This window comes from Capra hircus, chromosome 21, assembly GCF_001704415.2.
Source record: "Capra hircus breed San Clemente chromosome 21, ASM170441v1, whole genome shotgun sequence".
NCBI lineage: Eukaryota > Metazoa > Chordata > Mammalia > Artiodactyla > Bovidae > Capra > Capra hircus.
The window spans coordinates 60,599,524-60,887,881 of record NC_030828.1 but is presented as its reverse complement, the minus strand read 5'-3'; the positions used below and the strand labels follow the sequence as shown (position 1 = coordinate 60,887,881).

At 45.5% G+C, this 288,358-nt stretch overlaps 2 protein-coding genes, 1 long non-coding RNA gene and 2 pseudogenes across 8 annotated transcripts; 2 read left to right on the top strand and 3 right to left on the bottom strand.

Annotated features, from left to right (window-relative positions):
- On the bottom strand, positions 31,240-34,534 carry LOC108638501. Its single transcript, XR_001919849.1, has 3 exons — positions 34,490-34,534; positions 33,150-33,244; positions 31,240-31,339 (listed from the first exon to the last, which is right to left on the bottom strand). It is a non-coding gene; the product is annotated as an uncharacterized LOC108638501 (long non-coding RNA).
- Positions 153,228-206,648, bottom strand: PAPOLA (poly(A) polymerase alpha). Of its 6 annotated transcripts, none has more exons than XM_018066057.1 (22): positions 206,365-206,648; positions 191,398-191,571; positions 190,922-190,988; positions 188,170-188,251; positions 186,313-186,422; positions 185,794-185,847; positions 183,150-183,261; positions 182,415-182,504; positions 182,186-182,324; positions 180,592-180,664; positions 179,143-179,263; positions 178,115-178,199; positions 173,496-173,549; positions 172,844-172,963; positions 171,614-171,723; positions 169,070-169,191; positions 165,892-166,034; positions 163,462-163,562; positions 163,046-163,266; positions 159,294-159,356; positions 157,372-157,446; positions 153,228-155,367 (listed from the first exon to the last, which is right to left on the bottom strand). In XM_018066057.1, exons 1-22 carry the CDS (start codon positions 206,370-206,372, stop codon positions 155,272-155,274), a joined length of 2,220 nt encoding a protein of 739 aa, XP_017921546.1. In that variant the 5' UTR covers positions 206,373-206,648; the 3' UTR covers positions 153,228-155,271. The 6 variants fall into 6 exon arrangements, with proteins under 6 accessions (XP_017921546.1, XP_017921544.1, XP_017921548.1 ...); XM_018066055.1 differs by having other exon boundaries at positions 191,398-191,583; positions 206,365-206,604; XM_018066059.1 differs by lacking the exon at positions 159,294-159,356.
- Positions 218,570-288,083, bottom strand: AK7 (adenylate kinase 7). Its single transcript, XM_005695371.2, has 18 exons — positions 287,937-288,083; positions 282,090-282,278; positions 274,135-274,243; positions 265,469-265,563; positions 258,194-258,304; positions 253,756-253,836; positions 252,372-252,460; positions 248,265-248,355; positions 246,364-246,441; positions 244,715-244,864; positions 240,831-240,959; positions 239,519-239,648; positions 232,674-232,802; positions 232,372-232,440; positions 228,070-228,267; positions 223,316-223,536; positions 219,391-219,549; positions 218,570-218,852 (listed from the first exon to the last, which is right to left on the bottom strand). The coding sequence occupies exons 1-18, from the start codon at positions 288,039-288,041 to the stop codon at positions 218,814-218,816; spliced, it is 2,172 nt and encodes a 723-aa protein (XP_005695428.1). The 5' UTR covers positions 288,042-288,083; the 3' UTR covers positions 218,570-218,813.
- Positions 226,936-227,770, top strand: LOC102179327 (annotated as a pseudogene).
- Positions 278,120-278,512, top strand: LOC108638449 (annotated as a pseudogene).

Genomic DNA, 288,358 nt, shown 5'->3' with positions numbered 1-288,358 from the left:
AGACAGGAGTGGCCCGAGAGACAGGCAGGCCACTTCTCTTGCAGCTCCATGTCCTGGGTGCCGTGGCAATGTTCCCTGGGGGGCCTTCAGGAATACCTACAGAAAGGTCATGGTGGGGACCCCGACACTTCATTTATCTGTTTATTTTTGGCTGTCTGGGTCTTCACTGCTGCGTGGACGTCGTCTAGTTGCGGTGAGCAGGGGCTGCTCTCTGGGGGCCATGCTCGGCTTCTCACTGCCGTGGCTCATGTTGCTGAGCTCAGGCCCTAGGACAGGCAGGCTTCAGCAGCTGCAGCTCCTGGGCCCTGAAGCACAGGCTCAGTAGTTGCGGTGCGTGGGCTTAGCTGCTCCACCACATGTGGGACCTCCCTGGATCAGGGATTGAACCCACGTGTCCAGCATCAGCAGGTGGATTCTTTAATGCTGAGCCACCAGGGAAGCCCAGAACTTTAACTCTTAAAAGAAAAAACCAAATGTCCAACAGATTGTCTCCGGGTGAGTCTGGCATGCCTCAGGGATCTGAGAGGTCTGGAGGTTGGAGACAGACTCCTCCCTGGCTCCTTCAGGGGCCTCAGCCCCTCCTGGGGGCAAAGCACCCCACCCACCTTCATCTTCATCCTTGTTCCCTTTGCAGGACTCGGCTACAAGCCACTGAGAAAGTTTCAGAAGGCCAAGAAGACAAGTTCATGTGGCAAGTTTCATCCCCCACATTCCATCTTCCCTTCAGTCCTAGACTGGGAGAATGCAGCTGTGCAGGAAAATGTAACTTACTCTGTTGGCTATAACTGCTTTCATCTCGCCTTCCAGCCTCTAGTCCTGTGATGGCAGAAATGCTGATTTTTCCCAATGAAGCTGCTCTGTAGCATGCAGGTGAGAGCTGAGCCTCTTTCGGGGCTTCTTGATTTGCAGGGATCCTTCCTTCTTCCTTCCCCAGACGGAGTCTGGGGCCAAGGGGTCCAGGTGGCACTGCAGGAAGCTCCAGCTGACCTCCAGTTCAGGCATTACTCGCTCCGCGGACCACAGGTAGCAGCCCTGGTCCCGTTGGTGTCCCCAGGGATAGTGTGGCTGTCACGTCTCTGGGCCTCCCACTTTGGTAGTGTGTTCTGGTCCCAAGGTCCCATGTGGTCTCCTCCTCCGGACCCGGCTCACCTCTGGTGCACCAGGCTGTGCCCTTCTGGGCCTCGCAGGGCCCGCTGACTCTCAGTTGCTTTCTCTGCATCTTGCCAGAGGGGGCGGGTCAGAGAACATGCCTTGGGCCCACCATACTAGAGTTTCTCTCTCATCCATCTCCGCTTCCCACTTCTGTATCCGCCTGGTGTTTCAGTGGGAGTCTCCACGCTGAGCCTGGAGAAGCATCGAATGAGGATCCAGTCCATAGACTTGACCCTGGGACTTGAGGGGCCCTTCCCTTCCTCTCCGCCAGGACCCGGGGCCCCGGCCTGAATGTCCTCCCTTCCTCTGCAGTGGGCACCGCCCTCCTTCCTACCTTATCATCGACTCGACAATCAGTCCTCCACGCTTTGGTACTCGAGATGTAAAAACCCAGCTCTGGAGGCGTTCTGAGGAAACGGCTTTTCTCTGTGGAAAGCCTGGCTTTTAAGAACATTGCCTCACAACGGGTTTTTATTTTTAAAAGCCAGTTGAAGCACAAAGTAAAGCAAACCTTCTTTGTTCTAGGCAGTATCGGCCCTCCCTTCCCTGGAGTGAAAGTCTCATGGCCTTGTCTGAAAGTACAAGGGTCCCGGGAGGTGGGAGGAGAGTCTGACTCTCTAAGAAGAGAAAAGACAAGTGACATGTCAAAGTGCTATATTCCACTTTCTGTTCTTTCCTCCCTCTCTCCTCTCCTCCCTCCATCTTTCCTTTCTTCCATCCTTAACTGGACTTCGGTTTATTTCCAGCTACATCCCAGCCTCAGTCATGCTGCATTTTGGGGATGTGGTGCTGAGTAAGACCAGTTCCTGCCTTTGAAAGCTAGTAGTCTACAACAGAGAGAATAAGCTAGTGCTTATTAGTGGGAAGAGGGAGGGGGAAGATGCAGTGAAAAGGGGGGTTATTATGGGATTATATAAAATCATGTATATGAACTTTTGAAAATTGTAAAGCACTGTAGAATTCAAATAATCTGCTATAGAATGAGTGAGTAATAGTTGCTCAGTCATGCCTGACTGTTTGCAACACCATGGACTGTAGCTTGCCAGACTCCTCTGTCCGTGGAATTCTCCAGGCAAGAGTACTGGAGTGGGTTGCCATTTCCTTCTCCAGAGGATCCTCCCGACCCAGGGATCCTGCATTGCAGGAGAGTCTTTACTATCTGAGCCACCAGGGAAGCCTACCATTAAGAGACATTTCTAAGTATAAAAACAGGTCAACTTAAAAGGTATCAGCAGGACTTTATCTTATAATCTATAGACAATACATTAGAATATGTAATGAATCCATACACCTTTTCCAAAGGAATACCCAAGGCAGAAGTAGCAATAAAGTTATAAATGACAGTCATCAATCAGATGAAATAATTTAGATGAAGCTTTTCTCTCTTGAAGAAATGGGGACTGGGCAAGCGGTCAGGAAGGGAATACAATGTGCTTTTAACTTTGTGTGAAAAATAATGTTCAGCTCCACGTTGCTGAACATAGTTCTGTTTTTGCCAAATAAATCCTCTACTTCAAATTACTGTCCAAATGCTTTATTAAAACTCCGCTTCTGGCCTTTGTTTTGGAATCTGTTGCTTTTGTTGCCACGTCCTCTGAAGCTCCTACTTCTTTCCTGCTGTCCCCTGACACCTCGGTTGCCCTCACACTGTCCCCCGAAGCCTCGATTGCCTTCCCACTGTCCTCTGAAGTTGCGATATCCTTCCCATGGACCTTCTAGCTCTGGTTACTCCGTGACCACAGAAAGCAGCCCGCGCCGTGCAGCATGCCACTTTTCCCGTACTTCTGTTACTGATGCAGTAGGGATATCAAAGCAAACACCCTGCTTTCCTTTGAGAAAGACCGTTCCCTTCACTTTGGAATCAATATCCTCCCCCAGCTGCTCTTTAAGTTCTTTCCAAGCGTAACTAATGTTTGGCATTTCAATTGAGCACCACAAGATCATGGTCACAAAGTCCGCTTCCGAGTTGATCAAAGAGCGCTGGTCTACCGATATGGCACCAAAAATGTGGGCCAGGGTTTCCACTGCCCCCTTCTCCTCAAGCAGCATATATCTTGGCATATATGCTCAGTCAGCACATATCCATTGCTATGGGATAGAAGAGAGAGAGCTAGTAGTCTCGAGGGAGTAGGGTGGTCAGCTGTCCTGGTTGTCTGGAGTGATAGTTGCTCAGTCGTGCCTGACTCTTTGCAACCCCACGGACTGTAGCCTGCCAGTCTCCTCTGTCCGTGGAATTCTCCAGGCAAGAGTACTAGCCTTTGAGCCAAATATTTCACTGTTACTGTTTTACAGGTGAGGAAATTAAGTCTTAGAGGAATGAAGGGACCAGACCAACTGCACCAAGGTGGGGGATGCTGGCAGGCTGGGCCCCGAATGTCAGCCTCTTCGGTCTGAGTGGAGAGAGCTCTGAGTACCATGCTAGGGAGTTTGGACTTGAAAGAGTGTCAACAAATGCTTCTGAGCAAGGTCAAGGTGGTAACATGATCGGCTGAAAAGCAAAAAAGACTGTTCAATTGGAGGGAAGGGGACACTGAGGAAGGAGGAGGTCCCAGGTCTCTGCATCAGAGCTCATGGGCCGGGGGTGGAATCAGAGCATCCAGTCCACTATTGAAGTCCTGGAGCCCTGGAACTCACATCTGCAGAGGCTTTTTGCTGGTCTCTTCCCATGTGTACCGAGCTCAGAGCATCTTTCTACTAGACCAGGTTCAAGTCCAGATCCATCTGGCAACTTGAACTCAATACCCATGTTCAGTCATGCACACAGCCCTTGGGACAAAGAGATGTGTATTAGCTTCCTGTTGTTGCTGTAACAAGTTATTACAAGTTCAGTGGCTTAAAATAACACGAGTGTATTCTCTTACTGTTCTAGAGGTGAGAAGTCTAAAGCGGATTGGCATGGCTGGTTCCTTTCAGAGGCTCCAGGGAGGAATCCACTTCTTTGCCTTTTCTAGTGCCTTGCCAGTCAAATGTCATTATCAACTCAGTGGACCTGAGTTTGAGCAAACTCTGGGAGATAGTGAAGGACAGGGAAGCCTGGCATGCTGCAGTCCATGGGGTCACAAAGAGTCAGACACGACTGAGTGACCAAACAATAGAGGTTGCCCTGGCTCACAGCCCCTTCCTCACATCACTCTGACCTCTGCCTCCATTGTCAAGTCTCCTTTCTCCCAAGGACCCTCGTGATTACATTGGGCCCATCCAGATAATCCAGGACAATCTTCCCACCTCAGGATCCTTAACTTAGTAGCATCTGCAAAGTTCCTTTGGCCGTGTAAGGGAACATATTCCTGGGTTTGGAAGATTAGGACATGGACATCATTGGTGGGGGATGGGAGAGGGGATTATTCTGCTTCCAGTGAGGAGACAAAGACATACCCTGGCTGAGGGTTTCTGGGAAGGCTCAGAGCCTGTTGTCTATCGGTGAGCAAACATTCTGAGTGTTGTATGAATACTTAATTGGGCTACTATAATGGAGACCCAAAATAACAGGCCCTTATCAAGCAAAGAGGTTCTGTCCTAGGTAAACAGTTGGGGCATAAACAGTACAGGGCTGGATGGCAGCCTCACAGTGTCATTGGCAAGGCCTGCTCTCACTTGTTGCTGTGCCCTCTTAGTGTGTTGCCCTTGACTGCATGGCCCAGGTGGTTTTCCATCACATCCAAATGCCCTTGACTGCATGGCCCAGGTGGTTTTCCATCACATCCAAATGCCAGCCGGCCAGAGAAGCAAAGGAAGAGGGGAGGGTCTGGCTTGCTCTTCAAAGGCCTGATATGGAAGTTAAACCCTCAATTCCTTCATGTTCTCATTGGCCAGAAAAGAGTCACATGGCCACACCTAACTGCAAAGAAGGCCAAGAAATGCAGTTTTCATTCTAGGTGGCCAGATGCACAGCAAAAATCCTATGACGGTGGACCACGGGGTCAATAGACATTGGGATGCAACAGGCAGTGTCTGCCACAAGTACCTACCTACCAAGTATATGGAATATGGCTGGGGTCCTAGGGACACAGCAGTAAGAAAGCCCTTGACCTTGAGGAGCCCTCAGACTCTCAGGGGAGACAAAGATATAAACCAATAATTAGAGTTTGTTCTAATTGATGCTTTCAAATTGTGGTGCTGGAGAAGACTCTTGAGAGTCCCTTGGACTGCAAGGAGATCAAACCAGTCAGTCTTAAAGGAAATCAACCCTGAATATTTGTTGAGATGACTGAAGCTGAAGCTGAAGCTCCAGTATTTTGGGCACCTGATGTGAAGAGCTGATCGTAGGAAAAGACCCTGATGCTGGAAAAGATTGAAAGCAAAAGGAGAAGAAGGTGGCAGAGGATGAGGTGGTTAGATAGCATCACCAACTCAATGGACAAGGGTTTGAGCAAACCCCAGGAGATAGTGAAGGACAGGGAAGCCTGGCATGCTGCAGTCCATGGGGTCACAAAGAGCTGGACATGACTTAATGACTGAACAACACCTAGTAGATTCCTGGGCTGTGTACCATGAAAACCCCAAGGCAAGGTGTCCTGGGTCTGCTCAGGCTACCATAACAAAACACCATAGATTGGGGCCTGAAATGCAGAAGTTTATTTCTCAAAATTCTTGAGGCTAGAAGTCCACAATCAGAGTGCCAGCGTGGTCAGTTTCCAGTGAGGTCTCTCCTCAACTTAGAGAGGGAAACCTTCTTGCAATGTCTTCACATGGTGGGGAGACAGGGAGACAGCTCTCTGCTGTCTGTTCTAACTAGGGCACTAATTCCATCATGAGGACCCCACCCTCACAACCTAATTATCTCCCAAAAGCCCTACTTCCAAACACCATCACACTGGGCTCCAACATACTAATTTGGGGGAGATACAATTCAGTCCATAGCCCTGGGCAACTGGTAAAACCCAGTGGAGGATAAGAAAAAGGGTCAGAATATGTGTCCTAGGGCAGATGGCGTCTTAGCAGAGCCTCCGGTAATCATTGTCCTCCTTTGTCCTCTCTGTGTCGCCTGGATCTGTAACTTACATCCTCACAGCCTCCCTGGCTCACTCCCTCCTTCTCCACCCTGAAGCACTCTGGCCCATGAAAGTGTTAGTAGCTCAATTGTGTGCCGCTCTTTGTGACCCCTGGGACTGTGGCCCACCAGGTTCCTGTGTCCATGGGACTTCTCAGTCAAGAATACTGGGTTGCCATTTCCTCCTCCAGGGGATCTTCCTAACCCAGGGACTGAACCCAGATTTCTTGCATTGCAGGCAGATTCTTTACCAGCTGAGCCACCAGGGAAGCCCACTGTGGCCCATGGCCACGCTCAAAAACTTGGTCCTGAACCCAAAGAAGCTCTTCTCTGTTAATGTGTAAGTGTGTGTGTGCACGCATCCTGTGTGGCTTTTTGTCTCCCTCCTCCTTGGAACCCACCCCACTTCTGAACAAGCAAACCATAGCTCCCTAATGGGTCCAGAGACACTGGTTTTAAAGCAAGACAAAGTCATTCAGTGAGCAAAACTCTTCTTGTCTGAGCACCATCACACTGGGGAGACACATCTTCGCTACTCTGAAAATGGAATGCCTCTGCTTAAATTAACCAAGTACACAGCGCCCACACTCATATGCACGCACACACACACACTCATGCCCAAATAGACAGTCTTTCAGAAATGAAGATGCAGATGAGAGACTCAAGGACAGGCCTTACTTGCCCTCTGTCAGTTTACAAGAGAATTTATTCCACATATTCATCCATGAATATTTAGCAAGGCAACAATAACATCCAATGACACCCATGAGATACACAACTCGGAGAGGCCTCTCCCAGGAACACACACAATGCTTGATGTCAACGTTTTAACTGGACTGAGTGTTTGAAATGCAAGCCTTAGCTTACGATCATTCTCCCCTCTCTCCCTCTCACTTTCTCTCTCTTTATTTGTGTACTCAGCCATTCCCCCATTTTTGACGCAAGCCATCAAGTAAATCCTGTACAATGAACAGCAGATCTGGTGGGGTATGAGGACAGCTCCCGAGGATTTGAGGAGTGCTCCTGGAACAAACAAATCTTCAGACGCTGCATTCTTTGTTTTTTTTTTCTTTCAAGAAAACACACCCACATGCATTAGACAAAGGCGCTTCTAAGACTGGCTAACAAGGTTTAACATCTGATAAAACAACAAATTTTTGATAAGCCACTGTGGCCATCTGAATAGAGGCCCCCAAAGAGATCAGGTCCTAATTCCTGGGACCTGAGAATGTTGCCTTACAGGACGAAAGGAAGTGTTAATGAAGTTAGAGATCATGCTTTAGGAAGATGATCCTGGCTTATTCAGATGGGCCCTAAATGTGTAATCACTGAAGTCCTTATGAGATAGAAGCCGAAGAATACCTGTCTATAGGAAAAAGAGAAGGTCATGTGATGTTGGAAGCAAGGAGGAAAGGGTTGTGAGCCAAGAATTGCAGGCGACTGCCGGAAACTGCCAAAGGCGAGGAAACATTCTCTCCTAGAACCTGAGAAGGAGCCAGCCCTGTCCATGCTATGACTTTTTACCCACTGAAACTCACCACAGACTTGTGTCTTCCAGAACTGTGACAGAATACCCTTGGGTTGCTTCAGTCACTGTTTGTGGCCATTTATTACGGCAGCAATAGGAACCTCATACAGTTCCAAAAGCTCCAAAGGCTGTCCCAGCCACGGGTGTTCCCAGCATCTAAGGGGCTAAGCCACAGTTCTGTCCACGAGGCTCCTTTGTCAATATGAGGGCACAGGAAGCTGTGCATGTCCCAAGGGTCTGGTGCTTGTGTGTGTATTCAGGCCCTCTGTTTTCCTAATAATAAAGTCATTACAGGCCCAGTAGAAACTCTAAGAGCTAAAGAAAAGTCAGAAGAACATAAAAAGAAAAATCAAAATTAACATAATAATCACCCATAACCCCTCTCTTCAGAAACGATCTTCTTAATGGCAATGATTCCAATTTCTAAGTTTATTTTCAGGATTCTTTTCTTCACATTGCCTCTTCTTTCACCCCTGCCCCAGGCAGTAAGGTACATGAAGGCAGAAACCCGTCCTAATTTGTGTGCTATATCTCTGGTGAAATGCGCAGTGCCTGATATACAGTAGGTGATCAATAAATGCAGCGCATGCTGCTGTATATAAAATAGATAAACAAGGGCCTTCTGCAGAGCACAGAGATCTGTACTCAGTATCTTGCAATAGCCTATCAAGGAAAGTAATCTAAAAAATATATATTTATGTATATGTATAATCAATTTGCTGTACACCTGCAACTTTGTAAATCAACTATACATCAATTAAAATAGGTAAAAAATAAATGTGATGCACAATCACTGAATGAATGAGCCCTACTCACGTTTCGGTACATTTCTTTCCAGCCTTCTTTATGTGTGTATATTGTCTGTTTTCACATGTTTGAAATTGTTCTGTGTCCACATGTTTTGGGCCTCCCTTCCTCACTTAATATTTTATCCTGAACATGTTCCAAAGTCATTCTAGTCTTCAAAACTTTATTTTCATGGCAACCTAATAGCCCATCCTGTGGTGTTCTTTCGTGAGCTTGCTTTCTTTTTTCTAAGTAACGAAGTCATGGACATCTTGGTGCAAACATCTTGATCTAATTTCTGATTACTATCTGGAGGTAAATTTCTAGGAGGGGGCGTTACAGAACAGGGTGTATTATCATTGTTATAACTCACTACAGCTATCTGCCAATACCTTTAAATACTTTAAAAATTAAGTTAACCTTAAAAATGCGCTCCAGTATACACTAGGCACAGACAAATACTGCTTGATTCCACTTATACGAGGTACCTAGAATGATGAGTGAGTGAGAGAAAGTCGCTCAGTCACGTCTGACTCTTTGCGACCCCATGGACTACCCCTAGAATAGTGAAGTGAAGTCGCCCAGTCGTGTCCGACTCTTCGTGACCCCGTGGACTGCAGCCTACCAGGCTCCTCCGTCCATGGGATTTTCCAGGCAAGAGTACTGAAGTGGGGTGCCATTGCCTTCTCCAACCCCTAGAATAGTCAAATTCGAAAAGAAGCACAAAGTACATTGATGGATACCACAGGCCAGGAGCGGGCAGTGGGGAGGAGGAATGAGGATTTAGTGTTTAATGGGGACAGAGTTTCAGTTTAGGAAAGTGAACACTGGGGGAGATGGATGATGGTGAAGCTTGTACAATATGAATGTACTTGGTGCCACTGAGCTGACAGTTAAATATGGTTAAAATAGTATGCTTGGTATTATGTGACTTGTACCACAATAAAAAAAATTTTAAAACCCCACCTCTTATCAAGAGGGGCACTCAAGGCCTCAAGCAGCAGGACCCGCAGCCCCGTGGTGACGCTGGCCCGCTTGGTGTTGGTTTCAGCGGATGACTCTGGCTGCAGCGGCAGGAGACCCCGGCTCTGGAGTGAGACCGGCCACTTTCTAACCATGCCGCTTTTCTCTGGGAAACTGGGTGTCTTCCTGTCTAGAATGGAGAGGGTGAGTGACAGCTCTAAGCTCTCTTCTACCAAGAAACTTCTAGCAACTCCTCTTGGGGACTGTTGAAAAAGAGGCAAAGCCAGTGAAAATTAGGGGTCATTCATCCCAGACAACTGAATAATGATTCACAAAGTCCAACTTACCTGGTTCGTAAATTAAACCCTGATAAGAAGCGCTGTGCCACTCTCCTGTCTGGATGGACGTGGCATTTGTGTCTCCTCATGTCTGTTGAAAAATGATTTCAGTCATTCAAAGGCCATGAAAAACCATCCCCTCCATGAACAGACTAAAAGAACTAATTGGCCTCAATTACCAGATGCAACAAATTCCATTTCTGCGGAGTCACTAAGGAGCAAAAGGTGATTTGCAGGAAATGCCTTTGGCAGGATTTTCAGCTCTATCATTGACAAGACTGTCCTCCAGTGCTCCGAAAACATAATCCAGGTCTGACGTAGGGAACAAGGCCATCAGCCAGTGCTCTGTGAATCTAGGTCTTTCTTCTAAGCAGGACGCCTAAATCACTCCAAACGGTTCCTCCTCCGCGGTTCTCTTGGAAATTTGACAACTGCTCATTCATTCATTCTCTTCTTCAGTCAGTCACTCAACAAACATTTGCTGGGAACCTAGGCCAGGCCCTTTGCGGAATCCTTTGAGATTGCATAAGGGCATGATCCCCTGGGGGCATAATAAGAAGACAGAAACCCCAGTTCTGCCTCCATATGCCATGTGATGGAGAAGGAAATGGTAACCCACTCCAGTATTCTGGAAAATCCCATAGACAGAGTAGCCTGGCAGGCTACAGTCCATGGGGTCACAACAGTCAGACACGACTTAGTGAGTAAACCACCACCACTATGCCATGTGACCTGAGAACACACACTTCTCCTTTTAGCCTGGCCTAGAAACACTCACAGCTTGATGAGCAAGACAGAAACCTAGGTTATTTCAGTCCAACAGAGATTTTTACAGAGCTGTGTGTAAGCACAGAGTGAGAAGCCCCCCACTCTGAGTTTTGAGATGAGTAAAGGGGGGTGGGTGCTCAGAGTGTGCAGGGGGCAAGGTGAAGGGTTTGCAAGCCACCTTTTGGTGCCAAATGCTTCTGTCTGCAAGGATCTGGGCTGATTGGTGGTTATTTAGACACACATGCCAACAGCCTGTAATACGCACACAGAGGAGGGAAGGGGGCCAGGAGCATTGATGGATTTTATGTGCAGAAAAGAATTGTGAAATGTGAAGATGCTTCCTTTCCGGATTAGGCTACGGTAAGAGAGGAAATGTCTTTCTCCCCAGGGCTAGAGAATTGGGCCAAGTTGGTCTGCAGGAGACTTTCTGCATTTGAGAGACTCATCTGGTGGGCTTGGGCTTTGGGGCATGGAGCCCAGGTTTGAGTCCTAACTCAGCCACTTAGCGCATGAGACTGGGCAAGCCCTGTTTTCTAGAAAGTTCCATCCTATGACTGATGGAGATGAATGTGGTACATCCTTCCAAGGGCTGGTGTAAGCATCGAACAGGGTGAGGCTGGGGGAACCCTTCACACAGGGCCCGGCCCCCTGCAAATGCTTCATAAATATTAGCTATTATTACTAGTTGCGGGGAGGCTGGTTGATGGGCTTCTAATTAAATGTTCCTTTGAATCCAAAGAGCCTTCCTCTTTGACTCCTCGCATTTATGAAGAGTTCAGGGAAAACTTTTACAAGTTGGAGAGAAGGGCCAGGTGTGTACTTCCACCCTGGTATGGAAAGCTGGTGTTACAGCGGCTACTTCTGAGTGGACAATCATCCACAATAACCCACTATTCCATTGTGACCTGCATCCTCACCTCCAGGGGAGAGAGGTCTTAGGACTCAGATTCAACCAGGACTTTCTGAGTACTTTCTATGTTCACGGCACTCTGGACTTCACCACCCTCCCCTCATTTAATCTCAGTTCACCCACACCCTTGGCAGCAGCATTAGTGTCTCAGGAGGCACAGAGAGGACAGGTGATTTGCCCAAAGACACACAGCTTGGAGGTGGCAGAGCAGCAATCTGAACCTGGACCTGAATGACCAGTGACCTTTCATAACTTTGCTGCTGGACAGATGTGTGTCCCCTCAGAGGCTGGGTGCCCTGGGAGACCCGTGTGGGGACCATAAGCTCCCTCCTTGCTCAGACCTGCAGGCCACAAACAGAAAGACCTCTGTCCTGAGGCCAGGGACCAATCATGTCCCAGACCTGAGTTCCTGGGGCTGCCGTGCTCTTCTGATTCTTTCAGTCAGATCAGTAGCTACATGAGCTACTGTTTCAACATCACCATGAACCTGTAGTTCCTGAGGCTGTAGGGCAAGGCAAGATCGTTCAGAGGCTAGGTGCGGTGTGCTGGGCAGGGACCTGGAGCATCAGGGGACAAGACTAAGCCACCGGGCCTCTCCCCGCGTCTCCCTGTGTGCCTGGCAGGGGACAGCTCAGGCCCTGCACACACCCTCTTCAGGGAGCCAGGACTCACTCGAGAGGGGAACTGGTCTCTGTCCTTGTCAACTCAAGAGGAGAGGACACGCTATCTCAGAGCCACCTCTGGGCCTCGAGTCTGACGTCGGGGGAGAAGCTCAGGCCGCGGGCCAGGGGAAGGATGTGCAGAGACGCAAGCATGTCACACAAGTACAGTTCAACCGTCTGACATGCCCAGAAGGCAGCCAGACAGCTACGAGATCCGTGTGTGTTTGGAAGAGACTGAAGCCCCCAGTCGGCCTCCTTCCCAGCCTGCGGGCCTCCCTTGAGTCCCGGTCACGTGGATGGCTCAGGGACCATTTCCCCACAGGCCCCGCCCACTTGGGCTGTGGCTTGGTCCTGCTGTGCCTTGTGCCTGGATGCCTTTCCCCGCATGGGTCCTCCTTTGTCCCCCGCACCCGTGGACTCTACCCCCTCCTCCTCTGAGCAGCCCCGTCATCTTTCCCCTGCGAACTGAGGAGCCGGTCAAACTCCTGGGAGGTGCTCATCTTTGCCGCCCCAGTTCTTGGGTCAGCTGATACCCAGAAGAGCAGAATAGAGGCTCCTTGTATATATTCCATGAAAGTGAAAGTCGCTCAGTCGTGTCTGACTCTTTAGGCCCCATGGACTATGCAGTCCATGGAATTCTCCAGGCCAGAATACTGAAGTGGGTAGCCTTTCCCTTCTCCAGGAGATCTTCCCAACCTAGGGATCGAACCCAGCTCTCCTGCATTGCAGGCAGATTCTTTACCAGCTGAGCCACATAATTAGTTATAAATTCCCCCTGGACCCCATGTGCCCTTGCTTTCCCATGTCATCTCATTTTAGGGGGTTATTTAGATAGATATTTGGGGCTTCCCTGGTGGCTCAGATGGTGAAGATTCCACCTGTAATGCAGGAGACCAGGATTCAATCCCTGGGTCAGGAAGATCCCCTGGAGAAGAGAATGGCAACCCACTCCAGTATTCTTGCCCAGAGAATCCCATGGACAGAGGATACAATCCATGGGGTGGCAAAGAGGCAGACCAACTGAGCAACGAACACTCTCTTTTTTTCACTTTAACTAGACTTTATCATTTAAAGGGGTGGTTTTGCTCCTTACAACAAGCCCACCAAGCAGCTGTTCTTACTGCTCTATGTCAGTATTCGCTCCCTTCTTTCTCCCAGTGATAAAATTCAGGCCCAAAGACATGATGTCTTCAAAGCTAGGTGGTAGCAAGAATGGGGAGCTGAGCCTGAGTTCTGGGCCTTGCTTGCATCAGGAGCTAGCAAGTCCCTTAGTCCCACAGGGAGACTGAGCAAGGACCTGGAGGCCCCTCACCTGGGCCAGGTGAGGCATGGCCCAGGCCTCAAGGCCCTCCTGCCGGGGGGCCCATGCTGCCTGCCCACGGGTGGCCTCCACCAGCTGCCCTCCACCGTCTGCCGATTCCAAGCTTTTCGGCAAACTGGCACCTAATCCCCCACCATCTGTGAGCAGAGCGCGTCTTGGCTACCTCTTGGTGCTTCTTCAAATCAACTTGCAAGTTTTCAAAGTGACGCGAGTTCTTGGTGCTTGCAAAATGTCAGCTTCCGTCACATCTTATTAAAACTGAAAATATGAAAAGGTTTCAGATAAACTGAGACGAGGCCAGTTTTCCTCTTTTCTTAAGTGAGATTGCTTTCTTTCTTTTTTTTTTTTTTTTCCAAAAAATGGAAAGAGCTTGGTTGTGTCTCTCTAAGCCTCAGAGGGATGATCATAGCATTTGCATCTGTTGTCTGCTGTGGGGGCCACCATCAGTCCGGACTACAAGGGCTCTTCCCAGAGCATGTGAGGGAGGGATGTTTCGGGTCACTTTCTAATGAGGACTTATTCATTTGGGGCCCCTTGATGAATCAACAATTGTGGAGAAAATACTCATAGCAGGTAATACCCCTGTGCAAGGAACAATGTCCGAGATGCATCATCTTATTTAATCTGAGAAAGTAGATTCACCTTCCATCTGTGCTGAGATGAGTGAATGGGGTCCAGTGCTTGGGCAGTAAGTGGCAGAGCGGGGATTTCAACCCAGGTAGCTGGTTCCAGAGCCTGTTCACCTCTTCAAGACTCGGGCGCCAAACTCTCAGCCAACTCCTCTTCTGATGACATGGGAACCAAGACCACCTTGTGGGACCTGCAGGCTGGACTCCAGCCTAAGTGCAGTGGGTAGCTGAGGGAGGAACCTGAGCTGGGGCTCACAGGCCAGATTATTGTGGCTACGCTGTGCATCGACTCCTCCACCTGCTAAATGGCTTCATAGCCCAAAGCTGGGTTCTAGGGAGAATATAAGATGGATAAAATCCAAACCCAGGAAAAGAAGCCTTTGCTCATCAGTGGAAGCCCCAGAATGAAGCATGGTGGCCTCCTGTTGTGCCAGGATCAGCCCCTACTTTCTGAATCAGTGCCCGTTCTCACTCCCCACTGAGGGTCAGGACACCTGGTCGCCCAAGCCTACGAGGAATCTTACCACTCAGCTTCCATGGCATCAGGACCCCCTATTCCTCCCCTCAGCTCGGTTCTCTTAGGACATCTCCTCCTGCCGCCTGCCCCTCCACGCGCAGTGGCCCTTCTGGGGCTTGAACCCTCCTGCCTGCTCCTCTGCAGGTGGGTCAGTCCCCTCCACCAGAGGGGAGGGCTGGTTTCTGGAGGGCAGGGTCCCCTGCTCACTCATCCGAGTCCCATGGCCTGGCACACGGCAGGCACTCAGGAGATGATTGTAAGTGGGTTCTCGTGGGGTTAAGGGAACATGAGGGCTCCCCAGGAAGACGGCACCGGGGCACAGTCATACTCTGCAGGCCACGTGGCCAAGCATTGGCCTCTCTGTTTTCTGGTCCATAAAAGGCGGGTCGTGGGAAGCTTCACAGACTTGTTGGGGGGTCTGAATATCAGGTAACTAACTTTCAGTGCTCAGGGCTGTTACCACAGCAGCCACCAAACCCACCAGTACCATTGCTGCTGGTATGACCTCCCCCATCAGCACCGCTATTACTGTGGGTACTGTTACTATGGGGCCGCCCTGCACCTCAAGAATCCTCCCACCAATGCAGGAGATGTGGGTTTGATCCCTGGACTGGGAGGATCCGCTGGAGAAGGAAACCCACTCCAGTAGTCTTGCCTGGGAAATCCCACGGACAGAGGAGCCTGGCGGGCCACAGTCCATGGGGTCACTAGAGTCGGACACGACTGAGGAACTAAACAACAACAACTGTTAGTGATTACTGCTGCTGCTGCTGAGTACTGTTACCACTGCCGCTGCATACTGTTACTGCTGCTGCTGAGTACTGAGTGCTTTACCGCTTCTGCTGAGTACTGTTACTGCTGCCACTGAGGACTGTTACCACTGCCGCTGAGTGCTGTCACCGCTGCCACTGAGTGCTGTTACCACTGCCGCTGAGTGCTGTCACCGCTGCCACTGAGTGCTGTTACCGCTGCTGTTGAGTACTGTTACTGCTGCCACTGAGGACTGTTACTGTTGCTGCTGAGTACTGTTACTGCTGCCACTGAGTACTATCACCACTGCCACTGAGTGCTGTCACCGCTGCCGCTGAGTACTGTTACTGCTGCCACTGAGTGCTGTCACCGCTGCCGCTGAGTGCTGTCACCGCTGCCGCTGAGGACTGTTACTGCTGCCGCTGAGTACTGTTACTGCTGCCACTGAGTGCTGTTACCGCTGCCACTGAGTGCTGTCACCGCTGCCACTGAGTGCTGTTACCACTGCCGCTGAGTGCTGTTACTGCTGCCACTGAGGACTGTCACCACTGCCACTGAGTGCTGTCACCACTGCCACTGAGTGCTGTCACCGCTGCCGCTGAGGACTGTTACTGCTGCCACTGAGTGCTGTCACCGCTGCCGCTGAGTGCTGTCACCGCTGCCGCTGAGTGCTGTCACCGCTGCCGCTGAGTACTGTTACTGCTGCCGCTGAGTACTGTCACCACTGCCACTGAGTGCTGTCACCGCTGCCACTGAGTGCTGTTACCGCTGCCGCTGAGTACTGTTACTGCTGCCACTGAGGACTGTTACTGCTGCCGCTGAGTACTGTTACTGCTGCCACTGAGGACTGTTACTGCTGCTGCTGAGTACTGTTACTGCTGCCACTGAGTACGTCACCACTGCCGCTGAGTGCTGTTACCACTGCCACTGAGTACTGTCACCGCTGCCACTGAGTGCTGTCACCGCTGCCGCTGAGTGCTGTCACTGCTGCCACTGAGTGCTGTTACCGCTGCCGCTGAGTACTGTTACTGCTGCCACTGAGGACTGTTACTGCTGCTGCTGAGTACTGTTACTGCTGCCACTGAGGACTGTTACTGCTGCTGCTGAGTACTGTTACTGCTGCCACTGAGTACTGTTACCACTGCCTCTGCGTGCTGTCACCACTGCCGCTGAGTGCTGTCACCGCTGCTACTGAGTGCTGTTACCACTGCCGCTGAGTGCTGTCACCGCTGCCGCTGAGTACTGTTACTGCTGCCACTGAGGACTGTTACTGCTGCTGCTGAGTACTGTTACTGCTGCTGCTGAGTACTGTTACTGCTGCCACTGAGGACTGTTACTGCTGCTGCTGAGTACTGTTACTGCTGCCACTGAGTACTGTTACCACTGCCTCTGCGTGCTGTCACCACTGCCGCTGAGTGCTGTCACCGCTGCCACTGAGTGCTGTTACCACTGCCGCTGAGTGCTGTCACCGCTGCCACTGAGTGCTGTTACCGCTGCTGCTGAGTACTGTTACCGCTGCCGCTGAGTACTGTTACTGCTGCCACTGAGTGCTGTTACCGCTGCCACTGAGTGCTGTCACCGCTGCCACTGAGTGCTGTCACCGCTGCCGCTGAGTACTGTTACTGCTGCCGCTGAGTACTGTCACCGCTGCCACTGAGTGCTGTCACCGCTGCCACTGAGTGCTGTTACCGCTGCTGCTGAGTACTGTTACTGCTGCCACTGAGGACTGTTACTGCTGCTGCTGAGTACTGTTACCGCTGCCACTGAGGACTGTTACTGCTGCTGCTGAGTACTGTTACCGCTGCCACTGAGTACGTCACCACTGCCGCTGAGTGCTGTTACCACTGCCACTGAGTACTGTCACCGCTGCCACTGAGTGCTGTCACCGCTGCCGCTGAGTGCTGTCACTGCTGCCACTGAGTGCTGTTACCGCTGCCGCTGAGTACTGTTACTGCTGCCACTGAGGACTGTTACTGCTGCTGCTGAGTACTGTTACTGCTGCCACTGAGGACTGTTACTGCTGCTGCTGAGTACTGTTACCGCTGCCACTGAGTACTGTTACCACTGCCTCTGCGTGCTGTCACCACTGCCGCTGAGTGCTGTCACCGCTGCCACTGAGTGCTGTTACCACTGCCGCTGAGTGCTGTCACCGCTGCCACTGAGTGCTGTTACCGCTGCTGCTGAGTACTGTTACCGCTGCCGCTGAGTGCTGTCACCGCTGCCGCTGAGTACTGTTACTGCTGCCACTGAGGACTGTTACTGCTGCTGCTGAGTACTGTTACCGCTGCCTCTGTGTGCTGTCACCACTGCCGCTGAGTGCTGTCACCGCTGCCGCTGAGTGCTGTCACCGCTGCCACTGAGTGCTGTTACCGCTGCCGCTGAGTGCTGTCACCGCTGCCGCTGAGTGCTGTTACTGCTGCTGCTGAGTACTGTCACCGCTGCCACTGAGTGCTGTTACCACTGCCACTGAGTGCTGTCACCGCTGCCTTTGAGTGCTGTCACCGCTGCCGCTGAGTGCTGTCACCGCTGCCGCTGAGTGCTGTCACCGCTGCCGCTGAGTACTGTTACCGCTGCCGCTGAGGACTGTTACCGCTGCCGCTGAGTACTGTTACCGCTGCCTCTGTGTGCTGTCACCGCTGCCGCTGAGTGCTGTCACCGCTGCCGCTGAGTGCTGTCACCGCTGCCGCTGAGTGCTGTCACCGCTGCCGCTGAGTGCTGTCACCGCTGCCGCTGAGGACTGTCACCGCTGCCGCTGAGGACTGTCACCGCTGCCGCTGAGGACTGTTACTGCTGCCGCTGAGAACTGTTACTGCTGCCACTGAGGACTGTTACTGTTGCTGCTGAGTACTGTTACTGCTGCCACTGAGTACGTCACCACTGCCGCTGAGTGCTGTTACCACTGCCACTGAGTACTGTCACCGCTGCCACTGAGTGCTGTCACCGCTGCCGCTGAGTGCTGTCACTGCTGCCACTGAGTGCTGTCACCGCTGCCACTGAGTACTGTTACTGCTGCCACTGAGGACTGTTACTGCTGCCGCTGAGTACTGTTACTGCTGCCACTGAGTGCTGTTACCGCTGCCGCTGAGTACTGTTACTGCTGCCACTGAGGACTGTTACTGCTGCTGCTGAGTACTGTTACTGCTGCTGCTGAGCACTCTTGCTACTGCTGCTTCTGCCACTGTCACTGCTCGCATCAGTGGCCTCGTCACATTACCGCGAGCAGGACCCTCCTACCACTGCTGCCTCCGTTACTGTTGTTACTGTTAACAACTGCTGTTGTTACCAACCAGCACTCTTGACTGCTTCATCAGTAGGAAGTGATGAGAAGCCAGATAAGAAATTCAGCCAAGGCTTTACTGGGGATCGAGCTGCAACTGGTGGGAGGGAAAACGAGTCACAAGGCGCCCTTTCTTGTTCCCTGAGCGGGGGACCAGCTGGTTCCTTCAATGGGCTGGAGGGAGAGGTGGGTCTGGGGGCAGCTGGAGGGTGGTCTGCCCACCACTTTGGTGATGCTGGGCACAGGGGTCACGAGCAGGACCTTGGTTTTGCTCCTGACACCTCAGAAGCAGCCTTCGGGGGGTGGTCTTTTTTGGTATCTTGTTGCCCATAATTTGCCCCAGCTGCACATGCCTGTGGTTATTTTCAGTTCTTTATCATTTCTCTGTATTCTGTTCCTCAAGGAGATGTTTGCTCAAGTGCAGGTGCTGCAACAAAGGGTCCCAGGCCTGGCCCACCTCACCACCAGCCCCAGCACCCCGCAGCTACGACCATAAACGCTCCCAGGGCTGCTGCTCCTGAGGCCACAATGCATCACACACAGCACCGCCACCGAGGCTGCCTGGGCTGCGGCACAACCACCACTGCTCCTCCACGACCACCAAGAAGCCCGCTACCATCACTGCGGCTGCCGCTGTGGCCGCGCCAGTCACTCTCAGCAGCAACCGCCTCTCCTGCTGGGGCCACTGCTACAACGGCCGGAGGAAGAAGGAAGACACGCACAGGGCGGTCCAGTGGCTAAGAATCCTCTGTCCAAGGCAGGGGGTTCAGGTCCGATCCCTGGTCGGGGAGTTAAGATCCCACATGCCATGGGGCAATTAAGCCCATAAGCCATAATGATGACCCAGTGCAGACAAAAAAAGACACACACACACAGATGAAATAAAGAATATGTACAAAATCACTGAAGAAGGTGCACAAACAGTAAACCCAAGGAAAAACAGTCATTCTAGCTAATGATTAGATCATTTTAAAACACCCTGGAGATATATGTTATGGCAATTAATTAGGGGAAAAATATGTTAAACGGTCCTACGCAAGGCAAGTGAGACTGAGCTGAAGTAGTACAGGGAGAGATTGAGCCTGGAGTACAGGTTTATAATGGACTGCTTTAGAATGGCAAATGGCCATAGCAATCAGAAACCTTAAATGTGCTTTTGCATCTAATCTCCCTTCCTGGGACTAATTCAAGAGACGGGGGAGGGGGAATTTATCACCTGAAACTTGGTCAGCATCAGTGAAAATGGAGGGGAGAAAATCCAAGAATATTACTCTTGGGGAATGATGACCTCAATTGATAGAATTCCATAGGCAGGAGTATTGTGCAGCTTTGAAACATTATGGTAACAAATGGATTGTACCCCTGGTAGCTCAGACAGTGAAGAATCTGCCTCCAGTGCAGGAGATGTGGGTTCGATCCCTGGGTCAGGAAGATCCTCTGGAGAAGGAAATGGCAACCCACTCCAGGATTCTTGCCTGGAGAATTCCATGGACAGACCACAGAGTCACAAAGAGTGAGACACGACTGAGCAACTAACGCTTTTTCACCACCAGGAAAGATGTTGATGATGTGTTGTTAAAAGGAAAAGATTAACACGTAAAATATTATGTACACTGTGTTTGCCGTGCGTGCATGCTCAGTCTTTGTGACTGTATGGACTGTAGCCCACCAGGCTCCTCTGCTCACGGGATTTCCAAGGCAAGAACCCTGGAAGGGGTTGCCCTTTTCTACTCCAGGGGATCTTCCTGATGCAGGGATCGAATCCACGCCTCCTGCGTCTCCTGTACTGGCAGGTGGATTTCTTACCACTGTGCCACCTGGGAAGCCCACATTGTGTTTAGACAGCTATAAAACCTAGCATGCTCATAGACACTTATTATAATAAAACATAGAAAAACAAAAGGAATTATTGGAAGATTTGGATATTCAGACTTAAGCGGGTTTTCACAGTTTTCTTTAATATGGCTGTCATATTGCTTTTTCAATACAAATGGAAAGGAAAAGAAATGTCCCAACAATCTATTGATAGGTTTTACTCTCCCTTCAAGTATAACCTAGATGTGTCTACTTCAAAGATTCCTCTTTTCAAACCTCATTTAGCACCACAACAAAGAGTGCCCAACTTTTAGTTCATTTCAAATCAGTTTCTATTAATAAATTTACTCCCATTCACCACGTGTATAATTTGTACACTTTAGGAGATTTGGTGATTATACAGGAATTCAGAATTTTTAATAATTTCCTGACGGGTTTTTGAAGCAGACAATAGGCTCTCCCTATTTCCTAGACAATCTGAATGATGGAAAATATCCAGAATAACTATGCCTGGGTCTTTCTGTCTTCTCTCTAATTTCACGTACGTTTTTCTTGTTGCTGCTGTCCCTGAGCTTCTGCAAGTAGGAATTCTCCTTTTGAAGCTGAGTCCTTGCAGACAAGAAATTACAGTCATCTTATCCCTAGTGCACTGCCAGATAAGAAAAGAACTTATTATCCTTTAAGAATCTGCGTACAAAGACTTCATCCCAGCAGGCAGATTCAATCTCCGTGGGCAGGTAAGCATGAAATCTGACCCGGAGATTTCAGAGCTATGGGAAATGGATATTTATGTCAGCACTCACACTAACAACTGTTTTGATTCATTCAATAGAGACCTGGGGGTGGGGGAAAAAAAACTAGGGCTAGAAAGAGCCTTTCAGATCATCTCTTTCAGCCACGTCATTTCATAGACGAGGAAACTGAGGTCTGCCTGGGTGCTGTGACTTGCCCAAGTCCTGGTTGCCACTTGGTGGCCGAACAGGGATCCCAGCTGGCCCTAAACCTATCTTGAGCCTCTTGAAGGTGATCACATTTTCCTACTCAAAAAACAGGACAAGTCTTCGCACAAAGGGGCCTCCCTAGTTTGGGAGTTTATTTATAAAATAGAGGCCTGACCACAGAACCATTCTGTGTGAAAAACTTTGGGAAGCAAGAGACAGTAGAGCCATCTAATTGTGCCAGATTGCTTTTAGAGAGAGAAAAAAATCTCATTTAGTTATACATTTAGCCATGATGATTAAACAGAATGACACGAAGCAAAAACAAAATTCATCCTTCTCTTCCTATCCCAAAAAAGAAGCTCTTATGTTTGTTTATATCCTGCACCTTTGGAAGTTCATTTAAAACAGTTCACAATGAAAGGCATAGCCACCATGTCGGAAAGTAGAAATTTGTAATTTAAAATCAGTCCAAGGTTGATTATAGGCCTAGAGTTTGGGAACAGGCTCCCAGGCTACAAACACTCAAATAGAAGCTTTGTGAGTGTCCACAGTGGGACCGTGCTGGACCTGTGTCCTGATTTTGCTCCATGGTGACATGGTGAACAGTGCCACCCGGAGATGGACTGTGGCTTGTGAGCCACTGCGGACACAGGAGCAGCAATCGTGTCCTGTTAACACCGCCCAAGTGAGACCCAGTCCTGGACCGGTTAGCTCTCCTTCTCCCTAGAAGAGGGAGAAGCTTTCAAAGAAGGGGTGCTCCTACCTCAATCCTCCCCCAGAGGGTTGAGGTGTGGGACAGGGCTCCCTAGCTTTTCCCTGACAAGATGGATGGATGGCGCCACTTCCAGTTTCGTGGGCCAGACTGGGAATTTGGGAGCCCTCATGCAAGAGAGCTTCCCTGGTGTCTCAGACAGTAAAGCAGCTGCCTGCTATGCAGGAGACCTGGGTTTGATCCTTGGGTCAGAAAGATCCTCTGGAGAAGGAAATGGTGACTCACTCCAGTACTTTTGCTTGGAAAATTCCATGGATGGAGGAGCCTGGTAGGATGACAGTCCACAGGGATGCTAAGAGTCGGACACGACTGCATGACTTCAATTTTTTTCTTTCCTTTCATGCAAAAGAGAAGAAAAAGCATTGAATGAGTGAATCCATGGTTTAACTATTTGAGATGCTGGAAATCTGGGATGTGGGAACCTCAATTCTAGCTCACCCCCATGACCTCACACTCAGGACCTTGGGTTCTCACTGAGGATGACCATCACCACAGGCCATGCACTGCCCATCAGTGGGATTTGCTGATTGCAGATTGCTGCAATGAGACGACAGCAAGCTGTGATGGGGAGGGTCACGCCCATTTCACAGAAGAAGGGAGCACAGCTCAGAGAGGCCTTGGAGCCCTGCCCAGGTCTCATGGCTGGATGCTTGCAAAGGTGGTGTTTCTTGAAAGGCTGGAAGTGAGATTTGAATCTCACTTTCTAATGCTTGTGATCTTTTCTGACCCTGTTTCTTTATGAACTTTGAGCTCTTGACCAGGAACTTGGACAAGAACTCAGACCATCCAGAGACTGAGGAGGGCTGATGGCCCTGGCATACAGGGCAAGTTGAGGTGGGAGTGAAAGGCACTCAGAGACTATCTGCACCAGGTCCCCCACAAAGCTCAGGGTGGGGAGAGACCCAGAGTCACCTAACATCACTTTCCACACGCCCCCACCAGCAGCATTTGTCAACTGGTGGAAGCCTGTGGCTTGAATGCAATGATGTGGATCGACTGCCTCTCCCCCTTTTTGGTTTGGGCTTCTGCAAAGCAGAGCCTGAGACAAGGATTTAGGTGCTAGTAGTTTATTTGAGAGATGATCCCAGGAAGAACATGTGGGTTATGGGAAAGGGACACTGGACGGAAGGAGAACCTACAAAGCGTGGCTCCGGGGTCCCGGGAGAGCCTTCGTAGATCACACCCCAAAACCTCTCCCCCAGAACCAAACAAGTCGGGGCATTTATCCACTGACTGCCCTTCCTCGTTGGCTAAGAATTAAAATCAGGCTACTAGCACCCTGGTGGTTCCACTGCCCCGGGGGCCAGAGAATGGCCTCAGGAGGAGGGAGACACAGCGAGCCTTCAGCCAGGCAGTGGACGTGGGTCTTCTCTACCTCCCCTCACCATCGCAAACCCCAACCAAGCCTAGCAGCTCTGTCGACTCTGACGAAGTCTTCCTGCCTTGGGCTTCCCAGGGCACCCTTAGCAGGGGTGAGGAGAGAGCCCCGGGGAACAGGCAGCCCTGGCAGACCCTTAGGCCCTGCACCACAACGTCCACCACGCAGTGCCTCACTACCACCACGTGCCTGGAGGTCTTGGGGACAAATAACACAGTGCCTCTCCTTTGGGTTACATCAGGCCACCCCAAGGCACCTGCAAAGAGGGTGGTGGAGGGTCACACGTGCTGCTGGGAAAAATCAAGCAGGACCAAGCGTGGATGGCGGGGGTAGTGCTGCAGAGAGGGGGTGGGGAGGACCATGGCTTTGGTCTCTCCTTTGGGTCACATGTGGCCACCCCAAGGCGTCTGAGTTCCCATGGCACTTCTCATCCCCACGGGCTCCAGGGCAGGAACCCCCAGGCCCTATTCCCTCCACCGCGCTCCCCATTTCCCCTCCCAGGCTCTGTCTTACTCCCCAACTCTCTGTCCCCCATCCCCGCTTTGTCTTCACAGCACATACTACCATCTGACCTACAGTGTATTTTCCTTGTCTGTCTCTACCCATCATGACCACAAGTTCCAGGAGAGCATGTCTTCTTGTTTGCTTACTCACTGCCCTACCTCTGGCACCTGGGATGATGCTGGGCATGAAGTCAGCAATCATGAAGTGTTTAAGTGACTTCCCTGGCAGTCCACTGGCTAAAATTCTGCACTGCCAATGCAGGGGACATGGGTTCAAATATTCCCTGTGTTGTTCATTATAATACTATTACTGTTGTTACTTACAGGAAATTAAGATCCCACATGCTGCAAGACCCGGCCAAAATATTAGGGGGGAAAAGATACCTAATTAAAAAAAAAAAAGAAAAGTGAAGTGAAAGTCGCTCAGTCGTGTCCAACTCTTTGCGACCCCATGGACTATACAGTCCATGGAATTCTCCAGGCCATAATACTGGAATGGGTAACCTTTCCTTTCTCCAGGGGATCTTCCCAACCCAGGGATCAAACCCAGGTCTCGCGCGTTGCGGGCAGCTTCTTTACCAGCTGAGCCACAAAGGAAGCCCAAGATTACTAGAGAAAAGAAAAAAGTATTTAATCCAGAGAATGACCACTAATGAGCACAGGATTTCTTCTGGGATGATGAAAATGTTTTAAAATTGTAATGGTGCATACCTCTGTGAATATAATAAGAGCCATAGAATTTATACTTCTAATGGGTGAATTGTATGTTATGTGGATTCTACTCAACAAAGCTGATATTAAAAAAGGAAAAAGACAATTAGAGAACCAGAAAAAGAAATGTTTAATCCATGTTGAATGGCCAGCTCAGGGATCAGAGTTACTTTTTCAGAAGTCAAGAGAGGGCCAGAATTATAGAAATGCTACAATGGCCACAAAATCTGTGATACACAGCAAATGTGCATGTTTACCAAATGAACGCTTTTAACAGCCCCAAAGGCAGCACAGTTCACGTTGCTTATCACAAGATAAAAACCACGTTCATTTTAATGAATTCTTACTGCCTGGCCTGCACCCTGTAAAGGAGCCTCTGTGGGACATGCAGGCGGACGTTGCAAAACGGAGTCTAGTTTTTGCCCTTCAATGCATCCGTGCAATTGAGTCGGAAACTTCATCGGAGGAGCCATCCAACGTCCAGATTCAAGACCTATTGTTAATACGAGCACTCACATCCTCCTTCCAGAGGCTCTGCTTTCCTCTGGTTTCACCAAGCCTCCACCCCACAGCCTGTCAACTGGTGCCCATTGCCCCCTTGGCCACCCATCCCTCATGGACAGGGAGCCATGGTCCTACCCACCCCCTCCTTGTAGCACTACCCACGCCATCCACGCCCAGTCCTGCTTGATTTTCCCCAGCAGCACGTATGACCCTCCATCACCCTCTATGATTGGTTTTCTTAGTGGCTTATTTCTGCAACAAACTGCAGGCTAAACAAGGGCAGGGATTTCTGCCCACTTGCCCGCTGCTGGTTCCCCAGCATATAGCCCTGTGCCAGGCAAATAGTAAGCCCTCAATATATTCCTCTCTCCTAATGGCACCAAAACACCTACGTGGCAACTGTCAGCTGGGCACGGGCCACTCCTCAACTGGCTCCAGGGACTGGCCCTCAGGCCCCTGCCCTCTGCTGGGCCAGCAGCCCAGGGCTCATCCTCCCAGAGTTCATTCTCCCATCATCTCTGCCTAGTCTGACAGAAGCAGTGAGCATCTCCACAGACTCACACCGCCTTCAAACCAGGCCCGACAGGCAGATCCCGTTAATTAGGGCACCCCAGCCAATGACCTATGGCATGAATATATCAGGCAAATGTCTGGGGGGTGATGTTTTCTGGCTTTTAAACAGGCCCCTCATTAACGCCCTGCCAGGTCTCCTGCTGAAGCAGTGCCAGGCTCACCTCGGGGGAATTCGGGGGCTCACCAGGGAAAAAGACAAGACTCTGAGCCATCTGGGCTGAAAACTATCCTTGGAGGGGACCTTGACCCCAGCCCAGTCATCAGGACACACCTCGGTTTCCTCCAGAAAACACGGGGGAATGCCATTTCCCAATTCCAGGAAGCACGAGAGGGATATAGCACATGACACTCTGCAGACGGCTCTGTCTGCCTGAGTGACCTGGAAAGGGCTGATCGCCCCTTCCTGGATGATAATGATGAAAAGTTTTAATGAGCATCTATTTATTTACTCTGCCAGGTGTTCTCACAAAACAAATCTTGTTTGAACAACTCTGTCAATCAGGAAATAGGCAGTATGAGTCCATTTCATAAGAAGAAGCATGTCTTCAGAAAGGTCAAGTGAGTGGTCCTGAAGAGGTTGAGCAGGGGACCTGGCGGGGAGCCACTGGAGGGGACCCCATGTCAGAGACCAGCGCCCCCCGCTGTCTGAGGCTGGCTCGGGCTTCAGCAGCGTGAAGTCTTTCCCCTGGGAATAGTCAGGGCTTGGTGCTTCCGTGGCAGAGCAAGACCCCCGGGCCACACAGTCGCACTGGCCTGCTCTGTGACACACAAGAGGCCTTCCCAGCCGTGCCCAGCCTCCTGGTGCCCATGCCCAAGTAGCCTTGGAGTACTGTGTAAGAGCTGCTGGCCGAAAGGCAGGCTGAAAGGGGCCAGGTCAACACAATGAGGACTTCAGATTGAATCAACAGCATCTCAGGTGTGACTATTGCTGCTGCTGTTGTCCAGTTGCTCAGTCGTGTCTGACTCTTTGCAACCCCATGAACTGCAGCACACCAGGCTTCCCTGTCCTTCACTATCTGAATCAAGTTCTGGGGCCTCAGATGATAACAGGCTCAAATGTTTCCCAAACGGGTTCCTTATAAAACTGACCATACCAGACACTCACTGGTGAGTGGGGAGGAGTGTCTCAGCCAGGCTCACAGCATACATGTGAGAGATGGGAAAGGTCTCTTACAGGACCCCAGCATCCCTCCAAGTTGTTGACCATGGGACACGTCTCACCTGCTTTCTGCCTCCCACAAATGCTGGCCTACATCAGTTTCCAACTTCAAAGCAGGAAGGAGGACTTCCCCGGTGATCCAGTGGTAAAGAATTCGCCTGCCAACGCAGGGGACATGGGTTCGATCCCTGATCCGGGAAGATCCCACATGCTGCAGGGCAACGAGGCCTGTGCACAACTGCAGATCATGTGCTCTAGAGCCTGGGAGCCGCAACTGCTGAGCCCTGTGCCCTGGAGCCCACGCTGTGCAGCAAGAGAAGCCATCACAATGAGAAGCCTGAGCAGCTAGATAAAGACCACATGCAGCATCGAAGACCCAGGACGGCCAAAAATAAACGAAAATGAGAGGCTCCTTTGCTTGTGTCATCCTTTAATCCTTATGCATGATTAAGTGAAGTGAGTGAAAGTCACTCAGTAGTGTCTGACTCTTTGCGACCCCATGGACTATATAGTCCATGGAATGCTCCAGGCCAGAATATTAGAATGGGTAGCCTTTCCCTTCGCCAAGGGATCTTCCCAACCCAGGGATCGAACCCAGATCTGCCACATTGCAGGCCAATTCTTTACCAGGTGAGTCACCAGGGAAGCCCAAGAATACTGGAGTGGGTAGCCTATCCCTTCGCCAGTGGATCTTCCTGACCCAGGAATCGAACAGGGGTCTCCTGCATTACAGGCGGATTCTTTACCAACGGAGCTATGAGGGAAGCCCATGCATGATTAAAAAGCCGAGCAAAAGTGGACATTGACTGCTTGTGTCTGCCCAGCATCTACTTCCTAGTCTTCTGGAAATGGCACCCCAATTTTCTTTTTTAGGCACCCACCCTCTCCAACTCCTCTTTTTATAACAGTTTTGTTGAAACAGGATCACAAACTATACAACTGACCTATTTAAACTGTACAAGTCCACAATTTTTAGTATATTCTCAGATGTGTGCAGTTATCACAATCAATTTTGAACATTTTCATCACCTCAAAAAACAAACTCTGTACCCTTTAGGGTTGCCCTCATCCCCCTCTTCCCCTAAATCCAAGCAGAAGCTCATCTTTTTCCTATCTCTATACTCCTATCTCTATTTGTCTAGTGCGCTCATTTTATAGAAAAGGAGTCATTCGATATACTGTCTTACGTGATTCGCTTCTGTCATCTAACTTAAGGAGTTTTCAAGACGCCTCCACGATGTAGCATATCAGTGCTTCATCCCTTTTATGGGTGAGTAATATTCCCCCGCAATGCAGACCCTGGTGGATCAGATGGTAAAGAATCCGCGTACAATGCAGGAAACCTGTGTTCAATCCCTGGGTCAGGAAGATCCTCCGGAGAAGGGAGTGGCTACCCACTCCAGTAGAACTGGAGAACTCACACAGGCATGTCTCATTTTGTTTATCCATTCGCCTATTGATGAGCATTTGGGTTGTTTCCCCCTTTTGGTTATTATGAGCAATCCTGCTGTGAACACTTGTATACAGGTTTTTACATGGACACATTTTCATTACTCTTGGGTGTCTATACCTAGGAGTGGAATTGTTGGATCATGACGTTGTCATTTAGTCGCTTGGTTGTGTCCAACTCTTTGCAACCCCATGGACTGCAGCACACTAGGCTCCCCTGTCCTTTGCTGTCTCCCTGAGTTTGCTCAGACTCATGTTCATTGAGTCGATGATGCCTTCCAACCATCTCATCCTCTGTTGCCCCCTTCTCTTTTTGCTTCCAAGCTTTCCCGGCATCAAGGTCTTTTCCAATGAGTTGGTTCTTCGCATCGGGTGGCCAAAGTATTGGAGCTTCAGCATCAGTACTTCTAACGAACATTCAGGCTTAATTTCCTTTAGGGTTGACTGGTTTGATCTCCTTGCCATCCAAGGGACTACAGGGATCATATCATAACTCTATGTTTAACCATTTGAGAAACTGCCAGACTGTTCTCCAAAATGGCTACAATATCTAGGTATGAAACTCCAGTCTTTCCCTACCATCACCAGCACTTGTCCTTGCCTGGCCCTCTAACTGGTCAACCACCTGGAGCTTCACAACTGAGCAGAGACCTCAGCATGGCTACCTCCCCTCACCTGACCCATGTATCACTTAAGCATTTTGTGCCTTGTAAACTGATGGCATTTATGCTGATGAGCAGTCCAACGGAACAGGCTACTGGTTATTCTTTTCAGGTTGTGCGTTACAGGAAAGAAATTCTGAGTCAGTGGACTCTATGGGACTCGTATGAAACTCCTCTTACCCTACAGCCTGGGTGACATAATCCCAGTTCAGAGCCACGGCTTCCTCATCTCAGAAACCAGGTCACATTCTCACCAGGCTGTGGTGGGCAGAACCTGAGAAACAACACTTGTAACATTAGTTGTTCAAACTGACTTCAAACAAACCCCACCAAATGTTTGGGTCTTTCCAACCAGGCTCTGATGCTGAGGCTGAAGCTCTAATACCTTGGCCACCTGATGCAAAGAGCTGGCTCAATGGAAAAGACCCTGATGCTGGGAGAGATTAAAGGCAAAAGAGAAAGAAGGTAACAGAGGATGAGATGGTTAGACAGCATCACTGATTCAATGGACATGAATTTGAGCAAACTCCAGGAGACAGTGAAGGATAGGGAAGCCTGGCGTGTGAAAGCTGGTGGGGTTGCAAAGAGTAGAACATGACTTAGTGACTTACCAACAAGAACAAACCATGCTCTTGGATGCTTCCCAGTTCTGCCTCCTGGGACCCAGCACAGGGCATTTCATCTTTTCAATCGGTATCAATAACACGGCCTCCCTCGTGGCTCAGCTGGTAAAGAATCTCCTTGCAATGCAGGAGACCCCTCCCTCTTCATGGCTGGGCCAAGGAAGGTCCAACAACTAGAGAATCTGTCCCAGGCACCCCACACAGAGGAGGAGATGGCTTTACCGAGCAGATTCTCCCCAAGAATTCAGGCAGGGGGGCTCCTTTTCTTTCCCGGCTCCTGGCGAGCCGCCATCACCACCACCCTTTGGAGTCCATCTGGCCCAGCTGTTAACAACATCCCTGGTATCATGACAATGAGAGGATGTCAGTTTTCAGCTGCAATGGGCTCCTTTTCGGCTCTGCACTGAGAGTCCATTAAGAATGCCCTCGCTTCTAAAATGTGACGTCCCCAGGTTAAATTCTTTGTAAGCAGATGTTTATTTTTAGAGAGCCACTGTATGGGCTATTATTGAATGCTTAAGCAGTTCCTTAAGACGAGGGTCACCAAAGGCTTCTGCTGTAGAAAAACCTCCACATAATACCGCCTGCTGAACAACGCTGCTGAGGGAGAATGAGGGGGGAGAAAAGGGAGTCTTTTATTTAAAGAAGGAGGAATTTGATGAGGGGGGTAACTTCTGAAAGCTTTTCTGTTGAAAGAGACAGACTTGTGTGTTTCCATTCAGGGTGGAAATGGATTCAATAAAGTTTATTTTTCAGGGTATCTTGAATGACAATGACAACCCTTGGCCAGGGCGCAGGGGACAGGCTATGACTAGGAGACACCTGCAGGCCAAGAACACACAGCCTAGTCCAAGGCCGGAGGTTAACGCAAGCTCTCAGAGCCCCTTGCTCTATGTTGCTTCTACGTCTAGTCTGGGGAAGATGAGAGAGCTTGGTCTCAGACAGCCCGTGGAAAGGGGGTCTGTGGGGTTTCTTCCTGGTCTAGAGAGGGGAGATTCTCTGAGATGCTCCTAGAGACAATGACGCTTTCAATTCCCCCATGATGGTGCTGAGCCCAGGCTTGATAACAGCAGTCTAAGAAGGATGGTGAGGGCTTCCCTGGTAGCTCAGTGGTAAAAAAAAAAAAAAAAAAAATCTGCCAGCCAGTGCAGGAGACAGTCTCAATCCCTGATCCAGGAAGATCCCACATGCCCCAGAGCAATGAAGCCCCTGAGCCACAGCTACCCCTACTGTGCTGTAGGGCTCTGGAGCCACAGCTACTGAACCCCGTGTGCCCTGGAGTCCACGCTCTGCAAAAAGAGAAGCCGCAGCATGAGAAGCTGACGCACTGCAACTAGAGACGAGCCCTTGCAGAAACAAAGCACCAGCGCCGCCAAAAATAATTTTAAAAACAAAATTATTTTTTAAAAAAGAAAAGTGGAGATCAAGCTAACATTTCCCAAGCTGCCAGTTGCTGTGGAAAGCACGTTCTATGTCTTAGCACAATGAACCCTCACAATGACCGAGGAAGTGGGTGTGATTACTCCCCATTTATAGCAGAGACTAACTCAGAGAGGTTAAGTTACTTGCCTGTTGTAGACGCTGCTGTGTGTTCATCAACACGCTTTTCTTTTTCTTCAGGGCCAGGCAGGTAGACCAGATGTTCTTGCTTCCCAGTTCTGAGTGACAGAATGATTGAGTTCTGACCGAAGGATTGTAAGCAAAATAGAGAGTCCCATTTCTTGGGCCCAACCTGTGCTCCCCTCCCGTGAGCTCCTGCAAGCTTTTTCATTATCCATTGGCTAACTGAGAGAGCACTCTGAGGATGAAGAAACACAGATGGAAGGGCCCCAGTGGCCAGAGGACAGGTTGCTTGCCTGGTCAGGAACACCTACATTAGACTGTGGTGTAAGTGATGAATATGCTGGTGTTGGACCCCTGGCAACTCTGAGCTCATCTACATTAGAAGCTATATTGGTAGAGGCATCATGCAATTTCACTAAGAAAACCTGAGACCACGCTCCTTTAATCAGCCCACACTGTGATGGGCAATCAATTCCTGTTTCATCATTCCCTACTCTGTACCCGGCTCTGCCAGCCACCAGGGTCACAGACAAGTGGTAGGGTCCCTGTCTGCAAGTCAACCCTTAACAAGAAGTCATTTTCATCTCTTCTTTACCCAGTGTTTTGGATCACATCTGTGGGCCAAGAGGTGTGGTACTGGGCACAGTGGGCAGGAAATGGAAATGTTGCCCCAACTCTCAAGGGGCTCTTGGACCAGTGGGAACATCCCAGGGAGTGTCCCTGGGACACTGAGGATGATGTCATTACTCATCTGATTGTGGGAAGTTAGAGAAAGCCTATCATAGGAGGTGGAGCTTGAGCTGGGCTTTGAAGGGCGAGTGAGGCAGGGGCGAGTGAGGCAGAACCGAGTGGTCAAGCAGGGTGAAGGAGTTTAGGAAGAGGAGCCATAAGGACCAAAGACACAGTATCTTGAGAAAGGTAGGGAGGATGGAGGGGATCTGAGGTCTTTGATGGGACTGGAACCTGAAGTACAAGACAGGCGCCCCCTCCATCCCAGCATCTCCTTGTTTTAGGTTCTCATCACCATGGCAACGGCCTCCAGCCATCATCCTGCCTGAACTCCACATGGGCTCGCCAGGGCAACAGCTGAACTTCCAGCGGCCTACAAGGAAGCTCTGATGCTGCCTGTGCTGACTCCTCCAGTCATACCTCCTGGCCCTCGCTGTCCTGAACTTGCCATTTCAGCAGCTCTGAGCCACTCTGTGCTGCTTGGTGCCTCCATGCCTTTGTTCACACTGTTCCCTCTGTCCGGGAAGGCCTCCCTGACCCAGACTTATCCACCTCCCCAGTCGTACTCCCCTCCTACAGGAATGTCCTTACCTGCCCATCCCATGCCCACAACAGGCCCAGGGTCTCTCTGTGTTCTCTGCACACACCCTTTATCATCACCCTTGACCACATGAAAGGGGTTTATTTGTTCACTAGCCATGTTTCACTCTCCACCCCAACACCATGGTGTGCCTCGCACATGACTGATGCTCAGTATGTTTGCTGAGCTGATCAGACTGACGACCTGGTCCATCTGATTAAAGCCCAATCACACCACTGGCTTTGGGTCATCTGGACTCAGAGATGGTCAACCCAGCTGTAAATAAAACTGAATTGACTCTACTTGGTGCAAGATCAGTAGTTTTTTTTTCTCCTTTAGACCATTTCACCTCTATGACTTGGAAGAGGCTCCTCAGAAGCAGCCCCCGCAATGTGGATGCCTGCGAAATAATCCCTTAGGAGGTGTTCCCAGTAGAAATGTGTAAGGGAGCAAGGAAGTAGGGCCAGTCAGAAAGACAGCCATCAAGGGAGTGGTACCCAGCAAAGTCTCCCAGACGGCAACTCTGGGGCAACCCCTGAGCAGGGGGCACGTCTCAGAGTTGTCCACTCAGGGGCCAAGTGTGGTGGTACTCTTACCTCACTTCCGGGTACCTTCAGCCCTTCGCTCACGTGAGCTAAGTGATCTTCGGGTACCCGATGGCAGTCCTTCAGCCAAAGGCCCACAGCAGGCTCTTGGGAGTGAAAGCAGTGGGTGTGAGATGGTCAAGCGATCCCAGAGGTCCAGGTGGTCGAGGGGGAGCCCCAGAAGCTCCTGCTACACTCTCCTGGCTCAGTCTCCCCCTTAGGACAAGATAATCCCCTCAAGTGCTTTCTAACTCTAACTTCTTCTGGCTCCATGACCTCAGTCCTCAGCAGGCTGTAGTCAGAGGCTCAGAAAGACCCTGCAGCCAGGCAGAAGCAACGATGAGCCTCTCATCAGCGTTCAGGAGTCTGAGGAGGGCATGCAGAGCACAGGTGATGCTCTCACAGGATTCCTCCCAACGGGGCTTCATCAGCATGGCACCATGAGAAGCCATCAGAGATCTGTGCCATGGAGCAAATTCCAGCTTTGTAGCGATCAGTTTAGGCTTTCTTGGGCAAGGGTCATGCATGGAGGAGACATGATGTAAGTTTCATACATGAAATGCTCAAGAATGATTGCTTTATGTGCCCTTCTGCTGCAACGAGTCTAAGGAGGGCAGGTGGCATGGTACCTGGGAACAAGAGGGCTTTGAGCTTCAGAAGGACTGGATTTGTGTTCTGGCTTTGGTTTCCCTGGTAACTCAGATGGTAAAGAATCTTCCTGCGGTGTGGGAGACCCATGTTTGATGCCTGGGTCAGGAAGATCCACTGGAGAAAGGCATGGCCACCCAATCCAGTATTCTTGCCTGTAGAATCCCATGGACTGAATTTCTGTCCGTGGGATCGCAGAATTGGACACGACTGAGTGACTAACACTTTCTATTTTCACTTTCTGCCTTTACCAGCTGAATGATCTTGAGCAATGGACAAACCTCTCTGAGCCTTGTTTTCCCCATTGCCAAGCCACATATAATCCTCAGGCTGTTGTGAGAATTAGACTAAATGTCATATCGAAAGTGCTCTGCACATAGTAGGTGCTTTGAAAACCTGACTATCTTTTCACTCTTTCACTTTCTCCACTTACCCTCATGCTCATCATTTTTCTTATGACCAGTGCTCAAGAAATACTGATTGAAAGGATGTCCATGTGAATGGAATTTTGAATGAATGGATGGAGGGATAGATGCTTTGTTGGATGAATGATGGATGTCTGGATGGATGAATGGTTGGATGTTTCATTGACTCATGGATGAATGGATGAACTAGGGGGTGGAAAAAACTGCTTTTTGAAGTTGGGAAGACCTAGCTAGCTTTTAATCTCATTCTGCTGTGTAAGAGTCTTCAGGTTACTTTACCTTGTCAAACCTCATCTTCAAAGTAGGGGTCATCATTCCTGTTTTCCAGAATATCTGGGAAGAAACATGGGAAAATGCATACAGTACACAAGCCTAAGTAAATGGCACGTGGGAGATGCTCAACAGATGCTATTCCATGTGGGAATCAAATGACCGGCCCCAGCTCTCCATTCCTCCCTATTCACACCCTTGCCATGGTCTCGTCACTAACAGACTGCTCCCTCCACCCGCTGACTCTGAGGTTGACCGTGTAAGTTTCTCTGGCCAGTGGCATGCACGGGAGTGAGTTAGCCACTTTCTATGCCTTAGGAGACTGTATTGTCTATGGTTCTGCCATTGCCACAAGAATCCCTCCCCCAGTGTAGCAGCTGCCCGTTCTGTCAAAGTCCCAAAGTTAACACATACAGGACAGAACACCCCACTGAGCAAGACCAGACCCACAGTGAAGCACAGCTGCCCAGCTGAGCCTACAGAGTTTGAGGGTGGTTTGTTACACAGCACCTTCTGGCAACAGCTAACCAATACATGTCCCACTCTGTGGGTCTCCTTAGGGTCCCATCTGATAACTTACACCCAGAACTAGACTCCTCTCCTGAAAAGGATCCAGTATGCTTCCCTCATCCCACCACCAACTGTACCTCACCCCCTCCATCGACAAGTTTTGCGCCAAACGTCCATATCCTGCAGACACTGGCGGAGTCCCCCTCTCCCGAAGCCAGCCGCACATTAACAAAAATGCTTTCACAGGCAAGAGAAGGCAATAGAGGCCAAGGTCTGCTTCCCAGCCTCTGAAAAGAATCTTTTGTTGGTGATAATGCCTTTGGCGAGGGCGCTCACGTTCCTCGATCAACCACTCAGCATAAGTTAGGGAAAGAGGTGTATGTTTCACTGAAGCTGCCCACTTCAGTTTCGTCTTTGTCAAAAAAAAAAAAAAAAAATTAAAAGCACTTCACATGTCCATTTAAGTACATCATTACTTTCTGAGTGCTTTATCATCATTACCGAGTATTCCCGCACAATCGCAGGGAGACCTTGACTCCCAGTGAATCACCCTGCCTTCTGCTTTGGGGCTACTCTGCCCGGCGCGTCGCAGGCTTTGTTCCATCCATGCTATTGATGCCTCCTGTGAAGGAGTAGAAGAGGAAGCTCTCCAAGTAAATAGATACTCTTTCTGTTTCCATTCAAGGCTTTGAGCCATTCTTTAACCTCCGATCATGCCGGATAAATCATCTTTGCTTAGGAGGTCTGCCGAGGCTCAAAGGAAAGAATTTTCCTTGGGGACCTCCATTTATCTCAGTAGATAGTGGGGACAATACAAAGAGAAGGGAGCCAGAGCTGGGCAGACTTGAGGTAGTTCAGGGGTATTGGGTTGGGTGTGCAGAAACTGGATGGTGAGTGTGAAGCGTATCGGGATTTAATTGAATTCTCCAGTCCCTAAGGCACTTATGCTCACAAAGTTACCTGGTCCCTCCTGGGTGAGATTAAGTGGAAAGTGCCTGAGAACCCTGCTCTTGTTGTGGAATGTGGTCTCGCTTGGCACTCCCATGGATTCTGTCTTGTCTTCCCATCACCCCAGCTTCTCCCTGATGAGCGAGCCACAGGTCCTTCACACTTTATCACCTGCAAAGCCGCCTCCCATCCCATCCTCACTTAAGCTCGGTGGTGGTGGGGGAGGGCGGCAGAGCATGGAAGGAAGCTGAGGCCTGAAAGCTTCATCTTCTAAGGGGGCACAGAACTGGTTATCTGCAGAGCAAGGCTGGGGTCCTAACCCGGGACACTTCCTGCTACAAGCAGTCAGGAACGCCCACAATGGACTTATCAGCTCCCTGAACAAAGTGGAGAAGACACCCAGGAATCATTCATTCATTCATTCCCCACGTATTTATAGTGTGCCCACTAGCTGTCAAGAACTACTGGCTCTGGGTGCTAAGTGACAGCTCTTCCAAGGCTGACAAATTGTAGGTCTGGGAATCAGAAAGGAAATTGTCTACTTGGCCGCACAATCTTGTCTCAAATCCCAGTGATGTGAGAAGCATTCTAGAACCTCCCAAACGCCTGGAGTGGGAAGCAGAGGTGGGTTGCACACCTGTGAGCCACCGCGGGGCAGAGATGAGGCTTGTTTGTGTCCCGATGTCCAGCGCCCAGCACGGGCCTGCGTACAGGGGCCTCAGAAGGTGTTAGGAATGATCCAGACGCCTCCCTGTCTCCACCGTTGGCCTCTGGCCTGCCTCCACCTACTGGACCTCCCAGCTTGTTCCTGACAGTCCTTTCCCCCTCCAGTGTCTCCCCCACCCTCCTGCCTGCCTGAGGGGCTGACCACACGTCACGTCCCCTCTGTCAACCTGCCCACGGCTCCTAGGGCCCCTCAGGACAAAGTCAAAACCATTTAACAAGACCGGTGTGGCCATCCTCAGTGACACGACCCTCATCAGCTTCTCCAGCCTCCTCTCTCACTAACATGTACCTGTGATGACATCACACATGCACACACCCCCAGAGAGGTACACACCACACACACATACACACACATCCTATAACATACACACATATGTACCTGAGACAATACACACACACACCCCCATCACACACACACACACAGATGGAAACAGAGGTACATACACCACACTCAGACACACACACCTGTCACACATACACACCCCATCACATACACACATACACCACAGAGGCAATACACACACACACATCTATCACATACCCACATATCACAGACACACACAAACATACACAGACACACAAACAAACATCACAGTAACAGCATGCACCCCCACACACTCCTGCTGTTTCTCACCCCTCCCCTAGGACACCTCTCCTGACCAGCTCCCCGCTCCCCAGGGCTCCCAGAGCCTCGTGTTCCTGCCTGAGCATCCTCCTCTCCTCGTCTCCTCAGACTTCCACTCCGGTTTGGGAGGAGAGGGTCCTGACTCTTCCCACTTTGCAGACAGGGAAGCTGAGACTCTGCACTTGTGCAGTCTGACCAAGGCCACAGTGACTGGGCGGGGTACCAGGAAGCCCTCAGGGCTGGGGAGCTCCCAGCTCAGCCATGGGAGGGTGCAGTCCACCCCGTTTCAGACGCCAAGCCAGTGGCTACAGAGGTTGTGGTCCTTGCCTCCCTGCGGTCCCAGGGAGCTATGGGGCCCCGCCTGGCTCCCTGGCTCTCCTGGGTCTCCAGGGCTCCCTTCCAGAGCCAGCTCCTCCCCTAGGCTGGGAAACAGGGATGGAACCGTACTTGCTTCTTCATCCCAGGACCCGGCACAGGGCCAGCTGAGAGCAGGTGCACCAGCAAATGGGAATTAGACAAACACCTGTGCCACTCCAATATCAAGAGACAGGCACAGTGTCGTGGCTTGTGGGTTGCATCCTACTGGTCTGAAGGACAGAGATTGGGGTTTCCTGCTCTTGGAACCAGTCCTCTCCCTCCAGAAAAAGCGTGGGACTTAAGAGGCTCCGGCTTCCACCCTGCCTCTGTCCTGATGAGACAGGCGATGCTGCAGAGAAACCCACCCAGCTTCCCCCTCCTCCAGGACCCCAACCCTTCCTGCCCTTGGCCTAGAGGCTCCCCCAGTCGTGTCGTCACCTCCAAAGGCTCCGCAGCCCAAAGGACACCACCACGGACAGGGACTTGCGCTCCCTGGGCAAGGGCGGTGTGTGGGGCAGGCGCCTGTCTCACTGAATTTGTATCAGAGAGGGTGCTTTGTGGCCCATAGGAGCGGGGTTGGTAGAGAGGCTGCTGCAGGGGTCGGTGGAGCCCTGGTGGGCGTGGCCGGAAGCCCTCCAGATGGAGACATGAGAGCTTGTTAACCTGAGGACCTCAGAGCTGCAGGGAGAAGATTCAGAGCTGCCTCCCAGGTTTCTGCCCCTTGAGACGGCCACAGCTCACCACGTGCCGGGACCTGAGAAGAACGTGAGAATGAAGTGATGAGTTCTGTCTGGGACCGACGCCTTATGCCCCTGCACGGGGCTTGTTCAGGGAGCAGCCTACACTGAGGCAGGAAAGTAGACCAGTTGGGTTTGATCGAGGTGATGAGGGAACAGAAGCAGAGATTCAGCCCGTGCTGTGCGTGCCTGTGAGCCTGCTAAGACGCTTCAGCCGTATCTGACTCTTTGCAATCACCCCATGCTGGGAAACAGCCAAGGCGCACGCTCGGAGGAGGGACAGCTTCCGCAGGGTCGCACGGGGTCACACCAGCACAGAACTTCAGGCTTCTTTGTGCTCTGACACGCTATTTTCAAGGCTGTCCTCAAGAATCAAAGAGATGACAGATGAATGGATAAAGATGAGATGGTACATGTATACAGTGGAATACTACCCAGCCACAAAAAAAGAATGAAATGATGCCACTTGCCGCCACACGGATGGACCCAGAGATTATCAGACAAACTGAATAAGTCAGATACAGAGAAAGACAAATATATGATACTGCTTATAAGTGAAATCTAAAAAAGTTAATGGCACAAATAAACTCATTTATAAAGCAGAAACAGACCCACAGACATAGTAAACAAACTTATGGGATTTCCCAGTGGCTAAGACTCTGGGCTCCTAATTCAAGGTGCCTGGGTTCAATCCCTAGTCAGGGAACCAGATCCCACATGGCATAGCTAAGAGTTCGCACGCTTCAACTAAAGATCTCATCATGCCACCACGAAGACTTGGTGCAGCCAAATAAATAAATAGTAAATATTTTCTCTAAAAAGGAAAACAAACGTATGGTTACCAAAGGGGAAAGAGAGGAGGGAGAAGGATAAATGAGGGATTTGGGACTAATGTACACACTACTGTACCTAAAATAAACAAGGACTTACTGTATAGCGTAAGGAAATATACTCAATATCTGATTTTTAAAAACCTATAATGGAAGGGAATCTGAAAAAGAACAAATATACATATATATACACATATGTATATCTGCGTATATATTTATATATAACTGAAACACTTTGCTGTACACCGGAAACTAACAAACCATCATACAGTTATACTTCAATTCAATAAATAAACGAGATTCACGGAGAAAGCAACTTGGTTGCTTTTAAGAATGGGAAACCAAAGGCGATTCGAAAAGAGAAGGAGGAGAAACCCGTCCAATGTCACTGGACTTCCTCAGAAGCGTTTCTCACACTGACAAAAGAGGAGGAGTAAGCTCTCGCTGTTTTCCAGAGGGACCCTCTGTGTAGCCATGAAGAGGGAAGTCATAAAAGAGACCAGGGCGATGCAATAACTGAATATTTTAGTGCACGGGAGACTTGCTCTTTAGGGGCAGGGAAAACCACAGTGAAACACTGTAGACAGCCTACTTAATTTTAAAAGAAAAGGAAAATTATTTTGCGATTTCAATGGCAGCCCATTCACAGGCCTCTCTACCACCTCCTCCGAGAGGAAATCGGTTGCCATGGCAACTTCAGGTTGCATCATTAAGGATTTGTTAACTGTTGAGAGTTGGGGGGCAGGGCTTTAAACCTTGGAGGAAGAGGAGGAGACGGGGAGAAAGAGAGAAAAGTGAGGCTTGAGAAGTGAAAAGTGAAAGGAGTAATGCAGGGGTGAGCAGAAGTCTTGGCAAAAGGAAGAAAATCCAGGAGCTCCCTCCTCTTTAAGAGGAGGTTTTTATCATCTCTCCCAGAAGAGTGAAAGGAAGCAGCATCTTGGCCCCACTTGGCTCTTCTTGATTCTGTTTCTTAATCTGATCATTTTTCCTCTTGTCCATTAAAAGGAAAAAATACAGAAAAATGAAGAAGATTTCAAGAAGCAGCCTTCGTTTGTTGTATATAGTTTTGTTTAAGGACTGAATGGATCATTCTCTTTCAAGTTCTTTTCCCACTGTTCTTAAGTGGTTTGGTCCTGAACTTGCCCATTTGACAAAATGCAAAAATACAAGTTTGTACTCTGTGTTCAACTTCTTAAAGTTAATCTCCAGCTCTTCACTTGTATGGAAGGCAATAATGGGGTGTTATTAGATAGAAATGTGAAAAAAGTGAAAGTGTTAGTTGCTCGATCGTGTCCAGCGCTGCGCGACCCCACGGACTGTAGTCCACCAGGCTCCTCTGTCCATGCAATTCTCCAGGCAAGAATGCTAGAGTGGGTTGCCATCTCCTCCTCCAAGAGATCTTCACAACCCCACAATCAAACTCAAGTCTCCTGCACGGCAGGCAGATTCTTCACCATCTGAGTCTCTTATCCTTGCACTCTTTACTTATATGGAAAGCCATGATGGGATGTTATTAGATAGAAGCGTATTTATGTCCCAAGGAGCATTTTTATTAAAAAAAATAAAACATGGATGAGAGATCATATCTTTGCTCTGTCCCTATAATTCGATTTCTTCTTCAGAAGCATCATTTTGTTTTCTTCTTACCTGTGTTTTCATCTGAAAGGAGGAGAGGGACATTCAGGTAATCATTCACGTCCTCGGTTATCTGGGAAAGATCTGAAAATAGTCCACTTTCAGCTTTGAAACATCTTCATGGCTACATGGATCACCAGTTCCGTTCTGCGCCCCTCCTCAGATGGGTCGCCAGCAGTTCATTTTTCTTTGTGAGGTGGGGCTCTGTTTATACCCTCACCTACGCCTGTGGCAGGGTTTCCTGTTTGAAAGACAGCTCTCTCCACACAGTGAGATTCCAAAGGGTGGGGTTTCTGCTCATCCTATGGAAAGGCGAGCGTACTGATGAACGTGGCTGTGCGTTGTGATGGCCAAGGGACTTGCAGGCGGAGTTTTTGCAAGGGAGTTGTCCCGCCTTGAGACAGCAATTCTCAACTCCGAGGAGCTCCAGGTTGGAGGGGGGCTGCCTGGGTCCTGGCTTCAGCTCCTCTTCCACTGGAGAAGAGAACACAGCGCCTCCTTTTGTGGCCTTGAGCAAATCCTCCTACCGTTCTCCAAGCCTTCTTTGCGTGGAAACTGGAACAGTAGTAATAGCTGCTGCTCACCTTGAACAGCTGCGGGGAGCATCACATGAGATGAGATGTAGGGAAACCCTGCGTGGACCAAAGGGTTTACATGGGTATCAGGCACCATCTTAAGGGAGACTGGCTCCAGGCTCCTTTTTTGCACAAGATTCTGCTGGGCACTCTCAGGACCCATCTCCTGCCTGGCTCTCTCTCGGGACCTTTGAGACCACTCTCTTGATGATGGTTGACTAAGAGACAAGAAGCGAACAGCCTGATAATATGGCATCCACGCTGTCCAAAGCAGGATGTACTCTGTAGAAGCGAAAACCCCAGGATGCCAGCTTCTTACTCAGAGGGGTGACAGAAGACCCAGAGCAAACCTCCCAACACGCCCATCACTGGCCCACGAGGCTGGCCCTAGCTCTGCTTCCAACTCTATTCTGCTGCGACCGAGCCCAGGGGACACCCAGCTCCTCTCAGGGACCCTTTCAAGTGTGAGAACATCCCGGGGTCCGGGCAATAATTTTTTCCCTCTTGTGCAAATGGACACGTGCTAACAGGGTTCTGGGCCTGACCCTGTGTGCTTGGGTAGACCCAATTCTCAAACACTCATATCTTTTTCTTTCTTTCATGCACCCACCCATTCATCAGCAATCATTTCTGTATCACCTTTGCTAGTCATTTGGCTGAGCCAGGGCATCAGCACATCATAGCCATGGACCAGCTTGAGGCTTGTTTTTGTAAATAAAGTTTCAGTAAAACAGCCACGCCCATTTGTTGACACGTTGGCCACGGCAGCTTTCACAACACAAAGGGAGACTTGATCATTGCAACAGAGATCATACCATCTGTAAAGCCTCAACTATTGATGATTTGGCCCTTTACAGAAAAGGTTTGGCCAATCTTGGGCTAGACGCTTGGTTGGATGCATAGCAGAAGCAGGAGGGTGCAGCTGACGTCCTGCCCACCCAAGTTGCTTACAGCTCAATGGTGGAAATAAGTAGTGTGTGCTGTTATCCTATTACAGAGCAGGTTGGGCTTCCCTGGTGGCTCAGGTGGTAAAGAATCTGTCTGCAGTGCGGGAGACTTGGGTTTGATCCCTGGGTCGTGAAGATCTCCTGGAGAAGGGAAAGGCTACCCACTCCAGAGGAGCCTCGTGGGCTATAACCCACAGGGTCACGAAGAGTCGGACACGACTGAGCGACTTTCACTTCACCGTCCTGAGAGAGGGTCAGAGGAAGTGCTCAGGGCCCATGAAGAAAAGGGATCTCTGTCTGCAAGAGGACTCAGGAAGGTGTCTGTGGCTGGGCCCTGCAGTTGTGAGTTGGGGCTTGGCCATGTACATACAAGGAGATGCAGGAAGAGCATCCACAGGATGAGGGTACCAAGGGTAGAGGACCTGCATGGTGCACCCTAGAAGCAGGAAGTGCTGTGGTCAAGTATGAAGGCTAGATGAGGGATTGAAGATCATCAAGAGACAAGCTGAAAAGAGAGGTTTTGGCAGGATCCTGGAGGATCTGAGATACCAGGATAAGGAGTTTCTTCTCTAGATGCAGAAAAGTTTCTGAGCTGGGGAGTGAACAGGGAAGCTATGCTTTGGGACCATTAAAAAGGCAGCCAGGTATAGTATAGGCTAGAGATTGATATTTCCAAGAGAAATTAAGCCTGCAGATTTATTCCCCCTAGCCTAGTCAAATGAAGTAATGTATAAGAAGGATTTTGTAAGCTATAAAATGTATGGGATTATTATGATTATTTATTATAACAATAATGCTAACCCAGGTAAGATTTAGACCTTTCCGCTCAGATTCATTTCCATGTTTCAATCACTTTAACAATTCCCCATCCTGGGTTGTATTTTGACTTCCCCAGACTATAATCGTAGACCACATAATATTGGGTGTGATATGATTAAGCAGTAATGGCTGAGCGTTCTTATCCAGAGGAGTTATTTCTGGTGTGACATAGAACACGGCATGGCATTGGAGTTCCACACAGGACGGAACACTTCTCACCAGTGGGGCCTGGACACACCCTTCCCATGGCCTTGGCCCGGACCAGTGCAAGCTCTGCTCTAATAAGATCGTCTCCAAAGTGCCAAGTCAGAGGAATAAAGAGCCCCGGGATCACACAGCTCCAGAGACATGAGGAGGAAAGGAACTTATGAAGGCTGGGAGAGGGAGGTCTCATCACCTGGAAATCTGATATCTCCTCACCTGTGGGGGAACAAGGGGCCAAGAAGAATGAACTTATTGAAACCAAGAACTGACATTTCATGTCACTGCTAAAAGTTGTGACTGGCATTTGTCTTTAAAAATGAAACTAAAAGTCATAAAGTCAAATTTATTTTTCCTTATAGTTTTCCCAGTAGTCATGTACAAATGTAAGAGTTGGACCATAAAGAAAGTTAAACACTGAAGAATTGATGCCTCTGAACTGTGGTGCTGGAGAAGACTTGTGTGAGCCCCTTGGACTGCAAGAAAATCAAACCAGTCCATTCTAAAGGAAATCAGTCCTGAATATTCATTGGAAGGACTGATGCTGAAGCTGAAGCTCCAATATTTCAGCCACCTGATGCAAAGAGCCAACTCATTGGAAAAGACCCTGATGCTGGGAAAGATTGAAGACAAAAGTAGAAGGGGACAGCAGAGGATGAGACGGTTGGATGGCATCACTGACTCAGTGGACACGAATCTGAGAAAACTTCAGAAGATAGTGAAGGGCAGAGGAGCATGGTATGCTGCAGTCCATGGTGTCTCAAAGAGTCAGACACCACTTAGAAACTAAATAACAACATCTGGCTATTTCTGCCTTGGCTGAGTTACGAGAAATGAAAGGGGCATTTCTCATACCTTTGAGCTAATGGCCTGAGCTTCACACCAGTTACACCATCACTACGAATGTATTTCCCTGGCCACACCCTCCTGGGCTGCCTGGAGACCCTAAGCTGAAGCCCAGTCATGCTCTGCTTGTGGCTGAAGGTGGGTTTCCATCCCCATCTGAGCACTGCCCCCTCTGCTCGGAGGTGTGTCTCACCTCTCCGTATTTCCAGCTGAGGACCCCACTTTTCAGGTCCCCGTGGATTTGCCCTGGCCACATCAAAGTTATCCAGGAGCATCGTACCACGTTGGCCGCCCAGAGACTCCACAGACCCTCGGGTGGCCTGGAGAGTCTGCCCTTATGGCAGAATGGTCTTCCTCACCTGCTGTACACCTGGACCATTTTCATGGCGGCAGGTGTTCACTCTGGGGCCCAGGTCATTCCCTCTGGACCTCTTCTCCCAGCTGGAGTCCAGGCCAGGTCTGAGGCTCTCCTCCCTGGAGTCTGCCCAGCGACTGGGAGCCTGTATCCTACACAGGGTGGGCCCCTCGTTAATCCCCTCCTCCAGCCAGGGCCTCCCAAATCCAACAGCACTCCATCCTCTCCTAGAAGCTCTTTGTCTCGTGGGAAGAGAGACTTTGCTACCCGGAAAAGGCCATCGAGGAGATATGGCACAGATATCGCACAGTTTCAAAAAATGTCAGCTGTGCAGCAGGAATCTGTGACAACCGTGGGCAGTGGTGGGTTTAGGGGCTTTCCCGGTGGCTCAGGAGTAAAGCATCCACCTGCAATGCAAGAGACGCTGGTTCAGTCCCTGGGTGGGGAAGATCCCTGGAGGAGGGCTTGGCAACCCACTCTAGTATTCTTGCCTGGAGGATCCTATGGACAGAGGAGCCTGGTGAGCAACAGTCCATGGGGTTGCAAAGAACTGGACACGACGGAAGCAACTGAGCCCACGGGCACATGTGCTGGGAGCCGCCATGGGAGATTCCCCCCCGTGACAAGGTCATGTGGAAGAGGACTGTTAAGCGAGGCTTCAGGACTCAACGGGCTCCCTAGGCTTTCTCGAGCATCTACCCCCAAACCAGAATCTGTCTGTTCTACTATTTCATGACTTTCACCAACTCCTCTGACATTAACAGGGGGCTATTCCTGACCACCTTTCTCTGAAGAAAATTAACTTAGGGCTATAGCTAATAAGTCTCTTGGACATGAGAGGAATATTTCAAATCAAACCCCCTCTGTTAGCGTTATAGCTTGCTTGGCAGGTATATCCAGACTCTTGCAGCTACATATATGATTATTTACAGCCTCCCAACTATGAGAGGCATGGAAAGCCTAAAACATAGAGCCTTTTAAAGAGTTAAAAGTTATTAGAGTAGTACTGGCGTAGGATTTCATTATTGGGCCAATGCTTGTTGCTAAGTTCCCATGTCTCTTATCCACTGTGCACCTGGGAGTGCATTAGTTAACATAGTTGGAAAGTAAGAAAAACAAGTGTAGCCTTGAAATTAACCACATCAGACTTTTGAGCTAATTGGTTCTTTCTTGTAACTCACTGCACCTTTGCTTCCTGAGAATGTAACTTGTTTAATACTTTCTGAGGCTGACATAGATTAAAAATATAAGAAAAAACACTTTGAGGGAAAATAAGCTTTCTGGTTGAGCAGCCTTTATCAAAAGAGGGTCATAAAATGTTCACAGGCCTCCAAGGCCAGAAGATAATGTACACAATATTGTTTATGGGAAAGGTTTGCAGAAAAAATCCTGGTTTCGATAAAGACAAAACAGATGTAATGCTTGGGCTGACTCTGTATGACTTTGCATCTTTCATTTCCCTCTATGTATAAGACAAGGTATAAAAGTACCTTTTAAAAATAAAGCTATTGGGCCTCACTTGAAAAAGCTTGGTCACCCCGTGTTTTTCTCTTTTTCTCTTCTTTTCTCTCTTTCTTTTTCAGGCTGATCCCTTGGAGCACAGAGGCTCTCTGCATTCACTTTCCTGCCTGGGCTTCTAAGACTTCATTAGCTTTCTATGTAAACCAAGGAATATCAGCCTCTTTCTCTCCTCTATTTTCTTATCTACAATATTCTTTCCTTATCTCTTTCTAAATCATCCGCCGACGCCGTTTTTCCTTCAGGTTCCCCTGGATCCTGCCGGGGCTGGACCCCGGCACACATGGGCTTTTAATTTCATCGGGAGTAAAGATGAGGAAGAAGGGTGTCCTGAGCGAAAGAGAGGAAGAAATGACTAATATCGTCGCATTCATGGTACTGCTTCTCTTTTAGAACATGAGCGACATCCTTGGGGGACCCCAAGAGGAAAATGAAATATACACGGTATGATTCTAAACCAGGGTTTCTCAACCTCAGCGTTACTAACATTCTGGGCTGGATTGGTGGTGGGGGCCGCCCTGTGCCTGTAGGGTTCCGAGCAGCTTTCCTGGCCTCCACTCACTAGAAGCCCTCTCCACCCGCCCCAGCAAGTTGTGACACTCAGAATGGAGGAAATATACAAACTCACATCTTGCGGCAGCGCCGCCCAATCAAAACATAATGTGAGCCACAACTACAAGCCACAGAGGTAGTTTTCGACAGTGACGTTTTACTTTTTGATAATTTTATGTGTTTTTGTGTATGTCTGGCTGTGCTGGGTCTTCACCGCTGCGCAAGCTTTACTCTAGCTGCGGTGAGTGGGGGCCACTGTCGCGTCGTGGTGTGCGGGTTTCTCCTTGAGCTGGCTTCTCCCGGGAAGCTCGGGCTCTAACACGCATGCGCTCAGCCGCTGTGGGTCCCAGGCTTTAGAGCACCAGCTCAACAGCTGTGACGCACAGGCTAGTTGCTCCACGGCATGTGGGATCTTCCCGAATCAGGGACCGAACCTGTGTTTCCTGTGTGGGCAGGCGGATTCTTTACCACTGAGCCACCAGGGAAGCCTTGGTAGTGACATTTTAAAAAGAAAAAAAAAATGTGAAATTAGTTTCAGTCATCTATTTTATTAAACCTATTATATCCAAAAGATTATCATTTCTACTTGAAATCAGTATTAAAAAATACTAATGTGATAGTTCACATTCTTTTTTTTTTAATATTGTGTCTCAGATGCCATGTGCATGTTACACCTCACAAAGCATCTCAGATTGGACTAGCCACGTTTCAAGTGCTCTGTAGCCCCACAAGGCTGGTGGCCAGTGTTTGGCCCGTGCTGGTTGGTGGGGGCCAGGCATGGCTTTATGATGGAAACACAGCAGAATCAAGCAAGCAGTCAGCCTCACATTGCAGCCCGCTGCATAGGTGACTGAGCAAGTGATTCTCTCTGAGCCTCGACTTGCCTAGCTACAAAATGGGACAGTGATACCTCTTTGAGTGTTAGTCCCCTTCCTCTGAGGGGCGGTTCCCTCCAGAGCAGTGGGTGGGCACGCCCCCACGTGGCCGACACAGGACATGAGTAGTGGTCCCACGGACCTGCTTTCCACCCCCATCCTTGGAAGGAGTACATCCCTAAAGGTCTCAGCCCCAACTCTCCTCTGCCAGGCAGCACAGTTCATCAATGCCATGCCTTTCCCCCCTTTTATTTGTTAATAAAAGTACTTTTCCTAGAATGCGACCCAAAGAGGGGAGCAGGGAGGAATAACGTGCTTGGTGTCTCTGATATTAATAGCCCCGAGTGTCACACACTATGACAGTGATGAAAGTGGGTATGGACGCGGGGCCCCCTCTCTTCTGGGAGGCAGTGCTCCCCCCCGCAAACAGAAAATAAACACAGCCCTGGTAGAGCACAAATGCCAATAACTGTGAAATTTTGATTAAATAATAGATATGTGTTCAGAAGCACTCCTCTATAGTATGTGATTAAGAAAGATAACCAGACATTCTTACAGCCCTAATGATAATAATTACCACAACACATAAAGTGCAGAATATGACACCAGAAAGGCCATTATTAACCTTTCCCAGGGTTATTTTTTGGGGTGTATTTTTGACACCGTGGACACCGGCATTCAGAAACGAAATAAAACTAGAGCTGAGGCAATTACCCTCAGCTACTGCCCTGATATATCGTGGGATCAAGGGAGTGCGGGTGAGAAGGCGAGAGAGAGAAAGAGACAGTGGCGAGGGCATAAAAAGTCTTTTATACAAAACAGATGCTTGTTTAATATCGAACATCTGGCCAGTCTTATAAAGATTTGTATTAACATTTCTGCAACTGTCAGTAATTCAGAAAACTGACAGAGCTTCCCTGTTTAATTTTTTTGCTATAAATAACAATCTTAGACCCAGGCTTTTTTTTTTTTTTTTTCTGCTTGCATGCAATTTTTGGTCCCTGACATATGATACCCAATGCTCAGCACTCCTTGTCCTGCCCTGAGGAGGCAGAGGAATCCGCTCTGGAATCTGATTTCTCTGTGCTTCCTCAAGAGCTGCCCTGAAGCTGCCCACTCCAGGGATGACTGGCTCAAAGCCACTCACCTTCCTTCTCCTGTATCCAAAGTGCATCTGTTAGAATCTGCTGCATAACAAACATCCCCAAATGGAGTGGAATCAAATAGTGACCATTTCTTTTACTTGGGATTCCATGGGTGGGCAGCTTTGACTGGTGGGCCTTCTGATCTCAGTTGGACTCACTTGTGCGTCTGTTAGTATTGACTGAAAAAAAACGCACAACCTAAAAGTAGAGAATTATGCTTTATCCTGTGAACTTTCTAAGCATTTAAGCCTAGAGCACAACCTCTCAAAAAGCTCTGAGGGACTTCTCCAAAGAGGCGACGGAGGAGCCAAGATAGATAGGAGCTTTTGCAACAAAAACCAGGTAGTCAGGACATCAAAATGCTAGGGAACCATTGACCAAAACCGCCCACCTTGGCCAGGCACAATAATAACTGCTTGTCAGAGTTGTCTCACAACAGGAGGTCCCAATAAGAAATGTGTGCACCACTGAAAGCCAACTGGGAAAATTTAGGAGGGGCCAAAAGGCAGGAGGAGACTCCAACCCATAATATGTCCTGTCAACCTCCCAGAAACCCTCACGCTAGAACCCATCTTGGCTGAGAGATACACATACCACTGGGAAGGACCCTGAGTCAGAGCCAATATGGGCACAAGCAGGATGACTGGCCAGAGGGGACCCGGAAAGCTAATCTCTTTACCATAAAATGGGAGACTGCGAGCCACGTGGCAGAGCAGTTCTCCTGGGTTCCCTTACCCTGGTGCTCTCCACCCGGGTGCCCCTTCCCAATAAAGTCTCTTGCTTTGTCTGCACGTGTTTTATCTCCTGGGACAATCCATTTCCAAGCATTAGATAGGAGCTCACTCTCGGGCCCTGGAAGGGTTCTCCCTTCCAGTAACAAAAAGATTACGTTAATTAAAGAAAATAGCACCTCTCTATGTATGTGTCTGTGTGTTAGTCGCTCAGGCAAGAATACTGAAGTGTGTAGCCATTCTCTTCCCTAGGGGATATTCCTGACCCAGGACTCCAGCACAGGTCTCCTACATTACAGGCAGATTCTTTACCAATTGAGCCACCAGGGAAGCCCCTTCTATGTTTAGCAAGATGCAATAGTCTGGACTCATTGTAATCATTCATTTGATATGCACCTTAGCTATCTAGAGCCAGTATCCTGTCTTTTTTTTGTTTTTTTCATCCTGAATCCCTCAGGGTGCATCATCAGGGCAGCTTCAGTGGCTGAAGGCTGGATTCCAGCAGCACTTTTTGTTTACTGATGTGGTGGGCAACATTGTTGGTCCGCAGAAGTCAGCGTCCAGCTTGGCTGGGGGCTGGCGGGTCTGAGCTGGTCTCTGCTGGGAGAGCCAGGCTCTGCTCCCTGTGCTCTCTCATCCTCGGGCAGGCCGGCCTGGGAGCACCCACCCTGCACAGGCAGGAATCCGACAGAGCACGTGGCAATGTGCAAAGTCTCTTTGAGACCTAGGCTCAGAAACGGTTTCATCATTTCTGCTTAATTCTGTTGATCAAGGCAAGTCATTAAGACCACATACATGGGGTCAAGAAACGGGCTCCACTCAGCAAGGGTGAAAGTCTCAGTCGTTCAATTGTGTCCAACTCTTTGCGACCCCACAGAATCTAGACTGCCAGTCTCCTTCGTCCATGGAATTCTCCAGGTACAAATACTGGAGTGGGTAGCCAGTCCCTTTTCCAGCAGATCTTCCCAACCCAGGGATTGAAGGAATGAAAAGTCAGAGAACAAGGATGAGGGCTGGGGAATATGGTGGCCCTTTCTGCAAATAAGATTCCACCTAAGGCATAGCTTCTCAGCTATTATCCTAAGATAACAGCCCAAGATGGAGGGTGTTATCCTCTTTTTAAGGTTTTTACTTTATCGTTCAGGAACTGAAGGAGGCTGTGATTTGCCCCTGGCTACATAGCTACTAAGAGATGCCACGGATCAAAAGCAAAGGATAAGATGCTGGAGAAAGTGGGCTTCCCTGCTGGTCCAGTGGCTAAGACTCTACTCTCCCAATGCAGGGGTCCCAGGTTCCATCCCCAGTCAGGAAATGAGATCCCACATGCTACAACCAAAAGTCCACACAAATAAATAAATAAATACTTTTAAAAAAAGCTGCCAGAGAAGGTAATCACTTGAAAGCCTTTCCAAGTGGGCAGTAAAAAGAACTCTGGACAATGAACTTCACTACCAGCCGTAGCTGCTGCCGGTGGCTGGGGCAGGAACTCTGGACAATGAACTTCACTACCAGCCGTAGCTGCTGCCGGTGGCTGGGGCAGGAACTCTGGCTGAGGAAGAAGGCAACTTCATATGGGGGCAACCTGAACATCAGAACAGCAGCAGAAGATGGATTTACTATTTCACTAATTTTCTTCTTTTGCCACCTCATTCAATAGAGGAGTCAGGCAGCTTACAAAAATATATGTAGATGTTACAGGACAAAAAATGAGAGACTTCAGGCACTCATCCTTAAAGGACTAAGTTCAATTCAGCTCAGTTGCTCAGTTGTGTCCGACTCTTTGAGATCCCATGAATCGCAGCACGCCAGGCCTCCCTGTCCATCACCATCTCCCGGAGTTCACTCAGACTCACATCCATCGAGTCAGTGATGCCATCCAGCCATCTCATCCTCTGTCATCCCCTTCTCCTCCTGCCCCCAATCCCTCCCAGCATCAGAGTCTTTTCCAATGAGTCAACTCTTCGCATGAGGTGGCCAAAGTACTGGAGTTTCAGCTTTAGCATCATTCCTTCCAGAGAAATCCCAGGGCTGATCTCCTTCAGAATGGACTGGTTGCATCTCCTTGCAGTCCAAGGGACTCTCAAGAGTCTTCTCCAACACCACAGTTCAAACGCATCAATTCTTTGGCTCTCAGCCTTCTTCACAGTCCAACTCTCACATCCATACATGACCACAGGAAAAACCATAGCCTTGACTAGACAGAACTTAGTCGGCAAAGTAATGTCTCTGCTTTTGAATATGCTATCTAGGTTGGTCATAACTTTTCTTCCAAGGAATAAGGTGAAATGTAAATGCTTTGGGAGGAAGAAGGACCCACTAACATCTCAGCTGGACTCAGTTTGGCACAGTGGTTCTCACCCAAGGACCAGGTGGTCCCCATAGCAGGCATGTGGAAATGATACAAGGTCATTGTTGGTGGACGCAGTTATGGAGGCGGGAGAAAACTGCTGACTCTTCGCAGATGGACTTTGATAGTAGATAGGATGCGATCCCACCTGACAAAGAATAGTTCCAACTGAGACATCAATAGCAACCTTGTTTACCTGGGCCTGACCTGCAAGCGACTCTAAGGAAATGAGACATAAGACCAGCGAGTTTTGATGGAACAAATGGGGGCATTATATTTGTATCAGGACTTCCCAGGTGGCACTCCACCTGCCAATGCAGGAGACGCAAGAGATGTGGGTTCAATCCCTTGGTTGGGAAGATCCCCTGGAGGAAGAAATGGCAACCCACTCCAGTATTCTTGCCTGGAAATTCCCATGGACGGAGGAGCCTGGTGGGCTACAATCCATGGGGTCACAAAGAGTCGGACACAACTCAGCAAGTAAGCACATATTTGCACCAACCCAGTAATTTGTACTGGTACATGGTGTACAAAGTTATACATGTACTTTGTCATTTATTCCTTGCAATAACCTTGTGAGCTACTGCAGATCTGATAACATCTCTGTTTTACTGGCAAGGAAACTGAGACTCAGGCATGTTCGCTGACTTGCTCAGATCTGCCAGTTCAGGTCCTTCAAGAAGCAGATGCGGGGGACCTCCCTGGCCATCGAGTGGTTAAGAATCCGCCTCACAATGCATGGGACACGGGTTCGATCCCTGGTTAGGGAACTAAGATCCCATATGCTTTGGGGTAAATAAGTTCACATGCCACAACTCCTAAGCCCGTGCCCTAGAGCCTGAGAGCCACAACCAGCGTTCATGTGCAGAACAAAGACCCAGTGCAGCCAAATAAATAAAGAATTCTGAAAAAGAAGAAGAAGAAGCAGGGAAGGATGAAGGGGACGGGGAGCAGGAGTTGGCGGAGACAGCCTTCAGACTGAGATGCGGGTCCTCTAGGAGGGGTGGGAAGAAGATGGAAGGAGCCGGGACAGCAGGGAGACCCTGAGAAGCCTCACCGAGGCTGTTGGGACCTCAGAGCACAGACTGCTTGTAAGAGGTGTGCTGGTCACTCGGGCAGCGGTGATCCAGCTCCACCGCCCCACTGAACTCAGACGCTGGCTGAGAACAGTCAGGGCAGGACATGCCTGCAGGCGCAGCCACCAAAGACTGTCTGCCTACTGCCCTGCCCACTGCAGGTTTTCTGGAAAGGAGCCCAGGGCAGGGAGCCTCCATGGCCACCACATCACAAGTAAGAAATGGTGGAGTCAGGACACAAGTCCCACCAGGCATCTGACTCAAACGCAGGTAAGGAAGAACAAAGGAGAAGATGAGGGACAGAGCGGGGTGGGGGTCAGCCCAAGCGGGGGTCTGATGAAACACTTTAGTGGACAAAATGAGAAGTCAGAGGAGACAGAGACTCTGAAATCAAATACCAACTGCTAGGATCTCTTCGTTGGCTCAGACTCATCTTAAGAAACCAAACGAAACTGGAACACTCTGGAGAGTTTGGGCAAGTTGCTGGACTCAGTGTCCAAGTGATAGCCTGCTGAGAAGATCCAATGAGCCATGGTGCCCTATTTAAGGAGGAGATGAGCAAACAAACAAACAAAAGAAGAGTTTTGTGGGGCTGAGACTGTCTGCCTGCCTTCCCAGGTGGCATTTCCTGGTGACCGTCAACCACAAAGAGCCTCCTGCTGGTGTCCCCCAGCTGAAGGTCGCATCACGTGGGCGCCCTGGTGTCAGAGGTGCTATAACGCGGTGCTGATGTCACAGGGGCAGGAATTCAGTGATGCAGAACCTTCTGAGTCACCCCCCAACCCGGAGACACAATTAAATCAGAAGTTTTGGGGGACCTTGGGTGTCACCAGTGTAGCTTCTCCCCCCCAAGCTCACAGGAGAAACTCTGGGCCAGCAAGCAGGAGGGCTTCCTCTAGGGACTTTGTCAACCTGGGCATCACTGATATTTGGATCCAGATAAGCCTTTGGCAAGACAGGACAGGGGAGGGTCTGTGCATTTTGTAGGAGGTTTAGCGACACCCCTGGCCCCCACCTACCAGCTGGGGAAGGAACTTCATGCCAGGAACATCGTGCCAGTCATGACAACCAGAAGTATCTCCAGACATTGCCATTGTCCCCTGAGGGTAAAATTGCCCCTCATCTAAGTCAAACACCCAGTTAGTGACAGAGTGGGACCAGGTCTCTGGCCTCACAAGCCATGGCCCCTGATCTCCTGCATCACAGCAGTCCTGGATGGATCAGGGCAGCATCTGCCCTTGATGTCAGGAGTTTGAGAAGGAAAATAGGAATGCTTTTGAACTCCACTGAAACGTCCTGGCCACAGCAGAGAAGCAGGTGGAAACCTAATGCTTGCCCAGTGTACAATCGGAAAGAACAGCCCTTTTTCTTTTTTGAGTAGATTGATTCCTTTCACTGTGAATCATTTCAGGGCACAAAAGAAATTGGAAATAGAGAAAATGAATCTGAAGACAGGACTCCACTGTCTGCATTTCCGGATTGCTTTGAGAGCTACTGGGGATGCCTCCCGGTCATGGGGTATAAGGAAGTGAGTTGGAAAAATAACCCTGCGGAAACGGGTTTCCTCATGCCAGCTTCACTGGGCTGTTGGAAGGCGCTCTCTGGCCTCCAAGCATATAGATAGATTTTAGGGGGTAGTGTATTGCAGGACTTGACTCCTCTGGCCTGTTGGGGCTCCTGAGTGCTGCCATCAATTGGCTATGCCTCCTATTTGCATATCACTGATGCCCTTTCAAAGCATATCCTCTACTACTTTCCTTTTTGCTATCCCAACGACTTGTAAAGTTGCCTTGAGGGGTGTTATCTCCCCCATTCTTTAGCTACAGAAATGGAGGATCAAATAGGATGAGCCCTCAGGACATCTGGCTGCTGAGCAGTGAGCCCGGGCCAGTTACCCTTTCAGAATGTCGGTTTACCTGTCAATGAAGTGGAGAGGATGATGGTGCGCCACTGCTTCATGGAGTTGTCGGATCACTTAATAAGAGAATATGAGTGCAGTGCCCTGTGCAAAGAAGACCTCCAGAGGTTATCTGATCCCATCATTTATTCAGTTCCAGAAAGAGTGAAGTAGATAAGGAGGTAGGCTTCAGAGTCAGCCAGGTTCAGACCCGCTCAGGAAACTTGAGGGACACTTGTTGGTTCTCTGCTTAACAAAGCCAGCCCCTTCTAGTGCTTTTAAAATATCCCTTGATTGTTGTGGTTGTTCAGTTGTTGAGTTGTGTCTGACTCTTTGTGATCCCATGAGCTGCAGCACGCCAGGCTTCCCTGTCCTCCACTGTCTCCTGGGGTTTGCTCAAATTCATGTTCATTGAGTCGGTGATGCTATCTAACCATCTCATCCTCTATCTCAATCCCTTGATTATACAGATAGATAGAATATATATATAAATTGATTTAAAGTTCCCTTGATTTGGTAATATTCACTAGGCACACAGTTTACCTTCTCTTGCACAAAATGAGGTTGAAATGGAACTCCCTAGTCAAAGACAGACCCAGGGTCCTGTGCTCTCAGAAAACCCTGTTGGATCACTTAGACACCAAGTTCCCTGTCTGTGTGAGGGAGGGCTCCATCATATCCCGAGTGTTGTCAGTGTCTCACACATACACACACACACACACACACTCCTTGCACTCCATAGCCTCCATGGGTGATGGGTGGGAGAACCATTCTGGGGGCCAGGAAAGATGCCTCTTGTCCAAGGGCATCTTACTGCTACTCAACCACTACTGCACTAAGCTATCACAATTCTGTGCTGGGAAACTTTCTGCTCTTAATCACGACAGTCCTGGTCCACTTCGTGAGGACCTAAGGCCTAGGACAGGGTACTGGCAGGAGCTGTTTTGTCACCTGCTTTTGAAATGCTGCTGCAGCTTATGAGAGAAGAAGGGGCCCCACCAACCCCAGGAGTATACCGGAAAGAGCCCAGAACCTAACTAAAGTCCTCAGTTCCCATCTCAGCATCCTGGTTGTGGGATTTCAGGCAATTCATTTGCAAGTCTGCCCTGTAAGGTTGTATAGGTATCTTACTGCACAAGGCAGCCATCAGAGGTTGAAGTCTGGTCAGCCCTCTGCTTGCCAAGCTGTGCACTCTGGGTCAAAGCTGTGTCTCTCCAGAGAAAGGGGTGAGTTTCCCTTATTTTCACAAAGACATGAGATGGACCTGCAGCAGCCTTGGTCCGTTATCTATTGGAACACCTGTTTCTCTCTTTATGAACTGGGAGAAGATTTAGGGGTCTGTCCTGATCAGAATTATACAGCCCCTCACCTTTCCATTTGCTGTTCTTGCTTTTCCCTTCCACCTTCTTCAAAAAAGGAAGGAAGGAAAGAAAGAAGGAGGGAGAAAAAGGAAGAAGGAAGGAAGATGGGGAGAGGAAGGAAGGGGAGAGAAAGAAAGGAAAGTAAAAGAAAGCAAGCAAGAAAGCTTCCGGTTTATCACTCTGAGCTTCCGGAGGGAAGGTGAGAGTGTGGGAAGAGCCTGGAGATATTTAGAGGATGAATGTCTGCAGAACTTGCTGGAGGGCTGGAGTGAGGGTGGCGGGTGAGAGCGGCAGATCAGGAAGGTCAGTGGGACTCCAAGTTTCAGGGTGAGGAGGTGGGGAAGGAGGTGCAGAGCTGGGGAGTGGGCGTGGAGCAGAACGCGTTCGTCATGGACTGGTGGATTTGTGGTAGCAGGTCGCTACCTGCACAGCTTGAAGCTCAGGCGAGGAGCCTGAAGGAGAGGCAGGAACCGAAGAATCTTGGGGCGCATCACAGGTGTGCCCCTCAGATCCACGCTCAGGGCTGCAACCGCGGTCCAAAAAGGAAGCCGTGTGAAAGCAGGCTGGATGGGACCCGGCAGCAGTCGGCATCCAGCGCTTTAGAAGATGTGGTTCCGGGTGGGACTTCCTGGCCTAAACGTGCAGATAAAAGGCTCGAAGGCCTTAGGGGAGGCGGACAATGATCACTGAGACCGAGCTGGGCCAGGCCTGTCTCCCAGGCAGCCCTGCTGCTGCTGGGGAACAAGATTACAGGGATTTAGGTCACACTCTGAAAAATGCTTCTGTCTGGGACACCTTCTCTGACCTGGGCCTATTTTTAGAAATTCTTTCTAATGAACAGCATGCAAAACTATGGATTCAGCAGTCTATTCCCCCGGGGGCTTCCTCTGCAGCACATTTTAAATGGACTCGCTGGTAGAAAGTGCCTTAATACTCTCACTAGGGCCATCTGAAACACGCCTGTGCTTTCCTTTCAGTGACCACTAGCTGTTCCTGAGTCATAGTCATGATACTAAGGCCCCCTTGAACTTCGAGGGCACGTCACAGTGTGCAGAATGCATTGGCCCCACTGGTTCATCACAACAGCACTGCAAGGTGGGATTATTATCCCATTATACAGAGGAGGAAATGGAGGCTAAGTCAGACAGAGTGGCCCACTCAAGACCATACATTCACAAAAGTGAAGGGAAAGCTGGACTAAACCCACAGAGACAGAAGCATGGTGGCTCCGGGAAGGCAGGCAGTGAGGACCTCCAGCATCCTTCAAAAGGTCATTTCTGGGATGAACCAGCACCAGCTTTTCTTTCTTTCTTTCTTTCTTTTTTCAGAACTGACTCCTTTGAAAAGATCCTGATGCTGGGAAAGATTGAAGGTGGGAGGAGAAGGGGACGGCAGAGGAGGAGATGGTTGGATAGCATCACCGACTCGATGGACATAGTTTGAGTAAACTCCGGGAGTTGGTGTTGGTTAGGGAGGCCTGGCAAGCGGCAGTCCATGGGGTCGCAAAGAGTGTGACACAACTGAGTGACTGAACTGAACAGAACTTGCATGAGAATTTCAGGAGAGAATCTGATAGGTTGAGCCTGGGTCACGTGCTCATTGGCCCTTTGATTGACAGGTCCTCCCAGAATACACACAGAGGAGGAGAGGCGGGCCGCCAGAACGCAGCAGGGCACATTAGTAGGAGGAACAGCCCCAGGAAGCAGAAGCATCCAATACTCACTTCATTCTTGAAGCGTCACGTGTGAGTCAGATTTCTAATAAATGGAACCCCACGTCTTCTTCCCTCTGATTTTCATTCTCTTTCCAGCACTATTTTCTCTTCATCTCTAAATGCTTCTATAAGGATTGCCAACATTCTGGCTGCACACGGCTGTATGTGACTTTCAACCCCTGTCCTGCTCTCCCCTGGGACCCAATTTCCTCAGCTCTCCCACGAGGACACTCCCTGTGTCTGCAGATGGTATGGAGCCAGGAGTTCTGAGACCCAAGTCAGGGACTCAAATTCAAAAGGATAGCAACCAATAGATTGCAAAATTCTTGGCAGTGCTCCTTACCCCAAAATGACAATAAGCTCAGCAGCTGATTCCCCAGTATCATCATGGCAACTGGCTGGTTGGGCTAAAGAATATTCTGCCCCCTCCCCGGCTTTTCTGTTGTAGGTAGGAATTTGCAAAGGCTCCCCATTCTTCAGGCCCTTCTGCAGTCCCATTACCTCTGGCTTCCTCCTGCAGGGCATAAGCCCTCTGTTCTTCCTCTTTTTTCACCTGATACATTCCCATCCATCCTTCCAGCTCCAGCGCCACTCTCTTTCCTGAACACTTGGTGCAACTGGAATGAAACCTCCTTCCACTGGGCTCCCTTCGACTTGGTGCCTCAGTCTTCTTCCTGTTGTATTCACGCCTTTATCGGACTGAGCATCGCACAAGTAGGGCACGCATCTTCACTGTGTCTGTATTCTCAGCATCCGGCATCTCACCCAGCTCGAGGCAGGTGATGAGTGATTGTTGCTGTTCAGTCGCTCGGTCATGTTTGACTCTTTGAGACCCCATGGACTGCAGCACGACAGGCTTCCCTGTCTTTCACCATCTTCCAGACCTTGCTCAAACTCTTGTCCATTGTGTTGGTGATGCCGTTCAACCATCTCATTTTCTGTTGTCCCCTCTCTTCCCGCCTTCAATCTTTCCCTGCATCAAGGTCTTTTCCAATGAGTTGAGTCTTCCCATCAGGCGTCTTCAGCATCAGTCCTTCCAGTGAATATTCAGGATTGATTTCCTTTGGGATTGACTGGTTTGATCTCTTTGCAGTCCAAGGGACTCTCAAGAGCCTTCTCCAACACCACAGTTCAAAAGCATCAATTTTTTCAAGCTCAGCCTTCTTAATGGTCCAATTCTCACATCCATACATAACTACTGGAAAACATAACTACATAGCTCTGACTAGATGGACCTTTGATGGCAAAGTAATGTCTCAGTTTGTTAATACCCTGTCTAGGTTTGTCATAGCTTTTCTTCCAAGGAGCAAACAACTTTTAACTTCACGGTTACAGTCACTATCTGCAGTGATATGGGAGCCCAAGATATTAAAGTCTCTCACTGTTTCCATTGTTTCCCCATCTATTTGCCATGAAGTAATGGGACTAGAGGCCATGATCTTCATTTTTTGAATACTGAGTTTTAAGCCAGCTCTTTCACTCTCCTCTTTCACTTTCATCAAGAGGCTCTTTAGTTCCTCTTCACTTTCTGCCATAAGGGTGGTGTCATCTGCATATCTGAGGTTATTGATAGTTCTCCTGGAAATCTTGATTCCAGCTTGTGCTTCATCCAGTCTGGCATTTCGCATGACATCCTCTGCATATAAGTTAAATAAGCAGGGTGACAGTATACAGTCTTGACGTATTCCTTTCCCAGTTTGGGACCAGTCCATTGCTCCATGTCCAGTTCTAACTGTTGCTTCTTGATGTGCATTTCTCAGGAGGCAAGTGAGGTGGGTCTGTGTTCCCATCTCTTTCAGAATTTCCCACAGTTTGTTGTGATCCACACAGTCAAAGGCTTCGGCATAATCAATAAAGCAGAATTAGATGTCTTTCTGGAACTCTCTTGCTTTTTCTATGATTCAACAGATGTTGGCAATTTGATTTCTTGTTCTTCTGCCTTTTCTAGATTCATCTTTTACATCTGGAAGTTCATGGTTCATGTACTGTTGAAGCCTAGCTGGGAGTTTTTTGAGCATTACTTTGCTAGCGTGTGAGATGAGTGCAAGTGAGTGGTAGTTTGAGCATTCTTTGTCATTGCCTTTCTTTGGGATTGGAATGAAAACTGACCTTTTCTAGTCCTGTGGACCAGAAACACTGCTGAGTGAAACCAAAACTCTGCTGAGTTTTCCAAATTTGCTGGCATATTGAGTGCAGCACTTTCACAGCATCATTTTTTAGGATTTTAAATAGCTCAGCTGGAATTCCATTACCTCCACTAGCTTTGTTCATAGTGATGCTTCCTAAGGCCCACTTGACTTTGCACTCTAAGATGTCTGGTCTGGCTTTAGGTGAGTGATCATACCATCATGATTATCTAGCTCATGAGGATCTTCTTTGTATAGTTCTTCTGTGTATTCTTGCCACCTCTTCTTAATATCTTCTGCTTCTGTTAGGTCCATACTGTTTCTGCCCTTAACTGTGCTCATCTTTGCATGAAATGTTCCCTTGGTATCTCTAATTTTCTTGAAGAGATCTCTAGTCTTTCCCATTCTATTGTTTTCCTCTGTTTCTTTGCATTGTTCACTTAGGAAGGCTTTCTTATCTTTCCTTGCTGTTCTTTGGAACTCTGCTTTCAAATTGGTATATGTTTCCTTTTCTCCTTTGCTTTTCACTTCTCTTCTTTTCTCAGCTATGTGTAAGGCCTCCTCAGACAACCATTTTGCCTTTTTGCATTTCTTTTTCTTGGGGATGGTCTTAATCACTGCCTCCTGTACAATATTATGAATCTCTGTCCATAGTTCTCTGCCCACTGTTCTGATAGGCAGTACAAGTTAGGTTGCTCAGTCGTGTCTGACTCTTTGTGACCCCAAGCCCACCAGGCTCCTCTGTCCATGGGATTCTCCAGGCAAGAATACTGGAGTGGGCAGCCATTCCCTTCTCCAAGGGGATCTTCCCAACCCAGGGATCGAACCCAGGTCTCCCGTATTAGAGGCAGATGCCTTAACCTCTGAGCCACCAGAGAAGCGATAGGCAGTATAGGCACTGTCTATCAGATCTAATCCCTTGAATTTATTTGTCACTTCCACTAATTATACTTGAATGGCCTAGTGGTTTTCCTACTTTCTTCAATTTAAATCTGAATTTGGCAATAAGGAGTTCATGATCTGAGCCACAGTCAGCCCCTGGTCTTGTTTGGCTGATGGTGTAGAGCTTCTCCATCTTCAGCTACCAAAAATATAATCAGTCTGATTCTGATATTGACCATCTGGTGATGTCCGCATGTAGAGTCAGCTTTTGTGAAAACAAGTGAATGATTGCATGGATGGTGGGATGAAGTGCATGGTATATTTCCCAAAAGTCATATGGATAGTTGACAAGGGAACCGGTTGTAAATCTGTCTTCCCATGGTGGCTCAGAGAGTGAAGAATCTGCCTACAGTGCAGGAGACCCGTGTTCGATCCCTGAGTCGGGAAGATCCCCTGGAGGAGGAAATGGCAATCCACTCCAGTATTTTTGCCTAGGAAATCCCATGGACAGAGGAGCCTGGAGGGCTACAGTCCATAGGGTCACAAAGAGTAGGACACGACTGAAGCAACTAAGACTTCCCCTTCTGAAACAAGGCATTCCCAAGTGCATGACTTCATTTCCCCCAGTCCATAGATACAGCAATGCTACCTTTGCTATTTCGATTGAGCTCCTCTTCCCCTGGACCCGCACCTCCTAGAGCTGGTGCCTATCGGTTCAGCCACATGGCAACCACACTCTGTGCCAGGCACTGTGCTGAGAGCAGGTGGTCCGTAGCCATGCTCTGCACACGCACCCTGACAGCTTCTGTTCACCCCGCCAGCGGGAGGCACAGCCAACCTTGGAGAGAGGAAGCAGGTGAAATAGTGCAGGGAGCTTGGAAGAAGCTCTGTGGGAATGGGAGAGGGTTCTGGCCAGCAATCTTGGGGGGCTCCTGACCATCACGGGGGACCCATGGGTCTGCAAAGGCAGCAGCTGAACGGGAGAAGTCGATTCCTGGGAAGATCGGCCCAGAGTGGAAGCCACCGAACAGAACCGTGGTCTTCTGGATGTCATGAGCTGCAGACAGACCCGACAGGAAGAGGCTCTCACCACAGACTGGAGTAGCCACCCCAAGCTTCAGGTATCATCAGACAGCAGTAGCACATTAGTTTTGAAGCATTGTTCCTATAGCAAAGAGGGTCTGAATTAGGCAGGAAATATCCCATAAATGCCCCACCATCTCACTGAAGAAAGAGGTCTGCTGTAACTCGCTTTCCAGGTGGTGCTAGTGGTAAAGAATCTACCTGCAATGCAGGAGAAGTTAAGAGACTCGAGTTCGCTCCCTGGGTTGGGAACATCCCCTGGAGGAGGGCATGGCAACCTACTCCAGCATTCTTGCCTGGAGAATCCCAACGACAGAGGAACCTAGTGAGCTACAGTCCCTAGGGTCGCAAAAAGTGAGACACAGGTGAAGCAACTTAGCATGCACGCATATTCTTAGTGCAGAGATGATGGGTGTATATACAATGAAAATTTCTTCTCTCTCATCTCTCTCCAATAGGTGTCAAACATATCTAGATATTCACTTCCCTTTATCTGTGCTTTTATAAAGAGTTGTCTTCCTAACTTTGAGTGAAGATGTGAAAGTCTGTGGAGATACACACTCGTGTGACTTATGGTTTTAACCCATTCCTTATGTCTGTGGGACAATGGAATTCCTTCCAGAAGAACTGTGGCTCTACCACCAACCCAGGTAATAACTCCAGACCTCAGTTTCCATGTCTGTAAAACTAGAGAGTTAGAGTATCTAAGTACCTGAGAACCCTAACACACCACAAGATGTTGACAGCAACGGGAAAGATAAGTCCTCCCAGGGGTATAGTGCTCCCAAATCAAATCAAAATAGAAACCATCCACCCTGTTATGGGTCTTGTACACAGCTCCCTTTAATAAAAGATGCAAATATTTTGCAGTAAATTGATTTCCCAGTTTCATTCTCTTATCTCCATATTTATTATTCATGATTCCTCCGCTCCTTACTTGAAACTTAAGGGGGGAATAAGTCTGGAATGTAGCAGTAACTGCTTTCTTCCAGTTATTATACTGGAAGCCAATGTTATACTCCCAGGAATCCAAGGTACCCACGTCAATATTACTTCCGGTCTCAACCCAAGCTATGGAAAAAAACGGAAGAAGGTCTTCCTTGTTCTAAATCCATGCACCTGAACTTCCTGGTCAATTTTAATAAAAGTATGACTTTGCTGAGAAAAAAAAATCATTTAAGCCATGACTGTATGGATGTGGTTGTCTCACTTGTTCAAGGTGAAAACATTGTATCTCAGTCAGGAATTTGGTGAAAGAGAAACATCTAGAAAGTTTTATTTCTTGATTAGAGTTGTTTTTTTTTAAGTGTATTTGAAGGATATTCACTGTGTGTCAGACACAAAGCCTAAAGGGTCCAGTGCCAGAACAATATCCCATTGAGAACAGTGAAGTCCAAACAAGAACACAATCCCTAGAAACTCTTGAGAAAACCAATTACCCTTCCTCTCCTTTCCTCTGTGATTCCAGGAGCTTCCCCCTCCCCCATCCCAGCCAGCATCCATCTCAGACACCTTGCTGTGGGCCACTCCCCCACCCCGGTGCCCTGCCTTCACCGGCTCTCAGCCTCCACGACTCCCAGGGGTGGACACTGTCCACCAACCAACGATGTTGTGGGCTTCGGCCCCAGTGAGGTCATTCTGGTCCTATGCCCCGACTGCAGTGAGTTCCAGGGAGTCCAGGGGTGATGGGGGAAATGGCCACGAGGTGGCAGTAGCGTGCAGACTGCTTTATTGGGTGTAGCTTTGACAGGTTGACAGGTGAGAAGTCCCCTATAGTGTGACCCTGTCCAGAGGCCATGGAGGAAGGGGAGGAATGCCAAGGAAGTCCTGGGAACAGGGGGACTGGAGAGGGCACTTATGTGCATCATTGTCTTGGGAGTTCAAGGGCAGCATGGGCTTGAGGTCTTTATAGCCATTAGCTTTTGTTCAGTCCCTAAGCTTTTCATGTCCAACTCTTTTGTGACCCTGTGGACAACAGAAATATTCCAGAAGAGCAGCCTCAATCGCGCAAGACTACCTTGTCTCTACTTGTATCATGTTCGTTGATGTTTTACTGATGACAGCAAGTCCTACGGCCCAGACCGGAGTCCATGGGGGAGGAGACCACCCAAAGGCCTGGGACTCTGGAGGTGCAACTCATTTGGGACCGTGACTGTCTCAATCACAGCCCCAAAGCTGCAGCCACAAGGGAGTTTGTTTTTTTTAATACGATGTCTACTTTCTCATCTATTGGAAGAAACCATTTCCAGTCCAGTCTCCAATCAGGAAGTTGCTCTTTCTGATACACAGTTTCTCCCCAAGCAAGCCCGATAAGAAGAACTTTGGCGCAGATAGTTTACCACTTGGGAAGTGATCTGAGATGCCCAAGAAGGGAGTAGGGAAGGGGGAAGCCCAGGGCGAGGGGTGGCTGGTAGAGGCTGAATCCCCCAGCTCCATGCTTTCTCCTGAGCAGGGTGGAAAAGGCAGACCTCCTCCAGGATTACCAGTAAGAGAGAATTAGCACTGAGATGAAACTTTGAAGATCCCCATGTATGGAGACACAGATATGTTTTACAAATAGAAATAAGGGTCTAACTCCAAAAAAATGGCTCCCCTTCCTAATATTTTCTTTGTGGAACGAAAACTGCTTGGGATCCAGAAAGGACTCACCTATTTCTTGGCAAGAATGGAAGTTATTATCAAAATTCCATGGAGTAGCTGTTGTGGGTAATTATGCTTAAGTTAGCTGTATAGTTAATGATATGTACCCTATTGCATTGATTCTGAAAGCACATTTTTCACATCTCACATTTCTGAAATTGGGGCATATTAGTATCTCACAATTATAAATGGTAGAATTTTTTTTTTCTTCCATGTTAGTCACTCAGTCATTTCCAACTCTTTGGTACCCCTGGCAGGAACCCTGCCAGGTTCCTGTCTGTCCATGGAATTCTCCAGGCAATAGTACTGGAGAGGGTTGCCATTGTCTTCTCCAGGGCATCTTTCTGACCCAGGGATCAAACCCTGGTCTTGCAGATTGCACACAGATTCTTTGCCATCTGAGCCACCAAGGGAGTGCTGCCTTTGTCTCCCATGGTGATACATAAAATAACAGTGTGGCTTGCATTTAATAACATCTTGGACATGGTGAACTGGGGAAGTTCTCATTTCAGAGCATGGCTTCGACCAAGTTGGAATAGTCCTTTCACTGAGTGAAGCTCCAAATGAAAGAACTTCGCTGAACCACAGTTACAGAGAGATGGCTAGACCCCCTACCTTTTCCAGTCAAGAGTCTGAGGCTTCAAGAAGAAAATAGAGTGGGTCTGTAGCCCTCCTGACAAAAACACTGCTTTCAAACACCTATTTCTGCTTGGGTTGTATGGGCTATATCATATCATTCACGACTGAAGCGACTTAGCAGCAGCAGCAGCAAGAGTTTTAACTTTTGAAAGGACTTTCACAGCTGTCAGAAAGAGGAAAAGCTAAGAAATCTACAAAGAATTATGCAGGAACTATGACAGGACTCTGAACAGGGGAACCAGATAAAGATTTGGTTGAGCAGTGAACAAGAGGAGGCCCAAAACAATTCAGATTAAACAAGTCAGAGATTCATTTCTCTCCTGTGACATAAGATAGGAAGGAGGCAACTCAACTGGTATGGCAGTGCCGTGGATATCAGGGACCCAGACTCCTTCTAGTTTTCCTGCTTTACCTCCAAGCACTCTATGTCCATCCTCAGGGTTACCTCACAGCCCAAGATGGCTGCTGGCACGTCAACCATCTCATCTACAATGCAGCCTGGAGGAGAGAAGCAAGGCAGAAGGGCAAACAGAACTCCCGTGCCCCTTCCTTTTAAGAATGCTCCCAGAAGCTCTGCCTAGCAACTTCTGCAAGTATCATATCATTGGCTGAAACCTAGTCACATGACCACCACTAGCTGCAAGGGAGGCAGAGAGGTGTCGCTTTCAGGATGCAGAGGTCACATTTGTAAGGAAGAACAGGGAGCCAGGTGCAGGAGAGGCAGCCGGTAATCCCAGCTGCAAGAAGATTCCAAAGGCTACATGAGGAACTGGGATCAGGAGTCATATCCTCACGGAAGATACCAGAAAGATGCAGAAGGAAACAGAGTAGGATCCCTCGTCGTGACGCCCATCAAGAGCTGTGTTTAGGAGAACTGGAAGAGGAGGCCCAGAGGGCAGGATCCCAGCCCTGGCTGTGACACAGACTCGCCCATGGGAGCCACACAAGCTGCCCAGCACCTGTTGTGGACAGATCAGTTGCTCCACGGCTGTGGAGGGAGAGACCATCATCCTCGTGGGAAAGTGCAAGGCTGTCGGAACAGCCTCTCCGCTTTCACTCTTAGCGGACACCGGGCCCATCGCCCCCGTGAGCACACTCTGGACTACCCAGGACCAGCAGGCCTGGTTATTAAAGGACTTTCCCGGCGGGAGGTCCAGAGTGGGCCTTTGTCACCATCTCTAGTGGCTTCTGCAACCCCCCACCGCCTCTGCAGGAATCCAGGCCAGAGCGAAACGTGCTTAAAAGAGGAAAATTACCCAGAAAGCGTCTCCCGAAGAAAACTCAGCTCTGAAAAAGTTTGTCCATGCTACAGAGCATTATCTTTAAGTCCTCCAGCTAAGCTAAAAGCCTATCCCATCCCTCCCTGGGATTTCTAGTGAATTAATAATGCCACTGATGAATATTCAAAAGTAGGCAGCTATTGTGCCTCCAAGCACATAATTAATTATTCATTACACATTTTTATTCACTGAATTAAAAAACACAGGGTGCTCTGGGAAATGAAGTGTACTTCACTGCAGGGGCATGAAATTCCACACTGCCCCTTTAAGGACTATTATTCTCTATTTGTGGTTACCAAGCAACATAAATGCTGGGCAATTAGATCATGGGTTGTCCCTGAAGACTGATGGGATAATAAGCAGTAGTTAAGTATTAAGTTGACCCAGTGAAGGTCCCATATGAATAAACCTGGGTAGCACCACAGCTGGTGTCTTTTAAATGAAACTTTTACATTAATACCGCACAAAAGGTGATTCTGTTCCAGGAACAGGCATTGGGCAGAACTCCCTCGTCTGCAAACCCGCACAGGTTCTATATGTCATGCCTCTGACATCATCGCATTTGCCTGTACAGTGAGTGTGGTGTCCGCTTCCAAACTGCAACAGCTCACCTCCAGGGGGCAGCTGGGCTGAGCCATCAGGATTCAGCCTCAGCCTCCCAGAGAAAGAAAAAGAAACAGCTGGGGGACTTCCAAGCAGGAAAGCTGAGTTTCTCGACTAGACTGAACTTAGAGCAAAGGCCACCTGGCAGGAAGGCCCAGTGAAGGAGTGAGAGAGCTGCCCCCTTGCTCAGAGCCACTCAGTCCTTCCTGGATTCCAGCCCTGGGGGGACCTCCCTGCCTTGGACTCCAGGGTCAAGTCCTGACTGGTCCAGGACTGAGACTCTGCATCTATGCACTGTCTCTCTCCTAGATACCATGTTCCCTAGGGATCAAATTCAGGTCCGGGTATGCCTGTTGCTTCAAAGGCTCTCAACAACTGATTACTAAATAAGTATTAAGGACTTGGGACACCTTCTTTATTAGTCATGCCATTTGGTTATAAACCTGGACTAATGATCACAGTTAGTTGTTAGTGTATAAATCTACTGACACTCTTCTTGGATGTTCCTAAGTGCTGCCTGCAGGGGCGTCACATACAGTTGCGCAGGATGTGCACTGCGCAAAGGAAACATGGCCAGCGTGGTGATGGAGGCTGAAATCTGGCCTGTGGCCCAGTTGCCAGATCATACCCTTTTTCAGAGAATCTACTTTTTCTGATTCTCACAAAGGCATTGAATGGGCTGACAGCAGCCCTGGCTGTAGGCAGAATGTGGGTAGCAGGAGGAGAGAGCTGGCTCTGAGGAAGTAGATCCTGTGGTCCTTAGAAGGAAGATGCAACAACCTTATCTGGGCAGGCAGAGGCCAGAGCCCAGAAGGTGACAGGGATCACCAGCGAGGTACCATCAGTCAGAGCTTACTTTCTGTCCTTGCTCCCAAATATGGCTATAGACAACTTGAGGATAAGACTGAGGCCCACAGGACATCCTCGCTACTGACTCAGGGACACAGAGAGGAAGCAAGGGGTGTGAGCACTGAGAACTAGCAAGACAGAAACTCAGACATTTTTATTCATGTGCATCTCAAAATTACTTTATGGGGTGCGTATTTATCCCAGTTTGCAGATGGGAAGACTGGGGCTTTTTTTTTTTTAAGGCTTATTTATTGATTTATTTATGGCTGCACCGGGCCTTTGTTGCTTCGCTCCGGCTTTCTCCAGTGGTAGAGAGCAGGGCTGCTCTTCACTTCAGATCACAGACTCTAGGCATGTGCAAGGGCTCAGCAGTTGTTTGTGGCACATGGGCTTGGCTGCCCCACAGCATCCTTGCTCCCCAATCAAGGATCAGACTCAGGTCCCCTGCGTTGGCAGGCAGATTCTTAACCACTAGACCACCAGGAAAGGCCCGAAGCTTAAAGAATTTTGTGCTGTTGTCACAGAACCAAACTCTGATAGACTCCAACAGACTCACCGCACATAGCCTCCGGAGCCCATGCTCCTAACCAGGGCTGATAGGCAAACCAGCTAACAAGCAGTAGGATAGCAGAGAAGATACCAGCCTTAGGGTCAGAGCTGGGTCCTGGGGGGCCCCCGCCAGCCACAATTAACCCTTCTGCTGCTGGACTACCAGGTGCTCTGGGCTATGAAGCCGGGAGGAGCGGGGAGAGGAGAAGGGTGTCTGCAGAGATCAGGCAGCAGCTGTGTACCACTGGAATGTGAACATTTCAGTGTTCTAACAACTCGTGCAACCACACATGTGCCTTACCTGCCAAGGGTCAGCCTGCTCTGAGCCATTGCATCTTACCGCCTCAAAGCTTCCCGAGTCTGAAAAGAGACATAAAGGGTTAGCCTGAAGCTGAGTCCTGAGCCAGGGTTAGAATCTGTCCTCAGCAAGCGAAGACGAGGTACCAGGAGACCCAAGGCTGGGGCACTTTCCAGGAGCCAGATTTTCAAGCCGGGCTGCGGCCTTCCTGCTCAAGCAGAGAACTGAGACTCACTGTTGAAGAACAGAAAGCAAGGTGACAGGGGAGATTCTAAATCTTGCCTCGACAGAGCCACTGATCAACCCCCGCTGAACACATGGCCCATCTCTCCGCCGGTAAAACAAAGGCTTCAGGCTAGAGAACCTTTTTTCAGGAGCATTCCAACAATAGCGTTTTCTGATTCCATGTTTCTAACAAACACACACGCTGCGGAAGGAAAAATAAAAACATCTGCACTTTTTGCCACTGAGGGTTTGTGTTGTTATTTTTCAAGCTCAGAATGCCCTATGAGCCCCATGGTGACAGGAGATGATGGTTTTATTGTAGTTGTAGATCATTAATTTTGTAGACAAAAATGTGAAAACACAGCTTATCTCTGTCTGCAGACACTTCGCTATGCCAGAGCATGAAACAGTTCTCAGTGGAAGATAAAGAACTGCTGTCTAGAGTTTGGTGATATGAAGCAGGGAAGACAGTTCCCCTCAAAGCTCAGCGGGCTCCGCCTTGGATGAGAGAGAGGCTGCTGCGGTCTCGGGGTGTGGCCTGAAGTTTTTGGAGAGAGGAGCAGAGGGCAAGGGCTGGAGAAGCTGGGCAGAGCCAGAGGACAACCCACAGAGCTGTGCTCTCCTACCCGCCCCTCCTGGCCTGCCTCTGTGCAGACTCTCAGGGTGCCTGCTGGCACACTGGTCATCACCAACGCTTTCTTCTATGATGTGCTTTACTTGAGAGCAAGAACCTTATCTTGGCTGTTCTTGTTCTCTGAGCAATTAGCGCAGTGCCTGAGATGGAATGAAGACCTAATGAAGGCTTCATAAATAAAAGAATGACTGAATGGATGGACTGAGGGAGGGAGGGATGGATGGATGAGGATTCTCATCCATTCATCCATTCTCAGAGTCCTCTCTCTCCATTCTCAAAGGGGCAGTATTTGCAAATTTAGGAGCTCACTAGGTTTGTTCTTACAAATGTCCTCTAGTTGGTCCCATGACTGCATCTCTAACTCTGAGCCCTTAAAAGTCAGTGCTAGCAGGACATTCTGGGATAGCAGAGCAAGGAGCAATGATAAAATTGGACAAAACTGCCCCCAAAACCCATTTCAGAGATCTAGAAATCAACCAAAGCAACACACCAAAGTGAGAAACAGTTGTACATGAAAAACTACTGCCCTTCAGATGAGAACAATGCAACTTACTAAATAGCAGCCAAACAGCCGTAACAACTGCCCTTGGAGGAAAAGAGATCAGAATCCACAGTTGCTACACTATATAATCTTAAATTATTCGGTTTTCAAAAGAAGTTATAAACTCTGCAAAGAAACAGGAAAGTGTGAGTGAGACATGTTAACTAAGGAAAGAAGGGGGGAAAGCAGTCAGTGGAAATCTTGCCTAAAGGAGCCCCAATGTTGGAATTAGCAGACCCAAAAAAAAAAAATCAGAGCAGCTATGATAAACATGTTCAAAAAACTAAAGGAAGCCATCTTTCAAAAATTAAAAGAAAATATAAGGAACTTCTCTAGTGGCCCAATGGGTAAAACTTCACACTTCCATTGCAGGGGGGCTGGGTTCAATCCTTGTTCAGGGAACTAGATCCCACACACAGCTAAGGGTTTGAGTGATGCAGCTGAGACCTGGCACAGCCAAACAGATAAATAATAAAAGTGAAAAAAGAAAATACAAAAAGTTAAAAGAAAATGTAACAATGACTCAACAAATAGAGAATATCAGCAAAGGTAGAAATTATTTTTAAAAGAAACAAGTGAAAACTTTGGACTCAAAAGGTACAACTAACTGAAGAAAGATTCATAAGAGGGACTGAATACCAGATGTGACATGGGGATAAGAAAGGGTCAACAAATTTGAAGACAGATCAATAGAATTTTCTAATCTGGAAAAAAAGAGAGGGGAAAGAATGAATAATCATGACAGCACCTTGAGACATGTTCAGTTCAGTCACTCAGTCATGTCCACCTATTTGTGACCCCAAGGACTGCAGCATGCCAGGCTTCCCTGTCCATCACCAAGTCCCAGAGTTTGCTCAAACTCATGTTCATTGAGTCAGTGATGCCATCCAACCATTTCATCCTTTGTTGCCCCCTTCTGCTCCTGCCTTCAATCTTTTCCAGCATCAGGGTCTTTTCTAATCAGTCAGTTCTTCCCATCAGGTGGCCAAAGTACTAGAGTTTCAGCTTTAGCATCAGTGCTTCCAATGAATATTCAGGACTGATCTCCTTTAGGATGGACTGGGTTGACCTCTTTGCAGTCCAAGGGACTCTCAAGAGCCTTCTCCAACACCGCAGTTCAAAATCATCAATTCTTCAGTGCTCAGCTTTCTTTTATGGTCCAACTCTCATATCCATACATGACTACTGGAAAAACCATAGCTTTTACTAGACGGACCTTTGTTGTCCAAGTAATGTCTCAGCTTTTTAATATGCTGTCTGGGCTCGTCATGGCTTCCCTGGAGGCTCAGAGGGTAAAGAATCTGCCTGCAGTGCAGGAGACCCAGTTTCGATCCCTGGGTTGGGATCCCCCAGTTTGAGCCCCCAGTTTCTTCCCCTGGAAAAGGAAATGGCAACCCACTCCAGTATTCTTGCCTGGAAAGTCCCACGGATGGAGGAGCCTGGCAGGCACAGTCCATGTGGTGGCAAAGAGTCGAATCCGACTGAGCAACTTCACTGGTTTGTCATAGCTTTTCTTCCAAGGAGCAAGCGTCTTTTAATTTTGTGGCTGCAGTCACCATCTGCAGTGATTTTGGAGCCCAAGAAAATAAAGTCTCTCACTGTTTCCACTGTTTGCCCATCTATTTGCCGCGAAGTCACAGAACTGGAGGCCATGATCTTCATTTTTTGAATATTGAGTTTTAAGTCAGCTTTTTCACTTTCATCAAGAGGCTCTCTAGTTCCTCTTCACTGTCTGCCATAAGGGTGGTGTCATCTGCATATCTGAGGTTATTGATATTTCTCTCTGCAATCTTGATTTCAACTGTGCTTCATCAAGTCCAGCATTGCGCATGGCGTACTCTAAATATAAGTTAAATAAGCAAGGTGACAATATACAGCCTTGATGTACTCTTTTCCCAACTTGGAACCAGTCCATTGTTCCATGTCCAGTTCTAACTGTTGCTTCTTGACCTGCATATAGATTTCTCAGGAGGCAGATAAGGTGGTCTGGTATTCCCAGCTCTTGAAGAATTATCCACAGTTTGTTGTGATCCACAAAGTCAAAGGCTTTGGCGTAGTCAGTAAAGCAAAAGTAGATGTCTTCCTGGAACTCTCTTGCTTTTTCTATGATCCAGTGGATGTTGGCAGTTTAATCACTGGTTCCTCTCCCTTTTCTAAATCCAGCTTGAACATCTGGAAGTTCTTAGTTCACGTACTGTTGAAGCCTCACTTGGAGAATTTAGAGCATTACTTTGCTAGCATGTGAGATGAGTGCAACTGAGTGGTAGTTGAACATTTTTGACATTGCCCTTCTTTGTAAATGGAATGAAAAATGACCTTTTCCAATCCTGTTACTCCTGCTGAGTTTTCCAAATTTGCTAGCATATTGAGTGCAACACTTTTACAGCATCATCTTTTAGGATTTGAAATAGCTCAGCTGGAATTCCATCACCTCCATTAGCTTTGTTTGTAGTGATGCTTCCTAAGGCTTACTTGACTTCACACTCCAGAATATCTGGCTCTAGGTGAGTGATCACACCATCATGGTTATCTGGCTCATGAAGATCTTTTTTGTATAGTTCTTCTGTGTATTCTTGCCACCTCTTCTTAATATCTTCTGCTTCTGCTTCTGGAGACATGTGAGAAAACATAAAAAAAAAATTTAATATATGTATAATGAGAACCTCAGGAGGATAAGAAAGAGAGATGGGGCTGAGGATAATAATAAAAAAATAGTGACCAAAATGTTTCAAATTTGATAAAAAATGCTATATTCTAGAAGCTCAATGAACCATAAGTAGAATAAACAGAGATTCACCCTAAACACATCACAGTAAAACTAATGAATAAATAGAGAAAATCTTGAAATAGCAAGAGAAAAACAACTCGTTACCCATAGAAAAACATCAATACAGTTAATGACAGGCTTTTCAACAGAAACCAGAAGTCAGTAGAGTCACATATTCAAAAGCTTGAAGGAAAAAAATGTCAACTAAGAATTTTGTATCCACTAAAACTATTCTTCAAACCTGAAAAGTAATATGGAGACATTCTCAAACAAACAATGACTGAGATAATTTATGCTAGCAGACCTTCCTTTAAAAAAGTACAAAAAGAAATAATTTACGCTGAAAAGAAATAACATCAGACAGTTACTTCAATCAAAGAAATGAAAAGCACCAGAAAAGGTAACTATGTGGATAATATAAATAGCTGCATTTATCTGAAAAATTTCCCTAATTTTAAAAGACATAAGATTGCACAAAACAGTAGTTATGACACTGTTGGATGGATTTATGGATGTTGGATTTATTACAAGCACACACACACATATAAAAGTTCTAGACATCTGTTGCACAACATTGTGAATCTATTTTTAAGATGGTAAATTTTATTTTTGACCACAATTTAAATATTTTAAAAATTTAATCGAAAGGATAAACAATTCAATAATAGATGTAGACTTCAATACCCAACCCTCAACAGCATAATTAGGCAAATCACCAAGAATACAAAAGAGAACAACCAACATGTCAACCAACATGACCTAACCAGCATCTATAGAATACTCACCCAATGACAGCAGAATACACATTCTCCTCAACATGGAACCGTCTCAAGAATAGATCATGTTCTGGGTCATAAAGCAAGTCTCAATAAACTTGAAAGAACTGAAATCATACAAAGTATGCTATCCAGTCACAAAGGAATTAAATTAAAATCAAAAGCAGAAAGAAATTTGGGAAATCTCCAAATATTTGGAAATTAAGCAACACACTTCTAATTAATGCGTAGGTCAAAGAAAAAACCACAAGAGGAATCAGGAAATATTTTAACCAGAGGAAAAAAAGACATTAAAATTTATAGGAGGCAATCAAATCAGTGGTTAGAGGGAAAGATATAGCTTTAAACATTAATTTTAGAAAAGAAAAAAATCTCGGATTAATACCTTAAGCTTCCACCTTAAGAAAATTTAAAAAAAAGAGAGAGAGAGAGAGAAAAAACCAAATTCAAAGCAAACAAAAGGAAGTAAATAATAAAGATGTAATGGAATCCAATGAAAAATAAAACATAAAAGCAATAGAAAAAAATCAATGAAACCAAAAGTTCATTCTTTCAGAAGTTCAACAAAGTTGACAAACCTAGACTCATCAAGAAGAAAAAAGACACAAATTATCAAGATCAAGAACAAAAAAGGAAACATCTTTATGAACTGGAAGTTAACATGGGACACTATGAACAATTTTATGACAATAAATTAGACAACTTAAGCTGAACAAATTCCTGCTGCTGCTGCTGCTAAGTCGCTTCAGTCATGTCCAACTCTGTGCAACCCCATAGATGGCAGCCCACCAGGCTCCGCCATACCTGGGATTCTCCAGGCAAGAACACTGGAGTGGGTTGCCATTTTCTTCTCCAGAACAAATTCCTAGAGAGACACAAATTATCTACACTGTTTTGAAAAGATGGAAATTTTTAATAAATCTATCATTTGTTTTAACTTTTCAAATTAATAATAGAAAAATCTTCCCACAAAGAAAAAGCCAGTCTTCAGCAATGAATTCTATCAAATGTTTAAAGAAGAAATGGTACCAACCCTTTACAAAGTTCCAGAAAACTCATTTGGTTATCAAGGTTCACCATGATACCAAAGTCAGACAAGACATCACAAGAAAAGAAAGCTAGATCAACATACTTCACGAACATAGATGTTAAAATTTTAACAAAGCGTTAGCAAACCAAATCCAGCAATATATAAAAAGGATTATTCACCATAACCAAGTAGGATTTGTCCCAGAAATGCAAGGTTGGTTTAATATCTGAAAATCCATCAATTTAATATACTATATTAACAGAACAAAGGACAAAAACCTTCTGAAGATACAGAAAAACTGTATTTGACAAAAATATAACATGCATGATAAAAACTCTCTGAACAGTAGGAATGGAAGGGAAATTCCTCAACTTAAAGAGCATCTACAGAAAACCTGTTGCTAATAGCCAACATGATGATAAATGAATGCACATTTTCCCCCTAAAATTAAGAACAACGCAGGATATCCAGTCTCGCCTCTTCTTTTCAATATTCTACTGGCAGTTCTAGCCAGTACAGTAAGGCAAGGAAAATAAACAAAAGGTATCCAGATTGGAAGAGAATTAGAACTATCTTTATTCATTAATAACAATTCTGTGTAAAAAAGCCTAAGGAACACACACACACAGCTGCTAGAACCAATAAGAGGGTTCAGCAGGGTCACAAGATATAAGATGAATATAAAAAACAAATTGCACTTCCATATTATATACATACAATCGGAAAATGAAACTAAGGGGAAAAATCTCATTCACAAGAATATCTGAAAGAATCAAATATTTAGGACTGAATTTAAAAAAGAAATGTAAAGTTGGACATTGAAATTATAAAATACTGGTGAGATGATTTGACGAAAATTTAAATCAGTGGAGAGACATTTGGATTGTTGATCCATGTCCACAGATTGGAGACTCAATATTGTTAGGATAACAAGTCTTCCCAAATTGATCTAAACATTTAACATAATCCCTATTAAAAACACAGTAAGGCTTTTTTTTTGGTCGTAATTATTCGGCTGATCCTAAAATTCATACGGAAATGCAAATGACCAAGAATAACGAAGGCAAGTTTTAAAAAGAACAAAGTGGAAGAATTTATCCTACCTAACTTTAAAACTTACAACAGCAACAACAAAAAGAATTCACTACAAAGCTACTCTAATCAAGATAACGTGGTCCTGGCATCAGGACAGGATCAATAGAACAGAACTGAGAGTCCAGATTATACCACTATTACATTTATGATCAATTGATTTTCAGCCAAGGTGCCAAAGTGATTTAATGGGGAAAGAATCGTGTTTTCAACAAGTGGTACTCTGACCATCCGATACTCATATTCAAAAGGCTGAATTTAGAACCTTTTCTCACATTAGACACAAACATTAATTCAAAATTAACTAAAACTAGAAAACGTTTCCAAGAAAACTTAGAAAAACACTTTTAATCTAGCCTTAGGCAAAGAGTTCTTAGGAATGACCCCAAAAGCACAGTCCATAGAAGGAAAAAGTGATAAATTGAGCTGCGACAAATTTAAAAGCTTTTGCCTGTGTGTTTCAGAGCCTGTGCTCTACAGCACAAGAAGCCACCGCACTGAGAAGCCCGTGCACCATGAGAGGAAGGCCACACACAGCAGCAGAGACCCAGCACGGCCAAAAATAAATAAATTTAAAAAATTTTTAATTAAAAGCTTTTGTGCTTTGAAAGACACCCCGAAGAAAATGAAAAGAGAAGACACATCCCAGAAGAAAATATTTACCAATCATATATTTGACAAAAGATTTGTATCCAGAGGACATAAAGAACTCTTACAACTCGATAATTAGAAGACAAAAACCCCAATTTAAAAATAGACAAAATTGAAGAGACATCACCAAAGAAAATATACAAATGGCTGATAAGCACAGGAAAAATGTCAACATCATTAGTCATTAAGGCACATGCAAATCGAGACCACAATGAGATACCATTATACACCCACTAAAATGGCTATAATCAAAAAGACAATAACAAGTTTGGCAAGGATGTGAACCTTCATATATTGCTGGTGGGCATGTAAAACAGAGCAGCTCTTGAAAAACAGTGTGGCAGTTTCTCCAAAAGCTAAACATAAACTTACCATACAGCCCAGCAATCCCATTCTCAGGTATCTATTCAAGAGAAATGAAAACATTTGTCCACACCAAGCTTTGTACGTGAATGCTCGTAGCAACATCATTCAGAACAGCCCCAAAGCTCAAAACAATCCAAGTGTCCACCAGCTGGTGAATGGATGAACCAAATGTGTATCCTTTCGGTGGAAGTGTACTCAGCAATGGAAAGGCAGGAATGTCTCAAAAACGTTGGATGAACCTCAAAACACCACACGAAGTGCTAGAAGTCAGAAGCAAAGACTACATGTTGTATAATCTCATTTGTATGAAATGTCCTGCAAAGGCACAGTGATAGAAACAGAATGCAGATCAGTGGTTATCCTGGGCTGGGAGTGGAGCAGGGACTGGCCAAAAATGGTGGCATCACCAGGATGATGGCTTCCCTGGTAGCTCAGTCGGTCAAGAATCTGCCTGCAGTGCAGGAGATCCGGGTTCGATCCGTGGGTAGGGAAGATCCCCTGGAGAAGGAAATGGCAACCCACTCCAGTATTCTCTCCTGGAGAATCCCATGGACAGAGGAGCCTGGAGGGCTACAGTCCATGGGGTCACAAAGAGTCGGACATGACTTAGTGACAAAACCACCACCACCAGGGTGATATAAAGCTTTTAAAACTGGATTAAGGTGGTGATTGTATTTATAATGCATGCATGCTAAGTCACTTCAGTCATGTCCGACTCTGCAATCCCATGGACTGTAGTCTGCCGGGTTCCTCTATCCATGTGGTTCTCAAGTCAAGAATACTGAAGTGGGTGGCTATGCCTTCCTCCAGGGGATCCTCCCAACCCAGTAAGAATCATTGAATTGTCAACTTAAATAAGTACATTTTATGGTATTTAAATCTGTAAATCTATTAAAAAAAAAAAAAAAGCAAACAAAATCAGGAATGTCAATGCCCTTGCAGAGGGTTGGATTAAACAGGTCTCACCTCTACACCGACTTGATCCCTCAGATTCCACAAGACCAGACTGCGCAGCAAGTGCCCGGTTTCTCTACTGAGAGGTTAGGGTCAGGGCAGTTTCAGAAGGGGAATTATAAGGTTGAAGGAGAAGAGGTTAAGGTTTAAAGATTTGGGAACGTGCTTCAATCTCACAGCGCTTCCCTGGTGGCTCAGCTGGTAAATAATCTGCCTGTGGTGCGGGAGACCTGGGTCCCATCCCTGGGTTGGGAAGATCCCCTGGAGAAGGGAAAGGCCACCCACTCTATTTTTCTGGCCTGGAGAATTCCATTGACCATACAGTCCATGGGGTTGCAAAGAGCCGGACCCGACTGAGCTACTTTCACTTTCGGTCTCACGAGAGATCACGCCCGTGTCTTCTGAGCACCCTCTGCTCCCAGCTCTGTTCCTCCCTGATCCCTCCCTGTATCCTTGAGAACTACCAGTCCTCATCCCAAGAGGTTTAATCCAGCTCTGGGTGGGACCAGGGCTCTGGACCCGTAAATGAGGCTCGTGCACCTTCCAGCCCTGGTACCACTGATCCCTCCTGAGAGCTGGGGCTCGTGACTTCCTTTACTAGCTGATCATTTCAGGAACCCCAGTTCCAGAGGGCGTTTTTCTAGGAGGCAGGCAGAGACACCACAGTAAGAAAGCCTTTTCCTTCTGTTTCCTTCTGCCAGCACCAGCTGGCACCCAGAGCTTTTGGACAGCCACCCACCATTAGCCACCCACCATTGTCCACCCACCACACACACACACACACACACACACACACACACACCCCACGCACTCTAGAACTGAGAGGATTTTTCTTTCTTTCCCACTCCTCCAAGGGTGCTTGGCCCAGGAGACCAGAGAATAAGGCTGGAAAGCGGAGATTGTCATTTTAGGTGAGCTTTCCCAGAGTATAGGATTTAACCTCCTGACCAGGACACCAGATAATGGTGCAAACTTGTTACTTCAGATGAATCCAGAAAGGTGGGGAAAAAACCAGTGCTCCCACTGAGGTTGAAATGCCAGGATTGGCACGGTAGGCAGTACAAGAAGGGGCTGAAAGGTTCAGAGATTGACAGGCTGTTGGATTGAATGTGCTAGGAAAGGTCAGAAGACACACAGGTTATGAAGAAAGCCCTAGAAGAGAAGTCATTTATCAGGTCCTGGGCTAGGAGCACCAGCATCATTACAAAGTTCGGTGGGCAGCCCCCTCTGTAGGGTTGGTGCTAAGATGCATGCCCAGCACTAGTTTCCCTGATAGCAATAGTAATGTCTGCCATCAAAAGCCAGGGGATATGGTTGTGAGAAACAACAGGCTGGGAGTAGCCACCAAGGGGCTCAGAAGTAGTAGAGGGTGCAAGCTAAAATGGGTGCATTTTCATTTCAGCCCAACTCAGGGGTGGCCCCACACATCAGTGTTGAGGGGAAATCCTCCTAGTGGGCAGGGCTCAAGCGATAACCCTGATCATTCACTTTTGAGACCTAGAGTTAGAATGAAAAGTGTGAAAGTGAAAGTGTTAGTCACTCAGTCGTGTCCGACTCTCTGCGACCCCATGGACTATAGTCCACCAGGCTCTTCTGTCCATGGGATTCTCCAGGCAAGAATAATGCAGTGGGTTGCCATTTTCTTCTCCAGGGGATCTTCTCGACCCAGGGACCAAATCTGGTTCTCCTGCATTGCTAGGTGGATTCTTTACCATCTGTGCCCCCAGTTAGAATATATAGTCTCGAATACTTTAGCAGGGCTTCCCTGGTGGCTCAGATGGTAAAGCGTCTGTCTGCAATGCAGGAGACCTGGGTTTGATCCCTGCGTCAGGAGGATCCCCTGGAGAAGGAAGTGGTAACTCACTCCAGTACTCTTGCCTGGAGAATTCCATGGATGGAGTAGCCTGGTAAGCTATAGTCCCTGGGGTCACAAAGAGTCAGACATGACTGAACGACTTCACTTTCTTTTCTTTTCTATACCTTAGCAGGCTGGTAAGGGGCTTGAAGAGAGGAAGATTGGAAGATCTGGGACAAGGAAGTCTGGGAAGGAGACACATAGATGGACAGATGGGAATGGGCACAAGGGATGAAGGTCTTTTTATCACATGACCCACCACTCAAGAAGCAGTAAACAACTGGATGGCTTGGCCAGCCGACATCAGCAAGATTCTTCATCAGCTACCCGAGGGCTGGCACAAGGCACGCATGAGCCGAGTGGCCGTGGGGGCCGTGCCTGGTCCCAAAAGCCGATGTGGTTCCCACTCACCAAGGCTGATCTAGCTGCTGCCACTGCTTCTAGGCCTGAGAGGAGCCGAGCGACTGGGAGTCTGATCACTCAGGGATGAGGGTCCAGGCCCTACTGCCAGACAAGGTTCTATGACCACCAAAGAGGCTGGAGGGCCTGGCGATCTAAAGCAGGGAGTGGAGGAGAGAAATACCACTCTACCTATAAGCTAGTGGCCCTGAGGCTAGCTGCAGCATCTGGAGCAGTAGCCCCAACAACCTTTCTCTTCCACGTTTCTTGCAGGAAAAAAAGTGCCCCCTGTGTCCCAGAGGAGAGGCTCCCAGAACATCCATGAAGACGTGGACACAGAGGTGCCAGAGGTGCCAGAGGTGGGCAGAGGTGGAAACTGTGAAGATGCCACACATCTTCCCAATGAAGGGCTTTTGTCCCAACTGCTGGGAGCACTGTCGGCAGTCAGCCTGCTCTCTGCGGAGAGTCCCCTAAGCCAAGGTCACATGCCTTCCCAGGCAGCCTGCACCCCATGACTGCTTCTGTAGAAGTCCAGCTCGGGACAATAATGAGGGCCTCTCTGGTTTCAAAGCTCACCGTGGGGTCCACACCCACACCACAGCTTTGCCCCTCCCTCTGCCCAATCCTGCTGGCATCCCTTTCATTCCATAGGTTTCCATTCCTATATCTGTAAAAGTATCTAAAGATTCAGTTCAGTTCAGTTGCTCAGTCATGTCCAGCTCTTTGCGACCCCATAAATCACAGCATGCCAGGCCACCCTGTCCATCACCAACTCCCAGAGTTCACTCAGACTCACGTCCATCGAGTCGGTGAAGCCATCCAGCCATCTCATCCTCTGTTGTCCCCTTCTCCTCCTGCCCCCAATCCCTCCTGGCATCAGGGTCTTTTCAAATGAGTCAACTCTTCGCACGAGGTGTCCAAAGTATTGGAATTTCAGTTTCAGCATCAGTCCTTCCAATGAACACCCAGGACTGATCTCCTTTACGATGGACTGGTTGGATCTCCTTGCAATCCAAGGGATGCTCAAGAGTCTTCTCCAACACCACAGTTCAAAAGCATCAATTCTTCGGTGCTCAGCTTTCTTCACAGTCCAACTCTCACATCCATACATGCTGCTGCTGCTGCTGCTGCTAAGTCGCTTCAGTCGTATCCGACTCTGTGCGACCCCACAGACGGCAGCCCACCAGGCTCCCCCATCCCTGGGATTCTCCAGGCAAGAACACATGACCACTGGAAAAACCATAGCCTTGACTAGATGGACCTTTGTTAGCAAAGTAATGTCTCTGCTTTTGAATATACTATCTAGGTTGGTCATAACTTTCCTTCCAAGGAGTAAGCGTCTTTTAATTTCATGGCTGCAATCACCATCTGCAGTGGTTTTGGAGCCCCCCAAAATAAAGTCTGACATTATTTCCACTGTGATGGGACCAGATGCCATGGTCTTCATTTTCTGAATGTTGAGCTTTAAGCCAACTTTTTCACTCTCCTCTTTCACTTTCATCAAGAGGCTTTTTAGTTCCTCTTCACTTTCTGCCATAAGGGTGGTGTCATCCACATAACTGAGGGTTATTGATATTTCTCCTGGCAATCTTGATTCCAGCTTGTGTTTCTTCCAGCCCAGCGTTTCTCATGATGTACTCTGCATATAAGTTAAATAAGCAGGGTGACAATAGACAGCCTTGACGTACTCCTTTTCCTATTTGGAACCAGTCTGTTGTTCCATGTCCAGTTCTAACTGTTGCTTCCTGACTTGCATACAGATTTCTCAAGAGGCAGGTCAGGTGCTCTGGGATTCCCATCTCTTTCAGAATTTTCCACAGTTTATTGTGATCCACACAATAAAAGGCTTTAGCATAGTCAATAAAGCAGAAATAGATGTTTTTCTGGAACTCTCTTGCTTTTTCAATGATCCAGTGGATGTTGGCAAGTTGATCTCTGGTTCCTCTGCCTTTTCTAAAACCAGCTTGAACATCTGGAAGTTCACGGTTCACGTATTGCTGAAGCCTGGCTTGGAGAATTTTGAGCATTACTTTATTAGCATGTGAGATGAGTGCAATCGTGCGGTAGTTTGAGCATTCTTTGGCATTGCCTTTCTTTGGGATTGGAATGAAAACTGACCTTATCCAGTCCTGTGGCCACTGCTGAGTTTTCCAAATTTTCTGGCATATTGAGTGCAGCACTTTCACAGCATCATCTTTCAGGATTTGAAATAGCTCAACTGGAATTCCATCACCTCCACTAGCTTTATTTGTAGTGATTCTTTCTAAGGCCTACTTGACTTCACATTCCAGGATGTCTGGCTCTAGGTGAGTGATCACACCATCGTGATTATCCGGGCTGTGAAGATCTTTTTTGTACAGTTCTTCTGTGTATTCTTGCCACCTCTTCTAAATATCGTCCGCTTCTATTAGGTCCATACCATTTCACGTCATTAATCACAGGTCCAAACATTGCTTTATTATTACGTATAATAAAATAATCCTCCTTCCACTTCAGAACCCAGCTTTCATCGGAAGGGCACAGCTTTACCCATCTCCATGCCCTCGCCCACCAACTCCCCCTGCAGAACTTTTTGGATTTGGCAATTACAAGACGGCTACCATTTTTGTGAGCAATGCTCTGTACTGGGTGCTTCTCGCTCATCCTCTCATTTGCTCCTTAGCACAGCTATGGGGTCACTCCTGCGTCTTTTCCATTTCTGATGAAGGAACCGGAGCTCAGGAGGTTCAACTGCTTACTCGAGGTCACATCTCTAGTGAGCAGGGGACCAGTCTGATTCCCAAGGCACTGCACCTCCACACCACTTTTCCAGTTAACAAGCAAAAGGAGGAGGGTTGCTCATCGCTCTTAGCTGACAGGTTGAGGACTGATGGGTGGACACTTTGCAGGAAGGTATATCTCAGATAAACAAAAGGAGGGACTCTAGCAAGGGAGTACTCAAAAGAAGGATGGGCATTTTTTGAGAGGGGTGGGGAGTGAAGCCCTATCCCTGGGGATATCCAAGCTTCCACCAGGACTAAGAGAAATGTTAATCTTGGCAATCAGAAAGCTCCCCACCAACTCTTAGAAGAAAGGATTCTCAGATTCCATAAATGACATAAAACTCCCAGTGCTGAGCTGACTTGAAATTTCCAGCCAGTTTGAGGATCAGCAGAGTCCTGACCAGAAGTCCTTCAACTGGAGTGAGGCCTGACCTGGCTTCTGGAACACTGCCAACCGCTGGGGATGACTCTCCCTGCCCTGAAAGCAGGACACTCAACCGAGCGACCGCTGGAGGCCCCTCCACGATCCCGGTGCCCTTGACTGCATCCCACCAGGTGTTCAGTGGATGCTCTGGATGTGCGTGGTGATGAATGCCAATCAGCCTTGGAGGGCAAAGCCCCTGGAAATGCAGCTGAAGATGCACCAACTGCAGCTCCTCCTGTCTCCCGCTTTCTTCCCATTCCTAAAATGTGCACCTTGAAGCCTTGTGTGTGTTACCTGCACGTGCATCAGCCTCAGTTCTAAGCATGACTCTTTCCTCCAAATTCCTCTCTGGTGCACCCCTTGGCTTTGGGATTCCCAGATGGGAAGATAGCATTCTTTCTCTGATGCAGTGACCTCTTCATCACCACTCACCCCAGCCACCAAGCTGGACTTCAGAGGAATTCAGAGAAGTTCCTCAATGAGAAAAGCCCAACCCTCAATTCAATTCACCTCTTCTTCAGTCACCCCTTAAGGTCAAAGTGAAGGGAAGGAATATCAGCTATCCAACCACAAATGGGATTTTTGCAGGGTTAATGTTCTTACTAGGGGCTCATGATTCATTTCAGTTCAGTTCAGTTCAGTCACTCAGTCGTGTCTGACTCTTTGTGACCCCATGGACTGCAGCATGCCAAGCCTCCCTGTCCATCACCAACTCCTGGAGTTTACTCAGACTCATGTCCATTGAGTCGATGATGCCATCCAACCAATTCATCCTCTGTCATCCCCTTATCCTCCTGCCTTCCATCTTTCCCAGCATCGGGGTCTTTTCAAATGAGTCAGTTCTTCTTATCGGGTGGCCAAAGTATTGGAATTTTAGCTTCAACATCAGTTCTTCCATTTAATAGATATGTATTGAGCCAGGGCCTAAAATAGCCCATTGTAGGTGTTAGTCCATTCAGGCTGCTATAACAAAATACCACACCCTGGGTGACTTAGAAACAGCAAGCATTTATTTCTCCCAGTTCCCTGCATGCAGGAGGTTCAGGATCATGGCACCAGCACGGCCAGGCTTTGCTGAAGAGACCCTCTTCCTGGTTCATAGCCAATGCCTTCTCCCTGTATTCTCACGTTGGGGGAGGAGACTAGTGATTCCACTGGGGCCTCTTGTACATGGGCACTAATCCCAGCAAAGGGCCCCACCCTCCTGACCTGAGCACCTCCCTGAAGCCCCACCTCCTAACACCATACCATCCAGAGTCAAGATTTCAACATGTGAATTTAGGGGGGACACAAACATTCAGACCACACAGGGCTCTACAACAGGCAAGTGTTTTCTATTAAAGTCCAGACAGTAAATAGTTTAGGCTCTGCAGGCCAGCCAGCCTCTGTCATAACCACTCGACTCTGGTGGAGTAGTACAGAAACTGCCACAGACAGTGTGTCAACAGATGGGCGTGGCTACATTCCAATAAAACTTTATTTACAAAAACACTCAGCAAGCCAGATTGGCCCACAGGCCTTAGTGTGCCAACCCCTGCTCTAAGAATACAAAGAACAGTTGTTTTTCCGTGTGTAATGGGGGAGGTGGAGTTTCTTCCTATCTTCTAAAATGTTGCAGAACTAGAAAAGCAAGCCTTGGTCAAAACTCAATTTGACACACCACAGCAAAACCAAGGCAAGCAGGGAAGGACTCCTGACCCCCAGCTCCTGACAGCACGGAACAGGCCTGGGGCAGGAGACCTCGGTCTGTGTCTTACTGGTACACATGCCACTCCCAGCATCCTTGGCTTCCTCTGCTGTAAATTGAGAATATTGATGCTTATATGAATCATGGGATTATGATGAAATTCTAATGAGATAATGAATGGAAAGTGAAAGACACTCAGTCATGTCCAACTCTTTACGACCCCATGGACTATACAGTCCATAGAGTTCTCCAGGCCAGAATACTGGAGTGGGTAGCTTTTCCCTTCTCCAGCGGATCTTCCTTACCCAGGAATTGAACTGGGATCTTCTGCATTGCAGGTGGATTCTTTACCAACTGAGCTATCAGAGAAGCCAATAAATGGGAAATTACTCCAAAAATTATAAAAGCTATGGAGGACTTCCTGGGTGGTCCAGTGGTTAAGAATCCACCTGCCAATGTAGGCAACACGGGTTCAATCCTTGGTCCAGGAAGAATCTGGATGGCATGGAGCAACTAAACCCATGGCACAGCTACTGAGCCCATACTCCTAGAACCCATGCCCTGCAACGAGAAAAGCCGCCGCAGTGAGAAGCCCTCGCGCCACAGCTAAAGAAAGAGCATGCCCACTCACCACAGCTAGGGAAAGCGCATGTGCAGCAATTAAAACCCAGCACAGCCAAAAATAAAATAATAAATAAATAGGCAATTTTAAAAAATTATACAAAGCTATGGAAATAGAGAAACCTGTATGCAGGTCAGGAAGCAACAGTTAGAACTGGACATGGAACAACCGCCTAGTTCCAAATAGGAAAAGGAGTACCTCAAGGCTGTATATTGTCACCCTGCTTATTTAACTTATATGCAGAGTACATCATGAGAAACACTGGGCTGGAAGAAGCACAAGCTGGAATCAAGATTGCCAGGAGAAATATCAATAACCTCAGATATGCAGATGACACCTCCCTTATGGCAGAAAGTGAAGAGGAACTAAAGAGCCTCTTGATGAAAGTGAAAGTGGTGAGTGAAAAAGTTGGCTTAAAGCTCAACATTCAGAAAACTAAGATCGTGGCATCCGGTCCCATCACTTCATGGCAAATAAATGGGGAAACAGTGGAAACAGTGTCAGACTTTATTTTTCTGGGCTCCAAAATCACTGCAGTTGGTGACTGCAGCCATGAAATTAAAAGACGCTTACTCCTTGGAAGGAAAGTTATGACCAACCTAGACAGCATATTGAAAAGCAGAGACATTACTTTGCTAACAAAGGTCTGTCTAGTCAAGGCTATGGTTTTTCCAGTGGTCATGTATGGATGTGAGAGTTGGACTATAAAGAAAGCTGAGCGCTAAAGAATTGATGCTTTTGAAGTGTGGTGTTGGAGAAGACTCTTGAGAGTCCCTTGGACTGCAAAGAGATCCAACCAGTCCATCCTAAAGGAGATCAGTCCTGGGTGTTCATTGGAAGGAATGATGCTGAAGCTGAAACTCCAATACTTTGGCCACCTGGTGCACAGATCTGACTCATTTGAAAAGACCTGATGCTGGGAAAGATTGAGGGCAGGAGAAGGGGATGACAGGATGAGATGGCATCACTGACACAATGGACATAGGTTTGGGGGACTCCAGGAGTCGGTGATGGACAGGGAGGCCTGGTGTGCTGTGCAGTTCATGGGGTCACAAAGTCAGACACGACTGAGCGACTGAACTGAACTGATGGAAATAGAGGAGGTCAATGTTATCTCCCAACCTGATCCAAAGGATGACATGTGGTCCCAGTCTTGCCGCTGATAACTGTGTCTCTCCGGGCAGATCACCTCTCCTCTCTCCACCTTGATTTCCTCATCACTGAGATGCTGAAAGGGGATGATGGAAATGCTGTGTTGAAAATGAGCATTTTTATCTTGCTGTCATAATGTTATTGTTAGATAATAATTATTTTAATCATCATTTTATACCATTATCATCATCTTTGTTTTTATCTGGGAGCTCACTAGATATTTTTATGGCCATAATGTATACTTGCCTGCCAAAGACACTTTCCCACTTTCACTTTAAAATGTTATTGTTGTTTAGTCTCTAAGTTGTGTCCAAGTTTTTTGTGACCCCACGAACTGTAGCCCATCAGTCTGCTCTGTCCCTGGGACGTCCCAGGCAAGAACACTGGAGTGAGTTGCCATTTCCTTCTTCAGGGGATCTTCCTGACCCAGGGATCAGGGATCAAACCTGCATCTCTTGCACTGGCAAGTCGAGTTCTTTACCACGGAGCTGCCAGGGAAGCCTCACTTTACAATAAGCCCTCATTATTGCTCCAGCCCAGGACAAGGACCCTCCCCTGGGCTCCTAGCAGGTCATTTGCTCACCTTTGGCACAGCACTCAAAACTGTGTTTGGTAACTGCCAGTCTACCAGTCTGTCTGTCTTCCTCTGAACTGTGAGCAGCTAGCTGAGAGGCACGTGCGCTAGAGTCCATGGGGTCACAAAGAGTTGGACACCACTCAGCCACTGAGCAACAACGACTTGCCAGTTTCAGGGCAGGATCACGTTGCCACGACGTGCCTCCTGCTTGCCTCGCTGCTCCCTCTGTGGCCGAACCCAGCTCTCCGGGTCACTCCTGCAACATCCCCTCACCTCGGGCTTCCGGGCATCTCTGCTCCTGCTGGTGTATCTGGAGGCACCCTCGCCCCTGCAGGGACTTGCCCCCTCTGGGCCCATGAGTCTGCAGGCTTTAGGCTTGTGCTGCAACGACCACTGCCACGCTCAGGACACGGAGCTGCCCTGGCAGCTTCTGGAGGAGCCGGGCAGTGTTCCCTGTAAGAGCAAAAGGTGGACGGCCCAGGAGGCAAATTATCACTGTTGGGAAAGCAGAGTCAGCAATAGGGTCTTTTCCTTCCCCAGGACAAATGTTCAAGTTTGCAGTAGTTCACAGGCCTCAAAAAGACATCCTGCCAGGACAAGCCGTCAGCTGAACGTGATTGAAGCTCAGTGCCTTTGTCCATTCGGGCGGCTCTAACAGAAGGCGGCAGCCTGGGTGGCTTATTTTTTTTAATTAATTATTTTTTAGTGTAATTGCTTTACAATGATTTATTAGTTTCTGCGGTGCAGCAAAGTGAATCAGCTATATGTATACACGTGTCTCCTCCTTTTTGGATTTCCTTCCCACGTAGGTCACCGCAGAGCGCTGAGTAGAGTTCCCTGGGCTGTATCCAGGAAGTTCTGATTAGTTTTCTATTTTATACATAGCAGCAGCAGGGCTATAAACAACAAAAATTTCTCACAGTGCTGGAGCCTGGAGGGCTGAGATCAGGTTTCCAGTGTGGTCAGGTTCTGCCCTTTTCCGGGTCAGTGTTTTCTCCTTGTCGTCTCATATGGTAGAGAGGGTGAGGAAGCTCCATGGGGCCTCTTTTATAAGGGCACTAATCCCATTCACGTGGGCTCCACCCGCATGTCCTGATCACCTCCCAAACGCTCTGTCTCCTGCCACCATCGCGCTGGGGGCAAGGGTTTGAACAGAATCCTGGTGAGACACGTTCTGACCACAGTACTCGGGGACACCCTCGCATATTCTCTCTCCGCGGTCCTTCCCTCTCGCTCCCTGGGGTTTTCCAGTCCCCAGTAAAGTGTAAGCACCCAAGCTTTTGCCTCCACTTGATTTTCTAGGCAACCTGGGCTGAGACATGAGCTCCCAGGAAATGCCCACTTTGGTCATCCCCATCTCCTCTCCTGATCCTCGCCTCTCTTATCCTTCCCTAGTCAGCCTTGAGTGTGGGCTAGACATAGTAATCTGCCTTAATAAACCTGGTAGAAGTGGTATGTTGACTTCCAAAACTAGACCTTCAAAGGCAAGACAGCTTTCTCCTCTCTGTCTGACCCGTTCTGGGAGAAGCCAGCTGCCACGTCATGAGGACGCTCAATCAGTCCTGTGGAGAGGCCCACGCAGCACAGAACTGAGCCTCCAGCTGATAGTCATGTGAATGAGCTTTCTCAGAAGCAGATTCTGCAGCCTCAGTCAAGCCTTCAGATGAATGCAGCCCCTGGCCCAACATCTTGACTGCCATATTTTGAGATGCCCTGAGCCAGAACTTCTGTGCTAAGCCACCTATGGACTCCTGACCCTCAGAAACCATGCAAGATAATTTTGTTGTTCAGTCACCAAGTCATGGCTGATTCTTTGCAACCTTATGAACTGCAGAATGCTAGGTTTCTCTGTCCTTCACTCTCTCCCAGAGTTTGCTCAGATTCATGTCCATTGTGTTGGTGATGCCATCCAACTATCTCATCCTCTGATGTCCCCTTCTCCTCCCGCCTTCAATCTTTGCCAGCATCAGGGTCCAATGAGTCAGCTCTTCACATCAGGTAGATGCAAGATAATAAACAATTGTTATTTTAAGTCTCTAAGTTTCAGGGTAGTTTGTTACACCGAAATGGATAATGAATAAATATGACTTGTAACACTGCCCTATGGGTACATGCACCGTGCTCCCATCCATTCTTCAAACTTGGAGGGTAACTTCTGCATTCCGGCTTCTCCCAAGCTCCTCTTGCCTGGGTTACCAGTTATCTCCCAGCTGATAAACCCAGGGATGCCTCCCAATCCTTCTCTTGGGGGCTGCTCTGGAGCACCTGACTCTGTCGACCGCTCCCTCCACCCTTACCTCCTTGCCTTCAGGACATGCTCCCCACAATCCCCCTGACCAGCCCTCCTCTACCTCTTCTCTCGATCCACCTCCTCTGCCCCAGCACAAAACAGGAGTTCTCCAGAGCCCCGTCTTCAGCCTGCCCCCTTACTCCTCCCAGCCACCCAAAGAGGCGTCCCGTCTCGTTTCCACCGTGACAATCCCCAGTCCTTGGCTGATGGCTGTCAAAGCTACGCCTCATCCAGACCTACATCCAGCTGTCTGCAGAGCATCCCCAAGGTCCCTCAATGTCACTGCCTACAGAAAACCTGGTGCTACATGTTGCCTTTTCTTTCTCTATCCCAGTTGATAGCACCTTCTTTTGTCTTTAAAACAGGGATAATAAATAACAGTCTCCACTGTGCCCAGTGGGGCACAATGGCCCAGGGTCAGTCAGCACAAACCTGGGCAGGTGGGCCAAGGATCGCCCCGGGTGGTCCCTCACTCACTTCCTCCCAACTCTATAGGAGCCCCGGGGCCCACATATGTGCTGCACACTCGTTTCTTTAGAAACAAGCCTCATTTTGTCCTTGCTGTTGACAGAGGGCGCTTGGGGACAGCCTGCCGCGCTGGGGGAGGCATGCTGGAGGGCGCTGGTGCAGGGTTCCCGCCACCCACCTGCACTTGGGGTGTCTTGCCCGAATCCACCCAGCTTCCTCCTCCCTTCCCTCCACTCCTTTATCCCTCTCTTCCCGCCTCTCCTCTCTCCTCTTTCATCTCCTGCTTCCTCTCCCTCCTTTGTTCCTCACCTCCTGCCTTAACTCTGCCGCTTTCTCTTCTTTGTCTCGCCTCTATCCTGTTTCCGTTTTTCTTCTTTCTCTCTCATCTCTTTTCTCTACTTTCTCTGTCCTCTGCGTCTGTCTGCCTCACATTCATCATACACCCTGACTTCTTGACTCTCCGTCCTGTGCAAAGAATTTTTTCTCCTGCTGCCTCCAGGCAAAGTTGGTGGAGAAGAATGAATTTTTCATCCATTTCCCCATTATTCTGCTCCTGGACCTAAGAAAGCAGAACTCAGGTCCCTCTGTTTGTGACTAGAGATATGACATACCTTGATCTCTGAGTTTTGTTTTGTCATTTCCCATAAAAGTGAACCCCACTCAGAAAGTCAGGCGCCAAGCCCGAGGCATCCGAGTGGCGAGCCTGCAGGCGCATCAGGTGGACTCTGCCCTGGTGGCGGTCAGGGGAGATTTGGGGGGCCCCCTTTGGCTTCAATCTCTAACAGGAGGGTAGGAATCTGTTAGAAAGTTTTCTCCAAGTTTCCAAGGATGCAGGAATTGGAAGTTATGTTTCTCGCCGAGGTCACCAGCACACACACACACACACACACACACACACACACACACAGAGAGAGAGAGAAGGGAGACGTGTGTAGGTGTCACCTGCCTCCCTGACAAGTGTATTTACTGGATCAGAGTCTTGAGTCATTGGACCCAATGTGATGAGAAGGACCAGGGAAAGACAGACTTCTCCCAGTGAGCTTTTCTTCCTCACTCCTGTTTCAAAGGAGAAACTGAGTCAGGATCACCTCCCTTGGATATGTTTTCGTTTACTGTGAGGATGTCACGTCCGTCATGCTCCTCCACCTCCTGTAATAAGACCGCTTCAGTGGGTTTGGATCAACAATCCCAGGGTCAGATGAGCCCACTGTGGGGACGCTCAATGACACCCACAAAAACAAGGATTGTCCATAACACACCTCGGCTCCACTCCATCCTCCAGATCCCAGCTGCAATGGCGTCTCCAATAAGTTGTCTTTGCCATCCTAACCAAACAATATAGTTTTCCGTATTAGTCTCTAGCCCAGCCTCTGGTTTGTTTCTTTCTTATACCTCCATCAACACTTGTTTTGCTTGTATATTGCGTGTGGATTGCCAGCCTCCCCAACTACAATGCAAGCTCCATTAAGACAAAGACCTTGTTGCTGTCTCAGCTCCTGGCACGTGGTAGGTAGCTGGTTAGTGTCTGTTAAATGAATGAATGGATGGATGGATTGTTGGATGGATGGATAGATGGATGGGATCACCTTGTCCACACTCCTAATATCATCAAGGATGAAACTGAGGTCCTGAGACTGCAGAGCCAGTGGGGCTCCACGCCCTTCAGCACCCTCCCCCACCCCAGGTCTCCCTTTCTAGGCTGCTGCTGCTGCTAAGCCGACCTCCCCTTAACCAAGGGTCCTTCCACAGGAACTTGATACACACCCACCTGCCATCCTCTTAAGCCAGGCCCATATTTCCTTTGGAGTAATAATTAAAATAACATATTCACCAGCTGTTTTTTTCCCCTAGATTTAATCTGCCCAGGCTCTGATTTGCATATTAAAAGCACTAATTAGCCCCTCCGAGTGCTTGAGCACGGAGAGAGCGGGAACTGGTCACGTCCTCCCCAAGGACCCATCCCCAGTGCTCTGGGCTGGAATTCGGATGCTGGCCGAGCCCTGGGCAGGGAGGAGCCTCTGTGTCCCCTGCGTTTGGGGACTGAAGTCCGGCTTCATCCTGTGGCTCTTCTTCCCTTTGAAGTGTCGTGTTTGATCTGTTAGCTTGTCTGTCAGTTGCTGCTGGAGAATTTTTGGAGTGTGCGTTTGAGCCCCTTCTGGCCACACCGGGTGGAGCTTGGGGCTCCTGGAAGGTGGGGTGGCTTTGGAGCAGTGGTCCCCCAAGGTGAGCCCCAAGTCCATCATGACGGGCTGTCCTTGCAAGCTTTCTGCCACTGCCTCCCCGCGAGGATGAGAAGGAGCAATTCCAGCACGCTGAGCCCTTTAAATTATTCCTTTATTGGAACCATACAAAGGAAGCGCTAATTGCTGTTGTTATTATTACCTTAAAAATAAAACCAGGGAGGGGGATGTGTGTGAGGGGATGATGAGGAGGGCTGTCTATAAAAGCTGTCAGCCCGTGAATTGGGATTCTGAGGGTGGGGTGCCTCCAGGAGACTGCAGGCCCAGAGGTAGCATTCAGCTGTCCCCAGGATGTCTCTGAGTACCCCCCACCCCTCCCCTGCTCCCCCTGGGCTGAGCTGTCAGACAGGGACCTGCCTGATCCTTGCAGGGCTCCATTCGGAAGGAAACTGAGTCTTCCTCCTCGCAGGAGTCGGCGGAGGCTGGCCAGGGACCAGGCTGGGGAGTCAGTCCCTGACTTTCAGAAATTCCAGCCTGGCACGCCACATGCTGCACCCCGGACCCTGGGTTTTCACAGCGAACAGCCCCTCCCAGGAAGGCCTGTGAGCCTGCGGGGGCTGGGCTACAGCAGAGAGAGCCAGATGGCGGATGTGTGAGCACCAGGGGGCAGGCCAAAAACCATAAAAGGGAAGAAAGCGCTGGCAAGAGAGTTTCTTTCTTTCCCTCCCCCCGGCTCAGCTCGGGGTGGGCTCCAGCTTCGATGGCTTCAGAGGAGGGCGGGTGGCCAGGCCCAGCCCTGATCAGAGCTCACAGCTTGCAGGCAGGAGGCAGGACCAGAATCAGGCCCACCTCCTTGGCTGCCCCAAGACCACTGATCCTCCCTGCTGCTCCTCCCTCTCCCCAGCCTCTGCCCCCTGCACCTGGAGCCAGAACACCTGCACCTCCTCCAGCGTCTTGAGACACGACCCTCCCTGGTCCACTCCTGCACTTGCTCCAGACTTGCTCACTGAGCATCTCGCCTGCACCAGAGAGCAGAGTAGACGGAAGAGTGGGAAGGCGTCTGGGAGGGTGAGATGTGTGGCCTTTACTCTCTGCAGCCAGACCAGTTGCCTAGGGGAGGCATTCTAACTAAAGGCACTGGCTTGGCTCAGAAAGGCAAGCGCCAGAAACACAGAGGGGGAAGGTTCAAAGTCAAGTGCATATCTTACAGTGGGCACAAAGACCCTGGGGAAGGGGAAGGGAGATGGAGGAGCCAACATTCACGATGTTCTGTGGACAGAGGACTATCCCTTAAGCCTCTCTCTTCACTTTGGTGGGAGGAATCACCAGAAACTCAAGGAAACAGGGAGTCAACTGAAAAGTTTTGTATCCAGACAGGAGCTATGGGGACAAGAGAGGGTCAGCCAACTGACAGCCTGGGACTTAGGGGCAGAAAACTGGAGGAGCTGCAGTCTTCCAAGTGAGCCAGGCCGGCATGGAAGCCCTGGATGGTTGGACTCTGGGGAGATGGGGGCCAGGGCTGGATGGCCGGAAAGGAAGGTGACCATGCTGGGCCATGGGAGCCAGCACAGGGGTGGAGAAGTTCCCCCAGGTCACAGGATGGAAGGCTGCAGGGAGGAAGATGAGGTGGAAAGGGAAAGGGAAAAGCCACCAGGCAGGTGGATGAGTTTTGGGTTCTCTCTGGGCCTTGGAGAGCATGGCCTTGGCTCTGGAAAGTTGTCAGATCTTTCCAGCCTTCTATAGGAGGTACTTGGGGCAGTGGAAGGAACAGTCACCCCTGCAAGCAAGAGCAGAAGTCCATCTAAACTGCCAAGTAGAAGAGAGAGTGGAGGAGGGGCTTCGCAAGACCCCCCAGCAGGGGCTGGAAGGCTGGCCCTAGAGCCCACCCACCACACCAGGACAGCAGGCTGGGGGAGGTGGTGGATAGGCTGACGCCTTGATTTAGCTCCGCTGAGTGGTCCGTGAGCATCCTCTTCCCAAGGAGAAACGGACACCCGCCCTCCATCTGGGATCTGGGTGTCAGGAAAACAGAAGGCACAGGAGAAAGTGCCCTGATGGAAAAGGTGACCCAGTGAGTGAAGACGGCCAGTGATTGAAGAGGATGTTGGTTCAAGCCTGAAAACTCGAGGACTGCCGCTGAAGAAGTCTTGCATTGCAGGCGGATTCTTTACCAACTGAGCTATCAGGGAAGCTGCTGCTGCTGCTGCTAAGTCGCTTCAGTCGTGTCCGACTCCTAGCAACCCCATGGACTGCAGCCTACAAGCCTCCTCCATCCATGGGATTTTCCAGGCAAGAGTACTGGAGTGGGGTGCCACTGCCTTCTCCTATCAGGGAAGCTGAAAAGTCCTAAATTCTACCAAGTGTTCTGGAGGCTATTTTCCAGGAAGGGGGAATGCAGAAGGTTTCCCTCAGGGAATAGAATCTTTCCAGTTGGGGAGCAGGGAACCCAAGTCAACTGGCTGCTGAGAAATACCCCCCCACACCAGCGGTCCCAGGGATGGTCATGGAAGCCCCTGACATAGAGTTTAAGTGCATCTGTGTTCTGTGAACATGCTCATCTACTCCCAGACACAATGGCTGGAAAATTCACTCTCTGTGATCAGTGATCTAGACCGCCACCCAGAAGTGGGTCACCCTGAGTCCCTGAGGGCAGTGCTTTGACTTGAGGAACACGGTCTCCAGGGCCATCAGAGGTGATCAGCTGCTGCTGTCGTGGGCTCCCCTAGGCCCTCAGATCTGGTTGTTAATTATCAGTGCACAGCTGGGGAGGTGTCCCAAAGAGGCCCAAAGGCCCAGGAACTGTGCACGGTGGAGTGTTGAGTATTGCCTTCCTCTTGGGCACACAGTTGGAAAAAGCTGAGAGGAGGAAGCAAATTCACCCCACATTTGATCCTGGGGAGTGGACAGGGTTGGGGAGGGCTTTATCAGTTGGGATAGAAACCCAAGCTCAGACAGAGGCCCAGCTGATCACATTTTAGCAAGAACTGGGTAAAACGTGAAGGCAGCATGGACAGGAGAGAGACGAAGTACGTGCATCATGGATTTAATTTCTCCAAAACAGTCTTGAAAAACAAGAAATTGATAACCTTGTCTAACTTAAACCAAAGAGGGTTTTAAATACACACTACTAGGTATAAAATAGATAACCAACAAGGATGTACTGTATAGCATAGGGGATTATTCCCAATATTATGTAATAACCTGTAAGGGAAAAGAATCTAAAAAAGAATATATATACATGTACATATATATATATGGGTGTCTATGGTTCAGTGGATCAACATTCATTCATTGACTCATATATATATATATATATATAATTAAATCAGTTTGCAGTACACTTGAAACTAACACAACATTGTAAATCAACTGTACTTCAGTAGAAAATGAAAAGTAAATTGAGACTTCTCTTGATGGCCCAGTGGTTGAGACTCCGCTTGCAATGCAAGGGGCCCAAATTTGATCACTGGTCAGGGAACTAAGATCCCACATGCCACATAAGACCCAGCACAGCCAAATAAATAAATAAATTGAACTGTAATTTTTAAAAATAAGCTAATTAAAACATTTAAAACCATATTTCAAGAAAGATTGCTCTGCCTCTTTCATCCTCTTACCACCTTTTCCCTGTTGGATGGCTGGTCCATGGAGAGGCTGTCAGGCTGACAGCACTTCTCATTAACACAGGACCTTGGCCCTAAGGAGAAGCGGAGGCAGTAAAGAGCAAAGGGGGTGGGCCAGGTAGGAGGCTTGCTTAAGGCCACAGGAGTGGATGCAGCTCCTTCCATCAGCAGGTAGAGTCTGTCGGTTAAAGCAAGTCACAAGGCCAACCAAGACACGAGAGGTGGGAAGACTGCGAACTGGCGTGGCTGTGTCTTTCCCCCCATCACACACACACTCCACAACTCTGCGATTCCATTTCTCGAGGGATACCCTCACGAGACTCTTATGTAAACTGACAGCTACAAGAATGTTCATTATAGCATCATTTATTATGGCAAAATCGAAAATAAAAATGCTCACCGTTGGGAGAATATATAGATGGAAAGTGGCATGTTCACACATTGGAAAACTATGCAACAATTTATCAGATGAACTAGCTCTCCATTTATAACCTGGATGAGTCGGAGAGTATGTTGATTGAGGGGGAAAAACTTGTATTGTTTGAATGTGTTTTTTGTCATTTAGTCGCTAAGTCATATCTGATTCTCTTGTGACCCCATGGACTGTAGCTCGCCAGGCTCCTCTATCCATGGGGTTTCCCAGGCAAGGATACTGGATACTGGAGTGGGTCACCATTTTCTCCTCCAGGGGATCTTCCTGACCCAAGAATTGAACCCGTGTCTCCTGCATTGGTGAGCTCAGTCAGTTCAGTCACTCAGTCATGTCTGATTCTTTGCAACCTCCATAGACTGCAGCGCACCAGGCGTCCCTGTCCATCACCAACTCCCAGAGCCTACTCAAACTCATGTCCATCACGTCGGTGATGCCATCCAACCATTTCATCCTCTATCATCCCCTTCTCCTCCTGTCTCAATCTTTCCCAGCATCAGGGTCTTTTCCAATGAGTCAGCTCTTCACATCAGGTGGCCAAATTATTGGAGTTTCAGCTTCAGCAACAGTCCTTCCAATTTAGGATTGACTAGTTGGATCTCCTTGCAGTCCAAGGGACTCTCAAGAGTCTTCTCCAACACCACAGTTCAAAAGCATCAATTCTTTGGTGCTCAGCTTTCTTTATAGTCTAATTCTCACATCCATACCTGACTACTGGAGGCAGATTCTTTACCACTGAGCCACCAAGGAAACCCATTGAATGTACAGTATAATACAATTTTAAGGAAATATTTTAAATACAGAAATAATGCCACATAATATTTATATATCTATATTGCAGATATGTGTGTAGATATAGCATGAAATTGAAGGGATGTGCATTCATTAGATGAGATTTGGTGGCTATGGGGAAGAGAATGGGTGCGGAGATAAGGCTTGAGCCAGAGGCCGATGACACCCCGTCTCTGACTGAGAAGAATGAGTGAGGTTTTAGGTCCAATTTATATCCTCAACATCCAACACTGAACCATTTCAAACTGAAAGTATACACTTGACAAGAGGAAGCCATGAAGGATGGAGATAAAGGGGGAACTGGTTAAGGGAGGGGATGTTGTAGAAAGCTGAAGGAAGGTTAGCATCATGCATTGAGGTAGGACCCGCCTTCCCATGGACCATCCCTACACAAAGAGGGCGAACTCAGCACTTTGCTTTATGCTTCAATTGTTACCCATTTGTGTTCATTCTTGCAATGTACACTATTCGTCAGAAAGACCACGGGCTGTTGCTATGATCTGGATGAAGTCGGTATTGGTCACCCTTTAGACTTTACGGGCAAAGCAGATAATATCATGATCCAGACCAGGTGTCTATGGTTCAGTGGATTAACATTTGTTCATTGACTTATCCAGTGAATACTTACTGAGTACCTTTCATGTGTCTGGGGCTACACAAGGCATTGGGGACTCACCAGTGACTCAACAACCATGCCTCCTGTCATCATGGAGCTTATAATGGGCCAGTCATGCCCAATAAGAAATTGCTCCTCCCCTGAATTATCCACACTGCTGTGGTCGCATGGCTTGGTCCATCTTCCCCTCCTGAACAGAGTTAATATCCCCTGGCCCTGGGGGTATTTTAACAGCAAGTTGAAAGAAATGTGAAGAAGGAAAAGCTCCCTGCCCCCAGTCAGAATCCCTTTGAGGTCTCCTGCCAGCTTCCCTGGTGGTTGGTAAAGAATCTGCCTGCAATACGGGAGACCTGGGTTCGACCCCTGGGTTGGGAAGACCCCCTGGAAAAGGGCATGGAAACCCACTCCAGTATTCTGGCCTGGAGAATCCCCATGGACAGAAGAGCCTGATGGGCTACAGTCCATGGGGTCGCAAAGAGTCGGACATGACTAAGCGACACAGCACAGTAGAGTCAGCTCCCTCTGACCTCTTGGACTCCAAGGCATTCTTGCCCAGACCCGCCATATTGATCAGGCTCTGCCTCCTAAACCGGAACCCAGGGTTCTTGGGTCCCCTTCCCCTCTTGCCTTTCTGCATCTTCATTAGACTCAGTGAGGAAAGATTGGTAAAGTGTTGTTGGGATCCTGTGAATCGACAACAATTCTATGGAATTCTTTCCAACAAAGACATTAATGCGACCCTTGTTTGGGGCTAAACGGGGTGGGAGGCCTTGATTGGCTAAGCAAGATGAAAGGATGGGGCCATCCTGTCCTAAGAGCTCTCTGCTCCCCACACACAGATCATGTACTTGCCCCTCCACCCTCCCACTTAGGGTGCGTTTCCTGCCTGCACTGTGCCCCCACCTTAGGACTATAAGGCCGAGTCCATGAACCCTCCTCTTCCTCCATGCTCACCAGCATGTTGCACACATCTCCACCTTCCAAGGCTCTGAGCATGCATCTGGCGACAGGTGGGCTTTTGGTCTTTTCCACTGCACCAGGTGACCCACCTAGGGTTCCTCCCCAGCCCCAAACACAGAAGGAAAGAATGAGGGAGGGCAGTAATTAAGTGTTGCTTCCTGAAGGGTGTCCCACAGTGGTTCAGTGGTAAAGAATCTGCCTGCAAAGCAGGCGACGCAGGTTCGATCTCTGGGTCAGGAAGATCCCCTGGAGAAGGACATGGCAACCCACTCCAGTATTCTTGCCTGGAGAATCCCATGGAGAGAGGAGCTGGGCAGGCTACAGTCCGTGGGGTCCCAAAGAGTCAGACATGACTGAAGTGGCTGGGCATGCACGCATCATGAAGGGAGAGGGGAAGGGAATTGTAGGAGAACTGAAAGATGAGGGGACATCAGTTCAGTTCAGCCGCTCAGTTGTGTCCGATTCTTTGTGACCGCATGGACTGTAGCACGCCAGGCTTTCCTGTCCATCACCAACACCTGGAGCTTACTCAAACTCACGTCCACCGAGTCGGTGATGCCATCCAACCATCTCATCCTCTGTCATCCCCTTCTCCTCCTGCCTTCAATCTTTCCCACCATCAGGGTCTTTTCCAATGAGTCGGTTCTTCACACCAGGTGGCCAAATATTGGAGTTTCATTGGCCACTTGAAACAAACCTCCAGGGAAAGAGATGGCTTTGGCGGGGCCTTCCTAAGTCTTCAAAAGCAGGTGGGATCCCTGAGGCTATGGCCACACCAAGAAGGCACCCTCAGGCAGAGCAGACTGTGAGATTCTATCTGCAATACCCAAAGGCATCCAGAGCCCATAGGGAGAAGGATTTCTGTCTGACCCCGTGCAACATCCCAGTGCTCCCTGGAATGATATTAACTGTGTTCCCTCTCACATCCTCCCTGATTCCATATTCAGCTGTGAGCAGCAGCAGGGCCAAGACCCCTGAAGGGCTTCTTCACGTGGTTCAGTGCTGGGCTCCTGAGTCAGGCCGCCCCTTCCTGAGTGTGTCTGTGGACCCAGCACTTAACCTCCCAGAGCGCCAGGTTCTCATTTTGAAAGCGGAGGGACAAGGGCCTCCGCTGTTCTAAGGAGCACTAAGCGGCCACATCAGTGGCACTGTGCCTCTGGGCGTCATCTCACTTAGTCCACACTGAACTCCCAACTGAAGGGAAGTTGACACTCAGAGAGATTACAAGGCACCTCCAGGGCTCCAGCCAGCAGGTGGGAGAGCCAGGATTTGGACCCAGCTCTTCCATCCAGCCCTGGGGACAGGAAGGGTCCCAGGAAGAGCCACTGCCAGCCCTCTTCTCTTCTCCCCTAGTGGGCTCTGGAGCCCTCCCTGCTGTAGCCCTGGCTCCCAATCGGTGGTCTTAAGTGGCTGCACACTGGGACTCAAGAGGCGCCCTGTGCACCCCACCCCGACCCCCACCAACAGGGATCCCAGCCGGGTTTCCAGGGAGTGCGGGCACATAAAAACCTTTCTGTTCAGTCAATCCCAAAGGAAATCAACCCTGAATATTCACTGGAAGGACTGATGCTGAAGCTGAAGCTCTAACACTTTGGCCACCTGATGTGAAGAGCCAACTCACTGGAAAAGACCCTGATGCTGGGAAAGACTGAGGGCAAGAGGAGAAGAGGGCACAGAGGATGAGATGGTTGGATGGCATCACTGACTCGATGGACATGAGTTTGAGCAAGCTCTGGGAGTCGGTGATGGACAGGGAGGCCTGGCGTGCTGCGGTCCATGAGGTTGCAAACAGGCGTGATTTAGGGGCTGAGCAACAGCAACATCCCCTCCCCCAAACTGAACCCTCTGCTCATTGGTCCTGAGTCACCATCACTCACTCCTGCATTTCCTAAAGCTTTCCAGCTCCCCTTCCTTAGATTCCACGTGGGCTTCTCTTCCCAGCTCTCAACTGCTTCCCTCCCCGTCACTCTCTTGCCATCTCACCTCTCAGACATTCCCTGGGTGTTCTCAGCCATGCACCTCCATGGACATGGCTGACGACCCATACAACTTCAACTCAGGTAACCCCCCGCCCCTGGCAGAGGTCCAGACCTGTGGAGCCAATGGGAATGTTCCACCTGGGTGTCCCTCAGGCACCCCTGCAGCCTCCATTCACCCATAGCTGAACTCTCCTCACTCCCAAATGCCGGCTCCTCCTTTGCCTGTGTGACTGCCACCTCCCACCCAAATCAGAGAAGCAGAGTCATCCCAGACTCCTTCCTTCTGGTGCCTCATGTGGAAAGAATAACCAGATCTCACTCACTCTTTCAACTTCCTCATCATCTTCCTCTTACATCACCTCCACTCCATCTCTTCTTCTCAAGCTCAAGCCTCACTTCTCACCTGGACCACTGAAGCTTTATCCTTGTGGTTTCCTAAATCTGGGTCCACTCTTGTGGCTGCCAACCTGGCTGCACTTCCCCCATCAAGGGGGGACCACTCCACCAAGATCGACTTGGAGTCTAATGCAGCTGCCCTGGGCTGGGTGCTAGGGAATTGATACGAACAAACATCACTCTTCTTTCAAGAAGCTCAAAGCTTCAATGGCAATAGCAAGGAAAGGATGGACCGCCATACAAATTATAAACTATAGCAGATATAGCAAATGGCACAAGTGGGAGCACCTGGGGTGCCTTGACAGGGTCTTTGGGGCCTGGGAAGGCTTTTTGGAGGGACTGTGGGCTGAGACGAGTGATGGCCTTCTCAAAGGCACAGGCTGATGTCCAAACTCTCCAGTTGGCCTCTAAGACCCTTTGTGAGCTTGCCCCTGGCTCCCCCCAGACTCATTTTCACCCCCATCACACACACACACACACACACACACACACACACACACACACACACACACACGCTCCAGACATGCTCAGCCACCACGTGGCAGTGGGTGGGGGTGCATCTCTCTGCCATTCAGCCCCGGCACAACATCTTGCATCAAGGATCGTGTCAATTTGTGAGCTTGCAAATCGGCACTTAGCTCTCATGCCAAAGTCCACAGTCCTAAGTTTTGGTGGCAGAAAGACATTGCTGAAAATAATTGTGCCTGGCAGCACTGGGCCGATTCCAAAAGCCGTCCGGTGCTCCAGTGCACGCGGAGGCTTGGGTCGCTCTACACTGCAGCCAGATGCCTCTATATCCTGCCCAATTAATCCAGAATGAGCTGGACTGTGATCATGTACATTCACAACAACCTGCTCCTGAAAGAAGGACCCCAAAGCCGTGTCCCGGCCCCTGCCCCTCGCTTCCCCGTCTCTCCCCCTTACATCACTCGCCTGAGGGCCCTGCCGCTGCCAGCCCCCCGCAGGTAGATGGGCCCAGGTTACAGTGAGAAGCGCCAGCCCCACCAGCAAACTGGCAGCAGAGACCCCCGTGCTGCCAGCCATTAGTCACTGATTCCATTCCTGCTGGCTCCGGCAGGCGACAATTGCAGGTTCCTGCTTGCTGCCTCTCCCGGGAAGGGGTCCACGCTCCGAGCCCTTTCCTGGAAGTGGCTCTGGCCCATTTCATGTGGTTGAAACTCCGAAGGCATTCCCAAGGCCTGGCTTCTGCAGGCAGGGACCTGTTTCTCCATCTTGGCAATCCTCAAAGAACCAGGAAGATGAGGCCAAAGCGGGGAAGAAAAAAAAGAAAACTACCCCTGAGTACCCGTCCGGTGCTCCTCACTATGGTTCCCTCCTGGAAGGACACTGCCCTCTTCACTGTTGTTAACACGCAAACCAGAAGCACAGAGAGGGTAGGACAGTGTGTAAGGCAGCCCAGCTTGTGGGCGAGCTCAGGCGAGCGTTCTGACTCCATCATCCCTCCTGCTTCCCATCACTCAAGCCTCTTACCATGGGTGGAGGGAGGCGTGCAGACCAGACATCTTTGTCCATCTAAGTCTCACCGACAGCCGTGTTCAGAGGCCTTCTACCTCCCTCCTTTCCTTTCCCCTTTTCTTGGTTCCATTCCTCCCAAGATCTCAAGGGTCCCCTTCCCTGCCATCCCAGTCCCCACCACCCTCCATTTCTGGCTATTCTTGGAGCTCAGAGAACGCCTGACTCCAGAAAGTGCATCCGGGCCTGGCGGATGGCTGGAAGCATCCCAGAGCTTGCCGGGGAGTCATCATTAAGAAATAAATGACCTGAGACATCGTTCACATTGCGTTCCTCCCAGGAACTCGGAAACTTTTGTGAACTCTCAGCCTGGCGAGCTGCCTCGAGTTGGGCTTTTGAGGGAGGTTGTTCTTTTTCTTCTTCCTTTTTCTTTTCCCTCCACACTCTCCACACTGAACCAGCTGCCAAGGCTCTGTGTCCGGCATCACCTCCTCTGTGCCCACTGGATGCTGGGAGGTGTGACCTCGTCCCCACCTGCTTCCTTCTAGCACCTTCTGCCCTTGCTCTATCACTCTACCCTGCAGCCTCATCACACACGCACCTCCACCTCCATCGCTTCCGAAAGACCGAACCTGTCTTTTGGGCCCCACCTCGACCAAGAGTGGTACCCCACGCTCCCCTCCCACCAGCCCCAGAAGTCCTGTTATCTTCTGGACAGTGTGTGGAGCAGGCAGAGGAGAGAGGCAGGGAGGAGGCAGAGGAGGAAGGGGATGGGATGCTGACTTGTCCCCCAAGACAGCCAGCATCCAAGTCGAGCACGCTTTCAAAGTGGGGGGTTGACTCCAAAACGCTGGGCTTCTGGCAGCCTCGTCAGCCATCCAAGACCCGGAGGGGCTGGCCCGTTTCAGGCCGCTCTGGCACGAGGTCTCTCCGCTCAAGCAGAAAGTCACTCCAACAATTAAGCTTGGTCCCTTTGTTCCCTCCCTTTCCTCTGCCGCTCCCCACCCCTCCCTCTCCTTCCCTGCGAACGCCGTGCCCCACTGTGCCGGGTGCCGCTGCCGCCCTCCGCGTCAGGCCGCTTCGCAGTGGTGCTGCGGAGCCGTGGAGAGGAGCTAATTGCATTTGTTGTCACCTCCCGAAGCTGCCAGGAGCTCACGTCTGCTCTGGTTACAGATGAAGACATCACGGTGACAGGCTCAGAGACAGCTCAGCTGGCATCCCAGGCCACTAATAGAGCCATGTTGATTTAATGTCCGAGTGGAGAGGTGCAGACAAGCTGTTCAAGTTTTCCCTTCCAAACAAAGCAGGGATACACCATCCGTCATCTGTGGATCAGTAAATAAGCATCCGTGGGCCTCCAGGAGCTCTTAACCACCGCCGCAAAAGAATGACAAACTCTTTTAAACGGGGAGACGGGACTTTGAAACCAAGCATCTCTCTGGTTTATGATGCTGCCCTCGGGGAGCCCGGCTAATTCCACCAAACATAAATTTTACTTAACGATGTGATTATGAATGAATCCTATTAGCCTTAACATGGCCCGCTCCTTCAAGGTGTGCCCTGATGGGCTCTGGTACAGTGGGGGAGCAAGGCGGAGAGGCACCGGTGAAGGTGAGAAGACCTGTTTATTTTCAGGGAGTCATCCATCTGGTCCGTAGGCATTTAGTGAGCACCTACTATGTGCTGGGCACTGGGGGGACAGGATGCAGGGCCTGCACGAGGAGGGGTGAGTGGACACAGGAACAGGCGCTCACAGCCAGACCTCTCGGTGTGTGGAGGAGACAAAAGCAGGGGAGCGAGGAGAGGAGCTAAGGGGAAATGCCATCCCCTTTGAGCATGTGGAATCAGCTCCCAGGAGAAGAGGCATCAACTCCAGTGTCCACTTTCAGAGGAGCAGGTGGAGGGGGAATTTGCCACATCTGACTCTGTTCCGGGCGGCTGGAGTCTGTGATGATGGGGTTACCTAAGGAGACCACTCCCCTCTGGCCCAGTGGGCCAGGGACGGACAGTCATTTCTCTCCAGCCCCCTTATGACCCATGCATGGCCCAGTGGGCCAGGGACGGACAGTCATTTCTCTCCAGCCCCCTTATGACCCATGCATGGCCCAGTGGGCCAGGGACGGACAGTCATTTCTCTCCAGCCCCCTTGTGACCCATGCATGGCCCAGTGGGCCAGGGACGGACAGTCATTTCTCTCCAGCCCCCTTGTGACCCATGCATGGTCCAGTGGGCCAGGGACGGACAGTCATTTCTCTCCAGCCCCCCTGTGACCCATGCCTGGTCCTCATCGGCCTGTGGTTTCAGAGTGGTGCATGAGCCCCACAGGGTAAGGAGTGAGGGGTGCTGTGGCCCCTGAGGTCCGAGTGGTGGGAGTGGGGGCCCGTGAGGGATCTGGTCTTGGACCTCAGACTGTCTACCAGCACGTCAGCCCCCACCGTGGGCTGGGGTCAGTCCCCTGCCTCCTCATTGCACCTGAGCGTCCACATGATGCTTCTCAAGGGAGTTCTCCCAGACCAGACACATGCCCGGCTACTAACCCCCCGTGGACGATTCTCAGTGATGGAGCCCAAGTAGGAAGGTCTTGCTAAGCCCCTGTGGACCATACTCAGCGATGGAGCCCAAGCAGGAAGGTCTTGCTAACCTGCCGTGGACCACTGATGGAGCCCAAGCAGGAAGGTTTAAGTCAGAGTGGACACTGGCAAGTTGGACATCCCCCTCAGGCTCTGGCATCTGAATGCCCAGCCCAGAGCCTCTCTCTCTGTCCCTGCTCCAGGCTCTCTCTAGGCCCTCACTCCAAGAGCCCACCTGCCCCTCCCTTCTTCAGCCCTGACCCCTAATGGCCCAATGGGAACAGAGTTAGAAGGGGCCCCACAACTCAACAGAAGGGAGTCCTCAGGGCTCTAGTCCACACTGGAGGACCATCCGAAACCCATCCTGGGAAGGGATCTACCCCACAACCAAGGAAGCAAACCCTGGCAGAGGATCTAGACGTGAGCACAGAACCATGGAGAGGAGCCCCCACATTTTGAGAAAGACCTCCCGTTCCCTCAGCTGAGCTGTCCCCCACTCCCAACCACCCCACAGTTATAGAAAAGTGGGCAAACTCCACACACCCTCAGACTGCAGCTTGAAAAATAAACTGATCTCAAACATGCTGGGAAAGGAGCCAGGGGTCAACCACACACCCACAGGTATTTCCCAAGTGCATCCCAACACAGCACACGACATCTGGGCAGAGCTGCCTCAAAGGAGGAAACCCAACAATATTAACACTGCACCCCTGCGGCAGTCCTCAGGAGAAAGGGGACGGGAAAGGAGAGAGGACCAAAAAACCAAGACCCTGGCCTGCAGGGAAGCGCAACCTCTCTGGAAAGAAAAGGAAATTCCTCATTGAATATGAGCATGGCAACTCAATAAAACAAGATAATAACTCAACGGGAAGAGATGAAGAGGGAGATTGCTGAGACCTAAGGGAAAAGATTGAAGCAAAAACACTGCGACAAGAGTCCAAACTTTTTAAACAATGAGGAACAGAAGACACACTCAAAACCAAACCTGCTGGTGTAATGGAAAAGCTTGAGAAAATCAGTGAATGCAGATGAAAGAGATCAAAGTAATTAAAGATAAGTTAGTAAGAAAAACAGATAAAAATAGTACAACATAATAAATGTGTGCCCCAGAGCAAACAACCCAACAATAGAGCAGAGGATGCATTTAAAGAAATAATACAAGAAAGTTTCTCTTAAATGGGTATGTTTATCAATGAACCAAAGAATATATATATATATATATATGGATTCCCTGGTGGCTCAGACAGTAAAGAATCTGCCTGCAATGCAGGAGACCTGGGTTCAATCCCCAGGTTGGGAAGATCCTCTGGAGAAGGGAATAGCTACTCACTCCAGTATTCTTGCCTGGAGAATTCCATGGACAGAGGAGCCTAGTGGGCTATAGTCCATGGGCCCACAAAGAGCTGGACACAATTAACACTTTCACTTTATATATATATATATACACACACACACACACACACACACACGCTCTCAGAGTTCCAGAAAAACTTAACTCAGAGCCATCAACAAAGAAACACTGCCCATTTACACTCTAGAGCATCAAGAATAAAAATGAGTTATTTGAAGGTCAAAATGGAAAAAGCAAACCACCTGCAGAGAGAAACAATATCTCACTGACCAAAGACTTGTCTGCAGCCACATTCATTGCCAGAAAGTGCCAGAGAAACAGCTCCAGGGCTCTAGAGTAGCCAGGAGAAGAATAATCTGAAAAGATGCTGTGAACATGTGAGCATCGCTGTAACAGGAGACGGTCGCAAACACGATGAAAGTCCCTGACTAGAGCAACCTGAACCCTTCAAAAACTGACTTGTCCTCGTAATCAGTCAGTTCAGATAAGAAACCACAAGAGAAAGAATTATGGTGGAAGCATCAGTGGCAGAGATTGGATCCATTTAAATACAGAACTAAGATTTAACAAGCTTCGTTCTTCGAAGAGACTTAGTATCGTGAGATACTGCAAATGGAGGATGGGAATGGAGGAGGGAGGCTGGTCACCCTTCGAGCTGGGAGGCCAGTGGGTGGTAGCCTAAGTTGATGTGTGGAGGTTCTTGCCATTGGAAAGGAGAAGGGAAACCAGTTTCAGGAACTCGACCTAAATGGTGGTAAGAGAAGAAAACAGGTTAAAACTCATGAGAACAAAGAAAGCAGGGATGACTACCCAGGCAGTGAGAGATGTCAACAAAATGTTGGAAGATGGGAAGTTGCTGTACGGGTGGTAGCTGACATAGCACACCAGAGAGCTAAAATTCCATTGATTTCAAGGGGTGGATCCGCAACATGAAGCGAGTCAGGTCCCCCTGCAGAAGCCTAGTCAGAACCAGGATTCAGAAGGACCAGGACGACTGAAGACTGGAGGCTCGGATGCGGCTGAAGACAGAAGACAGGTTGAAAAGTCAGAAAATGGACAGCAAGCCCACCGGCTGTCCCGGTCACCTGGGCCTGAGGGGTTTCCTGAGATGTAGGACTTTTGATGCTAAAACCAAGATGGTCCCAGGCAAACCAGATATCCTTCCCCACCCCTGTCTTGTGTGCCTAGGAAACTGACCCAGGAGAAGACTGGAATCAAGCTCACTTGTGACGAAAATGAACCGGGTTCAAGAACCCAGGCACAGCAAAGACCCTACTGCAAATAGGGGCTGAAGAGAAGGTTTGATGAGACACTTAGTGCCCTGTCCTCACTTGGTTCAGACTTGGCAGCTGGACTTACGCCCCAGCCTGTCCTCTGCACATGGTCCCGCCCCCAGTAGGAGATCTGAAGATTCCCCCTTGAGGACTGTGTCCAAGAGGAAAGTCTACAGATACTGACACCTGGGGACTCCCAAGAGAAGGACCTGATGACCACCCAGTCGTCATCTCTGAGAAACACCAGCTCTGCACCCAGAGCTTCCACTCAGCATTTTAGTGCCTCACTCCTAACTATGGACGCACAGGCGAGGATCACCACACACAATCATCAGAGCAGGAGAAAAGCCTTTAAGAGAAAGGTAGAAAAGAAAGGACTTCCCTGGCAGCTCAGAGGAATGCAGCAGACCCGGGTTTGATCCCTGGGTCAGGAAGATCCCCTGGAGAAGAGAATGCTTACCCTCTCCAGTATGCTTGCCTGAAGAATTTCATGGAAAGAGGAAGAAAATAATTATAAGGAAACAGCAAAAGAAATCATGGAAAAATAGAAAAATACCACATCTGATAGATTAAGACTGGATGCTAACACAGCAACAACAATAAAAGGAACAAGCAGAGGGCAAAAGTTAAAGGGGGCTTCCCTGGTGGCTCAGCTGGTAAAGAATCCGCCTGCAATGTGGGAGACCTGAGTTCAGTCCCCGGGTTGGGAAGATCCCCTGCAGAAGGGAAAGGCAATCCACTCCAGTTTTCTGGCCTGGAGAATTCCATGGACTATGTAGTCCACGGGATTGCAAAGAGTTGGACACGACTGAGCGACTTTCACTTTCTAAGAAGTTAAAAGCACGACTGAAGAAATTTAAACAGCTCAGAAGGCAAAGTTGAGAAAACTTCATCAAAAAAGAGAAGCAAGACTGGGAACTATAGTCAATTTCCTGTGATAGATCATAATGGAAAAAAATATGAAAAAGAACATATACATGTAACTGAACCACTTTGCTGTACAGCAGGAATTAAGCACAGCATTGTAAATCAACTATACTTCATAAAGATTTTTAAAAAACAAGCAAGAAAATCAGAAATGCAGTCGCAGCCCAAATTTAACATGCCAAAATGGTTCACACTAGCTATCTGTTACTCTCTTCTTTGTCATTTTGTGTATTTTCCAAATTTCCCACAATAAACGCATATCAGTTTTACAGTCAGAAGAAAGAATATATAGAAACACATAGCCGAAAGCCTGTGATCATACGATAGGCAGCATGCTGGGGACTCCAGGTGGGGGTGCTGGATGGGCTGGGGAGGGGGGCTGCCAAAGGCCCCTCCCTCCCCATGGGCACCCACATCCCTGGACAGCAGGGAAGCGGGTTCCAGAATCTCCCTGGCTGGGCATGGGCCTGGCAGAACTGGGCCTGTGGGGCGCTGGGGAGGGGGCCGCCAGTTGGACAGGCACAGAAGGGGAGGAAGAGCTTGGATTTAGATGAGATGGGTCACTGTGCTCCACATCCATGAAAATCCAAACCGGAGGGATGCCAAAGAAATGCCTGGGAGCTGCCAAGGTGGGAAGAACTAGGTGGCGGTCCCTTTGTGTAAGCGAGGAGGGTTGAAGCCTCTCTCCCCTCTCTCACCAAGACTTTGGTCTGTGCTTTCACCCAGCAAAGCTAGAGCAAACATCTCTGCGCCAGGACTTTGCTTACATCAGACACACAGGCGTGGGCAAGGCCCGGGCCTCAAAGCAGACACATGAGCCAGAACTCCATCTGAGGCCGCTGTTGCTCTGACTCCACAGGGGCATTGGGGGTGTAGGGGTCCACAGCGCGAGAGGAGGGGGCTCTAGCTCCTCTAATAATTCCTTTAGGCAAGAAAGTATATTGAAAGAGACTAGGAAGGTAGAGGACAACAACGATCATGGTCACTGTGAACCTCGGTATGCAGGGGAAAGACCGTGGCAATGACCTCCCCCTCACACATCATCGCCTCCAGGTTCCCCAGGAGGAGACCGAGGCTCAGAGGGTCAAACAAGTGACCTGGGCTGCCCAGCGGTATAGTGCAGACCCCCCACCCGGGCAGCCTCAGTCCTCCTGCCAGGCTCCACGCCTCCCCCTACGCTTCCTAGTGCACGCGTGCTAAGCCGCTTCAGTCGTGTCTGACTCTGTGAGACCCCGTGGACTGTAGCCCGCCAGGCTCCTCTGTCCATGGGATTCTCCAGGCAAGCATACGCTGACTAGAGGACTTTGCACTTCATCCACAGAGGCAGCAGGGACAGCAGAGGTCGGTCTAGAGACCCATGCCTACCTCGGGCTCGCCTCTTCACATTCCCCTCCCCAGGCTGTGGACACCATCTTTCAGGCTGGCCCTGGAATGGCAGGAGGCAGTTGGGTCACTGCACCCAGTGCAGCTTCGGAAGAATGACTGAGCCCGGTGGGGGGAGCGGCAGAGAAAGGAGGATATTTATTCCTTTATTGGCTGCCTTGGGTCTCAGCTGTGACACACAGGCTCTCTAGTCGTGGCCCTCAGGGTCAGTAGTTGCAGCACGTGACCTTGCATGTGGAATCTTAGCTCCCCAACCAGTGATCGAACCCTTGTTCCCCTCATTGGAAGGAAGGTGGATGCTTAACCACCAGACCAGCAAGGAAGTCCCAGGAATGGACTTTGTCCATTGCAGGGACAGGTATGCGGGCCACCTCCCAGGGGGTCCTCCCGGGATCCACTGGGGACATATGGGGCTACTGACCCCACTATTGCTGGTTTCAAGGCCTCGTTAAAGCAGTGGAAACAACCACCCATCCATCCTGCCAACCACCTCTCAGAGTCACCTGCACCAGGGGTGAGGATAGCGGTGGACAGCATGGTGCTGACCCCTGCCCCACGGAGATGACCCGGGAGGGAGCCAGAGCCTGAAATGAATCGTGTGATAAGGGCTTTAAAGGACAAACACACAGAAAGATGCTGGTCTGCGGGTGTCGGGGAAGGATGCTCAGAGCAAGTGATTATGATAGTGAACCTCACAGAATGGGAGGAACAGCTGGGTGGGGTGATGCAAAGAGGAGAGACTGTTCCAGGCAGAGGGAAGGGGATGAGCTTAGGTCCAGAGGTGGAGAGAGGAGTGGGGAGGAAAGAAAGGAGCTGAGCAGGCGTGTGGGTGCGGCCGAGGGGGCGAGGGCAGGAGACCATCCTTGTCCTGCATCCTGTGCACCAGCCCTGGCAGTTCTGCCCAGGATTGAGGCTTTTAATAGACTGGAGTCTGGAGTCAGGAGCTGGGTCCACCAAGTGACACTGGTAAGCACTTTTGCATCTCTCTGGGCCTTGATGTCCTTGTGTGTTGAAAGGATAATTGTACAACAGCTCTTTGTACCCTGCAGATGAGGCTCCAAACCCAGGAGATGAGCTCTCAGGCCTGGGAGAGGAAGCCCAGCACCCCCATTGCAGGGAATAGAGGGACCTGCCTTCAGGGAGCAAGTGCCCTCAGGCGCCAGGACCAAGGATTAGCCCAGGCACAGCTCGGAGCCTGGCTCTGCCTCAGCTGGTTCATTTCCCTCAGCCTTGGGCTTCTCATCTGGAAAATGGGGACAATGATACCTATCAGCAGGACGTCATTAAGACCGGTCCCAAAGGAGGACAAGCACAGCCACAGTGTCTACCACGGCTTCCACCAGGCCTGCAGCGCGGGGAAGGTGCAGGGAGCACTAGGGAAGAGCTCGCTTTAGATGACGGGAGAAGGAGGAGCCGCGGATGCGAGGTCCAGCCAGGGCCTCTCCCCAGCCACCCACGGGCTCCCAGCCGCTGGAGGACCACCCCTCCTCGTCTTTTCACCAGGAAAATGGCTGCAACCACAGCACATCCCAGATCCACCTCCTAGTCTATCCCTGTAAAGATCACCTCTGAGTGAAAAAGTCTGAGGGACTGAGTGACCTTGCTCTGACCCTGAGTCTCAGCCCTGGGCCTTGGGGGTCTCCGGGGCTGTCTTCCACTGCCCACCACTGGGGACAAGGGGAGACATGCTCCTTCCTGTACCTCTCTGAAAACATCCGAATCTGGCTGTAACTTTCTCCAAAGCTTAAGTAACCACTAAGGCAGGACAGCAGAGAACACACACAGAAGCCAAGAGGCAGGAATCAGGTCCACCTGACCCAGTGACGAAAGCAGTGATTTGATAGTGGATGTGGGGTCATCAAGAGGGAGGAGTTTCTTTCACTGGGTGGTCAGGGAGCTCTCTGAAATGACATTTAAGACTTCTCACACATGAGACAGAGCCCTCAGGTGGAATGAAGCAAGAAGGCACCCAGCAGAGAAAATAGCTTAGGCAAAGGTCCTGAGGCAGGACTGGGCTTGGCTCATCTAAGAAACAGAAAGTTCAAAAGCAGGGTGCACAGAATGCGTGAATGAGAATGGAAGGGGTTGGAGCCAGGAGGAGACAGATCTCTCAAGGTTTGCAAGCCTTGCGCAACAGTCACCTGCTGCTGCATAACAAAATGCCCCAAAACTTGGTGCCTTAAAACAGCCACAGTCATTTCTTTTTGTCAGGGATATGCAGTTTGGACAGAGCTTGGCAGGGAAGGCTTGTCCCTACCCGAAATTTGTGTCACTGGGGCGGCTGGATGGGGTGGTGAAGAGTTCCTTTCCAGAAATGGTCACTCACGTGCAGGCTCCAGTTCTGGGCTACAGGCCTGCATCCCATTCCACATAGGCCTTTCCAGGAGCTGCTCAGGTTTGCTCCCAGGGTGGCAGCTGGGCTCCAAGAGTGAGTGTCCCAGGAGAACCAGCTAGACCCCTTGTGATACAATCTACCCTCAGAAGGCACGTCCTCTCCACCATAGGCCAATGTTCACCCAGATTCAAAAGGGAGAAACAAAGACCCTACCTTTCAATGAAATAAGTGTCAGGGCTCCATGGTAAGAAGAGCATGAGGGATGGGATTCCGGGTCATGGTCAGTTTGGGAAAAGCCCAGCTGCCTCACTGTAGCAAGGAGTTTGGGCTTCACTGAACATGTGAAGTTCAGCGTGGCTGGCAGACATGAGCTCACCTCCGGAGAAGATCGTGTGAATGCCTGCATGGAGAGTGGACTGGAGGGGCTGAGCAGAAGCAGTTTGGGGGTTACAGCCATCATCCAGGTGGAGTCTCGATGGCAGATTTGTCCCCCTGCAAGCAAGGGCTTCCCTAGTGGCTGTTCATTGATTGATTTAATCACCAGGGTTTCTCTCCATTCCATTTCTAAAAAGGCAGTTTTCAATAAAACTAGAATACAATCAGATCAAGCAGGAGGCTATAATTGTCCAGCTGATGCTTCAAAAGCGCTTCCCAGGCAGTGCAGTGCTTAAGAATCCACTTGACAATGCAGCAGACGCGGGTTTGATCCCTGGGTCGGGAAGATACCCTGGGGAAGGAAATGGCAACCCACTCAGGTATTCTTGCCTGGAGAATCCCACGGACAGAGGAGCCTGGTGAGCTACAGCCCTTGGGGTCACAAAGAGTCGGACACGACTGACAACGAAACAACAACAAAGCAGGGGAGGGGCTTTGGTTTACAGGCGCACACGGTGACTGGACTCTGTGGCAGGTCATGGTGGGCATTCATGCATGGGCTGCTTGGAGGTCTAGACTGGGGCGGTGGGGACCTGCTGAGGGATTTTAAGCAAGGAAGTAATATGGCCAGGATTGTGTTTTAAAGGGAGCCCTTGGAGAATACTGGATCTGCGACAAGACTCAATCTGGCCTGTGTAGAAATGGTCTAGGGCAGTGGCCCCCAACCTTTTCAGCATCAGGGACTGGTTTCATGGAAGACATTTTTTCCATGGACCAGTGCATGGCAGGGGGGAGTGTTGAGGAGGTGGTTTCAGGATGATTCACGTGCATTACATTTATTGTGCACGTTATTTCTCTTATTACCACATGACTGCATGGTGCTGTAGTAACAAATGATCCCCAGATCTCAGGGCCTTGCAGCGGCAAACGTTTATTTCTCGCCTGCATTTCACATAGGCTTCAGGTTGGCTGCGGCTCTATGCTGGCATCTCCCTTACTTTTGGATCTAGCCTCTATGTGTGACAGTGCTTCCTCGAGGCAGAGGGAGAAGATGACGGGAAACCTGTAATGTTAAATATATCACCTCTGCTGGTATGCTGTTGACCAGAGCAAATCCCTCACCAAGCTCAAGGTCAGTAGAGAGGGGAGGTACATTGCAAGCCAGGTGGCAAGGGAGGCAGGGGATGTATAATCCTCTGGAAGGAAAGGAGAATGAAGACCATCTACCAGTCACCCCATCTGGTAACACCTATGAAGCACAAGCTGGAATCAAGATTGCTGGGAGAAATATCAATAACCTCAGGTATGCAGACAATACCACCCTTATGGCAGAAAGTGAAGAACTAAAGAGCCTCTTGATGAAAATGAAAGAGGAGAGTGAAAAAGTTGGCTTAAAGCTCAACATTCAGAAAACTAAGATCATGGCATCCAGTCCCATCACTTCATGGCAAATAGATGGGGAAACAGCGGAAACAGTGGCTGACTTTATTTTGGGGAGCTCCAAAATCACTGCAGATTTTGATTGCAGCCTCAAAATTAAAAGACACTTGCTCCTTGGAAGAAAAGTTATGACCAACCTAGATAGCACATTAAAAAGCAGAGACATTACTTTGCCAACAAAGTTCCGTCTAGTCAAGGCTACGGTTTTTCTAGTGGTCATGTATGGATGTGAGTGTTGGACTATAAAGAAAGCTGAGTGCTGAAGAATTGATGCTTTTGAACTGTGGTGTTGGAGAAGACTCTTGAGAGTCACTTGGACTGCAAGGAGATCCAACCAGTCCATCCTAGAGGAAATCAGTCCTGAATATTCATTGGAAGGACTAATTCTGAAGCTGAAACTCCAATATTTTGGCCACCTGATGCTGGGAAAGATTGAAGGCGGGAGAAGAAGGGGACCACAGAGGATGAGATGGTTGGATGGCATCACCAACTCAATGGACATGAGCTTGAGTAAACTCCAGGAGTTGATGATGGACAGGGAGGCCTGGCGTGCTGCAGTCCATGGGGTCGCAAAGAGTCAGACACGACTGAGCAACTGAACTGAACAGAACTGATGCCACAGATGTTTGCTCAAAGATGGGCACACGGCCCGAACCAGGCCAACCAAGTCAACGAGATTCATTACTCAGCCTTTTAAAGCATGATTTTATTTATTTATTAGGACTTTCCAGGTGACGGGAATCAATCCCTGGGTTGGGAAGATCCCCTGGAGGAAGGCATGGCAACCCACTTTAGTATTCTTGCCTGGAGAATCCCACAGACAGAGGAGCGTGGTGGGCTTACAGTCCATTGGCTTGCAGAGTCAGACATGACTGCTGGGTCTTGGTCACTGCAAGGGTTTTTCTCTAGCTGCAGCGAGCAGGGGCTGTCTCTAGGCGTGGTGCTCAGGTTTCTCACTGTGGTGGCTTCTCCAGCTGTGGAGCATGGGTTCTAGGGCAGGCGGGCTTCAGGTGGGCAGTGTGGCCCTGGGGCTCCCGAGCACAGGCTCAATAGCTGCGGCACATGGGCGTAGTTGCTCTGTGGCACGTGGGGTTTTGCCAGCTCAGGGATTGAAGCCAGGTCTCTTGCATTGGCAGGCAGATTCTTTTACCACTGAGCCACCAGAGAAGCGCCCATTTCTAAACTTCTCACTGGGGCTGAGGGAAAGGGAAGCATTTATTCCCACTGGCACTTCTAAGAAAGTGGACGTGACCCCGGAGCTTCCAGCAGTCAGCCTCGTGCCCCGTGGGACAGCCTGTCTGAGGACTGAGCCTCCCTGGAGACAGGGAGCAAGGCCAGGTCCCAGCAACATCGCTCGGGTCCCTGCAGCCAACTCTTGAGAAGCCCCCCATTATCTGTCTGGTTATGGGAAGCTGCACGAGCTGTTTGAGACAGGTTTCTGTCTCTTGACACCACCAGTCCAGTTTAGTTTAGGTCAGTCGCTCAGTCACTCAGTCATGTCCGACTCTTTGCGACCCCATGAATCGCAGCATGCCAGGCCTCCCTGTCCATCATCAACTCCCGGAGTTCACTCAGACTGACGTCCATCGAGTCGGTGATGCTATCCAGCCATCTCATCCTCGGTCATCCCCTTCTCCTCCTGCCCCCAATCCCTCCCAGCATCAGAGTCTTCTCCAATGAGTCAGCTCTTCGCATGAGGTGGCCAAAGTACTGGAGTTTCAGCTTTAGCATCATTCCTTCCAGAGAAATCCCAGGGCTGATCTCCTTCAGAATGGACTGGTTGCACCTCCTTGCAGTCCAAGGGACTCTCAAGAGTCTTCTCCAACACCACAGTTCAAACGCATCAATTCTTTGGCTCTCAGCCTTCTTCACAGTCCAACTCTCACATCCATACATGACCACAGGAAAAACCAAAGCCTTGACTAGATGGACCTTTATTGGCAAAGTAATGTCTCTGCTTTTGAATATGCTATCTAGGTTGGTCATAACTTTCCTTCCAAGGAGTAAACGTCTTTTAATTTTATGGCTGCAATCACCATCTGCAATGATTTTGGAGCCCCCCAAAATAAAGTCTGACACTGTTTCCACTGTTTCCCCATTTATTTCCCATGAAGTGATGCCTGGTTCCTAACAAATACGACAACCGGATCAGAGCCTCTTTGATGTTCACAGCTGAACCTCCCTAGACTGTGCTTTGCTTCTTTGATTAGACATGATGTCTTTAAGGAGAGAAATCCCTAGCACATATTTCCAATCTCCCCGAGCACCTAATACACCTCTAAGTACACGTTTGGAGGAGAAGAATTTATCGAGCATTTACTCTGTGCAGGCATTGTTCTAAGTACATTTTCATACCATGTCATCCCAACTCTTGAGGAACCCCATTGGGTAAATAGGACGGCCAAGATTCAAAATGATCAAACTCTCCGTCCAAGCTGCACCCAAGTCAGTAACAGAGACGGAGCTGGAGCCTGCACCTGCTCCTGCTGTTGACACCATCATCTCCCTGAGCCTCTGCCCCCTCCCAGGGCTCCAACTCAGGGCTCTGTCATTAAAGGGAACCTGTCCCTCCTTTCAAGTCGACCTGCTTGTGATCAGATGCAGTGATGTCTCACTGGCCAGCCAGGGCCAGGTCTGGACTCTGAGGGCAGCTGGGGGGTGCCTCTTTGCCTTGGCTCAAAACCCCAGGGCCCCCACACTGATGCCCAGCCACACCTTACCTCTGACCAAAGCCCAGTGGACCTGAACACAGACTCCGAAGGCCATGTTGACTCAGCTGGTTGTTGTTTAGTCGCTAAGTTGTGCCCGACTCTTTTGTGACTTCATAGACTGTAGTCTGCCAGGCTCCTCCGTCCATGGGATTTCCCAGGTAAGGATACTGGGGTGGGTTACCACTTCCTTCTCCAGTGAATCTTCCCGACCCAGAGACTGAACTCGCACCTCTCATATCTCTTGTATTGGCAAGCAGATTCTTTACCACTGAGCCACCAGGAAAGCCCCGTTGACTCAATTCAATCGCCTCCAAAACCAGCCCATCTTTGGACCATAGGCCCCTTCCCAGAGCCCTTCCCAGCCAAACACCTCCTGCCAAACGTCCAAGCGTGTGCCACGACCCCAGCTGAGCTGAACCTGCTCCGAGCTCTCTGTCTTCCTCGAATTCCCTGTCCCCAGCACCCAGCCCTCCTACCCTAAGATTATTAAATATAACCCCCATTTGCAGGAAATATGCAAAAACTGTTTATCTTTGGAAACTAAAATATATGAAACTGAGTCATCAGGCAAATTATATGCATCAGTAAGTGATAAATGTTCGGGGCCAGCAATCCTGAAATAGCACATGAAAGCCTTTTCACTACTCCTCTTTCTGCCTACAGAGCACTTTTGAGCAAAGTTCATCCCTGGCAGTACAAAGTCAAGCCCCACGGAGCCTCTCCCATCGGTCCTGCCAGCTCAGAGGGTGCTGGGGGCTCTGGGGCAGGAAACACCACAGGCCACGGTCACAGCCCTGCTCTCCGCTCCAGGGCAAGACTGTGGTGACAGCTCTTTGCTCCAGATACTCCAAACCCAAGATCCCCCCGGTTCGGCAGCTTGGGACTGGAAGGAAGTGCAGTAAATGCTTCTTTCCTGAACTTTCTCAGCCAGAAGGGCTGGCCAATCAAAGCCACTCCTCGTCCTGAGAAGGCCCCAGGCAAAGCATGGCAGCTCAGAGACCCGTCCCCCAGGCTCCTCTTCACGATGCCCTCAGCAGACCACAGCTCCTGGCAGCTCCCTGCTGGTATCAGGTCTCTACCCTTTCTCATCCCTGCCCCCACTATACGTACACCCACCACCTTCTTCCCCTCCCCATCCCTCCTGTCCACACTGGGTCCCTGCAGATAAAACATGAAGCCCTGGGCCACGCTGGACAGGACACCAGGAGACCCAAATTCCAGTCCTGCTCTTCCCAGTCCACCACGTGAGCTTAGACCTTCTTTGGCCTGTTTTTGCCTATGTAATCTGAGAAGCTCTAGTCCAAAAGCCCTTTTCAGGGACCTCCCTGGCAGTCCAGTGGTTAAGACTTTGTGTTTCCATCGCAGGGGGCGCGGGTTCCATTCCTGGTTGGGGAACTAAGGTCAGACATGCCTCGAGATGTGACCAATGAATAAATAAAGGCCCATTAGCTCGTGATTGATTTCCTCATTCTAAGCAACTGCTTGGGACAATCCAGCCACTTAATACAGACGCTCAGGCATTCATTCAACAAACACCGGGGGCACCTCTTATATGTCAGGCACTGTGCTAGGCCTCGGGGAGTGGAGCACCGGATGTCCCACCCAGGAGCTGCTGGCAGTCTGGGGCCTGAGGGGCTCCCTGGGCAAGGTGCCTGTTGAACCATGAATCCATACACTGTCCTCTGACTCCAGACTGGGCCTCAGCTCCATCCCCTGCCTTTACTTGGCGGCCTTCTGCAGGGAGACGTCAGAATTTTGGTTAAAAGCTCCTGCAGAAATGAGTTCCAATTCAGATGCCCACCCCCGCTACTTACATTTTTTCACTTGGGTTTTCTCGCCTAAAACGGGAATGATAAGGAAGAATCTTATAGGCGTACCTGGGGGGTCCTGGGAGGTGGAACGGTAGTAATAGCAGCAGCAGCAGTAGTTGGCACAGAGTAAGCAGTTAGTAAACGCCTCATGTGTCATTGCGACCTGTGACGGGGCTGAGGTTCCTACTCCCCTTGGCAGTGAAGCTGGGCAGCTGAATTTCCACATCTGATGTTGGGGTTTCCTCAGGGTCCTTTGTATGTGAGGCAACAAATCCCTCTTTCATTTAAGCCTCTTTGCATCTGTATTTCCGTTACTTGCAGCCCAAATCCTCGCAGTGGCTCTTGTACAGGAAGAGTGACTTTCCTGTGGGAGACTGACTGTGAGGCATGAAGCCTTCACAGGGGCAGCAGGTCCTGTGGATGCTGTCACAGGTCTCTACAGGCACCCTGATTCAAGGGATGTGGCATCAGCCATTACTAAAGGGAGTATCCACCCCTTACCCCCGCCAGTGCCAGCCACACTGAACTCCCAGGGAGGCACAGACACCTGGCTTCGCGCAGCTCAGCTGTGGCTTCAATTTCACCCTCCACTGTCAGCACCCAGGGCAACCTCTGCAGTCCTCCCCACTCCCTCCAGGTTCTGGCTTTGTCTCCAGGGAGTGGTCCGTCCTTGGCTCATCGTCCTCATCAGAAACGTGGAGCTGATGCCACATCCCTCGAATCAGGGTGCCTGTAGAGACCTGTGACAGCGTCCACAGGACCTGCTGCCCCTGTGAAGGCTTCATGCCTCACAGTCAGTCTCCCACAGGAAAGTCACTCTTCCTGTACAAAAGCCACTGCGAGGATTTGGGCTGCAAGTAACGGAAATACAGATGCAAAGAGGCTTAAACGAAAGAAGGATTTGTCGCCTCACATACAAAGGACCCTGAGGAAACCCCAACTTCAGATGTGGAAATTCAGCTGCCCAGCTTCACTGCCAAGGGGAGTAGGAACCTCAGCCCCGTGAGAGGTCGCAAAGCCAAGGCCAGGTGGAGGAGGAAGCAGCCTGAACAGGTTAGACTCCACCCAGAGGGAAGGAGGGAAAAGATCCAGAGCAAGCACAAGAGTGTCAGCCACGCCTTCTCACACAAAGCTTTGAGAGTGAACACTTCCAACTATAGGCAAACCGTTCTTTGCACTTCCTAACGAAATACAGAAAGCGAGTAACAAGAATCGGTAGCGCCTTGATCGGAAATGATGCACAGGCCTGTCTCTGGCACTTTCCTCCTGAGAGCCACGGGCTCACCTCCACTCAGAACCAGCAGCCTTGGGCGAGTTTACTGCCCAGAGCTCTGCATCTCCAGTGGAATGCTTGGTCTGACCAGTTGCTGATCTGGAAAATGCCTAAGCTGGTCTTCATGAACTCTTCTCCTTCAGCCGAGGGATTTCAACTCCCTGGGAAGGGGTAGGGGCGCCAAGAAAGGAAGCCACCAACCCTAAAAGGGCAAGTCCCAGCCTCTCTGGGCCATTCAGGACCCACCCCACCCTCCTCCTTCCTGCTGGGCTTCTGCCCTGATCCATCCCCAGTGATATACCCTGGGTCTTACACCCTGACTGTGGTCCACTCTCTGACCCCTCTAAGAATAGCATTGTTCATACTTCAGTGGAATTAATGCCTTGGCTAGAGGCACTGGTTCACTGTGGCTGGGATCCCAGGCCGGCACTGCCTGGCCAGGTGGAGGCACTGCCTTAGCCTCAGGAAACCCGACCTAGCCCCCACCCCCGCCTCCACTCCACTGACCAGGGCAGTCTGGTGCCACTGCCATGGGCCCCTCCCCAGATGCCAGTGAAAGTCACTCAGTCGTGTCTGACTCTTTGCAACCCCATGGACTATACAGTCCGTGGAATTCTCCAGGCCAGAATACTGGAGTGGGTAGCCATTCCCTTCTCCAGGGGAGCATCCCAACCCAGGGATCGAACCAGGGTCTCCTACATTTCACATGGATTCTTCACCAGCTGAGCCACCAGGGAAGCCCGCTGCCAGCAAAGACCCCAGTTCTGCAACCAGCATCCAGCAAACAATCTGGGAGGCTCTAGGTCTGGTACCCTAGAGCAAGGGCCTGGAGCTTGTTGGTTGTCATGGCGATGGAAGCAGTCACATCCCTGAGGGTAGATGTGGACCGCAGTGGAGGTGTGCTCCTGAAAGGACCAGCCCGGGCATCAGCCCCGGAGATGAACGAGAGGCTGCAAGCGAGGCCGAGTCAGGAGCAAGCCACGAGGCGGGAGCAGGCAGGTCCCTGGGTGATCCTGGCTTCAGGCTGTCAGACGACAGACGCACCCCACTCAGGACTGTCCGTCACAGTGCCTCAGTAGCCCCGTGGCGGCCGGCTGGCACCCTGCAGTCCCCTCTCCTCCAGAAGTAGTCCCCGGAAGCAAGGCTGACCCTGAGCAACCACGTTTCTAGTGCCCACCCCACTCCCAAGCGGCTGGGCTCGAGTCTGCCCCCAGCATTTGAAGAGCCAAGACTGTGCCAAGACATGGGGCGGGGGCGCTGGAGTGAGTCACAGGTCACGGCCACCACCTCCCGCTGCCCAGGGGCCTGGGCCACACCCTGGTTCTGGTCTCTCCTGGGCCAGCGCCTCCTTCAGCTCCACAGAGCTGCCCTGCCCTCAGCAGGTTCTCTTGTGTGGGGCAGGACAGTCAGAGCCCAGGTCTCTGAACAGATACATGGGGCCTCAGCCATCCCCCACCTCCACGGGCCTGGGAACTGAGGCCCCAGAGGGCACATGACTTGCCGAGATGACCCCGGGAGCGAACGGCAGGTCTGGGCGAAGCCAGCCTGCTTGGCATCACCTCCCACCCCTGAACATTTCATCAGCACGTGGCACTCAGCACCTTCCAGCGGTTCCCCCCCGGCCCGGACTTCAGACAGGCCCGCGCTCCACTGCTGAAGGCAGGGAGTCTCAGAACCAAGCTGCCAGAGGAGACGGAGAAAGAAACTGCGCCTTGTCCCCTCACCCCCTCCTCACAAGCCTGCCCAAGACCCCCCAGTGCAGGGGCTTTCAGAGCTACATCGAGAGGAGTGCTCCCCCCGCCCACACACCTCCAGCCCCGAAGACCTGCGGAGGACAGAGAATGAAAGAAGCTGCAACACCCCCCAGATAAAGGATGTGGAGGAGCAAAGCAGGCGGGACGGGGGAAATGGTTGTGGTGTGTTCACTGCTCTCTTAGCTGGAAGGAGTGCGCCTGCCCTCGGTAGTACATAAACTCTTGGCAAAGTTGGGCTTTCCATGGTTTGCTGAACTCCTGAACACAGATGTCCCATTTGTGTTTCATTAGTACACCCGCCGCTCTGCGGCTTTCGACCTCTGCACCAGGCAATAATTACCTGGCTCAGGCCCATCCACTCACCAGCTGGCTGGGGACTCGCTCTGCCCGACCAGGGCTGTGTCTGCTGTCAGCCCTTTCCAGGCAATGGACAGCTCCGCCGTCGTCCCTGGGATGTCTCAGCAGGGCCTGCGTTAGCATGGTGAGAGGCTGGGGGGTCCTTGAGACTTCTGCAGAGACCTCCGAAGGGAAGACCACCTTCCATAGCCCACCACCCTTGGGAGGAGGAAGGAAGTGGAGGAGGAGGAAGCCGGAGTGGGGAAGAAGGGGGAGGGGAAGAAGACCACTTGAGGAGGAGGAGAAAGGACAGGACGGCATCGGTGGGGGAGGGGAAGGAGAGGAGGGGAGATGGGGGACGCCCTGGCCCTCTGTGCAGGAAGCCTCAATGAGCTGGTCACGCTCAGGCAGGTCTGCCGGACCCAGCCTGGATCCCGGAGGCTCCACATCGTTGGGCTCCAGCCAATGAGCTGAGGGTGGGCGGCCATCTCAGTCCCCAGGCAGAGGAACTGCAGGGGAGCTCCGGTCGGGGTGTCGGCCAGATTTCAAGAACAGCCCTAGCAGAATGCCGGGCTTTCACCCAGAGCTGGCAAACCCGAGCCTGGGTAAAGGCAATTAGGGTTCCCCTCCCCAGACCCCTCCCTGCCCAGGGTGCACTCTTGGGGCTTACAGCCAGCCAGCAGGGAGGGCTCCCAGGAGGAAGGGGTCGGGTCTGGACTCTGAGGCACAAGCACGCGGTGCTCCCCAGGCCCCAGCGGTGCTCCCCAGGCCCCAGCTTGCTGCCTGTGAAATGCCGAAACTCAGGTCCCCTCCCTCGCTGAGAACGCTTCCAAGACCCTGAGCCCAAACTGGAGTTTCCAGTTTTATGAGGGTTCCCCAAAACTTCAATCTGCCTGACCCTGGTGTAAGTGTTCAACGTTACCTTTTCATCTACATCGAGATTTGGAAACTGAACATTTAAATCAAGAGTATAACACAGAAAACAGACTTGTGGTGGCCAAGGGGGAGGGGGGGTTGTGATTAGCAGATGCAAACTACCACACAGAGAATGGAAAAACAACGAGGTCCCACTGTGCAGCTCAGAGAACTGTATTCAAGCCCCTGTGACAAGCCACGATGGAAAATGAAGTGAAAAAGAATGTATGGATATGGATAACTGAGTCACTTCGCTGTCTAGTAGAAATCAACATGGTAAATCAACTCTACTTCGGTAAAAAAAATAAATTTAAAAAAAAAGAGTAAGTCTGAGATGTGACTGGGAGGGACTGGAGCAGAAAGGCATCGCCTTTTGGATGAAGGACCCCACAGGGAAGAGTGAGAAGGGGAACAGAAAGAGAAGGTTGGCATTCATGAAGTGCCTACGGTGTCCACGGTGCCAAGTGCTCTGAATCCTGAAACTTCACGGACCTTCCCAACAGCCTGAGAGAAAGCCATTCTCCAGTCTGGCAGACGAGAGGACCAGACCTCAAGAAGTAAGTGGTCCCTGCAGTGGAGCCGGGATTCAAACTCAGTTTCTGGACAGCCTGGGCTCAAAGGCGCACAGGAACTGAGGGCAGGCAAAGGAAACATTTACGATTTCGTGAACCTGCTGATGTCAGCGCTCCTGAAACATTTCTCAGGCGACTAGCACTTGAATAAATCAACCATACACTACCCTCCATTAGACAGATGTGTGTGTGTCAGTCGCTCGGTCCCATCTGACTCTTTGTGACCCCATGGACTGTAACCCACCAGGCTCCTCTGTCCATGGAATTCTCCAGGCAAGAACTCTGGAGTGGGTTGCCATTTTCCCCTCCAGGGGATCTTCCCAACCCAGGGATCAAACCTGGGTCTCTCGCATTCCAGGTGGATTCTTTACCATCTGAGCCACTTACAACCTATAAAATGTGTTTAGGAATCTCCTTAGTAAGACTACTGGGTTGTTTTTCTTTTTTTTTTTTGGTTGTTTTTGAAACAAACTATGAAATCACAAATTCACAGTTTCATCTTCTTAGCCTTAATACAAATTTCTCCATAGGTTCTTCATCCACAAATTTTCCCTCCAGGACTTTTAAGCAAAAAGAAATCACCATCGAGGGGGAGAGAGAAAGGCATGGACACAGCTAAAGACGACAAGGCTCATCTTTCTGCCCAATTCCTGTAAGTTCACCTGGACGTCCTGAGTCCTGGGTTGGGGTAGGCGGGCCTCTGGGCTTGGCAGCTGGAGCTCATCAGCAATGCCTGCCCAGGACATGGGAAGAGAGAGAGGCAGTTTTCCCGGCAGGCAATTATCCCTGGAAATGCAGAGATGAACCACAGGATGGCCCTCCAGCTGTGAAAGTGAGCACTAGTTTGGGGCTACGATGACTCCCAACACCCTCAGAAGCTGGGCTCCTCCCACCCCAAAGATCTCCTGGGATGAGAGCTGCCCTGTTAGATGGGGTGGCCCCCAGAATGGACAAGCAACGCCCACAGAGGGTGAAGACAAAGAGGTCAGCCTTGGACAGCCGGGGAGCTGGCATCATCTCTCTGACCTGAGGTCAGCTGGCCCGCCTGCCCCAGGAGAGTAAGCTCAGCCGCAAGCCCTGGCCGAGGAAGAGCAACGTCCACCGGTCTCCACCTGCCGGGTCCAAGGGTCATCTCACACAGGCCGCCTTTGCTCCTCTGGCGTCCATCTAGACGCTGTAAGTGGAGCTTCCCCTGAAATTTCCACAAGATATCACTCACAGGAGGTCTCTGTGTACACGGGGGACTCAACTGGAGTCAGGGGGCTGCGGGGGCCCCATCACAGCAATGAGACAGCCGGAGACCCCAGGGTGGCCTTGCCATGTGCTCTCAGCCCCGCCTTCTTCCCAGGGCTGGGATCAGGCACTCACCTTGGGCACAGGATTTAAGAGGGTGCCAAAAATCAAGGTAAATAATAACTAAATGCCAAAAGTCATGGGAAAAAGTCCACGATGAACAAAACGTCAACACTTTAAACGGAAACAGGATCATTCTTACTGGTTTGTCTTCTTGCCTCAGGTTCCAATATGGCACAGTTGAAAAAGTGAAAGCGTTAGTCACTCAGTCTCTGCAACCCCATGGATTGTAGCCCGCCAAGTTCCTTTGTCTGTGGGGATTCTCCAGGCAAGAATTCTGGATCAGGTTGCCATGCCTTCCTCCAGGAGATCTTCCCAACCCAGGTATTGAACCCACCCAGGTCTCCTACATTGCAGGCAGATTCTTTACCAGCTGAGCCACCAGGGAAGCCCATGAATACTGGAGTGGGTAGCCTATCCCTTCTCCAGGGTATCTTCCAGATCTAGGAATCAAACTGGGGTCTCCTGCATTGCAGGCCGATTCTTTACCAGCTAAGTTACCAGGGAAGCCTCCTGCACAGTTGAACCTGTATAAAATTTTGTTCATCGTGGGTTTTTTTTTTTTTCAGTAATTTTGAGTTTTTTAATATGGCATTAAAATATTATTTTTCTCAATTACTGGGATTAGGGGTACCCCTTCCTTCCACACTGGGTTTTGGGGCCTCGCCCATCCTAGTCCCCCAGTTCTCTGCCAGTTTCTGCTTCCTGGATTGCTCTCCCCTTTGCCTCTGCTCCCTGACTCACAGGAACACTGACGATTTCTTCCTTTTATCTTATAGGGCCATTCAACTCTTTCCATCTCTGTCCCCAAAGTCAACCCCTCATCTCCCAAAACTTGAAACTTTGAAATTACTCTTAGCAAAAGACTGGCCAATTCTGACAGAGGGGCAGAGAGCCATATGCAAAGATGGGAATAAATATGAGACAGAATTTTTAAAATATATTTGTTTATCTGTTTGAATGTGCAGGGTCTTAGGTCTTAGCTGCAGCGTGTAGGATCTAGCACCCTGACCAGGGATTGAACCCGGGCCCCCTGAACTGGCAACGTGGAATCTTAGCCACTGGACCACCTGGGAATAAACATGAGGCCCCTCACTCACACAGAGGACTGTTCCCCCCAGTTATTCTCATGTCAGGAGAGCCCACCACCACCACCACCCCCGCCCCACAAAGCCAGGAGGAGGCTGCAAATGCAGGTGATTCGGGTAAGCTGTCCTAATAATTGTGAGGCTTCCCTGGTGGCTCATGTAAAGAATCTGCCTGACATGTGGGAGACCCGGGTTCGATCCCTGGATTGGGAAGATCCCCTGGAGATTACTGTGAGAATAAAAACCAGTGGCCAGGACAGCAGACAAGAGTGTGGGGTCCAGTTCGCATGGCTATTGTGTGCCCTGGGAAGGGGGGATCTCTCCTACCTTGGCCATACTCTCTCAGGGACCCCACACTTGGCAGCCGTCCTTGGAATCTGAGGAGATGCACGTACCTTCTTGGCAGGACACTGCAGGGTCCAAGGCTGGAGGAAGAAAGGGGACAAGTAAGCCATTCTCGCCCCTCCCTCTGGAGCTAGGAGAGGCCCCCACAGCCCCTCCGTTCTTCCTGTTTCATCCTCCGTGTCTAAGCCTGAGCTCACCAAGGAAGAGTTGCCTGTCCACACTTCTGCGACTTGGCTCGCAGAGACCAAGAGAAACCAGGAGGCCCCATCTGGAAGGAGGAGGATGCAGGCTGGACCAGGGAGACCTGCGTGGGCCTGAAGCAGAATCGCTGGGATCAAAGCCTCAACAGAGCCAGCCCAGATGTCCAGGCCAGTGCACGTGGTGAGCAAAAGTAGAGACGGTGAACACACTGCGTGTACCGGGCACGCAGCTGCCTCGGCGTGGGGTGTCACCGTCCTAACTCACAGCGGAGGCAGCTGAATGCTACACGGCCCGAGGGGGCCCAGGCTCAGAAACACCGAGGCTGCAGAGCTGGCGGAGGAGGGGGCGTGGCCGTGTGCTGCGCATGTGCAGACCAGAACGTCCTCCGGAGATGTGGGCTAGCAGGAGGCCAGGAGAGCCCCAAGGAGGGAGGCTGTGCCCTGAGGGGCCCGGAAGAGGGAAACTTCTGCAGAGCTTTGGGGAGGACTTCACAGACCACAGGGCTAGCTGCTGCTGCTGCTAAGTCGCGTCAGTCGTGTCTGACTCTGTGCGACCCCATAGACGGCAGGCAGCCCACAGGGCTCCCCGTCCCTGGCTAGGTAGACTCTTATCCTTGCTACCTACTGCCTCTGTGACACTGGACAAGTCACTTTACCTGCTCACGCTTGTTTCTTCACCTGTAAAATGAAGATTGTGGTGGAGCCCCCCTTATAGGCTGTGGTGACCATTCATGGCTCAAACTGTAAAATGCCTAGGACAGTGGAGGACTCTATGTGCTGACACATACCAAGGCTATTTTTATTATATTTAATTTCTATTATGCATTGCTGTTGAGAGCCCCTTGGACAACTAGGAAATCAAACCAGTCCATCCAAAAGGAAATCAACCCTGAATATTTATTGGAAGGACTGATGCTGAAGCTGAAGCTCAAACACTTTGGCCACTTGATGGGAAGAGCCAACTCACTGGAAAAGACCCTGATGCTGGGAAAGATTGAGAGCAGGAGGAGAAGAGGGCTACAGAGAATGAGATGGTTGGGTGGCAACATCAACTCAATGGATGTGAATTCGAGCAAACGCCAGGAGATAGTGAAGCACAGAGAAGCCCGGCCTGCTGCAGTGTGGGGGGGGTTGCAATAAGTCAGACACAACTGAGCGACTAAACAACAACAACAACATGCATTGTTGTTTAAGGCACCCAGTCACTAGTGCTTTGTTATCGCAGCCTGAGCTCAGATACATGTCTTCCTAGTCTGTGACTGATTTTTATATTCCAGGAGTCTTCCCTGGGGACTCAGTGGTAAAGAATCTTCCCGCAATGCAGGAGACACGGGTTTGATCCTTGGGTCTGGAAGATCCCCTGGAGAAGAAAATGCAACCCACTCCAGTATTCTTGCGTGGGAAATGCCATGGATAGAGGAGCCTGGCGGACTACAATCCACGGGGTCACAGAGTTGGACACAATTTAGCAACTAACCAACAACAAGTCGAAGAACCAGCCCCAAAGAAGAGCTGGTGGAGAAACAGAAGAAGAGCAAGTGCCAGGTAACATTTTCTAGGAACATATAAGTTCTGCTTCTGAATCCAAATTAGTTAATATGCCCCAATGGAGACAAGCAGGGGCAGGGTTGATTGGGCAGGAAGACGTCACACAGACCATGAGGTGGAAGATGTAGGCCGGGTGAGTTTTATCTATTGCTTTCCTGTGTGGGTTTTCCGAGCCACCTGTTTTTAAGCATGCTTGGCCTCTGTTTTCCCATCTGTAAATTAGGATAATACAAATAGCTTGCCTTTGTCTGTTTTATAAGAACAATATGAAAGCGCAAAGCTTCTGCAGATTGTGGTGATGTCCTCACAGTGTGTGGCAAGGGGGCACTCCAGTGAGTCACTTTATTGCTGTTAAGCATCATTGGTGAAACAAGAAGCCAGCTGAGAGCTCACAGGCCTAGATGCCTGAGCTTTTGAATCTCCCTCTTTTCAGAAACCATTCATTATCTTGGGCAAAGGAAAAGAGTATTGAAGATTAGAAAGCAAGCAAGGTCAGGCCCCCTTAGTCCTAGGAGCAGAGACCCCAGCTCGTGGCGGGGATGTACTCTGCACAGTATTTCTGTGGAAGATGTTCTGATTTAGAGAATGATGTCACTCACCCAGGGCCAAGAGTCTTGGAACCATCATCCAGAAACAGGAACATGGCAAGCAAATGGGGCTACAGAAGCAAAAGATGCTGAACACAGAGAGGGACGTGTAGACTGGAGGAGAGGGAGAGGAAACTCATCTCAAGTCCAGAGGAAGACATGCTGCCTGTGACCTTGGGGGGTCGTGGACTCTGCAACCAACCTGAGTGGTCTTGACCACAGACACACAGGTGCCTGAGCCGGCTGGTGGCCCAGACAGCCCAGTGCTGAGGACAGAGGCTCTGCCCCTTCCCAGCTGGGCTCTTTGACCACATCTAGTCTTCTCCTCATTATTCTCAATGGGATTAATACAGCCCATCCCTTGGCAGGGTTAAGGCAATGTCCATGAACTGCCAGGGATTTTCAGAGACCAAATAATGTGCCCAGGTTACACAGTGCATGGGGTAGGAGCAGAATCCAGGCTTCCCTGGTCCCAGCCCTGTGTCTGTCCACTGGACCACCCTGCTCTTTATGGTCTGACACCTTGTCACTTCTTTGATCCACACAGACAAAAGTCACAAACTGATGGTCCAAGGAATAGTTCATCTTAAGAGCATTAAACTTTTTTTTAAATGTTGCCAGTGGTTTCTTTAAAAATAAGAAATTTTACATAAAAACAAGGATTTCCACTTTCCCTTGGGAAATCATAAGCTATACAAATGCTGGGCCTGATTCCTGTGTGGCGACGTGGGCCAGCCCTGAGAGGTAGCTGCCCCCCGGGGAGAAGGTCCTGGGCCTTGTTCTGCACCCTCCCCGCCCCCCAACTTATGCCAGGCCTGCGTTTCCCACTTCCTTTCCCTTCTGGTCCCCTGAGCATCTGGGCAGAGGGACATGCAGCCTTTCGGAAGGAAAGCCTCTTGCTGCCTGACCGGAGACCTTGCAACACCAGAACCATGAAGATTGTGAAGCATCCCTTAGAACACATCCGCGGCCATTAACAGGCTGGAGACGCGATTTATGAAGAAGGATAAACACAGAAAATAAGCCGAGCTTCGCTAAACCATGACGTGGGCAGAGATGGGCCGACCACAGGCCTCAAGAAGGAGCTGAGTCATTAGAGGAGCCTGAGGGGTCACCTCAGGGAAGCAGAAACTGAGCCATGGAAATTTTCAGCTGAATTATCAGGAAACGACTCCTAAAGCTGTGAAAGCCTGGGCAGGTGGAGGAGTCGATGTGGAGAGGGAGGGGAAATGCCTTTCCTGTTTCTGCCTGACGTCTTCTCAAAGAAAGATACCAGATCACTCAATGGGCACAGAAGCAGTTCTGCTGAGAAACTCTGTGGACTGGAGGAAGCAGCCCCGGAAAGGGTGACCAGCCTTCAGTTTCCAGAACCAAAGAAAGTGGCTCTGGGCCTGACCTGCCTCAGCACTGGAGATGGTCATTGAAATCTGACTATGGGATCTTGGTTTTGGAAGACAGTCTATTGAGTAGGCGCTTTAGTCAAGACTCTTCAAATGGAATAAAAACCCAACCCAAACTGGTTTATGTGAAAAGGAAAATTGTCGCCTTCCATAAATGATAGTTTCAGAGGTAGTTCTGCTTTAGGAATGGCTGGATCCAGGGCGTCCATGGGTATTATGGGTATTATCAGGACCTGGTCTCTCTCTGTGTGTGTTCTAACTCTACTTTCTTCTATGTTGGCTTCATTCTCGGGCGGATTCTCCTCCATGGTGGTGAGATGGGACCATCAGCTCCAGACTCACATCCTGGAGACCTCAGAAAGCACACCTCTTTCCCATGCATTCCAGCAGACATCCCCAGATTCAACTCTTATCAAACCACTTTTGGATCACTTGAGCATCCCCATTGTAACCAACCAGATTGCTCTGGGGGTGTGGGGCCATGACTGGCCATCCAGCCCTCTGGGTGCGCCCACAGCACTGGGGTTGGAGTGGGCTCAGCCCCTCTCGATCTAAACGAGTCCCTGTGGAGGAGGGAGTGTCCGCAGCAACTGTAATATTCTGTTTCCAGAAGTGGGAGGGACAGCACCGAAAGGGCAGACCCACACTGTAGAGAAGCAGAGCGCAGGGCACCCAGGAAGTGACCAACAGCAAGGGGGCAGCCTCTCGGGACCCCTCGAACAGAGACATCACTGAGGCTCCCAGGCACTCCAGGGTCCGGGGAGACCCGCATTGAGCTGGCCCAGATCTCACGGTGGACCCCAGGTACCTCCCCAGCCAATGAGGTTGGGGCAGTCAACATCCTGGTCACCTGGTGAGGGCTGCCTTAGGGTCTGGGTGAACCTGTAGGTTGAAAAAATCAGTACCCACAGCCTTCAGAGGTCTGGAGAAGGTGGGGCATAGGGGCCCCTGGTGGCTCAGCTGGTAAAGAATCTGCCTGCAATGCTGGAGACCCCGATTCTATTCTGGGGTTGGGAAGATCCCCTGGAGAAGGGATAGGCTACCCACTCCAGTGTTCCTGGGCTTTCCTGGTGGTTCAGCTGGTAAAGAATCCGCCTGCAATGCAGGAGGCCTGGGTTTGATACCCTGGGTTGGGAAGATCCCCTGGAGAAGGAAAAGGCTACCCACTCCAGTATTCTGGCCTGGAGAAAACCATGGAAAACCATGGACTGTATGGGGTTGCAAAGAGTCAGACACGACTGAACAACTTTCACTTCACTTCAGGGGCCCCCAGGGTCTAAGACCTGAAGAATGAGAGGGCACATCCAGGCACCCAGAGTGCTCCCGCTCCTGCCCCAGGGAGCTCTCAGTCTCAGCCTCAGGAAGGATGAGCCCCCTTCTCCTACCCAAGACAGGCCTGATGACGGGCATGTGGTTTTAACCAGTTAAGTGAGGGCAGCTGAATGGGGAAACTGGCCTGGGCTTCTGGAAGAGGTTGTCCTTGCTGATAGTAAATTAATTAATAAATTCATAAAAGCGTTTGATGCAATGTGCAATGGTCCCTTTTCCACTGGACTTCGTCACTCTCCATTACGTCTGGACAGCAAGGCTGGCCCGGGCAGCCAATGTGCCCTATAAGGGGAGGCGGCGGCTGAGCTGAGGTGCTGAGGATGCCTCCGGGGGAGGGAAGTCACCGAATTAGCCAGCCTGGAGCTGTCACCTCCAGAAAGCCCATCATGTGACAGAGACAGTGTCCTCGCTTTTGAAACTCCTTGGGCTGATGTTTTCTGATACCTGCAGCTGAACGCAGCCTAGCTAAACAAGGATGACTGGAAAGCAGCTCTACTCAAAGTGGGAAGGGACACAGCTGACAGAGAGCCCGGGGCCTGGCAGCGGGAGGGGGCCCAGACCTGGCCTCACACCCATCAGTTTCTGCGGCAACAAATGGCTTTTTCCATCACTTCTAGGCCCCAAAGAGAAAAAAATTTTCCCCCTAAGTGATGTTCTTACTCAGGTTAAATAAGCCTCCCTTGAAAAGGGAGCCCTCCTACACTCTCGGTGGGAATGTAAATTGGGGCAGCCACTATGGAGAACAGGATGGAGGGTCCTTAAAAATAGGGCGTTCCCTGGCTGTCCAGTGGTTAGGACTCAGCGTCCATGGAAGGCAGTGCAGGTTTGAACCCTGGATGGGGAACTAAGATCCTGCATTCTGTAAGGCTCAGCCTTAAAAAAGAGAAACTAAAAATAAACCTACTGTATGATTCAACATCCCACTCCTGGGCATATATTCAGAGAAAACCATGGTTCAAAAGGACAGCACTCCAGGGTCCACAGCAGCACTGTTTACAACAGCCAAGACATGGAAGCAACCTAAATGTCCATCAACAGAGGAATGGATAAAGCAGATGTGGTATATATATATATATATATATATATATATATGAATATTACTCAGTCATTAAAAAGAGAAATAATGCCATTAACGGCAACATGGATAGACCTAGAGATTATCATACTAAGTGAAGTGAGTCAGACAGAGAAAAACAAATCACATACAATACCACTGATAAATGAAATCTTTTTTAAAAAATGGTACAAATGAACTTATTTACAAAACAGAAACAGACACAGTTTTTGAAAACAAACTATGGTTACTAAAGGGAAAGGTGGTGATGGGGGGAAACATTGGGAGTTTGGGACTGATATATACACAGTGGGCTTCCCTGGTGGCTCAGCTGGTAAAGAATCTGGCTGCACTGCAGGAGATCTGGGTCGGATCCCTGGGTCAGGAAGATATCCTGGAGAAGGTAATGCCAACCCACTCCAGTATTCTTGTCTGGAGGATTCCATGGACAGAGGAGCCTGATGGACTAATATCCATGGGGTCACAAAGAGTCAGACATGACTGAGCGACTAACCCTATACACACTATTATATATAAAATAGATAACCACCAAAGACCTACTGTACAGCACAAGGAACTCCACTCAATATTCTGTAATAACCTAAATGGGAAAAGATTTGAAAAACAATCGATATATGTATATGTCTTACTGAATCACTTTGCTGTACACCTGAAACTTCTCCTTTTATTATATTAATAGGTGTTTTATTTTGAACAACAACAACGATATATTTTATTGAAGTATAGTTGACTTACAATGTTTCAGGTACACAACGAGGAGATTCAGTTTTACAAATACACACACATTCTTTTTGAAATTATTTTCCATCATAGGTTATTACAAAAGATTGACTATAGTCCTCTATGCTATAAAGTAAATCTTTGTTGCTTGTTGCACGTCTGTTTTTTAATTAGAATAAAAATTTTGAAAACCAAGCCTCAAAAAAGCCAAGGACATTTCCTTTGTACACAGTCAGAAAAGAGAAACTCCCCACGTTACTGTCCATCAATAGGGGGTAATGAAATTCATTCAGCTACAGCCGTTTGATGGTGGTGTGTGTAGCTGATAGACAGACGATGCTTAAAGACACAAGAGATGCTTTGTATATACTATTAAAGGTGGGGGGGGGGGAATAAAACCCTAGGTACAGTGTGATCCCAATTTCATATGTATATACACAGTTCTTTAATATATACACACAGAGGGAAGAAAAGACTGGAAGATAATACAGTAATGTTTGGCCCTGGGTGGTACAATTTGGGGTAGTGTTTACTTTCAACTTTATATTTCTACATAGCTTTCAAATTTTCTGCAATGAACCTATATCAAGATGATAACCTGAAAAGTGAATATTAAAATAAAGCACTTGAGAAACCACTGAAAATTTGAGAGACAAGAAGTCTGTTCGTGTTTTCTGCAAAGCCCAGGGCTCCATGCATGCACAGAGGCTATATCAGGCCAGAGCTGACCGTTCAAACATCCTCATGACGGGGTAGGGTCAGGGTTAGCACAAGGCTTTCACTGTTGATTATATAGGAAGGAAAAAATCACAAGCTGAGATTTCTGGGCCCAGGGACCCCCAAGAGTGTGCAGAAGCCACCTTCCTTCCCTCTGTCTTTCACCGCTTCCATCAAACCCACCTCCCACCAGGTCTTGGGAGGTTTGTCCCCAAGACCAAGAGGTAGCAAACCCCCTGAAGTGAGCTGGTATCAAAAGCAAACCCTGCACAGGCTGACTCCCTGAAAGCCCCTCAGACTCAGGGAGTTTGGCACGTGGGAGGTTAATTCTCTTATCAAAACTGTACAAAATCCTAATTTTGCAGAGTGGCAATTTGGGGGGAAAAAAAAAACCCTAGCAATGGGAAAATGTTGGTTATGCAGCACTAGACATTCAGTTCTCAGGGGATCAATTATAAAAACACTCATTCAGCTATTTCTATTCAAATGAACACCTGAAGAGGAGGCCTCAATGGTTTTAAAAGTGTGTGGATATTACTGGATAAATGTTAGTCCAATAAAAGAGATCATCATCCACTATTTGTGTACATTTAAGTTGACACCAAAAAGATCTTTGTGGAGGATCGCTACGGCTGCTTCTTTTTCTGCATGCATCTTTTTATCTCCTATTCCCTTAACGCTTTAGGAACGGAAGAAAACAGACCAAATGTGGCTTGGTCACGGGCTTGGGGCTTTTTTCTTTTTCTGTTTCTCCTTCTTCCCCCCCAGGATGAAAAGATCAGGGTGCTGGGAAGGCCACACCTGAAGTGGAGAAACAGGTCCATATCATGATGAATATGTAATGTCCTGCTTGGAGGCGCAGTCACGATCTCTAATAAGAATTCACGAGTCTGTGTTTGAAAACAGACATTTGCATTTGCCCTGCGGTCACAGTACACGGACCATTCTTATTCAAAAATTTATTTTTCTTCTTTTTTTTCAAGGCCTGGAAATATTCTGTGCCCTCACTCCCCACCAATACACGTCCTTCTTTCTGTGTTCCCTTTAAACAGAAATTAAGAGAAGGGAGCACAGGGTTCCCCCTCCCAGCAGCCTCAGCTGCTAGACCTGGGGGAGGACCCCAGCTCCCGGAGAGAGACACCCAAAGCCTGGTCCAAATAGATATATATAATGTTTTTCATGTCCAGTAATTTTCTCAGGCTGAAATGAAATGTAGAATTAAAATCGAGGCGAGCAAAACAAATGGGGAGGAATTTGAGGGTTCAATAGTCCCCCCAAAGAGAAGCCAGGCAGGTATTCTCTGCTACCTGACCGTGTCCGGTGGCAACTGGTATTTCTCAGCTAGTGCAGACTGATGAGGTTTCTGGGTTAAAATCTTTGGAAAAAAACCAGCACCAGCGGTTGTGTTTAAAAAAAAAAAAAACAGACTTCTAAAAGGGGGTCTTTTCCACCCTGATCCATTAAATTGTTGGCAGTCTGACAGGGGGCACGTTCTACCATTTGGGGACAAGGAAGCGAGCGCGAACACCCGGTAGCTGTCCGGGGGTCTCTCCTCTCTCAGGTGAAGCCGAGCAAAGGGAAACGCGCTGGGCGGACGAGTTGATCCCAGCCCGGCCAAGCTGGTCGCGGGGATGTGACCCCCGAGGCGTCCCCGGCCATCCGCGCTGAGCGCAGGCAAGAGCTGCGGGCCGAGCGCTGGCCCCGCGCGGAACCCGCCTCGCAGCTGCGTCCCGGCGGGTCCTCAGCGGAGCCCGTCCCTTCGCGCCCCCTCCTTCCTGGGGGTCGGCGGAGGTCAAAGGCCGAGCCCCGGAACCTCGAGGTTGGCGCCGTCCTCCGGATGCAGGCGCTCGGAGCCGCGGGCTCGCCCTGTGAGCGCCGCGCCTCTGCGGCTACAGGGCCGGGCAGGATCCGCCCGGTCTCCGCTCTTCCTGGGGGTTGGGGTCGGGGGGGCCGGGAGGCTAGGGGGCCGGGGCCGGGGCAGCGGGAGGACGAGGGGCTCCGCGCGCCTCTGGGCCGAGCCCACCGGCCCGAGCCGGCAAGTTCCTTTGTGGGCCGCCCCGGGGCCGCGAGCCGAGCCCCCATTTCAGGGCTAACAGTGACACCTGCAGTTTAACCCGCCACATGTCACGCTGGGGGAGGCCGCCCGGGAGGGGCTGAGCCTCCGGCCACCACCCTACCCTCACCTGAGGCCAAACGGGTCAGGATAATCTTTGGTCCCCAAGGAGGGGGCCCAGCGACCCAGCCCTCTGGGCCTGATGAAGCATCCAGAGCATCTGGCGACCCACCAGCTACCCCTGGTTTGCGGCGCGGAGCCTCCAGAACCAAGGGCCAGTGCTCTGCTGAGCAGCCCTCTGCCCCCAGCCTGGGCCAGCGGAGCCCAAGGGTCCTTGCTTAGGGGAAAGGGGGCAAGGAGGTGATGGAGGTCCTCTTTGACCGCTTACTCAGCACACGGGAGGCCACCAAGCCCAATGCCCACATTTTATTGGACCACAAAACAGGAATCAGCTTGGTCAAGGTCACCCAGGACTGCCATCGGCCCCTTCCCAGCCATCACAGGAAAAGACAACAGAACTTTTCCACAGATCATTCCCTCTCCACCGCGGTGTACCCTCCATGCTCACACATGCCCACGCACATGTGAGCATACACTCACACACACACACACACACACACACACAGCATGAAGGCGACAGGTCAAAGTTGAGCTGCTTCTCTAAAAATCCAGTGCTGGGTCCTGAGGCTGGTTTCAACAGCCCCCGCCCGGCTCCCCCTACTTCAAAGAATCTGAGAGCCAGGACGCTGGGAAGGGAGGTGGGAATGAAAATGAACTGCCGAGATTTCTTTATAACTTTTCTCAATATTCTGCTGATTGCTAGCTCAGTAGCAGATGTGGTATGCCTAATGATGCATAGACAAGAAGCAGCCCCTAATCCCTAAATGAACTTCTTATCTCTAAATATATACAGGAGAAGCTATATAAACTCCATTGATCCCCTCTGCTGTCCCTTGAAGCCATCCCAATCGAGGAGAGGATGGGTGCCTAGGAGGCCTGGCAGAGGCATACGGAGGGCAGGGAGGAGAGGGCGGACCTCACCCCACCGACTGTGACCCAGGCAGACAGGCAGCCCGACTTCCTCTCCATTCCCGCAGGGGCATCTGAGGGGCTTCCTCTCCAGGAGCCTACAAGGCAAGACCTGTACCAACCGGCACTCTCGCCGTGTAGTTCCTTCTCATTAAAGGTACAGAAATGATCCTCTCAGACTGGCTTTTCTTCCTAACCTTGGTCCTCTGCAAAACACATTTATGGCAAGAAACAGCAAGGTTTTCAAGCTGAACTTTTTATTAAGGAGATTAAAAAGGGCATCAGCCCTGGGACTTCCCTGGTGGTCCAGTGATTAAGAACTGGCGACGAGAGTTCTATCCCTAGTCTGGGAACCAAGTAAGAAGATCCCACGTGTTACAGGGCAACTAGGCTCACATTTCACAACCACTGAGCCTGGGTGCCTCAACTAGAGAGAAGCCAGTGTGTTGCAATGAAAGATTACACAGCCAAAAGATAAAATAAATATATATATATATATATATATTTTTTTTTTTTTTTTTTAAGGCATTGGCCCTGGGCCTTCTGTACTGTGTGCAGACACTGGGCAGAGCCGGGAGGGCCTAGGGGCCAGTGGGGACGGTTGTGAGTCCCAAGCACAGGTGTGTGCCAGAGCCTAGACCACCGCCTAGGAACACAGACTATGGGGTCTGCATCCTCCTCCCTGCCCTGGGCCCTGCAAGAGTGCCTGGGAGAGGGCGAAGAAACAGCCGGTGCAAAGCCCCTGAGGTAAGAGAAGGCCTGGCTTGGTTAGAGCTGGCCATAAATCTGGAGGCTGGAGGGCGGGGGTGACAGGGGGCCTGGAAACAGCCAGGGTCAGGCCTTTAATGCCAGCAAAGAAGCTTGATCTTTATCCTGCAGGAGGTGAAGGAGACCCTTGGTTCCCCCTGGTTGCTGCTAACAAATAAAGGTTCTGGCTGCCACGCTGAATGGGTGGGCAGGAGGGTGGGCTCTGGTTCAAGACTCAAGCCCCAGAGACCCCAAGAGCTCAGTCAAGCCACTTCAAATAACTGTTCGGCCCAGATGGCCTGCTGATCTTGAAGGAAACCCAAAGAAGCACAAAGACACACAGTGGAACAGAGAGCAAACTCACTCTCCACCCACCCCGTCGCCAAAGGAGAGCTTATGCATATGCAATGTGGGCCCACTCGGAAAGCTTTCCATTAGCCGCGTGGAGAAGCCGAGGCTGGGCTGCGGAATCTATATTTCACCTTACGTTGCACACAGCTGGGTTCAGACTGGCACCGGTGCTAATATGCAAAAAAGGCAGTATCTGCATTCATCAGGACTCTGCCTGGGAAGCCAGGAGGGGCTGGGCTTGTTTCAGAGCCAGCAAACAAAGAGAGGTGGGGGGGGGGGGGCGGATGCCAGGGGGTGTCAGGCTGGCAGGCAAGAGCCAGGCAGGACAGAGGCCAATGGAATGGCAGGAGAAACGCAGTCTTCATCAAACCATAGATTGCAGGGGTGGGGGGAACATTCTCCACCAAACAGGAGACTTGGAACCCAAAGGAGTTTAGAGTGGGAAATACCTCCAAGAGCCCCTTTCAATTGGCCTCATTTTATTGATGGAAAAACTGAGGCCCAGACAGAAGACAGAATTTTCTGAAAGAGACACAGTCAGTTGTGGGTTTCGTTTTGGGCTTTGTGTTTGTTTGGCTTTTTTGCTTTTATATGCAATTACGTGTGTGAGTGCATGCTGGGTCCCTCAGTTGTGTTTGACACTTTGTGGATCCCATGGACTGTAGCCGGCCAGGTTCCTCTGTCCATAGGATTCTCCAGGCAAGAGTACTGGTGTGGGTTGCCTATTCCTTCTCCAGGGGATCTTCCTGACCCTGGAACTGAACCTGGGTCTCCTGGGTTTCCTGCTTTGGCAGGTGGATTCTTTACTTCTGCGCCACCTGGGAAGCCCATGTGCAACTACAGTGGTGTTTAATTTTTGTTCATATAGGTAAAGAAAGATCCAGGAGATCCTTCGAAGGTCAGTCTTATCCAGGCCAATATTCTGCTAAGCACTGTGTGGAAGGTTTGGTCCTTGTCTTCAACATGCCTACATACTGCTGGGAATAAAAAGACTAGATCCTATGCTGAACACTTAGCGGACTTCTAAGCAAAAGCAAACTGTAATGAGAACTTAAAGTATAGGGTAGTCTGCAGCCTCAGAGAAAGCCATGTGAGGTGCACACGGATGATGAATGGACCATCAGCCTGTTCACAGGAATCCCCAGGATCAGCATCACATCAGGGGTGGGGATTGAGTGTATCCTCTGACTTGTACCTTTCTTTCACTTCACTCTGAGTCTATTCCTGTTTTGTTTTTTTTCCCAGCCTGTGAGATCTGTTCCCTGACCAGGGACTGAACCCATGTCCCCTGCTGTGGAAGCTCAGAGTCACAACCACTGGACTGCCATAGAAGTCCCTGAGCCCATACGTGACTGCCCTGCCCAAACTGTGAGAAATATAAAAACCTCACCAGTCTGTATAGGAAAGCAGAGAAAAGATGCAACCTAAGGGTTCAAAATGTGCATCTCTTAAAACGTCAACTGAGGCAAAAAATTTTCCAGGAGTCATGTACAGATGTGAGAGTTGGACCATAAAGAAGCCTGAGCACCAAAGAATTGATGCTTTTGAACTGTGGTGCTAGAGAAGACTCTTGAGAGTCCCTTCGACGGCAAGGAGATCAAACCAGTCAATCCTAAAGGAAATCAACCCTGAATATTCATTGGCAGGACTGATGCTAAAGCTTCAATACTTTGGCCACCTGATGGAAAGAGTCAACTCACTGAAAATGACCCCGATGCTGGGAAAGACAGAGGGCAGGAGGAGACGGGAGTGACAGAGGATAAGATGGTTGGACGACGTCATTGACTCAATGGACATGGGTTTGAGCAAACTCCAGGAGATGGTGACAGAGAAGCCTGGCGTGCTCAGTCCATGGGACGGCAAAGAGCTCGACACAACTGAGCGACTGAACAACAAAGGCTAAAAAGCAGCTGTCCTTCCCTCCCCCAGCACAATTAGCAAATCGATTAGCAAAGCAGCTGTCTATGTCACAAAGAGGTGGACATAACTGAGCGACTTTCATTTTCACTAGTCCATCAAGTCTTAGACTTGCACATCTTACAACTTGGACACCTCTTATCTGAATTAGTTTCCTAACCTGTAAAAAAGAAGTTGTAATAACAAAGCATACTTCACAAACTCTCGGTGTGACAACATTTAACTGGGGACACATGAAGCCTGCTGAAGCCAAAGGCATCTAGGATGATCTGGTTCATGCTTTGAAAACAGATTCACAAGCATGGCCATGAATTGGTTGGTACCCAGGAATGATCCGTGAGATTGCCACGCAGAGGCGTGCTATGCACCTGCAGAGGCGGGGCCCAGCCTCAGCCATGGGCGGTGTGACCTTCTTTCCAGAGCTCCGGAAGACTTGGTTCATGAGATTCGGGGCTGAGTTGCCGAGAAACAAGTTGCAAGCCAGAGGGCCAGATAAAGAGACTCTCAATTGGAGCCTTGATAGTCTGCCCTCCTTCCCGAGTCTTCCTCTCACCTTTTACACCAACTCCCTTTGTAACAATTGCAGGAAATACTTTCAAATCAGCCCATGCTCCTTGGGAGGACAAACAGTTAAGGCTTACTGTGAATCTGGCGTTGCTCTCTCTTGAATGCTCTTAGCCTCCTCTTAAAGAAATGAGAGGGACTTTCCTGGTCCAGTGGCTAAAACTCTGCACCCCCAATGCAGGGGGCCTGGGTTCAATCCCTAGATTCTGCGTGCCACAACTAAGACCTGGCATAACCAAATAATAAAATAAGTAAGCATTTTTTTTAACAAAATAAAGAAATGAGAATTAGGGCAATGATTTCATGTCCATTTATTTATAAAAAGGACTCAGAGGCCAAGATTGGGCTTTTGGGAAATCACATAAGTTAGCTCCCTTTGCCAGCCCTGGTCCAGAGCTGGCTAGCCTAGCTCTGGCTATCTTCAGGGATTTGTTTAGCCCCCCGGCATCTTATTCTAAAAAACCTGCTATAGCCAGGGAGGTCATGACCTGGAAGACTTTGGGTAGCCAGCAATTAGCCCTAATCCAAAGAAGAGGTTTGGATATTGACCCCTGAGATCTACAAGAACCTTCCAGTCCCACCCATGTTGCCATGAGCTGGGCTCCCTGTCATAGTTTATTAAGTAAACGACAACAGGAGTTGTCACTTCAGAGTCTCCTCCCAATAAGGGGGACAGACGACAGGCAGAAATAGCTTCTGTCTTGAGAAACCCCTTGACCGTCAGGTTCCTCTCTTCACTGTCTGTCTGCTCAGGGCTCGTCAGAGAGTTTGCGTTTCAACGTGGCCGCTTTCTGGCAGGGACTCTTGAACAAGTCACTGAATTTCTCTGAATTCTTAGGCTTCAGGTGGCAACCCTAGTCCCGCAGGGCTACTTGGATTACTGAGTGAGAGATGCAGAGAGTGCCAAACGGGACTTGGTACCCAGTCAAGGACCCCTGTGTTCAGTCCCTCACCCTGAACATTCCTGTCATAGCAACTGGCTCCTTCCACTGGAAGGTGTGGGACCTTGGACAAGTATATAACAGCTCTGGGCCTCAGTTTCATTATCTATAAAATGGGAACCATAATATTATCTGCTTAAAGGATTGTCGACGCAAGGAGGACATTTAGCGTAGTATTCCCTGATAGCTCAGCTGGTAAAGAATCTGCCCGCAATGCAGGAGACCCGGGTTCAATTCCTGGGTCAGGAAGATCCCCTGGAGACGGGAGAGGCTACTCACTCCAGTATTCTTGGGCTTCCCTTGTGGCTCAGCTGGTAAAGAATCTGCCTGCAATTCGGGAGACCTGGGTTCGATCCCTGGGTTGGGAAGATCCCCTGGAAAAGGGAAAGGCTACCCACTCCAGTATTCTGGCCTGGAGAATTCCATGGACAGTCCACGGGGTCACAAAGAGGTGGACATAACTGAGCGACTTTCATTTTCACTAGTCCATCAAGTCTTAGTAAATGTTAGCTGGGATCCACCTTGGTACTCCTCAGGGCGGAATTTCTTTATTCCCTGAACTCGTGCTGACGAGCATTACCCCACATCGTGGACTGTGGCTCTAGGCAGGTATCAAGAAATGGCCCCAGCTTTCAGAGAGCTCGGTTCCCAGGTGGGGTGACACAGCAACAGGGCGAGTGCTAAGAGATACAGCTGAGTGCTGCAGGAGTGCAGGGGTCAGACCCAGTCTCAGGGGTCAAAACGACTTTCTCAGAAGATGATGCCTAAGCCACAGCCTACAGGAGTGCAAGCTGGCCCAGCCCAAGAGGGACAGACGGAGAGTGGCCGAAGGGAGGGCGGGTCCTGCTCCACTGCCCTCATCTGACCCCTCCCTACCAGAGCCTGTGGTGATGAAGAAGACTCTGAGAATCCCTTGAACAGCAAGGAGATCCAACCAGTCCATCCTAAAGGAAAATCAGTCCTGAATGTTGGAAGGACTGATGCTGAAACTCAAGTTCCAATACTTTGGGCACCCGATGTGAAGAGCTGACTCATTTGAAAAGACCCTGATGCTGGGAAAGATTGAAGGTGGGAGAAGAAGGGGACAACAGAGGATGAGATGGTTGGATGGCATCACTGACTCGATGGACATGCGTTTGAGCAAGTTCTGGGAGTTGGTGATGGACAGGGAGGCCTGGCATGCTGCAGTCCACGGGGTCGCATAGAGTCGGACACGACTGAGCGACTGAACGACTGAACTGAACTGAACCAGAGCCTCTGGCCTGGGAAGTACGGACGGGGTCACGCCCCTCCTGACGCACAGCCACGCCCCCCTCACCTGGCCTCTCTGCGTGGGAGGTGCCGCTCCAGGTCTCCTGGGGAAGGGGGACCATTCCCTCCCCCAGGGTGGAGGCCAGCAGCTGACCATCACCAGCGTGGGGAGCTGGCCGGGCAGCAGGCGGGGAGCGGTGTCCCTGCATCACGGATGCGCAAGGCCAGCTGCTCTGGACAAGCCCCACCGCCCACCCACCCCCCACCCCCCACCCCCCACCCCGGGGAAGCTGCGCACACACCCAGGTCCCCACCCCTCAGTCGGAGGCTGCGCTGCGGAGTGGCTTGCGTTTTGGAGCCGAGGTTCCGGGGAAGGTTGTCCAGGGGTCGGGGAGCAGGGACCCTGAGCTGTGTGCGTCTTGCCCTCTCGGGCCACACGCCTCTGGGCTCTTTCTAGCCAAGGTTCCCAAAGATTTGTCCTCATTTCTCCTCTCCCCGCCTCCCCCCTAGACCTCCCCTCCCCACTGAGAGATGTTTATTGTTGGCGGGTACCCTCCCCTCCAGCCTTCCGCGGAGGCTGTGGTTAGTAACAGCAGACGCCCGAGTCAGGAGGACGGGCGCTGCCCCGCAGCCCGTGGGGCTGTCATCTCCGGGGTCTCCCGCTCGGGTCGCAAGGTGCCTTCGGTCAAACGGTAGCCTCTCCCACCAATGACGACAGCGGACACCTCCCACTTCCCCTCCACGACTTGGGGACACTGAGACCGATCCAGTCACCGGGCACAGGGATCACAGGACAGGAAGAGGGAGGGAACAGCGAGCCCAGGCACAGGCTGGCTGTGGGTCGTGGCTGGGAGGTGGCGATGAGGGCAAGGTGGGGGTGGCCGTGTCTCTCAGTGAATAGGCAGAGCGGCTTCTAGCCTTAATAAAGACTGGTAAACATTCTGCTTAGCAAAGCTGAGCCCCCACAGTGACGGATGTCAAGGGCTGAAAGGCTTTCTGGGGGAGGACCCAGCAGAGACGTGGGCCCCTGTCTTCCTAGGTGATTCACAGCCCCCACACAAGTGTCAGAAGGGAAAGGGCACACGGCTCACAGCCTCAGCTGGCCTCTGTGACAGATCACAAGCCCGGTGAACTTGTTTCAGGGACCTGGGACCCAGAACAGCGACGAGAGAAGGGCTACTAGTGCAGACCTGGGGGGTCGTAGGCAAGTGGGGGCGGCCAGGCTCGGGGGGAGGGTGGCAGTCTGGCTGCAGGGGTAGCGGCTCCTGACTGCGTGCTGAGCCCCAGCGCAGGGAACAGGTTCAGTCAGGACCACGGGATTTGGAAGATAATCCTTCATGGGGCTGAAAGAGCTGTATGAGGTGGGGGGTCCACAGAGCCCATCTTACAGGGCAGGGTGGTCTGCCCCCAACAGGCAGGAGGAGAGTGTCCTGAGCCGTAGTCACAGAGTAGGGGTGAGCAAGATGGAGAGCTGGACCCTGGATCTGCAATGAAACGTGGAGCCAGGGCCAGGGGATGGCAGTGGGAGGGCCCAAGGTACCCCAGCGCGGGCTGGTCACTGGCAAAGGGCTGTTCCTCCCGGCCGCCCACACAGTGAGGTCTGCAGGGAGAGGCAGTGGTCTGGAGGCAGGGTCCGGGGCGAGGCCGAGGGAGACTGGACGCTGCCGTGTTCTTTCCGTTTGTGCCCCAACCCCCACGTAAGGTATAACTCCCTCAGAGCTTGGACGGGGTCTGAGGCCCCTTCACAGCAAAGCTTCAACATCTCCTGATTCCCGACTGACCAGCCCTGGCTCCGACTGCAACACCAACTCCCCTGCTGTTTCACCCTCATGCCAAGATGCTTCTCTCAACCCCAGCTCCTGCTCAGGCATGAGGAACTCTGGGCCCATCCTCAAACTCTTTGCTGCTTCAGAAAAATGTTGTCCCCTCTTGCTCTGCACCTCACTGCCACTGCCTCACTGGACACCTGTCCACTATGAGAGAGGGCTCCTGCCATTTTGACAGCACCAGGTTGTCTCCCTTCGGGGCCCTCTAGTGTGACCTGTGACTCATTTGTTTTGTTGGCCATCCTTATTCCCTGTGAACGACAAGCTTGCCTAACAGGGGCTGTTATAATGCCAGTTTCGTTGACCACAGATACCCAGGGCCTCTACACAGCTGTTGAATGAGTCAGTGTCTCAAAGCAGAAAGGGCCTGGGCTTTGGAACCAGACAGCTTGCACCCATACTGGCTCCACTGCTGCTTAACTGTGACAGAGTTGTCACTGTGGCTAAGGGTGGTGACACCCAGGAGGGCCCCAGAGTGCCCAGCACAATATGGACACTCAGTGAATCTCAGCTACTGCAGACTCTAGGTACTCTGCTGTCTTAATTGGCTTAAAAAAAAGGCAAGAAATCACCTTCATATGGAAAATTAACACTTCTTAAAAAAAAACACCCTAACTTTAGACAAGCTAATTGTCAAGTGGATGTGAATGAACTAGCCACAGCCTGGGCCTCTCCAGCGCTAATAAATACCCCTTCACTTCCTCTAGACTCTTCAAGTTCATCTCCCACTGCAGACTGTCTTTGCAGATTTCCATCCCTCTCACTTCCAGTAGGCTAGCTGTAAGGACATCCAGATAGCAGAAAATGCATTTGAGCTGTTCTGAAATTAGAAGCCTAGGCCAAAAAAAAAAAAAAAAAAAGAGCTAATAACCCTGCTTTCCAATAGCCAAAGAAACATACTAAAAAGCAAGTGTCAAGTGGGAAAACACAAGGGCCTATTTCAGGATTAGGTCCTTAGAATAAAGCAAGTTTGAATGCAAACTGACTGAGACTACAGGCAAGGCGTTTCTCAAACTAAGCCTGGTCTCATCTGTAAACGGTGGCGCCATCTGCTATGTCGGGACCAACCTCATAGGGTGTTCTAACGGTGACACTTACTGCTTGACACCACACTGTCCGAAAGGCTTCCCAGGCCCACTGTTTGAAGCCTCAGGTGGAGCACTGGCATACTGTGCCCCTCTGAAGCTGTGCCCTGCACTTCTCTTGGCACTCAGGCAGAGAACGTTTCCTGATGAAGAGGCCAGTCTGCCCACTTCCCACATTAATTAAAAGAAAGACAGACAAGAAAGAGAGCTTTGCCCGACTCCAGACTTTCTCCAAGTCAAGAAAGTGAGTGCTTGGTGTCAAGCAGTGTCACCGTTAGAACACCCTATGAGGTTGGTTCCGACATAGCAGATGGCGCCACCGTTTAGAGATGACTCCAGACTTTCTCCAGAGAAGGGAGATTCTCTGGTCCTGCCCAAATTTCCTATCAGGAAGACAGCTTTGAGAATGGGAGGGGGGCGGGGTCTGTCATATTCCTGTGCTGTCCGCAGTTGGCCTCTGTGCCTGCCTTCTACCAAATTCAAATTAGGTTTAACAAAGTCCTTAAAAATCTGTTTCTCTAGACATGTTATTTACTCGTTAATCCACGTTAAATTCCAAAAAGAAATAAAAACCAGAAAGAATTATGTTTTACTTGGAAGCTGAAAAGAAAGCTTTAAACAACTTGCCCAGGGTCACCAAGCTCTGGTGGACAGGATAGGATTAGTACTTCCTGAAGACCTGGGCTTTTTGTTTTGGCCACCAGACCAGGTTCTCACCTTCAGCACCAAATATTACCACAGGCAATGGCTTCAGAAGCATAAAGGCTCAAGATCTGATGTAACCTTGAGTACAATTCAACTGCAAGGCTAAGTTCTGGCAATACTCAACCTATAAATCAGAGGGAAACTACTTAGAACCATCCTTTTCTTCCCCTCCCATTATTATAGGAAGCTTCAGTGAGGAATGTTCAGCCTGCTCACAGCTATAGATACAAAATTTCAAGAAACTAACTGGTGACAGTATTTGGTTCAAATAATGATTTACAAACAAAATCCAGATGATTTTGATTTACAAACAAAAATCAGATTGACCTGACACAAAGTTTAATAGACTATCGCATTTAACCCTTTCCAATGTGGATTTCCTAAACCCTACCTTGGACCAAAGCTCAAACTGCCCTACGGCATTTGGCTAAGAACTAAAACTGTCAAAACTTTAAGGCCAATTGAGTGTTGCTGAGTAAATGTTGAGGTGCAAAATCTGACTGCACCTCTCCCAAACAGGCATTCTTCATGCTACCAGCACAGAAAAGCGGTTCGTTAAATGTTTCAGTTCAGCTACATGATAAAACAGCGGTCAATAGGGATGTCTTAATGAACAGCCTTGCTTAAGACTGTTCCCTAGCATGTGACAAGCCTGACACAGATGATCCAGTATCTTATGAGATTCAATTCCTAAACCAGGGACTAGGCACCTCTAGCACAATGCCACTTTCACAAACGGCAGCTCAAGTCTTCTACTGAACAAGAAGCCTACACCCCATGTCTTATTCTCCATGAGGCTCTGCCTTCCAATTGGCTCCGGTGTCTGGTCATGTCTCAAACACCAGGTGGGATTCTCCCTACCCTGTCTTCTCTTCATGGAAACCAGTATGACAGGTTTCAAAAAAATACCACTCAAGTCAGAGCCCCTTAGATGCTTTAACTTCTAATCCTTTACTCATGGAAGCTCCATTGATGTCAGCAAACCAAAAATCACAAGAACTTACAAATAATTCTGAATTAATGACATTTTCCTACCAGCCATTACTAATAAAAAATTAACTCACTAGGATATAAATCCCATGAAGCCAGCAAGTTAAAAAAGTGCTGACCTAGAGCTCCCTGGTAGCTCAGCTGGTAAAGAATCTGCCTGCAATGCAGGAGACCCTGGTTTGATTCCTGGGTCAGTAAGATCCCCTGTAGAAGGAAACAGCCACCCACTCCAGTACTCTGGCCTGGAGAATCCCTTAGCAGAGGAGCCTGGCAGGCTACATTCCATGCGGCTGCAAAGAGTTGGATCAGAGAGAATTTGAAAACATTACTGAACAGACAAGAGCAAAGGGGACATTATTTTCGTTAAGTTTCTGACCTCACCTTATTATAGATTTACTTCCCCTTTATCTCAACTGTATTATCCTTTTTAAAAACTTCACTGTTAGCCATTTCAAAGGTCTAAGCTATTTAAAACTCTTCTGGAAATACAGTAAAATTTTCAACCTCTCCCATAGCCTGTTTGCTTAACAATCAAATCCAAAACTCTTCATAAAAGTACTACAAGGCTGGGACTTCCCTGGTGGCCCAGCATTTAAGAATCCACCCTCCATTGTGGCAGACCTGAGTTCAATCCCTGGTCGGGAAACTAAGATCCCACATGCCACAGAGCGACTAAGCCCGCAGGACTCCAACTAGAGAGCCTGTGTGTTACAACTACTGAGCTGGCACACTCTAGAGCCCGTGCTGTAACAAAAAGACCCCAAGTAACAAAATGACAGAACAAAGACCCAATGCAGCCAAACAAGTGAAAATGAAAAACAAGAGCTCTGAATTTAAAAATTTTAAAGAAAGTACTACAAAGCCAAGACGCAGCTGATGGAAAACACTAGGATTCTTCATAGCTCGCCTTTCTTCTAGCCACCACAGCATCTATTTTATAGATTTCAGTTTACACAGCTGTGATCAGAACCAACCCTGGGAAGTCTAGCCAATGAACCTTCTTGGGAGATCCAGGGGACACCAAGAACAAACCTGGCGATGAGAGAACAGGCTCTCAGACACCCTGAGGTTCAAGGTGATGTGATTCAAGGAAGGCTCACTGCATCAAGGCCCTGCAAACATCTACCTTATTTCCTCCCAAATCAAAAGTAAGCCCAACAGAACAAACATGCAGAAATCCATTTTGAAGGTCTCACGTTAAAGGAGTATAGATCGGTCAGAACCTGCTTCTAAAGGTAACGGTAAGATTACTGAAGATCACTTAGAGGGGTGGAATGGGAGGTGGGAGGGAGGGGACAGATGTATATTTATGGCTGATCCATGATGATGTATGGCAGAAATCAACACAATATTGTAATTATCTAATTAAAAATAAATAAAAAAAAAGAAAAAGATGGCTGCAGATCAAGGAAATCACTGTGAGCCCAATCTAAAATTTTAACTACTGCCTTGACAAGGCAAGGATGAAATAGGGACTCCTCCCTCCGTGGAAATGGATGAGCCTGTCACGAGTACAATGAACTAGATACCCCATTAGGTTCCTTCTCTGAGATTTTATCAACACATTGAAAAATAAAAATGTAAGCCTTGTGATAGATACACATACTTAGAATTCAACTGTTGATTGGCACAGGCAAAAACCATACTTGCAAAATTAACTTTTTCAAAAACTTTCGTTGTCAAGAAACTAAATTGTCCACATTTGGGTCATTTATTTAACAAGACAAAGGCCACAACAATACAGAAGAGAAGTCTGTCCAAAATAGTCACATATTCAGGAAAACTGAAACAGAAGACATGTGACCTAGGATGATTTAAAAAATAAATCCTCAGCAGAATCTCTATCTATAAATGAGTGTTATAGAGTGACAAAAATCCTCATTGACTCTCAAGGAGACCACACAAAACAGAACAGCATAACCAAATACCACTCACTCAAGCTTATTAGGAGTGATAGATGAAAAATATATACAATTATAATCACTATGACCAAGATACTTAACATCCCATAACCAATACTTAACTGAACAAGCAGCCAGTGCTTATTCTCAAAACCGTCAGAGACCTGACTTCCTTAAGACTTCAAGGACTTAGGCTTTCTGTAAGAACCTTAATATTTTATAAATAAAACCTAATTTTACTAAATCAGTTTAGAATGAATTATGAGTGCTTTTAAGAGTTTGCAAAGATAATTATTTTACAATTGGGAGTGTGTCACATTCACAAATATATTTGTCCTGAACATGCCATAAACGGATTAAAAATGGAAATGTGAGACCAAGTCTAAATTAAAGAGCTGCGGTAACCTAGTAGTACGCTAACGCTCCTTCTAATAGTCTTGGCACAGGGTCCAGGCACGGTCGGCTCGCCGCTGGGGGTGGCTTTCTTGGCTGTGAAGGCAGATCATGCCCTCTGTCACTCATGGGGAGTAGTTCTGCCCAACTGTCTCTTCTCGACAACTTTATCATCAATCTCTTTATTAACAGCTCCACTGCAGTCAGAAAACGCAAACAAGGACCAGTTTTCATGCCAGATTTCTGGAAATCACATAGCACCAGGCACCACACAGTGTGAAAGTTTGTAAGGAGGGTGTTGTGCCAAGAGAAAGACAGCATCCACAGGGAATAAGCACGAAGTTGGGATATTTTACATTATTATATTAAAATACATCTACCCACTTTCTTATGTCTAAAATCCTGAAAAGAACCTACTCAACATCCACGTTTGTGTACAGGGACTGAAATGGGGCACAGTAGTGATACAAGATCACTTTACTTCCCACAGATAACTTTGTTATTCTGCCTTTCCATAAAATTGATAACCCCTTATATATCATGATTAGAAAACATACAGGGCTGAGACAAATGTCTGCAATGACCTGAATGAAACTCATAAAACTGACATTTTTGAACTTAAAATACATATTTTGGGACTGAAATCTGTTGAATCAAAAAAATAGCTTTAATTAATGGAAGCGTTCCTAAACAGCTTATTTGTAGAGACTTTATATATACATTTTTTAAATTGGGTCATAATCACATGACTAATATGAAATTTAAAACACCCAAGTTAACTATAAACTGAGTATAATGTTTGGTAGTTCTAAATATTGAGATGCATGGTACTTAGATTAGTGATACTTCATCACTGAAACTATTAATTACACCACTCAGCCCATGACTTAACAGATCAGGATTTACCTTTAATTCCCTTTTAATCTGTTTTTTATTTCAATCTATTGACACAATTGTTTGAAAAATATTCTACATCTATAAGTAAAACAAATTTTTATGTTTTTAAGATTCTGATACTATGACTGAATTTACACTGTTCTAAATAATGCATTTTGCTATACTGTGTCTTAGGTAAATTGTCTTAGGGCTGTGATGTCTGTGCTCAGGTAGAAAAGGACCTGAGTGTTAAATTCAAGGCCAGGGTCAATCAGCTCTGGGGCTTCTAGAACTGTTTATTCTGTAAAGTTGAAACAAAACCAACAAACTCTTTCCCTGGTCAATTCTGGGACCCATTAAGGACTTTGAAAGATTTAACATAAATCCATTCTTCCCACTAAAAAATAAAAATAACACGTGTAAACAAAAACTCTAAGCTGGGTGGCAAGGAGGAAACTATTTTTGATAAGGCATTATCTTGTACCTTGGGAATATCATAGTAAAAACTACAAAGCTTTGACTGGAGCACACACACCAACTGTTCTGTTCTTCATTTCACCTATTAGTGAAATCTGAAGAGATTCGAAACAGGAAAAAAGTGACTGCATGGCCTTATTTACATTATTGTAAAGTATGATTATTTTCAACATCAACATTTTAAGTATGAGGTGGCTAAACTCGATAAACTCTAAACAAAACTATGCCCATTGTAAATGTGGTTTGCAGCTATCTGAAAACGTGAAGCGTTTAAAAAGATGACCAAAGTACAATTACAGTCACAACCTATCACACAAATGTGAGCTTTCTGAAACAGGAACTTGTGCACAACCGCAACTCTACCCTTTCAAGCAAAGTCCTATGAAGTGAGACAGGACTGGGAAAGGAACAATGTTACTTAAAATTCCATCCCGTTCAGCAAATGTGTATGGTTTGATCAGCTGCAATGAATTTCCCAGAACATTAAGACAAAAGCATGTCTCTAAGGAAGAAAACCTGAAGTTGAAATGACTTTCCAAGTATCTGAAATCATTTCTAGAATTAAGTACATACAATCACTTCTGCAATACATGGCTCAGAACTACTGATGCCATCGTTCTTGGTGCCAAAACCTACATAAAATGTCACAAGAATTTTCAAACTGACAAGTACGGAGTAAGGATGAATAAATTGATTTTACAAATGAGAAACATATTACACATAATTAAACAGACCACTTGTCTCTCTATGACTGAAGGTCATGTTTATTACAGAAAACACAATTCCCGCCCCCCCCCCAAGTTCAGGTCTGCAATTGAGACAGCATCCATGTGTGATTTTGGTTTGAAGAAAAGCTAACAGAAAAGAAATAAAGTGGATAATTTTTTTTGAAAAAGCAGAACATACAATTCAGGGTAAAAGGCAATTAATTTTCCTTGTACTATTCTTTTATTTTAAAATAGGCCAAAGTATATCCAAAGGACTGTTCAATGCCTTTTTAGGTAAACAGTTTATCTTTCTGCTTAAGTGCACTGAAGCGCACGAACAGTTAATATTTCCAGGGCTTGGTCTACAAGTTTGTGTATATTAATGATTTATCCTTTCATATATCAATTACTACTTGGAGCTGCTGATCATTTATTGCCACCTTGAGTGCAGCCAGAATTAATACTATGCAGAGCTCTAAAACATTTTTCTGTGTGGAGAAAAAAAACAGAGGTTTTAATTAGAAAAATACACACTTTACTCCAGAATATACCCAGAACCACAAAACACATTTTCAATTATCATTTTACTAATTCAGCAAGATGCATGAAATGTCAAAAGGCTATGTGGTGACAAAACTCCCAAGGTTGCGATATCCAGTTCCCCGTTGGCGTCTTATCACAGTAGGTGTGGTAAGCTCTATTCTGCAGGTGTTAACAATGGAGTCAAGGGTAGTTTTTAACAAGTTTCTCTTTTACTGAATAGTCCCAAAAGTTAAATGTTCCTTAATAAAAGGTTATTCCACACTGCAATCATATATTATTTTTACATATAGTAAAGGTATTAGAATCTGGAGTTTCAGGGATGAAAATATGCACAACTGCACATCCCTTGAAATAATTTAACGTAAGGATGTCAATCCCTCCACCCAAAGCACCTAAGATAACCATACCCAAAAGCTGACCATCACATGCACACAAAGCTCATTCCTAATCTGTAAATTATGTATGCCTTGTTGACCATTTAAAGATTTAAGAAAAGTAGAATCTGATCTGCGTTTAATAAAATGAGAAACGCAGGATCCTAAATTCACTGAAAAACAACAGTGCCACCTGCTGACATTAGAGATAATGCACCAAATGCTTTGAAAACCACCAGCTTTGAAAGGAAGCACAGCAGCAGTATGTACACTGCTATCTACATGGAATAAATACAAAGAAAAGAGACGGTTTCTATACAAACAGAGCAAGTATTTTGGAGGATGGGTCAGCTGAAAATTAATTATCAAGTACTATATTCATGTTTTCCTCCCTAATGATCAATTATATGAAAAACAAATACCTGATTATGTGAGGTATCAATTATTATTATTAGGCTGCTACTAATGGCAAAAATTAATCAGATATAGAGCTTTCCTGAAAGTAACAAAAGTAAATTCTTCAGCAAATCTTTACTTAGAGCTATACTATAACTTACAAGTAGCAATAATGGTATCACTGAAAAAAAACAAAAAAAGTCAGTCAAAAGAAACCAGCCAACTGTGGGATTGTGCTGTTTTTTTTTTTTTTTATTGTGTTTTCAATGGAGAAATACATCATCTGTTTACAAAATAGCTCTTGAAAAATACAAGGAGTACAGATACTATAAAACAAAGCAAACTCCAGTCATGAGACACTACGTACATCATGCGAAAGCAACAGTCTGATCTCCAGGTTATGAAAACTAGAATTAAAAAGTCACTACACAGAAAAGGTCCAAGTTCCCAGCTTGGCAAAACTTGGGTGCAGTTACATGAAACGTTTAATAAACTGAATTCTTTTTCCCCAATGTGTAAACAAAATGACAAGACTAAATCTGTGCCTGGCAATTTCGATCTAACTCTGAAGCTACACAAAACACACAGACACCTTGTAGACTTCACCTGTTAGTCTGATCATCTTATCTTCTTAGGTGGTGGGAGGAAGGGCAAGGTGACTGTGCAGAGTGAAGATGTGGGAAGTAGAAATACTGTATACTAGACATTACAAAGTATGGTGAAAAGAAAGCCTCAATTAATGCACAGCCTAAGGGGGAAAAGACTAGACTCCAACTTTGGAAAATTAATTTAGAGGGAACGGGGAAGAGTTTAAGTAATTGCAGTTTAGCATGAAAAATGCACATGTGATAGAATGGAGCACAATGGAGGATTCATAAAACATGCTCACCAGAAAAATGTTAGGGTTACTTTGTCCAGATTAAGAAAGAATAAGTTTATCAACATCTGGCTTCCTCATATATTTGTAAAGATGAATGCTCTGCTGCTTAATTATGAGGAATTATTTACTGATAGGATAAAACAAAATGGAAAAAGGAGTAGAGAGCTGACTAGATGTCAAGTGCTTGCTAGAAATGATTTTTAAATGTTTCTACATGTAAAATTTACTGACAAGTTTTGGTCAACCATTTAAAAATAAAAATTAGTTTAAAATTCTTGGAGAAAATGTGTTTTTGCCCACATTTAATATTGAAAATCAACTCTGCTATAGACAGGAGTTCTGTGGAGTGTACAAAATTCCTCATATTTAGAGATCAAACGGCCATCCAAGATAGATGTCATGTTTCACAGGCATTATTTTTAGTCACCCTAAAGTTTCAGCCATGGGACCAAAATTTAGTGTTCTGTGCCATATAGCCACAGAGTCACTGGTTACACATCATGGCTTAAGAAAATACTGGCATTTTGTTTTTTTTATGAAAGAAGTCCTACCTTACACATAGAAGCAAAAGGGGTTGGGGGAGGGAAGAGGGAGGGAGCAAAAAGCTTGGTTTCAAAGACAACAGATTGAAGGCAAAAGAATATGGAGCTTTAACAAGCTCAAAGAAAAATATTCGCTGGCTGATCGCTGATTTGTATGCACTCTAAACAATTCTATAAATAAAAACCAATATCATTTCTTAATCATGACCCCATCAAAACGAAGTATTTCCTAATTTTTCTTTCAATGTCAAATATATACCCTAGTGTTGACATTTCATTTTTAAAGGTTACAGCTACCTCAGAGGGACTGACCTAGATGTACTCTTATCCTTTCTCTGAAGCATAACAGTACATCACTGCACAACGGCATCCAATTTGAAGACTAATGGTAAAGGAAATTCTTCAGGAAAAAATGAAAATCCATCAAGCTGAAAATCTAAAATTATTTCTACTTTCTAATAATAATAATAAAAAATACATAAAAGTGCATCATCAGAATAAAGAATTCTTATGCCAGTTTGTATTGCAAATTTTCCAAACAATGCAGCAAACATAAGCCCAGTCCAGATGTCGATTATGAATACAAACAGAGCTGGAGGTTTTTTTTTTTTAAAGGCAGTAATTTTTTGAAATAGTTAATGCAACTGTTGCTAACACAATAATAATAGTACTCCTGGCTTCACATACTAACCTGGACTTCCGATCAAGTGCTGATTAGCCCAGTAAGGGAGGTCACAAAAAAACCCTCAATCCACTTTCAGTCATGTCTAGTCTTGCACCTTCCGTTCTCCTTTTTTAGCATTTGAAGACAACAGGTTGAGTTGGCAGACATTGTTTCTGGACCCCTGAGGTTGTTTTTACCGATTCAATCTCAGTTTTATTGAATTCTTGATAACAGGAATAGGGTTTGCAGGGAGAGCAGGGATATCAGAAAGGTCTGTACTGGATGTTTTCTGAGAATAAAAGCAAAGAACACAACATTGTTCAAAGCACTGTAACTTATCAGTGGGATTGATTTTTCACTGCTTTACTTCGTAAGAAATGGAGAGGACCTTCTCATAAGAATTAAAATCTTAAAAACACTCTAAAATGTTGTTAAAATGGAGCACAAAAAAAATAACTATTACTACAGAATTGTTTTAACACTTGTAGAAATTTTCAAATAAGGAGCAATATTTTGATAACATTTTAAGCAATATACAAAAACTAAGTAAGTTCAAAAACAGCTTTAATAAACACAGTCTTCCAAACAATAACCTATCATACACTTATTAAGTTCATGTTCAGTTAGAGCACTAATAGTCATATTAACTGGCACTGGAGCACCACCATGTGGGAGAATACTTAAAGTTCACTTTACACACAGGGGCAGCAGTAGCAGTTAACAGTGAATGTATTATTTTCTGACTCTGTCAATTAAAGTTTAAATCTACACAACTGAACAACAATTTGATTTATTCAAAATTTAGGGCGGCTTTATTATGTTAAAAACAATTACTCACAAAGCCTTTTTTAACAACAACAAAAAAAACAAGATGGCATTTTTAATTGTTTAATTATGGAAAATTCCAAACATACACAGAAGTAGAGCCTTATATCATGAATGCCCGTGTATTCATTACCGACTTCAAAGCCAATCCACTCTTCTCCCACCTTTACTCCCAGATTATTCTGAAGCAAATCCCAGAGATCCTATCATTTCATCTGTAAATATTTCAAGTTAATCTCAAAGATTCATTGTTAGACACAGTCACAATATTAATACCTCCCTTCTATCACCAAATAAAGAGATTAAAAAAAAATTTTTAATCAACATAACTTTTTATATTATATATATAACTTGGTGATTTTTCTCTCAATGGTTCTAGGGATCTTTTCATTAGAAAGAAAATTCTAATCCCTTATAAAAACATCTAAAAGGCAAACACCCAAGGGTATGAATCACTGGAGGGATGAAGTCAACAAAACAAACTATGAAAATAGTTCCCTAGAGATTAATGTGGCTAACCAAAAGGCATGCAGTCACAATCACAAAACTGAATTTTGATAAATAAGTTTGTCTGTGTATCAGTATCAAGTACAACACTTGCTAATGTTGGAATTACTCCACTCCACCCCACAAAATTTTTATTAGCTAAAGGTTATGAAAATAAAACATTTCAGAAAGTAATCATAGCATTTATATCAAGAGGAACTACGAAGGTTAACAGCCAGCAAAAACTCATCTTAAAATTCTCACGTTGAAATAACTGAGCCACAAAGCAGCACAGTCCGACTGTCCTGCCAGTCCCGCAGCACCACTGGGCAGCAGCTTTGTGGAGGTTAACCAGTTTAATGTCTACTTAAAGCAAGTATTTACTTGATGTCAGAGCCTGACCTAGACTTTGGAGTATATTCAATTTGAAAGGATTCGAGAAGAAAACAATTATTTCACAAACAAAATGAAGGTTCACAAATTAATGAAAAGAGTCCAAGTGTCTACTGTACGCAAGGGACTGTCACAGTAGAATTTCTAGGACAAATGAAAAAATAGCTTTAAAGAACTATGGATTACACTAAATAAATAACTGAAAAGCAGAAGTGAAAAGTGAAGCAGAAACACATTTTGAAAATAAAACATTTTAAAAGCAATCTATGAAGAAGGATTTTAAGTTCTAATTTAAAGTTCACTCTCTGACTTATAACAAAACCTCCAGATGAAGACTGCATATTGTGCAGTGAGGATTTAAATGATCTGTAATGTCAAATAATATAAAAAGGGGATGAGTTAGCATCCTGACTGTGCAAAACAACGGTTTCATCACAACCAGTGCTCCACCTCTGAATACTATAAATATATTTGTAGGTGAGCACTTACTTTCAAAAAGATAAACTTCTGATGTACTCACTTTAATTAATTATACGACACTAATCTTGACAACATTTATAAAATTCCCCTTGCTTTTTGCACTTAGTACCTGAGAGGCCAACAGAGAAGTCGCTGTCTGAATGGTTTCTGATTGAGTTGTACTTGTCTCTGTATCAAGTTGTTCCTGTGAGACAAAGAGGACGGGGGAGGAAAGAGACTTAAAAAAATGATAAAAAAAAACATAACTGGGTTTGGTGGTTAATAAAAAAGACAAATTGGAAGACAGGAGGGATCAAGAGAAAGATGTGACTACATTACAAAATCATCTATCACATCAAATGGTTAATCATCAAAAGAAAAAAACAAACCTCGTAGGTTATTTAACCATTTCAGATAACACATGAATTCTATTTCCCTACTTAAACTTTGTAAGGCATGGTCAAAATTTCTCATGACTTTCCAACTAACTTCAACTTGGACATTTTAAACAAGCACTAATTAAAGACACATATATGCATATTATGAAATGTTGCCCGGACAATAATTAACAGAGTATAAACCCAAGCTCAGGTTAAGCTATGTGAAAAAAATAAAACCAATTCAGTATTATTAAATTACCGAGAAGCACAAAAACTGTTCTCAGGCCTTTAATTAAAAGAAAATGTCTCTAAAACAGTCCTCCTTCCTTTTGGTTTCTATTCCCCTTCTAGATAACCAATGCACTGATTCTACTCTGAAAATCACCAGAAAATACAGGGTGAACTGTGTCATTCCACTGCCCTAGCCTTTTTCAAAGCAGTGCACAAAAAATAACAGAGATACGTACACTTAAGTGAAAATAAACATACAAAAATGTGAATTTCTATAAAATATATACAATAATAAAACTACAAAATACAAAATTTCTCCTATGACACTGAAAACGGTAAATAGTGTAGTAGCAATGGAGGAGTGCAGTCTCTCTGAAGCATACCTTAGCAACACATATTAACTTTTAAAAACACCTGTTTGTCCCAGTAATTGCTCTTTCATTAATTTATCCTAATAAAATAAACATAAATGGATGGTAGGTATTTAGCTACAGTCAACACTGTAGCAAAGGGCAATTTCCCTTTTTTAACAGAAATAATTGCTAATAGGCAACTAGTTGAATAAAATAGGGTTTAACAGCCTTAAAATAGCATTCAATGCAGCTATAAGTAATATCTACAGATGACTCAATGGCATAACTATTTTTCTTGCTTTACAGAGTGAGTAAAGATTTGAAAGCAGAAGGCACTGGTATATGTAGGCACAAACAAAACCTATAGACACCAAAATAATATTTGCTAACCTATCGATCTAGATAATTTGCGGGTAAGGAGGAAGATTTGCAATTTTTCTACAAGGAGAATAAAGTTAAAAGCCTTCAGTACGCTTCAATTTCTGAAAAAAAATTATATTCAAAATCTAATACTTGGCTACACCAATCTTTCCCATCCCGTCTACCTTGATTCAAGCCCCCGGCACCCCAGGTTCTAGCCAGAGCTCTGTGCCAAAAACTGGCTCTGTAAATATACCACACTCTCACCTCAAGAGTGAGATGACCTTCTCATCTTACACTACCCCAAACCCTATGAATCCTTCAAGGATCACTCCAAATACTCTGTTCTCCCTTCTGTGATGTCTTTATTATTTCTGTAGTCTTGCCTCTCATCACCATCAACTGCTTTCATTTTAATGTAATCAACCACATCTATCTCTTATCTTCTCTACTTAAATACAAATTCCATTACAGGAAGGAACATCTCACTATGCTATTCCATTTAGTGCCCACCAGATACCCCCACCTCTAGGAGGACTTCATATACTTGAGAAATTCAATTTCAATGCCATAAATGAGTATTAAAAAGGAACACACACATCTCTGAACACAATACTGAAAACAACCTAAAACCTGTAGAACAAAATGCAGTGCAGTGCTCTGAAGACGTTCCCATCACATCTCTGGACTAGTAACTGAACATGAATTCTGAGGCTAAATTAGTATACCTTTGTTTCTGTTTTATCATGTCCACTCAAAGCAAGACAGTTAGCATCTTCACTTGTTTCATCCTGTTTTTAAAAAAAAAAAGCTTTATTCTCTAAAACGAAAATTTAGATTGCTTTTTGCCCATGATTTATAAAAATTTTTAAAGTATAAAATAATTAACCTGTAAGATCAAGTATGTCCTTAAAATAGATTGCTGGTTTGCTTAAATTTTTTTTTTCATGTTAACAGATTCGGCTTTAAAAAGAACATGAGGAACACTGTCATTGTTAATCAGTCATCGACAGAAGTATATTCCCCAAACTATGGAGTTCATAGAATACTTTTTTTATAAGGAAGAGAAAAAAATAGCTCATTGATCAAACATAGGAACTTGGAATACTATCACCTCCTTTTTGGGAGATTCATATATATTAGTACATAAAAGGTTCTGAGAAGCTATAGGAAGACTGTCTCTTTTTAATTTTCCCAAACTTAATTTAACCACAGAATCCCCTTGGCTTAGTGTTTAACATCCTGGAGGAAGCCTGAAAAATGTTCTCAGGTCTTTCTTTCCTCCCTAATTTATTATAATTCTATGTAAAACAAACAACTTATTTTTGGTAAAGAGGAGAAATGAGAAACCAAAAATGGCTGTATTTTCTCATTCCCATAGTGAGTGACTTGGAATAAACATCACTTTCCTAAGAAAAACAATTTTGACCCTAACTTCTCTGCGCTCCTTACTAGGCAGAACTAAAATTTACTTGTAAATGTGGCTTTAAAACAAGACATAAGAAACACAGCTAACTTACAGAGCAGAAAAGATTTAACACCAGTATCAACCAATTCCCTTAAGGACTTTTATTTGTACACTGCAAACATACAAACTTAAAAAATAGTAACTTAAGTCACAACTGGGCAAATTTCAATACTGACTGGCTATGTGACACTATAGAATTATTATTACTATCAGTAAATATAAGATAGGTGTATACATATATATGTATACATACGTATACACAAACGTTATCAGTATATTTACCAATATAAAATCACACAAATATTTATGATTGAAACGACATGCTTGGGATTTGCTTCATAACAATGGGCAAGAGAGTAGATCTGTAGAGGAAACGAGACTGGCCCTGAGGAGTTGTTAACTGTTAACACTTGAGTGACGTAAACATAACTTGTTCATTACAATTTCATATATGTTTGAAATTTTCCATAACTTAAAAATTATATATATACATATCTACACACATATATATACACATACAGAACAGCATTCAGCCATAGAATTCAGGTGATAAGGCAAACCTTTTCTATATTTATTTTACATTTCTACCAAAAAGATTTAGCATATGATAAAAATTAAGCAAAAAGCAAAACTAAACTACCTGACGATACCTAACATATCTGTACACATGTTAGTACATCACTGAGTAGGCCAGTGTTTGTTTCTGGTTTACTCAGACCTCTAATACTAAGTACTCATTAACAAATAACGAAGCACCTAGTAGGAGACCTTCAAAATCAAAGCATCTGTAACAGACTTTTTCACCCTTAGCACCATGACATTTAGGCCTGAGTTCTAATCCTTACTCTGACTTTCATTAGTTTTATAAATGGGAAGGTTATTGAACTTCAAGTTCCTCTTTTGGGAAAGGAGATCAGCCTATGAGAAAACCTAAAATTCTAAGATCCATTCATTATCTTAAAATTCTACTTCTGTTAGTCAACTCCACGAAGCTGTCCTAAGTAAGATGCAAACTGTGAGAAAATACATAGAACAAAAAATTATATGGAGGAGAGGGCAGCAATGAACCTGTATTTTTAAAGATACTTAAGAAAAATCAATTAAGGATCTTACTTATAGAGTTTAATAAACAAAAACTACTAAAAAAATCAATGACACAATCATGGGCATTTGAGTACTCACTAGATATCTGATTGCTCATTTTTTTTAAGGTGGGCTTTTTTTCCTTTTATTTCTTTCCTGTAATTATTACCTTTTAGATACATGATTTTAAAAATACTAATGAAATAATGTGACTGAAGCCTGAATTTTGCATCTAAATAATCCAAATACAGCAGAAATGGAAAGCAAAAAGAATTAAGGGTACAGGGACTGGCTGAATTCACTACACTTGAAATTGCATGATAGGTACTCTTGTATATATTTGAATTTTTATTTAAAAATTAAATGATCTCGTGTGTATATTTAAATTTTTCTGTATGAAGTTAAAAAATTCTATATTCTTATTGCCTCTCTGAACTAGACATGAAACAAGAGTATTTCCTACCAAGGTAAGCACAAATGAAATTTTAAGTATTGTGCTGATACATATTTTGGAACTCTCACAGGGAAAGGAATTAGGCCATTAACATGAAGCAACAGAATGATAGGTATCTAGAGTTATGCTTACGTATACCTTACAGGCAAAAAGAAACATGAATTGTGAAATGCTTTGACAACTCCAAACAAGCATCACTAGACAGAAAGTGGTATTACATCAAAACTATATTCTTAGGTTGCTGCACAAGAGTATCATGTAGAACTGGGGGTCTTTAATAAAAACATTAGTAGGTCTAATTCTTGGAGAATCTGATTCCGTGTATTTGGAGGAAGCCCTAAAATCTGTATTTTAAAAAGCAAAATCAAATCAACAAAATCTAAAAAACTGAGGCTGAAAATCAACTTGCCTTGAGATATTACAGAGACAGATGTGTTTCAGAATACATGGTACAAAACATGATATACTATACCCATTTTTCATTCTCATTTAGCATTGTCAGAGTGACAAAATTCATTAAATTATTCATATTTAGTTAACAGTGACTGTTTCCAAAAAATCTAAACCAAAAGGGTTCAGATTAAGCTTGGAATAACACTTTTAGAGACAATAATCTTTCACCATTAAAAATCAAATCACTATATAAGACCCCTCCTTTCTTGCCACCATTCTAAAGAAACTTTCACGTTAACGAGGAGGTTCGTAAATACCAAGTTATCAGCCAAAAAACTTCACAAAATTGTTGTCTTGGGCTGTCATCTCTGGGACAATGGTGAATGCCTCATTTAACAGGAAAACACAGTAAGAGTGATTCCAGGGAACAATGCAAGTGTGTTACAAGGCTACTTCTATTTTAAGATAAACACCAAAATCAATGTACACTTTTAACAGTTTTCCTAAAACTGAGACTTTGACGAGGTAAACCAACCACTGTGAAAAGTGGAAGTACTATTAGAAAATTTCCTAAAGGGCTGGAGGATATAATCACAATCATTCAAGGTACCAAACTAATCTGATGTGGCAACTTATGGCCAGGCATTCAGTAAGAATTCCCTGAGAACCTCTCAGTGACCGTTTGATACCAAGTACAGTGCAGAAGCTCCAAAACTCCACCTGGAATACAGAGTACAGAAGCAGAAAACTGTCTGCAAAGGGACTACTGAAGAACTGACACATGTGAAAGACGCAACTATGAGAGAGCAATACGTGAAGATGACATGCAAACCCATGCTAAGGCGTGTTACAGCCTAGACATGGCACAGAAACTTAAACAAGAAACACAGCTGTATGAAAGAGTGAGCTACTGAAAAGAGCGGCAAAGGGTAAAAGAGCAAACCGCAGCACTGAAGCACTATCTAAAACGATCTAAGAGCTGTCCTCCTTGCTGCTTCTCAATTTGGGCTCACAACGTTTTCTTCCACTGGATATCAAAACGGGCCAGGTGGTTATTCTCAAGACTGACTAAATATAGATACCTCTTCTGTTTTGGTTTTCTTGGGGCTCTCTTCTTTATGAGGTGAGGATGTCCTCTTGACTCCTACTATAGGATTAGGTATCTTTGCTGCTGCATTTCCTGAAGGTCTCGGTGGTGGGTTTACCAGACGTGTTGAGGAAACAACTCTGGAGACCGTAGGCTTTGGTGGTGATGAAATGGCTGGTTGTGCGGCAGTTTGAGGAATGCTTTCACTCGATGTACCTAAGTAGTAAGTATATAAATAGATAAGCGCTAAATTACAGAACACCAAGTTACAAGTTTTTTAACTCTACAGGGAAATAAAAACAATGGTATTAAAAAACTAAATTCAAACTACATAACAAACAAAGCCATTTTTCAAAATGAAGGCTAAAACCAAATATAATGTAAGTATTTCCTTATCTGGCATCTCCTTACCCCCTGAGCTTTCACTGGAATTTACTTGTGGCACAGAAACTTCAGTAGCCTGTATGTTGGTCACAGATGCTGCTGTTACAGCTGGAGCAGGACTGTTTCTGCTAAAAATGGGGAACAAAAATTAAAAAGTGAAAAAGAGCAAAGAGATAAATAAAACTCAGTAACAAAATCTAATATGTGAAGTTATTTTTAAAGTAAATGATTGATTCTTTCGTTTTATTTCTCATACATATGTATACATCAGTAACTAACAAAATATAATCAACAATCAAAAGCACAGAAACATTTTAAAACAGTGCTGCTCAACAGAATTTTTGTAGCTATGATCTATATCTACCCTAACCAGTATGGTAACCACTATACACAGGTAGCTACTCTGCACGTGAAATACAGCTAATGGGAAACAGAATGTTTGATTTCATTTATCATTAATTAAACTGGCACATATAGCCAATGACTACCATATTACAAGAGCTAAAAAAAAGATCTGTTCTTGTTTGATTTAGGGTAACTGACTTAAATGATTTGGGGTATAAAAAAATACCATCAAAAGCTGTAAAACAAGAAAATGGTCTGAGAAATAAGATTCGACGTGCAAAACCTAAGGGTTCATGAAATCCTAAAAGGCCATCCAGTGGCCCAGATAAAACAACAAATGATCTCAAAACCCAATCTCTCCTTCAGTGTTCTGGATCCCACTCACCCTTTGTCTCAGGAAACTCAAATCACCCCTCCTTCACTCTCCTATCTCTAACTTTTCTCTCTCAAGTAAACCCTGTATCTCCTGTTACTCACTCTCCCTCCACTATAACTTACACTCTCCAACTGCTGAACACCATGTCAAGGTGGGCAAAACTAGAGGACCTGGATTTCTGATGCTTACAAGACACGCATAAGCAGCGAGAGCAGTCAGCTTATTAAAGTTCTGAGCTCACTGGTACATGGGAGGACATGAGGTCAAGGGAGTGGGTGATGCCACACCCTCAAAGCGAATACAGAGAAGGCATAAAGGACTAAAAGAGAGCCCTGAAAAGGCACAAGCATCTAATGATTAAACAGAAAAGAATAAAAGAGAACCACCACAGATACAAGAGAAAACCTGAAATAACAAATAAAATAGCAAAGGAGAATATATAGTAAATGGTTGAGCAAAGACCTATTTTACATACATGTGAAAAAACTCAAAGTACACAAAGGTTTTTATACAACTTCCAAAATTCTTATTAAAATTTTTGCTTCTTCACTCAAAAAACAACAAAAAAAAACCAGATGAAACCATTAAAAATACAAATCTGGAAGTTACTGCTATACAAATGCAGAACTGCTTTAAAACTGCAAGATTTAAGGACCAGGCCGATGCCCAAAGACTTCAGATTATGTATGAATGGCCTAAAAACATATCACATATTCAAAGCCAAAGAGAAGAAAACTAAATCCCCGTCATCTAGTGCACCTTGGCATTTTCTGCTTCATGCTAATCCAAAGATTCATCCCAACCTGCATCTCTGCCGCTGGCTATTATTTCACAATATACCTTAACAACTCAATTTTTAAAACTGCTCTTTTCAAAAAAATATATATATAACATGCATTTAGGAAAGTGTTCCTGGTTTAAGTACCAACTCACTAAACAAACGATCAATGTAACCATCACAATTTAAAATACCAGCAGCGCCCCCCAAATCTACAATAAACAGCTCCCTTTGAAAATACAGTAGTATATCCATTAAAAAAAAATCAGCGATGATACACTATGAAGATTTACAGAAGTTAAAACATAAATATGGCTTTTTCGTTCTAATTTTTGCCACCACAGCCATGTTTTTTCTTCAAGATAAAAATGTTTTGCTGCTTTGTGATGCTCAGCCATGCCTGACTCTTTGCAACCCCATGGACTATACAGCCCCTGGAATTCTCCAGGCCTGAATACTGGAGTGGGCAGCCATTCCCTTCTCCAAGGGGATCTTCCCAACCCAGGGATCGAACCCAGGTCTCCCGCGTTGCAGGCGGATTCTTTACCAGCTGAACCTAGAGGGAAGCCCAAAAATACTGGAGTGGGCAGCCGTTCCCTTTTCCAAGGGGATCTTCCCAATCCAGGAATTGAACCAGGGTCTCCTGCATTGCAGGGGGATTCTTTACCAACTGAGCTATCAGGGAAGCTGCTTTACATGCTCTTGAAGAGACAATTCTTCAAAAGAAATTTCCACTAAAAAAAGCCCACATAAATCTTCTCTGGAAGATCGCCAGTATTTTCAGATATTTACCCCCTGCTATGTAGGTGATTAAGCATCTCCAGGACAGAAATGCGGTTGCGTCCCTCTTTGTGGTTCTCCTTAGCACACCATGTAGTTCACCACAGGCAGTAGGTATTTCAACTTAAGAAATTGGTTATTCAAACAGCCACTCCACTTCCCTTCCCTTTGTCCTTACCCCTGAGAGCTGCCAGAACTGTTCAACGGACTGGTCTTCATAGCACTAGTAGGTGAAGGCACAGACATGCTGTTGTCACTGTCCATAGACAAGTCGAGGCTGCTGTCATTCAGAGGTGTCAACTTGACGCCTTCTGTTGAATGCTGCAATTAATACAGTATTTAGTCAATTATACCTTTATGTTATCCAGATCTCTGAAACATGAACATCCTTTAAAATGACTTCTACTGAAAAGCACAAATCAGTAAGGTTAGGATAACCAGAAGTGTCATGCCAAAATATAAAAGGCAGATTTGGGACACATACTTTCTGACTTCTTGGGGTCCTCAATTTAACTACAGTTCCTCGGGGGGTGGGGGGTGGGGGAGGAATGACATATTAAACATACACACCATGTAAGACACACCCTTAAAAAGCACTTTAAATAAGATGCACGTAACTTAAGTCAGAGGACTATAAACACACACACACTTCAACAGTAAAAGATGATAGCAACAATGAGTATCTCTGGCTAGTGGGATTAGAAGTAATTTTTCGTTTGTAGAGTTCAAATTGTTCTACAACAAAGATAAAAAATGTGTTGATTTAAAAAAAAAATCATCAAGTAGTATAATTCAGTGCCTATTCCTAGTTATTTGTATGAGCCTCTCTGAAAAGCAAGAGATTGCCAAAGCTCTATCTGCAGCTTAGGATTTTAACATGGTATATTTAATAGTATAAACTATCCTGTTAAAATAAAACCAAAAATAATTTCCTGAAAACTTAATGACCACATATAAATCCAAATGTTGGTCCTGACTCTTAACAAAGCATTCAAAACAAGTTACTCATTGCAGGAAAACCAAAAGCTAAAAAACTATAAACAGTGCTCTGGGATAAAAGCTGATTTTAAATTAACTTAAAGTTTCTGTTTCTGCAATCAGCACTATTATAACATCAAATTGACTTCTTCATTTTTTTCAGAACACTTTTAGTTTGTGTTCACTCACCTACAGAAACATTTTAATGGAAGTAATTTGCATTATTAAAAAAAACTCATACCCCATATGTATGTGTATGCCTGCGTGTGTGTACAAGGCATGTATACCTACTCCACTTCCCAAATGACAAGATAACCTAATCTTTGAGTGAATGCCTCAGAGATACCACTTGTGTATATAAATCAATACTGACCAAATGGGGAAGATGAGATTTAATCATACTATAGCCATACAAAGAAATACCAACCAGACACTTAGTATTTGTAATATAATCTGGCTAAATGGTCACAAAGTTGAAAGCACCTCAAAAAAGCAGGTCACAAAAGAGCAAGTATCATTAAAAACCTCTTAAAAAATACCACATGATCTGGGGTTACATACATGCACTAAGAGTCTAAATAGATATACACTAAAATGTTGAGACAGGTGAAATCGGCAGTGATACTGTGGTTAAACTCTATTTGATACAATTTTTGGACTAAATAAATGTCTGCTCACTAATGATACATTTTATAACCGAGAAGATTTTATCTAGATACTACCTTAAGTAACAGAATGAAAAATTAATTTACTTTAATTACAAGCTAGTTGTTCCAAATATAACACTGCCATGTAAACAGGAGTTTTAGAAGTCTTTAATCTGAATTAAAGGTTTTAATTCAGTCTTTAATCTGAATTAAAGGTTTTAATTCAGTTTTTAATCTGAATTAAAGGTTCAGGAAAACCTAATTACTTCCTTTATAAATATTTCTATTTCACTAAAATGGCTAAGCATGGAAGAACATAATCTAATTATGCACATTCACTTCTAAAAACACATAAAATGGTTATATATTTTTGTATGCCGTAAACACACATGCAAGTATAGTTGCTTAAACCCATTAATAATGTGACACCAAGGTACAGAGGACAAACTTTTATTTTAAAAATAAAATAATTTAATGATAAATTCTGTTAACTTTATGGCAAAAAATAATAAGCTCAATAATAGGAAATATATTTTGTCACTTTCTAGATTAATTTGATAATTCATGAGGAGTAACAAATAAGCGTGTATGAAGGCTTTAATGTAATGCTATTTTTAAAAATGAAACATACTTTTATGTATTTTACACCTAAAAAAATAGTACCTCTATGTTACGAATAATAATGATGGTGGTGGTAACAGAAACAAACCTGGGGATTCAGTATGTGCCAGGCACTAATTTCACAGATTTAGGTATATTTTATCCTCACAAAATACATAATAAGGTAGGCAAAAGTACCACAATTCTAAGGCAAATCAAGAACATGATATTTATAATACAATTTGCCCAAGTGTCACAGCTAGGAGGCAGTGGAGCGTGAACTTGAACTGTGTGTTAACTTCTTCCCTTTCTTCCCAATCCCAGGCCCAGATAATAAACCATCATCCAGAAGGTAATAGTCCTTATCCTGTAATACATACTTTTATTTTGTATTCTATTTAAAAAAATATATTACAAACCTATGAATATCTGTACTTTTAACTATCTGTACTTTTAACCCAACATATGTACCTCGAGCTCACGTATTTTCACTGCTGTATTTCGTTTTAAAAACAAAACACTTTGGAAACCACTTAAAGTAAAAATGTTATTTCTGCACTAAAATTTTAATAAGTACACTATAATAAGTACAAATAAGAAAAACGTGGCTAACAAAAGTTATCCAACAGGAAGCATCAACAACAGAAGAACATAATACAAAACATTACCTCTGGTCACCACTGCCAGTCAGCTTATAGTAACTTCTAATTTTAAAATAATATACACATGCAATTCTTATAAAATAAAATCATTTTCATTTAAAAAGTCATATAATTTTACTTGATCTACATATTACGTAATTTAACTTTCTTTGCTTTTCAAAGGAAAGCACATACTAATGTGTGATGTTGAACTGGTAAGAAGAGATTTCTGAAAAGAGAACAAAAATATATACATAAAATAATGCTGTGAGGTACTTCAACTTATCTGAAGTCTGAAAGAAGTGTGTGTAAGTAACTGATTAGGAGCAAAGTTTCACATAATGGAATTTCCCCATGTAAGAGATTTTCAAAATGCTGTGATCTGTATTTCAAATACAACTTATCGACTGAGCCTAAATTCTGAAATACTGATAGGCTGGATACATAAAACATTGATTAGTAATGCTTTTTAAGTACTTTCTAAATTTACCTTTTTCTTTTTCTGAAGCACGTGACTAGGTAGTAGTTGATGGAGTTGCTTTCTTTTTACATGCATTGCAGCAATTTTCATGTCCACCTCAAACATCTTGCTGTTTATTGCTTGCCTATAAACTATACAAATAAGGAAATTGTTACAAGCAAAAGAAACATGCTAATAAAGGCAGTTAAACTCATTCATGAGAAGCTATTCTAAAGTAGGAACCCGTTCTTCGTTAATACTGCCTATCAGTAAAATTATCTGGTCAAAATGTCATCTCTGATCTGACATAATTCACTGCCTGAGCAAACTCTAATAAATGTCTTTCACCACAAGGTATACATAATGAATAAAAACAGAATATATTAATTCTTCCAGTGTAATAACTCTTAGAGTAATAAAAGAGTTAACTCCTCAAGGAGTGACAGAATTGGAGAAAAGAGGTTTCTTAAATTCATACTTATTTATGCTGCTGCTGCTGCTGCTAAGTCACTTTAGTCTTGTCCGACTCTGTGCAACCCCAGAGACGACAGCCCACCAGGCTCCCCCGTCCCTGGGATTCTATTTATGCTAGCAATATAATTTAAAATTCTAGACCAAGTATGTAACAACTGCAATAAATCAAAAGTCAGAAGGTATCCAAATGGAAAATATCACATGTTCTTGATATGGGGAGTATAGCAGGAAATAAGAAACCAAAAAAACCTCAAACTTCATTCTAGTGGAGAAACAAACAGAATAAAATGCAATGTATATTTCATATCAGATGGGTGATAAGTGCTATGGAGGAAAAAACTGAGTAGGGGAAGAAAACAGGAAGCTTAGCAGGGAGAGATTACATGCGAGTGGAGACTACATGAAAGCTGGTAAATAAGCTCAGAGTTACCTTGTGGGATCCTTTCTAGGATGAGCAAACACCAAGAACAAAAGGTCCTGAGCATGCTTGGGATGTCTGAGGAATGACAAAAAGGCCATGGGGAGAAGGAAAAGTAGAAGATCCGTAGGCCCTTATCTGTAATCCTAAAATCCCCAAAGACAAATTCTGAGCTGAACTATTTGTACCTATACTGTATGTAAATATTGTATAGAAATATTACCGTCTTTGACTATAGAACGTTGCTCCCCACTGGAAATATTACTTTATTACTTTCCTGACCTCAAGACACAGGGATAAAGGATTCTGAACTTATTACAAGTTTTATATACATATATAAAGAAATTTTATATATATATATATATGTACACAATTACAAATAAATGACATCAGAGTCATAATGAGAAGACTAGGTCACATAAAGGCTTGCAAACCACAGTAAGGATATGGACTGATTCAGAGTGAGAAGGGTATGCTTTTAGTAGGTGAGACACAATTTAGCTTAGTATCATCTGGATGCTGACTGAGAACAGATGAAGGGCAGAATAAGAAAAGTACAAAAATGGCAGTACTCCAAAAGACCAGTGGTAAGAGGCTTGGGTAAAAGCAGCAGAAATAGCAAATAGTAGCAAGAATCTCAATGTACTCTGAAAATAGGGACAAGATTTTTTTTTTAATAGGTTAATACCAAGTATGGGGGGAAACAGGATTCAAAGACTGCAAGATTTCTAACTTGAACAACTGTAAATTCACAGCTGCCAGATCTCATTTCCCACCTGAGATTAAAAAGATTTAACACTAAAGGAGACAAGGGCAAGAACTTAAGTTTTCAACATGTTACATTTGTTTTGTTAGAAAATCCCAAAGTATTCCATTAAAACGTTTCAAGATACAGGACAACCAAATATTTCTTTCCCCAATATGCTATAAAATCTTGATGGCTCATGAGTACAAACTATGATAAGCAGTTCAACAAGGTATAATGCACAAAAAATTTTCTAGTCCAAGTATCTCTACATGATTTGTTACTTCTGTAGAACCTTAGCTTCTGCCAACTACTTCTAGTAGTAAGGTTTTAGTTAAACCATACCACCTTCTATCTCAGGTCAATCCAAAATGTAACTCATATCGTATTCCCTATTCATGAACTGGAGAAGGAAATGGCAACCACTCCAGTATTCCTGCCTAGAGAATCCTCATGGGCAGAGCCTAGAGGGCTACAGTCCATGGGGCCGCAGAGTCGGACACAACAGAGCGACTAAGCACATTCATGCATTAAACCTTGAGTCTATAATTCACAGGATAAATAACCTCATTTCATCAAAGTTTAGCTTCAAAATTTTCTAAGGTTCAAGACTATTAAGGCAATCAGACACAGACTCAAGTCTTTTAAGAGAATCAAATATCCAGGCTATTTCTAATTTCATAAAGTAATCATAGGCAACTTAAAGTGATTCAACTGTTTAATTTTAGGTATACCACAAAAGGAAAAAATTATTTAACGTATTAGACATTACTGAAACTAATACCTAATCCAAAAATATTAAGGTTATTTTGATGATCACTGTAAAATAGTCCCAAGTAATTGCAAATTCCCAAGTTATTACAAATTCTACTATGGTATAAATGAAGACGATTCAAATATGCAAGTACATGTTTTGATTATCCAAGGAGAAATATACCTGTATCTGTGAAAGACTGAATATCATAGGTGAGATCAACACTCAGATTTTCAGAGTTTTCTGTTTTTTTAAACACTAACCCAATCACCCACATTGTGCGAAATTCTTCCCTGTAAAATAAAGAGTATCACAATAATTTATCAGGATTTCATGAAAACAGTTATCAATATGCTTCACAATCTGATGTACATGGAAAAACTCAGAATACAAATACACAAGCAAACTCAGTTATAAACCAAACTCCATCAAAACTCAACTGTCTCCTCTATATCTGCCCTCTGTATTTCTACTGCTTTATAAAAAACTGGAGTCCTACGACAAATATCCTCTTCATTATCTATGTACTAATAGCCAGTGTTTTTAATGATCAAAGAAATGTTACATATGATCAAGAAAGTTACAAATGTTACAATGATCAAGAAAGTTACATAAATTAACAATTTAGAAAAATCTGAAACAAAACTAGTCTAGATATAAAAATTTAACTAGACCTTAATATATAATTCCTTAAACTTTTAAAACTCTACTGAAAAGGTAGCATGAAGTCTGACCACAGCAGTAACAAAAATAATGGTTGATTCAGCTACTTTTGAACATTTAATGATACATCTATTGAATGGATAGGTCTTTTAATGACTAAGATTGCATCAACAGAAAAAATATGAAAAACTCAAATGGCAACTCTTTTACATGAATGCAAAAGAAATTAATCTGTAAAAACAGTAACAGCTATTCTATTACACCACCAACTTAAGTGATCTATTTACCAATTTTCAATCTTTGAAAAAAAAAACTATTAAAACTCCCCTTGCCCACCAAATAAAGTGGTTATAGGCAAAGTAGAATTTCATATACTTCATAAAACAGCAACAATCAAACTGGAAATTAACCTATAAAAGATCCTTAAAAGAGAGGTAGCTTTTAGTAACTTATGTTTTTAATGTCCCAGAATCCACAACAAAGCAAATTTTTGCAAGGTCAAACCAAAGCATTTTCACTTTGTAAAAAAAAATCAAAAAGCAAAGATTGATGTTTGATATAGCAACTATTCTAAAAACCACTCTATAAAAAGGGGAGAAAATATATTGCTAAAGTGAAGAATTTGAACTCACTGGTCTGACCCTGATGTGCTCAAAAGAATAGTGACTCAAATTATTAAAAACTGCCTATAAAACTTCCATGAGCAAAAGCTGAAAAGATGGGGAATCTAGATTTTAGAGGATTGCTTACTTGTCAGGATTTTCTTTGGGTGCTGGAAATGACTGGGGATTCACATGAGCCAGTGTAATAAACTCATTCTTCTCCAAACTTCCAACCAGGATTCGGATTTTTGATTCCACCAAGCCCACCCTGAACAAATGTCACTCATTATTAATGAAAATTATTTTTTAATTAAAAAATAAAACAAAATGCACAAAATCAAGTAAGTTTGTATAAAGCTATAATATGAAGATAACTTAAATACACAAGGGCAGTTCAACTGTCTCAATTCCCATAGATAAAATTAAAACCTTATGTTCTAGCTAAAAAATCATGAAGTAAAAACCACAGGGAGAAGCAAATCTAGTCACATTTCAAACTAGGAAAGTTACAAAAGACATCCCCAGAAATATTCACAGACAAAAAAATCAGTAAACTAGAAGAAAGCACTTTAAATACAGTTAAGAAATAATACATGGATCTCTATAAGACAAAAAAAAAGTTGTATATGGATCTCCGAATTTCTATACTTCCATTAAAACTTCCATTTAAGTAGTAAAGCTGCATTTATGAACAAAGTCAAACGATGTTTTAAGGACTTCCGTCTCCTACTGTGTTCTGGGGCTATCTGATTCGTTTTGAAGCACTGTTTTTGTTTTGTAAAGTCTAATCTGATACTCACCATTCTAGGCGCTGTTTTTCAGTTGGTGCACTTGCTAGAAGTACAATATAATGCCTTTGAAGATAAAGACAACATGCTATTTATTTCATTTAAGTGCTTTGTGCTGGATATTAACACCATAATGTAATAAGCTTCGTGACAGTTACAGATCAATTTAGCAAGAGAGAACTGCAATTTCAGTTTGCACGTAAAATCATAAAGACTAAATTCCACAAGTTTAGCGACTACTAGGCAAGTTTAATTCTTCTGTAAAAGAAAGTAATTTTACGAAAAATTACCCCCAAAGCAGCTTAATTCAAAAACGTTGACTAAACATCACTGATAATTTGGTTCAATGATTCTAGTGGAGTGCCTTATCTTTAAAGAGCCACCTCACTAAAATATAACCCACTAAAGGCAAAATTGCTTTGATGGAAATAAAGCACCAAGGCTTTAGCCACAAAAGCAGGATCACTAAATATACACATATTATATCAGTAATTTCAAAAATAGTATCCAATACATTATGCTTTTTAATTCAAATTAAAAGGCAGGAAAAATTAAACTGAATACTTAAGTAAGGCCTCATGATTTTTTTCAAACACTGAATTTCAATAACAAAGAAGCAGACATCTTTAACATGAGATTAACAAAGTAATGTGATTTCTATGTGGAATTCAATTCCATTCAAATTAGCACAAAATCAAGTTTTCAATTCAGAAAACACAATCATGACCTAGTATCTATCTTTAAATGTTTTTGAAACAAACTTTTTAAAACTAAAGTGTAACTCAACTTCATAAGACTGAAAAAAAAAAAATTCAATCCAATATACTTTTCTACAAAACCCATTTTAGAGGTGACAGAAGTCAAACTTCTCACCAGAAACTTTACCTCAGAAAGCAAACTGACATCATTACTGAATCCAGATACTAGTTGGAAAAGTCAGAGTATGACCACAATTTTAAATAAACTTCATGTATAAACTTAAGGTTAACAGAGATAATACACATAAATATGAACACATGCAGAGAGAAAAGTAAATATGCAGTCCAACTCCATAGACCAATACTTCCCTTCCTTCACCAGTTTAATTTGTTCAGCAATTATTTAGAGCAAACCAAATATATGGAACATGACAGATAGCCCAAATAAAAAGAAGTCAGAAGTCACATAAAAGCACTAAAGGCTCATGCATTTGACATATACAGAAAACTCTCTTAGGGCCCTAAATGCTCTTGTAAATCAATCAAAACCCTAATAAGCTCAGTAACCTGAGTTCCAATTTCCTGGGAGTTTGAAAATGGACAACAATCTTTAAAGGGCAGGCGGGGGGGGGGGGGGGGGGGGCAGGGGGTGCGGGCAGGTCTGGGAGGCAGGGGGTATGGAGAAAAAAATGAAAGTATAACAACTTGTAACAGGAGAAGACAAAGTATAAAAAGCAGGCATGCACACAAAAACTCAAGAAGACAAAGTTGTCTGGGTTCACCTATTAGGACAAAACTCAGATCTCCAAAACACTCTAGCACCACACTAGTGAAATAGATGCTCTTAATGACCATCTGAGTCTTTAACAAAAGCTTAAATGATACACAGTGTTCTCTATTTATGGCAAAATATAAAGTTCACTTGAACATAATCTCGTTGGCAATTAATTCAAAGTTTAAAGTTCTAAAGCTTAGAGAGTTCAACTTTGGTTCTTACTGAAATCCAAGGGGCCAGGGCAGGGGAGGGGTCTACTCTGCACATTGTTTACAATAAAGGCATCTGTTTAAATATAGTTGAAAGTGTTAAACAACCAACAAGTATGTATGCTGACATTAAACATTCTTGATTCAGCTACATTTAACCAAATATGAAGTGGGAGATATAAAACAGTAATTATGTTTAATAGAAATAACCTGCCATTAATAAGTTTCCTATCAGAGCACAGAGACTAAAAATAGGTCTAAATCTAGACTATATTTAATTTTGTTGCTGCTTCAAAAAAATACTATCCTCTATTTCACAATGTTATGATTGTGCTTAAGGTACTAAAATGGCTTCACAAGGCTTTGAAGCCAATGCAATAATGATTAACTTTTCCCCAAATTTAAAGATTATCAGTTTTCAATTAAAAGAAAAACCTAATAAAAATCTACCACAAATAAATTAAAACCTCTTTAAAAACACTTAATTTAGTTATTACCTCACAACTATTTATCCCCCCAAAAGCATCTTTTTAGGTAGGTTTCCTGGCCATTTCATCACATGAACATTTTCCCTGGGTAGGTAACAACTCAAGACATTATACCGAAAATCTAATTTATCTCTTTGGCAAAAATCTTTGAGATTCCATCTTTAAGTAACTCAGGTTTATAGAGTTCATTGTTCTTAAAGCTTTTAACACATTCTGAGGCTAAATTATTCTATATATACAGACTCCTTGAAATGATAAATTATTAGTCTTATTCCTGAGAACATTTAGTTTTTCTCCCCTAATACCTTTCCTTCCTTGTTTCCTAAGGAAACTGAAGATCTGAAGGAAGTCTTCACACTTCCTATGTCAACAGTGATTTACTTTACTGCTGGTTACTTATGTCAGCTTTAGTATCTTTAAGGGTAGAACATGAAAAGTATTTTCTTAAGACTGTAAAATTCCACAAGGCAATGTTATCCCTTTTCCACAAGCTTTCTAAGACAAGTGAAAATTTCCTTCCTGGTTTCCTCCCTTCCAAGAAAGGTAGGCAGGTAGACCACAGATGACTTAGAATCCTATACAAACAAAACACGTTCAGGATACACTTGAATAAGCTTAACCAACTTTGACAAGAAAAAAGCATTTCAATTCAGTTGAACAGCTAGTCTTTGGGGTATTTCATACAATATAGTAAAAGAAAAATTCAAACCTGGGAATACTCAGTCTAATGATAACAATTACAAATTTTTTAAGAGGAAAAATTTTTGAGAAAAGTTAAAACATAAGTGAATTTGGTATAGGTAAAATCAGCTGCTTGTTGTCATGTTTTCAAATTTTCCCAGGACTCACAGCTGAAATTATCTAATTTCCTCTTTTTGTTGCTACATCCTCATTTCTATGTTTCAAGTTATTTTTAATAACCTAAAATAATTTGTTTCAAGAGAATTCAGTAAAGATAATTAGTCAACAGACCACCTTACATGTACTTTTTGGCACAGGTTTTGAAGGATAACCTAAGTTTTAAAAGAAAAATTAAACAAGCATCAAAACACGCACACACACACACAAAAACCCTTCAAAGTTCTAGTAATACAAATTTAAATAGATGACAATATCAAGATTTGTTCAGCTTCAACACTAATCTTTCTTAAAGTGAAAAAAGAGAAAGAAACCACTTAAGTACGTACTTAGAAGAACTTCATTCTACCCACTTCTCATTCCTACAAGAAAATGGGACAAAAAGAAGAATCTATCTAGCTTCATCTTGGATTCTCAAGGATTAAGAGATCTTGACACTTCTACAAGATCAGTTTCTTTATTCTCTTTACAAGTAATCATGTGCTCTCTCATGCCAGTTTTTAAAGTATCAAAATATGTTTATTAGTTTAAATGTTCAAAGGTACTCGCTCAACAGTGGTTAAAATAAAAAACGATGCAAACTTGTCCACCAAATGGAAAAGCACAACTTATGGGGAATAGTAAGCAAGAACATTCACTGTTATGCTGTTTAAAATTTTTACTGACAATGCAGTGCTCCCAGAACACAACAATTAAGCTGGCTCCATTATTGCTTTTTCATGCAAAAGATACAGAAACAAAACACAGAGACATCATGAAGGTCATCATTCTTGTTTTTAATTGGGGAAATAGCATAAAGCAATCTTGCTTAGATTATTACAAAACACAATCCAACATAAGATCAAATGGTCAGGAAAGTTTCAAGCATTAAAGAAAAAAAATTTTTTTTAAGTGGGACTTTGGCAAGTTTTCAGCTCAGGGCAAATAAAAGTGCAAGTCCGTTTTTTTTTTTTAAAGTATGATTTATTATAACTTACAGTTTTCATCAAAACCAACACAATCAGGCTATTAACCTATACTGAAGTATTAAATCATTATATTAAAACCATTAGTAAAAAATATGACACCCACTGAGATTCCATGAAAATATTTGTAGAAATACTTGAGGGGCTTTATGAACAGTAGGGGGAAATGGTAGGCCAATCATGTACTGTAACGACTTAAAAACATTTTGCTGACTACATATATTGACATTTTCTTAGCTCTGCCTGTATTATAGAGAATCTTAAGAATAAGCTTCCAGAACTGGATGAAAATAATTACTTAGAAGAGAATATTAACTACAGATTTTAACAGTTCACTCCTTTGCCAAGGCATACAGATTTAGAGTTTTGGTGATGACTAGCAAACCCTCAGAACTGATGTTGCTACAAATGCAGAAATTCGGTTACATCAGCAGCAAAACTGTAGGGACTACACTATACCTTGACAAAATAATAATATGTTTTCTGAAACAGTATGCCCTTTGTGACAAGAAGAAAACTTGTATAGATGTTTAAAGGAAAATTCAAACTACATTAGTCTAGCAAGAGATGTCACATATGCTACCATTAAAACCAATACTTAAGAGAGCAACATGTCCGACATGCCTTAAAATACATACTTGTACTTTTGAAAGAAGTTTGGAGCTTCAAAAAGTTTGGACCACTCTGCCTTACTCAGCAAAATTTCATCTGTGATAGCAAGACCTAAATTAAAAACATATTAAAATATTTGCATGCTTCAGTCTAAGAATCTAGAATTTTAAAGATCTTTTAAATATACTACATGCATTCATTATAATCCTAAAATCATAATTTTAACACAGCAATTTTAGTCTATAAACTCTACAGCATAAAGATTCTTACATACGTACACTCTTTTCAAAAATAAAAAAAGCTGGAGAACTTGAGATCCATGTTTCTGGAAAATTGCCAATACTTTAAAATGCCATGCTCATAGAATTCCTCTCTCCTAAAACTGAAGCACTTGAGTTACCCAAGGAAAAAAAAAAATTTTTCCATAAACTTTCCTGCCCTTCTAAAAAAATTTCCTGTAAAAGGACAGTAACATCTTCCCATGAAGTACCCCTTTAGACTACAAAAACAACTTTACAAATCTGCTTTGAAGTTGGCAGTCATATAGCGGATTCTATTTCCTTGACTTGTGTCAAATTAAATAATCCAGTTCAAGCTACTTCCCTCAAAGACCATTTACCATAGCTACTCCTTCAAATTAGCAATACTCATAGGATTCAGAAGTTTAGAGGTTATTCCAAAACAGGGGGCAGTGTGGCCAAAATCCTACCCAAGCTTTTTCCAAGTATACAGCCTGCTAAAAGCCTCTCATGTCAATCAATGGAGAGAAACTGATTATTTAAAATTTCACATGGCAATAGTACGGCACTAAACCATAAAGGCCCAGCTAAGGACACAGCTTTAAAAGTTAAATCTTCCAACATATAATCAAGAATAATTTGCTTAAAAGAAATTAAACTGAGTTTTTCAATTCTCAAATATAATCTGTAATTAATAACACCACAATCCACTTTGGTGAATGCTTTCTTCCATTTAATTGAATACCCGATTACTGGGTGAACAATGGTATGTAAATCCTTCCTGTATAAAGGAGAGCATAAGGATAAACACTTACCTTGTTTAAACTCCTCAACCATGACCATCCGTGTTGAAACGGACACATTGTACGTGGAGTTCTGTTGTGGGTATGCTGGTGTAATTATAGGCATAAGATGGTACCTATCACTGGGGTTTACCTACATACAACAACAGCCAATCAGTTTCTTCAAGTACATAGTCAACAGATACTTGGACTTTTTACCCCTTGTTAAACTGAACCAATGATTAAATTTTATTTCATTCATAGCTGGAGTTGAGAAAGAAAAACCATGTAAAAAGACTTTTTTTTAAGGAATTCTTTACAGAAACTGTGACTTGGTCTTAACTAATAGGTTGTTTCGATCATTTGGGCATGATTACTCTGGTGACCTTACTAGAAACAGTGAGCCTGTTGAGCAAAATAAAGGTTCTAACTGGCACCTACTGATGTTTAGTTTTTCTCTTGTCAACAACAGAAATAGGGATGTACACACAATTACATTTTTGAGAAACGTCACATTACAGCATGTTCTGTGTAAAATGAACTTTAAACAAGCTGGAAACTTAGTCTTTAATATACCCTTAACTTATCAGGAGTAGAAGCTTATTAACACAGGGTACAACTACATTGTCCATGTTGGTATAATTTTAAAAGATAACAAAACAATTTAATAACTATTAATCTTAATCCATTTAACTAATGATGAAAGTGGCATTTTTTTGGACAGAAAAAACTGTAAATTCATATCCTTCCCAAATTAAATGTCTTGAGGTTTGGAAAACCTGAAAATACACAACCTGATGCCATTAACAAGGCTTAAAACTGAAAATATTTTTGATACTGTAATGAAAAATAGTGTAGATAAATAGAATTTTATAAACCTAGAAAGCCTTACAAACCTAAATTTCTTTTATCCATTAATAAAGTGCATGTTGTTAACATTTAAACTGAGTTAGCAGTGAAGGTCATAACTTCCAAAAAAGCAGAATGGAGGCTCCTCTTCAGCCCAACCATGCTTTTGTAATCTGAATTCGCCAGACCAATTTTTACAATTACATCATAGTAACTGAAGTGATATTGCTTAGACGTTATCTGCCATGATTAAACATTAAGCAACAGTTTTCCTACAATAACCCAATTTTAACAGAATATTTAGATCGAACAAAAAAAAATACAGGGATTTTTAGTATCCTTTTATTATTTTTAAGCACAAATGCCCACACAACTTTGACTTACAAGGTAGTTCTATATATAAATTGTTAGTGACTTTGATATTATAAACTACGTACAATTAAATGTGGTTCCAAGGTACATAATTATGCTTCTCACAGCAGAGGACAATTCTAGTTGAGATTAAAAAGAAAATGTGATACGAACATGTCCACTCATACGTAACAGAATGGGAAGTCTCCCTCAGTTTATGCAGATGACTTCTACTCGTTATTGCACAGTGTGAATTTGTAGGGGAAAAAATAATACACTAACCCTTGGGTCCCATACAGGCAAATTAAGATTGCATTCTTCAGGCTGTTTCAATAGGACTGGATTTGGCCATTCCCTGTTTAAAAAGATTGTAGCACTTGATAAGACTACTGGATATTACCATCTACACGTATTTTGCTAAACATACAGCATTTGTGAATGTGATTCTTCTTCATTCATTTTGCACTCTTGGTATATATAACTTTTTACTCCTCTGTCGACATTAAGACTATTTGGATTAATTTTTTCCTATGAAATTAACTCCAACCACCTGGTAGCTTTCTCAGACTGAAGTCAAACATCTTCTCTACCTCTCAAAGAACTGATAAAGCACTATTCAAATTAAAAAGTACTACCCCAAGACAATCTGATGTGTTCATCTCAATGTTGAACAGGACAGAATCTCCCATGAAAAGACAAAAACCCTATCTTTATGCTAGCTCCAAAGAAAACCCAGGATGAAAAGCTTAATTCATTACAGGCAAAGGAGTATGAATAATTATAATCTCTATCTCATGACTTAAAGGTTATTAATATGAATATGAGTAATGATGTGAACACTGTTTTAAAGCTGTGTCCTGTGAGTTAGCTACTCAAACAGTTGGCACCTTTAGTATCAAGATTGTTGTTGCTGTTCATTCATAAGTTGTGCCTGACTCTTTGCGAACCCATGGACTGCACCACACAGTATCAAGATTAGCTTCTTAAAAATAGTATTTGCTATGTACGTGCAGCATTAAGAGAAATTCTGACATTTTTCTCACCAATTTTGGTTATATATAATTAAATGCTATCAAATCCATAAATTACAGGGTGTGTTCTGAAAAGTGTGACAAAGCTCTAATTATAACTGTCTCTGAATAACTCTTAATTTTTATAAAACTACTAAAACACTATTTTAGAGGGAGAAGGTAGAGAGGTTGACACAAATACGGAAGACAAACCTTTCAGATCAATTTGATTAAAAACCAAGAACTCTAACCTTTTGGGTCAAAGCAACTAATATGAAATAGCAATCTTTCCTACCTATATAATGGTTGACAAATGTGACCAAGCTTAAATGAGGAAGAGCTTTAAAAAAACCTTTCCTGGTTTAATAATTAATCTCAAAGGGATAATCAATTGCTTTTCAAGCACTTATAGTTACCCTTAAAAGTTATATAAACATTTATATCTTTAATATTCTACCAAAGATAAATGGGCAGCTGAAAGCAAAACAACCATGAGAAACTGTCTACAGATTTAGAAGAATTCAAAGAGTAAACGAGGTGTCAAGTTTTATCCAAAGTAATTAATATCCCAACCTATCAACTCACTGCATTTTAGCAAACATTACAGCTAAAATTCAGTCTGTTTGGAGAGTAGGTTTACGCATGGATGTACAAACAGGACCTGCCCTACTACCCTGGGAAAGCTGGCAAAAGGAACAGAATTAGGCTTGTCACTTTACATACAACATGATCTCCCCAAGGCTATCTACACTGCTACATCGTGAACTTAAATTTGAATCTGAGACCAGCTGCAGAAATGTCATAGAAATAAGACTAAACTTCAGTGTCTACAATCAATTTTATTTTAATATAATCTAAACACATACCATTTAGAAAATACCAAGAAAAATTTATGTACAAGAGTTGATGCTATTGCATTTGGATAAAGCTGGCAAGTTCTTGCTACTAGCATAGCCCAGGAAACACCACCGAGGAAACCTAATATATTGGAATAGATGTTGTGGCCTGTTGATAGGGAAAAGCAAAAAGGAAAGGTTAGTGTTGAACAAAAGCTTAAACATGTTTAATAAGCTAGCCAACAAATTCTGAACTCACGTTTGGCCCACAGTTTGATAGCTCTCAGGGTTAACCTGAAGTTGTCAATGTTTGGTACTAGATGTAAAATTTCATCGGTTACCCTGCAACCTGATTAACAGGAGTAAAAAGAAAAAATAAATAAATCATCAACGGTTTAATCAGAGTATTTCTTTTAAATTTTCTGAGACTAATGTCAAATTAAATAAAAATCTGCTTGGTAAAATCAGTAATGTTAATAAAGAGGCACTACAAGCACTAACCTAAACTAAAGAATCTGAACTGTACTCTGCTTCGTCTCAAATCTTCAACCCAGAATTAGAATGTCTTCCAGTTCAGACACACTGAATAAAGCATGATCCACTTAACTCTCTAAGAACTGTTCTTTAAGAGCGCTGTAACAAGCAATGCTAAAGTAAGTGTTCAAATGCAGCAACGTTATGAAAATGTTATGAAGGTTATCGGGATCAAAATTTAAACAGTTACACAGTGAGACCTAAAGCTCTAGCAACAGAGTACAAATGTCAGACAGTATTTAAAATTTCCAGAGAGCAAAGAAATAATAGTGCAAGACATCAACGAGTACAACAAATTACTAAATATCTCACTGCAGTCTATTAAGTAAAAAGCTCATTTTATATGACTCACAGATAAATAATAGGACTATTAAAAGCTTCATTACAAAACCTGAGTTGAAAGCCATTTCATATTTGACCAAAACTGCTATTATGTAAAAGGAAGTAGGCTTTTACATACCGTTAAGACTTCTTATACATCTTATATCTAAGTTTTTAAGCAGACTGTCATCTCTTAAATCCAAGTCTTCTGGAATAGTCTGCAGTGCTAATCTTGCAAACAAAATATCAATCTAAAACAAAAACAAAGTTTAACGCTCCGTATCTGTCAAACTGTTTTTTGAACTTTTCATTTTATACAGGAATATAGTTGATTAACAATGTTGTATTAGTTTCAGCTATACAGCAAAATTATTCAGTTATACATATGCATGTACTAGTCTTTTCCAAACCAGTTTTAAGACATTTCTTTAAAAAAAAAAACACTTAATATTCCTTAAAATCAGAATCTTTTCATCAGCTGTTAACATGACAATTCCAAAAGCTCAAACAAAATTCTTACCATAGGTATTTTTACCAGATCTTAAAGCATGATAATACTAAACTGAACTTTTATAAATAGTTACTCGTCATTTTAATCATACTTACTAAGTTTAATTCACTACCCTTGCTAAATGTTACATACTGGATTACTTAGTTAACTGTTTAAGTTTCCATCCATTAATACGTGAACTGTGTATTGATTATATGCTGAAAGGTTCCCAAATATAAGGCTAATATGATTAAATCTGGCCCAAATAAACATGTCAGGAAGCTTCTTGTATTTATGAACTTACGTATTTATAATATTACAGTCTATTTCTCCATCTTAGTTTTGACTAACAGAAACAAAAACTGGCTAATTTTGAGGTCTATTCATAGAATGCTACTGACAAAATTGGGTTTTTTTTCTTTTTTCAAGGAAAGGTGGAAGCAAAAGAAAACTTGGCAAAGATTTGGTAATTATTCCTGAGAGCATGATTTCATGGTTCCAAACTCTGCTACTAGAGAAACAAGTCTTTTTATAAGACCACTTTAAAAAGGTATACTTTAAGAGCTTACTGTGAAAAGTCATTTAACATGCACCTACCTATAAGATCAGGAAAAAAACTACACAAATCAAGTTTTTGGTATAGTCTAATTTTCCAATGATACAGATACCAAAATCTAGTATCTCCCTCAATTTAGACAGGAATAATAAAGACTACGAACTTCCCTGGTGACTCAAGACGGTAAAGCGTCTGCCTACAATGGGGGAGACCCAGGTTCAATCCCTGTAAGATCCTCTGGAGAAGGAAATGGCAACCCCCTTCAGTACTCTTGCTTGGAAAACCCCATGGACAGATGAGCATGGTAGGCTACAGACATAGGGTCGCAAAGAGTCGGATACAACTGAGCGACTTGACTTTCACTTTCAATAAAGACTACATGCTTAAAGAAGGGAAAATTATAAACTCAAAAAGCAACTCAGTGGTAACAAACACATTAAATATTTCAACTAACCATCTGACGTTTGTCTCCATTCTGAAAGTTTACACAATGAGGCGGGTCTTCACCAAAAAATAAAAACTTGGGAAAACAAGGCATCACCTACATTACAGGTTGTTTTTTATATTTAATAAATTGACAGTAAGTATGGCTCAGCTGGTAAAGAATCCGCCTGCAGTGAGGGAGAGCTGGGTTCGATTCCTGGGTCAGGGAGATCCCCTGGAGAAGGGGAAGGCTACCCACTCCAGTATTCTGGCCTGGAGAATTCCATGGAGTCCATGGGGTTGCAAAGAGTCGGACACAACTGAGTGACTTTCACTTTAGTAAATCAAAACTGCCTGAACTTGATAATCCTTTACCGAATTTAGCATTTTATGTCAACGTATTAGTCATATATATCAGGCACCTTATGCAGCAATTACAAAAACCACTTTTTCAAAAGTGAAGCATTATCTTTCCAGTTTGTAAACTTCACAACTAGAATTACTATCAGCGGTGCTCCAGCACCATCATGTGTGCGGAAGTAACGTAACAAATGCTGGAGCTGCTGCACTGTCAGCCTTGTTGCAGCTGCTGCCATGACACGCTGAAGACAGCAGAGAAAACGGCCCGTCACCTCAAGAACCTGAGCTCAGCTACCCCCCTCTATCAGAAAACACTCCAGGGATTTCCCTGGTAGTCCAATGGCTAAGACTCCAAGCTCCCAATGCAGGGGGCCTGGGTTTGATCCCTGGTCAGGGAACTAGATCCCACATACCACAACTAAAGACCCTGTGTGCCTCAATTAAGACCCAGAGCAGCTAAATAATTTAAAAAAAAAAAAAAAAAAGAAAGAAAACACTCCAGCACACACACCACCAGGCCACGATTTCCTCTCAACTTCTTACATATTTCACTTAAATGAAAGTCAAGGAAAAGTTCTATTTGCAAAAATACACTGTTATATTGCTTTCAGTTCAGTTCAGTAGCTCAGTCATGTCTCTTTGTGACCCATGGACTGCCTTAGTGAGATTAAAAGTACATAGAATCTGCATATGGAAAGCCTATCAAGGAAACTGTTCTGCAGCAGCATTTCAAAGTCAGTACATTTCTGTCTGTATTTTAACTTCTAGTTGCACAAGTCTCTTTTTTTAAAAAAGGACAAAAAATGTTATAAAAGAACAGGTTACCATTTCCATTAAAAAAAAATTCTTATTAATATCACACCATCTCACCAATTACAAAACTCTAAATAAATCAAGTTTTTAACCTGCATCTATCAAAATTACAATAGTAAGAACTGTCTATTTGAACCTTACCTCTATCCCATCAAAACACAGTTTGATAACTGGTACAAATGCCTCTTCAACAGCCTGTGAGAAAATTAAGTTAAGTTTAGTGTCTCTGAAACCATACATTAGAATTATACTAGTTTTAGTACACTTAAATAAATGCAATACTTAAAACTGTTTAAATATAATTTACCATAATGCCTGACACAAACTAGGTTCTCAGTAAATACTTTAAGACACTAGAATCCTAAATCAGACAAGCCTTGGTTCAAACCCTTGATCTCTGCTACTATGATTATGATGATGGCCAAGTTGCTTAGTGTTTATTTTCTTTGCCTCACTTCCTACTCTGTACATGAGATTACAGATTTATGATTTTTAGACTGCTGTAAAGAATAAAATACAAGCATGTATTATCTTAAGCTTAAAAGGGTCTGGCAAATTACAAGAGTTCAATAAAGTTGATAGCTACACCATAAAAAACTCATGCAACTGACTAAATTGACTTTTTTAATTCCTCCCCTTTCACCCAGAACATTTACATACTCTTAAATCTTTTACTTCTTCCTGTAATTTCAACTTATCATAGAATGAGGTGAAAAAATCACTTCGATCAACATGTCTTGGTGCAACACACAATGCATCAATATCAGCACCTAGAAAAAAAATTAAGTCCAACTATTAATTAGTATTACAAGAAAATTATTTTGCACCTTATCATGGCAGTAGTTGACAGTAATGAGCCTCTAAAACTGCACCCCTTTCCTCAAAAAAAAAAAAAAAAAAAGAAAAGCTACCAGTCAGTATAATAAAAACATGACCCTAATTGATGGGATATATTTTTTCCTAAAGCAACTTCTATTTGCAATGGCCCAGGTCAACTGGGAGTCAAAGAAACCTGACTCAGATGGGAACTTTTATGATAAGAGAAGGAATTAGTCAAGAATACACCCAGTATCTTGGTGTCACTAGTCACAGCCATGTTCATCAGGGAAACAAAAAGCATACAGTTACTGTCTGTACATTATGACTGCTGCTTCCAGGCTCCTATCTGCACCTAAACGGGACCTATACACTGCAAGAAGCACCATCGGCAAGAATCCAAAAAGGTAGACCATGTAAGACGGTTGCTATTAATTTAGGACCTGATAGAAGGCCAGCATTGAGTACATAAGGAAGCACACAAAAAAATGATCAAAACCAGTAACTGGGGTCATAAACAGAGGAGATCAATATGAAATCAGGTCAACATGGTCATTTTCCTAAAAGACTCAATACCTGAGGCACTAACTCTGAAGGCAGGACATCTGGCGTATTCATGAAGGGAGAAAAGAACGTAAAGTTCACAGCAAACATCCAAAGCAAACGCACTGCTTCCAGCACAGAGCAGCAGAAGGTGGGGAGAAGGAATAACGCCACAATGCAGAGAATACCAGACTGGCAGATAACTGTTTCCAAAAGTCTTTACTCAATTTGTTACCATACTGTTTCTATCTTATGCTTTGGTCTTTTTGGCCAGGATGCAGGTGAGATCTTAGCTCCCACATCCCCTGCACTGCAAAGCCAAGTCTTAAACACTGGACCACCAGGGACTGTCCCGACAGTTTTAACAGAGGCTAGTGGTTAATGGTTGAAAACTACAGCCTCAGACTGCCAGAGTTAGAATCCTAGCTCTGCAAGGAGATGGCTAGAAGCAACTGTTTAAGTTGTATTGTCTCTTTAAGTCTCAGACTCCTATCTGTTACATAAGAATACTGAACAATAAATAAGATCATGAAGACCAAAGGCTTACTAACTACGCTCAGTTAAAAAAAAAAAAAAAAAAAGACCTCAATAATGTTCTCCCCAACAGGGGGAAAAACCTGCAAATGTAACTAAGAAAATATTATTAGTGATTGATACTGACTGAAGATACACATTTTTTTGTTTGTTTTTTTCCTTAAGTATATTTCATGACTTTGTAATAAAAAGGAAAAGGAAAACCACGGATTTCCCCCGCAAAACTTTAATTCATTTTTGTTCTGATTTCCAAACTGATATTCTTCAGGTAGACCAAATGATATACAGAGCAGCACTGCCCAAAATCACTCCCCAATGGCAAAAATTGTACTTTACGTGCACTTTCTAATATGATAGCCACTAACCACTTGTGGTTATTCAACAATGAAAATATGGGTAATTCTATTACACATAAATTTATTTTACTCAGTACTACATTGAAGAGTACAGGTATAGAAGGCATCACTTTATATCATTCTTCTTATCAAATTTAGGCTTCCTGAAGTACTTCCATACAAACCTAAGTTGTATAACAATACACCATAAGTAACTGAGATGGATGTGCTTACAATTTTTTTTCATTTTAAAAGTATTCTTTCTCAAGATAATTAAAACAGTATTTACCTTTTGTATGTACTCCTAATCTATAAGATCCAAATGTAAAAATTTTCCCACCAACATTTTCAATTACAGACTGTGGAAGATTCTGTTGAAGCAAATAAAAAATTAGTCATTTTGCCAGTGGAGCACAAAGGTAACTATTTCAAGTAACACTGTACATTAGACAAAAAAACAAAACACTTTCCATGCAAATTTATATACAAGGAAAACAAACTATAAGCTCTATAAAATACCAGGCCTTCACAGATTAACCTAACTTGAAATTTAAGCAATTTTCAACTTTTAATCAGTGCTAATATTTTGTCACATTTTTGGAAACTGCTATAAAGACGACGGTGGTCGAGGAAATCATGTAATTCCACAGAAGCAATATTAGAATAACATATTTTAATCATGACAAGGTGCTGCATAAATCATCAATGTGAGAATATAACGGTATTTTACTGCATCAAGAGTGACTTTAAGGCCAATAATGCTACTCTTAATAGTTCAGTAGGATGATTTAATAGTTTAGTGGGATGATTCTGAGAAAAATGAAACTTACTGGTGATTTTCATCTTCCTGACCCTGGCACTACTACACTATGGAGAATACTTAACCGCCCCTGGGGATAAGGAGGATAATGTCTCTCCACACACACAAAGTCTTCATGTGTGCTAGGTCAGTCTCTCTGAACTTTCTAATTCCTCAGTGAAATCTTGTTCAGTAGGAGAACATAAAGACAGCTCTTCCCCACCACCCTTCCAAAAACACCAAATTGTTACTCCATACTCCTAAACACAAACTGTAACAAGCTCAGGGACTCTCTTGTTTCTTAATTAATACATCACAGAAAAGCAATTCAATTGAAAACTTTTTTTAAGTGTCAGAATACAGGATGGCAAATAAATCAAACTAAGTGAAAATTCAAATTTTATATAAAATTTCCCAAATATTTATAAATTAATTGTAACTAATACATTAAAAATTCTCTACTGATTTAACTGGAGATATTTTTGGTTGTCACAGTTTGGGGAGACCAGACAGGGGCAGTGCATTTAATTGGAAGAGTGCTGCTTTTAACATCTTCCAGCATAATCCCTAAAAAAGAACTATATAAGGAATTCCCTGGTCGTCCAGTGGTTTAGATTCTGCAAGGGCACAGGTTCAATCCTGGGTTGGGGAACTGGATCCAAAGAGAGACCTATGTGGTTCAAGTGTATCAACAGTGTCAATATGAAGAAATTCTGCATCAAGTCTTAAAACCAACAAAAGAAGAAATGCCCAGAAGAGGGAAAAGAGGAAAAGAGACATGAAAGATCAAACCCGTAAAGCCTAACTGCTAAAGTCTCATTCTCTAACCAATTTACTACTGACAGCCTAGAGAGAAAAGGACACAAATGTGACTAGGAATGAGCATTAATTTCACCAAGTGAAAGTCACTCAGTCGTGTCCAACTCTTTGTGACCCTCATGGACTATATACAGTCCATGGAATTCTCCAGGCCAGAATACTGGAGTGGGTAGCCTTTCCCTTCTCCAGAGAATCTTCCCAACCCAGGAATTAAACCCAGGTCTCCCGCATTGCAGGTAGATTCTTTACCAGCAGAGCCACCAGGCAAGCCCATGAAATTAATGAAATTAATTCATTAATCCAAATAAATTTTCGTACCCTCAGGAAAATGAGGAAGAATTATATCAAGAATTATCAGTTAATGAAACAAGGTACTCAAATTACTGAAACAAAACTATCAATGAGTTGGAAATCTTGTTTCATATTAAATAAATCTCAAGTTTTGGCCTTGTCTATGGTTTTCAACTTAAAGGTCTAATAAAAAGCCATTAAAGCAAAGCTGTGTTTTCTACCCAAGAATGAAGAATCACAAAGTTCAACAAATGAGTAAAAATACTTAAACATGTACATCCTTTGCTTTAGCTCAAAAGGAAGTTCTTTTCAAAATATATATTTACCAAAACTCTATCAATGACAAATATGTAGTACACAAAGAATCCTCAATTTTGAATAATCTGGCTGCTAAAGTTTTAGTCCAGTTCTTGAAATATATATACAGTGCTTTAAGAAAACAATATTGTAAATTTGACTAAAGCCAGAAGATTCTAACTTTTCTTCCACCTTGACACCTTGCCTCAGGTTTTCTTCTATTTCCAGTTCTCTTACCATCAATTTCTCAACTGTATTATAGACTAAATACGCATTTTCAACTACCCGGGAAAAACGACCGCTATTTACGGAATTTTTAAAAAAATGGCTTCTACACAACTTTTTAAGAATACATTTCCTTTACCAGAAGCCTAGACATTAATTCAACAGTTGTATTATTTCTTTATTATGAAATATTAAAAACTCAAGGAATGTTATTATAAAAAACTAAATATTCAGTTTGAGTTTAATATCTGAAGGCCTAAGAATGCTCACTGTTGTAGAATTCCTTAAAAGGTAACAAGAGTCTTGAATATTTAATGTATATATTTAATACATTTTTTAAAGCACCTTTTGGGGAAATAATATTTCTGACATGTGTAAGTAATCACAGAATTTCAGCTTTGAAGTGTTCAACCAAAATGTAATTATAAAATCACTGAATTTAATTCAGTTTTTCCTGTTTTCAAAATAGCTAGACACCAAATTCTACTGTCAACAGTCTAAAACAAAAGATTCTAAACATTAAAGACTCTAAATTCACTCAGTAAGAATAGATAAGCCAACTGCTGTGTTCAGCTGATAAATTTCTTCCTATACTGTTAGGTCACCTTACCTTGCTTTCACTGATTTCTCGTATCCACTCTTTTACCAGGTTATTTAATTTTCCCAAAATTAAAATCCTGTTGATAGAGGATATCAGTTATCAGGTTGTTTGTTATTCCAGATTACTTTTAATATGCAGCTTCCTAAATTTTAACCAGTTTTTAAGTTATCAGAAAGAAAGTTTATAATAGTTAGCTACATGTAGGCACTGTTACACTGGACAAGACAATCTTTTAGCTAAGCAAGGCATTCCTCTTTCTCCTGACAATGCTGTAGTACTACACTAACCAAAATTATTGCAAATCAAAATAAAGGAAACAGACCTTTATATAGATGGAACGTTTTTTCGAGGTATCATTCTTGTTTGAAACAGATATATAATGGGGCAAAAAATTCTGACTCTCAGTACAGAATTCCTCAAAATTAGCCTACTATGTTAATAAAAAATTGTACCTTAAAAGAAGACATAAACATATACACACTGACCTGCGCTGCAGTTCCTCTTCCTCTTCAAAAACCCCGAAGGGCTTCAGAGTCTCAACTAGCTTCTGTGTGAGTAGGCAGTCAGTCTCCTTGGGGGCTGCTAAGCTGATGGGAGAAGTAATGCCATAGTGCTTCTGTGGCGGCTGGGTTTGCTGTGATCCCTGTGTTGTAACTGGACTGCAAACAGAACTGGATAAAATTACTGCCAAAAAATTTCCACAATTTGAAACAAATCAGCATAACTAGAAAAAATGCATTTCTAAACATAGTTGATTCCCTACCATACTCCAAAAACATGTTTTAAAACAAAAAATAATGCAAAAACTAAATGACCAAGAAGAAAACTTTAGTTCTCCTCCCACTCCAAGGAGTGGTTAGCTACTATCTATCTACTACTATCTACTAACTTAGCTACTATCTAAACATCTAAATAAATTATGAATATCCAATCAAATATATTGCTAGAGAAAATGCAATCAAGGAGACAGTGAACTTCTGAGAAATTTCACTTCTTGAAAAGAAGCCACATCTGTTAAATTGTTATTTCTAAAGAGATGAGATAAATACAAAAAGTTTTACCAACACAAGAGATTCACCAAGCGGAACTTAACATCTGACTAGCAATGAATAAAATTCATAGATAATGAGGCAAATAACAGCAACATAACTTGGAGGGGGAGAACTATATTCACACTAAACTTGTTACAGTATTTTCGATAAGAGATTTACACTTTAACAATGATTAGTCAAATGTTTTTCCGTTTTAAGAGAAATTCTAGATTTTTACAACCAACAGGGTTTTAACATAACTAGTGAAAAGGTCCAGTATGTTCTAAATGGTTTAGGAAATTAATCTGACTCAATTTTTTTGTGTGCAAGCAATTCTTGTTTTTGTTCCCCTCCCTTTATAAGTCAATGGACAGGGATTCTAAAGCAGCACAATTATTAACAAAAAACTGCCTGGTCAAATAATGTACAAAACCAGGTAAGGAGAAAAAGCTAACATTTCAATCAGTTATTTGCCCCAAATTCTGTTCTTTAAGAAATAACTTATTTTATATACACACACATCTCTATTTCTTTCCAAGTTCTAAATATATATATATATGTATACATATATATATTTAAATTTAAGTGCAATAGCCTACTAGAACAATAAGGTGCAGGAATCCTATGCAGCTAAGTCCCATTATGCATTCACTACTGTCCTGGGTTCTGGTTTATACTAGGTGGGACCCCGTCTTATACTGTCTTCTGATATCAACACAATACCTAAGAATGCCAGGAAACCCACAGTGTTTACTAATTAGTCAATAGGCTATACAGCATTTAGTTTATGCTTCCTGAACAAGTTACGCATTGTCTCAATTTTAAGTCAGATTTTACAGTAACATTTGCTGAATTAATATGAATCAGATTTATCTCATAGCAATTAATTTACATCAGATCACTTCCTCCTAGTAACTGTAATATAAACTCCACTACTATACAAGACTATGATGTCAATTCACAGAGCTGGGGCTCCACGTGAGCACCAAGCACTGTCGAGAGACTAAATATCTCACATTATATGATTAAAATATAGAAGTTAACATAAGTGCAAATACATTTATAGTATCTTGGTTAATACATATTTTTGTCAGTCAACAAATAGCTATTCTCAGGTTCCATAAAACTGACATAAAAAAGGTAGCCCTCAAAACTGTCCAACCATTTCTTCCCACCATGCTCTAATAGATTCCAGATAAATTACATATTAAGTGTAAAAAAATACACTTACCACGTATTTTAGCGTAATTAAATTCTCGTGCATTGTTCATTGCTTCATATGAGTTTCTCCAAGTAAACTACAGCCCTTCATGACCAACCCAGGATTATAAATACTTTTTATAAATGATTTTAATGTAAGTAGAGCCAGGAAAGAAAACAAATATAAAGTTCACTCTAGCCAGATTTGGTTCAAGTAAACAATAAAGCTTTCAAGCCAAGTATAAACTGAATTCATGTTTTCCTAACTTAAACATCTACTGATTTTTTTTTTGAGCAAGTAATAGTTCATTTGCACTCTTTTCCTTTCTGAAGGGGCTAAATTCATTACCAGTTGAGTTTGAGTATCACCAAAATATGGGTGCCCATTCTCTGTGGCATTAAGCTTTCTTGGCAGACTCATTTTTTTCTTTCTCAAATATTCAAGTTCTTCATTGTCACACAAAAAAACAATGCTAGGAAAGTCCACTGTCTATTCCAACTACACTGCCAAAAATACTGGATAGAGGCTCAGACTTCTAAATTCACACCAAGTAAGCTCAGACTTCTAAATTCACACCAAGTTTGCTTACTTTAGTGGGGGAGGGGGGGATGTTGATGTCTACATTAGTTTCCATATTAACATTCTGATGGGGAAACAAATCATACCCCAGCTATAAATGTTTATTCAAAATGTAGTCACATCACAGAAGATAAACCACATTTACCTGACTCTAATGCAAAAAAGAACATATATATCACCTCTCTTATGTGTACATATTTAATACAAGTTATATATAGAATATATACTAATTCAAGAACACATATGAAAGAAATAAAAATAAATCACAACCAAATGAAAGCAAAGAAATAAATACATGTTCTGAAAGGTATAAGACACCTATGCCTCCAATAAAAATGGCTTAAGCTTAGCCTAAGTAGGTAGACTAGGAATTCTAGGATGCCAGATGCTCTGAGTGTCTGAAATGTAGAAACATGAGCTGTGATTGAATGGCAGAAGTCAAATTTTTCCATTTAATTTTAATATTAGAAATTAAGGAGAGGGACAAAATTTAAGGATCTTTTTGGCTGTCTTGTTTCTAACAAAAATAATATACACATTCTAATAATGGGTGAAAAGTTCTCCTTTACAGAATTTCTCCTGGAACCATACACCAGACAGCTAGCTATCAATCCCAAGAAAGCAAAGCTCTTCCTCAAATTCTTGAACATAGGCACCACCTGTCCATGATCCATCACTTTTTAGAGACATATTTACCAAATGCGGTTTTCTTCACACTTAACTATTAAAAAAAAATAATAACTTCTATAATAATATAAAACAATAAGGAAAAAAATCCCATGGACTGTAGCCCACCAGGCTTCTCCATCCAAGGAATTTTCTAGGCAAGAGTACTGGAGTGGGTTGCCATTTCCTTCTCTAGGGGATCTTCCTGAACCAGGGATCGAACCCGGGCCTCCCACATTGTAGGCAGATGCTTTACCGTCTGAGCCACCGGGGAATCCCAACTTCTACAATTATATAAAACAATAAGGAAAAAAACTAGATACAGAGCCAGAGTATTTGTGATCCATTAAAATTTCTTTCTGGCTTTCCATTTAAATATCAAGAATGCTTGTGCTTTTCCTGAATAACTGGTTCACTTTCATCTCATGAACATATTCGTGTCTACCTTTAGGCTACCGCCTGAATTCTTACAGCAAAACTGATGGCCATCCTGCAAGTTCTCTGCAAAAATCCAAAAATCACTGTACTTCTGTAAGAACTATTTTAGTACCCTAATTTCTAGTTTTATACCTCTGCCCTGATCCATCCTCTTCATCCACCTTTAATGTAAACATCTTGCCAGCTTTCAAAATATGACTAAAGCCTTTTTAAATCTTAATCCTTTCTGGATCAGAGCAAGAGATGAATTGTGCGCTACCCTTCAAAATTACAAAGGGCTCTCCCAGTGGCTCAGTGGTAAAGAATCTGCCTGCCAATGAAGAAGATGAGAGTTGGATCCCCGGATCAGGAAGATCCCCTGGAGAAGGAAATGGCAACCCACTCCAGTATTCTTGCTTAGAAGTCCCAAGGGCAGAGGAGCCATGGTGGGCTTGTCCATGGGGTTACAAGGAGTTGGACAGGACTGAGTGAGTGAGCTCACATGCACAAAATTACAAAGGGCAGCCCAACACTCCTCCGGAGAAGGCAATGGCACCCCACCCCAGTACTCTTGCCTGGAAAATCCCATGGATGGAGGAGCCTGGTGGGCTGTAGTCCACGGGGTCGCTAACAGTCGGACACGACTGAGCGACTTCACTTTCATGCATTGGAGAAGGAAATGGTAACCCACTTCAGTGTCCTTTCCTGGAGAATCCCAGGGATGGGGGAGCCTGGTGGGCTTCCATCTCTGGGGTCGCACAGAGTCGGGACACAACTGAAGCGACTTAGCAGCAGCAGCAACACTCCTTCCCCCATTCTACTGTTTTGGAGGTCAGGAGGGAGGAAGAGAGCACAAGACCAAATATTTTCAGAGTTCTCTCTTATACCATAGGGGCATTTTCTTTATAATATTTAAAATAATTTACACCAAGGCAAAGCTTGCACATAACACATGCCCACCTTTATTTTTTTCTTGTTTTTTAAACTTCAACAATATTTTATATAACAACTCGATTCCAATACTTGTTCTGCTCTTGGCATTCTTGGTCCCACTCCTTCTATTCCCTGACTATGCCAGTCTGCCATCCACACTGCTACCAAACATTACCCTCCTAAAACAGGGCTTCCTTAAAAACCACATGACTTCTGGTATAAAGGCATTCAAAACTGGGTCCACAAAATCTGCTCTCAACCCAAAAGCAATCTGATAAAGAGAAAGCAGGCCTGATGTCACTTCTACTAGTTATGCTGCTCTGATGTCACCTCTGCCATTAGCTGTGTCACTTTTATTAAGCTGTACCTCTACGGAGTCATTAAAGCTCTTCTCTGCTTTGGATGGCAAACTAAAAACTCAAATACTGTAACACATTTATGTCACAGAAGACCAGTTTCCAAACACAAAGATCCTTCCCTTCCCCATGCTAGGCTGTCTAAGATCTAAATCTAATTAGGGTACTTAGAAATGACAACATTTTTGTGAAACTGGAGTATGAATGTAGGCTGCTTATTTTGGCTAGAAATTTGTTTCAAAAGCTTAGGCATCCAGTTTAAACAATACTTGCACTCTGAAACATTAAGAACCACTCTACTGCCATAAATATAAAGCTAACTCAAATGCTGCAAGTTCCTATGATTTGTAAACCAGTTAAGTGATTTCCCTGGTGGCTCAGACAGTAAAGCGTCTGCCTACCATGTCGGAGACCTGGGTTTGATCCCTGGGTTTGGAAGATCCTGTGGAGAAGGAAACGGCAACTCACTCCAGTACTCTTGCCTGGAAAATCTCATGGATGGAGGAGTGTGGTGGGCTACAGTCCTTGGGGCTGCGAAGAGTCAGACACGACTGAGCGACTTCACTTAAGTAGCCATACTTTCAAACAGTCAAAGTATGATCAGTCATGGATGTAGTATATTGATGACCACTTCAAGTAAGTGAGGAAAGTAAGGAACACTCCAATGAAAACCTGCATTAGTACTTGTTTTCACTAACTGAATGAAATCCAAGGAGGATTTTCACTTTTACAAAAAGAGGCAAAAACACTGCTCATTTGTTTTGCAAGCTGTTTCAGAGACAGCCTGCACCCTGAGCGGCAAGAGTGGCACTACTACCAACCTCCTTTCCCAGAAAATATGTGTGTTCACTATCAAACTGCCATAACTTTGAATGGTGTCTGTGATCCACTATGCTTTATCTCAACTTATTCTGTGCATCTGTTAGCAAGATGCATGTAAGGTAGCTGCTTCTTCACTTTATGCCATTTTGGCTTACAAAAGGTTTCATAGGACCCCTCTACTTTCGGATACCGAGGGAAACCTGTATCCTTAATATGTTCTTATATCAACTTTTTAAAAAGTTGCATTGCAAATCAAGGAAGCACATTAAGACAATCATTTTTTTTCTGTCAGATTGGAGAAAAAGAGGGCTGATGTATATCTGGTAAAAATGAAAGACTTATAAACATCTAATATTAGCAATGGTATAAGAAAATGAGCACTCTTATCCATCACAAAGGAGGTGAACTTGGCATATAATTTTTAAAAGCAATCTGGAGTCATCAAATTTTTTTCTAAAGCTATGTCTAGCAATTTCACCTCTAGCAATCTATCTTACACAATTCACTAGGACACCAGGACTCAAACTGAAGGCCCTGAAACTGGCAGACTGATGCTCTTTAATTGACCTTTTTAATACATAAAATGTGTACAGGAAAGCACAAATCTCTACTGCTCATTCCTATACGATGGACTCCAGAGAGACAGGCCAAATATGGGCCCAAAATCCTGTAGAGCAACAATGATCTTGAAATGGGCAGTGCCTATTCCAGCATTATCCTCTCTATAAAGGGACCATGCTTGGTATTTGTAAATAAATACCTCTCTTGACCCCACAGATTCTGGAATTTGACCTTTCTCATAGGAATAGTACAAAAGTTACCCAAGGCTGTTCGCTGGAACGTTGTTCACAGCGCACTACGAACTGGAAACCACCTAAATATCCATTAATATGATATAGGACTGACGAATTATGGTGCATTCTTACAACTTAAATCTACGCTACATAAAAAGAACGAGGTAGTAGCATGGATGATGCTCACCATGCTAGGTGTTGCAGAATGTAAGTATGATAATAGTATTTATTGAAACCTCAGGATATTCCAGTGTGGCAAGCACTTCACATTATTCCCAACTGTTCGAATGACTCTACTATTACCTGTCTCCATTTTACAGATGAAGAAACTAAAGAGAGGAAAGTGAAAGTGAAGTCGCTCAGTCACGTCCGACTCTCTGCGACCCCATGGACTGTAGCTTACCAGGCTTCTCCATCCATGGGATTCTCCAGGCAAGAATACTGGAGTGGGTTACCATTTCCTTCTCCAAGGGGATCTTCCCAACCCAGGGATCAAACCCGGGTCTCCTGCATTGGAGGCAGACGCTTTAACCTCTGAGCCACCAGGGAAGCCCAAAGAGAGGAAAGGCTGACCTAAATTCACTGGGTCAGGGTGTGACCTCAGGCATCTGACTGTAATAGTTAAGCCTCCAGACATCTTTCATAACATACAGTCTTGTATCTTCAAAAATCATTTGTGTGTTACATCCATCTTGCTGTTCAGTGGCTCAGTTGTGTCTGACTCTGCAACCCCATGGACTGTGGCCTGCTAGGCAAGAATACTGGAGTGGGTTGTCATGCCCTTCTCCAGGGGATCTTCCCCATCCAGGGATCTAACCTGGGTCTCCTGCACTGCGGGCAGATTCCTTACCATCTGTACCACCTATGTCTATTATGTCTATACATGCATAGAAATGTAACAAGCAGAATTGACTGGTGGAATAATTTCATCTTATAACATTTTGTTTTGATTTGTTAAAGTTTTTTAATTGATGAAATCATACAGAAGTTGAAAATCTAATTCTTACTATTCACCATTAAGTTTGTGATGGTAAAGAGGCTAAACCCCCCACCCCTGAAATCATTCCCCAACAGCAAGAGACACCAAATAACTGCTCAATTTAAATCAATAATTAGCATTTTGATTATTGGCTCTGTAGTTTATCCTATTCAAACAGTTAAAGAACTGAAATAAAAACTTCAAGATGGCCTCTTCAGTGTAATGCTCTGTGATTAGAAAATTAAATACAAACCATGATTTACAGCTTTAGAGCACTGGCAAAGCACTCAAGGTTATCTATCAAACTTCATTAATCCAATTTTCCTAAAAGCACTTTTTCCTCATTTATTTTTTCCAAAAAACTATATTACTAGGCTGAAACTTACTGAATTAGGATCCCAAATATGTATGAGAGACAATACTAAAATCAGGAATACAAAGATAGTCTCTATCCTCAGTGGCAATCTCAAAGTTGGTCAGAGATTCAGATCTTTAAACAAAAGATGGGTGCAAAGTAAAAGCTTATAATAAACAGCACAGAAAGAAAGAATCAAGGCTCTGCCAAAGGAAAAGGATTAGGAGATGTGCGCTCTATAAACAACTGGCGAACAGAAGAGCAGTCTCAGCAGATGGCACACTAACCGAAAGGACAACAAATCACCAACGGTGTTTTCGGAAATGGTTAATATTTAATGGCTTTCACCTCAATTTAAACAAAGCTCAAGCTACTGATGAATCCCTGCCTCCTCCTATGGGACATTTGGAGACCTCATATGGGAACTGGAGACCCATCATATTAACAGGGCCAATTGCCTCAAAATGTAGATACTAGTCAACAGAAAACACTCATTTCTTGTTAGTTTTAGTCAGTAAAGTTAAAACTGAAAGCTTAGCTTACCTTCCTTGAAAGTAATCAGATAAATCATAATAACATGATATATATATCTTTATATATAATCTTTAGGTATAAATTATATAATTTGCTGTTTAAAGGCCTTAACCGTAAACATAATGTGTCCACTCAAGCAGGATAAAAGGACACTGAACAAAATAAGAATATGCGATCTCTCTAAAATATCTGAATGTGCACTAAATATTAATTCTTAGCAGAAATAATACAATCTACTCTTTCACAAGAAGTTTAAAATACATTTAAATTTTACTAGTAGCTTAACAGTCAAGCTTACAGTATTTGCTAAGACGTTACTCTGAATGGCTATATCACCTTCAGCCTGTGTTAAGAGGTACTAAATATAGTTAGAACCTAACTACAATCTTAAAATAGGTAGTCCAGGTGGCTCATCCAACCAGTATTTAGTAAGCATCAGAGCACCTACAGATGAAGCAATAGTTCACCCTCAGGGGGAACAAATTATGATGAATCCCAAGGTCAAACTTTGGAAATAAACGGTTGATTATACAGAGAAAAGCACTCATTACTCAACTGTAACAAAGGCCAGGTATTTTCCCCTCTTTCCTAAGGGCACTTCTAACTGTCACTTTGATGTATGAAAGGGGCTAGAAGTAAAAACAACAAAAATGGCCAAATGACAGCATTCCTGCATCAGTATTTGTCATGCATAATTTGAAAATGAGGGAAATGTAACTAGAAAATCTAAAAAAATTTTTAAGTGTATCAGAAAAAAATATTCAACAACATATTACATCATAGTATTATACACATTAACTCCAGGATATACAATTTAGATGCTAATAACCAAATGACAGGAATACTATTCTTAAATAAAACCTTAAGAACTACAAAGACTATACAAGAATCTGGTTTCTGAAATGTAGAGGGAATAGAAATTTGAGACAATTCTATAACAGAAGAGGAATAAAGATTATCTATTTTTAATTTCTACATTTTCTTCTTCCCCAAATTCTTAAGTTTTCAAATCAGAATGCTATAAAATTCTGCAAACCTGCAATCCAAAGATTAAACAAATATTTTTTGAGAACCCGATCTTGAAACTTAAGTATACTTAAGACACATCAACAGGCGCCAACTGAGTTGAGGTACACAGGAAATGCTACAGTACGAGGATGAGAATGAAACACGGAACTCAGAGTCGAATTGGGTTCCAATCTACAACTTAGTGGGCTTCCCTTGTGGCTCAGATGGTTAAGAATCCGCCTGCAATGCGGGAGACCTAGGTTCAATCCTGAATTGGAAGATCCCCTGGAGAAGGGAACAGCTACCCACTCCAATATTCTGGCCTGGAGAATTCAACGGACCATATAGTCCACAGGGTCACAACCTGACATGACTGAGCAACTGTCACGTTCATTCATTCATTCAAGAACGAATCTCCCCTGCAATGGGGCTGTTTCATGAGTCAGAAACTGAGACTGTACAGTCATTTAAAAGCTGCTGAAGAATCAGGACGATGAACATACCAAATAAAAGACAAGCCTCTTCCACCACCCAAAAGTGAAAAATAGCTGGGACTCCAACTGGCCTCATTTTGCCCAAAGTGAGCTTCTATAAACTTGGCTACAAGCAACTGAGGGTGAAATTTAATTGTAATGTTAACTTGAAGTAGTTCAGCTGCCAAGAAATGGAATATTCTGATGAATCAAAACATTTTAAAACATGTTTTCAAGCTAGAAGGCTTAAGGGAGTGGTGGTGGGGGGCAGTCAGAGAGTAGTAAGTGAATAGGCTTATAAATTTACCCAGATCCAATACCTTCCCTCCCAATTTCTCCATCAAAATAGCATGAATTGAAAACATGTTTATGGTAAAATATCACATGGGCTTTCCCATGGCTCAGCGGTAAAGAATCCACCTGCAATGCAGGAGATGCAAGCTGGATTCTGGTGCAAGAAGATCCTCTGGAGACGGGAATGGCTACCCACTCCATTATTATTGCCTCGGAAATCCCATGGACAGAGGAGCATGACAGGCTGCAGTCCATGGGGTCATCAAGAGTCGACACAACCGACTGACTAAACAACAATCACATTTCAAAACCATGAACAGCATTATTAAGCAGCTCATTACAAAACCTCTAAATCTTAAAATGTGGTAATCAAAAACTCTCAGACGTTACCCTTCTTAAAGATTACTTAATACACTGTTTTTCACTGACAACAAAAAACGTCTTTATATCAGGTGTGTCCATTCCTCCAGACAGTTCAAAACCCACCAGAGATGCTGCACTGACACCACCATTGCAAACAGCAGCCTGACAGCTGTCAGCTGTTACTATACATCAGCACTTCTCAAACTTTTGGGTCTTAGGACTCTTAAAGTCATAAAGACTCAAATAAGCTCATGTTTATGTGGATTATGTCTGTCACTGTTTACTGCATTAGAGATTCCAACGGAAATTTTTTAAAATGCCAATTCATTTAAGTGACAAGAGATCTATCATATGCCAACATAAGTAATTTTTTTAATAACTGTTTTCTAAAACAAAAGATTTAGTGAGAACAGCACTATTCTACATTTTTGCAAGTCTCTTTAATTCTGGTTTAATAAAAAACAGCTGGATTCTCACGTCTGCTTCTGCATGCAATCCTTTTTGATAAACTGTTTCGGTAGATGCACAGGAAGAAAACCTGGATTTACACCACTGTAAGTGGAAAGGAAGAGTATTTTAACAGTCTTTTCAAATAACTGTGGATATTCTTCTTTAATACTACACCAAAATGCCCCAAGTGGTAATTTCTTAAAGCCTAGTTACAATATGAAAGCAGAAACCACAGCAAAAAACCCTTTGTATTCTTGTATTAAAATCCACTGGTCCATCCTGCACTTACACCTGCCTTCCAAATGTTGACACATTTTAAAAACCACAGTATTTTTAAAGTGTTCATTAATATCACCATCAATCAAATCAGAAATATTTTTAATTATTGGGAGGCTGACAAGTTCACAATGGCAAAAACAAGCATTACAAAATTCTAAGTTTTGCTTGAAAGCTCAAATTTTATCACTGACTACATTGTCAGTTGTTTTCCTTAAAGACAGACTCCATTTTTCAAGCTAATGCTAAGTCATCAAGTATGAACATCATGGTTCATCACTTGTTCTTTCAGGTAAAAACAGAACTCCATAAGAAAAGCACTAGCTTAGCTCACAAATCAACCAGCTGAGCTCTTCACAAAACAACCATCCTTCTTTTTAGCAGCTTAATGTGTACTTTCCATTTAATCACAATTTATTTATTTATTAAAATCACAATTTATTTAAAAGACAAACTGAAGGGTCAAGAGTCTTAGTAAAATTAACATTTTTACTGCTTCATCAAGGACTTTTTTTTCAAACTGTGTGTCTGTGTGCATGTGTGTAGTGAAATGATGACAACTAGAAGGATACGGCGCCTCTGCCTCAATTCTTCCTCAAGCACAAGCATCATCACCCATCACTTTCACAGCACTGGTGCAAATATCAACAGACTGAAAAAGATATAACATCTCAACACTGTGAATAGTTTAGATTTTATGTCCTCTTGAAGGATCAAAGACCCCCGACGTCCAGACTTCTACAGGTCACAGTCTGAAAACCACTGCTACACAATATTACTTTCCACCAAACGGTCCAAGTTCTAGCTACATGAAACTACTCCAATTCCTCCCTTTTTGGTGACAACTCCAAGTATCTGGAAGGAAAGCTATTGTCTCCAGCCAACTCTTGCTATATATCTCTTCCAATAATACCCTACAAATGAGGCATGAATGTTAAATCATTGATAACGTTTATTCTCCTTGAAGTCTTTTCATTACCAGTGATAGCCAGAAGTGAGCTGAAAAATAAAGATCTAACCAGCACAGAATAAGGTAGAAATTGGAATATAGTCCCCATACAGTATTATACTTTATATTAGTGCAGTGGCTCTCAACAAGATTTTGGTCCCCAGGGTACACCTGGCAACATTTGGACACAGTTTTGGTTGTCATTACCAGAATATGGGGAGTGAGAATCCTGAAATCTAGAGGTCAGGGATGTTGTTAGACACCCTACAATACACATGACAGAATTATTCGCCTAAAATATCAATACTACCAACATGAGAAATCCTGTATTAATGGGTCTGAAGACTATCAAAAATCTTGGAAACTTCATCACCATGGCTCTTAAACCAGGTCAGCTTTTCAAAATTATATGTGCAATTAGATATGCTTTGGGACAATATATGGGAGACTTGTTCACAATGTTTTCTAATGATTTTCTAATGACTTAACTTCAATAATCTGTTTTGATTTTATCCATTCTGACAACTTATCTATGGTCTACACCTTAACCCCACCCCCTATACAATTTTAACAGCCATACTGAACATGTAACTGGAAGTCAAACACTAATACAGTTTGCAAATCACAATTCAAAATATGAAATAAAATTAATGACACCAAAACATGAAAAACAAAGTAAATTAATGGGGGTCAGGGAGCCTATTTAACTTGGCTGTCTTTGGCCTTTCCAGTTTATTTCAATCGGAGAAGGCAATGGCACTCCACTCCAATACTCTTGCCTGTAAAATCCCATGGACAAAGGAGCCTGGTAGGCTGCAGTCCATGGGGTCGCTAAGAGTCCGGCACAACTGAGCGATTTCACTTTCACTTTTATGCATTGGAGAAGGTAATGGCAACCCACTCCAGTGTTCTTGCCTGGAGAACCCCAGGGACAGTGGAGCCTGGTGGGCTACCGTCTATGGGGTCCAACAGAGTCGGACACAACTGAAGCGACTTAGCAGTCTATTTCAAAAGGGCTATAGTACACTTAGGGTTAAAAATAAGAGGGACAGCCAATGAATATCTGTCCACATTTCAAGAAACACACTAGAAAGGCAATATCCATGTGTGGGAATTTGCTGCCTTCACTGTGTCTCCCATTTTAAACATCTGAACTAACTTCCCAAAAATCTGAAGTACTTAGGTCTTTAAAAGAAATGTGTACTTCCCTTCCCCAATGTTGGGAAAAAGTAGGTATAAAAGAACTGTCAATTTCTAAAAGACATAAATTAAACCACTTTAAGAACACATTTCGTGTTCAATGTTTAATACTGACATGATAGATTATCAGAAAGAGAAGTCCTTTTTTTAAAAACAGCAGTAAAATGTGAGCTAACACAGTCATGAGGCATTACTGCAAACATTAAGGTTGACTTTAATAGCTGCTGAACTGAAAAATGCCACAAAAATCCTGCTAAGACTTGGTTCTCCTAGTAACCCTTTTTATCGTTCCATAAAAGGAAGAAATCAATTAACAGGGGCCTTGCAGATTACAAGACTTTAGGTCTATATATTTAATTAAAACAAATATTCTCATTACAGAAATAATACTCTTGATAGGCCTCTTAACAAAATGACTGGAGTGGGTGAGAAGGAACGTGAAATTCCTTTCTAAAATATCGTGTAAAGTACGACAGGTGCGTTTAATGCCTGTTTCAAAGTTACAGCCTCACCTGAAAAGAGAGACACATATACGTACATAAATAAAACTGTAAAACTATAATCACATATATTTGCAGAAAAGTTAATTTTACTTTAAAAAAAAAAAAAAAAAAAACCTGAGGCGCTAAAGTAGGTGTCAGAAACTCTAAAATTTCTCTTCTACCTTGAAGCAAAACTTCAAGGGTCGATTACATGCTTGGGGGCTACAACGAAAAGAACGCCTCAGCCCTTCGTTTCTTACCCTTGAATCTTCAAAAATGGAAGAAATGCAGTCTCACTATTTAGGCCTCTGCACTGCTGTGTATATACGCAGGGAAAAAACGCTGTAATCTTTCTATCAACAATGAGTTCTCAAATTACATCCCAGCCCTTCAAATAGAAAAAGAAAACTAAAAAAAAAAAAAAACTCTAGAAGGCAAAGAAAGTAAAAGATGTAGGCCTAGTGGGATTAAAAGCCGAAGACAAACTACAGTAAGAAAAAGTCTACCATCAGAAAAACAAAAAAAGTTATCACTGCAGATGGAGAGAGACGGAAGCAGGAAGAACTCCGGCGACCCTATCAAAACAAAACCGGGAGAGCAATACGTAACGCAAGGCCTTTCGATGAGGGCGCCCGGGAAAATGCCCCTTTTCCGGGGACTGAAGACTGGAGGGGATTGGGGCGGGTGGAGGGGACAGAGGTTTCAAACAGCGGGGCTCGAAGCTCAAAACTGGGTTTTGTTTTTTTTTTAAACTCGTGTTCATGCAAGCTGGGACGTGAAGTGGGTTAACACTGGCGCACGACGTGGGCCAACTTGGAAACGGTGAGGAGACGTAGGCCGGGAACAGAAGCAGCAGAGTGAGCCCGCCAGGCGCCGGGGTGGGGGCGGGGGGCCAAGCCCGAACCCCGAGCGCAGACCCCGCGAGGAGCAGCAGGGCCTTCCGCCCGGGCCGCTGGCCACCGGGGTTTTTTTTTTTTTTTTCTCGCCTCCTTTCTATTATCGGACCAAGCTCGAGAACTCCAGTTAAAGAGGTTCCTCCGGCCCTTTTCAGAAGGGGAAGGCCCCCAGCCGGACAGCCGCCAAAGCGAGGGAGTGGGGGGTAGTGGGAAGCGGGAACGGAGCACAAGGGGGAAGTGAAGCGGCGAACGGGAGGGAGGAAACAGGAAGAGCCCCAGTCCTGCCGGCCTCCCCCGCGGGGCGAGGGCCCGGCTCCCGCGACCCCTCCCCCTCGCCCGACGCCCCCCAAGGCCCCGTCGGCATGCGGGAGAAAACAGAATACAAATCACTTACAACGGCATCGTCTCCTGCGCCGGCACCGCCCAGTCACTTCCCCCCCGCAACCGCCGCCGCTGCCGCCCTGGGCATGATCCACTGAGGCGGGAGGGAGGGGGGCGGGGGCCTGCCTTAGCCCTGGGTCCTACCCCACTCCCGCACCCGCTCCCGCCGCTTTAAGCGCTTCTCCTCCTTCCCCTTCGTCCTAACATGGCGCCCGAGCGCTACCACAGCAACGTTCTAGAACCGGTGACGTCGCCACGCACGCTGGGCGGGCGCCTGCGCGCAGCAGCCGCACGGCGCCGCGAAGCCTCACGGGAAGGGTAGTTCAATAGCCTGCTTGCGCCCCAGCGACTTCCGGCTGGCGCCCCGGAAACTTCCGCCCGGATCCCGTCCACCATCCGCGGCCGCAGTCCGGGTGCGGGACAGGGTGAGACAGGTGAGGGGTTCCTTCTCTGAGCGGCGGAGGGGAGCGGGTGTCCCCTCTTGTCGGGCTGGTCTCGTCGCCGATGCGGCCCGGACTGCGCGTGGCAGGGCCCGGAGAGGGGCGTCGCTTCTGGTGCATTGTGAGGTCGCCCAGGTCTCGCCGCCCGAGGTCGCGCTGCTACTCAGACCGGTCGGTGGAGGCTCTTGGAGAGGCCTGAGGCGCCCGCGCGGGCCCACCACTCTCCCCGGGTGCCAGTCGAGCGCGGGGCTCGGCACGGTGTCACTGAATTGTAACAAGTCACTCAGCCTCTCCTTGCTTTTCTGAAGAGTTGAGTGTCTGCCTGCTTCCCAGGGGACTGGCGCCTGTTGAATGCGATAATGCAAGAGGGGTGCTTGGCACAGCCAGCAACAGAGAGGAGCGTGGGGTCGCCGCTAGGACTCTCCTGCCCTGCTAGACTCAGTTTAACTCAGCGTGAGGCCTTGAAGTTGTTCTGCCCGCTAATGTGTACGCAGGCGCTCGAGAAATAACTTGAGTGAATAGAAATTTGAAGGCTAGGACTTTGATGACCGCGGCTTCGGGAACACGAGCTCTTTTTTTTTTTTTTTTTTTTTGGACAACTGTGGCCCTGGAACTCACTAATAAAGCTGTCACTCAGTAGAAACGTAGGTGGCCGTAACCCTTGGAATGTTAGCAAAGGCCTTTTCGCCTCCAGTTTCCCCAAGGCTATGTTTTTTTAAATCCATTCTGTCCCTAAGCGTTCACTCCGAACCTCCAGCCAAAGTTTCAGAAAGAATGTCCCAGACTGACTAGACTCTGAGTCTCCTTCCTTCGAATTTAGAACGCATTCCAGAGGGTCACACAGAGCTTAATGGAGGGCAGGGGAGCAGTCATAGGGGAAATTAAAATTCTAAATAGCAGTCAAATAGGGGAATTTAAAGTTCTAAATTCTTAAAACATGTTAATATGCCCTTGTAAATTCTCAGGAAGTCTAAGCAAAGATTTCCCTTTTTTTCACCAAACGTTTAGTGGGACTGGAAAACCACAAGGGTCTAAAACCCACGTTGTCCAATAGGGTAGCCGTTTGTCACATGTAAAATGAGGCTATTCCGTTTAAGATATGATGTAAGTACAAATCACATGTGTTGTCAGAGATACTAGTATGAACAGAAGAATGTGAAATACCTCAGTGACAGTTTTTTATATCTTGATTTAAATATAAAGCATTAAAAATATGAAAATTCCAACTGTTTGGTTTTACTTTTTAAAATGTGACTACTGGGAACTTTGCTGGTGGTCCAGTGGGAAAGACTCTGTTCACAATGCAAGAGGGCCTGGATGGCATCCCTGGTCAGGGAACTAGACCCCACATGCCTCAACTAAAGAGTTTGCATGAGACAAGTGACAACTAAAGATCCTGTGTGTGCAGCTAAGCTCCAATCCAGCCGAATAAGCATCTTTTTAAAACCTTGACTGCTACAAAAATATAAATTATATATGTGGCCCTCAATTGTACTGAACAGCAGTGGCCTGGAGACAGACGTGTTTTATTCCAGTTCTACTCGTTAGCCCTTAGCTCTTGTGGCTTTAGTTGGGGGCCCAGTAATAGACTTGTCTTTAGATTTTTTGAAAATCTAAGCTCCAGTGAAATTAATAACATGTTTATAAGTTGCTCATAAAAATGGGCACTGATGATGGTCAAATACTGACCCACTTACCTTACATTCTGGGTGAGTGAGAGCAGATAAACATGTGAACGTATAAGGGAATTATACTTTATAATAAGAACCAAGAATAAAAATAAATCAGTTCAACTTCAGATACTGCGGTCAAACAGTCTTTCAGAGGAGCCAGTTGTTGACTTGAAAAAGAGGCACACCATGAGAGTTAAGTTTTATTTGGGGCCAAATGAGGACTGCAGCCCAGGAGACAGCACCTCAGATAGCTTGGAGAAACTGCTCCAAAGGGGTAGTGCAGGAAGGTCAATATATGTGATTTTGGTGGAGGAGTTTACACAATCAAGCACTTAATCTTAGGAAAGGTTTTCTGTTAGTCAGGAGGAGCTGATGTCACCAAGAAGGGATTTAGTACTTTTCTAGATATAAGGAGATGCAAGGGTTGGGGTCATGAAATCAGTTCCTGAAAATAACTGTCTACAGACCTGTTCCACCAGTTTCCCTGGAGCACAAAATGCCTCATTCTCCACCCTGAACTCCCTTCAGATCCTATTGGAGGTCAAGAGCTGCAGCAGCAAAGGGTTCAATCCTGCAGAGGCAGATGGCAAGTGCTTTTGGCAAGGGCCAATTTATAGCTGACACAGTCTGACCTGAGACCTGTAGCCTTTCTGAAAGATTTGGATCTTTTTGTGAATGGGGAAGCCTTTGGAAGTTATGGGAATGAGATTGTTGTTCAGTTGCCAAGTCGTTTCCAACCCTTTGAGACCCTACGGACTGCAGCACAGCAGGCTCCCCTGTCCTTCACTATTTCCCAGTTTGCTCAAATTCATTTCCATTAAGCGAGAGATGCTGTCTAACCATCTCACCCTCTGCCACCTTTTGCTCCCAGTGTTTCCCAGCATTGGGGGTCTTTTCCAATTAATCCAATTTGAGAGAGATTTAGGCATTGTGGTTAATCCTGGTTTAGAGGTAGGAGGGCAGGGAGAAAACAAAGATGATTATGAAGGTTCTAGGAAGGGGACAGAACAGATGAATTAGGAGACAAGAAGATAACTGAGCCAGGAGATAAGATTGTGAGAATGGTTTGATATGGGTTGATTTTGATGTGCCTTTGGGACCTTCAGAAAAGTCTGTGAGGCTATTGAAAACACTCCAGGAACTGAGATGTAAAGGCTGGAGACAGATTATAAACTCTGAAAACAACTGATGGTGTCTTGGAATCCTATTTCAGTTCTGGAAGGGCTTTGCCTCACTGGGCCACTACAATCTAATCCAACTCATATTTCACAAGTGAGTAATGAGCTAGGTGGTCACAAATTGTCAATTAAGGAGGTAGTTTGAGCCATGGACAGTGGAGAGTGAGATAAAGCCAATTATCAGTTTTTGGTTAAGACAATATCTGTATAGTGTTAGCCTTGCCTTGCAGCTGCTGCCTTATTGCAACAGCCTGCCCCACGGCCTGCTTTCCACCAGCTGCTAAGAAAGGGGGGAGATGTTTTTCTACCTGAATCTTAAGTATCATTCAAGTTGCATTTTCCACACAAACAGTGTCCTGGTGGGAAGATTCCCAGATTGGTTCTCTTAGGTACATAGTGCATGCAAATAAAAAAATGCAGAGGAATTTTTTAAAATATTTATTTATTTAATTGGTGGTCCTAGTGGTAAAGAAGTAGCTTGCCGATGCAGGAGACTTAAGAGATGTGGGTTTGATCCCTGGGTCAGGAAGGTCCCCTGGAGAAGAAAATGGCAACCCACTCCAGTATTCTTGCCCGGAGACTCCTGTGGACAGTAGGGCCTTAGGGTTGCAAAGAGTCGGAGTCTTAGCCATTGGACCACCAGGTAAGTCCCATGCACAGAAAATATTTTTGAATTTCTTTACCTATTGAGGATTACCTGGGGTTTGTATTTCTGTGTTATTTAAGAGGTGATCATTGGAGACACTGTGTGATACAGAGATTTTTTTTAATCCAAATAATAAACTATAATGACTCATTTGGCTACGACTGGTATATACTTTTTAAAATTTCAATCAAAAGGCAGATTTCTGAGTCACTAAAGTCAAACTAATAGCAAACACTTCTATCTAATAGTGCTGTACTCTTGAGCTATCTTTTCATGAAATTCTCACTCCCCTTTTAGATGTTGCTATTTTGAAGAATGTGTCTTCTGTCATTTGCATGAAAGGAAGGACTTGCAGGGAAGAGAGAGGATGGTCTCATCACAGGTCTTGTCTGAGTCTCAGCCACCAAGCATGGGTTCTTGGCTTCGAGCAGGAAAGAGTTCAAGAGTAAGCCACAGTAAAGTGAAAACAGGTCTATCGGGGGAGGATACACACTCCATAGATAGAGTGTGGGCCGTGTCAGGAGGCAGCAGCTGCAGGGGAGAATGGGGGTTGTCAGTTTTTGTAGGGGTGGGTAACTTCATAGGCTAATGAGTAGGAGGAGTATTCTAGCTATTTGGGGGAAAGAGTGAGGATTTCCAGGAATTGGGCCACTGCCCACTTTTTGACCTTCTGTGGTTGTCCTTGGCAAGTCATGGCACCCGGAGTATGTCATTTAGCGTGCTCATATGCTACAGTGAGCATATACTGAGGCTCAAACTCAGGTGGAAGTCTGCTTTTCTGCCTCCTCGGACCTGAAGTGAAGTGAAGTTGCTCAGCCGTGTCCAACTCTTTGCGACCCTCCCAGGCTCCTCTGTCCATGGGATTTTCCAAGCAAGAATATTGGAGTGGGTTGCCATCTCCTTCTCCAGGGGATCTTCCCTACCCAGGGATCGAACCCAGGTCTCCCGCATTGTAGGCAGTTGCTTTAATCTGAGCCACTAGGGAAGTCTTGGACCTAGTTGATTCTAATCAGGTTATGTTGTGGGCTATGTCATAGGTCATTCTTTTATAAGTTTTGCCCTGCCTGCTTCCTGTCTCAGAACTGCAGTAGCACTTTAATTAGAACTGGCCCAAACCTGTGCTTTCTCTTATCTCTGCCTCTCTCTCAATAGCTCAGTCATCCTTTAGGCTCAGAACAAGTCAGTATCCTTGATCCTTCCTTTTCCTCACTGCACATACCCAATCCATCCTCAAGTCCTACTGGTTCCACCTCTCAAATCCACCTGACATCCAGACTCTACTCTGCCATCACCCTAATCCCTGGTGGTATAGTGGATAAGAATTCGCCTGCCAATGCAGGGGACGTGGGTTCAGTCCCTGCTTCAGGAAGACTCCCCGTGTCGCAGGGCAATTAAAGCTTGTGCACCACAGCTACAAGCCCTCATGCTGCGGCTGCTGAAATCTGTGTGCTTCGAGCCTGTGGTCCACAGCAAGAGAAGCCACTGCAACCAGAAGCCCGCACTCCACAACTGGAGAGCAGCCCCTCGCTGCTGAGGGGAAAGCCCTCGCAGCAACAGAGACCCAGCACTGTCAAAAAAGAAAGCAAGCAGGGGTGCTTGACCCCAAAACCAAACAGGCTTGCTCAGCAACAAGACCAGGCTGCAGAAGCAGGAGACGTGCCCCAGAACAATGAAACAGTGGTGCCAGGAGCCCCACATCCTACCCACTGAGCTTAGTAAGTTAGTGATCCCGAAGAGACACTCCCTGCACCCATGAAAACAGTATTTTGTAGACCTAGCTTGACCACATAGGAACAACAACAACAACAAACCTCCCCTGCCCAACCCGGAGGATGTTGACTAAAAAAGATGTACAACTTGAGAATTGAGAGTTAAGTTTTATTTGGGACAAAATGAGGACCACAGCCCAGGAGGCAGCATCTCAGACAGCTCTGAGAGACTGCTCCAAAGCGGCAGTGGGAGAAGGCCAATATATAAGGATTTGGAGAAGGGGGAGTTCAGTACCATGAAGCACTCAATTTACAAAAGGTTTTTTTGTTAGTCATGAGGATCTGATATCCCCGTGAAGGGATCTGGGCTTCCCTTGTAGCTCAGTCGCTAAAGGATCTGCCTGCAGTGCAGGAGACCGGGGTTCGATCCCTGGTTTGGGAAGATCCCCTGGAGAAGGAAATGGCAACCCACTCCAGTATCCTTGCCTGGAAAATCGCATGGACAGAGGAGCCTGGTGGGCTGCACTCCATGGGGTCACAAAGAGTCAGACACAGCTGAGTGACTAACACTGAAGGGATTTAGTGCTTCTCTAGATAGGAGGGGATTGAGGATTGAGATCATAAAATCTGTTCCTAAAAACATCCACCTATCTAAAGACTTGTCCCACCATAGTCCCTGACACACCAAGTGCCTCACACCACCCTGAACTCCCTCAGGGGTTGTTAAGGGTCAACAGCTATAGCAGCTTGGGGTTCAGTCTCCTTAGAGGCTGATGGGAAATGCCTTTGTTGTTCAGTCTTGACAGTGCTCTTGGTAAGTGCCAATTTGTAGCTGACAAAGACACTAATGATGGAAGCATGACGTCTACTCAAGAATGAAAGTTCCATGATCATGTTGACCATGCTCTCTTTCATCTCTAGAGATAATTTATAACCAGTGTCTCAAAACTGCAAATCTTCAGCCCTTGTAATTCTGATCTATAACTGGCTTTTTTTTTTTTTTTTGGCCAACTGTCAAAAGAAAAATGACAGAAAAGTGTTTCTTCCTCTTCCCACTTTTCCTTTGATTAGAAAAATGTAGCCCTGTAGCCTCACTGTAGACATTGCTGGAGTGCAGCAGTCTCTCGCCTGCCTGCTTGTAAGCCTCAGTTCAGTTCAGTCGTGTCTGACTCTTTGTGATCCCATGAATCACAGCACTCCAGGCCTCCCTGTCCATCACCAACTCCCAGAGTTTACCCAAACTCATGTCCATCAAGTTGGTGATGCCATGCAGCCATCTCATCCTCAGTCGTCCCCTTCTCCTCCTGCCCCCAATCCCTCCCAGCATTAGGGTCTTTTCCAATGAGTCAACTCTTCGACTGGGGTGGCCAAAGTATTGAAGTTTCAGCTTCAGCATCAGTCCTGCCAATGAACATCCAGGACTGATCTTTAGGATGGACTGGTTGGATCTCCTTGCAGTCCAAGGGACTCTCAAGAGTCTTCTCCAACACCACAGTTCAAAAGCATCAATTCTTTGGTGCTCAGCTTTATTTATAGTCCAACTCTCATCCATACGTGACCACTGGAAAAACCATAGCCTTGACTAGAGGGATTTTTCTTGGCAAAGTAATGCCTCTGCTTTTTAATAGGCTATCTGCTCCTACTGCTGCTGCTGCTGCTGAGTCGCTGCTGCTGCTAAGTCGCTTCAGTCATGTCTGACTCTGTGCGACCCCACAGAGGTCAGCCCACCAGGCTCCGCCGTCCCTGGGATTCTCCAGGCAAGAATACAGGAGTGGGTTGCCATTTCCTTCTCCAGTGCATGAAAGAGAAAAGTGAAAGTGAAGTCGCTCAGTCGTGCCCTACTCTTAGCAACCCTGTGAACTGCAGCCCACCAGGCTCCTCCGTCCATGGATTTTCCAGGCAAGAGTACTGGAGTGGGGTGCCATTGCCTTCTCCGAATATGCTGTCTAGGTTGGTCATAACTTTGCTTCCAAGGAGTAAGTGTCTTTTAATTTCATGGCTGCAATCACCATCTGCAGTGATTTTGGAGCCCCCAGAAATAAAGTCTGACACTGTTTCCACTGTTTTCCCATCTATTTGCCATGAAGTGATGGGACTGGATGCCATGATCTTCGTTTTCTGAATGTTGAGCTTTAAGCCAACTTTTTCACTCTCCTCTCACTTTCATCAAGAGGCTCTTTAGTTCTTCACTTTCTGCCGTAAGGGTGGTGTCATCTGCATATCTGATTCTCCCAGGAATCTTGATTCCAGCTTCTGCTTCATCCAGCCCAGTGTTTCTCATTATATAGTCTGCATCTAAGTTAAACAGGCACAGTGACAATATACAGCCTTGACGTACTCCTTTTCCTATTTGGAACCAGTCTGTTCCATGTCCAGTTCTAACTGTTGCTTCCTGACCTGCATACAGATTTCTCAAGGGGCAGGTCAGGTGGTCTGGTAGTCCCATCTCTTTCAGAATTTTCCAGTTTGTGGTGAGTCACATAGTCAAAGGCTTTGGCATAGTCAATAAAGCAGAAATAGAGGTTTTTCTCGAACTCTCTTGCTTTTTCGATAATCCAGTGGATATTGGCCATTTGATCTCTGGTTCCTCTGCCTTTCCAGCTTGAACATCTGGAAGTTCACAGTTTATGTATTGTTGAAGCCTGGCTTGGAGAATTTTGAGCATTACTTTATTAGCGTGTACTGCTGCTGCTAAGTCACTTCAGTCATGTCCGACTCTGTGTGACCCCATAAACTACAGCCCACCAGGCTTCTCTGTCCCTGGAATTCTCCAGGGATATTGGAGTGGGTTGCCATTTCCTTCTCCATTACTAGTGTGTGAGATGAGTACAATTGTGTGGTAGATTGAGCATTCTTTGGAAAACTGACCTTTTCCAGTCCTGTGGCCACTGCTGAGTTTTCCAAAGTTGCTGGCATATTGAGTGCAGCACTTTCACAGCATCATCTTTCAGGATTTGAAACAGCTCAACTGGAATTCCATCACCTCCACTAGTTTTATTCATAGTGATGCTTCCTAAGGCCCACTTGACTTCACATTCCAGAATGTCTGACTCTAGGTGAGTGATCACACCATCATGATTATCTGGGTCGTGAAGATCTATTTTGTACAGTTCTTCTGTGTATTCTTGCCACCTCTTAGTATCTTCTGCTTCTGTTAGGTCCATACCATTTCTGTCCTTTATCGAGCCCATCTTTGCATGAAATGTTCCCTTGGTATCTCTAATTTTCTTGAAGAGATCTCTAGTCTTCCCCATTCTGTTGTTTTCCTCTGTTTCTTTGCATTGAACACTGAGGAAGGCTTTCTTATCTCTCCTTGATAGTCTTTGGAACTCTGCATTCAGATGCTTATATCTTTCCTTTTCTCTGCTTTTGGCTTCTTTTCACAGCTATTTGTAAGGCCTCCTCAGCCAGCCATTTTGCTTTTTGGCATTTCTTTTTCTTGGGGATGGTCTTGCTCCCTGTCTCCTGTACAATATCACAAACCTCCGTCCATAGTTCATCAGGCATTCTATCAGATCTAGTCCCTTAAATATTTCTCACTTCCACTGTATAATTGTAAGGGATTTGATTTAGGTCATACCAGAATGGTCTAGTGGTTTTCCCTACTTTCTTCAATTTAAGTCTGAATTTGGCAATAGAGAGTTCATGATCTGAGCCACAGTCAGCTCCTGGTCTTGTTTTTGCTGACTGTATAGAGCTTCTCCATCTTTGGCTGCAAATAATATAATCAATCTGATTTCAGCGTTGACCATCTGGTGATGTCCATGTGTAGAGTCTCTCGTGTTGTTGGAAGAGGGTATTTGCTATGACTAGCGCGTTCTCTTGACAGAACTCTATTAGCCTTTGCCCTGCTTCATTCTATATTCCAAGGCTAAATTTGCCTGTTACTCCAGGTATCTCTTGACTTCCTACTTTTCTTTCCAGTCCCCTATAATGAAAAGGACATCTTTTTTGGATGTTAGTTCCAGAAGGTCTTGTAGGTCTTCATAGAACCATTCAACTTCAGCTTCTTCAGCATTACTGGTCGAGCCATAGACTTGGATCACCATGATATTGAATGGTTTGCCTTGGAAATGAACAGAGATCATTCTGTCGTTTTTGAGATTGCATCCAAGTACTGCATTTTGGACTCTCTTGTTGACTATGATGGCTACTCCATTTCTTTTAAGGGATTCTTGCCCACAGTAGTATATATAATGGTCATCTGAATTAAATTCACCCATTCCAGTCCATTTTAATTTGCTGATTCCTAAAATGTCGACGTTCATTCTTGCCATCTCCTATTTGACCGCTTCCAATTTACCTTGATTCATGGACCTAACATCCCGGGTTCTCTTTAGTTACTTAGTATTTTCAATTGAAATAAGGATCAAAAATAGTGCAGTGCATTTGCAGCAACATGGTTAGACCTAGAAATTGTCATAGTGAAGGAGGTCGGACAGAGAAAGAGAAATATTATATGACATCCCTTATATGTGGAATCTAAAAAGAAATGATACACATGAACTTACGAAACAGAAAGAGATGCAAAGGCTTAGAAAATGAACTTAACAATTGCCGGGGGAGGGAATAGTTAGGGAGTTTGGGAAGATCGTGTACAAACTGTTATATTCAGAATGGATAACCAACAAGGACCTATTGTATAGCACATGGGACTTTACTCAGTATTATGTGCCAGCTTGGATGGAAGCAGGGTTTGGGGGAGAATGGATACATGTATTTGTATGGCTAAGTCCTATTGCTGTTCACCCGAAACATTGTTAATCGGCTATAGTCCAATACAAATCAAAAAGTTTAAAAAATACATACAATTTAAGAGTAAGGAAAAAAAAGCGAAGAATAATAAAAATGGGGACAAAACAGTGCAGTGACATAAAAGAAAAATTGGTAACTTGGATATCATCAAAATTAAAAGTTTTGTGCATTAAAGGGCATTATCAAGAGAGTGAAAAGACAAGCTGCAGAATGGGAAGAAATATTTGCCAATCACATAGCTGATAAGAGTGTTCTATCTAGAATACATAAAGAACTTTTAACAATTCAGTAACAAAAAGATAAACAACCCAAATAAAAAGTGAGCAAAAGGTTCAAATATAGATTTCTCCCAAGGACATACACAAGTGGTCATCAGGCACATGAAAATGTACTTAGTCACAATGTGATATTACTATACACCCACTAGTCTGGTAGTTCCCCCAGTAGGTCAAACACAGAATTACCATATGACTATATTTCTACAGCTAGGTTTCTACCGAAAATTGACTACAGGGGTTTAAACAGGAACTTGTCTTCAAATGTTCACAGCAGCTCTATTCACAACAGCCAAAAGGTGGAAACAACCCAACTGTCCATCAAGGCATGAATGATTAAACAAAATACAGTCTATGTGTAGAGTGATAGACACCACTAGAGAAAGGAATGAAATATTGATACGCACTACAACATGGATGGAGCTTGGAAACATGCTAAGTGAAAGAAGCCAGACACAAAAGGCCACTCATTTTATGATTCTCCAGAGGAGACAAATCCATAGACACAGATTTGTGTTTGCTAGAAGCTTGTGGCGAGGGGATGATGCAGAGTGATAATTGGTACAGGGCTTCCATTTGGGGTGATGAGAAAGCTCTGCCGCTAGATTGTTGTGATGAGTGGACAATGTCACAGATTTACTTAGTACCACTGAATTATACACTTTAACATGGTTGCAATGATAAATTTGTGCTGTGTATATTTTGCCACACAAAAACATGGTGTAAAAAGTGTAGTGCAGTTATATTCAGATATTATTTAAAGAAATGATACATGTCATTAAGATAAATGTAGGCATGCTGCAGTCCATGGGGTCGCAAAGAGTCGAACATGACTGAGCAACTGAACTGAAATCGATTTCTCATCCAGTGTAGCTGTGGGAATTATGGGATTTTTAGAACTGGAAAGGGCCATTGGGATTGATTATTTATGCTATATGGTAAAGTTAGTTTCTTAAGAATATTCAGCCACTTTATAATTATCACAGATGTTAAAAATTATTCATCCTGTTACATGAATTTTCCTACCAAGAGGTTTATAATTGTCTCTGCCTCATAGGTTGGGTGCTGATCTTAAACTCAGAAACCACCTTACAGAAACCAACCCTGTCTGACTTCCTGTGACTCAAAAAGCATAAACTGTTCTGATGTATTTTCATTTCTAACGCCATTGGTGCAGGGGCCGTAACAAGTCACATAAACTCATTAGCTCACATGTTGGAATAATATGTAGTCTGTCTTTCTTCATGCTGTAAATTGAGTTACTATGAACATTATCATGCAGAATACTCAGATGAAGAGTGAAACAGTAAATCAACATTTATCCCATGAGCTATACACAGATACACCTTAACAATTTACCTCGCAAATATGGTTTTAATTAGGCTTCCCAGGCGGTGCTAGAGGTAAAGAATCTGCCTACCGATGAAGGAGACACAGGGGACACGCGTTCGATCTCTGGTTCAGGAAGATCCCCTGGAGGAGGAAATGGCAGCCCATTCCAGTGTTCTTGCCTGTAGAATCCCATGGACAGAGGAGCATGGCGGGTCACACAGTCCATAGGGTCACACAGACACGACAAAAGCAACTTAGCACGCATGGTTTTAATGAAGTAGTGACTCATTACCATAGGGCTTTTTATGATTTTACTTAATAAAATGTTTGATTGCAGGAAGAAAGAAAAGAATTTCCCCAAAACTAGAAAAGCATTTTTTTTTAAAAGCAGTTTTTCAAATTACTATGTTAAACTCATCTTGAGCTCGGTAAAGCACATGACATGATATCTGTTTTACTGCGTTTCAGGATTATTCTTGAAAAGATATTCTGCCTGTAATTGAAAAGGAAAAAAAAAGTGTCAGCAATTTAAAATGTATTATTTTTTAGAATTAATAGTATATTAGTTTGTACTATAAAAGTGAAAATTCATTGTACTTAAAAATGGAAGTTGGACAAGGAAATGACAACCCCACTCCAGTATTCTCTGCTGGGAAATCTCACGGACAGAGGAGACTGGAGGACTCCGAAGTCCATAGGGTTGCATAAGAGTTGGAAGCGACTAAATAAGAAATAGTCCTCATTATTAACATAGTTTCCATTACTTTAAGTCTAGACATTTAATAATAAAACAAACCAATACTTAATAAAAATGGAAGTAGATAAACTTTTTACTTTAAAGTGAGTAATAAAAGTCTTATAAACTATGATGAAACTTATTATAAACTATGATGAAGGTAGTAGAGGCTATTTCCAAAATAACCAGACACACAGTTTTTTTGTCTCAATTGGTTTTTCATTTAGATTTGGGCATATTTTATTTTCAAATTGATATTAAAAAAAAAAAAAAACACGACACTTAAATCTCTTACCAGAAAATCAACAGGATCATCAGGTCTGACCTTACAGCACTCGTTCAGACCCTGCATAAGTGTCGGCATAACGTAGGTCATTAAATAGTTTCTCAAGGGAATAGACTGGGCCTCCAGTAATTCTCTTTCTTCTCTTTTCACTTCCTCTAGTCGTTTATTCTACAAATAGAACATTGTGGGTAGGGTAAATAGACAGAAAAAGAAGAACAGTTTCATACAACTCACCCCGGAGTCCACTAGAAGTAGCAATGTCCATTACGTTATAATAAAGATGGTATTTCCAATCGGCAGAGAAAAGATGTAAATGGTGTTTTAACAAGTGCATAGTCACTTAGAAAATAATAAACTGGATACCTATCTCACTTCATACACTGAAATAATTTCTAGCTGCCCAGATCAAGCAAAGTGAGGGAAAGGAAGGAAGGAAGGATCATAGAATTGTAGAAATCTGAAAGACTAGAGATCTCTTCAAGAAAATTAGAGATATCAAGGGAATAATTCATGCAAAGATGGGCTCGATAAAGGACAGAAATGGTCTGGACCTAACAGAAGCAGAAGATATTAAAAAGAGATGGCAAGAATACACAGAAGAACTGTACAAAAAGGCTCTTCATGACCCGGATAATCATGATGGTGTGATCTAGAACCAGACATCTTGGAATGTGAAGTCAAGTGGGCCTTAGAAAGCATCACTACGAACAAAGCTAGTGGAGGTGATGGAATTCCAGTAGAGCTATTTCAAATCCTGAAAGATGATGCTGTGAAAGTGCTGCACTCAATATGCCAGCAACTTTGGAAAACTCAGCAGTGGCCACAGGACTGGAAAAGGTCAGTTTTAATTCCAATTCCAAAGAAAGGCAATGCCAAAGAATGCTCAAACTACCACACAATTGCACTGATCTCACATGCTAGTAAACTAATGCTCAAAATTCTCCAAGCTAGGCTTCAGCAATACGTGAACCATGAACTTCCTGATGTTCAAGCTGGCTTTAGAAAAGGCAGAGGAGCCAGAGATCCAATTGCCAACATCCGCTGGATCATGGAAAAAGCAAGAGAGTTCCAGAAAAACACCTATTTCTGCTTTATTGACTATGCCAAAGCCTTTGACTGTGTGGATCACAATAAACTGTGGAAAATTCTGAAAGAGATGGGAATACCAGACCACCTAACCTGCCTCTTGAGAAATCTGTATGCAGGCCAGGAAGCAACAGTTAGAATTGGACATGGAACAACAGACTGGTTCCAAATAGAAAAAGGAGTATGTCAAGGCTGTATATTGTCACCCTGCTTATTTAACTTCTATGCAGAGTACATCATGAGAAACGCTGGACTGGAAGAAACACAAGCTGGAATCAAGATTGCCAGGAGAAATATCAATAACCTCAGATATGCAGATGACACCACCCTTATGGCAGAAAGTGAAGAGGAACTAAAAAGCCTCTTGATGAAAGTGAAAGAGGAGAGTGAAAAAGTTGGCTTAAAGCTCAACATTCAGAAAATGAAGATCATGGCATCTGGTCCCATCACTCCATGGGAAATAGATGGAGAAACAACAGTGTCAGACTTTATTTTGGGGGGCTCCAAAATCACTGCAGATGGTGATTGCAGCCATGAAATTGAAAAACGCTTACTCCTTGGAAGAAAAGTTATGACCAACCTAGATAGCATATTCAAAAGCAGAGACATTACTTTGCTGACTAAGGTCTGTCTAGTCAAGGCTATGGTTTTTCCTGTGGTCATGTATGGATGTGAGAGTTGGACTGTAAGAAGGCTGAGCGCCAAAGGATTGATGCTTTTGAACTATGGTGTTGGAGAAGACTCTTGAGAGTCCCTTGGACTGCAAGGAGATCCAACCAGTCCATTCTGAAGGAGATCAACCCTGGGATTTCTTTGGAAGGAATGATGCTGAAGCTGAGATTCCAGTACTTTGGCCACCTCATGTGAAGAGTTGACTCATTGGAAAAGACTCTGATGCTGGGAGGGATTGGGGGCAGCAGGAGAAGGGGACGACTGAGGATGAGATGGCTGGATGGCATCACTGACTCGATGGACACGAGTCTGAGTGAACTCCGGGAGTTGGTGATGGACAGGGAGGCCTGGCGTGCTGTGATTCATGGGGTTGAAAAGAGTCGGACACGACTGAGCGACTGAACTGAACTGAACTGAATAGAAAGTCTAGAAGGTATTGGTCTGGTGGGCTTGTGTTTATGCCTTGCTCAGCATCCAGTCCCTCTCTCTCAGGACTAATAATTCCAGATTTCCTTTGAGAAATCTCCCTTTTCAGCCTAGGGGATTGGGTGGGGCTTAAGCACATCAGTCCAGCCTACTCCTGGACACTAGTTAAACAAAAGACAGCAAAAGACATTAAACAAGACAAAGATATAAAATATACATTGCTTTAGGCTTCCCTGGTGGCTTAGTGATAAAGAATCTGCCTGCCAATGCAGGAGACACTGGTTTGATCCCTACTTCCAGAAGATCCTTTGGAGGAGGGCAAGGCAACCCACTCCAGTCTTCTTGCCTGGAGAATCCCATGGACAGAGGTGAAGTAAGTGCAAAGAGTACAAACCATAAGTGCAAATTCACTTTTGAATCAATGTGGCCATGCTGCACAACATGCGGGATCTTAGTTCTCCCACCAGGGATCAAACCCATGCCTCCTGCAATGGACGCTGGAAGTCTCAACCTCTGGGCTGCCAGGGAAGTCCCCAAAGGGGAAATGTAAATGTATAGAAAGGGATATGACATGTTATGCTGAGGGGCAGGTGTTGAACTTTAAATATGGTGCCCAGGAAAGGCCTCATTAGAAAGACTTTATTTGACAAAGACTAAATGAGATGGCTGGATGGCATCACCGACTCGATGGACGTGAGTCTGAGTGAACTCCGGGAGTTGGTGATGGACAGGGAGGCCCGGCGTGCTGCGATTCATGAGGTCGCAAAGAGTCGGACACGACTGAGCGACTGAACTGAACTGAAAGGCTTCATTTAGCAAAGACTGAAAGCAAGGAGGAAGTGAATCACACAGGTGGCAGGTTGTTTAAATGGCCTTAGAAGGAGCCAGGTCACAGAGGACCCTGGGGCCCACAATAAGGAGTTTGTGCTTTCATCTAATGATGATGAAGAGTCTGTGAAGAGTTTAATCAGGAAATGGCCGCGGTAGGTCTATATTTTAGATGGACCGCCAGGCATCAGCAGGGGGGCAGTGGATGGAGCTGGGGAGACAACCAGAAGGCACCACGTAAGTCTAGCACCTGGTCAGCAGAAGTGGAGCCCTGTGGGTGGGTGGATCTGCGTGCGGTTTTTGGAGGCAGAACAGATAAGAAGACTCAGTGATGAGAAGGAGGGTGAAATGTGGTTGACCACCCAGGTTAGATGGGTAAATGGAGGGAAACCAAACGAAATCGCCAGATTGACCATGCAGCCAAATGGTACACTTTTGCAGCAGTATTGTTCATACTACATCCGTGGCTCATTGGTATTTTTTTTTTTAACTTTTTTTTGGGCAGTGCTGGGCCGTTGTTACTGTGCGTGGGCTCTAGGGTCTCGGGCTCAGTGATTGTGGTGGACGGGCTGAGTTGCTCCATGGCACGCGGAATCTTCCAGGACCAGGGGTCACACTTTGTGTCCCCTGCACTGACAGGGAGATTCTTAACCACCGGCCCACCAGGGGAGTCCTAGCTGTTTTTACTGTTATTGTTTACACTAAGCAAAAGACCAAGGGCATGTTCTTTTAAATGGTACATAGGAAAGAAATTTTTTTTAAATGATATATATGAAAAAATAACAACGACAAACAACAACAAAATCGTTTCGGTTATTTCCACGACATTTCTCTTTTAGCAGGAAGGGAAGTGCGACAGGCCCGGATGGCTTCGCCAGCCCCGCGCCCCGCACCCCGACCCCACGCACGTGCGCACACTCACCCATTCCTCCCAGCGGGCGACCTTCTCGGCCGTCTCCACTGCCTCCTTGTGCTCTCTCTCTGCCTCCTCCAGGGCCTCCCTGGCCAGCCGTTCCTCAGCAGCCTTCCGCTCCTCTTCCGCCTTTTCTTCGTCCGTTAAACCATAATTGCGAGGCTCCCCAACCTCCTTGATGAGCTGTTTGATGGCAAGTCTGTTCTGAGCGTCTTCAAGTCTTCCTACATCTTTAATGATTAGGAGAAAGAAAGAGACCCACACAGACTTTTTTCTAGTCTGGTCCCTGCTCGCAATCTATCCTGAGACCAGACTCAGGAAAATTCTTTATTACTGTAATCCTGTAATGGCGAATTGTGTAAATTACTATATGGGGGTTTCCTTTTCGAGTTTACCAGCACAGTTTAGAATTTCTGGCCTGACTGGCAAATATCAAACTTGTCTCTGAGAGTTACGGGGAGCAAGCCTGGGGCTCAGGTCTCTGAGCTGTGACACCTGCCTCTGATTTGAGTGGATGGATGGGGCTGTGGACCTCCTCAAAGGATTGAGTTCTCCACCCTGGGAGGCATTTAAGCAGAGACCAGGGCACTTCACTTGGGGGGATTTCCACAAAAGGAAGTCCTGCTCCTGGATGGGGGCTGAGAGGGGGCTGAGTGACCTCCAGGTTTCTTTTGTTTTCTGTTTCTGAGAATCAGTGATTCTGGGATACATTTTCAATTCTTTTTTTTTTTTTAACTAACTTTTTCAGTTAGCCTGATTGAATCAGAAAAACTCCAAACTCCAGAATATGTGACTGATGTTAACAAGAAGACCAGAAGGAGAACGAGAAAAAAGAGGAGGGGGAGAAGGGGATCTGGGAGGGGAAGGGGAGAGTGGGAAAGGCTTGCTGACAACAGGAAGTTCCTCCCTGTACAACTCACTGAATAGTAAATTCTACACCAGTCTCCAGGGCTTTCTTGGAAGGTCTCTGCACAGAAGGGTGAGCAGTAGGCGCATTCGAGAGCCAAGCACCTCCAGCCCTTCCTCAGGAGTAACTGCTCACCAGCCCCCAAGCACAGCTACTGCTGCACTCCCCATGCCCCCGTGTTTGGACTGTAGAACCTTGACCTAGTCTAGAAGCACTGCCAGGTTCCAACATGGGACGAGGGGAAGAATGGAGCCAAGTGCATTGGTAGGTGGGTGGAAACAAGCCCATCAAAAGCAAAGCCAAACCAAAAACCACACCAAAAAAAAAATCTCACTTCCTGGTTGCCTGAGCTCTGACATGTCAATGCATTTCTCCTTGGCTCCCCTAGTAGAGTATTACACCCCTGATGTACTTGAAAGATAGAACAACACTACTGCCTCCAGGTACTTCTGCCCTGACCTTGGGAAGTATGATTAGCTGGGGCGTGGGCACCTGACCCAACCATGACTTCCCATCTGCTCGTCTAAGTATGTGCAATTAGGATGGAAAGAGACACATCCAGCTACAAGCTTGGCTCCCAGTGTTAACATGGGAACTGCAGGGCTGTGGGGCAGCCTTCGTTTACCACGTGGGCCAAAGAAAGGAGAGAGAGAGACCCTGGTCCAAAGAGCAAAAGAGAAAAAAGATGCGGAGCGGACATCCCTGGCAATTCAGCGGTTAAGACTCCTCACTTCCAATGCTGGGGGCTCGGGTTCCATTCCTGGTTAGGGAACTAAGATGATGCATGGTGCAGCCAAAATAAATAAATAAATAAAGGGCAGAAAGAGATGCTGAGAGAGAAGTGGGGTACAGAGGTGCAGAGAGAGGACACAGGTGCCAGCATCCTTCCAGGGCCCCATTCAAGACCCTCCGGAGGCTGGGCTGCGTTCCTGACCTTGACACCCTCCCCCATGCCCATCACTGGGATACATTACACCCCTTTGCTCTTCCCTTGTCTCTGTGGTTGTAAGTGTGAAGATGAGGCCAAAAGTGACGGGCGTGGAATGAGGCAGAAGACAGTGATCACTCATTCATTCCACCTCATCATTTCTGCCTTGTTTCTCCCTGGGGCTCTCCTCATCGTTCCACAAATAGTTTGGGGGGGGGGGGGATTTACTGAAAAAGATGACAATCACTACTTTTATGAAGTTTGCTCACCACTCCTTCCTAGTTCTCTGGGTCAATCGTGTAAACTACTTTCCATACTAGTAGGTGTAGACTCCTTAGCTTCTACCTATAGAACTTGGCGTGCAACATGCACAGGCCTGTCCAGATGAAGACAAAATCCAGTCACTTCTGAGGGTGCAAAACAGAGCAGAATTTGCAGACTGACAAATGTATTCTCATTTCATAATACACATCATTCTCTGCCTTACTGTTGTACTAATAATAAGATTAACTACCAGCTGTTGAACTTTGCTAATGTGCCAGACACTTCCTATCTCTAATCCCCACCATTAGTAACAAGCCAGGGATTATTTTCCTATTTCACAGAAGCAGAGCCAGAAACTGGAATCAGCTCTCCTGCTGACAGTTTCCGTCAGCTCTAAGCCTCCCAGTACTCCAAGACTGGGATGTGCCCCAGCTGGTTTGAGGGGATGGAGAGAGGCCTTGGGAGGCCCCAAAAGTCAACCTGGGCACTAAGCTGCCATCAGATTAGCGATTTTTTCAGCAAACCCAGAGGAAGCAGAAAGTGTCAAGATCCAGAAAACCAGAAAGGAAGTTCAGGGGTTCACTGAGCCAAGAGGAGGAGAAACCAGCCATGACAGGTGGGATCTGGAGGTAGCAACGATGGGGCTATGGTGAGGTTGATGAGAGAGCATGTTCACTGCATGCTTGCTGGCTGCTCAGCTCTGAGTTAAGTGTTTACAGGAAACAGGAAGAGCTATTTGATTTCTGAGTAGCTAAGAGTGAGTTAATACCTAGACAGCATACCAAAAAGCAGAGACATTACTTTGCCAACAAAGATCTATCTAGTCAAAGCTATGGTATTTCCAATAGTCATGTATGGAGTAAGAGTTGGACCATAAAGAAGACTGAGAGCTGAAGAATTGATGCTTCTGAATTGTGGTGTTGGGGAAGACTCTTGAGAGTCCCTTGGACAGCAAGAAGATCCAACCACTCAATCCTGAAGGAAATCAACCCTAAATATTAATTGGAAGGACTGATGGTAAAGCTGAAGTTCCATTACTTCAGCCACTTGATGCAAAGAGCTGACTCACTGGAAAGACCTTGATGCTGGGAAAGATTGAAGACAGGAGGAGAAGGGGGCAGCAGAGGATAAGATGGTTAGATAGCATCACCAACTCAATGAACATGCTGCTGCTGCTGCTAAGTTGCTTCAGTCGTGTCTGACTCTGTGCGACCCCACAGACGGCAGCCTACCAAGCTCCCCCGTCTCTGGGATTCTCCGGGCAAGAACACTGGAGTGGGTTGTCATTTCCTTCTCCAATGCGTGAAAGGAAAAGTGAAAGTGAAGCCACTCAGTTGTGTCCGACTCTCAGCGCTCCATGGACTGCAGCCTATCAGGCTCCTCCATCCATGGGATTTTCCAGGCGCGAGTATTGGAGTGGGTTGCCATTGCCTTCTCCTCAATAAAAATGAGTTTGAGCAAACTCCAGGAGATAGTGAAGCCTGGCGTGCTGCAGTCCATGGGGTCACAAGAGTCAGACACAACTTAGGGATGAAACAGCAAGCAACAGCAACAAGGGGTGAGCTGGCCAGTCTAAAAGCCAGGAGGGGCTTTGTGAGGAATACCAGTGCCTCGCAAAGCTGTGGGAACAGGACGCTGCTCCCAAGGACGCTGGGGAAATGGCCCAATGCAGCTGGCAGCAAACCACCTAACTTTGAAGTACCCTTAAAAAAAATGCCAATTTGGGGACTTCCCTGATGTTCCAGTGGCTAAGACTCCTCGCTCTCAATGTAGGGGAGCCTGGGTTTGATCCCTGGTCAGGGAACTAGATCTCACATGCCACAACGAAGACCCAGCGTAGCCAAATAAATAAATATTTTTTAAAATGTCCCTTTCCCCGGCTAGCAGCACAGAGGGTGCATCGTGCCTGGAGTTACTGTAAAAGACACGAAGCCGCAGAAGTGCATCAGAACTCCAGCAGCCTTCCTTAAAAGGTCCGGGAAGCTGAAAGTCCCTGAATGGGTGGACACGGTCAAGCTGGCCAAACATAAAGAGCTCGCTCCCTACAATGAGAAGTGGTTCTACATGAGCAGCTGCCACAGCCTGGCACCTGTACCTCCAGGCTGGCACTGGGGTTGGCTCTGAAATCCAGATCTGTCGGGATGGGGGGCATCAGAGAATGGTGTCATGCCCAGCTACTTCGGCAGAGGCTCCAAGGATGTGGCCCGCCGGGTCCTCCAAGCCCTGGAGATACTGAAATTGGTGGAACAGGACCAGGACGGGGGCCACAAACTGACCTCATGGACATAGAGACCTGGACAGAATCACGGCACAGGTGGCAGCTGCCAACAAGAAGCTTTGCAACAAATGATACTGGTTTAATCAATTGTCTCATTCATTAAAAAAAAAAAGCCAATTTGGTAAAACAGATAACGCAACTTGGCATTCAACTTCGTAATACACGTTTTCGTACAACAGTAACACTCCCCACCTGCCACCCACTCCACTAAATCCTCAAGTAGACAGCTCCCCTGTCTTTTCTTGTGACGTCCTGGGCCCTAGACACACGCTTGTACTATCCTGCGCTCCCCCCGCCCTATGACAGGCGTGCCCCAGGTTGGCTGGGGGTCCAGGTACTGGGCAGTGGTGCTCCACGTTCACTTTATCCTTGAGTTTATTTCGTACCTATATGGATTGGGTGGATTTCAAGTTCGTCGAAGTAGTTGAGGACAGTCTCGTCTTCGGTGTTGACGTCCCGGTAGTTGCTCAGAGACCGGAGGAACCGGTCCTGGCTGTAGTGGGTCCCTGTCACGATGCTCTCGGGGAGGTTCATCACCCGCTCCTTGAGGAACTCATCCGATGCATCCAGTGAACACACGAACTCTGGAGAGAAGGAGCTCATGAGTTTACACAGGGACCCTGGAGCTGGTAAGCAGGTGCTGGCAGACCTGCCACTGCTCAACCCAGACGTCTGGTTACCAGCTGGGAAATCCCCTTCCCGCAGAGGGCCTGACCAATTGGCCTTCTTGCTGCCTATGGTGGAGGACAGATACAAATCACCTGTGTTTCCAGAGACCGCCCCCACCGCCCCCACCATGAAGCCCATGCGCACGTGCTCAGTCGCTCAGTCGTGTCCGACTCTTGGCGACCCCATGGACTGTAGCCCACCAGGTTCCCCTGTCCATGGGATTTCCCAGGCAAGAATGCTGAAGTTGAAGGAGGAAGCAGACAGAGCTGGACTCCATCTTAGGCCAGGCTGCGAACATCAGGCTACACAAATGGCCACCCTCCCAATGCACTCTGAACTTTGTGTCTATAGAAGCGGCATACCAATGGGAAACCAGACCCCCCGAATAAAAGAGCCTCAGGACTTGGACTTGGACTCTCCATTGCCTAAAAGAATACACTAATTATCTCTGTAACAGAACAAAGTCATAAATTCCATTATGTTTATCAGGATATGACCACAGGCCTATTGATAAATGTCCACTCTTTAGCTAGTCTTGTGACACATGAATCGTGGGTTAACTTTGATCGTATCTCTCTTTTACCTTGTCCAGACTAGTTTCAAGGAATTGGGGGAGGTGGGTTTGAGCAAGTACACTTAGGGTATATAAGGTTTTCACAAAAACTGGTCAGGGTCCTTGGCTAAGAGGAGACTCTGCCTTGGGCCCGCGGGTGCAATAAACTGCACTCCACTATCTGCACTGTCCTTATGAGTGAGGTTGTTTCCCGGAACGCGTGGCTACAACAGAGTGGGTTGCCATTTCCTCCTCCAGGGGATCTTTCCCACCCAGGGATCGAAACTGCATCGCCTACGGCTCCTGCACTGGGCACATTCTTTACCTCTAAGCCATCTGGGAAGCCCAGTCAATGGGGATTTTGTGAGATCTATTGTTTTTCTTTCCCTTCCTCCTTCTTTTCTTCCTTTCTGCTTTCCTTCCTTCCCTCTGTTCAATAAAAACAGCAAAAATTGGGAATTCCCTTGAAGTCCAGTGGTTAGGACGCCACACTTACTGCCAAGAGACAGGTTCAATCTCTGGTCAAGGAACTAAGATCCTACAAGCCATGTGGCATGGCCAAAAATAAAAAAAGGAGAAATTGTAAATACAAATCTCTAATAACCCTGTGATATCTGTTATCAGCCTCCCAGTCAACTGTCACCTTGCCACATTTCCAGCACAATATCACTGTTTCCCAAAGAGACTCACAGCTATGAGCAAAATGCTTTGATGGCCAATTTGCCAAGTTAATATAAACAGGGACTTCCCTGGGACTTTAATTTTTCATAGATCAACCTATTTGCTCACTTCATGCTATGAAACATCTATGTTCAGTATAACACAGTCAGTGCTTATCGAATATTTGACACATGGATCATTATTAATGACAGTGAGCATTTTATCCACCCCTGAGAGCACACTTCATGTATGCAAGCCAACCACCCCTTTTATGTAACTCACACACCAAGTTAATATTTCTCCTGCCTTTACTCATCCCAGGGCCACGGCCAGGGCCAAGAAGCTAGAGACCAAAGCCCACTGCAGCTACTCATACTAGTCAATCCCCTGCCTTTCCCACAGTAACCTCAAGAAAGGCGGCGTCCTAGACTTTCCCCGGCCTCCTGGCCAGCCCTGGTGCTTCCCCCATTGGCCCTGGATGGTTGCCACAACTCCCTTCTCTGGGGAAATTTGAGCAATAAATTCTTTCAATGGCATTAGCCTCTCCTGTCTCAGTCATTTCCATAAATTAAAATCCCACAGTTCAAATGAGACAATGATCTGATTTTTTTCAGGAAGAGAGAAACTAATGACAATTTCTTTTAAAAAGGGGGGAGGGGGGCTAATTGAAAAGAACAGACTAGACATTCCAAAGAGATTTCATCATAGACGTGTTTGGACCATACCCGGCAGAGAGCAGCCCCGTGGATCAGGACTAAGAACCGCGTGTCTTTTTACCTCTTGTGTTTCCATTTTCTTATCTTAGGGAGGGGTTTCATGCGCTCTGGTTTTTGGAGGTAGTGGGATGAGAAGAGATGAGTCTGAATTCAAGCCCTCACATTTGATCAGTCTCTGGACTTCAGACTCTGGATCCAGTAAACAAGGGAGTAATTCCTGCCTCCCAAGCTCATGGAGCAGCTCAACAAGCTCCCATCGCGAGTCGTGCCTGTTACGTGGCAGATGGTGGGTTGAGCTGAATTTTATCCAGCTGCCTCAGGGAGAACAGGAGGATTTACCGTGGGGTTTACAATGAATGCCTATCACCCAGCAGTGCTAAAGTCTCATAAACTGGACAGATGCGCTTATTTAGACCAGTTGACTTTACTTTTTAACCTTTTTGGAGGCAAGTACATAAATTAATGGGAAACCTAAGAGAACCCATTCCTCTGGCATTTTGTTTTCCTGCCTCAGGCAAACAGTATATATCCATCCTTGAGGATGACTGCTCTCTGATGTCTCTGCTTCCAGAAGCTTCATCACAAGCTGTGCCTGGGCCAGGAGGAGGAAAGGATTACAGCTGTGAATTGTCTCTCTCGGGGACTTTGACACAGTGAGCAGCCTCTTCCAAGTTACATCCCTGGGCTAGAAAAATGGCTGAGAAAATAGCTATTCTTGTATTTATCATATGACCGGAACTTGATTAAACCTCATGCAAACTGATTTAAAAAAAAAAAAAGAAACTTTTACAGTTCATGGCAGAGTCAGAAGAAATGCCTGCTAGGTACTCAGCAAATCCTTTTTCATGGAACACATTGTTGACACTTCTCTTTCAAGGGTATGTTGTGAGACCTCTGGGTAAATACCTAATAGGATAGACTCGCGGTGGTGTGAGGGACCCGAGCAGCTTCTTCCTGCCCAGTCCCGACTCCGGATTCTGGATGTCTTCCAGAAAAGACAATGGCATGGCCAGGACCTAAAGCAGAGCAGGAAGGAAGGGCAGTGACCTAGTCCCTGGTGGTCTCACCAACTGACAACTCTCCCCAGGACACTGTAGAGCACATGGAATAGGGGCAATATTTTGTTATAACTACAAATGGAGCATAGTTTTTAAAAATTGTTAAATCAAAAAAAAAAAGGAAAAAAATGTTTTAAAAAGGGAATCAGGGCTTCTCTGGTGGTCTGGTGGTTAAGACTTCACCTTCCACTACAGGGGGTGAGGGTTTGATCCCTGGTTGGGAGCTAAGATCCCCTATGCCTCATGGCTGAAAAACCAAAATGTAGAAGCAGTGTTGTAACACATTCAATAAAGACTTTAAAACAAATTGTGAATCACTATGCAGACATGGCTCAGAGGTTAAAGCGTCTGCCTGCAATGCAGGAGACCTGGGTTCGATCCCTGGGTCGGGAAGATGCCCTGGAGAAGGAAGTGGCACCCCACTCCAGTACTCTTGCCTGGAGAATCCCATGGACGGAGGAGTCTGGTAGGCTACAGTCCATGGAGTCACAAAGAGTCGGACACGACTGAGCAACTTCACTTTCACTTTTCACTTTCATGCGTTGGAGAAGGAGATGGAAGCCACTCCAGTGTTCTTGCCTGGAGAATCCCAGGGACAGGGGAGCCTGGTGGGCTGCCTTCTATGGGGTCGCACAGAGTTGGACATGAATGAAGCGACTTAGCAGCAGCAGCAGCATACTGTATTATGCCATATACCCGAAATTTATATAATGTTGTAAATCAACTATATCTCAAGTTTTTAAAAAGTACAGAAAAAACAAAAAAGAAAAGAAGTCAGGGCACCAACATATTGGCTAACTTTTCTGCTCTGTCACAGGAGGGAACAGCAGATATGAATGTTCTCAAAGGGACTCTGTCCGTGACCCCCAGGGTATTCTTTAGGTTGGAAGTTTGATATTAAGGGTATTGCTTTACTTTTTTCCTGATACAAACAAACCTACTTTATCAACATAAAAAATGTTGTTTAGGTACAAAAGAGATATCAAATGACATTCCTTGAAATATGACCTTGTAGAAGTAGTTTAAACTCACCAGGTATGATTAATTTATCATAGGGAAACATTTTGCCTCTGACTTCTTCCTCCTCCTCCTCATCTTCTTCTAGTAAAACAAAATACACATCATTGAGTTCATTACATATTATTATGAAGGACAGCTCAAAAATTTAAATATTTTAACTGAGTCACTCGTGAAAACTAGCTATAATGAGGAAAGCTTGTATTTTAAATATAGTCCCTCTGATTTTTGTTTTTGTGACTGTTATTACTCTGAACAATAAAGTTGCAACTTATCTGAATGTAAACATTCAAAATAAAAGGAACACCCAAACTTACGGCTGAAGAGATCTTTGGCCTGATCATAGGTCTTTGGGAATCCATCCAAAATGTAACCTTGATTCCTGCAAGGCATGGATTTTAGCTTTTCTTTCATAAATCTGATAATATATTGATCTTCCAGGCGACCTGATTAAAAAAGAAAATTACTGTGCAGTCATATTCTACATATACAGGTTACATTCTTAAGTGACCTCAAAAATTCTTGTGTAGTCAAAATCACTATTGAAAAGACTCTTATCTTTGCATCACAGTGAAAAATATGTGGTTTGGTATTTAAACCATGACACATGACTTCTAATGCCCTGTAAAGTAGGAAAAACTAATGAACTCGTCTGCAAGTAAGAAGGGAAGCAAATGCTGGTGTCTGCACTTCCAGGTTGGGTTTGTTTTTTTTTTTTTTTTACCATGGTTACAACTTTTGGATGAAGTTGAAAGAGCAGTAAGTGGAGAAATCCAGAGTCTTCAGGGTTTACTCAATTCTGTTTTGATATTATACTTCTATGCTTTAATACACAATAAAAAATGCTTCTATTGTGAGAATTCAGTGGGATAGTATTCTTGCATGCTGCTGCCACATGATTTATTAATAGCACATGCCCAATAAATATTTGCTGCTTTTGAATAAAAATCAAGCTTGATCCTGACCCTTAAAGGCACCAGTCCCCTGCTCCCGGCATTTCAGACCTTTACCCCACTGGACAGTTTCCTCTGCAGCTTGAATGTGGGGTTCCTGCAGTTGCTTGGGGAGGCTAAGGAGGGAGGAGTTTGTCCTAAAACTGTCACAGTGTTTCCAAGACAGTAAATATTCATCTATCTCTAAAATATTCATCTATCCTTCCATTGTTAACTGTTGAACAGCTATCACTTCTAAGAAACAATCCTGCCTTTTTATATGGCTTAATATATACATTATGGTAATGTAAGTTTTGGAGAAGGAAATGGCAACCCACTCCAGTATTCTTGCCTGGAAAATCCCATGGATGGAGGAGCCTGATGGGCTAGAGCCCATGGGGTCGCAAGAGTCGGACAAGACCGAGCGACTCAACAATAATGCAAGTTTGGTGAGTTTAGAAACTGATCTCTGAAACTTCCCAGGGTAGCACTATACTTTCAGCTTATCAGTGGAGGTATAATATAAAATAATTTGAAGCCTTTTTTATTATTCAATGACAATGAGATGATCTATTGAAAACACCTCTCCTTTCTTCCACCTTTCATTGTCACACAAATCATTAGGCAGTAACTGACTCAGAAAATAATCGCATCTTTCAGAAACTTAAATATTATGGCAGAAACAAAAAGATAAAGATGTTATTTAACATAATGAAATTCCTCAAAGTGATTTGACATTCCTTTTCAGTAAGGTTCACAGTGCTGTCAAGAAATAAAGCCACATTTTAAAAATGTCAAGGATCCACTGATATCCAAAGATGAGTTTTATTTAAACAGTATTTCCAATTCTCAAAAGCTTCCCTGATAAGGAAAGGCACACACTCAGAAATCGAGCTTCAGCCTCCTCCATGGCATCCGTTGGTTTATTGCAGGCAGTGAGCTTGGCCATTTGTTCTGTTTGTTTCAGAACTAAACGCTCAACACGCCAGAAGGGGGCTTGAGCAGCAGTTTATCTTACTTTTATTTTTGGCTGCACTGGGTCTTCGTTGCTGCACGCAGGCTTTTTCTAGTTGCGGCGAACGGGGGCTACTCTTCACCGTGGTGCACGGGCTTCTCACGGCGGCGGCTTCTCGTGTTGCGGAGCACGTGCTCCAGGCACATGGGCCTCGGTAGTTGGGGCACACGCGCTCAGTAGTTGTGGTGCTCAGGCTTAGTTGCCTCAAGGCATGTGGCATTTTCCTGGACCGGGGATCGAACCTGCGCACTCTGCACTGGCAGGAGGGTTCTTATCCACTGTGCCACCAGGGAAGTCCTGAGCAAGCAGTTTATGATAATCATGGAATGTGAGTACACAAAGGGCCAAACCTAAGTGCCTTTCTCTAGAGAACTGTGACCTCCTGGAGATACAGCCATGACCTTGGCTGGCCCGGAGCATTTTGGAAGGTGATAGTTACTTCTGCTTTAAAATAAATGAGCACAGCCCTGCTGGACTGGCCTTAAAACACCACGCTGCTACGTTGTTTTCTCTTTTTGTTAAATTTGAAGTCTGCCTTTCAAATAACAGTAATATTTAAAATGCTAATGTTAACCCATAATTATAATTGCTAAAAGACAGTTTAAACATAGATAGCTGGGAAGCTTCCCTGGTGGTCCAATGGTTAAGAAAGACTGCAATTCCACTGCAGGGGTCGCCAGTTAGTTCCCTAGTCGGGGAACTAAAATCCTGCATGCCAAGCAGCGCAGCCAAAACACAGGAAAAAGAAAAAAAAGTTCAACCAAGGTCTTTAAAATAATCCATGCATAATAGGGTTCGATCCGCGGGTTGGGAAGATCCGCTGGAGGAGGGCATGGCCATCCACTAAAGTATTCTTGCCTGGAGAAAGCTATGGACAGAGGAGCCTAGTGGGTCACAAAGATTCGGACACGACTAAAGTGTCTTAGCATGGGTGCACAGTAGAGACACTACAAAGTTGATATATTTACATATTTTTCTCACCCCATCCCCAACTTTTTAATTTCAAACTCACAGAAAAGTTAGTTAAAAGGGTAGTCCACTGATCACCTGGAATCCCACCAACCAGATTCAACAAATCCACAATGCAAAAAGGATCCAGAACTAGTGAATTCTGTGGTTTAAACAAGTGCTTATTTTGGCTGCACAGTCAGGGACCAACGGGAGTGGAATCATGAATCGATAAGAATTCAGAGGTGCCTCCCTGCGGGACTGTGAGTTCCGTCTTGCTGGAGTTCTTAGACTCACACGATGACACGTTGGGTCAGGTGAGGACTTCTGCCTCTTCATGCTATGAAATTTTCACAGAGGTTTGCACCGTGGGTTCACAGGTCTTCTTTTGTTTAAACATAACCTGGATCTGTGTTCAAGTTTCAGGTAAATGTGAATAGGAAGGAGTTTTGGACAAACTTGAAGAAAAAAGCACTTTCCTGGGGTTAAGGGGAACTGAAGGCACTATTGCCATCTTGTCGAAAGTGAGCAGGTGGGTGGGCCTGTGACAGCAAGGAGGTTTGCCTCCTTCCCTGTGCGTGCTAAGTTGCTTCAGTCTGACCCTTTGCAACCCTTTGCACGGTAGCCCACCAGGCTCCACTGCCCGTGAGATTCTCCAGGCAAGAATACTGGAGTGGGTTGCCATTCCCTTCTCCAGGGGATCTTCCTGACCCAGGGATCGAACCCGCATCTCTTATGTCTCTGGCATTGGCAGGCAGGTTCTTTATCACTAGCACCGACTGGAGACCCTGGCTACTGATCTAGTTTGGCCTCTCCTGCATGCTGGGATAGATTGAAGACAAAAGGAGAAGGGGGCGGCAGAGGATGAGAGGGCTTGATAGCATCACTAACTCAGTGGACATAAATGTGAGCAAATGCTGGGAGATAGCAGAGGACAGAGGAGCCTGGTGTGCTGCAGTCCATAGGGTTGCAAAGAGTCAGATGTGACTTGGCGACTGAATGGCAACAACAGCTTCAGTGGGAAGAACAGAATCTCCTGCCAAGGACAGGCCCTTCTTGAACTTTGGTGATGCAATGACTGCTCTCGACCGTAATTCTTGTTCTGTGTGGTCACTCCCACCCAGACATGAAAAGAGCCTAGTCAGTACTTCATGTCACCCTGTTTACACAAAGTCATTGGATAAGACTTTGGCGTCCTTGCAAAGACCAACTGTATGATCCTGTCAATAAACATTGTCCCGTGTCTGTCTGGTTCTGGCCTTGGACCCCAGGCTTACAGCGTATATATGTACACGTGACCACGGTCACCTGTGGATTCCTACAGTCCCCGGGCCCCATCCTTCCAAGTGGCCTTGCAGGCTTCCTCCACAGGTGTCCTCACATTGGGATGTCTTGTTTTGCTTCCTTCCTCTCCCCTAAATGCTAAGAGTCGGGACACTGCAAGACTCTGAAATCAAGATGGGGATTCCCCGCTGTCACAGGCGATGCAAAGAAAGTGAAAGTGAAAGTCGCTCAGTGAAAGTCTGACTCTTTAGACCCCATGGACTATTGAGTCTATGGAATTCTCCAGGCCAGAGTACTGGAGTGGGTAGCCATTCCCTTCTCCAGGGATCTTCCCAACCCAGAGATCGAACCCAGGTGTCCCACTTGCAGGCGGATTCTTTACCAGCTGAACCACAAGGGAAGCCCAAGAATACCAGAGTGGGTAGTCTATCCTTTCTTCAGGGAATCTTCCTGACCCAGGAATCGAACCAGGGTCTCCTGCATTGCAGGCAGATTCTTAACCAACTGGGCTATGAGGGAAACAGGCGAGGCAAGGGCAGTGTCATATCTTAAAGTGTTGACCTGTGTTTTCTGTGTACCTTCACCTCTGGGATTTTAAATTCCATTTCCTCCACACCCAGCCCACACCAGAGCAAAAATTCAGACTCAGATAACCAGCTGGTTTAAGTGAATGCTCAGTATTGTTGTTCAGTCGCTAAGTTGTCTCCAACTCTTTGGGACCCCACGAATGGTGGCACACCAGTCCTTCACTGTCTCCCAGAGTTTGCTTAAACTCATGTCCATTGAGTCGGTGATGCCAGCCAACCATCTCATCCTCTGTCGTCCACTTCTCCTCCTGCCCTCAATCTTTCCCAGCATCAGGGTCTTTTCTAAGAGGTTGGCTCTGTACATCAGGTGGCCAAAGCGCTGGAGCTTCAGCTTCAGCACCAGTCTTTCCAACAAGTATTCAGGGTTATTTCCTTTACCTCTGGGAAATCTCTCTGGAATTCTAACTTCCATTTCCTTCCCACCTGGCCCACATCAAAGCAAAAACCCAGACTCAGAAAGCTAGCTGGTTTAAAGGAACCCTCAGTGTATGCAGACAAAAACATATTCTCTGCCCTGTAAACTAGACTGGAGTGGCTTAGGGGCAGGCGAGGAGGAGGTGGAGGGTTAAACCAGAGTTGGGAGGAGGGTGAGGAGTCCTGAAGATAAATAGCTAGTAAGAAGAGCATCTGGAGGACAGAAGGCGGAGTGTCAGAAGACTAGAGACAGAGGGTGGCCCAGAGCAGTGCCCCAGGGGAAGGCGGTGGGCGGTCCTCAGTGGGAGAGCTTGTTTACACCTTTGTCCTCCTTCCCTGGCTTCCCTGTGGCTCAGATGGTAAAGAATCTGCCTGCACTGCAGGAGATCCAAGTTCGATCCCTGGGTCAGGAAGATCCCCTGGAGGGGCAAACGCCAACCACTTGATATTCTTGCCTGGGAAATCCCATGGGCAGAGGAGCCTGGCTGGCTACAGACCATGGGGTTGTAAGAGTTGGACATGACTTACCGACTAAACAACCACCACCTCGTTCCCTAATCCCCACTTGCCCCAGCCCAACCTTGGAGGGTCAGAAACTGCCACCAGCAAGGTGGAAGGAGTGAGTAAGAGGAAAGAAACCAAAGGTGCTTGATAGGATGGGAGGGGAGGAACTCTCCACTGGATGAGAGTTCACCCTTGCTGACACTTTGGACTGGCCTATAGCCAACGCTTCTGTACCAGCTGGTATAGAATCTGCCTGCAATGCAGGAGACCCTGGTTCAATTCCTGGGTCTGGAAGATCCCCTGGAGAAAGGATAGGCTACCCACTCCAGTATTCTTGGGCTTCCCTGGCGACTCAGCTGGTAAGGAATCTGCCTGCAATGCAGGAAACCCTGATTCGATCCCTGAGTTGGGAAGATCCCCTGGAGAAGGGAAAGGCTACCCACTCCAGTATTCTGGTCTGGAGAGTTCAGTCCATGGCGTCACAGAGTCAGACATGACTGAGCGACTTTCACTTTCATAGCCAGTGCTATAGAGGATCTCAATTATATAAAAATGAAATGGTTTCTATTTTCCTAACTGCTGCTGATGCTTTCCTGCCTGGGTAGCAAGTTTCCTTAAAGACATCTCATTTCAAAACCTCATTTATGATTATTTGGCTGGAATGGCCTTCCTAAAGTATGAATAAACAGAGAAGCCATTTACTTATTATCTAAGAGCTGCAGTGGGACCAGCCTGAAATTCCATCCCAGGGTAAGGAAAGAATGAGTACAGAGTTTAAGTTTAAAGGGACATTTTACTGCAATGCATGTGTTCAACAAACTGGTTAAAATTATCATGTGAGTGAGAAAATTTTTCTATTTATTTATATTTCTTCCTGAATGAGTGAATCATTGGCCCAAGTTTTTCATCCATGTTTTCCTATTCAGGACTTAATGATTTTCTTATTACTTTGCCTGAGAATTTTATTAACTATTAACTCTTTGCCATATTTGGTGGTAAATATTTTTTCCCTGATATGTCCTTTGCTGTTTAATTACAGATTTTGATACTTTACAAATACTTTTGACTACACACAATTTTTTAAAACTTAGGTAGTTCTTTCCCATCTTTTTTTTTTTTTTTTTAAATCTTAAATCAACTCTGAATATTCATTGGAGGGACTGATGCTGAAGCTGAAGCTCCAATACTTTGGCCACTTGATGAAAAGAGCTGATTCACTGGAAAATCCTGGTGCTGGGAAAGATTGAAGGCAGGAGAAGCGGGCAACAGAGGATGAGATAGTGATAGCATCACCAACTCAATGGACATGAATTTGAAAAAACTCCAGCAGATAGTAGAGGACAGAGGAGCCCAAAGTGCTGCAGCCCACGAGGTTGGAGAGTCAGACACAACTTAGCAACTGAACAACAACACAAAGTAGTTTTTATAATAAGGTAAGGGAAAAACCCACTGTTACAAGAATATCACAGAATGGTTACCTGCGTTCTGGTCCATGCTTTCCTTGATGCCCTCCAAGAGCTCCTGAGCGTCCTCCACATTATCCTCCTCTTCCTCCTCTTCACCTTCTTCTTCTCCTTCTGTTACATCCTTAGGTGTAATGATTGCCTCCTACATAGCACAAAGATATTCACACAGCATGATGTCCTGCATTGATTGGCTGCTCATAAACCTTGTGGCAAACGATCCTGGAAAAGGCTGGTACCCAAACGGGAGGTACTCAAGGACAGGCATACAGAAGATGCTTGTATCTATGAAGACACATGAGCCTCTTGTGGGTTTTCTTACTCTCTTTTAGATGAGTAATCTGTTTCTGTGCTAATGCCAGAACCACTTAAGAATCAACCCTCTTTCCACCCACGGACACCACCTAGTAAGCATCATTGAGTCAGACATGACTTAGTGACTAAACCAGAACAGATACCCAAAAAACACAAAAACATTAATTTGAAAAGATGCATGCACCTCAATCATAGCAGTATTATTCATGATTGCCAAGATAGGAAAGCAACCTAAGGTCTATCGACAGATATATATTTATATCACACAATGGAATACTACTCAGCCATGAAAAATAATGAAAATTTGCCTCTTGCAATAAATGGATGGACTTGGAGGGCATTATGCTAAGTGAAATAAGTCAGACAGAGAAGAACAAATACTGTATGATATCACTTATACGTGGAATCTAAAAAATACAGCAAACTAATGAATATAACCAGAAAGAAACAGACTCGGAGACGCAGAGGACAAACTAGTGGTTACCAATGTGGAGAGGGAAGTGGGGAGGGGCTATGTAAGGGCAGAAAGTGAAGAGGCACAAACTATCATTTCTACAATAAGATACAAGGATATACTGTACAACACTGGGAGTATAGCCAATGCTTTATAATAACTGTAAATGGAATATAATCTTTAAAAATTGTAAATCACTATTGTACATGTGTAAGTTATACAATATTATAAATTAACTATCCTATACAATTTTTAAATTGTACAACTATACAGTTTTAAAAAGAATAACAGTCAACAGAGAGAATACAAGATATATTTTGAGCAACAACTAGAGACAGACAAAAGTTTAAGGTCCACCCATGAAAGATGCTTCCACCTTACGAAGGAAAACCCTTTGGGATTCTGTATTTTCATAATAGGGGCTAACAACAAACTCCAGTTAAAATAACAAATCTCTTTGAAGGATGCCACGGAAGATCAGTGACTTCTTAATTATAAGACTAAGAAAAGGTATTTTTAAATTATTGAAATTCCCAATAAAGTTGCTAAAATTGTTACCAGTTTCGCTATGGCTTCAGAGATGACATCCTTCATTTTAATGTGGTGCAGTTTATAGTATTTGGCTAAAACTTCAGCGATGCTGGATTTTCCCACAGCAGGAGGACCGAGAATGCAAATCTTGATCGGCTAAAAGAGAAGAAAAGGGATGACACGGGCTCTCAATGATCTGTAGCTAAGCAGAGATCTTTATTTCAAGGATCAGCCCTTTGAAGTCTCAGGATTCCGCAGGCCGGTTCAGTCCTTCATAAAGAGCCCAGAGTTGCTTTCTCTTGGTATTTAGTGAGTATCTACTATGTGTCCTGATCTGGGCATGGGGGACAAGACACAGCAAACTGTACTCAGGAGCACCCTGCTGCTGCTAAGTTGCTTCAGTCGTGTCCGACTCTGTGCGACCCCATAGACGGCAGCCCACCAGGCTCCTCTGTCCCTGGGATTCTCTAGGCAAGAATGCTGGAGTGGGTTGCCATTTCCTTCTCTACTGCATGAAAGTGAAAAGTCAAAGTGAAGTCGCTCAGTCGTGCTCAGGAGCACCCTAAAAGTACTTAAAAACATAAAAAGCCAAGTACTTGAGCATTCCACACTACAATTTCACCTTTGCAGTGTTACCCTTGTGAAGACAGCAAAGAGAGAGAAGAGCTTCTAGTCTACTCTTAGAAAGCGCTTAATTTATTGCCTCTTGAACATTGTTTCTGGATTAAACTTGGTCTTGAATTATCTTTTCCTTTTTAAACCAGCTAATTTATTCTAGTTTTTTTAAAATACACCCATTAAAACATTTTTTTCTTCTGCTGAAAAACTTGCTTGAATGCTAAAGAAGCTCACCACATTCATAACTGGTGAGCAAATGTTTATTTCTAACAGAAATAAAAATATCGGTGAGAAATAAGTCATTTCTTTTGAAATGGTTCAAACGGTTGTGAAACTGAAGCTTGGTATTTTGCAAGGCAAATATTCAAAATTTTAAATTAAAAAAGAAAATCATGCCAAAGAAAAGAAATTTCCATGGGCAGAGTGTCCATGTGCTTAAAGGTTACATAATTTCATACATGGAGTTGATTATCATGATTACTACTATCATTATTAGTACCACTACTACCATTGTTATTACTGTTTGTCAGGCTGTGAAGGGAGTGAGCAGAGCCCCTGTGGGGGTGCTGGGTAAGGTGTGATGGACATGAATGATCCTGTCTGCTCAGGGCCAGGCGCTCAGGGTCATGGCGATGACCAAGGTGGTGGGCATGGAGGGGGTGGGAGTCAGCAGAGCAACACTGGAGCTGAGTCTTGATGCACAGAGCTGGGCTCTGAGAGGCACAGGGTGCCTTCACCAAGACACGAGGGCCGGTGGTCAACTGGGCAGGCTTCACGTGCCTGGTGTCATCCACACACCAAGAGTGGGTCTGTCTCCTGGGGTAGGGATGCTCACCTTGTGTGCTGCCTGCTAAGTTGCATCTGACTCTTGGTGACTCTATGGACTGTAGCCTGCCATGCTCCTCTGTCCATGGGATTTTTTTAGGCAAGAATACTGGAGTGGGTCACCATTTCCTCCTCCAGGGGATCTTCCCAACCAAGGGATCGAACCCATGTCTCCTGCGTCTCCTACACTGAAGGTGGATTCTTTACCTGCTGAGCCATCAGGGAAGCCACCTTATCAGGGTACAAAACAGGAACTGGTAGCTTACTCGTTTATAATGATAAGTAGGGTTGCCACTGGGCTCAGAACACTCCAAGGGCACATGTTTGGTATATTACCCTCAAGGCAGACACATATAGATAATATACGTGATGAGCTTTGATCAGAGTGAGGAGAGCTGGATGAATGGACTGTTGAGTGGCAATAGATCAAGGTGGCTGAATGTACCTGGCTCTGCACAGGGACGGCTTTGCTTTGTTAAAGGAACAGGATTGTGGGGGCCCTTGGCTCGATGCCACTGGCATGGCATTGTCTACATTGCCCTCGGTCATGTTTGCTGTTCTATGCTGCCCTGCTGCCCAACGCCCCAGGGATGGACAGACTCAGTTTAATCTTTAGGTATGCTTACTCCTTCTATCATATTCTGTCCAGTTTTGCTCATCAGAAACCACATGGTCTCTTTAAGGTGTCTTGTCCTATCTCCACTCTGACTTGGTATTGTTCTAAGTTGACCCACAGATGACAACACTAGTCTAACCTCTTGAATTGTTCTGTGCTTCAGGACAGTCTCCAAGGACAGCCATCGTGGGTGTCTCAGATGCTTAAAAGCATCATCGTTTCTTTTGCACAGTGGTGCATCTTTTACTGATTCTCAACAAGGCATCCTTTTCCGGAAAGTATGATTTTTAGGCTACAAATGCAACTCTGCTGGCTTTTGTTCGGTATTTCCATGCACAATGGCAATTCAACGATGAGAGTACCCGTTACTCATAGAATGTAGTTTTCAAAATGCTTTCTCCTGTCATATTCACTCTCATCTTTGGAAGGCCTCCCTGGGAGAAATCCAAAGATCTGGGCAAGTGCTGCATTTACCCGACCTCAGAGATGGAGCTGTGGAGGCTCCGCAGTCCGGCCGTTCAAGCTAAGCTGGCATCTTAGCTAGTTTGAATCCCTGACTAGCTGTGTGACCTTGAAGAAATTGCTCCATCTCTCTGAGCTTTGGTGTCCCTATCTGGAATATGGAGATAGGAACATCTACGGAAAGTTGAGATTGCTAAAATGATCAGCAGGGCCTTCTCTGCTGATTCAGTGGTTAAGATTTTGCTTGCCAATGCAGGAGGTGCAGGTTTAATCCTTGGTTGGGGAGCTAAGATCCTACATGCCTTGCAGCCAAAAAAACAAAACATAAAACAGAAGCAATATTGTAGCAAATTCAATAAAGACTTTAAAAATGACCCACAACAACAAAATCTTAAAAAAAAAAAAAAATTAAAATGACCAGCAAATCCCCTGGCCAATCAGAAAAGATCAAAGTAATCATCAGACTTCCCTACCTCCTGCCTACCCAGATGGATACCCAGGTGACACATGGCCCAGTAAGGTACCTGGCATTTTCCCTTTAGAAACAGCTCTGTGACACTCAGTCTGGGGCTTTCTATCATGTTCAGCGAGTGTCAAGCATAACAGTCATCAGCGTCAACTGAAAAATTTTTAATATTCGATTGGCAAGTTTCCATAGAATATAGATGTAGATTGTTAGACTGAAGAGCCTAAGCTACTCCATCTTGTAAAAGAACTCCATTTTGTAAAGGTTCCGGGCAAACAGACTTAGACTTTGGGTATTGCCTAAACTTGCCCCACTGTGCATCAGCCAATCAGCCTTTAGGTTAAACCTCCTGACTTTAAGTTCAAGAATTTGTGATTTACCTTGGAAGTAATGATTTACCTTTGTGATTTACCTTGGAAGTAATGATTTACCTTTGTGATTTACCTTGGAAGTAATGATTTACCTTCGTGATTTACCTTGGAAGTAATGATTTACCGTGGAAGTGAAAAAAAACAATCAGAAATCCACACACAACCCTATAGAAGATGGTAACCAATCAGTAGTCCTTCAGCCTGAACACCCTCTTTGCTACCCTTTCACCTGAATATTCCCTATATAAGCAGTGTAACCCAAAACTCAGGGCTCCTTTCCTTAGCCACTGCGTCGGTAACAGTGGGAGCCCCAGTTCGAGCTTGGTAATAAAAACTCTCTTGTTTTTGCATCGGATACTGGCTCCCTGGTGGTCATTGGGAGATTTCGCAACTTGGGCATAACAAGACCTGAACAACGGGTCAGATATGAAAAAGAACTTGAATTTAGAAATGCAGACATGTGAAAGGAAAGTACTTCTATTGGTGTAGTTACACCAAAGCCTCATGTACTTTGCTTAAATCAGAAGCTTAAATAGGAAGTGGTTATACTTACCAATAATCTTCTGCTTTGCTTGTACTCTTTGAGGATGCTGTTGATATTTTCCACAAATCCTGCTTGGGCGAACCATCGAATGTTAAAATTTTCCTTCACAAAGAGTGCTTCCATCCTCAAATTGACCAGTAAGTGGTCAATATTCTCTTGCTAAGAGAAAAAAGGATGTCAAAGACTTGTCTCCTGCCACCCCCGCCCCGACCATGTGACAGTTATAACAAACCCAAATCACCAAAGTTATTGAAGAAAAATATGGACACATTCACTAAACATGAAAGTCAGTGAAGACAGCTCTAAGTTTTGATACTTTGGCCACCTGATGGGAAGAGCCGACTCATTGGGAAAAACCCTCATGCTGGGAAAGATTGAAGGCAAAAGGAGAAGAGGATGGCAGAGGCTGAGATGGTTAGATGGCATCACTGACTCAGTGGACATGAGTTTGAGCAAACTCTGGAAGACGGTGAAGAACAGGGAAGCCTGGCGTGCTGCAGTCCACGGGGTCACAGAGAGTTGGACACGACTTAGTGACTGAATGACAAGTTTTGACAGAGCACCTGCAGTGAGACTCTGTGACCCCAAAGTCTCCCCACACTTGCTCTCTAATGTGGGCGGTGTCCTGCCTTGTGCAGTTACACAAACAAAGAGTAGGGAGAGGGGCTTCCTTGGTGGTCCAGTGGTTAAGCCTCTGTGGTTCTACTGCAGGAGGCATGGGTTTGGCCATGCAATGAGGCAAAAAAAAAAAAAAAAAAAAAAAGATACTAGAAGTCTGAGTGGAAGTTTCTTCCTTTTAAAAAAAAAAAAAGTTTTTTTTTAATTCTACCAATTTTTTGAGTAGTGCAATCTCATGGTTCAAAATCCAAAAGAACAAAAAGTACAAGGGAAACATATACACGCTACTATATGTAACGCAGATAACCAACAAGGACCTAGTGTATCATACAGAGAGCTTGACTCAATATTTTGTAATAACCTACAGGGGAAAAGAATCTGAAAAAAATAGATATATGTGCATATAACTGAATCACTTTGCTGTACACCTGAAACGAACATCACAATGGAAATCAACTATGCTTAACACTTAAAAAAAAAAAAAGTAGAGGGGGGAAAAGTGCCCTCTTTGGCCCCAATCACCACCCACCCAGTTCTGCTTCTCAGAAGCAAGCAACAATATCAGTCCTTTCAGAATCATGCCCAGTCAACTCTTTTGCTGGAATTTATTTCTTTAAAAAAAGACTATATCCTAAAACAAGCTAGAAGAATGCACTGCATGGCTAAAACTGTCCTCTTCTTGTTGCGGTGATGAAATCAGAAATTCAGCCTCCTCTTTGAATTTTAGAAAGGAGCCAAAGAGAACAACATCCAGTGTTTGTATAGCATTTTATACATTAGACAGCTTTCAAATATGTTTTCTGACCATGATCTCTGAAGGATTTTCAGAGAAAAAACAAACAAGCAAAGAAAACAAAGGAAAAAAAAAAAAAAACAACAGGCTTACAGAAGAGAAGTTGCTATAGGTTAGAATTTCCACTGTAAAGGAGAAGCTGAAATTAACCCGCAAGCCAGATCCTCTGACTCCAGATCCCTCAAGAAGCAATACCTTCAGGAAAAGAGTAGGAAAAACAAAACAAAAAAATCTCTCATATACTAACTGTTAAGTCCTTGGTTAGGAAAGCATTTTCCTTGGGTACTTTCTGGATTTTCCCAGGGCCAGTACTTCTACTGATGCACTGTTAGAGAAAAACAAATATTATTTTGGTTGACCTGTAAGATTTTGATATAAAATTTCTCAAATAAATATAAACATGACTGAATTAAAAAAAAAATCTGCAAAGCAATGAGGGAGAGCCCTGAGGACATGCACTGGTTTATTTGTTCCACACAGAGCAAAGGATCCTCACTGCATGCTGGGAACTGGACACAGAGATGAATAAACTAAAAGCCCAATCCCTGCCCTCAGGGAGCTCCCAATCTGAAAAGGGAGAGAAAGACGTGTACTCAGAGGCTGGTGTGTAATGCCTGATGTTAGGAATATGGAAAAGAGGTGCTGGGGCTGCAGGGGAGGTGGGGTGGAGGTAGGGAGGGTGCAGAGGAAGGTGTCCGAGGTGAATGTTTACTTATGTTGGCCACACCTTTCAGCATGCGGTGGGCTTCCCAGGTGGCTCAGTTGTAAAGATCCGCCTGCACTGGCAGGAGACGTGGGTTTGATCCCTGGGTTGGGAAGATCCCCTGGAGGAGGAAATAGCAACCCACTCCGGTATTCGTCCCTGGAGAACCCAGTGGACAGAGGAGCCTGGAGGGCTATGGTCCATAGTGTCGCACAGAGTTGGACCCCACTAAGCGACTGGGCACGCACGCACTCGGCAGGAAGTACTTCCACCATCAGGGATCGACCTGCACCTCCTGCAGCGCGAGTTCGAGTCCTAGCCACTGGACCAGCACGGAAGCTCCTGAGCTGAACCGTAAAGAGGAGTCGAGGTCAGTTCCCTGGCAGTTCAGTGGTTAGGATTCCACACTCTGATTGCAGAGGGCCCAGCTTCCGTCTCTGGTCAGGGAACTAAGATCCCACATGCTGCTCTGTGTGGGACCCTCCTCCCAAAAAAGATGAGTAGAGGGTGCCCTGGGGAGGGCCAAGGGAAGATTGCACTGGCTGAGCCAGCTGGGCCACAAGGTGACCTTTAGCCAGAGCAGCCTGGATGGGAGAGGAGATCTTCAAAGATCCAGAGCTCCTGGAAGCTGCCAGTAGGTTTGGAGAACTTGACCATTATCAGTACTTTGGGGCACAGGTCATAGACAGATTCTCATACTCCGGTGCGTCATTTGTGTCTGAACCCTACAGTGGCCTTTTCTGCTCCTTTCTGCGCATATACTGGAGAGAGACTATTGTGGTTGTAATTTCCCAGCATATGTATGCTGCTGCTGCTGCTAAGTCGCTTCAGTCGTGTCCGACTCTGTGGACCCCATAGACGGCAGCCCGCCAGGCTCCCCCGTCCCTGGGATTCTCCCAGCAAGAACACTGGAGTGGGTTGCCATTTCCTTCTCCAATGCATCAGGTGAAAAGTGAAAGTGAAGTCTCTCAGTCCTGTTTGACTCTTCTGCAACCCCATAAACTGTAGCCTACCAGGCTCCTCCATCCATGGGATTTTCCAGGCAAGAGTACTGGAGTGGGGTGCCATTGCCTTCTCCAAGAATATGTAAGCTGCAGATGCAAATAGTAAGCTTCGGTTTTGTTGTTGTACAGACCCCGTGGACTGTAGCCTGCCAGGCTCCTCTGTCCATGGGATTTCCCAGGCAAAAACACTGGACTAGGTTGCCATTTCCTTCTCCAGGGGCTCTTACTGATGCAGGGATCGAACCCAAATCTCATGCATTGGCAGGTGGATTCTTTCCCACTGAGCCACCAGGGAAGCCCAAGCTTGGGTTTAAGGATATTCTATTTTAGGCTCCACCCCCACCCTGCACCCAATCTTGTTAGTACCCCTGATTCCACCTTGAGGGCCTAGGGTAAAGTGATTTAACAGATGCCACCCAGCCCGGGATGACACGGCTGTACCTTGACAAAGTCTTCCAGGGTGTGAACTGACTCATCCACAGCCACCAGGTAGCGGAGCTTCGGCACGTGGTCTATGATGTTCTGTATCACTCTGCAGACCCCCAGGGAGCATCATCCCCAGAGAGAATAAACACAGGAGATGTTTGTTTATGTAAACAGGATTCGCTGATTGCTACCCCCATGGACCAGGGGCTGTGATGATTTAACTGGGTCAAGGTTGGAATGATGGTCCCCAGGCTACAGAGGAGGAAGCTGGTAAAGAGTTAAGTGACATTTCTCGGGCTGAAGAGTTACTGGGAAGGTAGAAGGGCCAGAATTGAAAAACAGATCCATCTGCTTACGAGAGTAGCTGAGCCCTGTCAGGACTTGCGTCGATGAAGTCCGTTCACCCAGTAGCTCATTGAAGTCTCATGACAGTGCTTTGGGGAAGGCCTTTCACAAAGTAAGACACGGATTCACAGAAGCTATGACCCCTTAAGTCACATAGCACGGAGTGGCTTAGGCTTCCCACCTTGGATTAATAATGAATGATGGCCAACATTTCTGAGGGCTTAACGCCATCAACTCTGTGCTGTGGGCTACCTTAGGTTTTACCCCAACTGAATTCTCACAACATTCAAGTAAGGCTATTATCATCCCCATCTCATAAATGAGGAAATCAGACCCAGAGAAGTTAAGCAACTTCCCCAAATTCACACAGCTACTGAGGCAGAGCAGGGATTTGCATACAGATGAAAAACAATTCCAGAGAAACAACAGTGAACAGAAGATTGTCATGAGACTGTGGATTCTACCTCTATCGTAGCTTCCCTTCTAGTCAAATGGAAATAAAACAAATTCACCTGTCTAAATCTCTATTTCATATTTGTTTTATATTAATTTCACAGGACATTGCCTCTTTTAGCTTCTTTTGTTAAATATTTGACAATCTTCAAGAAATTAGCAGGGAAAAAATTCTACCGAAAGGGCCCCTGAGTCTTTGTGTAATGGGAATAATTTAATTAATTTAATAAGTAAGATGATTTCACGGTTCACGTATTGCTGAAGCCTGGCTTGGAGAATTTTGAGCATTACTTTACTAGCATGTGAGATCAGTGCAATTGTGCGGTAGTTTGAGCATTCTTTTGCATTGCCTTTCTTTGGAATTGGAATTAAAACTGACCTTTTCCAGTCCTGTGGCCACTGCTGAGTTTTCCAAATTTGCTGGCATATTGAGTGCAGCACTTTCACAGCATCATCTTTCAGGATTTGAAACAGCTCAACTGGAAATCCATCACCTCCACTAGCTTTGTTCGTAGTGATGCTTTCTAAGGCCCACTTGACTTCACATTCCAAGATGTCTGGCTCTAGATGAGTGATCACATCATCATGATTATCTGGGTCGTGAAGATCTTTTTTGTACAGGTCTTCCATGTATCCTTGCCACCTCTTCTTAATATCTTCTGCTTCTGTTAGGTCCATACCATTTCTGTCCTTTATCAAGCCCATCTTTGCATGAAATGTTCCCTTGGTATCTCTAATTTTCTTGAAAAGATCTCTAGTCTTTTCCATTCTGTTGTTTTCCTCTATTTCTTTGCATTGATCGCTGAAGAAGGCTTTCTTATCTCTTCTTGCTATTCTTTGGAACTCTGCATTCAGATGCTTATATCTTTCCTTTTCTCCTTTGCTTTTTGCCTCTCTTCTTTTCACAGCTATTTGTAAGGCCTCCTCAGACAGCCATTTTGCTTTTTTGCATTTCTTCTCCATGGGGATGGTCTTGAGCCCTGTCTCCTGTACAATGTCACGAACCTCATTCCATAGTTCATCAGGCACTCTATCTATCAGATCTAGGCCCTTAAATCTATTTTTCACTTCCACTGTATAATCATAAGGGATTTGATTTAGGTCATACCTGAATGGTCTAGCGGTTTTCCCTACTTTCTTCAATTTGAGTCAGGCTTCAGCAATACGTGAACCGTAAACTCCCTGATGTTCAAGCTGGTTTTAGAAAAGGCAGAGGAATCAGAGATCAAATTGCCAACATCCGCTGGATCATGGAAAAAGCAAGAGAGTTCCAGAAACACATCTATTTCTGCTTTAGTGACTATGCCAAAGCCTTTGACTGTGTGGATCACAATAAACTGTGGAAAATTCTGAAAGAGATGGGAATACCAGACCACCTGACCTGCCTCTTGAAAAATCTGTATGCAGGCCAGGAAGCAACAGTTAGAACTGGACATGGAACAACAGACTGGTTCCAAATAGAAAAAGGAGAACATCAAGGCTGTATATTGTCACCCTGCTTATTTAACTTCTATGCATGAGAAACGCTGGACTGGAAGAAACACAAGCTAGAATCAAGATTGCCAGGAGAAATATCAATAACCTCAGATATGCAGATGACACCACCCTTATGGCAGAAAGTGAAGAGGAACTAAAAAGCCTCTTGATGAAAGTGAAAGAGGAGAGCGAAAAAGTTGGCTTAAAGCTCAACATTCAGAAAATGAAGATCATGGCATCCGGTCCCATCACTTCATGGCAAATAGATGGGGAAACAGTGGAAACAGTGTCAGACTTTATTTTTTTTTGGGGGGGGGCTCCAAAATCACTGCAGATGGTGACTGCAGCCATGAAATTAAAAGACACTTACTCCTTGGAACAAAAGTTATGACCAACCTAGATAGTATATTCAAAAGCAGAGACATTACTTTGCCGACTAAGGTCCGTCTAGTCAAGGCTATGGTTTTTCCAGTGTCATGTATGGATGTGAGAGTTGGACTGTGAAGAAGGCTGAGAGACAAAGAATTGATGCTTTTGAACTGTGGTGCTGGAGAAGACTCTTGAGAGTCCCTTGGACTGCAAGGAGATCCAACCAGTCCATTCTGAAGGAGATCAGTCCTGGGATTTCTTTGGAAGGAATGATGCTAAAGTTGAAACTCCACTACTTTGGCCACCTCATGTGAAGAGTTGACTCATTGGAAACGACTTTGATGCTGGGAGGGATTGGGGGCAGGAGGAGAAGGGGACGACAGAGGATGAGATGGCTGGATGGCATCACGGACTCGATGGTCTGAGTGAACTCCGGGAAATGGTGGTGGACAGGGAGGCCTGGCGTGCTGCAATTCATGGGGTCGCAAAGAGTCAGACACGACTGAGCAACTGAACTGAACTGAACGGAAGATGCTTTCACATCTTTAAAACTTCATAACATGGTAATGTAAAGTTTCTGCAGAAAAGAAGAGTCTGTCTCAGCCTCACCGTGTTCAGTGTTAATGTGGCCTGGAGCAGATTGAGGTTTTGAATAGAGTCTGAAGCTTAGGGAATCCTCTGAGAGCAATAATGAAGATTAAGTTTAGGGCTCTGGAAGGGACCCACTCAGGGGAAGGGTCCTGAAGTTTAAGTCTCATTGTTTCCCAGTAAATACTCCCTGGGATTGGGACTAATGGACTAATGGAGAGAAAGAGAGGGGAGCTAGAAACCAGAGAGGGGGAACGCCCTAGCAGTCCAGTGGTTAGGGCTCCACGCTCTCACTGCAGGGGGCATGGGTTCTAGCCCCTGGTCAAGGAACTAAGTTCCTACTGGCCACATGGCCAAATTTATAAAAGAGAGAGGGAGAAAGAAAAAGAAACCAGAAAGACTCTCAGAGAGGCACTGCTTCCTCCTGAAGGGTGAGCCAAGGGGATAACAGAATGAAGCTCTTGGAACTCGAAATGCAGATGTGATGAATTGCAAATAAAGTGAACCCCATCTGTTACCTAGTGTTTAAGTCAGCATGTGCAAAGGATACGGGGATCTGGGGATACACTGTGAGTCTGAAAAACACTGGAAGATGTGCAACTCTGCTCCTAGGGTGAACTTGAACTTGCTGTCGGAAGTGGGGAACTCTTTGATAACAGACGCTATTTCATCAGACGCTATTTCAATAGTATTTCATCATTATTTCATCAGACAGACACTATTTCATCAGACAGACACTATTTCAAAGTGGAGCTGATAAAAGTACCTTTTACTTAGGGTTGTTGTGAAGAAGAAATACAATAATACACATGAGGATCTTAGCACTTGGTAAGAAACAAACACGTCGGTCAGTTAATTCTAGGGCAGTCACATGGCTGGGAGAACACTTACCCTGCTAGATCAAGAACGTGAATGGCTGGAATGACATTTGTTCCATCTCCAAACACTGGTAATGCAGGGACTTCACCCAACCAAGCTAGCTAAAATAAAGAAAAGCAAAAGCATTTTCCCCCAATTCCATGTGCCTGACTATTACAGCTCACAAAGAGAGCCATCGTTGGGGACATTCAAAAAGATCTATCTGTCTGATGAAGTAATCAGCTTAAGATGTCTTATAAATCAGTTCTGATGAGATTTAGTTAATCAAATCCTATTAAGAGAAATAAAGTGCAACCTCAGGGCTGAAATACTTTTCATTAGCTGTCTTTAGTAGCCATCTGCCTGTTATCCACATAGACAGAACATACTGCCGTATGTATAATGTCTTTAATTTTCATTTTTATGAGCATTAAAATTTCAAAGTACCCCCACTGGTTGGGGGTTATTATCATCAGTTTGTAGATGAAATGCTTAGTGGATAAAAGTACCTTCCAGGAATTAGACTTCTGATAAGTCCTTTACACTGAATTTGAACCATGATCTTCACAGAGTCCAAATCCTTGTCTTTTCCCTTCATTAAACATTTCAGTAAATAAATAGATAGTCTGGGTACTGTTTAACTATCCTGAGTGAAAGAGGTAGGGGTGGGGGCCTCAGCAGATCACTGGATATTTTGGACTTGGGGAAAACCATTTAAGGGCTTTAAGCAGGGAAGTGAAATGACGTGATTTGCTTTAGGATCCCCTGGAGAAGGGAATGGCAACCCACTGCAGTATTCTTGCCTGAAGAATCCCATGGACAGAGGAGCCTGGTGGGCTACAGTCCGTGGGGTCACAAAGAGTCGGACACAATGGAGTGACCAACACTTCCACTTTCACTTTCTTGTGAAGGGATGATGGGAAGTAAGAGTTTAAATGGAGAGATCTAAGCCACGACAGGTGAGGGAGGACGAGAGAGGGTTTCAGCGAGTCGGTGGGTGGGGAGTTGGGAGTGTTGGGTTGAAGAAAGGGAGATTCTGGGGAGATCATCTCCATGGGGCTTGGGGATCTTGTGGAGGACGAGAAGGAGGGAGGAGTTGGGCTTTTGCTGGTGTAGCTGGGTGCAAGGCGGCCCAGTCTTCTGATATGGGGCCCCGGGGAGAGCTGCAGATTTGGAAGTGACCATAGATACAGTTTGGATTTGTGAAACACGCAGGTTGGGGTGCTGGACCTGCAGAAGGAGAGGGAGTTCCATTGGACACTGATGTTTGAGTCAGTGGCACCAGTCACGGGATTGAATGGTCCAACCCCAGGGAAGATGTTCTTTTTAATGAAAAAATGAATACATTAGAAAAAAATAAATATTTAGAAATTTGCCATCTTAAAAAAAAATCCTCATAGTTATAGCAAAGTCATACCTTAAAAAAAGCATGCAAGATGCCTCCTTCCATTCCATACTGAAGTCCAGCAGCAACTACGTAAGTGGCGAATTTTCTGACCTATTAGATAAAATACAAAAGAAAAGCTAAATGTATTATTATAAATCACAGTGAATCAGATTATTTTAGTGATTTTTTTAATGAGCAGTTTAGTAAGTCTCATCACCTCTTTCAAAAACTCCTAACATATTTTGTGTGCCTGGCCTCTTGTTAATCCTTCAGCCGATTAGAGCATGCTCATTGGTGTCCCAAGTACAATTATCAGGACAGACACCCCCCACCCTATCACCACTGAGATTCGATTGCGGGAGGCTGGATGTTGGTAAGTTGACGAGAGAATCGTTAAATGAAGATGGAACCCAAGTAGAGATGGGAACATCCCACCACCACCACCACCAGTATGAGAGAACTTTGTGAAAAGTTAAAGTCATTCAGTCCTATCTGACTCTTTGCGAGTCCATGGACTGTATAGTCCATGGATTCTCCAGTCCAGAATACTGGAGTGGGTAGCCTTTCCCTTCTCCAGGGGATCTTCCCAACCCAGGGATTGAACCCAGGTCTCCTGCATTGCAGGCGGATTCTTTACCAGCTGAGCTAACAGGGAATTGTAATTAATCTATATTCCTGTACAATGGGACTAGTGGATAAGCAAGGCAAGGGCAAGGTGACCAGGTCCCCTAGCTTTTCCTGCCTATCCTAGAGAACGTGATATCAAAAGTCCCCAAAGGATTTGAAAAGCTTATGAACTTGCCTCAAAATGCTAAATTAGTCCACTGCTGCTGCTGCTGCTAAGCCACTTCAGTCGTGTCCGACCCTGTGCAACCCATAGACGGCAACCCACCAGGCTCCCCTGCCACTGGGATTCTCCAGGCAAGAACACTGGAGCGGGTCGCCATTCCCTTCTCCAAAACTGGTCCACAGTCTTGTGTTTATAGTACAGCCTGTAACTATGAATGTGACGGCTGCCGAAGTGGTGGCAGTAGATAAAAACACTGGACAACCAGCCCCAGGAGCGCAGTGACCACGTCTGCTTTGCTCATGGCTGTGAGACCAGCTCCTACCCACAGTGCCTGGTACACAGATGTGAGACACAAGATTCTTTCCAAGCGTCTATCTACTTGATGAAAAACACTAGGCTAAAGAAGAGTTATTAGGACGAACAAGTTGGCCAGAGCAACCTTACTCCCTAACTGTTCAGAAAAGAGTGGTTAACAAAGCTTGGGATAATTAACAGAGGAATGGATAAAGATGTGGTACCTATATACCGTGGAATACTACTCAGCCCTCAAAAAGGACTAAATAATGCCATTTGCAGCCAGAGATGATCATACTTGGTGAAGTCAGTCAGAAAGAGAAAGACAAATACATATGACATCACTTACACATGAAAGCTAAAATATGACACAAATGAATGTATCTACGGAACAGAAACAGGCTCACAGACATAGAGAATAGACTGTGGTTGATGAGGGGAAAGGGAGAAGAGAGAGGGGTGCACTGGGAGTTTGGGGTTGGTAGATGTAAACTGTTACATTTAGAATGGGTAAACAACAGGTCCTACTGTATAAGCACAGGGAACTGCATTCAATACCTTGTAATGAACCGTGATGGAAAAGAACATAGAAAGTGAGTGCACGTGTGTGTATGCCTGAGTCTCTTTGCTGTACAGCAGAGATTGGCACAACATTGTATATTACCTATATTTTAATTAAGAAAAAAATTTAAAAAGAAAACTTGGAATAAAAAAAACCTAAATTTTGATGGTGTCATTTTAGAGCATGGGACATAGGTCATGTTTTTATAATAAAAAAAGATACTAAGGTGATGCTATTTCTCCACTTTATTTATTCATTTATGGCTACAGTGCACAGGCACTCCCTGACCAGGGATTGAGCCCACGCCCCCTGCACTGAAAATGCAGAGTCCTAAACACTGGGCCACCAGGGAATTCCCTTATTTCTCCATTTTAGATTGTCATTCACATCCATTAAGGGCTTCCCTCGTAGCTCAGTCAGTAAAGAATCTGCCTGCAGTGCAGGAGACCCGGGTTTGATCTCGGGGTTGGGAAGATCCCCTGGAGAAGAAATGGCAACCCACTCCAGTATCCTTGTCTGGTAAATCCCATGGACAGAGGACCCTGGTGGGCTGCAGTCCACGGGGTCTCAAAGAGTCGGGCACGACTGAGCGACAAACACTCACACCCATTGTTTTTGCATGTGTGATCATGCCTTCTCAACCAGTGATTTAGACATAAGTGATCAAGAAATCATGGATTTTCTATTGGGACAGGTTTAATATAATATAGATATAGGATTTGGAGTTGGAAGAAATTTAGATTATCTAGTCTAAACCCTTTTATATTACTTATTTAACTCCAAAAGTTGAATGACTTGGCTAAGATCATAAGTTAATGGATAGAAAATGGATTAGAATTCCCAATCTCATATTTTTTTTCTTCAAGTATTTTATTTTTTATTTTATTTTTTTAAAAAATTTTAATTATTTATTTGGCTGCGCCGGGTCTTAGTTGCAGCATGTGGGATCTAGTTCCCTGACCAGGGATTGAACCTGTGCCCTCTCCATTGGCAGCACAGAGTCTTAGTCACTGGACCACCAGGGAAGTCCCTTCTTCAAGTATTTTATATTCACAGTGTTTGTATTGCCAAAGTAAAAAAGAAAAAAATTTACTAGTAGCACAGTTTTGGCAACAGAGTTCCTACTGTAATATCCTCTGAGACCACTAGGTGTCGTCTTAGAACTATAATTACCTACCATTACTGGAGGTCTGGGAGAAGGCGATGGCACCCCACTCCAGTATTCTTGCCTAAAATCCCATGGAGGAGTCTCGTAGGCTGCAGTCCATGCGGTTGCTAAGAGTCGGGCATGACTGAGCGACTTCACTTTCACTTTTCACTTTCATGCATTGGAGAAGGAAATGGCAACCCACTCCAGTGTTCTTGCCTGGAGAATCCCAGGGACAGAGGAGCCTAGTGGGGTGCCATCTATGAGGTCGCACAGAGTCGGACACGACTGAAGCGACTTAGCAGCAGCAGCAACTGAAGGTCTCGTGAGTATGGGAAAATGGCAGTGGATGAAAACTTAGAGGTTTGGGGGTTCTAAATAAATGCTACTTAAGTTAAATGAGGCTAATGATAATATCACTTAATTCACAAAATTGTGAGGATTACCTATGAGGTATATGAGGATTACATGAGGTACTGTAAGTAATACATCTGGCATAGTACCTGGTACACGGTAAGCAACCTTTCAATTTTTAGCTTGTTACTATTTATTCATCACCAAGGCACCCCTCTCATATATTTTGATATAGAGAAATTTAAAAAATTTACAATATATGGATTTCAAAATGATAAAAAGTTTCTGCAAGTGAAGGCTAATAAGCTATTATCTTTGTTTATGTGAATTCTCAGCTAGAGGTATGTCAACAATCAGCGACACAGATGTGTCAAGATCAACTCATTGAATGCTGGAGTTTTGGAGTCAGGAAAAAAATAAAACCCATAGGCTTTGGTGTCTGATGGATCCAGGTTTCAATCACAGCTCCCTACCACTTGACACCTCTTTCCCACAAAGTCTGCATTTGTGAAATTAGAATAATTATGTACAAAACACAGGGCTTTCCCTGTGTGGCTAAGACTCTACGCTCCTAATGCAGGGGACGTGGCTGGTGAACTAGACCCCACATGTTGTTGTTTGTTTGCTAAGTTGTGTCTGACTCTTTTGTGACCCCATGGATTGTAGCCCACCAGGCTCCTCTGTCCATGGGATTTCCCAGGCAAGAGTGCTGGAGTAGGTTGCCATTTCCTTCTTCAGGGGATCTTCCCGCCCCAGGGACAGAAACCACGTCCCCTGCGTTGGCAGGCAGATTCTTTACCACTGAATCACCCGGGAAGCCCCAAAGTGGGAATGAGGAAGAGGAAACTGCATTCTCCCCTTTTCCCAGACTCTGTCTCATTTATTTCTTACAGCTACTCTGAAAAGTACATATAAACCTCATCTTAGAGGGAATTCCCTGAAAATCCAGAGGCTAGGATTTGGTGCTTTCACTGCCAAGGGACAGGGTTCAGTCTCTGATTGGGGAACAAAGACTTTGCACACGCATACACACATCCCCACTCTTGAGTTACTTGCCTCTTCTGGACCAACGAGCCCTTTGGATCTACACTGGGCTCTGCTGAGGACCCCATACAAGGCTTCCATTTTAGAGGGCTGGGCCAGAACTTGGGCCAGGACACGGCCTCTCTGAGGGAGCCTGAAGCTTGGTGGTCTGTGTAAGGACATGGGACCTAAATGCAGAGATAGGAAGCCAGCTGCGGAATGGTCCTGACCAGGCGCATTGCAAGCTGCCTCCAGAAGAGCTTTTCCTACTCAAAAGGTTCTACTACTTGAGACTTACGTTTTTCCCAAATTTGAGAACCATTTTTTCAGCATTTATGTGGTCCAGAAAATTAGGATGTTGCTTTCTTCTTCGATAATCCTCTTCAGTAAATGGGACCTCAGAGTCATCCTACGAGAAAAAAAAGCACAGAGTCCATGCGTTAGCACAATGGAAACTTCCAAGCCCCAAGGTGCTAGGGAAATCTGTACCATGGATTTCAGTGTATCCCTTTGATTCTCCAGGAAGAAATGCTGAACTGTCCCTCTGAGGGACTGTATAGGAGCGTGAGTTGTGGAGAGAGCAAGTGATGAACAGCTCAGTGGACTGTCTGGAAGCATTTTTCATTCCTGATTCTTAGGACAAATTGATATCCTATCTGATGAAGCCAGCTTTTAAAGCCTAAGACAGAAACTTGTGCAGGGTATGTTATTAACTTGAAGGAAAGAGGCAGTATGGAAAAGAAGGAAAAAAAAACTTTCCTTTAAGCTCAAAGTGTTCTAAAAACTACTGCTTGTTTCTACAGTGACTTAACTTTCTTGAAAATGTTTCAGCTAGTCAAATTCTATCTTTTTTTTTTTTTTTTTGGACCACACCTCAAAGCTTGAGAGATTTCCGTTCTCCGACCAGGGCTCAAACCCTGGCCCCTGGTGGTGAGAGTGCTGGGTCCAACCACTGAACCACCAGGGACTTCCCTAAATTCTATCATTTATACTTCATCTAAACAAAATTTAAACGTTTAAATTTAAAATTTAAACGTCTTGTTTTATTCTGTAGAGAGGTGATTCTATAACGACATTAAAAATAAACTCACTTCTTAATAGTTCTTGACGTGTGTGTAGTCTCATTTATTCTTTTAATTTTATTTTTGGCTGGGCTGGGTCTTCGTTGCTTCGTGGACTTTTCTCCGGTTGCAGCGAGCGGGGGCTGTTCTCTAGCTTCAGTACGCGGGCTTCTCATCGCCGCAGCTTCTCTTTTTGAGGAACACAGGCTCTAGGGCACATCGGCTCAGCAGTTGCGCTGCATAAGCTTGCTCCTCGTCACGGAGAATCTTCCTGAACCAGGGACTGAACCCGTGTCTCCCGCAATGGCAGGCAGATTCTGACCCACTGAACCACCAGGGAAGTCCCCTGCCATTTCATTTTTTAAATCTAAACTGGGAAGCTTTTTTCTTCTTCTTCTTTTCCCCACTGCGTCTTTCCCTCAAGTCAACCCCGTGTTAATTAGAACATACTCTGCGCAAGTTTCTGTCTTAGGCTTTAAAAACTGGCTTCATTAGATAGGACATCAGTTTGTCCTAAGAATCAGGAATGGAGAATATTTCCCGACAGTCCACTGAGCTGTTCATCTCTTGGTCCCTCCACAACTCACGCTCCTAGAGTCCCTCGGAGGGACAGTTCAACAGAAACTTCCTGTAGAACAAAATGGAGAAACTGAAATCCATGGTACAGATTTCTCCCCAGTCCATACAGATTTAGAGGTCCTACTTGGAGTAGGAGTTCTGATTTTTTTTTTCTGACCGAGCTGCATAGCATATGGGATCTTAGTTCTCTGATCAGGGATTGAACCAGTGCCCCTTGTCATGGAAGCACAGAGTCTTAAGCACTGGACTTCCAGGAAAGTCCCAGGATTTCAAAAAATACAGTCTAATCAGAAGCCTTCCAATCACGTCACATTGCTCTAAGATAAATAACCGGACAAAAGCATCTGAGTCCAGGGCTTATCCAAACTTAATCAGAGAGGCAGAATGAACACAAGGATGAGAACCCTGAGGCAGAACAGTTGTTGGCAGATTTGAGAAATGGGAAGAAGGGCTGAGATGACTAGATCCAGGCTGGGGATTGGGAGAGGAGGAGGTAGGCAGTGCCAGGCTGCCAGGGTTTGTGGACCAGGTGAAGGAGTTTAGAATCATCCTAAAGGCATGAGAAGGCATGGGAGGATTTTCAGCATTTTAAGCAGGACTATAACGTTACCAACTTAATGAACATGAACTTGAGCAAACTCCAGGAGATAGTGGAGGACAGGGAAGCCTGGTATGCTGCCGTCCATGGGGTTGCAAAGACATGACTTAGCGACTGAACAACAGTGGCATGATCTGAATTATACTTGAACAAGGTCACAAGCTGTTTGTTGGAGACTGCCTTGGAAGGATGTGATGGCAGCTGCCAGTTCCAAGGCCATCCTGGTCGCCCACAGATACAATGAGAACAGGATGCATTTAGGAGATATTTTGGATGAGTAATTAACAGAATTGAGTGATGAGCTGACTGATGGATGAAAAGGAGAGAAGGTGAGCAGTGGACAAGGTGGACACTACTGGGAGAAAGACGGAGAAAGAGTTTTTTGGGGAAGATCCAGTAAGTCCACCCCAATTCTGTATCCATAGTAGATACTTAATGAATACATGTTATCTAATTAGCTGACCTCTTAAATATACCCAGTGGCTCATATGTAGGATTGCCAGATAAAACAGAGGACACCCAGCTAAATTTGAATGTCAGATAAACAAATATTTTTTCAAGTATGAGGATGTCTTAGGGCATGAGATACACTTACATGACACATTATTTGCAGTTTATCTGAAATTTAAATTTACCTGGGTGTCCTGTATTTTTATTAGCTACATGTGGCAGTCCTACTCCCAGCAGATCGATAATCAGCTTTGCCTTCAGGATGGACTGAGTCCCGGCATCTCCCTGGTCCTAGTGACTATGGCACGGTGGCCAGCCTGCCTAACTGACCTTCCTGCTCCCTGTGGCTGGCTGCCCAGTGCCCTCTCCTGGGCCTTGTACCATCCTCAGTCCTTATGGCAGTGACAGAAACAGTTACATTTCAGGCAACCTGGTTCTCTGGTCACAGGTCTGGACAGCCAGTCAGTGTCTCCCCTGAATTCTGAGACTAAGACTGGGCCACCCTCTCTGGCTGGCTGCACTGGGCCCCTAAGGACTAGCCAATCCTGGGCTGCAGGCTTCGAGCTGTCATCTCCAATTCCTGGTTGGGACTGAGATCTAGTTTGTACATTTCGAAACTTCCCTACCGATCGTGGGGCTATGTTCTCTCTAGTCCTTAAATTTCACATGTTACAAACAAATGACAAATAAAATGTCTTTTAAACTCGCATCTTTCATACAGGTTCTAGTCTCTTGCAAACATTTGTATCAGTCGCTTTTCCAGTAAGTGAAGAGTCGCCGTACTGTCGGCATAAAACCAGGACTCTTCTATTGTTGTATACTGATGTGTGTTGCCATTTCTAGAAACCGCCTGCCTTATTAACACCTCATTACAATCAACAGGCTCACTGATAGGCCTTATCTTCTTAGGAAGCGGAGAACTGACTATGTAGAGTCATCTCCCTTTTCTTTGAGGACACTGGGTGAACCTGTTGTCTGGTAAGACTCTGGGGGACCCTCTTTTTAATTGGTCATTGTGTTTGACTCCCCGCGCGGATCACTTGCTGGACTCTTTTCCCCCTGGTCATTATTCTCTTTCTCCCACCTGGTCGGTATCTGTGATGACAGATCCCATCTGCTCTTCTGGGCTATCCGGTTAAGCCAGTGTCATCTCTGGTCCCCCCTCTTCACTCAGTATAAAAAAACAAATACATAACTATACTTTTATTACTATTTTTAAATTTTTGGTGGTACCCCATGGCATGTGGGACCTTAGTTCTGCAACCAGGGATTGAACCTGTGCCCTCTGCACTGGAAGATGGAGTCTTAACCGCTGAACCACTGAGGAACTCTCTATACTTCTAAGACAGATACTATGGAAAAAACCTGGGTATATTAAGATTCTCCAACTTATTAAAATTGTTTAATATTTACAAATGAAAACATTCTAATTATCCTTTTGTATTAAGACAATCTTAAATGCAGTTTTGTATTTGTTTAGATGTTTTTGGCTACAAATAACGAAACTGGAACTCAAAATGGCCTCAAAAGTGCGAGGATGCATTACTTCTCGTAAGTAACAGCCCCAAATCGAGCGCCTTCTGGTGTTGTGTGATGGGCGTCTTCTCCGCCCTTTGGATGCCTTTTTAAGTCTGTCTCCCTCGGGGTGTGGTCTTCCTCTTCAGGCTCACAGAAGACTGTCAGCAGCAGCTTCAGGTGTCACATCCAGGCACGACAACATCCCCAGGGGGACAAAGCCTGCCTCTTGTTTAAGCTCTCTTCATTAGGGATGAGCCCTTCCCTGAGGAGCCTGGACTCAGCTGACTTCCTGGGCACAGAGCTAGATGGCATCTCTCAGGCTTCCTTGCAGTTGGGTGTGGCCACATGATTGGACAGAACTGAAGCTGGAACAACAGACTGGATCAAAATGAGAAAGGAGTATGTCAAGGCTGTATATATTGTCACCCTGCTTATTTACCTTATATGCAGAGTATATCATGAGAAATGCCAGGCTGGGTGAAGCTCAAGCTGCAATCAAGACTGCCGGGAGAAGTATCAACAACCTCAGATATGCAGATAATACCACTCAAATGGCAGAAAGAAAAGAGAAACTAAAGACCCTCTTGATGAAGGTGAAAGAGGAGAGTGATACAGCTGGCTTAAAATTCAACATTCAAAAAAACTAAGATCATGGCATCTGGTCCCATCACTTCATGGCCAATAGATGGAGAAAACGAGAAAACAGCAGCAGATTTTATTTTCTTGGGCTCGAAAATCACTGTGGATTGTGACTGCAGCCACGAAATTAAAAGATGCTTACTCGGGAGAAAATCTATGACAAACCTAGACAGCATGTTGAAAAGCAGAGACAGCACTTAGCTCACAAGGGTCCACATAGTTAAAGACATGGTTTTTCCAGTAGTCATGTACGGATGTGAGAGTTGGAGCATAAAGAAGACTGAGAATTGAATAATTTATGCTTTCAAGTTGTGGTGCTGGAGAAGACTCTTGAGAGTCCCTTGGACAGCAAGGAGATCAAACCAGTCAATCCTAAAGGCAATCAATTCTGAGTAACCATTGGAAAGACTGATGCTGAAGCTGAAGCTCCAATACTTTGCCCACCTGATGCAAAGAGCCAACTCATTAAGAAAGACCCTGATGCTGTGGAAGATTGAGGGCAAGAGGAGAAGGGGGCCACAGAGGATGAGATGGCTGGATGGCATCATCGACTCAGAGGACATGAGTTTGAGCAAGTTCTGGGAGATGGTGAAGGACAGGGAGGCTGCACTCAATGGGGTTGCAAAGAGTCAGACATGACTGAGTGACTGAACAACAACAAAAAATCGTTTAAAAAAAAATAAACAAACCACGGTGAGAGGATGGGAACATGCCAAAGGGACACAGAAGCTAACACTGGAGCCATTTCCCCATATTTTCTTTGGAGGAACCATCTCTTCCCCACTCTCGGCCTTTTTAGTTAAGGAGGCTGATCATTCCTGCCTGTAGAAGTGGGTACATGATCCCAGGTCTGGTCAATCAGAGTTCGGCATTCCCCCGGTCACAGTGACTGGTTCATGGTTAAGCCTGTGATGTAAGACCTGTAAGAATGGCATATTCCAGAGCTGGGGAGGGACATGGCCTAAAGGGAGAAGAGATGTCAAGCTCTAGAGATAAAAGCCTGGGAGCTCCTGGGTGCCAGAAGGAGTGGAGAACTTACCCGAGAATAAGCCTAGAGGAGAAAAGAAGCAATTGAAGGGAGAGAAAGAGTAGGTTCGTTCTGAGCACTGTTTAAGCCCCTAGATACAGCTGTACCTGAAGCCCATTGTCTGACTACCCAGTGATGAGTCAATAAATCCCCATTTTGCTTAAGTCTGTATGAGTTTGTTAATAACTGAAGGAGTGAGGACAATCAATCAGGCCAGCGAAATGACCAGCCAGTCAAGTGACCAACGACTGTTTTGTAGCAGACGCTTTACTAGATACTCTGAGGGTTGGAACTTCAACAGGAATAAAGTGACAGGCCTGCTCCTTGAGGCGATGGCAACCAAGTGGAGGAGGTGATGGCAACCAAGTGGAGGAGGTGAGTGAGATTCACAAGAAAGGGACAGAAACCCTCCGGTTCCTGCCCTTGAGGACCTCTGCGTCCACTGAGGAAGAGAGAATTAAACAAATAAATTACCTCTGATGCAAGAAGTGTGACAAATGCTTAGATACTTCCTTGTTATAAATTAGGCATTCCATTGAGTCTAACATGCGCCTTTTTGCTTCCCCATTTTAACATCTCTGAAATTGGAATGTGTCCTGTCATCACTGGCTTATCACAACGTGCTCAGCGAGGAAGCATCCGCCATGCCATCCTCGTTGGAGCCTGGGTCAGCTTGGGGTCACCTTGAGCACATATCATCTTTATACTGACTTAGGTACTACGCATGTTGGTCTAATTGCCTTTTAGGATGTCTTTCCCAAGATTATAGTGTGATTCAGTACTGGGGTGAAAAGGCAGTTCACAGGCACAGAGGCATGGAGACAGAGCAGCAGACGGAAATCTGATATCCGCGGACAAGTCCGATGATATCAGCTTTATAGGAAAGTGTGTCCTCAGTCACTCAGTCGTGTCTGAGTCTTTGCAACCCCACAGACTGTAGCCAGCTCCACAAACTGTAGCCTGCCAGGCTCCTCTGTCTATGGGATTTCCCAGGCAAGAATACTAGAGCAGGTTGCCATTTCCTCCCCCAGGGGATCCTCTCTACCCAGGGATCAAACCTGGGTCTCCTGCATTCGCAGGCAGATTCTTTACCACTGCACCAGCCAGGGGTCAAACCCCTGCATTGGGAGTGTGGAGTCTTGGCCACTGGACCACCAGGGAAGCCCCTGAACTCTGAGTTTGAAGAAGTTTGGGGAATACTAGAACCACTGTATTTGCTTATATTTTCGCTTATATTTTGTATTTGCTTATATTTTTCTTATATTTTGTATTTGCTTATATTTTCCCTTTTGATGTATGCACGGGAATATACAAGACAAAAATATAGGTACAGGTAAGTCTAAAAGAGCACGCTTTTAATACATTTAAAATAAAAAGTGATAAGGTTTGTTATAGTTGGACAGGCAGCATTTTCCTCTTCTTTCTCAGGGGCTTGTAAAACAACGTGGCCCCTTGGAATGGAGTGGCTTGGAGCCCATGAACTCTCAGTTCAGTCGCTCAGTCGTCTCCGACTGTTTGCAACCCCAGGCTAACATGCAGCACGCCAGGCTTCCCTGTCCGTGAACGCTACGGAGTGCTTATTAAGGGGCAGAGTTCAGGAGTGTAAGCACATTGAGAACTGTAGAAAGCTCTCTCCGCTTGCGAATTACAAGGTACGGAGGCCGCAATGCTGCGTAAAAGAAAAGCTAGCGCACTACTTACCGGGTCCAGGGGTTTGGACCGCGCCCAGGTCATCACCGTGGAGACCAAAATAAACACCTTCCGCTTTTCGAAATGGCTGCTTTCTTCGTTCAGGACTGCGGGGCCAAAAAGCGGAGTGGTTACTTGGATCCATGCAGAACGTGTTAAAATGCTGTGGACTTTTCATTACCAGCCTGACTTGAAGTGACTCCTCTTTCAAGCAGCGACTTTGCACCAGGGGGCGCCCCCTCTGACGCCTCACTGCCCCTCCTAGTCTCTGCTCCCGGCCGCCCCCCTCCAGCCATCTGACTTCCTCAGCGCCCAGCTCACAGTACAGCCCCTTCCTATTTCCTGGCCTGCCGTGGTGTGCATCCATCTTTAGGTGGGCTCGTGATACTAGTAATTATAGCTGACGTGGTGTTTTAGTCGCTTAGTTGTGTCCGACTCCTTGCCACGCCCATGGACTGTAGCCGGCCAGGCTCTTCCGTCCGTGGGATTCTCCAGGCAAGAATGCTGGAGTGGGTTGCCATTTCCTCCTCCAGGGGATCATTCTGACCCAAGGATGGACCATGCGTCTCCTGCATTGCAGGCAGATTCTTTACTGACCGAGCCACCAGGGCATGAATGGCAACAATTCATGGGCTTTCGTCAATAATTCCTGGTGTCTCAAATGGTAAGGAATCTGCCTTCAAAGCAGGAGATCGGGTTCAGTCACTGGGTTAGGAAGATCCCCTCGAGGAGGGCATGGCAACCCACTCCAGTATTCTTGCCTGGAGAATTCCATGGACAGAGGAGCCTGGCGGGCTACAGTCCATGAGGCTGCAAAGAGTCAGACATGATTGAGCAATACAGGCATGCACTGAATTCTTACCATCAGGAGGTAGATGCTAACGGCTCTGTTTCTATAGATGAGGGAAGGGAAGCACACTTCCCATTTGCCCAGAATCATGGAATGAAGCCGTGGGACAGAGTCCAGTTCCAGAAGCCTGGTTGTCTGACCTGTGGTCCCCACTATGTCTCTTCCCTGGCTTCACGGAGAGTGGAGTGGGAGGCTTGAATCAGAAGGCTAGGCCTCTCTGTTTTTTAAAAATCTTTTTTAAAAAATTTAAATATAGCCAACTTTCCATGTTGGGAGGGATTGGGGGCAGGAGAAAAAGGGGACGACAGAGGATGAGATGGCTGGATGGCATCACTGACTCAATGGACGTGAGTCTGAGTGAACTCCGGGAGATGGTGATGGACAGGGAGGCCTGGCGTGCTGCGATTCATGGGGTCGCAGAGTCGGACATGACTGAGCGACTGAACTGAACTGAACTTTCAATGTGATGCTAGCTTCAGGTGTACAGCAAAGTGATTCAGTTGTATCCATCTATACCTATATGGGTTCCCTGGTGGCTCAGTGGTAAAGAATCCACCTGCCAATGCAGGAGATGCAGGTTTGATTCCCTGGTTGGGAAGATCCCTGGAGAAGGAAATGGCAACCCACTCTAGGAGTCTTGGTTGGGAAATCCCATGGACAGAGGAGCCTGGCGGGCTACTGTCCATGGGGTTACAAAGAGTTGGACACTCTTAGCAACTGAAAATAAAATCTATATCTATACATTCTTTTTTTTTTTCAGAATCTTTTCCATTATAGGTTATTATAAGACCGTGACTATGGAACCCTGTGCAATACAGTAGATCCTTATTGTTCGTCTAGTTTATATATAATAGTGTGTACATGTTAATCTTGAACTCTTAAGTTATCCACCCCCCACCAACCCATAACCATAAGTTTCTTTTCTGTGTCTGTGAGTCTATTTCTACTTTGTAAATAAATTCATTTACATTTTTTAGGCTTTCACATATAAGTGACATCACATGATATTTGTCTTTCTCTAACTTACTTCACTTAGTATGATGTTCTCTAGGTCCATTCATGTTGCTATAAATAGCATTATTTGTCTTTTTTTTTTTTTAATGGGACCAGGCCCTCTCATGATTTCACATAAAGCAGTGCTATTTAGCTTAAGTCCTTGTGGAAAGAAGTAATTTTCCATCCTCCTAGCTGTCCCTGGCTGGGGTAGAGCAGCCCATGAGCGGTGGCTGGGGGCTGGGGGCTGTGGTTGGAGGGTTTTGGTAACACCTCGATGCTTGATTATGAACAGTATGTAGACACTGGAATTTAGAATAGCGGTGGACTGGACCCATGAGTATTTGGTGTCCAAAAGGCTTGTTATCTTCCAGGAGGGCTCTCCACACATTTAAACATTGGAGTAGAGTGGAACTCACTGTCGTGTCCGACTCTTTGCAATCCATGGACTGTAGCCCACCAGGCTCCTCTGTCCATGGGATTTTCCAAGCAAGAATACCAGAGCGGGTGGCCATTTCCTCCTCCAGTGGATCTTCCCAAACCCAGGATCAAACTCAAGTGTCCTGAGTCTCCTGAACTGGCACGCGAATTCTTTACTGCTGAGCCACCAGAGTTCCCCATGAAAAGAACTGTGGTATCAAAGTTTGAGAACCTGGGGCAGGAGATAGATGGGTCCCTGGGGCAAAGAGTTGGAAATTTGTTCTCTGTGATCCGATGTTGTTGTTCAATTGCTAAGTCATGTCCTACTCTGTGCTACCCCATGAACTGCAGCATGCCAGGCTTCCCTGTCCTTCACTGTCTCTCTGAGTTTGCTCAGACTCATGTCCATTGAGTCAGTGATGCCATCCAATCATCTCATCCCCTGTCACCCTACTCCTCCTGCCCACAATCTTTGCTGGAATCAGGGTCTTTTTCCAATGAATTGTCTCTTTGCATCAGATGGCCAAAGTATTGGAGCTTCAGCATCAGTCCTTCCAATGAATGTTCAGGGTTGATTTTCCAGTAGTCATGTATGGATGTGAGAGTTGGACTATAAAGAAAGCTAAGCACTGAAGAATTAATGCTTTTGAACTGTGGTGTTGGAGAAGACTCTTGAGAGTCCCTTGGACTGCAAAGAGATCCAACCAGTCCATCCTAAAGGAAATCAGTCCTGAATATTCATTGGAAGGACTGATGCTGAAGCTGAAACTCCAATACTTTGGCCACCTGATGCAGAGAACTGACTGATTTGAAAAGACCCTGGTGCTGGGAAAGATTGAAGGCAGGAAGTGAAGGGGACAACAGAGGATGAGATGGCTGGATGGCATCACTGACTCAATGGACATGAGTTTGAGTAAACTCCGGGAGTTGGCTGGACAGGGAGACCTGGCATGCTGCAGTCCATGGGGTCGCAAAGAGTCGGACATGAGTGAGCAACTGAACTGAACTGAACTGAACTGATTTCCTTCAGGACTGACTTGGTTTGATCTCCTCGCTGTCCAAGTGACTCTAGATAAGAGACCACTTATTTTCCTCATTCTTGAAGTCAGGAGACCTCCCTTAGTATGCACAGGGTGCACAGAAAGGCTCCCTGGAGGTCAGAAAGGGAGGGAGCACCACCCTGCAGTAAGTGATGCTCACTACCCATAGGCCTCTTCGGTGGATTCCGTCTTGGCTGAGAGATGCGCACGCACACATGGGAGGATCCTGAGATACACCAAATATGGACTCTGAGTCTGGCAAATCATTTTGATTTGCCAAAAGAAACCCAGGAGAAAGGCCCCGTAAAAGTGACTGAAACTACCTCAACGGCACTCAGACTCCCTCTCCGAGTCCGCTAGTGTCTATCCACACTTACTTGTACTCTTTTCCTCCTAATAAACATTTGACTTGTTTCACTACTGTCCTTCTTCATGGGAACTCATTTCTGCAAAGCCAAGGGGCCAGGGCCTTGTCACTGACCCCTGGTCTAGTGGCTAGGACTAGATGCTCTCACCGCCTCGATTGACCTCAATCTCTGGCTGGGAACTGAAACCCCGCTCCAAGTCGCTGCAGGCTGAGGCCACCCAATCAAATCTTCAATGTTCCCATGATGATTAATGGGAAGGATCCTACAAGGTGCTGAGGCTCATCTGTTATAGCGGGAAGTCAGTGGTTAATATCTAAAATTCATATCAAAGGACATCAGTACAGGCATTTTTGTGTGTATGTATTAAAAGGAACAAGTGGGTTAAATAAAGTTCCTTTGGGGGAGTAAGGATGGGATGGGAAAGAAATGCATGTTTTTTTTTTTTTTCTTCTAAATCCTCCTGTGCTTTTTAAAATTTTTGAACTACATCCAGGTTTTATATCAGAAAAGAATTAAAATTTAAGGAAAACTCTGAGTATGTGTTATATAGAAAAAATCAATTTCCAAAGACCAGCACAAAATGAGAACTCAGTAAACATGAGGTCTGATTATTATTTTAGTTGGTGCAATTATCTTAGAAAGTGCAATTATACATCATCTGTTGATATTTGCAAAGGGACAAAATGTGGGGAGTAGGCAATTATAAAGCTCTGTTCTGAAATATGACACATTGCTCATGTTTTCGATTTGTATCTGAATGAAACTTAGGCCCACAGTGATAAATGAGAAATCAAACATTCTAAGCTCCTGAGGACTTCCGCACATCCAGAGAGAGTACTTTCCCATCATTATTTCTCTGAATATGGTACAGATATTCCTAAAGCTTCATTCCATTTCTTTGAACATAAGCCAAAATACAGTTTTTCTATTTTCTTATTCAGGGGTTGTCAAGGTACTGCTTGTTTTTGTAAATAAAGTTTTATTGAATGGAACTTCCCTAGTGGTCTAGGGGATAAGATTCCGTGCTTCCAAAGCAGGAGGCCTGGCTTTGATCTTTGGTCAGGGAACTAGATCCCCCACACTGCAACTAAGACTTGGAACAGCCAAATAAATTAATTAATAATTTTTTTTAAGTTTTATTGGAACCCGGTTCATTCATTTACATTTTTGTCTATAGTTGCATTTATGCTACAGTGGCAGAGAAGTTGTCTTGAAAAAGCCAAAAACCTGGCCTTTTACAGAAAAAGTTTGCTGACTCCTGGACTAAACTCCCCAAAATGAAGATCTTGAAGTGTAAGTGACAGTCTTTCAGTTGTGTCCAACTCTTTGTGACCCATGGACTATATAGCCCACCAGGCTTCTCTGTCCATGGAATTCTCCAGACAAGAATACTGGAGTGGGTAGCCATTTCTTCCTCCAGGGATCTTCCCAGCCCAGGGATAGAACCTGGGTCTCCTGCACTGTAGGAAGATTTATTACAGTCTGAGCCACCAGGGAACCACCTAACATAAAAGTAAAAAATACTGCAAAGTAAGGTGCTTGTGTCTTTTTTCATTGTCCTCCTGGTCTAGAATGACAATTCAAATAAGCTCAGTTACTCTGGATTTAATAAGGATATGAATTATAAAGCACCAAACTGCTAAACATCACTTTGTTCCTTAGAGTTTATTACCTTTTTCAAAGCATTTAAAACATGCAAGTTCTTCCCAACCCCTGCTATCAGGGAACATCTGTTGAACTGAATCGAATCTGTCGAGTTAGAAATAATTCCTCTTCTCCTAAAGTCACATCCATCTCGTGACACCTTTTGTATCAACATGCCATTCTCTGTCCTGCACAAAAGGTTCTCCCGAGTCCCTTAGCTCTACTGTGGGCCTATAAAGTCTTGAGGTATCACTTTTATTTGTCTTTGTATCTTCCCAATACATTCAACCCCACCTCCTTGAGTAGTGTCCGTAGAATGAATAAAGGTTAAATTTTGAACGTTAATGTTTCATTTCTTTAAATGATTAAAAAATTCTATTCTTTGAACACATAGACCAGTGGAATAGACTAGATAGCCCAGAAATAAACCCACGTACTTACCGTCTATCTTCGACAAAGGAGGCAAGACTACCCAATGGAGAAAAAGATAGTCTCTTCCATAAATGACACTGGGAAAACTGGACAGTTACATGTAAAAGAATGAACTCAGGACACTCCCTAACATCATATGCAAAAATAAACTCAAAATGGATTAAAGACCTAACTGTAATACTGGAAACCATAAAACTCCTAGAGGAAAACAGGCAGAACACTTTTTGACATAAATTATAGCAGTATTTTTTTCGATCTGTCTCATAAAGCAAAGGAAATAAAAAAAAATAAACAAATGGGACCTAATTAAATTTAAAAGCTTTTGCACAGCCACTAACAAAATGAAATGAAAAGACAATGTACTAATGCAATAGTACAATGTACTATTTGCAAATGGGTAAAAACAATAAGGGATTAATATCCAACATATATAAACAGCTCATTCAACTCAACATCAAAAAAACAAACAACACAATTTTAAAAATGGGCAGAAGTGGATATTTTTCCAAAGAGGAAATGCAGATGACCCACAAACATGTGAACAGATGCTCAACATCCCTAATCACTGCTGCTGCTGCTGCTGCTGAGTCGCTTCAGTCGTGTCCAACTCTGTGCGACCTCATAGATGGCAGCCCACCAGGCTCCCCTGTCCCTGGGATTCTCCAGGCAAGAACACTGGAGTGGGTTGCCATTTCCTTCTCCAATCCATGAAAGTGAAAGGTGAAAGTGAAGTCGCTCAGTCATGTCCGTCTTAGCAACCTCATGGACTGCAGCCTACCAGGCTCCTCCATCCATGGGATTTTCCAGGCAAGAGTACTGGAGTGGGGTGCCATTGACTCAACTATAAAAAAAGAACGACATTTTGCCATTTGTAACAACATGCATACACTTACAACGCTGAGTAAAATAAGTCAGACAGAGCAGGACAGATACTGTCTAATATACTTATATGTGGAATCTAAAAAATACACAAACTAGTGAATATAACAAAAAAGAAGGAGACTCACGGAACTAAAGAAAAAGCTAGTGGTTACCAGTGGGGAAAGGGAAGAGGGAGGGGCTAGATAAGGGTAGGGAATTAAAAGGTACAAACTATTAGGGATAGTCAAGGCTATGGTCTTCCCAGTGGCCATGTACGGTTGTGAGAGCTGGACCATGCAAAAGGTGGAGCACCAAAGCAGTGATGCCTTCCAACTGCGGTGCTGGAGAAGGCTCCTGAAAGTCCCTTAGTCAGCAAGGAGATCAAACCAGTCAATCTGAAGGGAAGTCAATCCTGAATTCTCGTTGGAAGGATTGATGCTGAACCTGAAGCTCCAGTATTTTCATCATCTGATGTGAACAGCTGACTCATTGGAAAAGTCCCTGATGCTGGGAAAGATTGAAGGCAGAAGGAGAAGAGGGAGTCAGAGGATGAGATGGCTGGATGGCATCACCGATGTAATGGACATGAACTTGGACAAATTTCAGGAGATGGTAAGGGACAGGGAGGCCTGGTGTGCTGCAGTCCATGGGGTCGCAAAGAGTCAGACACGACTGAGTGACTAAAAATAACATTAGGTATAAAAGAAGCTATAAGGATATATTGTGCAACCCAGGAAATACAGCCAACATTTTATAATAACTGTAAGTAGAGTATAACCTTCAAAAAGTGTGACTCATAACACTGTACACTTTATAACATTGTACATCAATTTTGGGCTTCCCTGTAGCTCAGACAGTAAAGAATCCTGCAATGCAGGTGACCTGGGTTCGATCCCTGGGTTGGGAAGATCCCCTGGAGAAGGAAATGGCAACCCACTCTAATATTCTTGCCTGGAAAATCTTGTGGACAGAGGAGTTTGTCGTGATACAGTCCATGGGGTCACTAGAGTTGGACACAACTTAGTGACTAAACCACCACATCAACTATACTTCAATTTAAAAAAGTCTCTCCTTCAGGAGTACCTGTTGCTAAATTAACTTGGCAAGGAAGCCATTAGGCTGAGGTGGCCCTAGCACCTTAGCAGCCTAGATGAGCAAACCCAAACCTAAAGAAACTAATCACAAATAGTCGATAGACTCTCCCAAATAAGGGAAATGCTTAAGCTGCAGCCAATCAAATAATTGCAAGCTTCTGGCTTCTCTCTTCCCTGGTCACTTAGATGGTAAAGAATCTGCCTGCGATGTGGGAGACTCAAATTTGATCCCTGGGTCAGTTAGATCTCCTGGAGAAGGGAATGGCTACCTACTCGAGTATTTCTTTCCTGGAGAATTTCACAGATAGAGGAGTCTGGCAGGCCACAGTCCACGCGGTCACAAAGAGTTGGACATGCTGCTGCTGCTGCTAAGTCGCTTCAGTCGTGTCTGACTCTGTGCGAACCCATAGACGGAAGCCCACCAGGCTCCCCCGTCCCTGGGATTCTCCAGGCAAGAACACTGGAGTGGGTTGCCATTGCCTTCTCCCAGCCGGACGTGACTGAGAGACTAATACTTAAGCTGTAGCCAATCAAATAATTGCATTGCTTCTGGGTTTTCTCACTCTTGCCCCTAGCTCCTGTTAGTGGATCTCCTAACCACTTCAAATTTGGTGCTGTCCAACATGAATAGATTCTTTTTTTTTTTTTTTGTCTGCCTAGCCATGGGGATCTTAAACTTTGAACCTGGGCCCTTGGCAATGAAAGCACACAGTCCTAACCACTGGACCTCCAGTGAATTCCCAGTATGAATTGATTCTTGCTCACATAAACTCTTAAATATTTTCATATGCCTCTGTAAATGTTGTAACACTATCCATAGGCATATCCACTAGTTTGATCTCACCTCCTGTTTTAGGTAAATTTCAGATCAGTTCTCGCATGGTTCTAATTTGCCTGGTGTTCCTGGGATGGCTCTTAGGTAAGGTATATGGCACGAAAGTCCCGCCCCTGGAGATCGAGGGTGCATCTCACTAACCGGAGACTGCCCAGATGGCTTCCTCTGCTTGCTGGGGGCTCTCAGTGATGTTATAAATGATAACATCACATTCCAGCAGGCGCAAGAGAAGGTCTTCTTGAGACATGCCCTGAAAAAGAAAGTTGACAGTAATTTGTTGCAAGAAGCAGTGTCACCTTAATATTTAGATGGGAGTGACAATTTCCAGATGAGACATGCTGCCTGGATAGTACCACAGGAAGAAAAATCACAGAAGGATTTTTTTTTTTTAATTTAAAATGAAATCTTGGCTCTCTTCTGTGTATAGTTTTCAAATAACAAAGTTTATGAAAATAGCCGGGAACAGATGAATAAGATAATTACATAAAGATCTTAGGTACTATCTCTGCCTGCTGTTTAAACCCTGATTCAGGAGGGAAGAATTAGAACACACTAGAAGAAAATGTGTGAGGCATTTAAAATGAACTCAAGCTTTGGGGAAGTTTCTTTGAGCCGTTATAGACAATCAATGACTCAGAAGTGCTGATAAGTGATTAACGTGGATTATTTCAGAATCCTCAAGGTGGAACAAATCTAGTCTCGAAATGTAAGGTAACTTATCACAGTTGACAGCTGGGAGTATTTAAAAAATTCAGAATTAAAAAAAATTTACTTATTTTTGGCTGTGTTGGGTCTTCATTGCTCTGCGGGTTTTCCTCTAGTTTGGAGAGTGGGGACTAATCTCTAGTGGCCATGGGCAGGCTTCTCAATGCACAGGCTTTAGGGTGTGTGGGCTTTAGTAGTTGGAGCTTCTGGGTTCTAGCGTTCTGGGCTCTGGTTCTTCATGGACTTAGTTGCTCCGTGGCATGTGGGATCTTCCCAGGCCAGGGATCAAACCCGTGTCTCCTGCATTAACAGGTGGATTCTTTAACCACTGAGCCACCCGGGAATCCCCACAATACAGAAACTTCTAATGGTTAAAAAAAATGTCTTATATGATATGAAAGTAACTTTGATGATCATTGTGTTTAACTAGTTATTCCCTGCTGCGTGATGCCAGCAGATTTTGGTAGTACCGTACCGTGGGTGGGTATCAACCATAAAAGGACCAGGATTTGCACTGGTTGCTCTTCCTCCTATCTCAGGGATCAGATATTCCTCCATAGATCCTTGACTGGTTGCATGAGAGCAGGACACTTCAGACCAAACTTGATCTCTTTACCACAGCTTCTTTTGGAGAATCACAAGAGGGGAGATGCCTTTCATCAGAGGTTGTGTGTGTGTGTTCAGTCGCTAAGTTGTGTCCGACTCTTCGATCCCATGGACTGCAGCACAGTTAGGCTTCCCTGTCCTTCACTGCCTCTGGGAGTTTGCTCATATTCATGTCCCTTGAGTTGGGGATGCTATCTAACTATCTCATTCTCTGCTGCACCCTCCGACCCACCCCTTGTCTTCAACCTTTCCCAGCATCAGGGTCTTTTCCAATGAGTCAGATCTTCTCATCAGGTGGCCAAAGTATGGGAGCTTCAGCTTTGGCATCAGTCCTTCTAATGAATATTTAGGGTTGATTTCCTTTAGGATTGACTGGTTTGATCTTCTTGTAGTTCAACGACTCTCAAGAGTCTACTCCAGCACCTTAGTTGGAAAGCCTTAGTTCTTTGGCGCTCAACCTTCTTTGTGGTCTAACTCTCACATCCATACATGACTACTGGAAAAACCATAGCTCTGATTAGATGGACCTTTGTTGGCAGTAATGTCTTTGCCTTTTAATACGCTGTCTAGGTTTCTCACATTCTTGTTAAATTCAACAGCAATATCCTAGCTTCTGGTGGTTCCCTGACAATATTTGGCATTCCTTGGCTTATAGAAACATCACCCACATCTTTACCTTCATCTTTACATGAAAGTCTCCCTATATTTCTGTCCAAATTTCCCCTTTTTATAAGGACGCCAAGCATACTGGATTAGAGACCCACTCAAAGGAACTCCTTCTAACTTGATTTCTTCTATAAAGACCCTATGTTCAAATAAGGTCTCATCGGAGGTCCTGGGGGATTAGGACTTCACATATTTTGGACATGATTTAGCCCACAATATTATCCACTTGATTTCTTTTCTGGACTGAATGTGCAAGAGAGAAGATACTCTGAAAGTCCTGATTCAAACATAGATTTTTGGAACTCCCTGGCTGGCCAGTGGTTAGCACTTTGCACTTTCAGTGCTGAGGGCCTGGGTTCAATCCCTGGTCAAGGAAACCAAGATCCCACAAGATGCACATTACAGTAAAAATAAATAAATTTTTTTTTAAAGAAACAAACATAGATTTTTCACCTTGTCAACAGCATGACGAGAGAACACCATGGTCCTGGTACACCTGGGACTTAGCTATAGTCAGCAAGGACACAATGAGAAAGATTGGGGGATGGGAAGAAATTGAAGTCATGTGTTCCTGACACAGTGTGTTCTAGATCTCTTCCAAGAGAAAGAAGATGAAGCATCTGAGTCCATGAAAGCATGTGAGATGTGTCCAGAAGAAAACATGTATACCCGGTAAATCAGAGCTGGATGGATTTAAGTTGAAACAGGCACATTTTCAAGAGAATGGTCATCCTATCAGATGCTGTGCATTCATTTGTTCCCCCAGTAAATAATTGTGGGCACTGATTTTGACCCTAAGGAGAAAGGCAAAAAATGATTGATGTATGACTGTTGACAATACAGAGTATTGGGTGTGCATGTGTTGGCAAAATTTTAGCAAATAACTATGGTCTAATGTGGACAAGGATGCATCTAAGCATGTGAAGCTTTTATACAAAGTAGAAAAAGGTAACCTGCTCTTGGACAAATGATATGGCGCCCACTCCGGGACACACTGCAGCCAGCAGAACACATCACGGTTCAGCCCCTGCTCACGCCCGCAGCTGAACGTCCTTGAGCAGTGTGCAGCCTGTGCATCCTTTCATGGCGCCCCCAGTGTAGAAAGGGCTATCATAGAGGTGCATTTGTGCTCTGATGGACCAGGCGAGTATGTGATTATGACTCACAGGGATTGACATTTGAGCTGGACTGACAGGGTGAATACAAGCTCACTGAGCAGAGCCTAGGAAGTTCACGGACTAGCAGGCCATTTGCTGAGCCAGGAAGACGCTCCGGGCTAGCCTGCTATCTTCCATTCTCCACTCGGTCTCACCTTTTACGCCATACTTGCTTCTTCCCTTGGCTCCCCTAGAATCCAAGCTCTAGCTATACTGATGCTTTCTGTTCCAAAGCACACCATACCCTCACCCAGGTGTCCCCTTTACATGTTATTTCCTTGTCCCCTTACCTGCTTGGTAAGTTCTACTCAGCCCTGGAGGCTCGGCCTCAGTCCCAGCATTTCCAGCAGTCCCCAAACTCCAAAAAGGAGGGCCAACTGTGTTGGATCTCCAGATCAGAGGAGCTGGGGGGATGGGTCTTGATCTGTGGGATGGGGAGAAGTTTGGAGCTCACTTGTCTGGCTCTCTACATGAGACGAAAACTCAAACTGACCTTTGCAGAGTGCTCTGGACATGGCTGCGCGCATACCTCAGTCATCAAGTCACTGTCCTGCCTGGAGCTGCTAGTTTAGATTGAAGAGCCCCTGCTAATCTGTGAGCCCTGCAGTCATCTTTGGGCCTTTAAAGTACTCCAGGGACTTCCCTGGCAGTCCAGGAGTTAAGACGCTGAGCTACCAAGGCAGGGGATGCTGGTTGGATCCCTGGTCAGAGAATTAAGATCCCACTTGCCAGGTAACAAGGCCAAACAAAGAAAGGGCTCAATACTAATTCACTGAATCAAATTCAGGTATAAATAGAGATCAGTGGTGAGGATCTGAACCAATGCAATTAGCCAGGAGAATGGAAAGGAGACATTCTTTAGAGAGCTATTCAAGAGATGGGTTGAGGCCTCCCTTCTATCAGCTGGGTTAAGGTTCTCGGTCTTCCTGGGGAAGCTAAGACCACGTTAGAGTGAGACCATCATTTCACCCTGCAGCTAGCACCGTGCCTGACACCCCAGCCTAGCGCTCGCCCTTACCACAGCTTCGGTCTTGGAGCCCACCAGCATCTACTCGGCCCTCATCCTCCATGAGGATGAGGTGACGGTTGCAGAGGATGATAGCAATGCCCTCATTAAAGCAGTCAGTGTAAATGTTGAGCCTTCTGGCCAGGCTTGCTCACAAAGGCTTCGGCCAATGTCAGCATGGGGAGTTTCATCTGCAATGATGGGGGGAGGGGAGGGGAGAGTGGCGGGAGGGGGCGGGGCTGGTAGACCTGCCCCAGCAGGAGGTCCTGTCCCCCCTACCCCCACCACTGTTGCCCCAGCTGAGGAGCAGAAAGCAGAAGCAAAGAAAGAAGAATCTAAAGAGTCTGATGATGACACGGGCCTTGGTCTTTTTGACTAAACCTCTTTGGTAACACGTCCAGTAAAAAGCCGAGCTCTTAAAAAAAAAGAGAGAGAGCTGGGTTGAGGATCTCATGATCAAAAGGATATGAGAGGCAGTGGTGCCAGCTAAAGGATGTCACCAGCCATCCGGCTCTACAAGGATGAGGTCATTAGCTATTGCGCTTGCTGACCTCCAACACCCCCTGAACGGAAATCAGCGGGGAGGTCAGGAAGGAGGCATCCTGTGCTCCGGGAAAAACCGACAGAACGGGCCTTCAGAGAGGTAGGTATTTTGAGGAGAAATTTTTATGACCCCATTATCTTGCATGTTCTAATACCTAGAAAAGTACCAAAATCAGTAATGGAGACATCTGCTCCTCGTGACTAGCAGCGACCTTTTACTGAGATGTGTTAATTGCATGTGTTTAATTGCACCTACTCCCCCTTCTGGAGAAGACAATGGCAACCCACTCCAGTACTCTTGCCTGGAAAATCCTATGGATGGAGGAGCCTGGTAGGCTGCAGTCCATGGGGTTGCTGGGAGTCGGACCCGACTCAGCAACTTCACTTTCACTTTTCATTTTCATGGATTGGAGAAGGAAATGGCAACCCACTCCAGTGTTCTTGCCTGGAGAATCCTAGGGACGGGGGAGCCTGGTGGGCTGCCCTCTCTGGGGTTGCACAGAGTCGGACATGACTGAAGCGACTTAGCAGCAGCAGCAGCAGCAACTCCCCCTTCACTCAAATCACATACATACTGCTTTACAAACTGGAAAATGTTTCAAGAGATGGGAATACCAGACCACCTGACCTGCCTCCTGAGAAACGTGTGCAGATCAAGAAGCAACAGTGAGAGCCAGACATGGAACAACGGACTGGTTCAGAATTGGGAAAGGGGTACGTCAAGGCTGTATGTTGTCAACCCTACTTATTTCACTTACATGCAGAGTTAAATAAACCACCTTATATGCCACCTACGTCTTTGGAGCAGGTCCTCAGAGCTCTCTGAGAGGCTGTTTCTCAGGCTATAGTCCTCAGTAAACCCCAAACAAAACTGAACTCACAGCTCTCACACTGTGAGTAGTTTTTTTTTTTTTTTTTCCAGTTAATAGTAGGGAGGCAAAAGCCCACAGCAATACCAGGCTCGCAGCTGTGATGGGGGCAAGTGCATGATGAATGGTATAAAGAACACTCTTGGTTTTCTACAAATATCCATTCCCTCTTCCTCTTTCCCAACAGATCCCAAATTTTGTTCAACTGCTCCCTTTCTCAGCCTGTGGGAAATTAACTTCATCCTCTAACTTCACGTAGGGGCCTTACTGATTCCAGATAAGAGATTGGTTCAGGAACAGGCAAGGGACTCAACTCCAGACAGTGAGTATGGGGTACTGCTGGAAAGTTCATCCTCCTTTCTATAAGAACTTCTGAAAGTTTTCTTCATCAGGGTGTGGCTGTGTAGGTGTGCAGATCCCTGGAATGTTGCAGCCTTGCTGCCAACCTGAGGAATGAAGTCACCTTCAGAGAGACAGAGCCAAGGAAAGAGCTGGAAAAGGGCTACCATCCCTGGATCACACCAGGCCTGAAGCAGGTTCTTCCTTGAGTCCACCAGCCACATAAGCTAATGAATGTCCTTATTGAATAAGCCAGTTTACATCGCCCCTTTCCCCACTATTACTTGCAACGTCAAATAGTCCAAACAGATACAGACAGCGAGGCCCCGCATACAAAGCAGGGCAGAGTGGTTTTGTAGAGGAGTGTGAGAGACTTTGTTTTGGGTATGATGATGTGAAAGTGCTGCCGGACATCTGGGGAGGGGCTACAAAGCAGCCGGATGTGTGCTTAGTCAGCAGCGCTGGGGAAGGATCAGAAAGGCATTGTCTTGAAGCTGAAGCTGCAGGACTGGATAAGAGTTAGGAAGAATGCCTGTTATGAGAGGGGAGGGAGCTCTGGGAAAAAACTACATTTAAAGAGAAGGAGCGGATGCACGTGGACAATCAGCAAAGTGCTGCTGCAGGGAAGTGGGGAAGAGAGACAATGGCCAGGATACCTCCTGTGAGGGGGTGCGGGCTGGAGAGTGCAGGAGTGAGGCCTGTGAGGGTGCTGAGCCCTCTCCAAAGTTCAATAGTGGCAGGGACAGGGGCAGAGAACGAGGCAGCAGGGGTGTGTGTGTTTCCCAGTGGGAAGATGTCAGCATGTGTGGAGGTAGAAAGAAAGAAGCCAGTGGCAAGTGAAGACATAGAAGAGGGCTTCCCTGGTGGTCCAGGGCTTAAGACTCTGCTTTGCAATGCAAGGGACACCGGTTAGATCCCTGGCCAGGAAGAACTCGGGGCAACGAAGCCTTCATGGCTACTGAGGCAGCACTCTAGAGCCCAAGAGTCGCAACTACTCAGCCTGCACACCTAGAGCTCTGCACCAGAAGGAGCCACTGCAATGAGAAGCCAGAGCATCCTGAGAGCAGCCCCCCACTCGCTGCCACTAGAGAAAGCCTGTGCTCAGCAAGGGAGACTCACCACGGCCAAAAAGAAATAAGTCTTTTAAAAAAAGAAAGAGCCAGAGAGGGTAAAAAGGGGTAAGTGGTGAAGTTCCCAAAGTTGGTGGGAGGGGACGCGTTCATTCAGTTACGAGTACTTATTAAGGGCCAGTGCTGTCTGTCACCATTCATGGATACACACGAGAATAAATGGGGCGCTGTGTCCACTTTCACGGAACAGATAGTGACAGTCAGTGTAATCCACAATAGACACATAATAACAATGGGGTGTAAAAAGTGTAAAAGGATCTGGACAGGCAAAGAGCTCAGAATCTAAACTAGGAGTGGGGAATCATGAAGGGCTTCCTGGAGGAGACAACATTCTGGGTTAAAGCATGAAAGATATATAGGGAGGGAAGTGGGAAGGCTATTCCAGGGCTCAGAATGTGCAAAGCTGTCCCTTAGGATCTGAAGAATGGCAGGCAGGGTGATGGGAGAGGTTAGCCTGGGAGGGCTGCCCTTCCTGGAGGTATTTCAATGTCTCAGGATGAGGGTTGTATAGGCTCTGTTTTTTGAAGGCAGTACTACTTCTCAATAAGACAGCAATGTAATGGTGTGTTGCTCTCTAGTGGCTTATTACAGAGGTGTCTTTCACAAATAACACTCTCCAGGGTCCAAAGTCATGTTAGGGTGAGGCAGGGCAGAATGCATTTTAAACACAGGATACAGAATTTTATGAGTCTGAAAGTTCAAGTGAGAGCCACACCTTCTAACCTTCTAAGAATGTCTCATTTATATCATTTAAGTTCTTTGCTGCTTTTTCTTGGGTGAGGGCAGGGGAAGGGGGTGCTCCCTGCAGCTTGCCAGCCCAGGAATGGAAGCTGTGCCTCCTGCAGAGGAAGCTCAGAGAGTCTTAATTACTGGACCTCCAGGAAGTCCCTGCAGGCAAACCTTTAAAGTGGGGAGATGAGAGGTGTTAGTCTCCATCACAGGGAGACCTACTCCCACCTTTCCGACAGTCTCACGTTGGCAGGAGAGAGGGGATGAGAAGCAACACATTGTCAGGGCATTTGAGCAGAGGGTGGTGCTTTCCTTTCTCCCCTCTCAGCAGCCCCCCCGGACTTACACAGTAGGTCTCCACGGCAAACTCGGGTCGGGGGACGTCCAGCTTGGAAAGTGTGCCCACAATCTGGAACGTGCCTTCCTTCAGTTTGGCCATGGAGGCTTCTGGCATCGCTGATTTATTTTCATCATCCTCTTCTTCCTCCTCCGTAATTTCTTCAAGTGAAGCCCCGACGACACAGTTAGAAAGAAACTGCAACAAAGAGAAATTTCCTGAATACTCAGAACAGCTCAGAATGAAACCAGTATGAATGATAATTCTAAAAGCGGACCTTTATTGAAGGCTTGATAGTGGTTCCACTTGTGCAAAGCTAGAGCTTTTGACACTGGTATCTCACCGAAACTGGTTTAATTCCCACAAGATTACAGTGAAATGGGTACTGTATTATGAGTCCCCATTTTATAGGCAGGGAACTCAGGCTCAGAGAGCTTTAAGAGCTCATTAAGGACATATTTAAATTTAAAAAAAAATTTATTTGACTGGGTTAGGATCTTCAGTTGCAGCATGAAGGATCTAGTTCCCTGACCAGGGATAAAATCCAGGGAACCTGCATTGGGAGCACGGAGTCTTAACCACTGGACCACCAGGAAAGTCCCTCATTAAGGATATTATCCTGCACTAGCGAAAGGCAGAGCTGGGCTAAATTCACCATGATGATTTTGTCTAACAGCAATGTAGACATGTGATGCGATCTGCTTAGAGAACTCAAATCTGCTAGTAGCCACATTAATACAAAGAAACAGGTGAATGTAGGTAACGCTCAAATTTTAAAAGAATTTAGGTATGTTTTAACCCAAGGTATCCAAATTATTATCAGTTTAACATACCACTATAAACATTCAGTTCAGTTCAGTTCAGTCGCTCAGTCGTGTCCGACTCTGCGACGCCATGAATCGCAGAACGCCAGGCCTCCCTGTCCATCACCATCTCCCGGAGTTCACTCAGACTCACATCCATCGAGTTGGTGATGCCATCCAGCCATCTCATCCTCGGTCGTCCCCTTCTCCTCCTGCCCCCAATCCCTCCCAGCATCAAAGTCTTTTCCAATGAGTCAACTATTCGCATGAGATGGCCAAAGTACTGGAGTTTCAGCTTCAGCATCATTCCCTCCAAGGAAATCCCAGGGCTGATCTCCTTCAGAATGGACTGGTTGGATCTCCTTGCAGTCCAAGGGACTCTCAAGAGTCTTCTCCAACACCACAGTTCAAAAGCATCAATTCTTCGGCGCTCAGCCTTCTTCACAGTCCAACTCTCACATCCATACATGACTACTGGAAAAACCAGAGCCTTGACTAGACGGACCTTAGTCAGCAAAGTAATGTCTCTGCTTTTGAATATACTATCTAGGTTGGCCATAACTTTTCTTCCAAGGAGTAAGCGTCTTTTAATTTCATGGCTGCAGTCACCATCTGCAGTGATTTTGGAGCCCCCCAAAATAAAGTCTGACACTGTTTCCACTGTTTCCCCATCTATTTGCCATGAAGTGATGGGACCGGATGCCATGATCTTCATTTTCTGAATGTTGAGCTTTAGGCCAACTTTTTCACTTTCCTCTTTCACTTTCATCAAGAGGCTTTTTAGTTCCTCTTCACTTTCTGCCATAAGGGTGGTATCATCTGCATATCTGAGGTTATTGATATTTCTCCCGGCAATCTTGATTCCAGCTTGTGTTTCTTCCAGTCCAGCGTTTCTCATGATGTACTCTGCACAGAAGTTAAATAAGCAGGGTGACAATACATAGCCTTGACGTACTCCTTTTCCTATTTGGAACCAGTCTGTTGTTTCATGTCCAGTTCTAACTGTTGCTTCCTGACCTGCATATAGATTTCTCAAGAGGCAGGTCAAGTGGTCTGGTATTCCTATCTCTCTCAGAATTTTCCACAGTTTATTGTGATCCACACAGTCAAAGGCTTTGGCATAGTCAATAAAGCAGAAATAGATGTGTTTCTGGAACTCTCTTGGTTTTTCCATGATCCAGCGGATGTTGGCAATTTGATCTCTGGTTCCTCTGCCTTTTCTAAAACCAGCTTGAACATCAGGGAGTTCACAGTTCACGTATTGCTGAAGACTGGCTTGGAGAATTTTGAGCATTACTTTACTAGCATGTGAAATGAGTGCAATTGTGCGGTAGTTTGAGCATTCTTTTGCTTTGCCTTTCTTTGGAATTGGAATGAAAACTGACCTTTTCCAGTCCTGTGGCCACTGCTGAGTTTTCCAAAGTTGCTGACATATTGAGTGCAGCACTTTCACAGCATCATCTTTCAGGATTTGAAATAGCTTTACTGGAATTCTATCACCTCCACTAGCTTTGTTCGTAGTGATGCTTTCTAAGGCCCACTTGACTTCACATTCCAGGATGTCTGGCTCTAGATTAGTGATCACACCATCATGATTATCTGGGTCGTGAAGATCTTTTTGGTACAGTTCTTATGTGTATTCTTGCCACCTCTTCTTAATATCTTCTGCTTCTGTTAGGTTTACTGAGATATTATATATTCTTTACTTCCCACAGTAAGTGTTTGAAATTTGATGTGTATTTTACTCTTACAGCACAGATCCATTTACACTAGACACGTGTAAACATGCAACAGCCGCATGTGGCCAGTGGCTATGAATAATGAAATAGAAGGAGGTTTCTTTTCTTGTGTTTACAAAGCTCTCTTTGTGAGTGGTTTATGCAATGTTCACGAGTTTCATATATAAATAAAACTAATTTTAATTTATACATTAGACATATAATTCTTAGATTAAACATATGTAAATAATCATGAAGATATCACTTCTTGGGAGTAAAAACATTACAAAACCAAATAAACAAAAAGTCCTTCCCCACTTATTTTGATTAAAAAAAACAAAAACAGTCCAAGTTAGTAGGCAAGATGTCAGGTTCAATCTCTTATTGGAATCTCTTCCCGAATCTGACATATATATTTTTGTTTACCTCTCAAACATACATCTTCAATTTTATTATCCCATTTCACAGACAAGGAGACTGAGGCCCAGCAGTAAGCAATTTGCCCAAGATTGCATGGGGAGGGAGGGGTGATGCCAGATCTTCTGATATGATATTCAAAGCTGCACGGTTGCCACCCGGCCCCTTTCCAGACTGGAGAAGGGGCTGGGATGCATTGCCCAACTGAGGTCAGGAGACATGGTTTACAGGTTTTTTTTTTTTTTAATGCTTTATATTTCTACTCCCATGTTGCTTAGTGCAGACAACGCAATTCCTTGTAATTTGAGAAAGTCAAATCCTGGTTTGTTTAGGAATAACCAGAAAATTCTGTTATTGATCAGCTTTTGAAAAAATCTCTACAAACTATAAGTTTTATTATAAAAATATGCTGTTGTAAAAAATAATCAGTGATCATAATGGGGTAAAGTAAAAGGTTAAATTCTCTTCCCTTCCTCCCTCCTAATTTCAATCACGTCACCTCTCTTTTTAAGTACTCCAGTGCCTATCATTGTATTTAGAATATAAACTAAATTCCTGACAAAAGCCCCACAAGGTCTTAGTCTTTATGTTTGACTTTGCTTCACTGGGGCTTCCCTGTGGCTCAGCTGGTAAAGAATCTGCCCGCAATGCGGGAGACTTGGGTTCAATCCCTGGGTTGGGAAGACCCCCTGGAGAAGGGAAAGGCCACCCACTCCAGTATTCTGGCCTGGAGAATTCAACGGACTGTATAGTCCATGGGGTTGCAAAGAGTCGGACACGACCGAGTGACTTTCACTTGCTTCATTGAGCTTCCCTGAGACTCAGTGGGTAAAGGATCTGCCAGCAATGCAGGAGACACAGGAGACCCTGGTTTGATCCTTGGGACGGGAAGATCCCCTGGAGGAGGAAACGGCAACCCACTCTAGTATTCTTGCCTGAAAAATCCCATGGACAGGAGCCTGACAGATATAGGCCAAAGGGTCACAGAAGAGTTGGACGTGACTGAGCACACACACTTTGTGAATTTACACAACAGACACTGATGAAGTGCTGGCTTTGTGTGAGGCACTGTTTAGTTGCTGAGCAGGGCCACCTTCTGACTTTCCTCCATAAAATATATTATTAATAAAAATGATATTTATGACTGTATTTCTATAACGACACACAATCTTTGTTGCTAAATTTTAAATTTGTTTCCTTTCAAATTTAAGAGAAATTAAAACATTTTTATGGGCCCCAAAGTCCCATGGGTCCCGGACACGGTGACTGCTGTCCTTGGGGCCCCTGATTCACTACACCCTTGCCACTCTGTCCTCTGCAACCTTTGCTGTGCCCTCTGGGAGCTAGCTCCTTGGGCTGGACCTTCATTCTGTACATGTCAGATTAAATGTCACCTCTCAAGAGTGCCCTTTGTGCAACTCTATTTAAAGCAGCCACCCTCTCCTCCCCAAGACCACATTTTCTATTCTCTTTCCTGCAGAGTACTTAGTAGAGATTGAAATATCTTGTTTATGTTAAAAATTATTTATTGTCTACCTCCTTCCAGAGAGGCAGGAACTTCAAGGGCAGAAACTTTGTTGGGTCTTGTTAACTGTGAATGCCATTTAATAGGAGGTCATGAACAAATGAATCCCATCCTCCAGAATAATAATAGTTAAATGTGATAATAGTTCAATGATAGTAAGCGATAATAGTTCAATGTCCTGTGTATCCTTTGAGATATTTTCTGTATGTAGATTATCTATCTATCTGTCATCTATCTACTTATCTTCTTTGGGCTTCCTAGGTAGCACAGTGGTAAAGATTGTGCCTGCCAATTGCTGGAGACCGGGGTCTGATCCCTGAATTGGGAAGATCCGCTCCAATAGGTAACGGCAACCCATTCCAGTATTCTTGCCTGGGAAATTCCATGGACAGAGGAGGCTGGCGGGCCACAGTCCATGGAAAGCTGGCCACCACTGAGCACGCACACACACACACACACACACACACACATACATACACATCTTCTCTATATTTGTATCTATCTTTTTGAAAGACACAAATAATTTCCTACTACCGGCTTCTCTGGTGCCTCAGTGGTAAAGCATCTGCCTGCCAATGCAGGAGAGGTAGGTTCCATCCCTGGATTGGGAAGATTCCCTGTAGAAGGAAATGGCAAGCCACTCGAGTATTCTTGCCAGGGAAATCCCATGGACAGAGGAGCCTGACGGGCTATACAGTCCATGGGATCCCAAAAAAATTGGACATGACTTTTCCCTAGTGGCTCAGACCGTAAAGCGTCTGTCTGCAATGCAGGAGACCCGGGTTTGGTCCCTGGGTTGGGAAGATCCCCTGGAGAAGGAAATGGCAGCCCACTCCAGTATTCTTGTCTGGAAAATCCCATGGACCACGGAGCCTGGTAGGCTACGTCCATGGGGTCGCAGAGTCGGACGCGACTGAGCGACTTTGCTTTCACTTTGGCAACTGAACAACAAACACAACCCCTGTCTTTTTGACGTTTTGTTACTGCATTTAGTTTTGAACTTTGTCCGTCACTTTCCTGCTTGAGACTCCTCGGCGGGAGTGGAAAGAGAACCTGATTAGAAGCCGGAGACCTGAGCCCCAAGCTCGCTAAGCCCCCAGCTTGTCTTCTGCAAGCCCTCAACTCCTTCCGAGCTTCAGTTTCCGCCCCTAAACAAGGGAGAAACCCGGACTGGACCGGCGATCTCCAAAACCCTGGTCTTCCAGGTCGGGCGCTGGTCTAGCCTAGGGGCGGACTGGGGAGCCAGGGCACTGTCTGTGTCCCGGACGATGGAGGGTCCCTTAGGGGAGACCCTGATAAAGTCCGCGGCTAAGGTGCAACCGGGTTTGGGGGCCTGGAGCCGGGACTGGGGGATCTGGGGGCTGGGATTCAGCTTTTACCCACCGCCGTTTACCTTCCCGATGTTTCTGCTGCTGTATGAGTCCAGCAGGTTTATAAACACCCTCTGGATCCGGATAGCTTTCTCCGCAGGGGCAGCACTTTCCTCTTCTTCAGCCATGGTGGGAGTCGCGCTGGTTGCTAAGGAGAAAGCGTCCCTTTTGTTGCCAAGGAGGTGGGTGGAGCCGGCCCTTCGGGGGCGGGGCCTAGGGCGGGGTGCGGGGCGTTCCAGGGGCGGGGGCGGGGCCTCCGATTTTCCGCGCCCTGAGGGTTTTCCCAGCCTAGGGCGCAGGGCTGGCCCGCCGCATCCCCGCCCGAGAGCTTGCAGCCAGTGCCCTCGGGCAGTGCGTGCCCTCTGTTGCCTTTCCTCTCTTTCATTCGGAAACTCCGGAAACACGTCCCAGTGTCCCCCAGACCCGGAGCACTAAAGATATTGAT

Bases quoted from the DNA above. Each gene is read 5' to 3' on its own strand.
- PAPOLA (XM_018066055.1), bottom strand. The intron at 171,724-172,843 runs GTAAGCAATCCT...TTTATTTTACAG, and splicing joins CCCAAAGAAAATCCTGACAA to GGAAGAATTTCGCACAATGT. The intron at 166,035-169,069 runs GTAAATTTAGAA...TATTAATTGCAG, and splicing joins TGCTTCAGAAAAAGAAAAAG to CATTCAACAGAAGGCGTCAA.
- AK7 (XM_005695371.2), bottom strand. From the start codon at position 288,041: ATGGCTGAAGAAGAGGAAAGTGCTGCCCCTGCGGAGAAAGCTATCCGG. The intron at 274,244-282,089 runs GTAAGTCCGGGG...TTTCTTTTTCAG, and splicing joins TTGCCGTGGAGACCTACTGT to GGCATGTCTCAAGAAGACCT. The intron at 258,305-265,468 runs GTAAGTAGTGCG...TTTTTCTCGTAG, and splicing joins GGTCCAAACCCCTGGACCCG to GATGACTCTGAGGTCCCATT.